At 44.8% G+C, this 288358-nt stretch overlaps 1 protein-coding gene, 1 non-coding gene and 1 pseudogene across 9 annotated transcripts; 2 read left to right on the top strand and 1 right to left on the bottom strand.

The window, feature by feature from the left end:
* Positions 1-58021: 58021 nt before the first annotated feature.
* AMOTL1 (angiomotin like 1) lies at positions 58022-227397 on the bottom strand. 8 transcript variants are annotated; one of them, XM_066370842.1, is made up of 15 exons: positions 227266-227397; positions 197915-198130; positions 183589-183639; positions 135778-135927; positions 128614-129526; positions 114241-114532; positions 106383-106527; positions 104583-104672; positions 83181-83326; positions 79516-79665; positions 73918-74108; positions 65303-65428; positions 64474-64700; positions 61374-61649; positions 58022-60054 (listed from the first exon to the last, which is right to left on the bottom strand). In XM_066370842.1, the coding sequence occupies exons 2-15, from the start codon at positions 198078-198080 to the stop codon at positions 59948-59950; spliced, it is 3030 nt and encodes a 1009-aa protein (XP_066226939.1). In that variant the 5' UTR covers positions 198081-198130; positions 227266-227397; the 3' UTR covers positions 58022-59947. The 8 variants fall into 8 exon arrangements, with proteins under 8 accessions (XP_066226939.1, XP_066226948.1, XP_066226957.1 ...); XM_066370851.1 differs by having other exon boundaries at positions 197963-198130; XM_066370860.1 differs by having other exon boundaries at positions 197996-198130.
* Positions 135306-135381, top strand: TRNAN-GUU (transfer RNA asparagine (anticodon GUU)). The gene has a single exon. It is a non-coding gene; the product is annotated as a tRNA-Asn (tRNA).
* LOC136388076 (TSC22 domain family protein 1 pseudogene) lies at positions 212135-212619 on the top strand (annotated as a pseudogene).
* Positions 227398-288358: the final 60961 nt, after the last annotated feature.

Genomic DNA, 288358 nt, shown 5'->3' with positions numbered 1-288358 from the left:
TTGTTTAGGATGTCCCCCACATGTCGCTACAGTGGGTCTCCCTGATGAGAAGCTGGTCTTGGCCACTGGAAAAGCAGTGCATCTCCTGGAGGAGCGGGACTGGTTTTGCCTCACAGACTTGCTGAGTCCTACACAGGCCAGACGCAGGGGCCTGGTCACGAGGGGGTTCCGAGGCAGAGCTGTGCAGAACCCTCACACCCCGCCTTCCTCCACGCTTCCTGCTAGGCACTCTCAGCACTGTTTTTCTTGTGCCTGAATTCCTTCCACCTTTATTTTTTCTCTTTTGTCAATATATATACTTGTAAGTATCACACAACATTTCTAGAATCATAGAATGCCTTAAATGGTTTTCTGGCAGCTCCTTGTATGTAAGTTAATCTCTTTAAGTATAGTAGTCAAAACAAGAGGAGATTTCCGTGGACTAAATGTTCAATTGGCCCCTAAAGTCATGTTAAAGCCCTAATGTACATGTGATGGCATAGGAAGCAGGGCCTGTGGGAGGTGACTGGGTTGGGAGGGGCAGCTCTCCTGATGGCATTAATGTGTTTATAAGAAAAGCCGAGAGAGAGGTGGTCTCTCGGTCATGCAAAGAGGTAGCCAGTAAGTGGCCACTGCAAACCAGGAAGAGAGTTGTCACCAGACACCGAGTCTGCCAGCACCTTGATCTTAGACTTCCTAGCTTCCGGACCTGTGAGAAATAACTGTTTGTCGTTTAAGCCTCCTGTTTATAGTATTTTGTTATAGCAGCTCAAGCAGACTAAAATAGAGCATAATCGTTTCCCACTTCTTTCATGTCTCCCGTTGTGTCAGTTTGGGTGCTAAGACAGAATTAGACAGTGAGGAGACTTCTTGGTGGTGGAGGGGGAACACTGGTGGCATGAGGGAGCAAGGGTGAGTGGGCGGAGCCTTCAGTCCCTCAGTAGGTCTGACACCTGTGAAAGGAGGGGGAGGACAGAGCCCTGGCTGGGAGGGACAGCCAGCTGCATGAGCTCTGGGAGTCTCAGCCAGGCCAGTGGGGGGCCCAGGGCTAAGGTTTCCTACTGGAGGAGCCTGCCTTGCTCAAGGACGGCCAGCTGCTATGCCTTGTCATTGGCCATTGGCTGGGGGATACCATGGCCTCAGCATGAATGCTTGGGGAGATCTAAATAAGTAGCAGCTCGGGGATGTTTCCCAACTCCCTTTTCAGGCTCTCTTGAAGGGAGCTCCGAGTGGCACACCTCAGTGCCTGTGACCGCTTCACCCCAGTGCCTCGCTGACTACAGGCCAGGTACTCAATACACTGCTATCCAGAAATCTCCTTAAGCAGTGCCCATGTGTTGAACCTTCCAGTTTCTCTTCATCATCAAAACTTAGCTGTGTTGCATGCTGTTCTCTTAAGATTCTGGGTCTCATTTTCTTAGGATCTTAATGCCCCCTCAGGAAATGACTGTCATAAGAGAGTGGTTAAGGGGTGCAGGTCTGAGACCAGTTGTCCCAGGTCCAACTCCTGGATCCATCAACGACAGGATGTGGGAAGTGGGACAAAGTACTGAACTTTGGGCCTTGGTTTTCTCACTTACAAAATTATGACAATTATAAAAGTTATCTTGTGGGGTTGTAAAAATTGCTACACGTGAAGCACTTAGAACAAAACTTTGGAAATAACAAGTTCTCAAACAATATTAATTAACGATTACTAGGGTCTGAATGTGCCCCCCCCCCAAATTCTTATGTTGAAATCTAACCACCTCAAGGTGATAGTATTAGGAGATGGGGCCTTTGTGTGGTAGTTAGGTCACGAGGGCAGAACCCTCATGAATAGTATTAGTGCCCTTATAAAAGAAACCTTAAATCGATTTTTTTTGGCTTAATCCCTTCCCCTTTTTCACCCAGCCTCCAACCTTCCTCCTCTCTGACAGCTCAGCCTGTTTTCTGCAGCTATGAGTCTGTTTCTATTTTGTCTGTTAGTTTATTTTGTTCATTAGGTTCCACATTTAAGCGAAGTCATATGGTATTTGTCTTTCTCTGTCTGGCTTATTTCACTTGGGGTGGTGAACACACAATATGATATAGAGATGATGTATTATAGAATTCACACCTGAAACCTATATAATTTTATTAGCCACTGTCACCCCCAAAATTTAATAAACATTTTTAAAGACTAAAAAAAGAAAAGTCTTTTCTGTAAAAAGGAAAGAGAGAGAGAAGACACCCCAAGAGCCTCCTTCCTCCCACGTGTAAGGACGCAGGGAGAAGTCTATAGCCCGAAGGGGGCCGTCCCGTGACCACACTGGCACCCTGGTCTTGGCCTTGCAGCTTCTAGAACTATGAGACATAAATTTCTAACATGTATAAGCTACCCAGTCAATGGTATTTTGTTAGAGCACTATGAACAGACTTGGACAACAATTAATTAAAACAAGTTCTCAGTCAAAATTAATATTAATATGACATGTCTCCCATTAAAACATATGACTTTAGAATTTTGCATTTCAATTTATCCTGTTTGAAAACTTTTAGTAGGCATTTCAAACAGTGTAGCAGAAAGCTTCAAGGAACCTTTCATATAATTTCATGGAGGTTTGAATCTATTCTGTCTGGCTTTGGAATCAGACACAAAATTGTTAGCTTAAAACCTAGTCCATAAAAAACACTCAAGATGGGAGGGTGATGTCAGCTTCATGGCAAAGTGAGAAGACTGTTTTGTTTCTCCCCTTAAAGTTACAAGTCAGACAACTATAACTCAACAAAAGATCTCCTGCTCAACACACCAACATGCCTGAAAGTACCACAAACCAAAATGGTAGCTGTTTCCACCGTGAGCACTGTTAAACGTAGTCTCTGCCTTAATTTTTTGTCTTTTCATTTACTTAACATTTACTGAGCATCTGCACCTATCAGGCACTATGGTAAATGCCAGAGAATCAAATTAATCAGACACAGCTCTTGCCCTCCACAAGACCAAACGCTGAGAAGAGAGACGGCATAGGCACAAAAGTAACTGTATAAAGGTTAGAGAATCATGGTAATTTTACAAGAGGGCTGAATAAAGTGCCAAGAGAGTAGAGAAGAAGGAGAAATGGATTCTAAATGGGCTTCAGGGAAGAAATGCTGGAAAAATACATCTTTCACTTGGTTCGTAAATGCCAACCAAGATCTAGACCCACAGGACCTGGGACTGCAGAAGGAGCCCTTGGGAAAGGAAGACACGTTTGGCATCACTTTTATCATCTGCCCTCACCAGACCTGGGGAACTACATGTGTTTGCAGGGCAGTGTTGCTCTATAGGAACCAGCTGCCTCTCACATCATATTATAAATAAAAATGGCAGCACTGCACAGCAGATCAGAAATTGTAACAGCGACAGCTTCAAGCCCACCATCCGTTCCTTCTAAGCATTTTATAAACAATGCTTACCTCCAAACGCTCTTCTGGACCTCGTGGGGAAATACACCAGGGCCTTTTCCTCTCTTTAGTTGCAGGTCCCTATCAGAGCAATTGCATGAGGAGCCAGCACCTATTAAGGACCATGACTCGATCCTTGCCTTGGGTAGGAATCGCCTCTTGTCTCCTGAATTCCCTTCAAGTTTTGTTACTCTTTTGATTTGTTCATAGTCTGCCTTCATGTCCCCCCTAGGCTTCTCCTAAAATAAATGCAACCTATAGGCTCACATCTTTGTGTTTCTGTTCCCCAAACCTCCACTGGGAGGTGGCCATGGTTGAGATCTCCAGTAAGATGGCCTAGTCCTTGGCCATATGTCAATTGCCCCCAATTGGGGTCCATTTTGTGGAATAGCAGGAAACTCCATTTTCTTTCCCCTGTTCGCATTTAATGTTGGGAAGCATGGGACGGGCCAGGTGATCTCTGGTTCCCTGATCTGGCTGTAGCAGTCCTGATTCTAAAGTAGGAAAAATGCAGGGAAGTGCCACATGATGCAAGAGAGGGCTCTGGATTCCTGGCATCGGAGACCGGGAGCCTCAGGGAGGAAGTGGTTGAGGGAAGGGAAAAGTAGGAAGAATAAGAGTTCAGTTTTGGAAAGTTTCAGATCCATTTGAAATCATCCATGTAAAGACATAGAGTAGGCAGTTAATTATCTACATATGGAATTAAAACACCAAGGTCAACAATCTAACGGACATGAATAGAGAGAAATTTGGGAATCTTTAGGATATAAGTGTTATTTAAATCCTTGGGACTAGATAATACTCAAGGAAGTGGATGCTTATAAAGAAAAGAAAAACAGCCTTGGCCAGTGGGTCAGTGGATAGAGCATCGGCCCGGTGTATGGATGTCCTGAGTTCGATTCCCAGTCAGGGCACACAGGATAAGCAACCATCTGCTTCTCTCCCTTCCCTCTTCTCTTCCTCTTCCCCTTCTGCAGCTAGTGGCTCAGTTGGTTCGAGCATGGTCCTGGGCACTGAGGATAGTTTGGTTGGTCCTAGTGCGACAGCCTTAGGTGCTAAAACTAGCTCGGTACTCAAGCATCAGCCCCAGACAGGGTTGACAGGGAGATCCCGGTTGCAGTCGGAGCACATGCGAGAGTCTTTCTCTCTATCTCCCCTTATCTCACCTAAAACAAAAACAAAAACAAAAAAGAAAGAAAAAACAAAGAGAAAGAGGGAGAGAGAAAGAGCCCAAGGAAGGACCTTTCAAAGGTTAGAAGTCGAGGATAAGATGAGGACTCAGCAAAGGAGATACAAACCGGTCAATGAGGCTGGACAAATCCAGGACAATATGAAGTCATGGAAGCAGGATGAGAAATGATGAAACTGGCTAGCTGGCTGGTAGGTCAAGTGATGGGGGACTGAGAACTGACTGCTGGATTTAGCAACTTCAGGCAATCTGCTCTGACTTCTGGGTTCATGTTCCAGGCAAATGCTTTCCCTGAGTGCTGTGTTCCCTTCCTGGACCCCACCCTCAGCTTTTCTGTGTAACAAATGTCCTTGACATCCTATGCCACTGCCCTGATCTTCTGTCTTCAGGCATTACAGGTATTCTTAACCTCCTGGGGTCAGGGGCTTCTGAGAAACCTATGTGAATATGTGTTCTTTCTCCACATATACATACAATTACATATTATAATTTCTAGGGTTCACAGACGTCATAATCACGGATCCCAGAATAAGGAAGCCTTACTCCAAGCTCACCTAATGAGGTTCCTTCAGCTCCGGGAACACAGAGGTCTCATAATCCTTGCTTGTCCTTTTGAGATCCTAAACCCTCCTTAGATCTTTGTTTAAATCAAAAACAATTAGAACTAAGATCAAATAATGTTTTTACTACAAGCTCTCAGGGCAGCAAATTTAGGACAAACATAAGCAGACATGGTAACCAATTCAAACACATGTTAAATGAAATGATTTCACCTATATTCATGCCTTTGTCACTCAGCCTTAGCTCCATTCTCTTCTGCTAGTTACCATAGCTGGTTAGACTAGAGGCAGCCAAATCCTGTGAATCAAGGATCATAAACCCAACATCTGTGGGGACCAAAAACGTACAGTAATAAGTTGAGATGCATGGAGAACACCCAAATGCCATGGTTTGTAGTGAATAAGGTAGAGAGAACATACTTGGTTTTAAAGGAGCAGCTCATACTCTGCTCTTGCAAATGTTGACATGCGAAAATTCCAGCTCATATTGCTAGAACTTCCAAGTTTTTAGATATGCTGCAGTCTTGATTCTCACATAGGAAAAATAAAACATGTAAGCAGCAGCTGACCTATATGGTCTATAGCAGGGATCAGGAACCTGTGGCTCGCGAGCCAGATGTGGCTCTTTTTTTTTTTTTTTTTTAATTTTTTTATTTATTTATTCATTTTAGAGAGGAGAGAGAGAGAGAGAGAGAGAGAGGAGAGACAGAAAGAGAGAAGGGAGGGAGGAGCTGGAAGCATCAACTCCCATATGTGCCTTGACCAGGCAAGCCCAGGTTTTGAACCGGCGACCTCAGCATTTCCAGGTCGACGCTTTATCCACTGCGCCACCACAGGTCAGGCGAGATGTGGCTCTTTTGATGGCTGCATCTGGCTCGCAGACAAATCTTTAATAAAAAAATAATAACATTAAAAATATAAAACATTCTCATGTATTACAATCCATTCATTTCCTACCACTCATGTTCATGGTTGTGGGTGGCTGGAGCCAATCACAGCTGTCCTCCGGGACAACACCAAATTTTTATTGAATAATGCCTAACGTACACGGGTCGTTGTATGGCTCTCACGAAATCACATTTTAAAATATGTGGCGTTCATGGCTCTCTCAGCCAGAAAGATTCCGACCCCTGGTCTATAGGGAACCAGCTTATGACCCCACAGCTAGGATGAGTCAGAGGGAGAACTAAAATGTGTTTATAGATCATTTTGGTGTGTAGTCTACTTCTTTTGTTCATTGTGACAGGTTATTTTCCTAAAATTACCCAAGTATTTCCAGTCCCACATATTTTCTAGAACCTTATTCTTTGTATTAAGCAAACCTTGAACCTGGCCTTCATAGCTGGCTTGACAAACAGACATGATGCTATGAGACTTCCAAGACCAAATCATACAAAGTGACAGGCTTTCTGCCTGGTTCTCTCTCTCTCAGGATGCTCCCCCGGGAACACAGCCTGCAGGCTGCGAGGAGGCCCAAACTGGCCCAGCACAGTTCACGGGGAGATACTCCTGTGCCGAGCAAATGAGGGCTGTCAGCCATCATCAACCACCCAACAAAGAGCAAACCTTCAAGTGATTATTTTTAATTTATTGATTTTAGAGAGAGAGAAAGGGAGAGAGAGAGAGAGAGAGAGAGGAATATGAATCTTCCTGTATGTGCCCTGACCAGGGATCGAACCGACAACCTCTGTGCATCAGGATGGCACTCTGACCAACCGAGCATCCGGCCAGGGTAAACCTTCAAATGATTTTAAGCCCTGAACCTTTAAGTCATCCAGCTGAGGTCATCAGGGAGCAAAGAGAAGCTGTCCCTGCTGTGTCTAGTCCAAATTCCTGACCCACAGACTCTGTGAGCTTAATAAACATACATTCATGCCACTAGGTTAGAGTGACTTGTTAGGCAGCTTTCATAACTGAATTTCCATTTACAGATATGGAAGTTTTTCAGCAATTTCATCTATGGAATATACCTTCTAAAAGCATCTCTCTCTGTACTATTTTTAAATTATGTTTTTCTTTGGCTGATGTCCCCGCTGATGTTCCTATGACTGAATTCCAAGCTTTTCCAAGACTGCAGCATCCACTTTGATAGATGACCTGGTGGTTTTCCATGTGAGCACAGCTGGCCTTTGGCCAACTTCAGCTCCTCTCCACTTTCCCAAGAACCTCACAGGTCACGTCCTGAAGCAGACTCCCAGCTTCTCAGTCTAGGCAACCAAGCTACGTTTGCATTCTTTAACCTTTTCTTTTCTTTTTTCTTTTTCTTTTTGAACTGTTGATTGTGTTGTGTGCCCATCACCCAAATAATTTTCCATCATCATGTATTTGTCTCTATTTACTTCCCTCTCCTCTCCCCTTCCTCCTTGGTAACCTCTTCACTTTTATCCATTTTTACTCTGTAAAAAGTAGCAGTTTTTATTAAGCAGGCTTATGTCTCAAGCTCTACACATGGCTTTTTTGTTGGAGAGGCGTCCTCCACCTTGTCCATCCAGGTTGTGGCTCAAGCAGTAGTACTTCCAGTCAATGAAAGGACATGCATGACAATATGACAATATTTTAAATCCCCTCTAGCTCTATAAAATGTGTATATATATATATTATATATAATATATATTATATATATATTAGCTCTATATAATTTTATGGCAAGAATATGGGACCTAACATAATTTGAGTTCCTACAATGTGAAAGGTGCTGAGCAGCACTTTCTGTATATCACACGTAATCTTTATTCTTACCTCTTACCCCAAGCTAACCCTCTCTCTATTAACCCCTCTTCTAATCCACCAGCTCACTTTCTTGGGCCCACCTCCAGCTGAGCAAAGTTATCATTCATGGCACGGTGTCACTCTTTCTTGAGTTCTCAAATTTACCTGAATTTTTTTTTTTTTTTTACAGGGACAGAGAGAGTCAGAGAGAGGGATAGATAGGGACAGACAGACAGGAACAGAGAGAGATGAGAAGCATCAATTATCAGTTTTTCGTTGCGACACCTTAGTTGTTCTGAGTTCTTGATACTTCAGGAAAGATGTGTGCTACTTTTAGATTGTAGCAGTGGTGGGATTCAGCTGGTCCACACTGGTTCGGCAGAACTGATAACTAATTTTTTTTTTTTTTTCCTGAAGCTGGAAACAGAGAGAGACAGTCAGACAGACTCCCGCATACGCCCGACCGGGATCCACCTGGCACGCCCACCATGGGGCGATGCTCTTCCCACCAGGGGGCGATGTTCTGCCCATCCTGGGCGTCGCCATGTTGCAACCAGAGCCACTCTAGCGCCTGAGGCAGAGGCCACAGAGCCATCCCCAGCGCCCGGGCCATCTTTGCTCCAATGGAGCCTTGGCTGCGGGAGGGGAAGAGAGAGACAGAGAGGAAAGCGCGGCGGAGGGGTAGAGAAGCAAATGGGCGCTTCTCCTGTGTGCCCTGGCTGGGAATCGAACCCGGGTCCTCCGCACGCTAGGCTGACGCTCTACCGCTGAGCCAACCGGCCAGGGCGATAACTAATTTTTTTGTTAAGTTTGGCGAACCGCTTGTTAAAATGGCACTTGTAATCAGGGTTCTCTCTAAGGTGGGCACCTGGGCAGCCGCCCAATGTGGAAATCACAAATTCACATTCCTTACTCTTTTTTTAATGTTCATCTGAGCAGCAGCATATTCTAAGCACCCATAGTAATGTTCATTCTATCCACAGGTGAAAAAAATTTGACAGAACCATGCTTGTGATATTTACTGATTCATGTCATAAAACTCATTATACCTTTGATGAATACTACATTTTAATTCCCTCACATTTGTTACTTAAGTAAACAAACATATAACGTAAAGAGAAAAAGTGCCAAACTATCAGGGGGTGACAAGCTGTCATCTGAAATATCTTAAATAACAGTTTTATTGTTTTTTGTCAGATATTATTTAATATTTTTTATTAATGTTTTAAAACTCTTTCTTATAACAATCTAGTTTTGTGTGCCTCTCTTATTCTTATTTAAGTATTAAATGCATGAAATAATAAACTACCTTTCGGTATATCACTATTTTATACTTAAAACAGTCATTAGGGCAGAGAACAGGCTATTAAATTATTTGAATCCCACCACTGGATTACAGTCATATAAACAAGTGGTTCTCAGAGTATGACCTGTGAACTTAACAGAAAGCCAATTCTGTGTCCCCACCCCGGGCCATTCTTGTGTATCAACAAGCCTCCAGGCCATTTAGCCAGGCACTCACGTTTGAAAGCCTCTGACGTGAACCGCCTGTAAGTAGGTATTAAATAGTTCCACAGAGATGGCGAACGGAAAGTTTTCAACCTTAACCGCTGCAGCGAGGCTATGAGCTTTAGTAATCCTAAAATAGAGCACTTATAAATTATAAGGAATCGGCAGCAGAGTGAAGAGGAAAGGCATGGAAGAACAAGACCAGAGATGAGAGTAAACTTTCCAAGCAACCATCGCTCAGAAGTGGTTATTCTGGCGAGCGTCAGGGACGCTTGTAAAATCCATCCAACTCCACAGCAGAACTGTGGTTTTCAGAAGCTTTATGTGGAGCCATACACAACCAGAAAGACAGAGCAGGGCAGGCGGAGGCTAGGGCTCCAGGGGCCTCCAGCTCACTCCCTGTGGTGGCCCCTGAGCTACCTGGAAAAACCATTGACTTATTTTCTTGCAGCTGCGATTCTGTAAAGTCATCAATAGAGCCATTGGTCATGTCTTAGCCACCAGCCAGAGCAAAGCCACTAAGTTGTCAGCAACAGGTGGGACATGCGAACAAATAGCAAGGTGGCCCAGGGGACTCAGGGTCCCTGCCTGCAGGTGGCGCCATCACACAGGACACACAGCAACTTGGTCAGTCTAGAAAGCCACCGCCAGGATCAAGTACCAGGATAATCTTCCCTGACGTCCACTGCCGGATAAGTGGGTTGAGAGGAGGGACATGACCACGAGTGAATCAAGCCCCCGGAGGAGGGGGGAGGTGGCCGGCAGGCGCTGACAAGAAGAGACTGGAATGACTGTGAGCACTTGGTTGGCTTGGATGGTTTCTCTTGTACAGCCTCCCATTAGGGAGGGCATTTGGGGAATCATTTTATAGTTTGTGGTTATATATATATAGATGTAACACACACATTGTATAGAAAATGGTTCTTGTTCCTCACAGAGTTCAGTCACTCTCAACAGGTTACTTTGCTGCATTTAGAAGACGTACCACAATGACTGACCACGATGTTATTTACCCCTCTGACTTCCTCTTTCTGAAATGCCTTTTCCTCCCTGAGGATTCTTATCAGGGGTTGCCTTCTCCTGGAAGTCTTTTCTTTGACTGGTGGCTACTTCTTTCTCCCTTGTTCCTGCTGCATGAATTTCTGCACTGTGCTAAATTGCTGATGGACGTATTGCACTCTCTAAATCATGAACCCCTGAGTACAGGCTCCATGCATTTAGCTAACACCAGCCCAGCGCTACTGCAGACAGATGTCAGATGTTCAAGTAATCCTGGTGGATGATGGAATCGATCATTGCAGGAGGGGAGGGGCACTCACCTGGGCAATCCCAGGGGACAGTGGCGGTCAGTTGGTCATCACACCTGCTGTGGGGGGCACCCTTCACATTCACAGTGGGCTCCTGGTTTTCTTCCCTGCTCTGAGAGAGCAGTTGGAAGACGAAAGACACAGATCCCAGAGCCCATGAAGGTGCAGCATGCAGTAGGCAATAGACCTTACTGCTCATACCGCAAGCAGAAACGAAATTGAAGTCAGTCTCACTGGTCCCCAGACTCAGAGTATCAATCTTTTTTTTTAATTTTTAAAAAAATTTTTTTTCTGAAGTTGGAAACGGGGAGGCAGTCAGACAGACTCCCGCATGTGCCCGACCGGGATCCACCTGGCACGCCCACCAGGGGTGATGCTCTGCCCATCCGGGGCGTCACTCTGTCGCGACCAGAGCCACTCTAGTGCCTGGGGCAGAGGCCAAGGAGCCATCCCCAGCACCCGGGCCATCTTTTGCTCCAATGGAGCCTCGGCTGTGGGAGGGGAAGAGAGAGACAGAGAGGAAGGAGAGGGGGAGAGGTGGAGCAGATGGGTGCTTCTCCTATGTGCCCTGGCTGGGAATTGAACTCGGGACTCCTGCACACCAGGCCGACGCTCTACCACTGAGCCAACCGGCCAGGGCCCAGAGTATCAATCTTGTTGGCTGCAAGTTTGCCCCGACCTTGGAGTTTTCTGCCCAGTTGCTGTTTCTTGTGGATCATTTAAGCCACTGTTCACTGCTGGACTCTTAGGAGGAAGGGAGTTGAGCTGAAAATCAGCTTCCTTCGATTAATCTGCCCGGATTGTTTCACCTTTTCCCTTCCTATCCTGGGAGGTTTTCCTTTTACAGACAGGAGGCCTGTCTGACCTAAGATAGAACTCGTTCTCTTACATCTATATATATACATATGTAAAGGGCTTTGTTATGCATTTACAAATGAATGACTACAATGAGGTTTTTTTCCCTAAAGCTGGCATTTTTGTTTTTATTTATTGAAATAATAATAACAATAATTATTATTATTATTTAAGTGAGAGGAGGAAAGATAGACAGACTCCCACATGCACTCTGACTGGAGCCACCCAGCAATCCCCTTTGGGACCGATGCTTAAATCAGCAGAGCCACTGGCTGTGAGAGGGAAAGAGGGAGAGAAGGGAGAGAGGGTGGGGAAGAGAAGCAGATGGTGGCTTCTCATATGTGCCCTGACCAGGGAGGGGTTGAATCCAGGGTGTCTGCCTGCCAGGCCAACACTCTATCCACTGAGCCAACCAGCCAGGGCCCCAAAGCTGGCATTTTTAACACTCAGTAAAATGTTCTCTATAAAGTCCAAGTAATTGTAAAGTTTGGAAGATAGAAGACAAGTCTGCCACCCACATCTCACTCCCTAGCAGAGAAGGATAAGGGCAGTTAAGGAGTATTATGGACTGTGTCCCCAAAAATTCATGTTGAATTTCTCTCTGTCTCTCTCTCGTCCCAAGTGCATATGCTGCATTCAGTTTCTGTTGTTTAAGCCATTGGACGGCCTGACCTGTAGTGGCGCAGTGGATGGACTGTCGACCTGGAACGCTGAGGTCACCGGTGCGAAGCCCTGGGCTCGCCTGGTTGGGGCACATGTGGGAGTTGATGCTTCCCGCTCCTCTTCCCTTCTCTCTCTCTTGCTCTCTCTCCCTCTCCCTCTTCTCTAAAAATGAATAAATAAAATAAAAAATAAGCCACTGGACGATCGTGATGTCAAGCAACCTGAGCTGACTGAGACAAGGATAATGATGGGAGTGAAACAGAGGGCTGGAAAAAGGGCCCAGCTTAGCACTGCCTTCCTCCTGGTTTGTGGAGAACCAGGCCTGGGTTTTCTTAGCAGCTGCAGGGACTGGTCACTATGGCAACGGCACTGTGGGCTCAGGCTGAGGCCTGGGTGCCAACTCCCCCGTCCCTGCCACAGGACCAATCGCCTGCTAACTAGGATTGTCATGCAACAGGCACACTGTGGCATTCAGGCCCACAGCCAATCTCAGGTGTCCACCTACCCCCCCCCCCCCCCATCACCCTACTACAGACTCTTCTCAACAAGCCGGAGCCTCACTCTCTTGGGCTTTTTGAGCCACAGAGAAATAGTGTGTGTGTTTGAAAGAAGGAGGAGATCGAAGAGATTGCACAACAATCAGTTGAACTTTCTATTCCTGCCTTTCCTCCCACAGTCAAGCTGACCAGTGGGTCGTGGGGAGGCTGATAGCCTTGAATGCGGGTAAGGCATGCTGCTGGATGCCAATATCTGTTCCATGGAAAAGACAGTGTCCCTCTCTGTCACCCAGGGGCATGGCCTGCTCCTCAGCCCTACCACCCAGCCAGATCCCCACACCGAGGCAGGGATGAGGCCAGGCCAGAAAGGTTCTTACCATATTTCTTTATAGAGAAAAAGATTATGTGAACCCAGTGAAAAAGGTTCTCATTCACAGCAGATGTTGGGTTTAAGTAAAAAAGTATCAGAAAGGTTTTGTTGTCCCAGGTGCTCCTTGCAAAGCAAGCAGAAGCTCTTCATTTCTCCCCGCCTCCCATGGCTGGCCTGCCCCGTCCTGAGCTCTCCAGGGAGTCGAGGGTCATGGGGTCAGGGGAGCAGATGGTGACCCAGACTCAAGGCACAGGGAAGGAATTTCTTGTGTTCTTGTCCAAAGGGCTTCCTCTTCCCCACCGAGACCCAAGCCAGAGAAATTAGGTCAAATGGCAGTAAGATAAATGATTTCCAGTAGAGAAGAAAGAAATCCAGACAAAAATGAGGGCTTTCTGGAGCTCGGGTCACCTGGTTCGGAGGAGCTTTTATGTCCTTTGTAAGAAGCCACATGGAATATTCGAAGGAGCACTGGACTGGAGTCAGGAAAACTGCATTACAGCTCCAATGTTAGCGCTTCCTGGCTATGCAGCCTCAGAGTCGACAAGTCACTCAATCCCCAAGGACTCAATCTCCTCGTCTATTAAATGGAGAAAGCACGTCCTGGTGTGCCTGGTTCACACAGAGGTCAGGAGGATGGTCAGATGAGAGAAGATGTGTGCCGAGGCTCTTGGTGGACATGCGATAGAAACAAAGCAGACTTCTGAGCACTTTAAACCACTTGAAGGAAATGTGTTGTGAAGGACAGGCAGTGGTCAATCTGGTGTCAAGAAGCCGGGGCTGCTCTCTGAGCGGCGGCAGGTGGACCGCCCAGACGCCATCTGCCCTTGCTGTTGCGATCATGCGATCACTGTTCCTGGAGTCCCAGTGCTGGCTTGCAACCTGTAGAGGACCTGAATCTGGCTCTTCCCAGAACTAACTCATTGAGCCAGGTCACGTCGACAGCTCTCCATTCTGTGGACAGAATTGGTCAAGTTGGATTTGGGGCTGAATGGAATTGAGGAGCCTGGAAGACTCATCTGACACACACCCACGGGTGTGGAAAACCTGGGAACCATGTGGTAAAAGCCACAGACTGAAAGGTAGTTATCCTGAGTGCACAATGTGGAAGGTACCATAGGAATAATAACTGTTTGTTACTGTTTTTTTGAGCTCTCATTTTGTGCCAGGCACTGTGCAAAGTTCTTTGCAAATATTACCTCTTTTAATTTTATCAACACCCTATGAAGTAGCTATTGTCACTTTACCTATGAGAAAACCAGAGCTCAGAGACATTAGGTAACTTGTCCAGAGTTACACAGGTAAGAGAACTGGAGTTCAAATGAAGGTATATGTGATACATAAGACAGAGTTCTTAACCGCTGTGCCAGCGACTCCCATCTGCAGGGCCATCAGATTCACCCGCGAGGCTTTTTGGAACACGAATTTCTAGGCCCCATACCCAGAGTATCTGATTTAGGAGGTCTGGGGAGGGCCTGAGAATTTGTGTTTCTAATAAGTTCTCCGGGGCTGCAACTGGTCTGGAGAACTGTGGCCACCGCCTCTCCTACCGGGAGCCCTCTGCAGCGGGCAGTGCTGGCCAGCCAGAGGGACCCCACCTTGTGTGCACACTGGTGGCTGACGGCCCTGCCTGTCCTCAACCTCCTTCCCAGAAGTGAATTTCCCCCTATAGGAGCCTCACCTCAGCTAGGCATGGTGAACATAGGAGCTCTCATCTTTCTAGAAGACTGTTAGCTAGCTTTCTTTCAGTTCCTTATTTACCTGACTCATGATCTGTTTTTTGTTTGTTTGTTTGTTTTTGTTTTGTATTTTTCTGAAGCTGGAAATGGGGAGGCAGTCAGACAGACTCCCGCATGTGCCCAACCGGGATCCACCCGGCATGCCCACCAGGGGGCGATGCTCTGCCCATCGGGGCGTCACTCTGTTGCGACCAGAGCCACTCTAGTGCCTGGGGCAGAGGCCAAGGAGCCATCCCCAGCGCCCGGGCCATCTTTTGCTCCAATGGAGCCTCAGCTGCGGGAGGGGAAGAGAGAGACAGAGAGGAAGGAGAGGGGGAGGGGTGGAGAAGCAGATGGGCGCCTCTCCTGTGTGCCCTGGCCGGGAATCGAACCTGGGACTTCCGCATGCCAGGCCGATGCTCTACCACTGAGCCAACCGGCCAGGGCCCATGATCTGTTTAAAATAGTTATTAACCTTAGAAGTGTCAGAATCTGGAGGGATCTCTTACAGAATCTCAGAACTGGAAAAGACCTGAATCCTCCCTGGGTTGTCAACAAAGCCTGCACAGTAGGATGCTGATTACTATTGAGGCCAGGTGCTCGTGGCCCTGGTGGAAGCCAGTGCTCTGAGCCTGGCTGAATGACTTGCAGAGGCTCGCCCTCCCTCTCTGTGTAGATGGCTGGCTGGTCCTGGCTGTTCACACCAAGCTCAGCCCTCTCCTGCAGAAAACTTGAATTCATTTCCTAGTCTCTTGTAGCTGGTTAAATGCTATCTTTCCCACAAGAAAGATACGTCCATGTTCTAACACCTGCATGAAGACCATAGATAGAACACTACAGTCAAAATCAACTCTGTGTAAAAACTGTGAGGACTCCAAAGAAAGGTTTTCTTGCTTTGTGATTTTTCTGAAATACAAGCTGACACTAATAACATAATTTCGCCATGAAAAGAACAAGAAACACCTTCAGGCTTTATATGGTCTTCAGACACACACACACACACTCACACACACAGGCTCACCGAGGACTCTGCATCTGTCCCGGGGGTCCTCCTCATCACGCCTATTCCGCTGTCACCAGGGACGCTCAGTGTCTGTGGGCGGGCCACTGTCCCTGGCTCACCTCTCTAGCAGTCACATCACAGTTCACCTCCACCCCACTTTAGCCCTTTCCCCATGGCCACCCACAGACCTCGTCATTACCTGGAACTCATCTGCAGAAGAAACGTGGAGGCTTCTAGTTGTTAAATAGCACACAGCACTCTCTCATCCCAATCACCGTCCTTCTTGAATTTTCACTCTTTTGCCTGTTCCACACCTGTCCTTGGACCTCATCAATATCTCCCTGTCCACTACTCCCTCATTCTGCCCACCTCCCACTGCCAACCCATCTTCACCTCTTCCACTCCACAGGGGTAATCCTGTGGGCTGCCACTAACCTTCTAGGTACATTTCCAATTCCTTCATCCCACTGATATTATTTTTTGTACTCACTTGGAAAAACTTCAACTCTGCATGATTTCAGCCCATCTAAATTCTCTCTTTTTATTCTTAGACTTCGAAAGAATGGCAAGAGACCATACACCCATGTGCAGATTGAGGTAATTGCTAATGAATACAGGTCTCCAAATTCAGAAAATGTCTCAGTGCCGCCTGGGAAGCCTTTAGCAGGTCCCGAGTCAGCAGCTGGGTGCCAGGCCACAGCTATCACACAGAACATTGGTGCGAATGGCAAAGTCACCTCTTCCTCTGGGCCAGGCAGAACTCAGGGCTGGGTGCGGGGCTGGGAGTGCTTTGGAGGAACATCTCTGTAAAATTCAAAACCACACACCTGCATCTGCTCTGCCTTTCTGGTTCCCTCCAGTTCTGGAACTTCCCTCTGCCCATGGTTCCCCCTGGACAGCCTTGCCTTCACTTGATAGAGAAAGTAAAAACCATCAAGGGAATCTCCATAAATTTCTGGTCTCTATCCTTAACAAACTCGTCTGTATATGCACAACTTCCCTTCTCCTATTTCCTCGATCCTCTAAAGAAGTCTCTCTCCTACTTCTGAAAACAAATCCTTCCCATTGTGTGTTTCCATTCTCTCCCCTCTCTTCCTCTCTTAATAATCCTATTTTTTCTCTTTCCACATATATCTTCTAATCAGAATTTAAATATGTACAATCCCTCTCATTAAAACAAACAAACAAACAAACAAGCAAACAAACAAGCAAACACTCTGACCAATCTGATAGTCAACTTAAGTACTGCTCTCCTTTGCTTCACAATGAAATTAGTGTTATAATTCTTTTCAAACAAGAATAAGCCAGTACAACGTGCACCCATGTACTGTATTTACCCAGATTCAAAATATTGCCATGTTTCCAGCCAGGTTTCCTGAGCAGGTGGTGGGTACCGGCCCCCCACCCCAGCTATACCACTGTGGTCCAGTTTTCCCCTCACCACCGCAGTGAAATCGCTCCCAGGTATTTCTGTGGGCCTCATGGCCAACTCAAGTAGGCACTTTTCAGACTGTAGTTTCTTATTGACCACTTTGCCCTTTGATTTTCTCTCCTTCCTGGTTAATTTGTTCCATTTTATCCTGGTTTTTATTGCTACTGTTCAGCAATAAAACCTCTTGGCTCTGCTTGGTTTATCTTAAAAGTTCCTTCGGATTCTAGCTTTAGCTTCCTCTTCTCTTCACTTAAGCCTCTCCTGACATATACCCTACCCCTCTGAATTGTACTTGCCTGGCTAATTATTGGTATTCTATAATAAGCTATAAATCCCTTACGGCAGTGGTCCCCAACCTTTTTTGGGCTACAGACTGGTTTAATGTCAGAAAATATTTTCACGGACCGGCCTTTAGGGTGGGACAGATAAATGTATCTCGTGACTGAGACAAGCGTCAAGAGTGAGTCTTAGATGGATGTAACAGAGGGAATCTAGTCATTTTTAAAAATAAAACATTGTACAGACTTATATATAAATAAAACGGAAATAATGTAAGTTATTTATTTATTATTTCTCTGCGGACCGGTACCAAATGGCCCACGGACCGGTACCGGTCCGCGGCCCAGGGGTTGGGGATCACTGTCTTACAGTATGTTTATTGGTGTATTACCAGAACTCAGATTAGTTTCTAGTGAAAAATAGGGCCCAATAAAATGTACATAAATGAATGTACTCCATCCCTTTAATACCAATGTCAAGAGAACCTCCTGCAAAACCACTTTGCCAGCTCATTTACTAAAGCCTCTAGCTTGGCCACGGGGAGGCGCAAACAGAAAGAGCTCTTTATTGTCCCTGCTAATTGGGGCATGAACAGGGGTAAGTTCAGTGAATTCTGAAGTCTCACTGAAGCCTAGTTTCAAAGTCTCCTAAAATAGCAAGAGCCATTCATATCAATAGAATGGATCTGTGTCTTAGACACTTGGCCTGTTCTTGTTCACCAAGTCACAGACCAAGGAGCCACAATACGATCTACAGCAGGGGAGGGAAAAAAGCATTGAGGACAGAGATTTTCCACAAATCCTGAGTAACCAAATGGTATTTTCATTACATCATATGAATTTTGAGGCTAGGAGAACTCCCTTCCAGCCTAGCAGACCTGGTCTCAGGTGTAGATAGCTGCTCTACTGGCCTGTTGAATTATTACTTTTCCTGCTGACCTACACCATGAGATCCAGACTAGTCTGTCTCCAGCGGACAGTATGGATCCCCAATTGGTCCTGGAGATGTAAAACTGGAAGCCAAATGGGAAATTACTAAGCCACAGTACATAATAAAAATAACTGCCATTTACTGAGTACCTCCTATGTGCCAGGCACTGAACCCGGCTCTCTGCATACATTCAGTCCTCCAACTGGCCAACAAAGCAGCTGTTACTACTGAAAATGGGATCGACAACAACATTGTAGTGTTTTTCAATATTTTGCAATTATAAGCAATACTGCAATGAATATCCTTGGACATACTTCTCAGAATACATGGTTGACTATTTCTCCACACCAGGGTTTCTATAAATTGTATATTGGGCTCCCCTTGGGAGTTTTTTTTAAAAAAAAAATATATAGATGCAAAAATCCCAAACAAAATATTAGCAAATCAAATCCAACAAAGTACAGTATAAGAATGTTATAAACCACTATGCAAAGCTAATTCAACATTCCAAAATCAAGTAATTCATTACATCAACAAGCTAAAGAAGAAAATCATATGATCATATTAATAAATGCAGAAAACATTTGACAAAACTGACACCACTCATCTAAAGTCTTAGAAAACTAAACAGAGGGGAGCCTCTTCAGTTTGAAAGAGAGTGTCTACCAAAAATGTATAGCTAACATCATACTCAATGGCATAATCCATGAAGAAACTAGATGCTCTCCCTATGATCAGGAACAAGGCAAGGATGTCCCCTCTCAACACTCCTTTCAACATTGTATAAGAAGTCCTAGCTAATATTTATATAATAAAGCAGGAAAAAAAATAAAATCTATATAGACTAGTAAGGTAGAAATAAAACTGTTTTAGTTCACAGACGACATAATTGTCTGTGCAAAAATTTCAAAGAAAATTAACAACAGAAACAAACTCCTGAAACTAGTAAGTGATTATAGCAAGCTTGCAGAATACAGCCAACTGCTTCCCTCTATACCAGCAATAAACGACTGAAATTTAAAATAAAAAACACACCACCATTTACATTAGCACCAAAAAAATTGAAATAGTTACGGACCTAACAAAATTTTCATAAAGTCTATATAAGGAGAACTATAAAACACTGATGATATAAATCAAAGAACTAAATAAAAAGAAAGATACTTTATGTTTATAGATAGGAAGACTAAATAATGTCAAAACAATGTCGGTGCTTCCCAATTGTATCTATGGACTCAATGCAACCTCAATCAAAATTTTAGCAAGTTATTTGTGGATCTAAAACTGATTTTAAAGTTTACATGAGCCTGACCAGGTGGTGGCACAGTGGATAGAGCGTCAGACTGGGATGCCGAGGTCCCAGGTTCAAGACCCCGAGGTCGTCAGCTTGAGCGCAGGCTTATCTGGTTTGAGCAAAGCTCACCAGCTTGAGCCCAAGGTTTCTAGCTTGAGCAAGGGGATACCCCTTCTGCTGTAGCTCCCCCCCCCCAGTCAAAGCACATATGAGAAATCAATCAAAGAACAACTAAGGAACTGCAACAAAGAATTGATGTTTCTCATCTCTCTCCGTTCCTGTCTGTCTGTCCCTATCTGTCCCTCTCTCTGACTCTGTCTATCTCTGCCACAAAAAAAAAAAAGTTTACATGAAAAGGGAAAAGGCTGAGAATAGTCAGCACAGTACTGAAGAACAAAGTTGAAGGACTGACACTACCCTATTTTAAGACTTATTCTAAAGCTACAGTAATCAAGTCAGTGTGTTATTGGTAAAAGAATAGATGAATACATCAATGGAACAAAATAGAGAGACTAGTGGCCCTGGCCAGCTGGCTCAGTGGAAAAAGGATTGACCTTGCATGCAGAAGTCTTGGGTTTGATCCCCAGTCAGGGTACACAGAAGAAGTGACCATCTGCTTTATTTTCCCTCCCTCTCCCCCTTCTCTCCTTCTTCCCCACCCACAGTCAGTGGCTCAGTTGGTCTGAGCATCAGACTCAGGCACTGAGGATAGCTCTGTTGATTTGAGCATCAGCCCCAGATGGGGTTGCTGGGTGGATTCCTGTCAGAGTCCATGCAGGAGTCTGTCTTTCTATTTTCCTTCCTTTCACTTAAAAGAAAAATAGAGAGATCAGACATACAGCAACATAAATATAGTCAACTAACTTATCAGTACCTCAGAAAAATAAATAAATAAATAAATAAATAAAGTCAACTAAGCTTTGAAATGGGAGCCAAGGCAATTCAGTAGAGAAAAGATAGTCCTTTGAACAAATGGTGCTGAAACAACTATATACTCACATGCAAAAAAAAAAAAAAAGAGAGAAAATTTAGACATAGATGTTACCTCTTTCACAAGAATTAATTCAAAATGGATCATAAAGCTAAATGTAAAATGCAAAACTATTAAACTTCTGGAAGATAACATAGGCGAAAACCTAGGTGATCTTGGGTATGGCGTGGTTTTTAGATACTACACCAAAAGCACAATCTATGAAGAAAAAATTGATCTGTTGGACTTCATTGAAATTCAAAACTTCTGTTCTGCTAAATGCACTGTTAAGAGAATAAAAATATACGCACAGACTGGGAAAAAAATCCCTGCAGAATATATATCTGATAAAGGACTATTATCCAAAATACACAGAGGACTCTTAAATCTCAACAATAAGAAAACAATCTAATTTTAAAATGGCCAAAGAATCTAAACACACCTCACCAAAGAAGACACACATGGCAAAGAAACATATGGAAAAAAATGCTCAATATCATATGCCACTAGGGAATTTCAAGTTAAAACAAGAGAGTACTACAATCCTATTAGAATGGCTAAAATCCAAACACTGACAACAGCAGATGCTGGTAAGGATATGACACAACACAAACTCCCATTCATCGCTGGTGGGAGTGCAAAATGGTACAGCCACTTTAGAAGACAATTTGGCAGTTTCCTGCAAAGCTAAATATAAGCTTACCATATGGTCCAGCAGTCATCATGCCTCTAAATATTTACCCAAATGAGTTGAAAATATATATCCACACAAAACCTGCACATGAATATTCTTTTTTCATTGATTTTTGAGAGAGAGAAAGGGAGAGAGGGACAGAAAGAGGATGTAAGGGAGAGACAGAGAGAAGCATCAACTTGTTGTTTCACTTCGTTGTACACCCATTGATTATTTCTCATGTGTGCACTAACTGGGGCTCGAACTGGCAACCTCAGGGTCAAGCCAGTGCCCTCAGGATCCAGTAAACAGCCCCAGGATCGAACTGGCGGCCTTGGCTCTTCAGGCTGATGCTTTAGCTTCTGTGCCATAGGCCAGGGCCTGCACATGAATATTTATAGAAGCTTTAAGCTTGGAAGAAACCAAGATGTCCTTCAACAGGTGAATGGGTAAGCAAAATGTGATACATCCATACATTCTATGATTCCAAATTTATGACATTGTCACCATCATCGTCATCATGGTGTTTGCGGTCCCATACTGAGCTCACAATGTGCCTTCACACCAGTGATTTAATCTGATCCTCACAAGGAGCCCACCAAGTAGGCAGGGAAGAGAGTTTGACTCCAGTTCGCAGATGGAAAAACTGTGATTGGGAGACTGCACTGCCTGAGGTCACACAGCTGATAAAAAAATGTGTCTTTTCATTCCAGAACTTACATTATATGTCACTGCCTTTAGTCCAAGCTCTTAGGCCTTGGCTGGACTTTGGACCATGGTGGTAAGGGGTACCAGGTATGTGATCATAGAAGTTGAAGCGTCATCTTGGAAAGGAGTGCAGGAAAGAGGGTCTAACAAGTGGATTCAGTACCTCCCGCTCTGTCTGGCTGTGGGTCAGCACTGTGGCCCCTGGGTCCCTCCTTCCGCCTTTCCCTGTTGCAGGCACTGACACTCACAGCGCAGTCACAGAGCAGCAGGATGCCTATCGTTTGTTCATTGAGAACATGTCAGCTGATTCCTTCTCTGTTTGCCTGGAGGAGACCGGTTAAGATGTGCCTACTTGTGCCCTGTCAGTCATGGGGGCTGGATTTGCTAGCCAAAGAGATACCCACTCTCAGAAGAAAGAGGATTTTCTTTCGGTAGGAGAATGCCCATGAGATATCTATAAGTGAATGCAAAGGAGATTTGCTAAGGAAATGTACAGAGGGGTGGAAAATGAGAAAAAGTGAGAGACTTGCTCTTGCTAGTCTCTGGTTACTATGACAACAATGGCATCTTAAAATAAGCATACCTGATCATTTTAAGTAAGAGGGTTTCTTTCTTTATTTATTTTTTGGTCTTTTTGGTTTGCTTGTTTTTATACATATTAAGACATGCTAGATTCCAGCCTTTTCTTTAATTTTGAAATATAGAAATGCAAATGTGCCTGACCTGTAGTGGCACAGTGGATAAATTGTTGATTTGGAATGCTGAGGTCGCCAGTTAGAAACCCTGGGCTTGCTTGGTCAAGGCACATATGGTAGTTGATGCTTCCTGCTTCCCCTTCTTCTGTCTCTCCTCTCTAAAATGAATAAATAAAATCTTAAAAAAAGAAAAAGAAATGGAAGTGTGAGTCTGTTTCCCAGCTCAGCACCCTGGCATAGTCTTGGGGACAAATGTGAATCTGAACCTGACTGGTGGTGGCACAGTGGGTAGAGTGTCGACCTGGGATGCTGAGGAGACAGGTTCTAAACCCCAAGGTCGCCGGTTTGAGCACAGGCTCATCCAGCTTGATCGTGGGGTCGCTGGCTTGAGTGTGGGATCATGGACATGATTCCATGGTCATTGGCTTGAGCTCAACATTACTGGCTTGAGCAAGGGGTCACTGGCTTGACTGGAGTCCCCTGGTCAAGAAACATATCAGAAGCAATCAATAAACAACTAAAGTGCCACAACTATGAGTTGATACTTCTCATCTCTCTCCCTTCTTGTCTCTCTCTATATATCTCTCTCACAAAATAATAATAATAATAATAACAACAATAGAAACATGACAACACAAGCAGGGCCTGTGCACCGAGGAATTCAAGCAACCTCTGTAAGCTGGAAAGGGCAAGAAAATGGATTCCTCCCTCCAGGCTCTAGGAGGAATGCAGCCCTGTCAACATCTTGATTTGAGGCTTCTGACCTCCAGAACTGTGGGAGAACAAACAGGTGATGCTTTAAGCCCCTAGGTTTGTGGTAATCTGGTACAGCGGCACTGGGAAACTCAGAGAGGACTGATTTTCAGTAATGGCCCCAGCCATCACCATGGAAGCAAAGGGACCAGAAAGCAAGGGCCCGCCAGTGAGAGGTCAGAGTCTCCAAGCCTCTGTGCACCTGGCATTTAACAGCAGGGCAGGCTCCTTGGAATGAGGGATGCCCGGGGGAGAGAAAGGGCCTGACTTTAGGTTTTTGACAGCTTCGGCCACAGTCAGCAGTCTCACATAGCTTCCCCAGCCCATGCAAACAGCTGGAAAAAGAAACCAGAACAGTGAGGAAGGTAACTATGGTTCAGACTCACCAACAAATCCTATTGACGAGCTGTGATCTAAATTCAGGGGGTCCATAAAGCGGCGGAAGAGACAGTTATATTCAGTACTTTACTGTAAGTTGCAACCATTAATCTTGCACATGCACATATGTGTATACACCACGTATCTCTGGAGTCCGTCTTTCCCCCACAGCACGCTCCTCCTCATTCAGTCCATCTTCACCTGTTATCTTGATTATGGTGCCAACCTCCAATGGATCCTCCTGCTGCCCTCACGTCCCATCCTCTGTGTCCTTTCCAAAATGCTAATCTTACTCCATCATCTCCTAGATAGCAGCCTTTCTGTGGCTTCCCATTGCCCCAAAGGATATAAGCCAAATTCTTCACTTCTCTAGACCAGAAGCCCCTCAAGGTCAGGGGCGTTCTTTGGTTCAGGTAGGACTCCCTGGCATAAGAACAGGGCATGGCAGCTGGTGGGCCCCTACTGCATATTAATAAGAGGTCTGACAAGAACCCTCTTGACTCAACTTTCATGACTTCCACTTTCAGACCACTCCAGTTATCCTAAACCTCTCGTTTCCTTGAGTACTATTTCTTCTCCAGGTCTTTATACCCCCGTTTCCTTGGTCTCCAGCCCCCACTTTCAGGTGTTGCAACCTCCCACTCATCCTTGAGGATTTCATTAAACACCCCCTATTCTCAGAGGCCTGCCTGATCTCCAGGTTCAGTTCTCATACTGTAGCTTCCTACATTGTCCGGAGCTTTCTCTACCATGATGCTGATCAGCTTTATGCGCAATGACTGGGTTCCTCAACAGCACTGCTGAGATTTGGGGTCGCATAATTCTTGCTGTGGGGCTTTACCTATGCATTTTAGGATGTTAGAAAAACATTTCTGTAGCTAGCCCCTATCAAGCCACAATAATCAAACATATCTGCAGACAATACCAATGTCCCGGACAGGAGGGGGGAAACTGTCCCACGTGGAGAGCCACTGCTCTGTAAAAGCAGGCTCTATGACTGTCTTGTTTACTTTGGCCTCTCTAATGTCCAGCAAAGTAAATTTGGGCCATTGCAGGTGCTACTAACCAACTGAGTTATTAAAACTCATGGGTGCCCAGCCTTTGTAGCCACTAAACCGGTTCTACATGTCTTCTAGGCCAACTCAGGTAAATACGGCCCCATCTTCTCCAGGGTCCATTCTGTCCTTGGAAGGCTTGAAAACGACTTCTCCTGGGTGCTGAGGAAACCTCTGAATCCAGATGGGGGTTACAGACATCCCACAGATCTTAAATATCTATCTCTTCCCAACATCACACCCTAGCTGACATCTGGCTGGTAAGGTGAACTCTGAGCCTTGCACATTAGGGATTCAACACATTGAAAAGCTGATTGGAATAATGGAAAAGGGCAGTGGTCTAGGACTCAGTTCTACCATAAAAATCTCTGTGACTCTGGGCAATTTACTCTACCTCTCTGGGCCTCAGTTACTTTTGCTGTAAAAGAAGGAACTTGGATGAGGAATGGCTTTTTCTAAACAGCTAGAATGCTGTGTTTCAGAAAATAACACCATGGAAACTACAGGAAACAACAGACACTAAAGAAAAAAATATTAGAGAAAGAACCAGCCTGTCAAGTCCAGGATTCTCTCAATCATGCTCTGTTGTCTCTGTCTCAGGCATGCTCTGGTCTTCTGCTCTGACCTCATATGACAGTGTTTCCGTCATGTTGCCTCTGCCGCAGGACTGTGACCCCTGCAGGCAGGCACACTGTGTGCACCTGAGTTACTCGGAGCCCATCATGAGCAGCAGACCCAGCAGGCACCCATTCAGTGCCCAGTCACAGGCAGGGCTCTGCACACTTAGAGTCACTCATCTAGTCCTCATACCAGTTCACAAGGTAGGGGCTAATCTTATGTCCATTTTATAAGTCTGGAACCTGAGGCACAAAGAGTTTAAGAAACTTGACTAAATTTGTACAGTTAGTAAAGTAGACAAGCCAGGACTCCAGCCCAGGCAGATGGCTCCAGTGTCCACCTGTGCTGCCTTGAGTAAGTGTTCCATATACGATGATGGCTTGAGTGATGGAATAAATCAGTCTGTAGCCCCCACACTCTGCCCAGAGCCAGAGAAAACACCCTGTGTAGCACACCACAGGATAACACCCAGGAAAAGGCCTGGACACTCCAAGATGTAGATTTTTTCACACTGAGAATTAAGTTACCCATAATTCAGAGGTTCCCACACCCACACACACCTGGTGCCTCTATTACACCCAGGGCTCAGGGAGCACAAAACCAGCTGTGCCCTGACTGAATCCCTAACCTATCTCTCCCAAAGCCTCGTTTCTGCTCAGATTCAGGAGAAACTACCCAGTGGTCATCTCAGGGAGTTAAAGGAAACAACTCAAAGGAAGCAATGCCCGCTGGCCGCCCGTCTGCCTGCTCAGGGACCTTTTGTCCAGATGGCCCGCGAGGAAATGACAGGCATCTGCTCCTCATCACGTGCACAGGGAGTGGCCTTAGAGGCGGTGACCGGACTCACCTCCCAGCACCATTGTCCGCCAGCTGTGGGCTTTACTTTCTGAGCTTCAGCGTATGTGGCTGTCACAGTAGCGGTGTGACAGCCACCTCATAAAGTCTTGAGAGGACTTAGTATGTGTGAAGTGAGGAAATGAGCCTTGTTGAGGACAATTCTGAAAAGGACGCTATTTGCCTTGTCCACCCCTATCTTGGCCCTTGACTGAAGATTCCAGCTATTGGTTGGTGTCTCCAGCTGTTAGTCTGTCCTGTCAGGAACTTTTCCTGAATAACACCTGGAAGGGCCCTTTAATTCAGAACATTGGAACTGCAGAAGGATGAATGGAGCAGAAAAGCACTCATTGCAGAGTCAGCGCGGCCTGATTTATTAAATCTGGGTTGGAAACCGCACGGTGGCTCAGCATCTGGACCTGGGAGTCAGAGACATTTGGGCCAGGTATGGGCTCTCCCATCACACTGCCTTGGGAAAGTGACCTACCTGCCTGGGTCACACTTTCCTGTTCTCTAAAATGGGGACAATAATAGTGTCGCTGTGAGTATGAAATGTGATAGTGTTTGTATAATTCTAAAAAGTATTTATTTAAATGTATTGGGGCAACACTGGATAATAACATCATATAATTTTCAGGTGTACAAGATTATAATTCGACATCAATGTACTCTATTGCGTGCTCACCGCCCAAAGTCTAGGACCGTGTATTTGATACCCTTTTCCCACTTCGCCCTCCCCCTACCCCTTTTCATCTCTAATAACCAAAATTTTATTGTCTGTGTCTATGAGTTTGTTTTTATTTGCTTTGTTAGTTCATTTGTTACTTTTTGTTTTATACTCCACATGAGTGAAATCATACGATTTTTGTCCTTTTCATCTGACTTGTTTCACTTGGCATGATAATCTCAAGATCTATCCATGTCGAAAATGGCAATATTTCATCTTTGTTTGTTTGCATAGTTCTTAAGGTCAACATGCCCACCATTGCTGGGATGTACAACCATCTGCACACCGTGCACAAGCAGAGGGTCGAACACCAAGCCATAGGAACAAGACTTCTCTACGACTGGTGAGGCAAGTGGCTAGAGTTGTGCACATCCAGGTCTGCACTCGGCCCTGTTTCTGGGTCACCATTGCCAGTCCTGATCCCATTTGGGTACATTTCAAGCCACAGCAGAGAGGACTTCTGTGAGTCATGGTAATTCTGCTGATGTACAGTTTTAGACTCGGGATACTCGATGATTTGCAGTCATAGTTATGCTGATGCTTTCAACTTTACTAACATTTTTTTTTCTTTTTTCAAGAAAGAGAGGCAAAGACAGACAGACAGGAAAGGAGAGAAATGAGAAACATCAACTCATAGTTGCATCACTTTAATTGTTCATTGATTGCTTTTCATACGTGCCTTGACCAGGGGGCTCTAGCTGAGCTCATTACCCCTTGCTCAAGCCGGCGACCTTGGGGTTTCAAACCTAAGTCCTCAGTGTCCTAGGTCGACACTCTATCCACTGCGCCAATACCGGCCTGGCTCAATGTTACAAACTTGGATTGTTCAAAACTCAGTTCCTATTTGCAACTGCTCAGAGTTATGCAATAAAAGGGAATGCTAGAGATGTCCTTAATCGTCCTAGTGCCTTGCCCAGTGCCTAGTCAAAATAGGTGCTCCATAAATATTTATTAAATGAACGAACAACGCTTCTGAAAATTGCCTCCTACAAAATGCTGACCAGGAGTGTCTGCTGCAGCGACGGTGGGCGAGGTGTCCTGGGCTTCTCTGCACTGCCCCATTTCTCAGCAGCCTTTTTTCTTTTTTGGGTATCAAGTGTTCTTAAATGCAGCAGCTGGAGCTAAAAAACTGGTTCCCTTTCAACAAAATGTAGCTTTGTCCCTACTTTTCATGTTAACTGTTTCATCTTCACTGCATGGAGATTTCAAATCTAGTGTGCTATTGGGAAGACCCTATAAAAACATAATCGCTACCATTTCCTGTGAATTAACAAGTTACTACAAGTTTAAAGCAAAAGTAGCCCGTTACTCTCTACTCCTCATTTTCCATAGCTAGAACTACTTTTTAAATAGGTTCAATATAGCAAAATTGTATTTGATAGAAGCAAAGAAAGCAGAAACATAAGATCAATAATTCTTCTGAGCCAGAAGTGGGTCCCCTAAGCTCAGGTTATTTGCTTGCTGTGGCTAAAGGATGTCAGTATTTAGAATATATAAAGCACACTTGACCCACCTCCCTAACTCTAATCATCCATCATACAAAGGCACAGGATCCTGCTACAGCACAGATTCAATCTTGGCTACCGAAACACCACACCCTTCTCGTTTTCATCTATGATTTTGATTTTTCCCTTCTCTGTCTTTATTAGAGGCTCAACTTCCTCATTTGCTTCTTCCCAGGGAGTTCCTCAAGGCTTCAGCCTAAGCCCACTTTAATACTTACTCCAGGCCTTTGCTGGGTAGCTCAGTTAGAGCATTGTCCCGATATACCAGGGTTGCAGGTTCAAACCCTGGTCAGGGCACATACAAGAATCAACCAATGAATGCATAAATAAGTGGAACAACAAATCAATGTTTCTCTCTCTCTCTCCCTTTCATCCTATCTAAAATTGATACATAAAAAGTTAAAAATATACTTGCTCCATGTGTTCTCCCCCAGCTATCTCAAGCACACCTAGAGTGTTGTTTCCCACCCACAAACAAATGACCAACATATTTCTATCTCCAGCCCAGATATCTCCTCTAATTTCTAAATGTATGTATTCAATTGCTGCTTTGATGTCTTCACTTAACTATTTCAGTGGCATCTCAAACTCAACCTGTTCAAAGTGAACATGGGATCCTTTGTTTTATTTTCTTTCAGCGTCACTCATCTCAGCCAATGCCCTACCAGTCGTCCAGCCACACAAGCCAGACCCACCATCGTCTCCAGCACAGGCCTCTCTTCCCCCAGCCCCATGCCCACCTATCACCAGGTTTCCTCCCATCTCCATCACTGCTGCCTAGAGCAAGTGTCCGCGACCCGTCACCTGGCCCGCTGCAGCAGACTTTCCTCAGATTTCCATGGTCTCTTGGGTTCTCCTTCCAAATCTTTTTTTTTCCTTTCTTTCTTGAATTGCTGATCTGACTGTCTCCCATTTCTAACAACTTAATAAGAATTAATGGCTTTTTCCAGGGTTCCCTGCTCTTCTGAGGATAAAGATCACCTGAAAAATATTTTTAAACATTTCCTGAGGGCCCAATACAGGCCTATTAATGAGATTTCCCAGGAGAGATCCTCAGCAATCTGTGTATTACATAAGCAGCCCAGTGATTCTTACTGTCAGGCAAGTTTGAGAGACAGGGCTCTAAAAACTCCGACATGCTCTGCTGTGTGTCCAGGGGCCTGTGTCATGCCTGCCTCTTTAGAGAAACCAGCACCCAGCACTACAACTAAACCAGACTTCCCCAGGTTTCCACAACGCTCTAGAGAGCCTGTCCTTTCTTTCCTCTACTCTCTTCTACTCAAGCTTAGGCAGAGACGACTGTGCCACCAGCCAGAACAGCGTCTTCCCCCACTGCTGCCCTGCAGGTCCCATCTCCCTCTTTCTTATTGGCCCAGAGAGTTCAGTTCAGGTGCCCCTCTTCTTGCCTTCCTGTTCAGTTGAACTCACAGGGGGCCCGAGTGACTGTTAAGAGAGCTCACTAGTTTTGCCTTTCCTCCTGGCCCTGGCTATAGAGGAAACCCAGACCTTTCCTTGGTTGGGATGGGCCCCAGGAAATGGCTCAGCAATGAAGGTGACGAGGCGGGACTAGTTCTGGGGGCAGAGGCTTTATGCAAGAAGAAGGCAACTTCTCCTGGCTGTGAGGATTGGTGAGATCCTGGCATCTTTGGAACTTTCCTTCTACTATCTAACATGGTGTACTGTAAAGCGTATGATGAAGCTCTGGATTTCACTCCACTGGGTTTGTGTTCCAGCTCTGCCACTTACTAGCAGTGTGATATTACTTAACACTTCTATACCCCTGTCTCCTTATCTGTGAAATGCATTTACCATGTAGAGCTGTTGTGAGGATTAACTGGGTTACACTTAGAACATGTGAAAGAATGACTGGCTCAGCGTCAGTGCTGTTTGTTTTGTTATTACTACTACTGTGCCCCATGCATTTCCCCGTGACTAGCAGTAACCATCAAGGGCATCGACAAAGAGGGGAAACTGGGGTACACTGAGACTCAACAGAATTGACCATGTCTTGCTGGGGGTGCACAGTGTGAAGAGCGGAGCAGGTAGTCAGAGGAATGAAGACAAAAAGCGAGTTCCTGAAATAGTCAGAAAGAAAGAGGAGGGGGCAGGCTAAGCCAAAGTCTAGAAAGTCTCCAAGATAATAGGGTTCAGAGCATGCGCCTTAACATCTGTCAGGATTTAAATGCCTGAGTGGATACTGACTGTGTCTCAGTTTTATTTTATGTAAAATGGAAATAATATTAGTATATATCTCATTGGTAGGTATTATGGAAAACAAACAAACAGAAAACTCAGACTGGAAAAATGCAGAGAGTCAGTCCCCATCAGCTGAGTCTGGCTGAGACTCAAAGGTGGGCTTGGAGTAGGAAAGCTCTGGAGAGGGATAAAGGGGGAGGTGTGAGGCGTACCCCGATTACAGGCGGCTGGCCTGGGCAAGCTGGAGGCGGGCTACCAGAAGCAGGCGACCCTGTGTGATTAACTAAGAAAGCATATTTGGCTTTCTCTGGTTGGTCCTAAGTTGAGGTGAGGGCAAACTTAAGGATGCTGTCAGTTATTGATTAAGTTCTAACTGCCGTGTGCTGATTGCTACGGAGGTTGTGGTTTGGCTTCCTGGGCTGCTTGCGACAGGCTGTGGGTCAGAGTTCTGTTTTTGCATATGGTCTAGCCACTGTCGATTTGTATATTCAGTCTCTCATTATTAATATCAGCTTATAACAGAAGCTAAGATATATTTATAGTTATCAATGACAAATTCTATTGATAGTAAATATAACCAAAGTGCTCACCAGAATGCATATTAGTGCTTAATAAATTTTGGGAAAAGAGGGGGAAAAGCAAGTGAAATAAGTCTTTGAGGATATACAACTGAGAACCACATAAATCAAACATTAGTGAAATCGTGCTTTGTGCTTTGTATTAGAGAGTGGGATGGATTGCACAAGATGATTTTCTAGCTCCATGATTCAAGGATGCCAAAAGGAGTGTGGTGTTTTTCATTATATGAGCATTTTATTTGATTGTCAACATTTCTCATTGGGCAAAAGCCCATTCACATCTATACTCACCCGCCTGACAGCAGCCTACCCTAGTAGATGCTCAGGGAACATCACCTCTGTGCTCTGATCATTGACCAGCCTGGGCTCTGCTCCACTCTGTCTTTTCACTTGCTGCGGAAGGCAGCAGGCCTGATCCTCCAGTTACAGCCCGAGTGACACTGGACAAGTCATCTCTCGCGGCATTTCCTTCTCTTTGGAATAATGATTCTTGCTCAGTCTACTTCCCTGGCTCTGTAGTGAACATAAAGTAAATTAATATGTGTGTATGCACTTTGCAAAGTGCCAGCAAAGGGCTGGATTAATAATGCACGTTACTTTACTTTGCTGTGCTCTCTTAGACTAAAATCTGAGCATGCTGTGTCTCTGTCCAGGAAACGAGACCTTGAGCCAGGGAGGGCCAATTCTGGGAATAACATGAAAGGAATAAATCCGGTCAAGGTCATGAGTAAAATTGGCTGAGGCACCAGTTAACTCTCCCCTACCCCACCCTAGTAATGGACCTTTAACCATAGACCAACATGGTAGAATCCAGGAACTTTAGAGATGATAAGGACCTTACTTTCAAGTCCTCCAGGCCAGTCCCCAACCCATCACTTCTCCAGGCTTGGAGCCTTGGAGATTTTCTCCAAGTCCGCACAAGTGGCCCCAGACTTACCCAGAGCCCTTTCTCTTTATGGGGTGCTCTAGTTATCAGAAAGCCTACACCTTAAGGTATAGCCAAATCTGTTTCTCTGTTAGTCCATGCTTGGGCCTCTGGCTTCCCTCTGGAGTGGCCCAGGATGAGTAAACATACCTCACCACATGGCAGTCCTCCAAGTATTTCAGCATAGCCATTATCTCAGGTGGCCACATCAATGGGAGAGGAATGTTTACAGGTTAACACTTTCAGCTGCTACGGATGGAAGGACATCTAGTAAGGCTGTACCAGGGCCCACACATGGCCATGCTCCCCACAGGAGGGAATCCATCTTAAGCCCTCATGTGGCCTGGAACAATTACACTTCCTGACCGAAAGCTAGGAGTATAGTCATCACATGACCAGGAGAACAGTCGTCAGCTAAAGGAGAGACATTATCTTGCAATAAGCAGAAATCAGGAGCTTTATGCAAAGGGTATCAGAGAGAAACAAATCTCCTTAACAACACAATACAATAAAATAAATTCTTCCCTGGCCAGATAGCTTGGCTGGTTAGAGTGTCGATCCAAAGCACAGAGGTTGCAGGTTCAACCCCTAGTCAGAGCACATACACAATGTTCCTGTCCCTCTCTCTTGTTCCCTTCCTCTCTCTAAAATCAATCAATAAAAAAAATTCTGATCAATTACAGATGCAAAAATTTCAACATTTAGTAAAAAGAGTAGTTACAAGGAAATGGCTGTCCAGAACAAGCTAGCTGAGGAAGTGGGGGAGGGTTTGGAAAGAACAGAGCAGATCTCAGAGGAAAGGGTCCATGGACTTGTCCATAAACTCAGTGGGACCTGGAGCTGAACATCAATCCGAGAATGTTTATGGTGCCCGGAGTTGTTTTGGTGCTCAGTTTATTGAACAGTTTATATGTCAGGAGCACGTTGCAGCTTTAACTTGCCTCTGCCTTCACCCATGCCCTGTGCACTCTCTTCCCCTCTGGGCAGGTCCAGCCTGGTCCTATTGAAAACCTCATCTCATCAGATTCAAAACTTTTCTCGTCCATCTAGTGCTTTTGAGAAAATTCAGAATAACGTGTTAAACATACACTTTGGGGACACAATCAGAAAAATCTGGACTCCAAGGAAATGATATCAAACAAATGACCCATTTTCTTCTAAAAATAAGTTGTAGGAGTGGGGGTGGTTGGTGGGGAAAAGGGAGGAGGAATGGAAGGGGGGCCTGTAGATCAAAAGAGGCTGAAAACACATCAGCCGATCACAGTGAGCGGAGCTTGCTTGGATTCTGACTCAAGCGAACTGTAAAAAGTAAACATTTATTTCATTTCTGAGAAGTGAAAGTCTGAACACTGCCCATTTGATATCAAGAAACTGTGAAGTTTCTTTGGGTGATATTAACATTGTAGTTGAAGTTTCAAAAAATACATTCTAAAGGAATACATTCTAAAATATTTATGGATTAAATGACATAATGTCTGTGATTTGCTTCAAAATGATATGAGAAAAGGGCAATTGAGGATATAGATGGGAGGTAAGCTGATAAACATGGAATAGTTGGATTTCTTCTGAGAGTGCAAAGGCGGAAACTGTTCGGTCTTCTTAAGCCACAGAGGTCCCTGCTGCCCCCCTCAAAGGTGGCACTGGCCAGCCCACACTCCACATGGGGGGACACCATCCTCAGGACCTCTCTGGAGATCCATGCTCTGCGACCAGGGCCCCCGTCTCTATCCCTCTGAGCCCCACCTAGCCTCACCTGCCAACCTACTATCCTACCTGGATGCCACAGCAGGCATGCTGTCACTTGTCTGTAAGTGTATCTTCTAGGCTCTTAGGATGAAGTCCAGACCCACTAATGTGGCACTCTCTACTTTTTCACTCTCCCTCCGCATCCCCACCCCTCGCCTGAGCCCCACCTACGGTTCCTCCAAGCTCTCACTCAGGCTATTTCCTCCACCAGTTCCCACTCCGCACCAACTCCAGCTTCTCCCCTGGCAGTGGGGCAAACATGACACTGAGTGACTCAGACGCCCCTCCAAGGAAGGTCTTGCTGTCCCTTTGGGAGAAATGCATCAGCCAGCAGCATGAGCTGTCAGCCCCACATCCAGCGTCTGAGCGAGGCGGGGGCAGGGCAAGCCCAGCAGTGTCACCTGTGACAGGCCATCATCTCTCCAGAGCCTACGCCTGGTTGGCTGAGGCTTTGTTGGGACTGCATTGCAGTTTGATTTCTTCTGCAGTCCAAGCCTGCTCCCCCACCTTCCTTCCACAGGTGTCTCCTACTAAACATCTCACAGCCCAAACTTCATCTCAGCATCTTCTTCTGAGAAGCCAGCCTACAATCCCATCCTACCCCACACCTCCTGTGTCCCTGCTCTGGGTAAACGCCCCAACCTGTTCATTGGACAGCACCACTCACCTCCATTCTTTCATGTCACCCCCCCCCCCCCCAGTCACAATTGTCTATGTAAGAGTGTGGAGCCCCCGTGGGACAGCAGCTCCCTCGGGCAGGCTCTCCTTGCAGTGTCCCGGACCTGCCACCATTCCCGGACCTGCCATCATTCCCGGCACACCACTGGCATTCAGTCAACAGAAATCAAATCCTACTGCTTAAAGCATTTATAAGTGAATATATTATATATCCATGGGTCCCTCCTCTTTCTTGAGATTTTCCAAGGTTTGGCCTAAAAAGCCATTGTCAATGAAATAATATCGGTTTCAGGAGAGAAAGCACCACTCTTTAAAAAGGGTGGATTTTTAAGAAGACTTGACTTAGAGTGGTGAATCCACAATACAAATATAGATGATATATTATAGAACTGAAACCTATATAATTTTGTTAACCAATGTCACCCCAATAAACTCAATAAATTTTTTTAAAAAAATAAAATAGGTGGATTATTAAGAGGACCACACTAGAATGAGGTATGCAATGGGCACAGCTATTATTTGGATCTATTAGTAAATAGATCCAAATAACTGTCACCTAAAAGACGTTTGGAGACATCATCCTACAGATACATTCAAAGGAATTTTTTAAAATACTCATAAAAGCTGAATGTTGAATGGAAACTGGTGTTCCCTGGGGTATGCAGGGCCTGAGGACTAGTATATATATAGTAAGCCTTCCAGCACTTAAATAGCCAAGCGCTTCCTTAAATAGTCAAGTGCTTCTCTGGCGCCATTTTAGGCCAATTTTCCACAAAAAATCTGCAGCCAGAAAGAAGCTGCCTGGATTCTCTTTCTTAGTAGCTGTGGGATAATCAGCACAGAGAGGAAAAACCTCTTTCTCCATCTCTCTACACTCCTTTCTTTCTTTCCTGTGCCACCCCCCTTCTCCAAGCAGATTTGCTGAATCTCTACAGAGAAAAATTAGTGATGTAACTAGGTTTCCAAGCTCATGGTGCTCAGCACAGGACAGCTAATAAGTCGAGTGACAAGAAGTTGGAGCAAGGAAAGCGACTTTATTTGTAAAGCCAGCAAGCCAAGATGAGGGCAGACTGGGGTCTTAAAAATCCACCTTAAGAAAATACAGAATTCAAGTTTCCTTTATGTCATGGGAAAGGGAAACAGGAGGGGCAAAAGGTGATTGATGACCACAGACATCTGGGCACCTGCAGGAGTTCAGGGAAAGTTGCCAAACTTCTCTGTTTCTAGTTTGTTGAGATGTGAGTCTGGTCTTGAGGTTTCTGCAAATCGTTATACACACACACACACACACACACACACATATACAATCATTATTTTTTTTAATTTTTAAAAATATTTTTAATCTTATTTTTATTAATTTTAATGCAGTGACATTGATAAATCAGGGTACATATGTTCCGAGAAAACATCTCCAGATTATTTTGACCTTTGATTATGCTGCATACCCCTCACCCAAAGTCCAATTATCTTCTGTCACCTTCTATCTGGTTTTCTTTGTGCCCTTACCCTCCCCCTACCCCCTTCCTCTCCTTCCTCGTCCCCTCCCCACCCCTCCACCTCACCCCTGTTACCATCACATTCTTGTCCATGTCTCTGAGTCTCATTTTTATGTCCCATCTATGCATGGGTTCATATAGTTCTTAGTTTTTTCTGATTTACTTATTTCACTCAGTATAATGTTATCAAGGTCCATCCATGTTATTGTAAATGATCCAATGTCATCATTTCTTATGGCTGAGTAGTATTCCATAGTATGTATGTACCAAAGCTTTTTAATCCTCTCGTCCTCTGACGGACACTTGGGCTGTTTCCAAATCATCGCTATTGTGAACAATGCTGCTATAAACACGGGGGTGCATTTCTCCTTCTGGAACCCTTCTATGGTGTTCTTGGGGTATATTCCTAAAAGTGGGATGGCTGGGTCAAAAGGCAGTTCAATTTTTAATTTTTTGAGGAATCTCCATACTGTTTTCCACAGTGGCTGCACCAGTCTGCCTTCCCACCAGCAGTGCAGGAGGGTTCCCTTTTCTCCACATTCTCGCTAGCACTTATTCTGTGTTGTTTTGTTGATGAGCTCCATTCTGACCCGTGTGAGGTGATATCTCATTGTGGTTTTAATTTGCATTTCTCTAATGGTTGAGCATTTTTTCATATGACTATTGGCCATCTGTATATCATCTTTGGAGAAATGTCTATTCATTTCTTTTGCCCATTTTTTGATTGGATTGTTTGTCTTTCTGGTGTTGAGATTTACAAGTTCTTTATATATTTTGGTTATTGACCCCTTATCTGACATACTGTCAAATATGTTCTCCCATTGTGTAGTTTGTCTTTTTATTCTGTTCTTATTGTCTTTGGCTGTGCAAAAGCTTTTTAGTTTGATATAGTCCCATTTGTTTATCCTGTCTTTTATTTCGCTTGCCTGTGGACATAAATCAGCAAATATATCGCAGCGAGAGATGTCGGAGAGCTTACTGCCTATGTTTTCTTCTAAGATGCTTATGGTTTCACGCCTTACATTTAAGTCTTTTATCCATTTTGAGTTTATTTTTGTGAATGGTGTAAGTTGATGGTCTAGTTTCTTTTTTTTGCAGGTTGCTGTCCAATTTTCCCAACACCATTTGTTGAAGAGGCTGTCTTTACTCCATTGTATGCCCTTACCTCCTTTGTCAAATATCAGTTGTCCATAGAGCTGTGGGTTTATTTCTGGGTTCTCTGTTCTGTTCCATTGATCTATGTGCCTGTTCTTATGCCAGTACCATGCTCTTTTGAGTACAATGGCCTTGTAGTATAGCTTGATATCAGGAAGTGTGATAACTCCCCCTTTATTCTTCTTTTTTAAGATTGCTGAGGCTATTCGTGTTCTCTTTTGGTTCCATATAAATTTTTGGAATATATGATCTATATCTTTAAAGTATGTCATTGGTATTTTAATTGGTATTGCATTGAATTTATAAATTGCTTTGGGTAATATAGACATTTTAATGATGTTTATTCTTCCTAACCATGAGTACGGTATATGCTTCCACTTGGTTGTATCTTCCTTGATTTCTTTTATCAATGTTTTATAATTTTCCGAGTACAAGTCTTTAGTCTCCTTGGTTAAATGTACTCCTAGGTACTTTATTTTTTTGTTGTTGTAATAGTGAAGGGGATTGTTTCCTTAATTTCTCTTTCTGACTGTTCATTGTTGGTATATAAAAATGCCTCTGATTTCTGAGTATTAATTTTATATCTTGCCACTTTGCTGAATTCATTTATCAGGTCCAGTAGTTTTTTGACTGAGACTTTAGGGTTTTCTATATACAATATCATATCATCTGCAAATAATGATAGCTTTACTTTTTCTTTTCCAACTTGAATGCCTTTTATTTTTTCTTCTTGTCTGATTGCTATGGCTAGGACTTCCAGGACTATGTTGAATAAGAGTGGTGAAAGGGGGGTACCCCTGCCTTGTTCCTGAGCTTAAGGGGATTGCTTTTAATTTTTGCCCATTGAGTATGATGTTGGCTGTGGGTCTGTCATAGATGGTTTTTATCATGTTGAGGTATGTTCCCTGTATTCCCACTTTGTTGAGAGTTTTGATCATGAATGGGTGCTGGATTTTATCAAATGCTTTTTTTCTTTATCTATTGAAATTATCATGTGGTTTTTCTCCTTCCTTTTGTTTATGTGATGAATAACATTGATTGATTTGTGAATATTGTACCAGCCTTGCCTCCCCAGAATAAATCCCACTTGATCATGGTGTATGATTTTTTCCATATATCGTTGGATCCAGTTTGCTAATATTTTGTTGAGGATTTTAGCATCTATATTCATCAGGGATATTGGCCTATAATTTTCTTTCTTTGTGTTGTCTTTGCCTGGTTTTGGAATCAGAATTATGCTCACCTCATAAAAGGAGCTTGGAAGTCTTCCTTCCTCTTGAATTTTTTGAAATAGCTTGAGAAGGATAGGAGTTCTTTCTTCTTTGAATATGTGGTAGAATTCACTTGTGAAGCCATCTGGCCCAGGACTTTTCTTTGTTGAGAGTTTTTTGATAACTGCTTTGATCTCATTTGGTGTAATTGGTCTGTTTAGGTTTTCTGATTCTTCCAGATTGATTTTTGGAAGATCATACAATCATTATTTTTATACATACTTCCTTTATCTACTAAGGAAAGGCATTTTTTTGGTAAGGGGCTGTTTCTATAAAGCTCAACTTGTAAGCAGAATTCCTCTAATGATTAGTATGTCCACAGGCAAGACTAAGCAGATGCTGTTGACCTGAAGGCCATGGGAACAAAGCGTGCTTGAAGAAGATGGAGTCAGTGTACTTCACTCTGATTACCTTACAGAGATGATGACTTACTGAGGTTGCTCTCTTGGGCAAGAGGTAGAGGCTGGGGGCAGCCGCTCCACTGGGCCTGTGCTCTGCTGTGTCAGCAAAGACTAGGTTGTAAAGGTCAGGAAGCCTGCCTCCTATGACTTTCTGAAATATGCTAAATGAATCAAAAGTTCTGGGACCAATTCCAATGTGCGTGTGTTGGGAGCGGGGGAGTGGGGGACAGGTTTACATACCACCAAGCAATTCTAGGAACACCAGCAGGATGTCCTATATTTAACACAATTCTGACACTGTCTACCCAGAGATAGCATTCGATTACATTCCGGTTGCAGGTCCAGTCCTATAAAACTGTCTCTCCTGGCCTGTCCCACCCTGTTTCAGACACCAGGCAGAAACCCAGGTAGTTACTGGTACTTCTGATCAACTGGCTAGAAACTGGAGATTCCCAGGAACCCCTCCTTGGGTTTGATTAATTTATGAATAGTTCACAGAACTCAGGACACTTACTTACTCACTAGATTGTTGATTAGTACATAGGATATTAAAGAATACACATCAACAACCAGATGAATAGAGACATAGGATAAGGTTTCAAACAAAGGGCTTTCTGCCCTCATGGGGTTTGGGGCCTGGTACTGGAAACGTTCTGGTTCCCCAGCGTGGAGGCACTGTGAACCTCTTTCTCAGGTTTTTATGGAGGCTTCACTACACAGGATGATAACTCATGGACTGTTGGTGATCAATTCAATCTCCAGCCCTTCTCCCCAACTTGAGGGGGGGATGGCTTGAGAAGTAGGAGTGAAAAGTTCAATCCTCTACTTATGGTTGGTTTCCCTGGCAACCAGCCCTCATCCTTAGGACCTATTCAAGTCACAGCATTAACTTAACCCCACTTGTGATGAAAAGGGGTTTGTTATGAATAACAAAATGGCCGTTTCATCTTTATGGCTCTGACTTAAGGAATTGAGGACAAGAGACCAAATATAACAAAAGATACCCCTGTGACTCTTATCACTTAGAAAATACCAAGGAGTTTAGACGCTGTGAGCCAGGAACAGTGGTTGAAAACCAAATATATATGAGGAATGAAAAATATATTTGGTCACCTGCAATAGCAATATCACACTCGTCTTCTGGGAACAAGAGCAGTTAGATGAGAGCAGCAGAGAGCTGGCACCATATGACAGGAAAGAGTGCAACTGTGGCATTAAACCTTGTGCAAATTCTAGCTCAGCCAAGCTCCGGGCAGTGTGTCCTTAGGCTCCAGCGCTCTGGCCTTGCCTCATTTCCTTATCTGTAAATGGAAGATGGTTTTGTACCTAACACATTGGGCTGAGGTTTAAATCATGTAGGTAATTAACGCCTGTAAAGTACACCTGGGTGATTGTGATCTAGGCATCCTCCTCCTGCTAAAGTGTTTTTTTCTCCAAGGAGCAGAGGAGAGTTGGGAAAGGAAAAGCTTGTTCTTTAAATCAATTTTCTAGATATCGGGGCTGTCCGATAGAGCTTTCTGTGGTGAGCAATGTTCTATCCCAGTACTGTCTGATCTGGTCACCACTAGCTACATGTGACTACTGAGCACTTGAAATGTAGCTAGTGTGGCTGAGGCACTAAATTTTTTTTTCTTTTTTCTTTTTTTCTTCTTTTTGTCAGAAAGCTGCTGAAAAATGAATTCTAGTGTTCCTCAGCAAGTCAAACACAAGGTCTTTAATGATATTTATTTATTTACTTATTTATTTTTAATTTATTGTCCTGACATTGTTTCAAGTGTCCCATTCAATATAATATCATCTACACACTGCATCATATCCCCCACGCAAAGTCAGTTTTCAGCCCCCCTCGCCCCCCCTCTAGCTATTGCTACCCTGTTGTCTGTATATATAAGTATGTGTTATGTATATATCACTTCAGCTAATCCCTTCTCCTTCTTTGATCCCATCCCATTGCCTCCCTTCCCTTTTTTTATTTTATTTCAATTTAATTGATCTAAATGTAAAGAGTCATGTGGCTAGTGGCATCTGTATTGGGTAGCCTATCAGAACCATCATTACATTTATGAATACAGTTTCTTTTTTCTTTTCTTTTTTTCTTTTTAGGTGAGAGGAGGGGAAATAGCAAGGGAGATTCCCACATGAGCCCCCAACTGGGATCTACCTGGCAACCTCATCTAGGGCTGATGCTCAAATACCAAGCTATTTTTAGCACCTGAGGCTATTGCTCTCTAATGTAGCCTAGGACCATGTTCCAATCAATCAAATCACTGCCTGTAGGAGGGAAAAAGGGAGAGAAGGGGGAGAGCAGTAGATGGTCACTTCTCCTGTGTGCCCTGACTAGGAATCAAACCTGGGACATCCATGTGCCAGGCAGGCTGACACTCTATCCACTGCGCCACCAGCCAGGGCCAAATCCAGTTTTCAAAGAACTTTTATATCTCTTGTTCCTTACTGTCTCTTTGATCCTGTAAGAGATGGGCACCATGCACCATTAATCTCATTTTATAGATAAGAAAACTGTGGCTCAGAGAGGTGCCCTAGCTAATGACCAACCTGGACCTAGAGTCCTGGGCTCCTGAACAATCTGAGGAGGGTGACATTCTTGCTCTCCAGACATCAGAGGATGACTTTCAGACCCAAATAATGTCTCACTTCATTGCCATGACTGTATAAAGGGTTAGACAGACACCAGGAGCTAGCATTGGAGTAGCAGGATTTCCAAGTTGGGATCCAAGAGAGAAAAGGGTAACCATTCCCATGGCAGGCCACTAGAGAGAGCTGTTGACAGAGCAGCAAGCTCTGACATCAGGTCATTTTCTTCAGTTAGATGCGCTTTGAAGGTGGAACAAATGGTCAACTTCTTGGTGATACTTGCATGTTATACATAGGCACTGGCTCCAAAGCATCTTTCCCTGCTGTCAGAATGCACTGATTAGATCAATGGTTTGGGCTTTTGTTTTGTTTATTGACTTAGTTATTCAGAGGCAAATTTCCAAAGGCTCATCAAGCCTTGCCAGTCATTTTCTGAAATGGGCCTTGAATGGGAGGAGGAAAGAAGAGGTGAGTAATGGGAAGGGGAGACAGGTGGGGTGGGGTGGGATTTACGGAAGGACTTCCTCACTGAAAATGGAGAAGCAGAGGAAATGGAAGCAAAGACTCAATTTCTAGCCTAACTCTTCTTCTACTGGGGTAGGGAAAACACATAAGGACTTTAAGTTCTCCCATTACCCTACCTGTGGCTGAGCAAGGAGGCAGGAAGGGTTGCATGTCCTCCTGGGAGGACAAGGCCCTGGTCTCTGAGTATTAATAGCTCCATCATATCCTAAGAGAAAATCTCTCCCCTTGGGTCTTAAGGGACATCTCTTTCCAACCTGTGAACAAGTTGGTGGTAGTGTGTGTGTGTGGAGGGAGGGGGGGGCAATACTGCTTCCATTCTATTTGAAACTGAGCCCCAGTGAGCCCAGTGACCTGCCCAGGATCATTCAGCTAGTTCGCTCCCCAGTGGCAGAACCAGAGCAGAACCGGGGCTGTGTGACTCAGCCTGAACAGGATGCTTGCACAGTTTACACACTACCCATCTGCAGGAGGTAACAAGCATCTGACATCTCCCTAGATGTGTACATTTCTAATTACAGTTTTTCAGCAAATGGCAAATGGTGGTGAAATGTCTTGAGGGAGGGTTGCCTTTATTCTGATTTGCAAAAGGTACCATTTAAGCCCCCAGAAGCGCTGGCATGGCTACAGCTCCTTCTCTACCCACAAGGACTGGTGCCCTGATGGGCTGTTCAGAGAAGCCTGGAAGATCAGCTTTGAGGGCTGCTTCTGCTCAGTGGGCCTTCTTTTGCACCTTCACTTGGGTTAATCTCAATATCTACCGAGAACCTGCTAAATCCCAGCCAGGACTTGGGGTAGGGATAGAGGCTGGAGGTCAGAAGGAGATGCCCTTCACTGAAGAAGAATTTAGGGGGAAAAATAAGACAGAAAGAAGAGAAATAATCATTCTTTGTTGACCAAGAAAGGAGCAGAAGCAACAGACTAAAAACATGGACTCTGGAGCCAGACGGGAGGCCAAATCTGGGCTCTGCCACTTACTAACTGGCCAACAGGCAGTAAGTTCCTTAGCTTCTCTGAGCCTCAGTTTCTTCATTTGGAAATGGTGTTTCCAAAGGTTGTTGTGAGGGCTTGGCATGGGACCAGACAGTCAGAGACCCAGAAACTTTAGCTACTGCCATTGCTAATGGGTGTCAGGTCAGCAATCAGAGGGTGGGCCCAGAGGCCTAGGCTGGGAATGTAGAAGTCGAGCAACGCCTGGATGGGCCTTCTGAGTCAGGCTGGCAGGAAGGTGAGGTGGATGGGGCGGCCGTGCTGCTGGCCTCGGAGAGGCAGTTGGGGCAAAAGCTGCAAGGCTTTATTGACTGTGGAGTGCCGCAACCAGCTTAGCAATGGGTGTGCACGAAAGGAAGGTGCTAACTGGACTTAAGAAAAAACACACGACATAACATAAAGAAAAGAGGGGTACAGGAGTCTCCCAGCCTCTAGGACTGAGAGCCCAGATCTCTGCAGCCTCATCGTATTTATTGGTGTCTTTGCTCATCAAAGCAAATTAGCAGAGCCTGGGTCAAATTAGTCTAGAATGGATTTAGGTGCAGAACTAATACCTTTCAGGTATGCAGGAAAATGGCTATAGGATCACCTGTTTCCTATAAACCAGGGGTTCCCAAACTACAGCCCGTGGGCCACATGCGGCCCCTGAGGCCATTTATCCGGCCCCCTCCACACTTCCGGAAGGGGCACCTCTTTCATTGGTCGTCAGTGAGAGGAGAACAGTTCCCATTGAAATACTGGTCAGTTTGTTGATTTAAATTTACTTGTTCTTTATTTTAAATATTGTATTTGTTCACATTCTGTTTTTTTACTTTAAAATAAGATATGTGCAGTGTGCATAGGGATTTGTTCATAGTTTTTTTTTATAGTCCGGCCCTCCAACGGTCTGAGGGACAGTGAACTGGCCTCCTGTGTAAAAAGTTTGGGGACCCCTGCTATAAACAATCTTATCAGTGCTGGCTGGGGCAGCGTTCCGCTCCCGCAGGACTCGGCGTTGCAAAGTCCGCACCGAGGACCTGTTTCAGGGCAGCAGTCTGGGCCATTCTCCTACAGTGGAGCGCGCAGTCTGTCCTGCCGCCGAGGAGTGGGGGCGGAGGCTGAGTGACTCGGACTGCAAGGAATTTCAAAATTATCCTACATCACCGATCTTCAGCATTATTAAAGAACAGCCGAAACTGGGAACATAAAGCCACAACTATCAGGGGTCTCCTGTTTTTATTTATTAACCATTCTGTGTGTGTGTACTTTGCTGTTAGCTGCCTGGAATCCTGGTGGGAAAGTGGAAGATAACCCGCAGGCATGAACTATGTAATGAAATGTCAGAAAGGCAAAAAAGGCCCTCTCCCCTCTCAGGAGGGCGATACTGGTGACGCTCTAAGGAGGTGGGAAAAGGGAGAGGAGAGACACTTTGCCTCAAATAACCAAATAGCCAAATCGTGAGGACAAGAGCAGCTGGGGACGGCAAGAACCACGGGCAGGAGCTCAGCCGGATGCTCCCCACCGCTCCTCTCTGCTCACTCTGCCTCGGCCCTGCTTCCGTGGCTCTGGCCACCTGCACACCAGACCCCACTCTGCCACCAGAGCAGGAGTGCAGCCTGGTACAAGCTGCAAAGTTCTACCTGGAGGAGATGCATAGTGCCAGGGGGACTTTGTGACTGAATGGTTCAACGCAGACACCTGTGTGGTCTGGGTGAAGTGGAAAATCCCCGAAGGAGAAGCTCGGGGGTGCGGTAGCGACAGGAGGTGTGGGAGGTGTGGCCTGCACATTGGATGGCAGTGCCCATCTAACCGTGTGGCTAGAGTCCCAGAAGAAGTGTGAGGTGAGGGGAGATGCTGGACCCTCCAGGTGATGGGACAGTGTGCAAAACAAAGAGCAGGGCTGGCCTGGAGTCTGGGGCCTTGGCGCCCTCCTCATTCTTCCAAAAGTAGCTGTGGAAGCTTTCGTGCAGCCCGCGAAGCCCGCCTGGGGGGCTCTGGCTCTCCTTTCCTTCTGGTTGTGGACTGAGTCCTTGCGGTCACTTGCCTGCTGGTCTGAGGAGAAGCCTCTCTGTGTGTCTTTATTAGCAGCAGGATGACACCCCACCCAGGACAGCAGGCTCTGGACGGGGCTAGGAAAAGATGAGCCTTATTCAAAGCCTAAGGCAGGTCCTTTTAATGTGTGCCTCCTTCTGTACAACCGTAGGAGCTCCCTTCCTTTCTCTGTACAGTAGAGGTGGGTGTGGCTTACGGCGATGTTGACAATCGCAGGTGGCTCCTTCTTCCTCATTTGTGGCTAAGCCTCCTGCGCCCTGACACCCCCACCTCCACCCAGGACAAGTGCTTGCGCCCTGACCCAGTGTAGCAAGGGCACTCTGGGTTGGGGCAGCTCTCCGCCCTTCCCAGCATCCATGAAGTTGCAATGTCTGCGAATCCCTGAGCCTGCACCCCACCTCACTCCCCATTCCATTGGTTGATCTATGCCTTGCCTGTGGCTGGGCAGTTGAACCTCACCTCCACCCTAACATGGAACATATAGACAAGTTGCTTCCTGGCCCTCCACAGAAAACAACACAAAGCCCCGGACAGTGAGAAATCACAGCCTGCAAGTCAATCCTAAGGAGCAATGGTGCCAGCCTCCGGCTCTTAATCTTAATGATAGCTGACGTCCATTGAGTGCTTCCTCTGTGTCTGCACTGAGCACTGCCCAGGCAGGTCTTGAGCTCACACCAGGAACCTCTGTAAGGAAGTGGCGGTATCCTCATGTGATGGGTAAGGACACCGAGGCACTGAAAGGCTGAGTAACGGGCCCACACTCACACACCTAGTAAGTAGTGGAGCCGCTTTCCAACCCCATCAGCCTGAGTCCGGAGACAGATCCTCTCAGCCACTCCATGGCGGTGGTGTCGCTGAGAGGGGAGGCCATCGATTCATCTGTTTAGGAATCACGCTGCTGGGTGGGGAGAAGGCTTCAGGGCAGGGAGATGGGGGACCCAGGAGGTGAGGTCTTCTCTATGCAATATTGATTAATGCTATTAAGCTTAACAATGACAACAATAACACTGTTATTAAGTTAAATAATGCACATAAAGCACTTAGCACAGAGCCTGGCACTTGGTGAGTCAGGAACAGATAGCGCCGACTCCTTGGTATTTGCAATGGTGACTACAGAAATGTGTGTCAGATAGCATCCATGACATAGATGCCACATGGATTCAACTGGTCAGCAAGATGTTGATTTAGCCTCTGATTCAGCTCATAATTCCCCACCCTTTTTAGTAATGACAATATTCCAGGGCAGAACAATGACCTTTGAATTCGTCTGTCTCCGTGTTTCCCTTCCCAGGACTGAAGCGGGAGGAGAGAGAGGGGAGAAGGGCAGGGCTTGCACATGGAACCCAGCTCCGTCTCTGCTTCTCTGCTTGCTGTGCCATTTTGGGCAGGCCCCTTCACATCTCCAGGCCCCACTTTCCTGTTATACAAAAGATGGGCAGGATAATATCTACCTTGTATGAAGTTGAGGGTGAATGAAATGAAAAAATGCATGTGAAACTTTGAAAACTGAGCTTCGTGTATGCCCAGTGTGCAGTGGTCACAGCACTGCAATATTTCCAGCCCCTTGTGCTTTTCTAGAAGCTTCCTGCTTCCACTTGAGGAGATCAAGTCTACTCTGCCCTGCCCCCACCCACGTGAACCAACCCGAAGGTCCTTGTGAATGACTGGGTGAACAGAGGAGTAGTCTAGATGTGTCAGAAGTGGTGCTTCTCCAAGGCTAGGTCATATAAAAGGAAATACATCTCCTGCGTGGCGCCCTCCCTCCCGCCCCCTGATCTCCACGTGCCTTCGACACCCTGAACCACGTTAGAAGTCCGCCACCCTGAAGCCGCCCCACTAGAGAGACCACACAGTTGAAGATGTCCCAGGACTGCCCGCTGTGGTAGCCTTTGAGTGCCCCCCCAGCTGAGCCCTGCCCACATTGCAGAATTTTGAGCAAATAAATGGTTGTTTTTTGCTGCTAAGCTTTGGGGTCCCGAGCACAACCTGCTTCTCTGCCTTATGTTCCACTGCCCTCCAACCTCCGTGCTCTCTCTCCTTCTCACTCCCTGTTCAACTGACAAGTTCAACTGACTTGTCACCTGCTTTTCCCGTCTCCTTTAGACCAATAGAACCATCCATACAGCCCATAATTTTGATGTTTATTATATACAGTATTGTCAGCCATTCTGGTCTTTCTGTCCTGACTGTGAGCATGGAGGGGGAAGGCAGGTACAGCATCTTAATTTTCTTTCCACCTTCCATTTAACACAACATAAATACACTGAACTAGTTAGTGAGCATGTGCTACATGTCAGTGTATTCCCAGTGCAAACTGTTTATATCATGAGTTATGTGTGGTGCTGTGTACACTCTTTGCACCCTGGAAATTCCACAAGACCGGCTGCTGCACATGGTCTCCACCAGATTGTGGTGAGCAGCATTTCTCCAGCCCTGTGTCTCCAAGGCATCAGCTCTGTTACCCCTCGTAAGAGTCCCCTGGTCTGTTTGCATCTGCCATCTTGCTGCCATGGCCACTCTCATCTCAGCCCTGCTGTGGGGTCCCAGGGTTTGGAGGTTATCAAAGGGAGAGTCCAAAGACATTTTCTGCTATGATCTCACAACACTGGGGATAACCCTCCTGGCCCTGCCCCTGGGAGAAATGCCAACTCCTCAATCCACAGTGGTGCCTTTGAGGACTCTCTATAGACACACAGTTAGACGTGAGGCTCTTCTTGGTGACCGCCCGGTTGATCCTCACCACACCCACCACTTCTCAGTGTATTGACCCCAGGCAAGGAAGGGTGCAGGGCTCTGAAAAGACCCAATGCCCACAGAGCATCAGGACAGATGGCCCACTGTAGTGGAATAATCCATTGCATGACCTTGGATAGTAACACAGTCAATAAGAAAAGAATGTTTTGCCAAGAGAATTAATTGTTTTGTGATTCGAAGGCGAGTCACTGAAATAAGTCTATGTGACCAAGGTGGTTGCTAGACTCCCGTCTCAGTAAAACATTCTCATAAGATTTTACTGCTCCCTTCAAGGCTATTCCTTGAGATAAAAGAAAGGAATGTTGTGGGAACTATAGAAGCAATAGCAGTTAATGCCTTTTGATATTGTATTGTTATTAAGCTATCACACAGATGTATTACATGTATTCTTAAAGGTTATGCTTGACATTATGTCAATTTCTAAGTAAACAAGCTTTTTGAAATCTTGTGAATAAAAATAAGACACAGCACGAACTCGGTGCCATTTGCCTAAGCAAGCAGTGGTTCTTTGCTGGTTCACGAATATTTTGTCTGCTAATCTCTCTCTCTGCGCCCCGACTCACAACAACAACCCACTCTGCCCAAATTGTACTAAGAGGGTGCAGGAGGGCCCAGCTCTCCTCTGGCTTAGCTGGCATTTCACTATGACAGTGGGGAGCTCTGGCCAGGTAGCTCAGTTGGTTAGAACATCATCCTCATATGCCAAGGTTGTGGGTTCGGTCCCTGGTCAGGTCACTTACAAGAGTCAACCAATGAATGCACAAATAAGTGGAACAACGAATCAACGGTTTTCTCTCTCTCTCTCTTTCTCGCTCTCTCCCCCTCCTTGTCCCGCTCTGAAAAATCAATAATAAAATATAAATAAATAAATAAATAAATAAATAAATAAATAAAATTATCACGACAGTGGGAAAGTACCCCAGTATTCTGTTCTGGTTTCTCCCACCTGAGAAAGAAAACTCATGATAGCCGTCCCTAGACCATGGTAACAGCACAGAAAACATACTTAGGCTCTTTAGAAAGTAGGCATTATGCACAGGGTGAGAAATATTATTAAGCAGATCTCACATTTATCACCCACTCAATGAATGCCCACAATTACTCTGCAGAAAACAGATGTGGGTGGTGATATCTTTTGTTTGTCACTAGAAGCCTCACACAGTGGGTTTTCACCTTCCCCTGAGGACACTGATGTTCCTGACTGACAGGCATGAATGGCTGTCCGTGGCTGCCTCTATCTGCCGTGCCTTGCCTCTTGCTGAGGACGGATGTACATCAGTAGCACATGCCTGACAGGCTGTGACATGTGTCCACGCTTGAGTTTGTGAATTCAGCGTTGAATGATGTAGCAGAGGAGAAAAATGGGGAATGGGGATTTTATTTACTAAGATATAAACTATTATGTACCATATAAACTATTGACATCTAAAAATTTTAACTCAAAAATTTGAATTATTGACACAATAAAGAAATAAAGATATTTATGGTTACTGCCTCCAACTACCTTTCTACCAAATAAAATCATATTGAGAACGTAAACAGACCCATGAGAGAAGAGGGCAGGAAAGTGCGTGGGTCCTGGGTAGAGCCCCTCTCAGTGGTCTTCTGGAAGGGCCAGGACGGGACAGCAGATGGCCCTGATTGGCAGGAGAGGAGCTCTCAGAGAGAGCAGAGGGGGGAAAGGTCAGTCTGAGCTTCTAAATGTGTCCCAGCTGTGAGACCGCCCCATGCACACTGCATGGATCCTCCGTCTGTTCTCACCAGGGCAGTTGTCCACACCACCACCTCGGGACTGGGGGTTGCAGGACACGCTGGGCACCATCAGCCACATTCTCCGCAAATGCTGAGGATGGTAAGGTCTTAATAGATCTTTCCAGAGACCCTGGCATATGTGCCCCAACAAGGATGAGCAAGGACAAAGTTCTTTCTTGCACGTATTTTGAGACCTCATTTAGACTTAAACATGGAGGCCGCATGATACACTGTCGTGCGAAATCCGGTGTTCAGTCAGCTGAGCTACGCTGCCACTTCCTTGGGTAAGTGTGGAACTTGGATCATTGCTTTCTTTCCCTGCATCTCTCTGTACTTGCTGTCCTGAGGACCAAATGCAGTGACTGATGTAAAGTGCCTGGCACACAGTAGGGGTTCAGTTCACCTCAGTCCCTCCTCCCCTCTCTTCAGGGCAGGAATGGCCCGAGCAACCAGTACCTTCTGGCTTGCCTGCAGCATCTGAAATGCGCTGGGCACATAATTAATTTTTAGCAATAACCTGGTAAGTGGTTCACAAACTGGGCTTCTGTTTACAAGCAATTCTGAAAGCTAACTATTTGTAAAAACCTGTTAGACTGCAAAATGAAAGTGATAGGGACAAGGGAAGGATAAATGCCACCAACAGCCTGGACAAAGCCAGACTAGCACTGAGTCGGATCACAGCAGGAAAACGTGTTTTCCTCTAGGCCAAAGGCTAGGACGTTGGATGGGAAACCAGCCCTTGGTTAGAGAGCTGGCAGGTTTTCTGGATTGAAACAGGGCAAGCCAGGCCAGGCTGGGCCTGAGCCATCAGCTGGGCCAGGGTACTGTCAAGTTCCTGGGGTCCCAACGCCATCATGACATTAACTACCAATTTGTGCTTGGACAGGCTGTTATGATGCACTTGAAGGAGGTTGGGGACAGACAGCGCCTGGCCAACCCTGACATAGATGGCAAAATGTGGCCTCTTTCTTAACAGAAAAACTGAACACCTCCCAGGTTCCCCTGCTCGTAGCTCTAACTCCTGGGAAAGTGCTGTGAGAGGCTGGGTGGCAGCAAAGACACACACCCTCGATTTCCATCAATTCCCCTCTTCCATACAAAGCAGTACTTACAGGGGCTACGGAGCGAGATATGCTGGTGGAGGCATCTCTCTAGGATCTGTTGTTGAATGAAAAAAAGCAAGTCGTATGAAATAGCATGATCTTATTTTTAAAATTAATATTCACTCATCTATATCTATATACCTATTTGGTTATATACAATTGTTAAAAATGGTTACTAACAAGGATTTGGAGGAGGGAGTGTCTTCTATTTTATATACTTTTATATCTTTTTTTTTAATAACAAGTGTGAATTATTTGCAATTTTTATATTTTGTTTTTTTTTAAATTCCTTTTTCACTTGCATATTTTAAAATAATATTTTAGTTTCCCTGAAAACGTTACTGCACATGCAACAAGAAGCTTGGGATAATTCACATTTAGCTCAGGTTTTAACGAGCATCTATTCTGGGTAAGACCATGTTCCTTCCCAGAGAGGTGAGCTGACAGCCACATGTGTAGTTTACTGTGACAGGAAGCAGCCTGTGGCTAGGACTGGCATGGAGGCCATGACACTCGGAGCTGGCATTGGTGGAGGGCCTACTGTGCGCAGGCACATTACAACTCTTCTCTCGTCAGATCCTGAGGATTGGCGCATCCAGTCATCAAATGCTCCAGCACCTATGGTGCCCACCAGGTCCAATTAAGGCTTTCATCTAACTAAAAAACAAAGACATCTCTGAATGAGATTTTGAGGTCTTAGGACATGTCCGTCTGAGAAAAACAAGAGCGGGACCCCAGCCGGAAAGCAGGCCCTGTGGTGGTGTCTGGCTGAGTCCCTCCTCTCCACGCTGCCTGCCAGGTGTGCCCTGTGTTAATAAACAGTCAAGTGGCTCTAAGTCAGATCTACATCTTACAAATAAACCAGAGGCTTTGACGTCCAGTGCAGGCCATCTGCTGGAAATACCCCATTTCCAAAAAGAGCCTCAAGAATGTTATATAAAAAATTTTATTTTCAATTAGCCATTTGCCTATCAATTCTCTTTAGAATTATTAAAGACAAAAGCAAGCAAATAAGCCACTAAAAATAAAAACTAAGGGACCTGGTCGGCTGGCTCAGTGCTCAGTGGTAGAGTGTCAGCCTGGTGTTTGGATATCCCGGGTTCGATTCCTAGTCAGGGCACACAGGAAAAGTGACCATCTGCTTGTCTACCCCTCCCCCTCTGGTTTCTCTCTCTCTCTTCTCCTCCTGCAGCCATGGCTTGATTGGTTTGAGTGCATTGGCCCTGGGTGCTGAGGATGGCTCAGTGGATCTGCCACCTCAGGTGCTAAAAATAGCTGAGTTGCTCTCCCCAGATGGGCAGAGCATTGGCCCCAGACAGGGGTTGCCAAGTGGATCCTGGTTGGGGCGCATGCAGGAATCTGTCTATCTCCCCTCCTCTCACTTGGAAAAGAAGGAAAAAAAGAACTGAGGAAAGTCAAGAGTAGGGGTCCCCAAACTACGGCCCGCGGGCCGCATGTGGCCCCCTGAGGCCATTTAGCCGGCCTCCACCGCACTTCCGGAAGGGGCACCTCTTTCATTGGTGGTCAGTGAGAGGAGCATAGTTCCCATTGAAATACTGGTCAGTTTGTTGATTTAAATTTACTTGTTCTTTATTTAAAATATTGTATTTGTTCCCGTTCTGTTTCTTTTACTTTAAAATAAGATATGTGCAGTGTGCATAGGGATTTGTTCATAGTTTTTTTTATAGTCCGGCCCTCCAACAGTCTGAGGGACAGTGAACTGGCCCCCTGTGTAAAAAGTTTGGGGACCCCAGGTCAAGAGTGTGCATGGAGAGAACGGGGACTTAGAAATGAGCGGGTCTGGAAAGGTGAGCTGGCCTGGTTCAGACAGGAGAGCCAAGTGTGTGCCGCACTTCTCCTAAGCCTGTTTCCTCATCTGGAACTCAGGGGTGAGGATGTATGATGCAGACCTTGGGGGTTGTTAAAGGGAAGCGATATTCCAAAACCAATTCAATAAATGTTAGCCCCTCCCTCCCTCCAACAGTCAGAGGGGTGAAACTAATCTGGATGCCAAGTTATGTATGGCCAGTTTCTAGCAACAGGACTAGGATTCACATCAAGACTTTGGGAAGAACCACCTTTTGACAGAAATCCATACCAGATGTGAGGGCCTCGTCCCAGGCTCCATATGGGAAGTGTTGGAGGTGACACACTGGTCCAGAGAACACAGGCCACCTGGGGACAGGGCCAGTGAAGGAAGCACAAGGGACACACATGGTCGTGCTTGATAAAAGGGCAACAGAAACAAAAGAACAGCAACATTCTTTAATGACAGAACTATTTTATTTCATCATCATAGAACTTTGTAAGAAAGGAACTTCAGAACTGCAGTCACTTCTCATTTTAGAAGTTACTCCTGAGAAGGAAGGGCCCAGGTGGTTCACAAGGCATTGCTACTCCCTGTAATTCACGGAGGTCCCAGCAGAAGACCTCAGGACAGGGGCCAGCACTCCATCAGGGCACAGCCACAAGTGGCTAGCACTTGGAAGAACTGCACAGAACTGCTGGGGACGTGATTTCTCGCCTGCGGTGTACAAGGAGCCAAGAGAAAGGCCAGCTCTCAGGGCGCCTCATGCAAGCCGCAAGTGCTGGCTCAGGGCAGGGAGATGGCAGAAGTGGACACCAGCTTGGAAGGGGCCTCAGCAGACCACTAAGGACAATGAGGTCTTCCAGCTGTTTTCCTGGAGCAGTCCTGGGAGGTGGAGGCTGGAGAGCAGCCAAGTTTGTCCTTTGCGCTACATGAGTCACATATGCGTGCATGCAGAGACCTGGGGGGTCCCGGCAGAGAACGCCTTTGGGTAGAAGGCAGGACATGAGAACCCAAGCAGATAGGAGCCTGAGCTCTGCTGTCTCCCAGCACCTACTACCCGCCTTTCACTGCAAGTGCATAGGCTCTGCGTCCTGGGCTTACGTACCTCGCCATCTTTTGCACATTACACTCTCTGCTGAAAGAGGCATAATCAGAGAATAAACGGAGGGTACCTCCTCCTACCCAGCAGTGGCTCCTTGGGAGGTCAGCCTCCTCAGGAGCCTTCACTTCAGGGCTATTACAATGTTTTCTTTTCTGCCGCTTCACTCACTCAGGTTCCCACCTGAATTTGCAACCCCTTGCTGCCAAAGACCCCCACCCCCACCCCATTTCCTGGGACCTTAAGACACAAGGCAGTTACATCCTCCATGTCCATCTTGGGGCACAGACATGCCGGACTCCAGCCCAGACTCTGGGCCCAGGCTGCTAGGGTTAATTCCTGAGTGACAGTGGTCACCGGCAGACTCTGAACCCAGGAATCCCAAACGGGGAAACTCAGAAGAGATCAAAGTGATGGTGTCCCCAGGCCCAGCCTCCCTGAGTTTCCCCTTCCCTTGTGTGCAGGGCTGGAGCGGGTGGGCAGCCAGCGCCAGCAGTCTGGATGACTCATTTCCTTCTCAGCAGCAAGAGCGTGTGTCGGTGTAAGCGAGGCCCGCAAGGGGGGTCCTGGGGCCTCGGGCAGCAAACAGTGAGCAATGAAAGGAAATGACATTCAACAAACATTCATGGAGCACCCAGTACGCAAATTCTTTGGAAAAGAAAAGAGCAAGCATGAGGGAGAGAAGACCGGTTTCATCCATTTATTATATACAATATTAAGGCACAAGTTTAAGCAGCAAAGAACAGGAATATCTTTGGCTAACCAACAGTATCGGTACTTTCTGGGGGACACACACTGTGTTCTTGGACTCCCCCCGCTCTGTACACAGACCCACCCAGCTGTGCAGCTCGGCACCCCCTCCCACACACAGACCAGCAGACTCAGGTGCCAAAATGTTACACCCGAGTCTGCTGCAGAGCGCGCAGCACACGGCCACCAGGCACAGCGCCACCCACACGGCAGGCGGGAAGCACGGTGTCAGGCCGCGCTGGCCGAGGTCGCTGCAAGCACCTGCCCTTCTACACAGAATTTCACAGATTCTGTAAGTGCCTCGCTGAGGAGGAGGGTCCACTGTCACTCCACAAAAGGGGGGGGGGGAATCTTAACTCAAAGAAAACCACTGTGCATACATCTGCTTACATTCTGTTTTTGTAATAAATACTTACAGGTGTCTGTCTATATGTGAACAGAATCCTAGGCAAAAATCACATGTAAACACACCACTGGGCATCAAAACTTCTGGAGCTGACACAAGAAAATGCCATATATGTACTTCAATATACTGAGGACAATATTTTAATTGTGTAAGGAAGCAAAGTTTCATGGCAAACACCTCACTCAGAGAATAACGTGACAATAACATGCACTAGGTATAATGCGGCTTTCCAAGCGTCCCTACTGGAGGTTTAAACTAATAAATATGCACTTACGTCTGTGTGTATGCAGACGTGAACACTTACAAGGCATGGCAAGAGGGCAGATTTTAAAAAATGAATCCACTAGAAGTTTACAAGTACAACTGATAACTGTCCTCCCTAGAAGTGGTTACTTTAAGAGGCTCTTGGAATCCAAAGACTCACTCCAAGGAACATCTTAGGGGTCTTTCTTTTCTTTTAAAGGTAAAATGGTGTGACTTACCTTAATCACACATCTTTATTTATCCAACTGAGCAAATGATTTGGGATTATTTCCAAACTTAAGTCCATCTTCAAAGGATGAAGATTTTTCATGTATAAGCATAGTCAAACGGACATGCTGGGCCCCAAAGGCCCCTCTACTAGAGGTGTTCACAGAACCGTTCCTGCGCGGGCAGCCGGCAGTGGTCAGCGCGGAGTCTCCCAAGGGGCACTTTTAAGGAAGGTGAGGTGAGACGGAACACTGGGGTCTCCTGGATATTTAGAGATGAAACTCGACACGCACCTTACAGTCATATCTCACATGTGTGCACTCGCATATGCATGTCTGCATACCATCAAACTACTAAACGAGGAAAAGGTATGCTACTTTAAAGAAAGAGAAACAAACCCTGCTCATTGGTTCCAGAAAAAATCCACTTACTGAAATGCTGACTTTACATGCTCCTAGCTGAGTAGCGTCTGGTAACTTCTTAATTACTCTGCCCATCCCCCATGGAGCCACACATCAGAGGCAAACCCATTAAACGCTCTGATGAATTAACCAGAAAAAAGGAAAGGAAGACCAGCATTTATAAAGCACAGACCATGGTTGCCTCAGGTTTGGGGATGTGAAGAAGCCAGCTGTGGGCTGGATGCTCTGGCTATTCAAAGTCTTTACCGCTTAAGAACATTCGGGGGCTCCCACTCGCCATGACTGAGGTACTCCTCTGCTCAGCAGGGCAGGGTCACTGGGAGCGCAGAGAAGCACGCCCCACGGGCGCCAGTGCAGACAGGGAGCAGGACTTCAGATTGGAAATTCACCCCTCTGCCCAGCATAGCTCCCTGCAGTACAGGTGTGAGCTCTCCGCCCGGAAACCTTTAAGCACCAATCTATTCTTCACTCTTCCTGGAAACCCAGCCTCACCTGACACCTGTGTTCACATCAGTCTCCAGGACTCAGGGGGTGGCTGCCAGGGAGGACCAAGGACGCAGTCCATCAGAGCTCGGCACAAGGCACCTCAGCCGCTGCAGCCTGAGGGCACAGGTGGCTGAGGGCAAGCCCCGGAGTGAAAGGTGGGACTGATGGGCTTCTCTGCAGGGGGTGTCCTCACAGCCTCTTCCCTGAGCAACAGAACCACGGAATGGTTCAAGTTCAAAACTCGTTTGGAGTAACTGTCTTGATAGCCAACTCAAGCCCTGTGCAGTCAAGTTCACACATGATCTCCAAAGAGTAAGCTCGGCAGGACTGAAGAGAGGAGGCCCCATCACTTTCTGGCCTCCAAGCAGAGCCCTGGGAGGGACGTGGCAGCCCTGTCTTGCATGCCTGCTTGGAACAGGCTGAAATCAACACTCTCATCAGCTACCAACCTCTGGAAAGCAGAAGAAAAACTGAGAGAGGAAAATGCACGTGCACTGAATTTAGCTGCTAGCATCCGGCAACACCTCGTCCATGTAACGCCCCGTGTAGCACACAGAACAACACATTCAAAGAGGAAGCAGAATTACTCTGGCCCGTCTTCACAAAAGCCAAAGCCTTCGATCTTCATGCTGCTAAGACCTACAAGTTCCATCATCAGACATCACCAGGAACTCCTAAAGAAGTCTAGGCCTTTGAACAACGCAAAAGTTTTTTAGATGGATTTTGTAGCCATGCTTATAATAAAACACATCGATTTCCCTCTATGCCTGGTGTTTATGGGCAATTCTAGGAGCTCTGGGTCTAGTCCTATTTCTTAGCTCCCGAGTGAGTGAGGCAGCCGTGTGCGCATGAGCACACCACAGACAGGGTGGGAGAGGGGGCCAAGATGTGGCACCGACAGATAGCTATGATGCTGTCAGAGGCAGTCCGGCCTGTGACGAAGGCACACTCCTCTCCAGACCCATGGTTCAGACTTGGCTTGTCCTGGATGCGAGGTTTTGGGGAGGGGCTTAACCTCCTGAAGTCCGTTTCCTCCTGTGAAATATGGAGAGTAAGCTTGCCCTTGCTCCCAGGTGACTTGAGGACTCATCAAGAGGTACTTACCATAGTAAGTAGTGCTCGCATACGGTCAGCACTAAAAACCAGAGCTATTATTTTTTTCTGAAAATCAAATGAGATAACATTGTAAACTGTCCAGAATGCAGAGCCGGTGCTCAGGATCGGCAATATCTTTCTCCTACACGCAAGCAAGGCTTCGAGAGAGTTATAAAAATCAAGTACAGGAGCCCTGGCTTGGCAGGAAATCTCCCATAAAAGAAGAGTGCTTAAAGCTCTAGATCCCTTTTCTTAGGAAAGAGTCTTAGCAGGTTAGAAGAAAGAGAAGACTGACAGAGACCACCGCATAACTGAAACATGCTGGGTCATGCCCGTGCCTGTATTCTGACAGTGAACGCGCCCGGCAACTCGGGGACGGAGGACAGCGTGCCAGCCTTGTGCTGAAGACAAGGTCTCGGGGACACTGGGCTGTCTCGCCCTCACCCACTTCTAGGAGATACAGCCCGAGTTTGGGGTGGCCCAGACGTTCGCAGGGGTGGGGGCTGGCAGAGGCGACTTGCCCTATCTCTAGATACTGTTTTTCCTTCCTGATGGGTGGGGGAGTTTCAAAATATCCTTAAGAGAGTCAGTTGCCATCTACTGAACCTACTGAGTGATGAGAACAGAGGTTGTAAGGGGACCCTCTGCCCCAGGCACAGCAATCCTTTTCTTACGAACGGGTCCTCCTTCTCCCCACATACCAGGGAGCCGCTGGTTTCCCAGGCTGCACAATACTCGGTGATGCTTAACCTGGGCCCAAGGAAGCGACAAGCAGGAAGCCCCGTGCCCACGGAAGAGCAGGTCAGGAGACAGTTCCGGCTCACTGTGTCACACTGGGCGGTGAGGTCCCCTCTGGGCCAAGCACTGGTTTCCTCCCTCTCCCTCCAGCCTACGTTTCTGTCCTGCTTCAACCTCCTCAGTTTGGGAGGCTATCCCTCCACCGGGATAAACTGTGAAGACCAACCTCAACAGAAGCTACCCAAGCACCAAGTCCTGGGCAGTGTGGCCTCCAGGCTTCATTTAGGTAGTCTTGGGCCAGGGCTTTCCTTTCTCTCTGTAAATAAGCATGAGGAGAACGGCCGGGAACGGCACGCCTCTGGCTGACCTGGAGGGGGCCTGCAAGACCACCTGCCGCCCGGTCAGTGGCTCTCTCTTCCGGCCCAGCACCTCCTGGACTTGTCAGGAAGCCTCTCGCTGGAGGAGCTAGCGTGAACCGTCACACACAGGGTAAGGGCCCGTCACCTCCCTCACTCCTGGCTCTTTAACATGGTGTTTCCATCTTACTTTGGATAACTTGCCTCAAACTGAAACCTTGAAAAAGGCAGACCAAACTGTATAGTACTGGCAGCAAGTCCGGGACAGACAAAAACTTAACACACATGTGCTGACAGTCACAGAAGTCTGCGTTCTCATCCATAACGACCAGAGAAGTGAGGGGTAGGCGTGTGAGCCACAGATACTAGGAAGTGTGCACGGTGCCTGGTGAGGTTCTGGGTGCCACTCAGGCAATGTCATTCGTTCCCTAGAGTGCCGTCCGGAAAGTCTCACCCCAGCAGAGCAACGGGGAGGAAATGCCAAACTCTATGCAAAAGAGCTGATGCAAGAGAAAGGGCCGTGACCTCAATGCAAGGTCCGTGCCTCGTCCAAGCTCACCTAGTTCACGGTCGGAAGGGGATTAACAGCTGCAACCCAACTGCCCAAAGGTGGAGGGAGCAGCCGGAAGCCAGCCTACGGCTCTGTCCCCCTGGTCACTACTGAACACAGCAGGAATGCTGACAGTTCAGATACTGCTCTAGTAAATCCCAGACCTATTCTGCCATGTCTTATTTAAAAATGAAAAAAGAAAAAAAAAACAAACAAAAAAACCCAAGGGGGACAGGAAAATGAAAGAGAATAAAGCAAAGACAGATGAAGTCAGGGAAGTTAGGGTGAGCACCAAGATCATGATGCTCCTCCTCTGTTCAGAAAACACTGCAGAATCCGCAAGAGCCACGTAGCCCATAATCTCCTGAAAAACCCAAGCCACGCAGGTAATTAGATGAGGGCCACATTTTAAATTCCGTCACCCCCTGACATTTCATCTCATTGCCACGCCCACCCACGTTCCCAGGACACCCCATGGATGGCACAGGTGACATTACATTATGCCCAGACGGGCTCTCAGATATTTCTAGAAGGTTCTTCTTAAACAAAAAGATGCTAAGAGGCAAGGAGAGTGGGGGAATTCCAAGGAAGATTCATTTTCAGGTTTTTCTGTTTATAACCAGAAAATGGGTATACACAGACCCTCCCCATGACATACATTTTCTGTACAATGAAAAATCCCATTTCCTATATCTTCTTTGTTTCCAAACCTACATGCATCATCTCTCTTCCACCGTATGCACTAAAACTCCATAGCGTTCTCGTCATCTTCATTCATGTAGGTCTCCTAATTTTTTTTAAAACTTTTATTAAAAAAAATATTCTTACTAATCTGAAATCTTTATCAGTTCAAAGCAATCCTGACTTTCCATCGACAACCTTCCTGATCGTCCTTCTTGACCATCCTGCTCCCTCTTTGCCACGTTCCTCGCTTGTTCTGAAATTCACCAGGGACGCGGCTGTTAGATGAGCACTTCCATCATCTCCCCGTCGGGAAACTCGGGCTTGTGGAGCAAGCTGCTGACCCGGCCTTTGTGGTCAGGTGACTTCCCGTGGCCCGGAGAGTTGTCTGCCAAACAGAAGGGAAACATCAGCAGCCCGTCCCTCAGGAAGGGTGCAGGTCTCACCAGGTCTCTAAAAGGGCACCGTTTCAAATACCACAACTCACCACCGGTGTATGTAGGAAAAGCCACATAACTGGCCATGGTGGAGCCAGGTGCTTTTCACACATTCCCTGCCTTCCTTAAAAAAAGTACATTCCAGAAACTAATCTAAAAAAATAAATAAAAATTAAAAAAGAAAATGCTGTATATATTGTCTGTTTTGTCAGATGAAAATAAAGAACTCCTTTGAAATAGTTAATTTATGACCCCAATAATCCCATCTACTCAAAATAATTCCTGAAAAGAGCTATCCCCGTGACTAAGATTGTCCCCAAGACAAAGCCAAGTCCATTCTTTTCCTGGACACTTCTGGACTCATCACAAATTCACTCCTCCCAAGCTGTCTTCTCTGAAATGTTTTAAAGTGGCTCCTTAGCACCGGTTGGAGGAGGGCTGTGCCAGAAGTTCCCTCCTCTTTAGTCAGGAGGCGCTCCCGACCCCGAATCCTGAACAACTAAGGCTACATCTATGTACGCCATACCCCCGACGCACTGGTGCGGGCTCCCCAGCGCCCCTCAGAGCACGTCCATTGCAACCCTTCTAGGAAAGGGCTGGTTACAAAGTATACATTAAGAGGCACACTCACTGCCTTGTGGTGGTGCTGTGGATAGAATGTCAGACTGGGACGTAAAGGACCCAGGTTCAAAACCCCGAGGAAGCTGGCTTGAGTGCGGGCTCATCCGGCTTGAGCACAGGGTTACTGGCTTAAGCATGGGATCACAGACATAACCTTATGGTCGCTGGTTTGAGTCCAAAAATCACTGGCTTAAAGTCCAAGGTCATTGGCTTGAACCCAAGATCACTGGCTTGAGCAAGGGGTCACTTGCTCTGCTGTAGCCCCTCAGTCTAGGCACATATGAGAAAGCAATCAGTGAACAACTAAGGAGCTGCAATGAAGAATTGATGCTTCTCATCTCTCTTCCTTCCTGTCTATTCCTGTCTGTCCCTCTCTCTCTCTGTCACACACACACACAAAAAAGAGGGCACACTTAAGTTGTATACTCCTTTAAACAGTAATAAATTAGGAGTTCTACATGCCTTTTATTCCTATAAGAGCACACACAACCACGTGCATTAGGGTATCCATAATCATAAAAAAATTACCCCACAAAGTGAGAGCTGATGGGTGGCCCTGTTCCCTCCCCAGCCCAACAGAAGGCCCCCTCTCTCAGGCCAGAGAACACTCCAGTTTCCTAGGTGGTAACAGGAGACTGGAACTTCTTACCCAGCTTCTCTGCTGCGCCCTTGGCCACTGGGTGTTTCAGGACCGGGCTGTTGGAAGGGGTCATGCTCAGTCTGCCGCGGTTGGGCAAGGATGCCATGTTGGGCCAGAAGAGTTCAGTGCTCTTATCCGTCTGGGTGCTGCTGTCCTTGCTACCCGTCTTGGCGTGGGCGCTGCCGGCCAGCGTGGTGGCCGCAGTAGGGGGCAGCGCTGCAGCCGGTGGGGTGGCCAGCAGGGGGCCGGCAGCCTGCTCATGGTTCTCCTTCCCCAGCAGCAGTCCTGAGGGCCGAAAGACAGCTTTTCAAGGCCATTCTTTAATATGAAAGGAGGAAAAGGACTCTCCTGGGAGACCATTTCCTGTTTGACTGTGGACTGTCCTATTCATTCATTCACTCACCAAATGCATTTAGAAGCATTTATTATGTGTCAGACAATCTGATAAGCACTGAGGGAATCAAAAAAAGGAAAAGACTAGTTCCCTCCCTAAAAATTTAGGTGTTTTTTTTTTTGTTTGTTTTTGAGAGGAGCTGTAAACTGGTTATAATCTAATATGAAAAATAGAATAAAATTATTCTAAAGTGGTAGGAGGTGCCTCACAGCCTCTGTTGAGGGGTGGGACATTCCTGCAAGGCTTTCTTGAGTAGATGCTTGCTTTCTCTAATAAGGCCCAGGAGGGCTGACCTTGAGCAGTGGTTGTATGCTTAAGAAAAACTGAAGGTTTCCCTGGTCCTAGACACGGCCCACCAGCCTGCTGTGCATCTGAACGGCCCACAGTTCCACTCCACTCTTGGTACTGCATGGTCTCCCACAGAGCCAGGGTCAAATACAAACCAGTTTCTAGGGCAGGACAACACTGAACTGTGCACATTATTCCCCAAAAGAGACCCTTGCAGCCAAGAGCCATGGCCCCAAGAAGCAGGAAACCCGCGGGGCTCCTGGGAAGAACCACTCGGCCTCTTCTTCCTCCCAGCCCCCACTGCAGGCCAGCTGTGGGCAGGGGGAGGCAGGCTGCTGGCTAGGGAGAGGGAGGCGTGGTGGGCAGTGCTTCCCCTTCTCCTCAGCAGAGCTGGACTTCCTGCCGAGCTGGACAGGAGAGCAACTTCTTTACTTTTAGATAATGAAATACGGCACACATTCAGAAAAGTGCCAGCACTCCGGAACACTAGCCTATAGAAAATATGGTCAGCACAATCATCTATTTGTTCACGTATCTTAACGAGCCAGCAATTCATAAAGTCTCCTCACCAGGGCAATTTCAAGGTGCCCATTCATAACTCAACACAGAGCAATTCAGTTTGTCCACAGCTGTGCTTCTCAAATGTAATGTGCCTATGGGCTACTTGGATACACTGTTGAATGAAGGTTTGATGCAGTGGGCGGGGCCTGAGACCCAGCTCCTCTAACCAGCGCCCAGGTGATGCTGAGGATGCTGTTCCACGGATCACATACCACAGTCCGAGTAGACTGCATTTTCGGCTAGGTGCTTCACACACATCACAACAGACCTATAAGACAGGTCCTGTTGTTATCCTCCATTTACACACAAGGAAAAGAAGCTCAGTGTGATGCATGCCTCACAGCTAAGAAGTGGCAGAAATGGGACTTAAGACTGTGCCTGTGTTCTTCCCAGCTAACCAGCTGTCAAACTCTGCAGTCTAACAAGGCTGTTCTTGTGGAACTAGCTCACCAGCCACTCACCTCACTTGGGAGCCCTGAGCCATCAGGAAGGTATACACTGTCACCTCTACCTCCTTCCAAAGTCCATTAGACTAGGGACTGTGGAAACATGATGGGGACTGTGCAGTGGCCCGTGAATGTGTGTCTCTGCTTGGCCTCTCAGAGAGCCCCTCTCTGCTTCTGTGACATGTGGACACCAATTACAATTATACCAGTGGCAGAATACCAGTGCAGAAAACACAGCAATTCTTCCTGCAGACTGGATCCAGCTCCCAGGCCTGTGTAGACACACCGAATGCTAGGGGGCACAGGCACGGACACCAAGGCCATGCCGGCCTGACTGGATGAGACGAATGGCCCAAGCACATTTGAGACTCCTTTACTGGGCTCCCCAACTGGCGCGAGCAGCCAAGGTTCCTTGGGAGGGTCTCTGATGATCCCAGCTGCTGTCCATACACGTCCTCTTTGAAGTACGTTTCCTTGGAGGGCAGGGCTGCTGAAGCTACCCGTGGAGGGACTTCAAACAGAGATTCTGGCTGGGTGTCTTTGATCCCCGATTCTATCAGGTTCATACTGGAAGCTCTTATCCCCTTTGGCACAAAGCAGCCAGGGTCCTCTGCGGTTCAGTGCTGACAAAAACTGGCTCTTGGCTCCCAAGATAAACAAAACACACTCTGACCCAGGGAAATGCATCAAAGGAGGGCCAGACCCTTGGAGCTGCCGAGTCAGGGGGAGAGTGGAGGACGTGTGTCTGGGAACGCTGCCGGCATGCCGGTGGCGCTGCCTGCTTCCTATCCTGGCTCAGCGAGCCCATCGACAGGCCGGCCCTCTCCCTAGGAGACCCATTCGTAGCTAACATGGCATCCGCATCATGCAACAACAATACAACCAGCACCACGACCACCCACCTCTTATGCTCGAGCACACTTCTGCCAAAGTGCTTCCTCCTGTCATCTTACTTGGCCCCACCACAGCCCCGGGGTAACAGGGAAGACATGCCCCGCTTTTCTAGGCACAGAAGCAGAGGTAGGGCAGTCTTACAACGGGTCAGGGCAGAGCCAAGTTCAGAGACCTGACATCTATGGGCTTTTTCTATCAGAACATTTATGTTGTTACGGTCGGTCACCTCAAAATCTAACAACAATGACAAAAATTACATGGTCAACCCGTGGCTAATGGTCAATCTGGTGGTATAGCCTTTGCTTTGAGTATAGCTCACTTAATTTCCACAACCAAAGTATGATTGATTATTCTCACCATCTCACAGATGAGTAAACTGAGACTTGGAAACATTCAGTGGCATTTCTGTGTCCCAGAGCCAGACACCACGCAAGTGTCAGGACTCTTTCCACTAGACGAGGTTGCCTCTCAGTACTGGTGTAGCTCCTGCTTTCAGACCCTGGCCTGAAGGAGGTGTGGGGCTCACCTAAGCTCCCCTTCCAGGTCCTCTCTTCCTTCTTCTCTTCGGCTAACTGGCTGCTGGTAAGAGATGTCTGGCGGGAGTGTGTCCCAGTGGCCGCGGCAATTGATGGGACAGAGCGGGCGGGCCGCAAACTCGAGGAATCCGTCTTCCCGGCATCTTTACGAGATCTCTGCTGAAGGACCTTGATCATGGCATCCTTCTCTATAATTTTGGCATGCAGGTTTTTAATGCTGTATAACAAAAGAAAACAGTTATAATCAAAAGCCATTTGGCTAGGAAAACTCAAAACGTTGCTGTTAGGCTGCCCAGGGACTTAAATTATAATTCAAGATGGGGAATGAAGCACTGTCAAGTCTTCAAACATTTATAACCTGCAAATTTTATAAGATGGATCTTCTGTAGTAGATCAAAAGGGTGCACCTGGTCTGGCCCCTCAGAAGACTCTGAGACTTCCTGGGCACCTGAGGACATAAGGTTAGAAGGACGGTGGCCTCCTAGCAGGCGCCTCCTGGACCACAGCGTGCTCAGGGGCCTGCGCAGAGGGTCCAGGATGGCTGGCCGTGGGGTGGGAGAGCAGCGGGAAGCATGGGAACCCTGAAGCCTCACGCCGGGTCCACTTTCCAAGAGAATTTCTCCCCCTGATGCCCAAAAATGAGAATCAGAAAATACTCAAGGTTCTTTTCACTACTTGGAGAGTAAACTCACTGGGACTACAGGCTGTTCAGAACAGGAAGGGGTGGCAGTGTGAACGCAAATGTTGGTCACTGGGGTCTTGAGGTGAGTGGCCAGAATGGGGCCCGGGGTCACGGCCACACACACGGCTGTCCCTTACGTGTACTCCATGTCCTGACATCTCCTGGTGGCCTGCACCACTTCCTCCTCCTCCTGCCAGATGTGGGCCTCCAGTGAGCCCTCGCCGTAGCTGCCATTCCTCGAGTGGTTGATGATCGTGGTGTCCCTGGCAACACAGGACACACAGAGGAGGATGCAAATGCTCACAGGGATGCGTCTGAGGGAACTGCACTAAAAATACCTCCACAAACTCCTTCAACCCCTTTCCCCGCTCCTAACGCCTGGCCAAGTCTCCCCTTCAACTCGACAGAATTAAGATAGCATCAAAAGACAAAACCCCAAATAAAATACAGAAGTAAAAATTCACTGTCCCTTCTACTAATAACATTGTATACTAAGTTATGCTCAGTGCTGTGAAACAGACACTGCACACCTACTGACATTTGAATACCATAATTATATTTGTCTGTGTTTTTCTTTCTTCTACCCTTCCTTATCCTTTCTGACTTTCTCAATCAGAGTTGAAGTTTTAGTTCTACTTCTCACCCACAGAGCATCCAGTTCGGTACTTTATAGTAAAATGGAGATTCAGTAGATACTTAAAACTGTTACTGGTCTTCGGACAGAGAGGTTCAAGCTGAAACCTTCCTTCAAGCTTGCATTCTGGCTCACTTATTGTTTTAGGGGCCCTGCCTGTGACAGTCAGTCACACTGGGTAGCACAGCAGAGAGATGAAGACACACACCCCGCCCAGGGAAAGTCCAGTCCAGGGGCTGGAGTAAGGGGACCCGATACAAGTAGATGAAAATGCAGTGGAGCTGGAAGTAGGTGTCTGAAAATTCCTGCCAATGGTTTTGGCATTTTAATCACCCTAGCTAACAACAGCTTGTAAAAATGGGATAACTGCGCCATCTAAGTGACGTAAGTCTATCTCAGACTGAAGGCGCAATAATGTCTCTGATCAGTGAATACTAAATTCATAAAAAATGATCTAGCCAAATATTTCACATCTCTTTAATTTCATATTCCAGTGCTATGGTCATATTTAAAATATTACAGGTCTTTTCTAGAACATTGAGAAACAGCAAAGAAGCACCTCTTCATCTTTTTCAACAACAGCTACAAATGAACGAGCATTTCTTTCACACTGCGGAGGCACGTTACACTAGCATCTCATTCAGTTCTCATGGCCACGTTACACTAGCATCTCATTCAGTTCTCACAGCCACGTTACACTGGCATCTCATTCAGTTCTCACAGCCACGTTACACTGGATCTCACTCAGTTCTCACGGCCACGTTACACTGGATCTCACTCAGTTCTCACGGCCACGTTACACTGGATCTCATTCAGTTCTCACGGCCACGTTACACTAGCATCTCATTCAGTTCTCACGGCCACGTTACACTAGCATCTCATTCAGTTCTCACGGCCACGTTACACTAGCATCTCATTCAGTTCTCACGGCCACGTTACACTGGATCTCACTCAGTTCTCATGGCCACGTTACATTAGCATCTCCTTCAGTTCTCACGGCCACGTTACACTAGCATCTCACTCAGTTCTCACGGCCACGTTACAATGGATCTCATTCAGTTCTCACGGCCACGTTACAATGGATCTCATTCAGTTCTCACAGCCACGTTACACTGGCATCTCATTCAGTTCTCACAGCCACGTTACACCGGCATCTCATTCAGTTCTCACGGCCACGTTACACCGGCATCTCATTCCGTTCTCACGGCCACGTTACACCGGCATCTCACTCAGTTCTCACGGCCACGTTACACCGGCATCTCACTCAGTTCTCACGGCCACGTTACACCGGAATCTCACTCAGTTCTCACGGCCACGTTACACTGGCATCTCACTCAGTTCTCATGGCCACGTTACACTGGATCTCATTCAGTTCTCACGGCCACGTTACACTGGCATCTCACTCAGTTCTCACGGCCACATTACACTAGTATCTCATTCAGTTCTAACGGCCACGTTACACTGGATCTCACTCAGTTCTCACGGCCACGTTACACTGGCATCTCATTCAGTTCTCACAGCCATGTTACACTGGCATCTCATTCACGTTACACTGGCATCTCATTCAGTTCTCATGGCCACGTTACACAGGATCTCATCCACGTTACACTAGCATCTCACTCAGTTCTCACGGCCACATTACACTGGATCTCATCCACGTTACACTGGCATCTCATTCAGTTCTCACGGCCACGTTACACTGGCATCTCACTCAGTTCTCACGGCCACATTACACTGGCATCTCATTCAGTTCTCACGGCCACATTGCACTGGCATCTCATTCAGTTCTCACGGCCACGTTACACTGGCATCTCACTGAGTTCTCACGGCCACGTTACACTGGCATCACATTCAGTTCTCACGGCCACGTTACACTGGATCTCATCCACGTTACACTGGCATCTCACTGAGTTCTCACGGCCACGTTACACTGGCATCACATTCAGTTCTCACGGCCACGTTACACTGGATCTCATCCACGTTACACTGGCATCTCACTCAGTTCTCACGGCCACGTTACACTGGCATCTCATTCAGTTCTCACGGCCACGTTACACTGGCAGCTCATTCACGTTACACTGGCATCTCATTCAGTTCTCACGGCCACGTTACACTGGCATCTCATTCAGTTCTCACGGCCACGTTACACTGGCATCTCATTCAGTTCTCACGGCCACGTTACACTAGCATCTCACTCAGTTCTCACGGCCACGTTACACTGGCATCTCATTCAGTTCTCACGGCCACGTTACACTGGCATCTCATTCAGTTCTCACGGCCACGTTACACAGGATCTCATCCACGTTACACTGGCATCTCATTCACGTTACACTGGCATCTCATTCAGTTCTCACGGCCACGTTACACTGGCAGTTCATTCAGTTCTCACGGCCACGTTACACAGGATCTCATCCACGTTACACTAGCATCTCACTCAGTTCTCACGGCCACATTACACTGGATTTCATCCACGTTACACTGGCATCTCATTCAGTTCTCACAGCCACGTTACACTAGCATCTCATTCAGTTCTCACGGCCACGTTACATTGGCATCTCATTCAGTTCTCACGGCCACGTTACACAGGATCTCATCCACGTTACACTGGCATCTCATTCAGTTCTCACGGCCACGTTACACTGGCATCTCATTCAGTTCTCACGGCCACGTTACACTGGCATCTCATTCAGTTCTCATGGCCACGTTACACAGGATCTCATCCACGTTACACTGGCATCTCATTCAGTTCTCACGGCCACGTTACACTGGCATCTCATTCAGTTCTCATGGCCACGTTACACTGGCATCTCATTCAGTTCTCACGGCCACGTTACACAGGATCTCATCCACGTTACACTGGCATCTCATTCAGTTCTCACAGCCACGTTACACTGGCATCTCATTCAGTTCTCACGGCCACGTTACACTGGCATCTCATTCAGTTCTCATGGCCACGTTACACTGGCATCTCACTCAGTTCTCACGGCCACGTTACACTGGCATCTCATTCAGTTCTCACGGCCACGTTACACTGGCATCTCATTCAGTTCTCACGGCCACGTTACACAGGATCTCATCCACGTTACACTGGCATCTCATTCAGTTCTCACGGCCACGTTACACAGGATCTCATCCACGTTACACTGGCATCTCATTCAGTTCTCACGGCCACATTACACTGGATCTCATCCACGTTACACTGGCATCTCATTCAGTTCTCACGGCCACGTTACACTGGCATCTCACTCAGTTCTCATGGCCACGTTACACTAGCATCTCACTCAGTTCTCACGGCCACGTTACACTGGCATCTCATTCAGTTCTCACGGCCACGTTACACTGGATCTCATCCACGTTACACTGGCATCTCACTCAGTTCTCATGGCCACGTTACACTGGCATCTCATTCAGTTCTCACAGCCACGTTACACTGGCATCTCATTCAGTTCTCACGGCTACGTTACACTGGCATCTCACTCAGTTCTCACGGCCACGTTACACTAGCATCTCATTCAGTTCTCATGGCCACGTTACACTAGCATCTCATTCAGTTCTCACAGCCACCTGTGCAGGTGTTACAATCCTCATTTTGCAGGTGACTTTGCAAGAATATCCAGTTAGTGCAGGTGAAAATTAATTTAAATCTAGATATTTATCAACTCCTCAATGTTCATGTTCTTAACTACCACTGTACACTCCAGAACAGGGGTCCCCAAACTACGGCCCGCGGGCCACATGCGGCCCCCTGAGGCCATTTATCCGGCCCCCACCACACTTCCAGAAGGGACACCTCTTTCTTTGGTGGTCAGTGAGAGGAGCATCCTGTGCTCCTGGAGTACTGTATGTGGTGGCGTCGCTCATATACAGTACTACTTCCGGTGACGCGGGACGCACACATCACAGCTCCAGAAGCACGTCATATCACTTGTTACGGCTAGCAGTGACAAATATGGAACCGGACATTGACCATCTCATTAGCCAAAAGCAGGCCCATAGTTCCCATTGAAATACTGGTCAGTTTGTTGATTTAAATTTACTTGTTCTTTATTTTAAATATTGTATTTGTTCCCGTTTTGATTTTTTTTACTTTAAAATAAGATATGTGCAGTGTGCATCGGGATTTGTTCATAGTTTTTTTTATAGTCTGGCCCTCCAACGGTCTGAGGGACAGTGAACTGGCCCCCTGTGTAAAAAGTTTGGGGACCCCTGCTCCAGAAGTTTTGTGTTTTCATGAGGCTTCGGCAAAGATGCATATAAGTCAAATAAACCAATAAAACGGGCACACATGAGTGTGTGGCTTCAGTGCAAAATGTGGCTGAAAATAAGTAAAAAAGCCCAATAATGGAGAAAAAAAGCAAAATGCTTTACACGTACTGGCAACATACTCTAGGATGCACAAAAAACATCAGGAATTAGTGGCTGGAGAAATGTTTTCAACCATTTACTTTTGGGGAATTCATGCAGATCTGGCAACAAACTTAAAATTCATGTTTGCACTGCCAACTAAGGACAGCAGGCACAATGAAACAAAAGCATCTTAGAAGGAAAATACATAAGACCCTCAAAAAATATTACATTGTTTTAAAATCTGTAAAAACTTTCAAAGCCATAAAAAACAGGCCCAATCTCTCAAAATTCTGATCAATGGTACCCAAATGCACCAAGATGGTAAAATCAGCTGGTATACAAAAGTCATTTTCTTTGTTTAAAAAGCATCGCTTATAAATGTGAAGTAGTTGTCAGTGGTTGAAAAGGCACACAACAAATGACTGGGAATACTAATTTTTACCAACGCATATGCAGCCATTTAGCATTTAGACAGGAGCTCAGAATTTTGACCTTTCTCAAAAATCTTTCTTCTAGCAGAAAAGTAAAACCTCTGTAATTTCATGTGGAAAATTTCATTTCATTTTCCACATGAAATTACAGAGGTTTTCTTTGAAAAGATTAAGGTTGGAGCTAAAAACCGGATTTTCCTCGAGACTGTGGGAGGGAGTGGTCAGTTAGGGGGAGGGCAGTTTCCACTGAACTATGAGATGCTCAATAAACGCAAGCAGAAGCAAAGAAGGGGAGGGAGGGCGGAGTGGCGGAAAGGGCCCATTCCATCCACCCTGCTCTCCGCCGGCAAGAGACACTTGCCCTTGCAGGAAAGAGGAGAACAAGGCTGGGCTAGCGTAGCGGGGGTGGCTGGGGGCTGTCTGGGTCTCCTCCAGCCACCACTGCCCCCTGCTGTGCCCCCTGCAGAAGTCTCACAGTTTCATTCTGCTCATTCTAGTTCTGATTCTACATTCCAGTCCCATTCATCCTCTCGGGCCCAGATCCCAAACATGTATCTAATCTGATAAATTAGTAGTTGCTGAGACAACAATAGCAACCAGAGGCCCCTGTGTTGTGCTTCCAAAGTAACACATTTACTTTGCTCTTGGGGCTTTTGTGTCTTCCCAGCCAGTGGAACAAGGTCTGGTTCTCTGCATGTAACCAGCCCAAAATTATCATTTCCATTTCAGAAATTAGGTAACTTCTGAATAAAGTGAGTGACATCCAGAAAGACCTTCACAGGATCACACGTCCATGACCAGCGACAGCTATAGAAGCCGTGGACGTGGGGGCCCTGCCTCCCGCACAGCGTTCTTCCAATAAACATCACAGGGCATCACAGGCAGCCCAGCCTCAGGCCAAAGCTGGCAGAGAAGGCCAAACCCGTTGTAAAGTTCTGATGGTTTGTTCTCTTCCTCGGGATAGAGGTGATTTACTTATTACCTTCCAAATCAAAAAGCTGAAAATAAAAACATCCCAACTATGTAAATATCAATAATTATTTCCATGAGTTTCAATGTTCTCACCTATACCAGGGGTCCCCAAACTTTTTACACAGGGGCCAGTTCACTGTCCCTCAGACCGTTGGAGGGCCAGACTATAAAAAAAAACTATGAACAAATCCCCATGCACACTGCACATATCTTATTTTAAAGTAAAAAAACAAAACAGGAACAAATACAATATTTAAAATAAAGAACAAGTAAATTTAAATCAACAAACTGACCAGTATTTCAATGGGAACTGTGCTCCTCTCACTGACCACCAATGAAAGAGATGCCCCTTCCGGAAGTATGGAGGGGGCCAGATAAATGGCCTCAGGGGGCCGCATGTGGACCGCGGGCCATAGTTTGGGGACCCCTGACCTGTACGGTACAAAGACTGAACTGGAGGCTGCAACGTCCTCCACGTCTCGCACCACAGCTGCAGCTCCGATACGCTAATGCTATTCCCACTCCCGAAGGCTCCCTCGGGTGGGGTGCTGTGGGTGGTTCCCCTCAGAGCATAGCTGCGCACCAACAACTCCCGAGTAGTAAGAATGAGTTCCAAATGGCCATTTTCCACGAGCCCGCAGGTCTCGCCAAGTGCACTGGTGCCGTGGCATCCACACCCACGGGGGTGGCACCACTGCCTCCCCAGGAACTGAGCACATTGCTGGCAGTTCTTCTCTGGGAGTGAACATGAGAGCCCATGAAGGGCTCGCAGAGCATCCTCCGCCACCCCAGTGGGCCTTCCCTTTCTCATTAAGGAAGAAATAACACACATTCCAAGGAAACGTGGGACTGACTAGCCCCATTTTCTGGATGTCTTTGAAATATACTGACTCTAAATGTTAGTGAACTCTAAACAACTCCAAATTAAATGCCCCCTATAATGTACGGGCCAAAAGCAAACTGGCAGGAGGTGGGGGGGGGGGACCGGACCGGAGGACGCACGCCGCCCAGCAGGGCTGACCGCAGGCCAGCGCCAGCAATCACAGGGAACTGCCTGCTCACTCCAACAACAGTAGTTTCGTAGAATAATTTTGTGAACTATCGGACATTTTGAGCTGATTTTGAAAGGAAAAATAAGGTTATGCACCTACAAAAAGGAAATAAAGCAACAGAAGTAATAAATGACAGCAGCAGGAGACAATTTCAAGCCAAGTAAAATCATGCTTGAAGTCAGACAGCTCTCACTTGGACGTGTGGTCCCACCACTCACTAGCAGTGTGATCTGAAATAAAACTGCTGTGCCTCTTTAAGCCTCATTTCTTCACCTGCAAAATGAGGACAATAAGCCCTGGCCGGTTGGCTCAGCGGTAGAGCGTCGGCCTAGCGTGCGGAGGACCCGGGTTCGATTCCCGGCCAGGGCACACAGGAGAAGCGCCCATTTGCTTCTCCACCCCTCCGCCGCGCTTTCCTCTCTGTCTCTCTCTTCCCCTCCCGCAGCCAAGGCTCCATTGGAGCAAAGATGGCCCGGGCGCTGGGGATGGCTCCTCGGCCTCTGCCCCAGGCGCTAGAGTGGCTCTGGTCGCAATATGGCGACGCCCAGGATGGGCAGAGCATCGCCCCCTGGTGGGCAGAGCGCCGCCCCATGGTGGGCGTGCCGGGTGGATCCCGGTCGGGCGCATGCGGGAGTCTGTCTGACTGTCTCTCCCTGTTTCCAGCTTCAGAAAAATGGAAAAAAAAAAAAAAAAAAAAAAAAAAAAAAAAAAAAAAAAATGAGGACAATAATACTTCCTCCTCTCAGGGCTATTATGAGGATTAACTATTCTTCTTATCTGGCCCATGACACATACCCACTATTAAAAAAAGAATGTGAGCCTGACCAAGTGGTGGCACAGTGAATAGAGCATCGGATTGGGATGCAGAGGACCCAGGTTCGAAATGCTAAGGTTACTGGCTTGAGCACAGGCTCATCCAGCTTGAACATGGGCTCATCAACTTGAGTGCGGGGTTGTGGCTAGAGTGTGAGATCATAGACATGACCCCATGGTCGCTGGCTTTAACGCAAGGTTGCTGGCTTGAGCAAGGAGTCACTGGCTCAGCTGTAGCCCCCCCCCCCCCCCCCCCCCGGCACATATGAGAAAGCAATCAAAGAACAACTAAGGTGTCGCACCGAAGAAGTGATGCTTCTCATCTCTCTCCCTTCCTGTCTGTCTGTCCCTATCTGTCCCTCTCTCTGTCAAAAAAAAAAAAAAAGGAACGTGACATAGACTTTCTCAGCATCACCCTTGAAGACCACACAGTATTCCACTGTGTGGGTGGGTACATCTACAAATTGAATGAAACCTCTATGTTGGGCCGAGGCTGGTCTTACCTCTCGGCGGCGGCAGTGGCTGCAGCATTCATGGCAAAGTGCCGGATGGTGCTCTCCTCCAGGTACTTCTGCTCCCACTTGGTCATGTCAGCCTCCAGGGCAAGGATCCGCTCCTCCTTCTCCCTCACAAGTTCCATGAGGGCCGGGGCGCTGCATTCTGGCATGCTGGCTGGCGGGACGTTTCCATGTTTCTGGAGAAGCAGGAGAAATAATATCTCGATACTGAAAAGGAGCTATAAAGTAGATCACATCAACTGTATCTGCAGTTACCCAGATGGAGCACACGTGTGCCCAGGGCCTGAGCACATTCACACACATTACCATCACTTTCTTGCTCCGTCTCCAGTATGGAGGACCAAATTCAGCATATCCTAACACCAAGCTACCTCACCTACCACATACAGATAGACAAAATTATCCCACTTTCACAGATGAGAAAACCAAGCCTCTGAGAAGTTAAATGAGCTGTCCCATACCTCTAAGCCAATCAGCAATAGGGTCAGTATGCAAACCCGAGTCTATCTGTCTGTACAGCTCTGTATGACAAGAAGTGGCTTGTCCAATGTCCTGCGGTTAATTTACACCAAAACCAAAAACAAGAACTAAGTCTTGTCCTCCCGGTCTCAGGCACCTTCTCCAGAGTTCCAGGCAGTGATTCCAGGCCTTGGTATTCCCCGAGGTTGGGAGATAAATCGTGAAGGTCAAGGAATCGGGAGTGAGATGCCCTAACATGCATGTTCTCCTGGCTGCAATGTTCTCATCCGGGAAACAGAGATATTAACACCTGCCCCACTTAGAAACCTGACAATCAAATAAGATAATGTATATGACATTTAATAAAGTTTAAAGGGCGAAACAAAGTAAAGTGCTACTGGAAATCCTCTGAGGCAAGGCCAGCTCTTCTTTTCATCTCTGTTAAGATAGGAAATAAGGCGGTTGTGTTACCTGGACTGCTCACAAGCTGAGAATAGTCACATTTCAGATTTTTTTTTCCATTCAACTCGGGTACACTGAGGTTTTGAGGAGGTTCTGACTTCGAGGAGAATGATTTCACCCCAGTTATTCCATGTCTCCTCATGTTTTTCAGTGAACACAGCTTTTAGATGTAGAGCTGGTTGCAAGGGGAGAGGCACCTGAAGGCTTTACTCTGAACCACATAAACCACCTAGGGCCACAGCTGGGCGTTTGATGGAGTCTAATCTGACCAGAGATAAAAAGGTAAATGGGCCCATGGGCTTTTGTAAACCATCTGTCTGCATTCAAAATTTTAAAGCTACAAATACAAATTATTCTAGGATCTTGCCAGTGACCAACATTCAAGCAAGAATAGAGTGAAGGCACACACTTATCCTCATCAACTTATACAGGAAGTTACTGACTCCGCTCTGGCCAGGCACCGGGCCTCAGGCAGGAGGACATCAGTCAGAGGAGAAGCTCCCTGTTCTTAGAAGCACTCCAAAGAAAAGTCTCACAGCCTCACTAAGCTGCCATCTACCTGGCCAGTTTCTATCTGAATCCTAATGTTGCCATCTCAGCTGGCTTTTTTGTGCAGAATCCTTTTGACTTCAAATAAAATCATGACAGTTCTTCATAGAGCACCTAATTCGGGTCCTTAAGAGTTATTAAATAAATGCATGAATTCCAACACTCTCACAGACAGAGATAACACGGTCTAACTATAAGCATTCCAGCCAGAAAGACAGATTGAGGGTCAGGCAGGCTAGCTTCTGCTGCTTGCTCAGTAGGTCAACAAATATTTACGAGCACATACCATGCACTGGGGATACCACGGTGAACACATTTCTGTCACCTTTTTTTCAGTGGGACCGGAAATGTTGGAGTAAGGGAGGAATCTGGGAGAGGGTGCCAGGGATGCCCTAAGCCTTCAAGTGATTCTGAAGGGAATGATAATTATTAATAAGAACAGCAATGATAGTTATTCTTTCTCAATCAGTTTCTAAGTGCCAGGCACTGTGTAAGCACTCTGCAGTAACAAGTATAAGATAAAGATAATGTATTTGCCCCATTTTAGACACAAGGAAGTAAGTTGAGGCTCAGAAAGCTTACTTACCCAAGGGCACTTTTCTAGTCAAAGAAAGAAGCAGGTTAGACCTTGGTCAGTCTATCCCTGGAGTCATGCTGTGAATTAATTCATGATTCCATGCCACTGCTCACTTCCAGTCTAGCCACCTTCTGGAAAGGTCCAGGGTGCCGTGCAGGAGTAACTGCAGCTCAAGTGAAGCTTTGTGTTGGTAAGGATCTGGGTGAAGTTCAACTGTGTCCTGGTGTCAGTCTAAGGGCAGAGCCCTTGTGTGAGGTATTGAGTTAATAAGTGCTGTGATCTATTCTCTCAACGGTCCCTTCAGAATAATTCCCTATAGAAAGTGGCTTTGTTGATGGAGCAGATATAACTAGGAGCTTTGTTAGAGTGTGACCTCAGTATGCTTTCTAAAGGGGTCAGATAAATGCCTTGGTAACACAGGGGTAAGGAACAGGTGTGGTATGGGCTGGCCATGTCCAGGGCAGGGATACACATGTGCTGCTGCAGAGTGAATGAGAAGAAGGGATCAGAGAGGCCCCTGGACACCTTTCCCAGAAAGGCCGAGTTTCTCGGGAGACCTCATGCTCTAGAGTGGACTAAAGTGGACTCCAGTCATCCCTGCTGAGGGCCAGCAGGGCAGCGCTCACCACACCAGTCCATGGGCTCCAAACACATGTAACTAGTTAGAAACTCAAGGGTTTTGTGAGAATTATTTGTCTCCCATCCAAGTACTAACCAGGCCCGACCCTGCTTAGCTTCCGAGATCAGACGAGATCGGGCGCGTTCAGGGTGGTATGGCCGTAGACGAGAATTATTTGTAATAAAAATCTTTATCTAGTTGATTATAGAATAACGTATGGCCCTGGCCTGTTTGCTCAGCGGTAGAGTGTCAGCCTGGTTTGTGGAAGTCCTGGGTTCAATTCCCGGTCAGGGCACATAGAAGTGACCATCTGCTTCTCCACCCCTCCCCCTCCTCTCTCTCTCTCTTTTTTTCTCTCTCTCTTTTCTCCTCCCGCAGCCATGGCTCAAATGGCTGGAGCAAGTTGGCCCTGGGCGCTGAGGATGGCTCCAAGGCCTCGCCTCAGACGCTGAAGTAGCTCAGTTGCTGAGGAATAGAGCAAGCCCCAGATGGGCAAAGCATTGCCCCATAAAGGGCTTGCCGGGTGGATCCCTGTCAGGGCGCTAGCAGGAGTCTGTCTCTCTGCCTCCCACATAAAAAAAAAATAAGAAAAGAAGAAGAAGAATGTATGCTTACTGATAAAATGATAGACTAAAGAAGTATTAAAGGAAAAAATAAAAATAATATACATCTTTTTAATGAGTGGGCAAAAACAAAGAAATTCCTTAGTGTCATTCATATCATAGGAGACAGATTAACACACTCATTTCAAAAAATGTAATACTATTTTTTAAATAGATGCTGAGTTAAGCAAAGTTCTGTTTAACTCTAAAGATCCTCTGTCCCCCTCTCTTTGGTCTCATGTCAGCCATAAACAGTGGGGTCTGCCATCAGCCCCCAACACTGAATTTAAAATGCAAGCTGAGAATTTCCCTGGAGAGCCCCACCCTGAAACCCCTGTCCCCACAGTCTGCCTAACGCTGCCAGCAGCCTTTCTGCACAGCAGGGGCGCAGCCTCTGCCGGTCTGAGGAAACAGTGAGCATGAGTGTGCATGGCTCAGAGTGTGCATACTGGGAATGGTTCTCGGTGGCAATAGAGATATTTTTAAAATAATTTAACTTCACACTTCTCTTGGTAAACAGCAAGGACAATGGAGTTGAGTCTGGTTTCACAGCACTCAAAATAGAAAGTCCAAGGACAAGTAATCCGATGGTAGGGTGTGGTGACACAGTAATTGGAAACAAACATTCTTTTTTCAGCCTAAGTATTAAGATGTGCCCATTTTATCAGCCAAAGGTTTGTAAGTAGCCACCAGTGCTGGCATGGTCCAAGGCATCAGAAAAGCCTGCCCTGTAGGCATGGAGGTTGAGATCTCAGAAACTTCACAACAGAGAACAGCGGAAGGGTGGCCACAGTGCCAGGGAGTGGGGCACAGGGCAGAAGGAGTGGGCGTCCCAAGACAGACTCACCCTTCCTTAGGTGCCAACCACCATGCCAGGATGGTGGGAGGCTGGGTGGGTTTCTTAATGCCCTGGGCAGTCTCTCTGACACCTCCTTCTCCAGCTAAGCACATACACCCAGAGGGAACGGCGGGCGGCTGTCATGAGGAAGGCTGGGCTGGCCTGAGTGTATGCTTGCAAGTGTTTCCACCACAACCACTACGCCCTATCTAATAGAGAGTCCCATGGAGCTGTCTTGCACACTCCCCTGGTTCCCCACTCAAGACACACCCTTCATCAGCTGCACAGATGGCTTCACTGACCACACTGGCTAACGACGCACCAGCCTGGGCACCAGCCAGGAGTCTGACTGGCCTGTATGGACCCCATTCCAGCCACAGAGCTGTCCTGCAGGATGTGTCCCCTTGCCAAGGTGCATGGACTCCTTCTTCTCCTTTCCCTCCGAATATGCACTGATGGTCATGTCCTACTAATCTTCCCTCTTTTAATACTTCTCCATGGATTTCTACTGTCACTGCAGCCCAGATGACCCCAACCGAGGGCTCTTTCACCAATCTATTGTACTGTATGCCTCTCCAGCTTAAAAACTCCCAGTTTTTGGCTTTTCTTTTCTTTTTAAGACAGAGAGAGAGAGAGAGAAGACAGAGATGAGAAGCATCAGCTAATTGTTGCTTCACTTTAGTTCTTCATTGATTGCTCCTCATACCTGCTTTAACCGGGGGACTCAAGCTGAGCCAGTGACCCCTTGTGCTCAAGCCAGTGACCTTGGGCTCAAACCAGTGACTCTGTGATCTTGGACTTCAAGCCAGGGACCTTTGGGCTAAGCTAGCAACCCTGGGATTCATGTAAATGATCCCGCACTCAAACTGGCAACCCTGTGCTCAAGGTGGTGACCCTGGGGTTTTGAAATGGGGACCTCAGTGTTCTGGGTCAACACTCTATCCACTGTACCACTGCTGACCAGGCACTGGCTCTACTGATTACAGGAAAAAGTCCAGTCTCTCAACTTGATTAAAGGCCTTCCACAAAGTGGCCTTCCCCTCCTCACCAGCGCCACTGGGCGCTCTCCCCCGGCTAGCTGCACCCGGCTGTCCCGAACCTGCCGCACCGTGTCATGCCTCTCTCCTTTACACTTCCTCTTCCTCGACCTCTGATGTTCTTCCCAGGAACCCCCCACAAACTCATCTCTCCAAGGCCTCCTCAAGTGCCCTCCTCTGCGAAGCTGTCTATAGCCACATTACCCGACACCCAGCGCCCAGGGGCCCCACTGTCTGCAAGGACGTTAGTCACTCCCGTGAGTAGACTGCCTGGCTCCCGCACTGGCTCCTGTGCTGGTTCACTGGGAAGGGGCTCTCCTTCACCTCTGCATCCGCAAGGCAGAGGCCAGAGCCGGCCTGCCGCAGGCGCTCTGCTCTGGAACGTCTGCTGAAGGAGCGTGTGCATGTGGCTGCCCGCGGGCCCTGCACCCAGCCCTCACCTGCTGGGTTCTCAGGGCGTCCAGCTCTCTCTCCAGCCAGGTCCGAAGTCTCCGCTCCATCTGCTCCCGCTTCTCACACGCAGACTGCAGCTGGGTCAGGGCCTGCTGCAGCTTCTCAACTTTCTCTACATAGGCTTGCTTCTCTCGTAACTGAGCGGAGGAGGAAAGAAAGGAGCATGGAACTTAGACTGGATTCTTACTTAACATTGGGGAGGAGATGGGGGTCAGATCGCCTGGAGACCCGACTTAAACTACCCGTGCACAAACCCCCCTCCTATCACTCATGTGTGCTGGAACAGAAGAGGTTTAGACAAGGCCACCGGTTGTACCTAACACAGCTGGGGTGCTGGAACTGGAGACCGTACCGGGGCCCCTGCCCCGGTTATATTTGTACAGCTCAGAGCTCAAGCCTTGGTGACTTCTTAGTAGTTACAGCAATTGCTGACATTGGAAATGGGGTTAGGAATTTTTAATGTTAGGAGGAATTGCTTATTTTATCATGTTACTGAAAAATCCAGAATAAAAAAATTATATACAACATTATCACGACTCTGTCTATCCATCTAGGAAGGAAAAAAAGACTGGAAAGAAATGCTTAAAACCATTAACCAGGTTTATCTGTGTGGCAGAATAGTAAGTGCTCATCTTTTTTATTCTCTTCTGTATTTTTCAAACTTTACACAATAATTATAAATTCCTCTTATGATAGAGAATAGTATGTGCGTATATATGTATATATGCATGTGTGCCCATGTGTGTGTGTGTGAATAAAAATAAAAAGTTCTCATTCTAGATGTCTGTGGAGTAACTTCCTAAAGACTGACAAGCCTTGACAGATGGGGAGTGATGGCCCCAAAGCGGCAGGAGGGCGTAAGGAACCCTTGACACAACCACCGAGGAGGTGGACGTTTAGGACAATGATTTATGAATGTGTCACATCAGCATGGACTGAGAAACCTGATGTCGAGTTCTCACCCTCAGACTCTGTTTTCATCCAGTCATGAGTCGGGCCGCGACCATGAATCCCGGGCACGTTTCTAACTTCCCAGGAACTGGCTGGTGCCAGCTATCAGGCTGAGGCGCTTACTTATCTGGTCCCAAGTGCAAAGACACCAGATGCTATTTCCTGTCATTCCCTACCTGGGTGAGCAAATGCCTTGCAGGAGACTCGGATCCCGGGATCAACCGGTGACTGCACTGGCGAGTGGGAGCACACCGGAAGCTGAAAAGCCTGCTGTGAAGGTCACTGACTCAGCAGGCTGCACGGCCAGGAGCCATGCCTGCAGCCATGCCAAAGCCATGAACTAAAGTGCAGATGCTTCTGATATTTCAAGGGGGTGGAAAACCAGCAATTTTATAGTGGTTTTTATACCTACTCTTGGGATCAATTTTCATCTGGCTCTTTCAATCATTGTGCTTTTGATTGCTTGATTCAACTTAATAGGCACTTGAGGACCTACTACCTGCAGGTTGCCATTCTAAAAGCCTCATCTGATCAAGTATTTTGGGAGTGCCATTCATGTACGATGTACCATGTCCTAGACTCTATACAGTTTTCTAAGTGTGTGGGCATGAAGATATAAAAGCCACGAGGTTCGTCTGTTTTGGTCTCCGTTGGGCAGAGTGTAGTGTGTCGTCAATGCCTGGAACAAAGCCTGGCATCCAGCAGGTACTCACTAAATACTTGTTAAATGAATGAATTTATATTATCCCTAATCAACTGCAAGATTCTGGAAGGCATGACTCTCTCATTTACCTTTGTATCAGCCTTAAGTCTAGCAAGGAGTTTATTATGATGAAGATGGTTAATATACATAGTAACAATAATTTTATCAGCCAACAGTTTTAAAGCAGCACCGTGCCAAGCTTTGTTCTTTATATATAGTATCTCATTTAATCCTCCTAATAATAGTAAAAGGCAAACTCCTTTACTATATCCATTTAAGAGATGAGGAAGCTGAGGACTAAAGAGGTTACGTGACTGCTCAAGGTCACACAGCTGATACATCTGTCCTGGGGTCACAGTCTAAGTCACAGTAGTCTGGCTCTAGAGTCCAAGCTCTTAACCATCATGGGAAGTATGGTAAGCACACAATATAAGCCATCTGCGCTGAATAAGGCCCTTCAAAAGGAACTTTAATAATAACAAGGGGTGCTACTGGAAGCCAGACACATGGGACATTCTCGAGGGGCTACCCACAATCAAAGATCTTACATAAATATGACAAGAAAAGATCCATAATGGTGATTATAGAGAACCTGTCTTCAAGGAGCTCACAACTTTTACATTCACGGAAACATTAAAACAAAAAGATTTAAAAACTTGAACCTTCCTTCACTCCACACACAGAGGAGGAGCCTCCATGAGTGATTAGCTATGACAATAATAACGGGTCCTGGCATCAAAGCAGCCCCCTCTCCTTCAGGGGCTCCGGCCACTTTCTGTGGCAAATGTTTTCCTATTTAATGAGTTCTTCGGTGGTGACAAGGATAATACTTGAGATTCCACATGCTAGCATTAAAACTGTAGTTTCTATGTAGGATTTGGGGTTTTAAGGACTTCTAATGGACAAGATCCTTGCAGATTTAACAACCTTCCCCTTTAGCTGCTTTAACCTTGAACTCGAAGTCTGCCGAAACACTGAGTAGCCCGGGATCAGGAGATGTTTTCTGAAGGCATAGCTTTTTATTTTCAACAGCAGCAGCAACAGTTGGATAAGCAATACTGTGTTCTGCACGTCAGACACCAAGCACAGTACTTTGTGTAGACTACCTGGGCCACACGGCACCTAGATTTGGGGCGTCTACTTTCCATAACGGCTCCTGCCCACCTGGCTAGACCTCACTTCCTTTTTTTTTAATTTTTATTAATTTTAATTTATAGTGTTTACATGGATTCAAGTGTCCCACTGAACATACACCCCCACCCCCCACCCCTGTGTCTCCATTATACCCCCTTTTGCCCCCCTCCCCCTAACTCCCTCCCCCTTCCCTCTGGGATTCGTTGTCCTGTTATCTGTATCTCTGTGTTATGTCCTCACTTCCTTTTATGACACTGTCTACAGCCTGAATCCCCAGCTTGGACCTCAGAAGTGGTCATTCCACATCCACAGTCAGGCTTAAAGGGAAAGTCTACCTCACGACACAATTGAAAGGGTTAATTTCTCCATAATGCTTGAGTGAGATCAGATTTTCCTGGATTTGGGGGTGGGGGAGACCGAGTCAACTTCCGAAAATTGGAGAGAGGTTTGCTGAATGCCACCCCTACCCCACCCCCATCAGAGGACTTTTGCCTTTTTCAATGTAACCGAAAGTCCAAGGACAGAGCAACTGAACTACGTTGTTTTTTTTTAAAATCTGTTAGTCTCTTTTCTGCAGACACCAGTGGTTTCCAGTCCTTCCACTTATTTCCAGCCCTGGACACCTGCCAACCAATGGGCTACAGGCTGGATTTTAGGCTAAAAGTGAGCTCTGCCTTTTCATACTTGCCCAGCTCTGGGTTGGAGCAACTCTGTTTTTATTAATTTGTATTTGGAAGGTCTCCTACATCCCTCCCCCTGACTCAAGCTCTGGTTAAAGATGCTTGGTTAGACACAGGAAATGGAGGCCCCCATGGCTCTGCCTGCCCCTCCCCCAACCTCCTCCAACCTGCCGGCCCATCTCACCTCCTCTTCCAGCTTGATGACCCTGGCCTGGGCGTTGCTCAGAGCCTGGTCCAGGATTTCAATGTGTCTCCGGTGGTCCTCGCTGGCAGTCCTCACTGCCGCTAACTCCATTTCTAACTTCTCCTTTTCCTTCAAGAATTCTTTGTCTAGAAGGGAGACAAGAACAAATCTATCAGAGGGTGTTCACCCTCTAGGCTCATTGCCAGTTGACATCTGGCAAAGATTAAATATAAGAAGCATAAAAAGAGTAGAGGGTCGAATTACTGTTTTTGCCCCTTTGGGAGGGGTGGTATGTGAGGTAAGGATTTCTCAAAAAGCACTGTCAACTCCGGATACATTCAGTCCCAGAGATGAGCGGTACACAGAGAACTCGCGACCCCGTATTCCCAATAACTTCTGTCAACTCCGGATACATTCAGTCCCAGAGATGAGCGGTACACAGAGAACTCGCGACCCCATATTCCCAATAACTCCTGTCAACTCCGGATACATTCAGTCCCAGAGATGAGCGGTACACAGAGAACTCGCGACCCCATATTCCCAATAACTCCTGTCAACTCCGGATACATTCAGTCCCAGAGATGAGCGGTACACAGAGAACTCGCGGCCCCATATTCCCAATAACTCCTGTCTGTACAACACTTACTTTTATGTTTCAAATTAGCTTTTCACCTATGATCTCATTTCATGCTCACAACCTTCTGTTCTACTTTCCAAATCAGTGATGGAAGGGCACACAGTACTAACAACAGTACTAGTATTCGTATTCACAGTAAAATAAACGAAGGTCCAGAGGTTTAAGCTCTTGGTCAGAGGCCCGACAGCAGGAGGTGGGGCTCCAACCCAGGCCTCCCATCTTCTCCGGCTGGATTCTCTGCCCACAGGACCTGGCTTCATGTTTTCTCTCACTCCTCTTCCAGATAGAGAAGGGACCTCGCTCTGGATTTAGGCAAACGGCTTTCCTCTTGTCCCGTGACAAAGTAACCGACGGCGGTCGTGTCTCTGCACAGGGAGAGCGAAGGCTGCCTTGCCCCCCGCCGCACCCCCGAACCCCTTCTGGGGGCGCCTCTCCACCCTTTCCCTCAGGCGGGCAGGGCCATGGGGTCAGAATTATTTATTGAAAACATTTTTCCCATTACAAAAGCAATACATTTTATTTTTAAGTAAATTAGAATGGTTACACATATTGTGTATAATATGAAAAAAAACTTGACTGGACATAATGAGTAAGATTAAGTGACTGGTTGAATAAACTACTGCAAGCCCTGTGACAGGACAGGATGCCACCATTAAAATAAGTGAATATTAATATTTCACCATTAAATGAAGTGAAAGTCTTCATTATTGAAAAAAGGTGGTTACAAATCCCTATGCACACTATTCTATATTTTTTAGGAAACAGAGCATATAATTTAGGATAGCAGCAGCAACAAATGGCTAGCAGTTGATTTCTGTGTGCCCACACTATTTGAATGCCTCACACCGGTTATCTCCCTCCTCCTACCAACAACACTGAAACACAGGGAACCAGAGTCTGGAAGTGACACCAGCAGTGACAGTAGTTTCACTCGTTCACGATCTCAGGGGACAATCATCCACTAATTTAACAACAAATATCAACAGTCAGGACCAGCCCTATAGGTACTGAAGTAATAGAAGAAAAAAAACTGTGCTTAAAGGAGCATAAAATGTGGTTTTAAAAGCAGGACATAACAATAAACAGGATACTTTACGGCTGCAAATAGTCAGTTAACAAACACACAATTTTAGAGCCGGAACAGATCACAGGAAACATCACCATTTATGTAGTTCCGCCCCCTTTGCTCTATGGGTAAGGAAAGGAGAGCCCAGGGTCCTCCCACCAGCTGGGGCAGAGCCTGGGCCAGAACCCAGGTCCTCTCACGTCCCATGGCAACATCCTTCCCACCTGAGGTTATGTCACGGGGATCAGAGTACAAGACAGCTTTGGAACAGACAGAATACAAGGCTAAGCTGTGGCTGCGCTGCCTAGAAATAGTAGCATCCCCTAGAACCAAAACGAGGTCACAAAGATCCTGACCCAGAACAGAGCAGTGCTCTCGGGCTCTTTATGCTCCACTGCAATGGCCAACTGCCCTCCTGCCTTCTCCCCTTCAGTGGCATTTGCAACACTGCCTCTGAAACTTCCTTTCCAGCCCATGGGGAACAGGCACTGGCTCTGGCCCCTCCCATCCACAGCCCTGAACAGACCAGTGCATTTCACTCTTTCTGTGTAGTCACTGACATCTGAGCACCAGCTCCCAGGGCTTGGACAACGTCTCAATGGGCATGCTGCCCACTGGCCTTGTCCAGGCCCTGGAGGGCACCCAGAAGTTACTCAGCAGGCATGCCCAGGAATGAGCCACTGGATCTCAGAGCTTCTACCTGCTTATAAACCGAAGCATAAAAGTTCTCTCTGTTGAGGGCAGCTGAGGACACCTTGAAGGATACCAGAAGCAGTATGACAGACTGAGCTCAAGACTAGAAGCCACAACCAGAGTTTCTTGCAGTTTGCAACAAGATTCCAACACTTGCTATTTCCTTTATTATATTGTGGCTAAAGAGTGGAACTTCAGCATCAAGAACTGGATTCAGGCCCTGGCCAGTTGGCTCAGTGGTAGAGCGTCAGCCCAGTGTGTGGAAGTCCCAGGCTCAACTCCCAGTCAGGACACACAGGAGAAGCGCCCATCTGCTTCTCCACCCCTCCCCTACTCCTACCTCTCTGTCTCTCTCTTCCCCTCCCACAGCCAAGGCTCCATTGGAGCAAAGTTGGCCCGGGCACTGAGGATGGCTCCATGGCCTCTGCCTCAAGTGCTAGAATGGCTCTGATTGCAACAGAGCGACACCCCAGATGGGCAGAGCATCGCCCCCTGGTGGGCATGCCGGGTGGATCCAGTTTGGGCGCATGCAGGAGTCTGTCTGACTGCCTCCCTGTTTCTAACTTTGGGGAAAAAAAACCCCAAAAAACTGGATTCACATCCTAGGTTCACCACTGGGCAGCTCTAAGGTGTGGCATTCACTTAACCTCTAAGCCTCAGCTCCTTCATCTAACAAATGCAAATGATGTCATCTGCATCACAGTGTTTTGACAACTCTGCTGATGGAGATAATGCTTAAAAAGTATAAAAGAATCTAAATATCTATGACTTTACCTGTTTTGGTCATTATTGATTGCCTGAGTCTAAAACACTGTATCAATAAATATTGTTGAATGAATCAATGACTTTCTACCATGTATGAAGTTCATTGCCAACTGTACAATAAATGGCAACACCTGTTAGATGTTAGGTGTTTGGTCTCCGGCCTTTGTTATAGAGCTGTCCACTCCACCTGTGAGGCCACATGCATCAGATGGCTGGTACAGACCACGGGCATCCCCAGTCCTCTTCTCTGCCCAGGCTACTAGAACCTCACTGCACACTACAGTGCAAAGATGTGGGTAATGGACGAAGACTCCATTAGATCTGGAATGCTTTGTAGTCCCCTGGAATGCATAGCTCAAAACACTGTCTGGAGTTTGATGACTTTAGGCTTCAGATTGAAGCAGTATCACTTAGCATCACTCACCCTGGCTCAGAACTCCTTGTGCACTGATAAGAAGTAGTGCTCTCAATAATAAAGTTTTTAAAAACAAACATTCGTGACAATAGTGAAAATAATAATTAAGTCTGCTTGTTTGTTGAATGATTGTGTTCCAAAATAGTGACATATTACTCCCTTTATATTTCCTTTAAGCTTACTGTATGAGGTAGGCACCGTTATTATTTCTATCTCCAGGTGAGGAAAACGACACTAAGGAAGGATAAGAAACGTGCCCACAGAAGTGATGCTCAGCAGGGGTAGAGCTAGAACTGGCCTTTTCATCCCACCCATGCTCACAAGCTGGCTCTAACTGCCTCCCCTCAGCAAGCATGCGGAGATAAAGAATTGCAGAACAGAAGCAGAAAATACAGAAGAGCTCCATTCTAGCCTAGCTCATTATTGCACAGGTTTAAGTACGTCATAGGTCATAGTGTATTTCTCAAAATACAATACTTATACCCACATGTATATTCATTTGCATCTACTTACGTGGAAATATCACAGAGTACTGGTTAAAAGCATGGATCTGGAATCAAGCTGCCTGGGTTCAGACCCAGCTCTACTACTTACGGTTTTGTGACTATGGAAATAAAAATAGTTTTTTTGTGCTGCAGTGTCCTTGCTTTCAAAGTGAGGATCACAACAGCAGCTACTTCAAAAGGCACATAGTAAGTATCCAGTAAATGTCAACTATGATAATGCTGTGGTTACTACTGTTGTCATTCCAAAAAGTGTGATAATTTCTGGGACTACAAGGTGAATAGGCGATAGCATTCTGCACTCAACAGGCTAGGCAGAGAGGCATGGACATAGGCAAAGGGATGTGACAAGTTGCTCTAACAGCTGCTTGCATGGGGTGCTCTGAGAACACACAGAGGACATCTAATTCAGGCAAGGGAGTGAGGAGGGAGGGGCTGTCATGGCAAGGAGCCCACAAGGCAGGGTACCTATGCCCCTTTAACTCCCTGTAGACTTGAGACAGAGGTATGTCAGAGCCATTTTAAAACATCATCTCTTGGGAGATGTCAAGGGAGAGTCCCATGAGTGAAACCACCTCATAGGAAGGTCCCTTTCAGTTTATTATTAGCTAAGCCTCTTCGGAGGGATCTCAAGAAAGATTAGTCTCACACTGAATTTTTGGTTGGGCTCCAATGTATATACTGAAAATTCCTAGAATAGGCAAGTTGACACAAGGGAACTCTTGCCCAGAATGGTCTGTTTACTCAGTGGATATGAATTACCCTGGACTGAGTGGAGAAGGGAGTTGTTTAGGCCGATGGCCCGGGTCCCATTTACACAGACATGCCTGCTCATACACTGTTTACTCTGGAACCCACAATGATGGCACAGGCTCTGTAGGCAGGCCGACCGACCTGGTTTAATTCTGGCACCTTCACCACTGGCTCACCTTGGACACGTGGCTTCACCTCTGTGCCTCCATCTCCTCAGATGGAACTAACCAGATCGATTTTCAGGACTACTGTGCAGATTAAAATGACTCTGTAAAATACCTACCATCAGGCTTGGCACATAACAGGTACTTAAATAACAAGAGCTAACATATATCACTGGGGGCTTACGGTGTCCCTGGCACTGTGCTTTACAACAGAACTTCATTTAATCCTTGAAACAACTCCCTTTGACAACTGAGAAAATTGAAGTGCAATGAGCTATATGATATCTGTACAAAGTCGAATGGTAGTTGTGCCTCAACCCACAGTTAGTCTCTCTGCTTGAGGAAAGAGCAGAAGTGGAAACTAGAATGAGGCCCAGTAATTTAAAGATGCTCCCTTTGTATCTGACCCTTTGCCAGTTCTGGGGAAGGTCCAATGTAGACAGTCTGTTGAAACTGTTTCTGCAATTACAATGTAAGCACTAAGCTGAACTGCTGGCTGAACCACAGGATGGTGGGCCCTAGTAACCTCTGTCAAGAAATACCAAGGGCTGGGCATGGGGGGGCACTCATAGTGGGGGTGCTAGTTTTTAATTCCATGCTCCAACGTCCAGCTGGGGCTCATGAAGACAGCAAAGCTTTAACCTGGCCCTTCTCAAGTAAGAATCGATTCCCAAACCATTATAGAATAGGTTCTTGATGAATTTTTCCCTAAGCCCAATATAGCTGGAGGGACAGAGCTGCCAGCTTGAACAAGGGGTGACTAATTCATCAGAATTCTCAGAAGGTAATATAGACAGGTCTTCCTCCTCCGCTTCTCTTCTTTCAGCTAGAACCAAGACTTGACCCTTTTCCCGGCTGGCTCTTTGCATGTTTTATCTATCCTGGATTGTGTGTGTGTGTGTGTGTGTGTGTGTGTGTGTGTGTGCGCGCGCGCGCGCGCGCGCCTGTCTATGTAGATATAAACACAGACTGAGCTCATTCTGTTCAAGCTCTGAGTTCCATATGCTCGCACAGCAATGCACATCTAGCCCGTTTTGGCATCTGGTTCTGCATCACTTCTCTGGCACTTCTCAAGGAAGGTGCACGTCGCGTTGGACATAGGAAGAGGGAGCGGTGGTGACAGGATTAAGGGAAGAGGAGGCAGGCACAATCCCAAACCCCTAAAATGCCACTGACCAGGAGTCTCATCATTTTGACGGATAAGACCGATGTCAGGAATATAATCTCTGGGCCTCCAGGAGTGAAGAGAGCTTAAAGGATGTGACCAGAGATGAGGCCACAGACAAAGGAGAGGCTGGGTAGGGAGGCTGAGGGGGACGTGGCTGACAGTACCGGGCCACCTGTGTGCTACAGCAGGGGCCTCGCATCAGCACTGGGGGTTCCCTGGGAGTGGGCCTGCGACAGGCAAGTGCTTCCTGATCTGGAGAGCTATATGGAGTATACAACTCTCATGACGTCTGGTCAGACAACTCTGTGCTGAGAGCTATCTACGGCAGTCCTCCATCCACAGGGCTCAGTTCTGGCAAGTAGCCATGTCTGCCCTTCTCTCAGCTCCTGCCCACCACTCCTGTTTGACAGGCTCAAACCTGAAGGGTCATGTGACCCAAGGAGCGCCAATCAGAGCCTCTCATCTGGGGATATGCAAGCAGGAGCCTGGGAGAGTAGTGAGGCAGATGGGCCACCTAGCTCCGGGGCTAGCAGCCATATTCCAAACATGCTTTATTCCAGAACATGCTTTGGAGAAACAGAGAAGGTCATAGTGTAGAAAATGAAGAATCAAGCAGATGGATGGGAAAAGGTGGATGATCATGAGTCTGTGGCATAAAGGAGAAAGGGAAACAGAGACTCGCAGACAGACCCCTAAATACAAGCCACACCTTGATTCTCAGACGTGCCTGGCCCCTCACCCTTGTGAGGCCTGCCCGCCTGTCCTGCCTGGGGACTCCATCACACACCTGTGTACTCAAAAAGAGTCCTTGTACTTGGGCTTAGGCTAGCTCAAGCGGATGTTTCCTTTTGTAATGAAAAGATCACTAAGATACTCATTTCTTTAAACCTGTACTCCTTTCTCCACCAGCAGGACTTGACTTGGTAGTTTGGTAGAGTCCTAAGACAATGCCAACCAACACTAATGGCATTACTTTTGGTAACTAGAAATTTCTACACAATACTGAATGGATTCTCTCATGAAAAGATGTCTGAATACTTACTTGCCATATTATCTCTCTCTATAATTTCTCCTCCTGTTCCATCTTCCTTAAGGAACCTTTGGCCCTGAGTTTCCTGAAATCATATCTTACAATACAAAACAGATGGTGGTACCAAGGGGTCCATTGCATTATTGCACAGGTATGCTCCAATCCATGGGTACTCAGAGAGCCAGCTCCATTTGGACAATCTTGTTGACACCAAAAGTAATTTCTTTTTATCTGAGGTGTGTGAGTGGGAAGTCAATAGGAAGGTATTTCATTTATTGCATTATTTGTAAAACTATCAAGGTTCCATCTGCCTTAAAGATATTCCACACTCAAGAGCTCATTCTTACACTGCTCTCACTCCTTAATCCAGTTAGAGAGCCAAACTGATGAACTAAGAAAGAGACTCCCCCCCCCAAATATAATCTAAACAGAGCACTGCTTACAATATATAAGAGTGATCTGTTCACAGGAAGCTTATTTGATGCAAAACAACATCAAAGTTCATCCAACTTTGAAAGCCATATTCATTAATTCAGCAGTGAAAAAAATAATACAAAGCTAACCCTGTAAGTCTCTGGTTTAGCTTTCTGTTGTCTTTTTTTTTTTTTTTTTTAATTTGCTGATTAAGTCTCAAGGTAAAGAACCTTGTTATTTCCAGAAAGGGTCTTTAGATCTATGCAGTCCCTGTACAGCCACTGCAGGTTGCCAAGGTTGCGCAGGGAAACTGGAGACATAGGTTGGGAGTGGGTGGCTGAATAGGTCTATTAACAAACTCAGGAACTTTAGCGAGGGCATCTCTGAAATGGCTGAGAGAGTGAACTGTTTTTAAACAAATTCTGTAATAAGGAAAATTAAGAATAGGAGTTCAAACCAAATTGTTCTGCAGAGCACTGGGAGAGAGAGAAGGAAGGGGAAGAGGTCTGGGGGCCAAGTAGGAAGGGAGGGAGCTGAAAAACGCACCCCTGTCTCAACCAAAAATGTTCTTCATCTTTTGTGCATTTCACATTTGGGGCTTCTCAGTAAGCTTTCTCTTAAACAAGCGTGGTGTCAAAGCCACTGGTTCAGACAGTATAAAAAGAAACAAAGATGTGTGGAAATGGACATGGTTAAAAGATAGGGAAGAAATCTTTTGGAGAGATGAGTCACTATGAGAAAGTGAGACAGAGCCTGGAAAGTGAAGGATGGATACAAACTTTGTTGCCCAAATTTAAAAGGAAAATAGAAAATTTCCCTTTCACATAGTACTCTGGCAGCAAAACTCTGAAACACTAATTCGTTTTCAAGGCCTGACCTAAAGGCTTACACACTTAGGTAGTTTTTCTGATTCCTTCTAGAATACACATCTCACCTGCATGGGAGAACCTGCACACATAGCTTGGGGTGGGAGGGTGGGTGGGGAGTAGTTCTCTAATGAATCCTGGCCATTCTGCCTGTATTCCAGGTGCTGAGGCAGATGTCTGTTGTAAGGTATTTTTCCCCGATAAAGAAGGAAGGGGCCGGAGCCACGAAGTGTGGAATAATAAAAGGCTTTATTGAGTACAGAGCGCTTCCCACTTCCCGCCCTACGAGGTTCCCTGGCCTCGGGGCCAGGGAAGTCACAAATGGTGACCCATGTGGGAGATATTTAAAGGGTCCCTAGGGTGGTCGAGCTAATATGATGTGGTGATATCTCACTGGCTGACAGACAGTTGCTCTTTTCCAAAGGGCTCCTGGGAAGTTTCTTTTGGCGCTCTTGGTTGTGGGTGGTCCCAGCCAAAGTTTGTGGGCCTGACCTTTCCCCATTATCCGCTGACCTTACATCTGTGTCTTGTCCTTCCTTACCAGCTTACTTCCTAATGTGTCTAAACCCTTCTCTCTCTGTCAGATTTTAAGACTCCAAGATAGCAGAAGTGTTTCATACATGAAGAGATAAAAGAAGTTTAGGCAACAGCTTATTGAATAAGAGAATGTTATTGATACATGGTCAACTTCTAACTCAGCCTTTAAAATAAAAATTTAAACAATAGTTTTCAGATACTTACCATTGAAAAGTAAACCCAACCACCAAATCTTCTATTGATCTAATAGAGGAAGATAACACATTCTGGTCTGCACATACTTACTATGTTTTGTTACTTTATATAACCTATTGCTCTTTAGTATGTAAGCCCCAAAGTGAGTTTGTAGCACCAAAAGTAATGTATCTCAGGTATGATCTGGTAAAATATTTATTTGAATAACAGTGCAAGTTCTCTTGAGTGTAATTTTCTCTAGTCATATTTTGGGTTGGCAAGAAAGTAATTTCGATTTTGTCTTTCTTCTTTTTTTTCTTTTTCATTTTTCTGAAGATGGAAACAGGGAGAGACAGTCAGACAGACTCCCACATGCGCCCGACTGGGATCCACCCGGCACACCCACCAGGGGCGATGCTCTGCCCACCAGGGGGCGATGCTCTGCCCATCCTGGGCGTCGCCATGTTGCGACCAGAGCCACTCTAGCGCCTGAGGCAGAGGCCACAGAGCCATCCCCAGCGCCCGGGCCATCTTTGCTCCAATGGAGCCTTGGCTGCGGGAGGGGAAGAGAGAGACAGAGAGGAAAGCGCGGCGGAGGGGTGGAGAAGCAAATGGGCGCTTCTCCTGTGTGCCCTGGCCGGGAATTGAACCCGGGTCCTCCGCACGCTAGGCCGACGCTCTATCGCTGAGCCAACCGGCCAGGGCGTAATTTCGATTTTGTAGTGTGAAATAAAACTCATTTTTTATACAAAGAATAAACTTTAATCAATTATATATTTTCCATTTTGTTCAATGACCTTTTGCCATCTTTCTTGCAGCTTTAGGATTCTGTGCTTATAGACATTTTGGTCCTTATCAGCAAAAAACTGAACCAAGTGCGAATTAAGGTCATCATCATTTGTGAAAGTTTTACCATTCAGAGTTTTGCAAACTTCAAAATAAATGGTAATCAGATGGTGCCAGGTCAGGGCTGTATGGTAGATGCGACATCACTTCCCAACCAAGTTCCAATAATTTCCCACAAGTTACTAAAGATGTGTGAGGCTTTACATTATCATGGTGGAACACAATTTCTTTGTGATTTGCCAATTCTGGCCATTTTTGTTTGATTGCTTCATCCAGTTTCATTAGTTGTTGACAGTAAACACCTGATTTGATCATCTGGCTTCTTGGAGCAGCTCAAAATACACAACACCTTTGTAATCCCACCAAATTGACAGCATGACCTTTTTTTGATGCAGTTCAGCTTTAGATGTGGTTTGTGCTGGTTCATCACGCTTGGACCATAATTGTTTTCGAATCATGTTACTGTAGATGACCCATTTTTCATCACCAGTGATGATTCTTTAAAAAAAAAAAAAGGTCAGTTTCATTGTGCTTGAGATGCATATCGCAAATATTGATTTGCTGTGTTAAGTGAATCTCTTTCAATTCACGCGGAATCCAAATATCGAGCTTCTCAGCGAGTCCAAGACATTTTAAGTGATTTTCAATTGTTGTGTGCGATACATTTAACCTCTCTGCAATCTCTCAAACAGTTATATGATGATTCTCTTCAATTATGGCTTTGATTTGGTCATCATCAACTTCAGTAGGTCGACCAGAACGTTGGTCATCTTTGAGTGAAAAATCTCCAGAACGAAATTTTTAAAACCAATTCTGACACATGCGTTCTGTTATGCAATCAGCACCATGAACTTCACATTATCTTTCTGTAAGCCTCAGCAGCTTCCTTTCCTTTATGGAAATAAAAAAGTAAAATATGCCGAAAATGTTCGTTTCTGCACTCCATGTTAAAATTGACCCTAAACTAACAGCTACAAACAAAATTATACACAACCTGCTTCTAAAGTAACCTAAATGTGACTGATAACAAATGTCAAATGGAAAAAACCATGAACACTGACAGAAGTCTTTCAAAACAATTACAATGCTGTGTGACAACCGAAAATACTTTCTTGCTAAACCAATATTTCTAGAAACTGTACTTACACATTTGAAGTGTAATTCAGGATTTTTTTAACCTTCATAAATTTTTTTTACATATGTAGCTTGCAAACTTGCTTGACTGAATATACACCCATTCATCCAGTACAGCTTCCACACGTACTATTCAACCTTCCATTTTCTTTTCTAAAAATGAAAATGCACTGCTATTTTCGTATCATTGCTGACAGCTTAATAACGAATTAAACAATGAGATAATAATGCCACATAAATATAGGATACACAAGGCATTTAGTTTTGATTATACACATATTCGTGAATCAATCAGAAACCAAACCTGAAGATTTAAACTATTTTTTTAACCACCACAGAACAGAAGTCTTTTTTTTGTCTTCTCTTTTCCAAATATATAAAGATGAACAACAGACACTTCTATTTCCAGATATAAAATTTAAGACCCTACCAGACAATTTGGTTCCCCTTGCAGAAAACAAATGTAACGCCTGGACATAATACAAACAGCAATGATCTGAAGGTAGTGAAAAGTGACCTGGGGCAGACAGATGGTGGCGGGGAGTGCCAGCTCGCGTGGAGGGAAGAACTCCACGGACTCTGCAGGTGCGGCTCTATCTTGACTGCAGTGGTTGTCACGTTTCATCACATTGTACACTTAGAATGTGCACATTTACACTGCTCACAAAAATTAGGGGATGAGGGAACATGCAAATGCTCCAGTACTTTCAGCTTTTTGTGTAGTGCATTTTCACCAATGAAATAAAAGTTGGTTTTGCATCTCATTTGCATCATCGAACAACTTTCTTTGATTTGTTGTTTGCTTTTCTGATGTTCTTGTTTATTAAAAAAAAAATCAAATGCTTCTTTTTTTATCGCTTCATATTCATTTTGAAATATCCCCTAATTTTTGTGAGCAGTATATTTTACTGTATGTAAATATAGGTATATATATTATTTTAGGTGTTTATACCTAAGTAAATACCTAGATATTTACAGGTATATATTGTTAATTATATATTATATTCCTGTATTTGTTTTAATTAAGGCATTATTATAATATGTATATATAAAACTATGCTTTTTAAGTGGGCCCTTTGAATGGCTTAATACAAAAACCTGGCCCAAAGACAGAAGTTCATGCTGAGGAAAAGTTCTATGTGGGTAAAAGTTGTTCATTTTGGGTTGATCAGAGAGAAAGCAATGTGTTGTCTGCAATTATATGTTCTCCCTTCCTTTAACTTCTGCAATCCCTCCCATTATCATTTTTGTAACTTGCTTTGAACAGATCTTTTTTTTTCTTTTTCTAGCAAACCAGTCTTTGTAAGCAAAAAAGAAAATTAGTAGCAGATGCAAGCTTATTTTTAATGGTCTCAGACCAAATTTTCTGAACTTAAAACAAACATTCTGTCCCCTCAAAGTTCTGGGATTCCATTAAGATACAGATGTCTGCTCTCACTACAATTCATGAACCAAAAATAGTTTAAAAAACTAACTGTAAGAAACTACACCATAGAGTTACTCATTGCATTCTGCTTTTTTTTTAAAAAAATTATTATCCAGAGAACAAAAGGTTTAATTTCATAGACATTTTGAGGAAACATTTCTTTTTAGACTCTAAACTCTATTCTGGTCTTAATAATATTTTGTTTTTATATCTGAAGAGACACACTAGATTGTCAAGGAAGGCCTTTTATTATAACTGGCTCTGGTTCAAAAACACAGATGTGGAAATTGGAAGGACAAATTATGAATTCCAGTAGTTAGAATTCAACTGAGAAGACCTGGAAACATTATTATTAAGTCATAGTACTGGGCTAAATAGTTTGCATCCAAAGAAGACTTCTAGTACAAATATTTATTATGAAATTTATCATCACCCCCAGAGCCAACAGAGATAACCTCTGGAAAAAGGATGAAAAAGATTAAAAAATGGAGGTCTCAATTGTCATCGTGGTTTACCTATTAAATACTGAAGAGGTATTGGGGAAAACCACTTGATCATTCTCAGTTGCCGTTTCTATATCAATGAAATGTTGAGGTCATGCTCCATGAGCCCTAAATCCACTAGGAGTCCAGCGCTGCCACCTTTCACATGACCACATCTCTTCACTTTCCAGAACACAAGAAGTGGCTCCCCACAGCAGCTCAGTATGACTTTGGTCCAGAGTCAGAATGACTTGAGTTAAAACCTGTCTGCTCCACTCACCATGGACAAGCTACTTAATCTTCCTGTGCCTCAGCATCATCATCTATTAAGTACCTGTTAATAGAGACAATGTACCCATAGAGACCAGCACAGTACTCGGTTCACAGTAAGTGCTCAATTAGTGTTGGTAGCAGTTACTGATGTAAAATTGACCACATCCGGTTTGGCCTGAACCAGGAGCTGAAGGGGAGCAAACATGCAACTCCACATGAAGATAAACTTGTAATCATCAGACCAACAGCCTCCGGAGAAATTGTCATTCACTGTGGCAATCAAATGGCCTCTTAACGAGCTCCAGTTGGGAGGACAGCATGCACTGCTAGAGACCAGACTTGTGACCTTTAAGGCCCTCTCCAGCCCTGTTATTTAAGGTCTAGAGACCTCATGTTACAGCAGGATGCTTACTGTAAGATTTATGGCACTGCTGAGAGACACCCCTAAGGCCTCACTATCGAGGCAGTTACCTAGCACAACTAACCCTGGACTAGTCCCGCCCAGCCCTATCTCCCATCATCGCCAATTTTGGATCCCGACTGGGTGACTACGGTTTGTGCCTACATGTGTATGTGTCTTTTTCTCTAAAATGAAAATAATCATGCTCCTGCATTAGGGTTTAAGTAAAAGATGACCACGAAGCCCTCCCGGGAAAGAAAGTAACAATTACATACTAATTTAGAAATTAGGGCAACTTACAAAATAAGATCTAGAGAATACCTCTAAAGTTCTTTATTTTCCATCCTTGTTACCCTGAGGTTTCTTCTTATTTTTACCCTTCCATGACTGGGACAGAGGTCAGCAATCATGGCCTGTGGGCCAAACCCAGCCACTGCCTGATTCTGTAAACAAAGTGTCACTGGAACTGAGTCACTCCCCTTTGTTTACAGATCATCTACGGTGGCTCTCCACTACAGGACAGTCAAGTAGTTACGGCCTAAAATTAATTACCAACCGGCGCTTTACAGAAAATTTTGCTGACCCGTATAGAACACAGCTAGTTCACAGGAAATGGCCAATAACAATTTGATTACATGATAATGACCATCATGTTATTCAATATCCAACAGATATTTAGTAAATGCCTCTGAGTGCCACGTTCTGGAAACACAACGACATAGGACTACAAAGATGAGGCTGCCAGGGCCTCTGCCCTCACGCGCAAACCATTTTGTCAGGGAAGACAACACCTGAACATCCAAACAGTTACTTATTTCCAGTTGTGATGTGCTTAAAAAGAAAAAGGTAGAGGGTGTTGGGGGATTACACAAAAGAAAGATCTGACCTGCCTCAAAACTTCCTTGGGGCCTGACCTGTGGTGGCGCAGTGGATAAAGCATCAACCTGGAAATGCTGAGGTCGCCGGTTCAAAACCCTGGGCTTGCCTGGTCGAGGCACATATGGGAGTTGATGCTTCCAGCTCCTCCCCACCTTCTCTCTCTGTCTCTCTCTCCTCTCTCTCTCCCTCTCTGTCTCTCTCTCTCTCTCTCCCTTTCTCTCTCCTCTCTAAAATAAATAAATAAATAAATAAATAAAAAACAAAAAACTTCCTTGGGGAATTGCCATTTCATTTCATCTGAGACCTGAACGTGGATTTCCTGGCCCTGGGCTGTCAGGGAAAGTGAGGACTCCCTGAGACAGCATGAAATGAAAATGAATTTCGGTATGCTTTTTTTTTAGTCTGTGTTTACTCCACCCACCCAACTAGCTATGTCATGCAAGGAACGGGGTGTGCAATAAAGTTTAAGACATTTGAATTTTCCATCCCCAGACAGGAATGCCAAGCAAATAAATAAAAAATCATAGCTAACAGACATCGACACGTGATCAGGACACAGTTCTTTAATCAGCTCTGTTCTTTAAGCAGAGAAAAATCAGCCTAATTGAGTAATGTTTATTTTCACACTTGGGGAGAAGAGTTGATTGAATATAAACAGATGCCCTGGATTTTGGGGTGCACTTCTGGTTATCAGGTAGGTTTTAAGTTTTGGGGGTGCTGCCTGTCAAGACAGAACAAGTGCCTTAAGCATTCACATGCTCTGCTTCCCAAACTCAGGAAGGCTCCGTAAGCCATGCTGGCATTCTTTGGGACCACGGACCACGCCCACTCTGAAAACTGGCAGGTCCTTGCAGAGAAGGTGCATGCTAACACAGACGGAGGAAGGACGTAAGGAGGCAGGAAGAAGCATCGCAGAATAAATGTATTTTATAAAGTCGTCTTCACACTTCCCATCACTGGTTCTTCCTCAGAGCTGTGTTGGCTGAATTTGGAGGTTTATTCCTCTGTTTCCTTAGAGGAAATGGAGGTGCGGGGATCTATGCCTGAAAATAATCAGGCATCTATTATCAGGTCATGAGCATGGTAGTGAGAGCCTAGGAACCGGAAGGTGCAGCGGTTGATCCAAAAGTATTTGCCTGAGGCTGTGCCTACAAAACCTTTTATTTTTTAGAATTGTTCGATCCTACTAAATGTAGGGGTCATTTTTAAGGACAATTAGTTAATTTAGGGGAAGAAAATTTTCTTGATTTAAATGATGCCACTCTGGCAGGCTTCACAGGTAACTTCTCCTTTGCCCAGGCAGGTCTGCGGTATCTGGCACAGTCAATGGATTGGTCAGTGCGAGCATCTGGCCGGCTGTGATGGGAACATTACCCACCACAGTCGCCAACACATCTCTGTCAGAGTACAAGAGAAGGTGTCCAGGGAGTCAGAAATCAACTATATCATACTACTACTCATTAAAAACATCACTGTTCATAATAGTGAAAGAGTCCCTTTACCCAGATATCTTCTTACTTAAAATAAATGAATGAATGAATAAATAATAAATAAGAAGAAAGGAGGGAAGAAGGAAGGCAAAAAAAGAATTCAAGCATTATTAAAAGCTTCTATTCTGATAGCAATTTTTCAAAATAATTTTGCCTAATGCCTTGAAATAACGAAGAACGTATCTCCCAACATGACTAAGGAACACTGAGCTAAAAAGAACATTTTTGTGCTAATGCCATATAAGGAGAATTTCAAGCCTATTGTTACAGGGATTTTCCACTTTTACTCATCTCCTTAACATTAACTTAGTGCTAGGTATATAAAGGTTCAAGGTGTTTTGGTGAGGGATGAAGATGGAGACGTAAAGAATGCTTACAGCTCAACACATGATAGGTGCTGGCGATGATGTGGAGAAAGGGGAACCCTCCTGCACTACTGGTGGGAATGCAGGCTGGTGCAGCCACTGTGGAAAACAGTATGGAGATTCCTCATAAAATTAGAAATGGAACTGCCCTTTGACCCAGCCATCCCACTTATAGGAATATATCTCAAGGACACCATATCACTGACTGAGAAAAAAAATGCACCCCCATGTTTATGGCAGCATTGTTCACAATAGCGAAGATCTGGAAATAGCCCAAGTGTCCGACAGTGGACGAGTGGATTAAAAAGCTGTGGTACAGGCCCTGGCCGGTTGGCTCAGTGGTAGAGCATCGGCCTGGTGTGAAGGAGTCCCTGGTTCGATTCCCGGCCAGGGCACACAGGAGAAGTGCCCATCTGCTTCTCCACCCCTCCCCCTCTTCTTCCTCTCTGTCTCTCTCTTCCCCTCCTGCAGCCAGCCAAGGCTCTATTGGAGCAAAGTTGGCCTGGGCACTGAGGATGGCTCTGTGGCCTCTGCCTCAGGCGCTAGAATGGCTCTGATTGCCGCAGAGCGATGTCCCAAGATAGGCAGAGCATCGCCCCCTGGTGGGCCTGCTGGGTGGGTCTCAGTTGGGCGCATGCAGGAGTCTGTCTGACTGCCTCCCAGTTTCTGGCTTCAGAAAAGTATAAAGAAAAAAAAAAAGAAGAAAAAAAAAGCTGTGGTACATATATACAATGGAATACTATGGGGCCATGAAAAAGGAAATATTACATTTTGCAACAATATGGATGGACCTGGAAACTATTATGTTAAGTGAAATAAACCAGGCAGAGAAAGAAAATACCATATGACCTCACTCATTTGAGGAATCCAAGGAACAATGTGAACTGAGGAATGGAATTAAACTTGAAGAGAAGGGGGGAGGGAGCTTTTGGGAGAGAGGTAAGCTTTTTTGAGGGGAATATGGGGGAGGGGGGATGCTTTTAGGGAGATACTAGAATCTATGTAAACACAATAAATAAATAAATAAATAAATAAATAAATAAATAAATAAATAAATAATAAAATGCTTACAGCTCTCCTAGCTCTGAAGATCATGCTCATCAGCGACACACAGACAGAAGGAGACAACATAAGCAGTAAGCACCATGGTAGGAGCTCTGCGCTGAGTCAGAAGGAGTCACAGGCACTGGCAAGCCCAGGGAAGGGGTGCCCACAATTGACAACATCTACCCATTCCTTCTCGACAGAGCCTGACGGAAACCCACAACGTGATGTAATGAAACCCAATGATGATTCAGAATAAGCTCCTGAGACTTCATGTGGTGAACAGCATTAATGTTCATGGCATAGTAATTTCTGCTGTGTGTTTCGCATGAGCCCTTATAGAAGTACAACAGCCAGAGGGATTTAAACTAAATGTGCTGAACCCATGTGGCCTAAACAACCCCAAAGGGGTGGAGATGAGTTCTGGGCAGCCTAGAACACAACTCGGTATTGTCCTAGAATACCAGCGGCATGCCAGAGCTAATCGGCTCCCATTCAACCCAAGAACATAGTTAGATTATCTCTACTCATCTAGTTTCCCCACATCTAATATTTTATTTTTGGCTTACTGGCCTAATGATGATGGAAATTCCACAGTTATCAGTTTTCAGGAAGAAACAATTAAAAAGTTTCACTTACTGAGAAGACAGCACTAAGAATAATGACAGACATTCCCAGAGCTCTGCCTTTAGTGCACAGTGGCCTAACTGGTATGTGCATGTGTGTGAGTCTGTGCGCTCACATGCATGTGTATGTGTGTGACAAATGAACAAATAGATAAACCAGGAATCTCAGTAAGCTAAAGAAGGTGAAGGATAAAGAAGCCTTAGTTCCATACAGCCAGACCACATAGAATGTCCTGTTTTTCAGGAACAATTTGATTGCAAAAATATTTGAAAAAATAAACAAGTAAAACCAGAAAACAAACACACAAAACTCTGAATTCCTCCAATAAGAATAACAAGCCACCATGATGTGGTAGAGAAAATAATTCGTCGCAGTCATCAAAGTCCTAAGCACTTCATTCCGTGTGATTTTTAACATAGACAAGTCTCATGACAGGAGCACAACAATCCCCGTGTAACGTTCGTCTTAGCTCATACAGCTGAGTACTAACTAACTGCCCAGGCAGTCCACCCCGGCCTTTGTCAGACTCCAACGAGGGGGCAGAGTTCAGCCTTTACAGGAAAACAATTCTGGAATGCGGGGAAATTTAGAAATCAAGCTGGAAAGGACCTTCCCTTGCCATTCAATAAGAGAGCATTACCGAAGTCCTACGGACAGCTCAGACCGTAAAGCACCTTGGGTGTTCTTGGCCCTGCGCTCCTGGCGTCATCATGAACACCCAGCAAAAAACCAAACATGTTGTTCTCTACTTTCATCTTCCATCTAACTTTTCCACTGGCCAAAGTGGTTCTCAGGGACGTCCCAACTAAGCCTCAGCTCCTTGGTCTGCGTTATCCGGAGAAATCACTACTCACTGCTTGGCAGCCTTGCCTTTCTTGACAAATGCTAAACTCTCCAAAGACCCACTTGACGTGTATAATTATGACTACTAGGCATTTGGAAAGTGTTCTAATAATAGAGTTTCAGAAGAATGTATAGAGAACGAACACATTAATAACTGTGGAGAGACATGGTAATTCATGCCTGCCACTCCATACCCACGGGCTAAAATGAAAGCCTGACAGAGCACTGCCTGCTGCGAGCCTCCTGGGCATGTCTGCACCTATTGTATTTGTACCTGCGCGCTTAGCCATGGGCGCAAGTGGGAGATGACTCAACGCGTTCAAACTGTAACTCGTTATCTCATCCCAGCCTGTTCCTTCTGCTTTTTATTAGTAATGATTGACCATCTGCCTAGTTTTCTTGTCACACTCCTTTCTCTCCTTTACTGCCATTATTCAATTGGTCACCGAGTCCTAGGAATTGTCACTTGCTTGTTTTCCCCTCCTCTCCATTACTACTTCTGTCCTTGCCTCCAGGTAAGCTCCTAATGAATTTCTCTTCTACTAGCTTCTAAAATACAAGCCTTGCAAACAATGAAATCGTAAACACATTTGAAGAAAACATAGGTCAATATTTTCATAATCCTGGAGTAGGAAAAAGCATTTCTGAGCATGACATACTATCTAGAAGGCATAAATATAGTTACTAGAAAAATCTTCTGTAAAATAAAGGACACTCTGATCAATGGTAAAAAACAACTAGGGGAAATATTTGCAGCATACATGGCAGGGGACATGCTAATTTCCTTAATATATAAAGAGTTCCTAGAACGCACTAAGAAAAAAACCTATTTACAATCTGAAATAACCTCTTGAGTCCATCTCTTGGCCACACCAGGAGAGGAAAAGAAAATGCAAATAATTGTAAACCATGATGATGGCACAAAGTGTCCTGGAAGGTCCAGGTACTAAAAAATTGGTTAGATATCATGGTTAGCAAACCTGCTTTACATGCCCTGCCCAGATCTAATTACATCACATATCAACGCTGAGGTACCTATAAGCAGCTGAAAACGCCCTGGGTGCTCCTGTCTCTGCCTCTGGAACACCATGGGGCATGCCTGCACAGAGCGAACCAGTCCCTGCAAAGCGGGAGGCCTCTGCCTGCATCAGTAATGTGATGGCTCTGAGCCAGAGGTTAAAGTCTACAGGAGCATTTCTGAGCTCACACGACACTAAGCCCTGTCATTCCATCAGCACAGCCTGGCCTAGGAGGCTAGAACGTGTGCCCATCAGGTGAAACAAACAAATTGCCCCATTTTGACCTGAACCAAGTGAGGAAACGATATCCCCTGACAAGAAGGCAGAGCATCAGCAGAGCAGCAGTGCTGACGTAACTGCCATAAGGACACGGACTCTCCCTGTGCGCCCGATCGTCCAAAACGTAGGTACAAAATGCAGATAGCACAGATGACTCGTTTTCTGAAGAAAAGCTCAGATGAGATGGGAAATCTACTGCACCCTTACAAAGAGATGAATTCTGTTTGGAAAGCAAATAAATCAAGATGCTGATGTAGCTTTTTATGTGAATCTGGGGCACAGGCCTTTCACCTCCTGCAAGAAGACCTCAAAGGGTCTGAGACAAAAGCCTCAGATAGTATTAGTGTCCATTTGCCAAACTTAGAATTTAAAAAGTGAAGCTGACATTAATAACTGGAGTGCAATCACGAGTAAATTGGGGGGAAACAAAGGAGCTTAACCCAACTAAACAGTACTGGAAATTTGAAAGTTCCACCAATTATTTCCCAGCCTTGTAAATGGAGGCTGTGTCAAGCATCAGAATACCACCATGATACAACAGAAGGTCAGTGTCTGAATAAGTGGCTTTTGTTGTTTTCAACTGTCTTTAGTTTGCAAGCACTTAACTCACAATGCTCTTGAGATTTACAATATAGAAAGAAATTGAATTTTCTAAACAGCTTTAAATAAAGAAAGCTGTATTTTATTTTTACATTTCTGACTTGTATGATGAATTTGCAGAAATTCTAACGCTGGCTGATGGTTTCTCAAAACCCATTTGATTCTATTGGTGAAATTGAGGCAATATTCTTCCAATACATCTGGAGGCACTGGAAGCCATTGTTCATTTTAATCTTGGCAGAAATGGGCACAGTGGTCTCTGGAAATGAGTACCACATATGGAGACCATTTAAGTGGCCCAGGTAAGGTCAGAATAAACAATACTGAAATAATACCTAAGAACTCTGGCTTTGTCTCTGGCAGACCTAGGAGGCCCAATGGCTTATATACTAAATTAAAAAACAAAAAGCACACAGCACAAATCCTACATAAAATGAACACAATTCTTTCCTCAGGCCCCTGGTTTTTTTTAAAATACCAACTTTGGGATGGATAAAGGTGGAGACTCACTCTGGGAAGCATAAAGGCCCTCCACGGCTCTGTCCTCGTGCCCGCCATACTCCCTGCTCGACAGCTGCCTGTTGGCAGTCTCCAGGCGATCTGCGCACAAAGAGAAAATAATTATGAAGAAATGCATATGGATCTACGTCATCATCAAGCGAGAAATGCCATGGGAGCCAAGAGCTGCGTATGAAGGACGCTCAGGCAGGAGCCCAAAACTGAACAAAACCTTTGGGGAGGAACAATACATTCCCAGATGTCAAAGGAAGTCTTCAGCTGCCACACTGTGCCGTTATGCAAGGGAATACCAAGGTATGCACCAGCAGGAGGCAGTTAAGAATGGATTCTCAGAAAAACTATTTTGTTCCCTAAGAGCAAAGCTTGGATTTGAAGTCCTTGCAAAGGGGTTGACTCTCCTTAGCTCAAACCTAGGCCTAGCCTAACCTTGACCATGAGCCCTCTGTTTTAGCCTGTGACTGCTACCTATATCTTGGAGCAAATAAGTAAGTAAGTAAGTAAATAAATAAATAAATAAAACAATTAGATCAATACTAAAAAATGTCAAAATGACATAATGGATTAAAATTCTACACAGTTAGTTCTATATTCACTCAAACCTTGGGGTAAATTTTCATTTTTTCAATTATATAATTTGGCTTTGGGTGATGGGCACACAACACAATCAATAGTTCAAATGCAATGAAGATGTTTACCCGAAACCTACGTACTCTTATTGATCAATGTCACCCCAATTAAATTTAATTTCTAAATAAAAAATAATGATAATTCAGTTTAATAAGTCTTCATTGAATGTATATGATTCACAAGATAGAAAGGTTTGTATTAATAGAAAAGGTTGGAACCTAGCTACTAGAGCAGGGGTCGGGAACCTTTTTGGCTGAGAGAGCCATGAACGCCACATATTTTAAAATGTAATTCTGTGAGAGCCATACAATGACCCATGTACATTACGCATTATCCGATAAAAATTTGGTGTTGTCTGGAGGACAGCTGTGATTGGCTCTAGCTACTGGCAACCATGAACATGAGTGGTAAGAAATGAATAGATTGTAATACATGAGAATGTTTTATATTTTTAACATTATTATTTTTTTTTATTAAAGATTTGTCTGCGAGCCAGATGCAGCTATCAAAAGAGCCACATCTGGCTCGCGAGCCATAGGTTCCCGACCCCTGTACTAGAGACTACCAATACACTGAGTATCATGATATACGAGGCAACTGAAAAATGGCTTGGCTGACTGAAAGTTAAGTTAGATTTTATGGGTTAAATAATTCTTTATGCTGGAGGTTCTCAAGACCCTGCAGCTGGTGGTTCCTAGCTCTCAGGGAGTGTGTGTGTGTATATATATATATCCACACTGTGGGCATTTATTTTATTTTCCCCCAAGAAGGACACATGTCTAGCTCTGTCTTCTATACTACACCAAGCAAGTGTTCAGTGTTGGCTTTCAAAGAATGCTACCAAATGGCTCAGCTAGACTTGAGAAGGGCTGTGTACCCAACATGGGTCTTTCCAAAGTTCCCATTCGCATCGTCACAAGTCATCGTTAAATACTTTTCAAGCAAGAAACTGCACACATATTCCCTTACTTCTCACACAAGTGGTCACATCTCAGGCTCAGTGCTGCAACCTACAAGGCAGGAAAGAACAATTCCACTCTTTGAGCACTCTTTCCCCGGGTGGTTGGAGTTTATAAGATTATCTAACACAATCTGGACCTGAAGTCAGGCTGTTGGCTACACAGCGGGATGGGGCAGAGAGAACATGAATGAAACTCCACGTGCCTCGGAGGTCTCTGTTGAAATCATGAAGTCTTCGAATCTCGCCCTCCAGTTTGTTTCTCATTGCCTTGTCCAATGACTCTCGCTTGGTGGTAGACTTGACCAGACTCTCATAGGCTTCTGAAATTCTCTGAAGTTCTTTTTCAAACTAAAAGAAAGAAGTGGGTAAAGTGGAATTCTGACATTCACATCATTGCCTTAGTTACAATAACCCTCTGACACTGCAAGTGTGAGGGCTTGTATTTTCAACAAGGCCTTTTCTGCATCCCAAGTTTCGTGTCTACGAAACTGTGTAATCCCCCGTCTGGCCTCTTAGGGCTACGTCAGGATCCTGTAAAGGGCAGATGCACTAGTCTGGCTGGACCATCTGATATCATCTTGGAAAAATCCCTCTGTACCAATATCAGGAAAGATTGAATTTAAGCCGCATATATTTTATATGGCAATTTATAACTATTATTATTATTCCCGGTTAACATAAGAGAAGATATTAAAATATAAAACAACTAAAGGACCACAACCAAAACCCAAATTTCCAGACAAGTACAGGGTCTTCAGAGACCTTATTAGCCACCCTCAAAGGAACATAAAACCCACTCAGCATTTTTACCTCTTTTTCTATGAAACTATTTATAGAAAAGACTAATAGACTTGAATCTAAATATAAACAAACGTACCACAGGAAACCTTTGTATGAAGGAATAGAAAAATACGAGATTAATACCATTTTTTTGTTGTTCTTTTTTTGTATTTCACTAAATAGCTGTAACTGGGAAAGTGTTTAACTTACAGCATCTATAGATCTGTAATAAGTAGCTGTAACTGTGATAACGAAAACAGGAGTCTAACATAATAGTGTGTTTTTGAAGTAGATATCAATAAACTCCATTTTAGTGTTGTGTAACACAAATGCAGGAGAAAGGATAGTCTTGCAAACATGGAACCCTGATGAGCTGTTAGAAATTGAATCAGAGGCAAAGTGGGCAAGGTTGAGAGCACTAGAGCCCCCCACTGGGCACCAAAAGACCTGCACCATGTTTTTGGTTTCTGCAGGTGAACTATGTCACTGTGAGCCAGGCACCCCAATTGCCCAGATAAGAAAGTCCCTGCTGAGACTCCTGTAACTAAAAGGTATCCAATAGGTATCTACTATATACTTATTATGAGTCTGGGTGCCAAGGATACAGTAATAAGTAAGACAATTTCTAATTTCTGGTCTTCAGGAACTCAATGTCTAGAGCTGGCCTGCATGCAGACACATACACTTCAGTAATGCAATGTGGTAAGGGGTGTGGTGGTATACGGCCATGACAGCCTAGTGATAAAGTAATTTTGCAGGGTTGAAAGGAGTTTCTTTAGTTCAAATTTCAGAAAAAACGACACTGAATATGAGTCTCAAAGGATGAATAGGAATTTGCCAAGCAGAAAAGGCCAAAGGGCTCTGGCATCCTAGACAAAACACCAGGCAGGAGCCAAGACAGAGCCACGGAAGACAGTGCATGTCTCTGACATGACAGGGTGTCCAGGGGACGAGGGCAAGGTGCCAGCGGCCAGAGCCGGGGCCTAGAGCGAGGACTTCCGAGCAGGGGAGACCTAGAGGGAGGACACACCACCACATAAGCAGAAGGGCAGCAGGATCTCACTTGAGGAACAGAGGAACTAAAGGATGGGGTGGAGGGTGGGGATGGGGAGACAAGGCAGGAGAAAAGAAGTCCAAGTAAGAACCTAATATAAAAAGTTCAGACAGATGACAAAGAGTAAATAAGGATAACTAAAAAGACAAATTCCAAAGACACTAAAGAGTAGAATCAGTAGGTGTTAGTGAGTGGTCTGAAAAGAGAGAGAGAAAGACAACAGACATTCATCACTTAGAGAAGATGGACTTGACTCAAGATCAGTGATGAGAAGTGAAACAGGTTTACCAAAGAAAGAAAACAGGTTCAGTTTTGGAGATACCTGATCTGGGGAGCCAGCAGAGTATCTTGATGAGGACTTTCAGGGAGCAGATGGAGATACAGGTTGGAAAGTCAAAAGAGCAATTGTATCATTATGTATACATGACAGATGAAGTCATACAGTGGAGACACTTAGCGAGATCAATAGGAGATTAGAGTGCCACGGATGGGGAACATCAACACTGTGGGCCTAGGTGGGGCAGAAGAATCAGTGAGAGACACTAAGCCCGTGATGCCATGAGCCAGGAAGGCAAAAACTTAAAGAAGGAGCCTAACCAGGTGGTGGCGCAGTGGATAGAGTGTCGACCTGGGGTGCTGAGGGCCCATGTTTGAAACTATGAGGTCACTGGCTTGAGTGCTGGCTCGTCTGGCTTAAGTGTGGGCTCATTCGGCTTGAACGCAGGATTGCTGGCTTGAGCATGGGATCAACATGATCCCATGGTTACTGGCTTGAGCCCAGGAGGTCGCTGGCTTGAACCCAAGTTTGCTGGCTTGAGCCCAAGGTTGCTGGCTTGAGCAAGGGATCACTGGCTCAGCTGGAGTCTCCAGTCAAGGCACATATGAGAAGAAATCAATGAACAACTAAAGTGATGCAACTACAAGTTGATGTTTCTCATCTCTCGCCAACTCTCTCTCTTCTGCACACTCAGAACAACAAAAAAAACTTAAAGAAGGAGTGAGAATGTGGTCAGTGCCCCTAGAGGCTACAAAAGAGCCAAGACACATCTGAGAAAAGGCCAGTGAAGAGGCTGCGGGGCTTCCGGGCTTCTTCATGGCAGCAACCAGTGCAGAGCTGAGCACACCGAGCTCCTGTCAGCACCACGCTATTTTCTTCAACGCCTCCTAATACCAGTTGCTTCTTCCACGGTCCCCTCACTTAAAAAAAGGCCTTTCTGTTTCTTCAAAAGAGACTATGAACTGTCAGGAAGGTGGCAGCAGATAGAACAGCATGTCCTGAATCCTGTTCATAGTTCTACCACAAATTATGTTCTTTCCTTTTAATTCTGTTCTCAAAAGAGATGGCTCCAAAATATGCCATTGCTATGCTGATTTCATCTATAAAAGGTGGACTTTTTATTTTTGGACAGATGGGCATGTCGCAGGGACAGTACCTTTCAAGACTGAAAGGCATCATCCGGTTGCTACAGAAGCAGAGAGGACCTGAGCGCCCACCCTGTGCTCTAAGGGTGCTCATGCTTCAAGCTCGGGACTACCAGGAAGCCCTCCTCAACTACACCACCCGTCACAACTGTCCTGATCTGATTTCACTGCATGTTCATCTGTGGTATTCGCCTGACTGGGACTCGGATGTGCAGGTGCATTTTGTGTCTGATTTGACTGTCAATTCCTTAAGGGCAGAAATAGTCCTTACAGCCCTGCCAGTGACAAAAATACTAATTAATTAATTTTTAAATTTGTAACTCCCAAAAACAGTCGTGGGCACTGAGAAACTACATATACTTGATGTTGGATTCTTTCCCTCTGCCATTTTAAAAGGAAGCTGCAGGATCCCTCTGACAGCACAGTTTACAATCTCGACTACTAAGCAATCAAGAATTGGGATATGGTTATGTGCTTGTAGCTACCAAGAAGGAAAGGGCAAGTGTCTTAGTTCAGGAGAAGGCATTTCCTGTAGGAAATGACAGCTGTCACAATGGAGATAGATTAGTCTCCTTTATTGGGGTTTGAGAGGACAGAATGTAGGAAGTTAAAAAGATGCAGATTTGGATTCAACATAACAATTTCCTAACTATATTTTCCAGAAGTGTACTATGCCCAGTAGTGAGCCTCTCATCTCTGGAAGCATTCAAGTAAAAAATGAATGACCTTCTTCGGGGACATAAAGCAAGGATTCCTAAAGGGTAGAAAACTGAACTGGCATCGTTTTAAGAATTTTAAGTCCAAAGCTGTATGATTTCTAACTGTACATTCCTTCAGAATAAGAACCACACCACCTTCTTCTTCAAATCCCTCACATCTAGGACACCTTAAGTTCTTCCTGACATTTGTTAATGACAAAGAGAAGGTTGGACAGACTGGCTTTGACATAACAACCAACTGGGTCTGTTAAGAGTCTGAGTGGGATCTTATGAAGAGAACACTGGGTTTGCCTTCACTAGTCTCATCCTCCCTTCAAACCCAAATGTCAGGAAGCTGTCAGGCCAGGTCATAAGGAGCCCATGAACTCACAGTGAAGCAATCACTGTCCAGAAACGGAGCTATGAGCAGAGCAGAAATCCTGGCAGCCAGGAAGCAAGCAGGAAGAGACAGGCCCTGAGAAAACCTCAGCCGTTCCAAGCTCTTGACACTGGCATTTCCCCTGACCACCTACCTATGCACAGTTCAGGGAGCCACAGGCCCAGGAACAGCCCTGCTGTCCAAGTCACAGACTGCCTGATCAGAGCCCCCACTGCTATGCTGACAAGAGGGGTCTTCACGAGAGCAAGCCTGGGGTAACCACAAATGCCTTCAAATGACTTCAAACCCTTTCCCTTCAAATGTCCCTCCACATCATGGTGACTTCTGAGGCCAACACACTTAAAAACCCACAGTCCTATCCAGATGGAAGTTCCATCCATTAAGTTTCAGGGAAACTGGGAGCAATGAGAAGCAAATGAGTGATCCAAAGGAAATACTGAAAAACAGCTTCTCTTTCTGAGGGTCCTAGATGCTCACTCCATCATTAACCGTGGTAATCACCACCTCATGCCTCTGGAGCAGGGTCCTCCTCTCTAGGCTGTGCTTTGGCAGTCCCCAAGGGTAGCCCTTCCTTCCTACTGTGTTCCTGGCATAGCATGCAGAGGCTAAGCCCTGCAAATAAAAATTCTTCTATTCCTGGTTCTGCCCTTACAGTGAATCTCCCCGAGTGCTCCCGGAGTGCTCAGAGAGGATCCCGGGCTGGGGTTATTGCTGGCAACGGGCAGCCACGTCCTATGATGCAGGACTGTGGCTCCACCCAAAGCGGGGGTCCTTGTCACTGAGAAACACAACTGTCACCTCCTCCAATAGTCGTCGCCCCAGACTGAAGGCTGCAGCAGCTGCTGGGGGACAACTGCACAGTGAGGCCCACGCCAAGGAGGTTGGGACTAGGACGACCCAGGACGCAGACGTGAGATGCCAACTCAGAGGGTCCACACAGCTCTTCCATCTCTTGGTGCTAGTTGTTGTGAGCAGAGATAAAATGAGTGATGAGTGCGGCAAGTATTTGTCAAAATCTGAGTTTTTCACAACTGACAACTCTAGTCTGACATGTGACAGATGGGTGAAATGTAACAGCTAGAGAACCATTTATGACATTCAAGGGACTGAAGGAGGCTTGGGTTCCAGAAGGTGAACCCATTTTGATTTTCTCCTTTTTTAGAAGTCATCAAAATTCTTTTGGCCACAAAGTGTAAGAGTCAGCCCCTGTGCAGGGAAACTGAGTCACTGGGAGATGAATTTTGTTTTTCAAAATAGAAATATGCATCAAAATCAAGAAAGAGATATATATTACAGGTCAATAAAGTATATATTAATAAAGAAGTCAAGGACAAATAACAAAATCTCCCAGTTTCTGCACCCTCCATAAAACTGTCCAAAAATATCCATGTGAAATGACTCAGAACCGAATTCTACCCTCAGGTGGGTCTGCATAACTCCTGGACATGCCAGCCACAGACTCCATTAGGGAGAAGAAAGAACCACTTATTTCCCAGAAGTGCTGAGTTGGGCCTTCCCCATTTTGGACCATACCTGGGAGGTGTCAGAGGCAAGCTCGGGCCTGGGCAGTGACTCACAACCAAAGCCGGAGACAGCAGGCCCGCTTCCTGCCTTCTAAGGGTGTGACTCGGGAGGGAGAGAGGCAGCAACCTTTAGGCAGCCCGTTCATCTCTGGCTCTCAGTTTCCCCCTCCAGTAAAGGCAGCCAGAGCTCTCTGAGCCAGGCCTGGTCTCGACTCCAGGGAGCTCCAGACCATTTCTCTGGAAACTCCGCATAGATATGCCGGGGCAGGTTCTGTCTGTGAACATTTGTATCCTCAAACCCACTGCCCACAGCTGTTTACCGCAGCCCTCAAAACACCAGGGGAGCTGACGGCTCTGAAACCCGGACCAGCAAAAAGAGCAGGCTTAACCTGGGAGATCAGTACGAAACAGCAAACACTAACTGGCCAGTCAGGAGCATCAACTCTCATAAAGAACCAAGTGGAAAAAAAAAAAAAAAAAAAAAAAGAACCAAGTGACAATGCCCCTGTGGCCAGGCAGGGCCTGTATTCCTACCCCTCTTCTTGACAAAAGCCCTGACTGTCCAGGACAGAGCCAGGCACTCGGGCTCTTGGAGATGCCTCCCGCCACCACACGGGCCTCCTTGCTGTGGCTCGGCTGCCTTATGACACCTATTGCCTGTGCCCACCTCACCTCCCCTGATTTACCAGAGCATTCCAGGTGCTGACACGTGGGTCGCCGTGACATCACCGCCCGCAGCAGTTCACCCTTGCTGGATCTGTTCCTAGGGACTCTGGCTCTCAGCACAAAGCCCTCAGGATGCAGTGTATGCACTGTACTGTTCCCAGGATGACGACACGGGCTGCGTTACACAGCATCTCCCACCCGACAAGTCGCAAGCGTGAAGGGGGCGAGTGCACAGCAACTCACTCTCCCGAGGGGTGGAGACAGCGCTGCCTTTGCAGAGAGAGCAGCTGATGAAACCAGCATAGCTATCACAAGGGTCCTGAGACACCCCGACTTGCAAGAGAACCTGTCTCTCTCGACTCACTTCCCTGTGCTACTGTCGGCGTTCCCTCTTCCAGGCTGTCCACCTGGGGAGACGCCACTCAGCCTCTGAGTCCAGGTCCAGGTCCAGGCCCAGGCCCAGCTCCACCGGACCCACTGTAGCCCCTGACGTTGTACTGCAGGTACTAGAGGTCCAGGTCCAGGCCCAGGCCCAGCTCCACCGGACCCACTGTAGCCCCTGACGTTGTACTGCAGGTACTAGAGGTCCAGGCCCAGGCCCAGCTCCACCGGATCCACTGTAGCCCCTGACGTTGTACTGCAGGTACTAGAGGTCCAGGTCCAGGCCCAGGCCCAGCTCCACCGGACCCACTGTAGCCCCTGACGTTGTACTGCAGGTACTAGAGGTCCAGGCCCAGGCCCAGCTCCACCGGATCCACTGTAGCCCCTGACGTTGTACTGCAGGTACTAGAGGTCCAGGTCCAGGCCCAGGCCCAGCTCCACCGGACCCACTGTAGCCCCTGACGTTGTACTGCAGGTACTAGAGGTCCAGGTCCAGGCCCAGGCCCAGCTCCACCGGACCCACTGTAGCCCCTGACGTTGTACTGCAGGTACTAGAGGTCCAGGCCCAGGCCCAGCTCCACCGGATCCACTGTAGCCCCTGACGTTGTACTGCAGGTACTAGAGGTCCAGGTCCAGGCCCAGGCCCAGCTCCACCGGACCCACTGTAGCCCCTGACGTTGTACTGTAGGTACTAGAGGTCCAGGTCCAGGCCCAGGCCCAGCTCCGCCGGACCCACTGTAGCCCCTGACGTTGTACTGCAGGTACTAGAGGTCTAGGTCCAGGCCCAGGCCCAGCTCCACCAGACCCACTGTAGCCCCTGACGTTGTACTGCAGGTACTAGAGGTCCAGGTCCAGGCCCAGGCCCAGCTCCACCGGACCCACTGTAGCCCCTGACGTTGTACTGTAGGTACTAGCTTAGGCAATTCTCCCCTTGAGGACTATAAGCTCCTCCAGGGCAACACTGTGCCTTTTTATTTGTGTCTCCTTAGAGCCTTGCACAGTGCCTGGCGTAAAAAGGGATCCTATTAACCACTGGCCAGTGAGTCAGTGAAACCCCCCCTCTCCCCACAAGCAGGTAGAGAATTCTGTCCTTTTTAGAGAACCTCCTGCCACCCCTTCTCTCAGGAGGCCACGTACCTTGTGGAGCTTGTCAGCATTGTCATAGTAACCCTGAAGTTCCTGGTGAAGCACCCGATTCTCCTCTGTCAGGATCTCCACCATCTGCTGGGCTCGCTCCACGATCGCAAACGCATCTGGACCAAGCTGCTGGCTGGGGGAGGCAGCGGGCGGGGGCGGAGGGGCCGCCAGGGCCACGGGCAGTGGGTGCGGCAGGGAGGTGGAGTGCAGAGGCCCGCTGACGGAGGAGTTCTGGGAGGACATCGGGCTGTGCTGCTGCACCGTTGACGGGAAAGGAAGTTGGCATGGGCGGCTGCAAGGGAACAGAAGACCAGGAATCAGACCCCAGAGAGATGGTGTGGGGGAAGAAGGCCCAATATCATATGCACTACCAATGGCTTCCACTATCAGCAGTCATCAGTGAAGCTTCCAAAGCAGGCTGAGTGCAGCAGGCTCAGTCCTTCATTCCACAGATGTCCACCATCGACCTCTGTACCAGCACTGTTCTGGGCACTGCGGGTATGGTCAACAAGATGGATAAGGCCCCTGCTCTCGTGAGGCTTACCTTCTCAGGGAGACAGACAGGCAAGCCATCAAACAATAAAGAACAAAGCCACATACTGAAAAGTAATGAGCACATTCCTAAAATAACGCAGAGCAATATAACAGTCAATTACGGAGAGGCAAGTTCACACAGACATCTGAGAAGGAGTTCTGGTGCTTGAGTTCAAGTCCGACTCTCAGACTAGTGGTTGGGGCAGGGAGTAGAGAAGTGGGGCAAGCAGTATTCCAGGGACAGCAATCGGGTGGTGCTCCGGGCCCAAGGCAGGACAGGTGGAAGAAAGCAATCTGCCACAGCAGAGCCAGCAGAAGCAGCAGGAGTGAGGATCAGAAGGATGGAGGGGGGTCTTTGCAGGCCAGGCCAGGCCAGCCTTCCCCTGAGGGCGTACACAGAGGCCAGGGGAGGGGCTGCCTTGACTCTGACTTCCGTATAGATAGTACACACAGGGGCAAGAATGGCCAAAATGTGACCACTGAGGAGGCCAGGTGTGGTCTAGGTGGAAGTGATGAAGGCTCACAGGACAGCAGCAGAGAAAAACAATGAATGGATTTGGGATATGTTTTATATATATCACTGAAGGGGGGAAAGAAAGTAAGGACAAATTTTAAAAAATCACTCCTAGATTTCAGGCTTTACATATATGAACAGGGGTACCATTTAATGAAATGGGAAAGTCCTGGGGAAGGAGCTAATTTTTATGTGTTGACTTGCTGGGTGAGGAGGTCTGGAAATTAAAAGTCTAGCCATGTTAAAAAGAATATGTGGAGTGTCCCTTGATTGTTCAAATTCTGGGTACTATCTCATACACTTAACTCATGAATTTCCATCTCCTGTCTCCATTCCCTAAGCATCTCTTCCTCATTCCTCTCACCTTATTTTATAAGAGCCATCGTATTTTCTTTAAGTCCATGCCAAGGCCTCCTGACAACCTCAACAGCTATAAATAGCAAAGACAGTCTCCATATCTAGTTCTCCAACCACATCCATCTCACTTCTGCAGAGACTTGGGAAACCTAGTTTTCTTGTTGACCCCTCAACCTTTAGGTCTCAATCTGGGAACCGGGTTGACAAGAATTACCAGCAACCCAGAAATCATCAACATTCTGTCTCAGAGGCCCGAGTCCTCCGGAGATTCAGCTACATCTAATCCATAACAGTTAACCCGTGTCACTCCCGTTCCTTGCGGCCATCCATAGTCAAAGGTCTCAGGGCTACCTACCACCTTTTCCCTAGGAGGTCGCCTGGCCTTATATTTTCAATTATAGTTGCTGGAATATTTTTGGACCTTGTCAGCCTCCAAATCTTTCATTTTATAAGCATTTCCTGTAGGCATAATTCCTCTGAATGCTGACTCCTGTCAGTTAAATGTCAAACTCTAGAAGACAACTTGACAAGGGTCCCCTTAGCACTCTACACGGACATGCAGACATTCTATAAAGACGAGCACAAAATACACCCAGCCAATCCTAACCGAGTAAATAACCACAGGCCCTGCGCTGGGAGCTAACTGACATCAGAGGCTCCACCTGAGCCCTGGCCCGATTTCCCAGCTACATTTCCTTCTGCCTGCAGCCCAGGAGCCCTTCCATTTCCTGTGACAACAGCTGGGATCTAAGCTCCCTGACACAAGGTGAACCAGGGAGCTCAACGTGATTCCTCACCGAGCTTCACCTTCCAGCCATCCTCAGATTTCAGAAAGGAATGCTGTCGGTGGGGAGATGGAAACCATCCCCACCCCCCCACCCCACCCCCCACCACACCTGTTACATAATGACTGGCCATCTCTTCAGAAATAAAGCATTTCTGCATTTTGAGGAGTGTGGGCCCCTCCGCACTGAAGTGTGTGTGAATGTGTGTCAGCCTGCGTGCATGAGGAGGTCTGTCTGCATGAGGTCCGACTTCATCCCAAGAGCAAGATGCCGCGAGTGCTGTTCACAATGCCCGGCTTTCACCCCAGATGACAGTACTCCCATTCGGCGTGAACCCAAAAAACCACAGCTCTGTTGCTGAGCAAGTGCATTCCTGAAGGCTGGCTAAATCCTACTGTGCATTTTTCATGGAAAGAGATTACCTTGGCCAAAGGCAAAATAACCACAACTGACTCCGCCTCTATTTGAAGGCAAACACCCATTCCCATCCCGTTTCATCCCATGCCAGGGGCAAAGGTGGCGTCACCTTGGACCTGAGGGGCCCAGGTGAGCCTGAAGTCCTGTTGTTTGACTCATCAGGGCTTCCCTCTGACCCACAGGCTTCAGGCTGGGGCTTCCATCATTCAACATTTATTCAACTCTGGGATTTGGAACTCACTGATGGTCAATGATGGGCTTATTGTCTCAGTTATCTTTCTCTTTTAGATAACATAAAGCAAGTGCCAGCCTAAGGTGACTAGTCACCTGAGTGGCAATGCAGGAAAAGGGTGTTTGTCAAGCTTAAGGGACAGGAAAGAACAGGCTTTTCCAAAATAAGAAGTCTTCTATTAAACAGAGAACACTGGCCTCAAACAACTTGGTTACACATTCAATAGACACCACGGACCCCTGTTCCTCGACCAACTACTCTGTCTGCCGGGGTTGGTGGGCTCAGAGATCTGAACAGGCAGGTTTGGGCTTAGAGTACAGGAGGGAGTAAGAGTGTTGGGGAAGAATAGGTCATACCAGTGCTATGAAACAACCTGTCCCCAGCTTCCAAAGGGAATGACTGACTGGCCACCATTGGGATAAGTATTTCATAGTAATACAGACACAGAGGAAAGGAAAAAAGAAGAGATGGAACCATCAATTATTGAGAAGCTACCTGCAAATATTAGAATTCCATGCTATGCTATAATTTTCTATTTGTGAGCTTATTTCCCATTAGATCATGCAGTCAGAGAGCTACCTTATTTGATATCATGTGTCTCAGTTTCCTGGGACTATATGCCCTTTAAGCTCATTGTTAAAGGACTTAAGGAGTTAATATGTATAAAGCCAGGCACAAAGTAAGCACTGGACAAATGTTAGCTATTAATCACTATTACTATAAATATCATTTGTATCCCAGAACCTCAGTACAGAGCCTGGCATTGAGTGTGGCATTCATAAGAAGGCCAATAAAATTTTTCTGTTATGGGATAACATTTATTGGGTACTTATTACATTCCAGCCACTGTGATATGCAGTGCTACATGCACATGCATCATCTCATATTGACTTAAATAACCACTTTACAAAATAAGTATCGTTGTTGGTCTCTATTTAGATGAGAAAAACAAGGCACGGGACAGTAACTTGCAAAATATGTACAGAGACATTAGGAACATGAAGGAGATCCAAGCCCAGGCTTTTCCATCCCAGGTCTATGCGGCTCACCATTCCCCATGTGTTGGTGAAAGCAGGGAGGGCAGGCAGCCCCCTTTGGTCCTCTGCTCCTGGTTCCTGAGGCCCAGTCTGAGCACCACCAGGTCCAGGATTCATACCCAAACACAAAAGCATCAGAACTTTCTGTAGGCTCCAGCAGCCTTGGGGACAGATGAAGGCTAGAAACCTGCCTGACTTGTCCCCTTACTTAGATTCAACATTATTTTTCATAGGTGAAGGTCTTCTCTACAGAGAACATTCAACTAACATCATCGAGGGTCTATGTTATCTGCCAGGACCACATTTTATCCCCTTGCTTAATCCACATAAAAACTGAGGCAGGGGCCACCAACACATCCTGCTCCTTTTCTCAAGGAGCACCGTGAGCCTCAGAACACTGCAGAAAGTGACCTTTTTCCATCTGCCATCGAACTATTCAATTATTTAAATACATCTGAGCAGGGCTAAGGAAGCCTCTTCTCCCCAAGTCCGCAGTGATGTACAGTATTAAAAACAAGAATCACAGCATTTAAACAGCCACATTTAAGAGACAAAACAGGATCATACCGGGAAGCCCCGCAGGCTGTCCTCCACGGTCAATGACTTGGACGATGCTGTGCATCGCCCAACCCCAGAATGTGCACCCATTTCCTTCCTCCAAACTTACAACCTTGCCTGAATCACACTCCTGACAAACTGCCACCGCTGGCCTTATGTCATGGTTTTGGTTCTCTTGAATTTTTATTTAAATGTAATATTATTTACATTTTCAAACATGGTCTTTTCTCCCTAAGTAATAGAATGATTGTTTTTTTAGGATAGAAAATTATGACTTATATGATACTATTAAGTTGATACCCATTAAATTGTTGTCAGTTGATTTGGCTCCAATCCCAAGAGCAAGTTAGGAGGCCATTTACGCTTGATGCACTTTCAAAGAATGGCTAACCTTGAACGTTGTATTATTAAGGAAGAGATCTCTGGTATGGAGATTTGTTCTGGACAATCTAGGTAGACTCTCAAATTATGACGTTGCCAATATAATAAGATGGCTCCATGCCATGGCCCTTCTTCTCATGTACTTGGAGTCAGAGAATGCAGCTCAAAACTTGAGTGATGAAGTCATTTAGATTAGGGAAACAAGTCACTGGTGACATCTCATCAACAGTCCATTTGCTCCTCTCTGCATACAACAAGGCTTCATACTCAGCTTAAACGTATGTGTTTTCATTACACCTGTACGTAAGTGTTGCACAGATAACACTTTATATCCACTATGTCATTTAATTCCCACAAGCTTGGGCAGTCACGGCTCCCAGGCCATATTTTATTGTCCTATTTTTAAAGAATGCAAACTCAGGCTCAGAAGCTTCACAAACCAAAGAAAGCTACCCCAGTTTTTATAAAGAAAAAAAAAAAAAGTCTTTGAACTGGGGGGTCTAGAACCCACCACATTTCACCACACCAGTGTTCTCCCCATGTTGGTATACAGGACAGCACTGTTTCTTGATAGGAGGGGTTTCTTTTTTCTGATTCTGCTTCTTTCCAGCCAAGTACCCATGCTAGTATCTACCTCACAGAGTTGTTGTAAGCACTAAATGAGACAATATGTACAAAGCATCGCACAGTGTCTATCTTTAGGATTTATAACTGTTAGCCTCTGTGGTTTTACCACACATTGCTAGTAGGTATTAGGAGAAAGGCAATGATCAGTACCTTCGTTCATCCTTTCCTCTTCAGACACTGTGTGGTGAGAATCACAATCCCAACTTAGAATCTTCCATTTCCACAGTTTTCTTGCAATGCAGGGCAGAACGAGAGCGTAGCTTCAAGGTCATGTCCCTACACTCTCTCTGACACAGGCGCTCTCTCCCTTCTAGACCTATGCTATCCAAAACAGTAGCCATAAGCCACAAGCCACAAGTGGCTACCAAACACCTGAAATGTGGCTAGTCAGAGTAGAGATGTACAGGACATGTAAAATATACATCAATATGTAAATAGCACATAAAAGGTAAAATATCTCATTAATAGGCTTTTTATGTTGATTATCAATGAGGTGATAATATTTTGGATATAACGGGTTAACTAAAACATGGTTGTTTTTTAAAATATTTTTAAATGGGTTAACCAAATACTGTTTTAAAATTAATTTCATCTGTTTCTTCTAACTTTTAAAAAAATGTGGCTGCTAGAAAATTTTTAATTAGACATGTGGCTAACATTATATTTCTATACTGTTCACAAACATTAGAGGATATTTCAAAAACAAATATGAAGCGATAAAATCACCTCTAATTTTTGTAAGCAGATAGCCCTGCTCTTGACCGTACCGCCAGTATACCAACAGGTCTCAATTTAGAGCAACAATCCCAGAATTCAGAGGGCAGCGGAGCAACCCATGCAAACAGACCCGCAGTCCCCACTGCTGCCCCAGGTCCCCAAGCATCAGAGGCGCTCAAGATAATAAACTAGATGTTTATCTACCATTAGGCCAGTATGCTAATATTCAATATTTAATAAATATGGCTTGTGTGACTGACAAATATTTTTCAAAACATGACAGAAAAAGAAATACCAATAAATTGATGGAAGATGTGATCAAGTAATTCAAAAGAAAACATGCAAACAGCTAAATAGATTTTTCAAAGTAAACTTATTAATAGAAAAATAAAAGCCAAACAACTTTGTTCAGTTTATCAACATTAACAATTCATTTCAACAGTCTTTTACTGAACCCCTAGGCAAAGATTTCTTTTTAAGTTCTAAGATATGATATATACCAGGATTTCATCTGTGTAAAAAGCAACGCACAGAAAAGTGATGAGAAGGAACTTTGACAAAAGTTCAGAATGACTATCTCGAGGTGATGGGATTACAGACTTCTTTTTGATTTTTCATATTTGGCTGTGCTTTATATCATTTCTACAGTGCACATGTATGGCTATTTGAAAAAAATATTTATCTAAGTAATACCTGTACATTAGAGAAAAACTAAAAAATAAAGATGCACAAAAAAACCCAGCATTGTTATTTTAATAACCAGAGAAAAGTAAACAAAGTGAAATAAAATAATTTAAAAATGAGATGAAATAAGTAAAGGCTTCTTGGCTCTAAAGAGGTTCAAATTTGAAGACTTCGCACTCAGTAAAAATACCCTATATTTACATAGAGCTTTCCAACTTAACAGTATTTTCTTATGTGTTTCTGACCCTTAAAGTAACACAATGAACAGAGTATTTAACAGTGTTTGTCTTTGGATAATGGAACTGTAGGCAATTTCCCTTTCCCTTCTCTTGTTTTTTTTGGGAGGGAGGAGAGGAAGGAGTAGAAATTATCTGTACTTCTAAATTTTCTACAATGAACAAGTTTTATTTATGTAAGGAAGAATATTGATTAGTTCTAGAAAAATTCAGCTGTAACAAGTTGCAGAGAAGGAAAGTGAGACTAAGAGAATTTATGTAATCTGTCACAAAGTGGAAAAGCCAGAACTGAAACCCCTTTGAATCTTATTTTCCCAAACCCAGAGCTTCCCAAGTGTCTCCCTTTGGTTGAGCAGACCCCGTACGACTGACAAATGTTCATATTAAGACTCGACTCTTGGGTAAACTAAGGTCATAATCATTGCTGTGCAGGATAGATATAGATAATCCTCTTTTTTGGTGAAGTCACTCATTTAATTCATCACAGCTGGAATTGTGTTAGGTTTCCTGAGAAAGTAACCTGAACTTGACCCTAGCCTTTTGAGGTTCCCATACTGCAGAGCTGTTTCTCAGGATAAACAGGGCATTTCACTTGGCTCACCCAGCTATAATTCAGCTTAAAAACTGGAGAAGCTCTCCAGTTCTAATGCTGGTATTCAAAACACATGTTTGGCTGGTGGAATTTAAATGAGGCTCTGCGACCTCATTTTTGTTAAGAGCAATGCATAGTTTTTAATCCAATAGCCGTGAGTCTGGGTTACCCTATGGTCCCACACAACAATTGATTTTCACAGCTATGTAGACTACAAATCATAATTCACGACTTTGGAAACATACACTGACTCCAAAAATTCTCCTCCCTCCTCCAGCCATTTCCAACACAAGAGAGACCACCAAACATTCTCTCTTGTACTACAACACATGGCACACCTGACGCCCCAGGAGTACGACCTGCTTTTTAGCCCACATCTTTATACTTGTTCACACTTTAATTTACATTCTGCCTGCACTGTTGGATTGACATACCCGTGTCAATCTTGGGTAAAGGCGTTCTCTCTAATTTGCCGCTTGTCCTCCTGGGCTCCACCCCTTTTACTCCCCCCTTCCTCCCTGCATTGTCATTTGGCATGTTCCCAAGAGGACGTCAGTAACTTTGGCTCCATCTTAAATAAAACCAAACCAGGAGCTTTTCTGGGGGAATATGCACAGTGCATTTTTAAAAGAAAAATATGAATGATTTGGGGGGGTTGGTCACACCACAGTTTTCTTCTATTAACGCAGGAAACTGCACCCCTGCCCTCATGGGAAGAATGGTGGCAGTGATGCCTAGTGGTGATAGCTCAGCTTAGAAAAAAAAGGCATTTCATGCTTTTAGAAAGAATCTATCTGCATGCTAAATATCAAATTCATATATTCATAGATCAATATACTATTAATAGTAAACAGTTACCACTCATCGCTCTGCTTCCAGGCAGCTAGCAAATCAAACCCCCTACGCTGAACGGGCAAGGCTCAGCCCAGATAAAGGGCAACAGGGCAATAGAGAAGCTCAAGGAATGGAAAAATGGTCTTTTTACCAAGAGGAGTAACTTTTCCCAAACTCATACTGCCGGAAACATAAAAATTGATCATTAAAATAGTGCTTATCTTCCATAACTGAAACATTCTGCTAAAAACAGGCTAAGACAAAAACACAGGCCAAGGCAATAAACAATATTCTACTAAATCGTCACTTCCAAATGAAGGCAATCCCAAGACAGACTGCAGCTCACAGCCTGGAGCTGTCTGCAAGGTTAAGTTTGCTCCTACGGTCTTCCAGGATATCTGAGGACTTTCCTCCTCCACTCTGGAATACTTAATCAGTATTCTAGTCCTCCCGAAAAAAAGAAGCCAGGTGAGCAGAGCACACGCTGAACATCAGGTTTGACATATACACCTGGTCAGAAATTCACCAGGTAAGTGACACCAAATAAAAATGTAAATCTTTGCCTCCATTACAACACGCAGTAGACATAAACACATTCGGTGTGAATTCACGGGAGTTGTGGTGTGTGACAAACACGTCCAGGGTCCAGGTGTGTGTCCTGGCTTCTGCACTTCCCAACTGGTGTCTGTCACTGTTACTTTAACCTCTCTCTCTAAGCCTAAGTTTTATCATCAGCAAAAATAGGCATATCAACAGTATGCACCCCTTAGGACTGTTGTGAAGATGAAGGACGAGCCAGGTAAGTGCCTGGCACACAGCAGGCACAGGAAGGTTTAGTCCTGCTGCCACCGCCACCTCTGCTCCATTGTCACCTGTGAAGGGTGGAAGCGGCATTCTAGAAACTGGAAAATCAGAGCAAGTGTTGGAGAAAACATGTTTTCGTTTACTCTGAATCCATTAAATAGATAAATCATAGGAACACAAAACATGAAGAACCAATTTTCTTAAGATCAAAGAAATCTAACTACTAAAATATAGCATCATAACATTTAACCTAGCTGATAACTGCAAATTAAAATAAAAGTTAACACTAATTAGCAAACTTTTTTCTAATTATAATGACCTAAGATTGGTCAAAGTACAATGAAACAGGCACTATAATATTTTTACAAAGTTATCCAACCTCAGAAGTCATGAAATACTCACTACAATCCACCCAATAATTTCATTTCTAAATAATGATTCCTAAAGAACTAAACCAAAATATGGAAAATCTGATATGCATGATGACATTCACATTACTTGAAATGCAACAATAAAAGGATGGCCATGGAAACAAACATTGTGATAAAAAACATTGTAATAAAACAGCATGGCCTGTGGGGGCGCAGTGCAACACTGAGGTCGCCAGTTCAAAACCCTGGACTTGCCTGGTCAAGGCACATACGAGAACCAAAAAGCAAGCAATGGACAACTAAAGTGAAGCAACTATGAGTGGATACTTCTTGCTCCCCTCACTCTCCTTTTTCTTTAAAACCAACAGATAAAATCTTTAAAAACAACTACATTTAAGGAAAAAATATTGTAATAAAATACTATCTAAAAAAAGCTAAGATACTAAACTGAATATAATCTATGATTATAACATGAAAAAATTAAGTTGTATAGAAAAAATATTAAGTGGTTGTATTAAGAAAGTAGAATATTTTAAGTAATTTTTTTTAGCAACTTTAATTTCCACTTTGGAAATATGGATACCTTTTTTTTTTTTTAATTTTATTTATTTATTTTTTACAGAGACAGAGAGTGAGTCAGAGAGAGGGATAGACAGAGGCAGACAGACAGGAACGGAGAGAGATGAGAAGCATCAATCAGTTTTTTCATCGCGCGTTGCAACACCTTAGTTGTTCATTGACTGCTTTCCCACATGCGCCTTGATCGTGGGCCTTCAGCAGAGCGAGCAACCCCTTGCTGGAGCCAGCGACCTTGGGTCCAAGCTGGTGAGCCTCGCTCAAACCAGATGAGCCCGCACTCAAGCTGGCGACCTCGGGGTCTCGAACCTGGGTCCTTCCGCATCCCAGTCCGAAGCTCTATCCACTGCGCCACCACTAGGTCAGGCGATACCTTTTTTTTTTTTAAATAAACATGCATTTGACAATGTACTCCAAACTGCTCTGACAAACATCAGATCGTCTACCAATACCCACTCACACATTCACTTCCATTAACAGTACAGACGGCTAAGCCAAGTCATTGCTTCTGGAAGTGCTTTGTTTTCACAAGTGAGTCAGGATTAACATCCAAGCGCTGGCCTTTTTTTTCTTTTTTTTAAGGCACAGTTCTCCATGGAACAACCTGTCCCGTTCTCACCCTGCCCTCATTTTTACCCATTTCCACTTTCAGGTTTAAGGGAAAAGAAGACTGAACAGGAACAAATCAGAGCCTTTATCCACAGCCGGTTCACCTTTCCTGGAAGTCCCCACAGCTACCTCAGTCAGGCAAAGTCACCTCAGTCCCTCCACCCCCACCAGCCTCCCCAGCTCATCACAACAATGGCGGAGGTAGTGCACTAAGCCTTCGCTAGCAGCCTCTCCATGGGGTTTTCCCCACGGAGCTGAAAGTGTTCTACAAGAATCCACTGCATGCCTCCACCTTCAAATCAGAGCACGTGAGAGAATATATAATAATTTGCAACATACTGAGCCCGTTTCTGCAGCACCAGACCAGGCAAGGAGATGGACTCAGTGGCCTCACTCAGAGGCCTCTCCTTGTCATCCAGGAGTCATGATGTATGGACCCAAACGCCTGCAGCTTTCTAACCCATCATCATTAATGATAAATGGATAACCCTTTGAGCACAAGGGAATGTGTCAGTGAAATTGGTAAGAGTCCTGTTCATCTTTTGGGTCACAGATAACGTGAACATTGCTCACTGCTGAGTTTCAGATCCCGCCCTTGGAGTCCAGGCCACAGTGAATGCAGCTGAAGCAGGGCTGGTGTGGATGCGACTTTGTTTACCCTGTCAGTGAGGGCTGTGCCGCTGGAGCCACGCTGGCTGGCCATGGCCAGGCTCACAAAGGGGCCTTGTAGGGCTGGGGCCCAGCCTCAATGGCCTGTCTGTTACGTCTCCCGGGACATTTTGATGTCATGTCAATCCAGCTGCCAAGACTAGCAATTGGCTCAAATCCCTCAGACATGTCTCCTTTTTGACATCACAAATTTGAGACAAACGACACTTTCCACAAATAAAGGGTAGGTCCCCCTGTTCCCCTCACTGCACCTCCCACCTTGCATCGTACCTACTGCCAACTGACAAAAAACAGAACGATCCACGTTGTGCATTGCCGTTTTACAAACAGTAAAGCCAAGGGGGAGGAAGTAGAGCTCATTTGGGGATATTTTCACCTTCTGTCAAGCTCAGAGTTGAGTTGAACATTCAGAAAAAAATGTGAAATATCACAAACCAAACTCTGATACCACTATGGGATGGACACCATGGATTATTTTAACATCATGGTAAACTGCTGTGGAACAAATACCAGAGATTTGAAGACCATTTTTGTTTTCCTCTTCAAACTTGATAGTTTTTTTTTTTAGTTTAAATTTCTCTTTCGGCTTGAGGAACTGTAAAAGGGTCAGAACAGGAGCCCCCAGAGCACCCCCCTGGATTTCCCCTGTGGGGCCAGACTATGCCCGCTTTAGGAAGGAGCTGTGCTGCCTGTCAGAAGTCTAAATGCTGCTGGACCGCTCCAGAGCTAGCAACCCCAACCCAGTGGGGGACACACGCCAGCCCTGGAAGGGAGGGTCAGCAGGCCAGCTCTCCCTCCGCCAAGGCCCCGTCACTCCCTTTCCAGAGGACACACTGCCAAGGTGTGCCCTGCACACAACCGCTGGGGTCCCTTGCAGAAGCCTGTGCACATTCAATTTAGAAACAGATAAATAAAGCCCTTTGTGAGGATGAGGACATAACCAATGACTATGTCGTGGCCACTTGTCTTCCCTTCTCAGGCTCCATGCTCTCCGCCAGCAAATTTAGCAACATCTAAATGCTGGCAAATTCCCAATTTTTACCTTCAGACTCAATTTCTCTCCTGAGAGCTGGATTTTCAACTTTTTTATTTTCAACTGTTCTTTTCCTCACTTCCATATCTAGTCAATCACTATATCCCGTTAATTCCATTTCCCTCCCTCTCTCAGCATTGATGTCCCCCCACATCATGGCCTCACACCTACACCACCCTCCCCAACGGTATTATCCGGACTATTGAGGCTGTCCCTGCAGGTCCTCTCGGCTGCTGTTCTTCCTTTCCTCCAGTTCGTCTTTACTGCCATTGACGTCAGCCTTTATATTAAACATCAACATAGTCTCCACTTAAAAACAATGGTTGGCCCTGGCCGGTTGGCTCAGCGGTAGAGCGTCGGCCTAGCGTGTGGAGGACCCGGGTTCGATTCCCGGCCAGGGCACATAGGAGAAGCGCCCATTTGCTTCTCCACCCCTCCGCCGCGCTTTCCTCTCTGTCTCTCTCTTCCCCTCCCGCAGCCAAGGCTCCATTGGAGCAAAGATGGCCCGGGCGCTGGGCATGGCTCTGTGGCCTCTGCCTCAGGCGCTAGAGTGGCTCTGGTCGCAATATGGCGACGCCCAGGATGGGCAGAGCATTGCCCCCTGGTGGGCAGAGCGTCGCCCCATGGTGGGCGTGCCGGGTGGATCCCGGTCGGGCGCATGCGGGAGTCTGTCTGACTGTCTCTCCCTGTTTCCAGCTTCAGAAAAATGAAAAAAAAAAATAAATAAATAAAAATAAAAACAATGGTTTATGGATAAATTCTTAACTCCTTAGGACAACACTTGAAGACCTTCACCCACTCGTCTCAATATCCCTGTCCAAAGGTGTATGCCACTTCCTACCACACCCTGTCCCACCAGTGTTCTGCATTATTGCAGCTCATTCCAGACAAAACCTCTCGAACTGTTTGTCTGAAGGAATGATACTCCCCCTGCATAGTGCCTTATGCTACCTCACCTCTACCCCACAACTCCTATTTATCCTTGAAGCCCCAACTCAAACACCCCCCCACACACTTGTGAGTCACACTATCCTCTCAGGCCCCCTGGCGCTCTCTGCATACTTCTATCCTAAAATGGCATGCTGCACGCAATGTATGCAGATGCTGGTTTCCCGAGACAGTGCTGTATGGTCCTTCAGAGTAAGGGCCGTATCTTTATCTCTGAATTTGGCACATGACTGCACAAGATATACACATTCAGTAAATGACGTTGAATCTATCAATCAGTCAGAAGAGGAATCAGGATAATGAAGGGAAAAGATGGTGATGATCAGGACACTTGAGTCGAGCGCCAACTGCCTCAGAGTTGTGCACTGCGAAGATGCAGTCATCTCTCCGGGCTTCAGCTTGTCATCTGTTGAATTATTAGGGGGTGGGACTATCTGATTTCTACAGGCCCTTTAACTCCTCTGGTCTGGCATTCAGACTACATTTTCCCTTAAAATCTACAGTGAAGAAAGACTCTATAAAACCCCATAGTAATAATAAGTTCCAGGAGTTTGGACACTGTCCACAAAGCCAGCCAGGAAAATTCCCGCTTTGCCTGGCCACCAGGAAGAGCTCCTAAGGACGGCCAACAACTGATGCGCCTCCCTTAAACTCAAATCCCCAACTGCCCTCTGTTCTGTTCCACTCTACATATTTTGGCCCAAAAGTGGCTTATTAAATATTACGCACAAGAAAAAGACAAAAACAAACAAACAAATAAAACCGGATGACAAAAACCTAATATGCTAACACTAAATGTTAAAAATGTTGATTGCTGGGTTGTGAAAAGCCAAGTGAAACATTGGGCTGGATAATCACCTCGTCACCCCATACTCTGGAGGCGGCTGGTACCTCAGGACAGCCACTTCGGTCCTCGCAGGCTGAGGAGCAGGGTAGGGCTTGACCATCTCATGGAGCATCCCAGGGTGCTGGTCACTGTAGAAAATTCCGTGCTCCTGGGTCTTGCTGACCGGGGACATCATTTGCTTGGTTTTGAAGGGATACTCGGGTGGTGGACCCCGGGGGTCCATCACTTTACCTACAGGCTGGGCTGGAGAGGGCCCCCCTCCTGCCTTGAACCCCTTGCCGTTCCCTGAGCCAGGGAAGTGTTGCTTAGCACCATTCCGCTCCAGTGACAGCATGATCCTCTCGCTGAGAGAGCGGACGTGGCCCTGCTTCAGTTCTTTCAGCACCTCGTCCTTATGCGCCTGTCCGCTGTTGGCACGGTTCACCGTGGGCCTCCCCTCAGTCCGGGACTTCTGACTGGTGCCCCCGGCCATGTAGTAACCATGACCGACAGCCCCCTGAGGCTGCTGTTGCTGCTGCTGCTGCCCCCTAAAGAACTGGGACTGCGCTTTGGCCTCCTCGTAAGTGGGCAGTTCCTCATTGTTCTGCTGAGGCTGCGTGGACCGGACCTGTTTCTCCATCACCGTATTGTCCACCTGGTGTTCTTGACCCTGCGGCTCCTGGCGTGCCGACTGGTAGACCATTTGTGGGTCTTCTTGAGCGAGGTTTTCCGTGGAAGAAAAGCTGTTTGTAGGGTGGGCGGGTCCTGTGCTCCCTGTGGCCTGGTGCTGGATGGCCAGCAGGTTCATGGTCTCCGTCGGGGTGCCATACCGCAGCTGCTCCTGGATCAGACGCTGCAACACTGTTCCAGCGGCCGCATCCTCGGAACCTCTCATTTCCACCTCTGAGATCCTCAGGAAAGTCGGGGCGTGGAAGTTACTGTCAACTACAAGATAAACAGAGGAGAAAAGGCATCAGGCTGTTCCACAGGAATATAGATCTATAAGCACTGGTAAATAATGAGCATTCTAACCACAATAGCATGTAACAAGATTTCAGATCCACCACCCCCTCCACAGGCCCTGCGGTGTCTCAGGGCAGTGTTTCTCCAATTCAGAGGGTCTTCAATCCTTTCCCTCCCTCACCTGCTTCCTTCCAGGCCTTGCTCCATCCCTCAACCCTCCCTTTCCTTCAATCTCCCCACTGCCCCCTCTCTTCTTCCTATAAACACACCACATTTCTCATCTTAAAAAAAATACAAGCAAAAATCAAAACCAAGCAAAAAGAGAGCTCCTTTTCATGGCCCTACACATAGCTCTGTCACCCTGCCTCTGCCTTCCCTTCTCTTTTGCCGTCTCCACTCACTGCCTCCACTTGCCAAAGGCTCCCTGCACTGTCCTCCCTCCCGCTCTGATGAGTAACCACGCCCAGGGAGAGTTTTCCAGCTCTCATATTACACAACTAACCCTTCCGAAGTATCTGGCACACTGATCACCAACTTCCTGAAATGCTCTCCTGACTCAGCATCCAGGTCCCAGCTCCCACCTCCCTGGCCCCTCCTTCTTGGACTGTCTTTTCTCTACCTGCCCTTGACACTCTGGGGTTCCCCACAGCTCTTCCCTGAGTGCTTCTCCACCCCCACTCAACAGACTCTGCCGGGTCCTCACACCCACAGCTCATCTTCAACGACTAACCCATGACCCACATGTCTACACCACCAGCCGATGGCCCATGAGTCCTTCAAACTCAACATGTCTTCCTCACCCCAAAAGGCTTGCCCACCCAACAAACCCCCACATCCTCGCCTTGTCTAATTTTTGCCAAGCCAGAAACCTGGGAGTTTTCCAAAATCTCTTCCTGTCCCTTACCCCAGACATCTAGCCAGTGACTGCCTGACAATTCTACCTGTAAAATCTCTCTCCCCCATCTCCCACAATTTATTCCCAAGCCAATTTCCAAGTTGGTTATTAATAACCACAATACAAACCCAGGAATCATTTTTAAAGTAATTATCCAATTGTACTAAACTCTCTCTATCTGTTCATTTGTTCCAAATGCAGTCTTATGAGGCAGATATTAAGTCCCCCAGTCTTGCAGATAAGGAGAGAGGTTTAGAAAAGGTAAAACAGAGAGGTCACAGAGGTAGGAGGAGGCAGAGCCAGGATCTGACTCACTCCACAACAAAATCTGTGTTCACTCCCAGTGGCAGACTAAGGTCGGTTGAGGCCCCAGGTGCAGAAGAAAATATTGGGCCCCTTACATTAGAAATAGGTGTAAAGTTGGGGGTTTGTGGGGCCCTTCAGAAGTCGGGGCCCAGGGCACACGCCCGGTGGGCCCGCTGTTAAATCCGCCTCTTTTCACTCGACACCATTATATGCCCTTGGTGTCTCAGACCCAGACCATTCGCTCCAATAGCCTACTCGTCTATTTCTCTGATACTAATCTCATTCTTATTTCCAGCCCCCTACCCAGACACCAACCTATCTTCCACACTGCTCTGCAAGATTGTTCAAATAGGAAGAAAACCTAATCACATCAATCCTCTGCAAAAAAATCCTCAATAATTAATTCCAGGGTGAAACTGACATTCTATCACACAGTGTAGCAGGTACTGCCTTATCTACCCAGCAACAGTTCACGCCGCCGCCACCCCACCCTCACTGGCAACTGTGTGGAGTTTAAGCTCCAACAATACCCAAGAGCATCCAGTTCCCAGACTTGCTGGCTCTCTGGCCTCGAGGCCATTGCTCACATTCATCCCTCTGCCTGCAAAGATGCTTCTCACCACGTCCCCTGAGAAGTTCCTAGACATGCTTCGTGTGATAGCTCCAAAGCTACCTTCTGTGGAAACCCTTTCCTGCCGCAGCCCAACAGGCTTGAGCCCTCCTCTCCAATGCCTCCCCTTCATCTGCATATATCTCAGTAGAGGGCAATTATCACAGTGGAGGGCAATTATTTATTTACATAAAAGTCTTTAGACTCCTTAAAGGTAAGGATCATGCCCTCTTATCTGGGTCTCCCTAGCATACAATCCAGTGAGGGGGATCAAACCTTTAACCAGCAAAAGAATACCTACATGAGCTCCATGAAATATAAAACTTACCCCATTTCACAACAGTACTGGTTAGTAGTATACGGAGGATGTCATATAGCATTACAGTAGTAAAAATTCTATCACTTACTACTGGCATTACCCTGAGCAAATCACTTCCTCTCTTCTAGCTTAAGAGCCTCACCTGTAAACTGAGGAAGATGGCCGATCATCTCCAAGCGGCCCTCCGTTCCACAATTCCCATGCAATGATGGCTCACACACGTGCAGAACACATCATTTCCCCTAAACTTTCTTCCCCAAGGTTGTCTTTTTTTTAAACCCATAAATGACATCCTGATAATGTATGAATCATCCTGACAGAAATTTCAGATTTACTTCTGACCCTTTGTCTCCTTTGCTCCCTACATTTAATCAACTGCCAAGCTAGGTTTTCTCAGTCCACAGTGAAATGAGAAAAAATTAAGGTGGTATAATATGCTTGCAACATATATAACCCTTTGAGTAGTGAGTTTTTTTCATGCTTGCTGACCCCCGGGAGTGAGTTTTTTTTTTTCCAAAAAATGAAATTAGTTCCAGTTACTCTGGATGGACCAGAGGCACGAGGAAGTACATGAATGTTCATACTACTCAAAGGGATAAATACACATATACTCACAGGTGATACATGAGTATGCACATAGACATGTGCCATTAGGGTTACAGTCTTAAAGGCAAGGGCTGTTAAGGATTACATACTACCTACTCTTTTCTTTTCTTTTTTTAGAGATAGACATGAAGGAGGAGAGAGAAAGAGAGAGAGAAAAAAGGGGAGAGTAAGAAGCATCAACTTGTAGTTGCTTCACTTTAGTTGTTCATTGATTGCTTCTCGTATATGCCTTGACAGGAAGAAGAAGGGGCGGGCGGGGGGAGCTAGTGACCCCTTGCTCAACCCAGCAACCTCGGGATCAAGTCAGTGATCCCATGCTCAAGTCAGCGACCTTGGGATCAAGTCAGTAATCCCTTGCTCAAGCCAGCAACCTTGGGATCAAGTCAGTGATCCCATGCTCAAGTCAGCGACCTTGGGATCAAGTCAGTGATCCCATGCTCAAGTCAGCAACCTTGGGATCAAGTCAGTAATCCCTTGCTCAAGTCAGCGACCTTGGGATCAAGTCAGTGATCCCATGCTCAAGTCAGCGACCTTGGGGTCAAGTCAGTAATCCCTTGCTCAAGCCAGCAACCTTGGGATCAAGTCAGTGATCCCATGCTCAAGTCAGCGACCTTGGGATCAAGTCAGTGATCCCATGCTCAAGTCAGCAACCTTGGGATCAAGTCAGTAATCCCTTGCTCAAGTCAGCAACCTTGGGATCAAGTCAGTGATCCCATGCTTAAGCCAGTGAGCCTGTGCTCAAGCCAGCAACCTTGGGATCAAGTCAGTGACCCCATGCTCAAGTCAGCAACCTTGGGATCAAGTCAGTGATCCCATGCTCAAGCCAGTGAGCCTGTGCTCAAGCCAGCAACCTTGGGATCAAGTCAGTGATCCCATGCTCAAGTCAGCAACCTTGGGATCAAGTCAGTAATCCCTTGCTCAAGTCAGCGACCTTGGGATCAAGTCAGTGATCCCATGCTCAAGTCAGCAACCTTGGGATCAAGTCAGTGATCCCATGCTCAAGCCAGTGAGCCTGTGCTCAAGCCAGCAACCTTGGGATCAAGTCAGTGACCCCATGCTCAAGTCAGCAGCCTTGGGATCAAGTCAGTGATCCCATGCTCAAGTCAGCGACCTTGGGATCAAGTCAGTGATCCCATGCTCAAGCCAGCGACCTTGGGATCAAGTCAGTGATCCCATGCTCAAGCCAGTGAGCCTGTGCTCAAGCCAGCAACCTTGAGGTTTCAAACCTGGGACCTCAGCGTCCCAGGTCGACGCTCTATCCACTGTGCCACCACCAGTCAGGCAACTACTTACTCTTTTTGATATTAAAATATGAGAAAAGGTGATAGTAGGTGACAGTGTTAGTGTCCCTGCAGTAGCAGAGACTGCAACCTTGGCCCCATACCCTTAGCCACTTCCCAGTCTGGCTTTCCTTACCAGCTGTTCAGATGGCCTCCTAACATCTCTTGCTTCTAGCTGCTTCTTTTCAATCCACACTGTATTTATTATCTGTCTTCTTCTACTAGAATCCAAGCCCCAGAGGGTAGAGAGTTTTATCTGTTATACTGACATGTTGCACCCCCAGTGCCTAGAACACTACTCTGATCAAAGGAAGGCCTTTAGGAAATAATTGTCAAGTAAACTAAAGAACTTTAAAGAATGGTTCTTGAAACTCAATTCTAATCTTATCACTCTCCCTTGCTCCCCCCAATCACACCTCTGTGACCTCAGGCACATTGCTTGGCTTCTCTGAGCCTCTCTCCTCTGTAAAGAAGGCAGACTTCATATCTGTCTCACAGGACCATATGTGGAGTAAGTTCAAACACACTCCTTACCTTCACAGCATGTGCACTGTAACTGAAATGTAAGTCCAAAGTTCAACAGTAAAAAAAATTCTGAATAGTAAAAACAGATCATTGAAAGTCCACACAAAAAGAAACGACAAACAACCACAGTAAACGATGAACAACCCAAGGAAAGAGTAATCAATGTGGGCTGAACTGCCGGTCATTCAGTCAACAAAGGCAGCCTGCGCCTGAGGATACCCAGGCGTCCTATAGAGCTGGGGGCAAGAGAGTGGAAAGGGCAGCCCTGACCCTCAGGACAAATGATCTGGAAGGCTTAACAGAAAATTCAAATAAAAATCAACATTTTAGCCTGACCAGGCGGTGGCGCAGTGGAAAGAATCAACTGGGATGCAGAGGACCCAGGTTCGAGACCCTGAGATCACCAGCTTGAGCACGGGCTCATCTGGTTTGAGCAAAAGTCCACCAGCTTGGACCCAAGGTCGCTGGCTCCAACAAGTGGCTACTCAGTCTGCTGAAGGCCCGTGGTCAAGGCACATATGAGAAAGCAATCAATGAACTAAGGTGTTGCAATGCGCAATGAAAAACTAATGATTGATGCTTCTCATCTCTCTCCGTTCCTGTCTGCCTGTCCCTGTCTATCCCTCTCTCTGACTCTCTCTCTGTCTCTGTAAAAGAAAACAAAACAAAAAAATCAACATTTTAAAATAAAATAAAAAGTTCATTAAAATAAAAATATATTTCCAGAGAAAATGACTTTATTTGGATGACTAATAAAAGAAATGTGGTCTCATCAAGCATGAAAACTATTAAATTCTCTCTTCATTCAGTACGTTTGGACCCTGGACATCCTTCCCCAAGATGGTTTTTTTAAAATTCCCAATCTCAAAAGCCCTCAAAAACAGGCAGGGAGTTTTACAAAGGAGGTGGATCCTTCCCTACCAGAGTTTTGAATTTTCTTCTGAACTTCTGAATTATTTGCAAAAAGATTAAAATGAAGTAGAGAAGGGGGGGGGAGATTCTGGTTAAGAGTAAAAATATATATATTTAGGAAATTGAGGAAAATTAGGAAATAAATGGTGTAATTCTGAAGTTCCTACACATATCTAGGAACTCTCTCTGTAGATAGTCACAAATGATAGTAAAATAGTCTATTAACACCATAGCACAAATATTAAAAATAAGGCACCTGCCAGTAAAGAGACTATCAATATGCTGACTTTTAAAAAATGAGTGTAGAGGCCCTGGCCGGTTGGCTCAGTGGTAGAGCATCGGCCTGTTGTGCAGGAGTCCCAGGTTCGATTTCTGGCCAGGGCACACAGGAGAAGCGCTCATCTGCTTCTCCACCCCTCCCCCTCTCTTTCCTCTCTGTCTCTCTCTTCCCCTCCCACAGCAGCCCAGGCTCCACTGGAGCAAAGATGGCCCGGGCGCTGGGGATGGCTCTGTAGCCTCTGCATCAGGCGCCAGAATGGCTCTGATTGCAACAGAGTGACGCCCCAGATGGGCAGAGCGTCGCCCCCTGGTGGGCGTGCCGGGTGGATCCCGGTCGGGCACATGCGGGAGTCTGTCTGACTGCCTCCCCGTTTCCAACTGCAGAAAAATACCTCCCCCCCAAAAAAATGAGTGTAGAGAAAAAATTATGCAAAAGAACTAGAAATGAGACACATAAGATCATTGTGTGTTTCCAATACAAGTGCCAGTAAAAGAACTTACCAACTTTTTCCCTGATGGTACTGTTGGCCTCCACAGTCAAAGCAGGTGCTTCATGCCTCCCAGAATAGAGAGGAAAGTCTGGGAAGAAGTAGTTGGGGTCTTCTAGAATTTGGACGGGACTACTGGGAGTGTAACAAGCAGGAGGGGGACCTGCGGGGGAGAAAAGGGCAAAATATCTATTAGCACCAATAAAGTTCTCCTCTCCCTCCTTCCTGGGTGACTCACAAGAACCCATGAGGCATTCTTTCACATTTCAACTTGCAGTGGGAGCTGTCTTTTTGATTCATAAAATTCCAAAGTTACTATTCAAAATCATCACCAGTCCAGTCACCCACCAAAATGACCCATGAAGTCAAAATAACAATCTTCAAGACACACTGAGCCAAGGCACGGACACTTTCACACAACCCAGTATTCAAGGGCAGCGGCACTAGCAACAAAAATCAAGTCCCCTGTGACTCTGGACAAGTCACAAAGTTCGGAACAGGCAAGGAGGGGAAACAGGGAAGCGAAGAGGCCAGAAGAGGATCACTAAGATAGGAAGAGTAGCCGACTATCGGAATATATAAAAGATACAGGGAGTGGGGGTCATTTCAGTAGAACATGCGTCAGCAGGAGCGTGTCCCTGCCTGAGACAGAGTCCTCAGCCTTACTCTACAGTTTCTAGAGCCCTGTATGGCAGCGTGGAGCTGGGGCCATGAGCTCTGGCCCTCTGCCAACCACGGGCCTCTCCACTCCAGTTTATCTGCTTTGTGCACAAACCAGAGTGTGCTTCCTGCTCCAATTAAACGTGACACTGTATTCAATCCCTGTCACTAAACATGAGATACCGCTACCATAACACTGATACCACGCCTACAATACCGTGGGAACTCTCAGGGGGATGGGCGCCGCGGGCTGCTCTCTCCACACTGATTTCTCTGAGTTGGCACCCAGTTTAAGATTCTCATTGGCAAAGTAGCTCAGTTAACTCTGGAGGAAAGAGTCATGCTATTTTTTTTTTAAATTAAAGTCCTTGCCTAAAAGATAATTCCATTACAAGAAAAATAATGTTTTTCAGCAGTCATTTCAAATTGGTAATTTGAAACTTCCTTTCTAGGCTTGTTATCTACCCATTTCCCACAAGGCCACTGCTAGTAGTAAATACTACTATTCTGAGGCCGTAGGATGGGCAGTTACTCCAGTTACTCATTGTCTTTTGGAGTTTCTTTAGCTCACAAAACACGTGTGTGTGTGCTCATGTGCATCATAGGCGTGTTTGGACTGGAGAGAAAAAAAGATTTTTTTTTTTACAGAGACAGAGTCAGAGAGAGGGATAGATAGGGACAGACAGGAACAAAGAGAGATGAAAAGCATCAATCATCAGTTTTTCGTTCTGACACCTTAGTTGTTCATTGATTGCTTTCTCATATGTGCCTTGACTGTGGGACTGCAGCAGACTGAGTAACCCCTTGCTCAAGCCAGCAACCTTGGGTCCAAGCTGGTGAGCTTTGCTCAAACCCGATGAGCCTGCGCTCAAGCTGGGTCAGGGTCTCAAACCTGGGTCCTCTGCATCCCAGTCCAATGCTCTATCCGCTGTGCTACTGCCTGGTCAGGCGAGAGAAAAAAGATTTTGACAATTAAAATATTGATCTTATAAAGTTAAAAATAAATAATGTAGCTGTGACTTTCACCTTAAATATGAGTATAAACCAAGTATGAATGACTCAGCGTGTGGAGATCAGCCTGAAACTACAGTTCCCACACACAAGGCAGGTGTCTGTCAGCGTTCTCTTTTTGGCCAACCTGCAAGGACTCTACTGGAAACAAACTCAGTCCCTTTCTGGGCCTCATCCTCTACATCTATAAATCTCAAAGTCCAGGGATGAAATTAGGACTCATCATGGCCGAGATCCAAAGGCAAATCCTGACCTGGCTTCTACCTCAGGCAGGTGGTAAATGTTGGTGGAATACTGGAGAAAGCAAGGCACCACCTTGGCTGTACATGAGGATTACCTGGGATTTTAAAAATCCTAGTACTCAGGCCTCACCCACACCTATTCAGTGAGACCTCCGGGGACAGGGCACCTGTAGTTTATAAAGCTCCTCAGTGACTACAACGTGTAGACAAAGCAAGAAGCTCGACACTAGCGGCGAACAGTGCACATGGCCAAAACAAGAGGCGCAGAAACATACTTCGGCCCCGAGTCCACGCCCCACCAACTTGAGTCACAGCGGTGTGAGGACCCACACACTTAAGAACAGTAAGTGTGATTTTCATTTTACATTAGCTTTGGGTCAGGAATGGCATGTGCCACCATATTACAACTTTGGGTGACACTAGTCACACGATGGAGAACTCTGATAATAGAGAGAAAATTGCTAATAAAATTGAGGCCTAACTAAGGATATATGTGCATGTGCTGACGCATATAAATGAGTGTATGAGAGTGAGTGTGTGTGTGTGTGTGTGTGCACGCGCATGTGCGTGTAGAAAGATATACACTTTCAATATGGAACCCAGTTAGAACTTTGCTCTAAGAAAATGATTTTCAACCTTTTTCATCTTGTGGCACACATAAACCAATTACTAAAATTCTGCAACACACCAAAATATATATTTTTTGCCAATCTGACAAATTAGATATAATTTTGATTCATTCACACCAAATGGTTATTGTGTTGGCTGTTGTCATTTTTTTATCTGACAATCTAAAGGAAAAGATGTCAGAGCCCCTGACTAAATAGTCAGATATTGGTTGTTTAAAAATTTTCAACCAGCAGCACACCAGTTGAAAATCGCTGCACTAAGTCATTTCTAGTTACCACAGTGTACCCTGGGGTTCACAGTACCCAGGGGCAAGAGTCTGGGGAAACCATAGGGGTCTCAGGACATCTCTCCCACCCAGTAGCCCCTGCAAACCTGGCTCAGGCCCAGGGGCTAAGTAATGGTCCATTTTCTTGTTTGTTTGTTTTTTGTGACAGAGACAGAGAGAGAGAAATAGAGAGGGACAGATAGAGACAGACAGAAAGGGAGAGAGATGAGAAGCATCAATTATTTGTTATGGCTCCTTAGTCTCCTTAGTTGTTCATTGATTGCTTTTTCCTATGTGCGTTGACTGGGGGCTCCAGCAGAGTGAGTGACCCCTTACTCAAGCCAGTGACTCTGAGCTCAAGCCAGCGACCTTGGGCTTCAAGCCAGTGACCTTTAGGCTCAAGCCAGCGACCATGAAGTCACGTCTATGATCCCATGCTCAAGCCAGCAACCCCGCGCTCAAGCTGGTGAGCCCACGCTCAAGCCGGATGAGACTGTGCTCAAGCCGGCAACCTTGGGGTTTCGAACGTGGGTCCTCTGTGTTCCAGTCTGACACTGTATACACTGCACCACTACCTAGTCAGGCAAGTAAGATTCAGTTTTTAAAGTAGCCTGCGCCCTATGCACTCAACAGTGTGTGATACATGTGTTGTCACTGGGCCTCCATAAAGACTTCACCTAAAGTCCTCTGAACTTAGTAACTTGCAGTCACCTGTTTCTTTCAAAGCAGCACTTTGTCTTATGATTACCTCTCACACAGCTCTTGTCTGCACAGGGAGAATGGCAAAGCAATGGAGAACAAGCTATGGTCAGCGTCAAGGAGCCAGCCATCGGTGGTCTCCCTGTGGGGGGGCAGTGCAGCCCGAGGCTCCTGCCCTGCAGGAAAGCTCTTCGATCTGTCTGTACTGCACTTGACAAAGGGTGAAATTTGGAAATTCCAGTTGAAGGGTTCAACATTCCTGCCCTATATTGACTACGACCCATTTCACCAAGAATGGTTCCTTTCTCTTTACAAAATCGCATGTCATTTGTCAACAAGAAGAATCCTTTGCTTCTCTATGAGTGTGACTGCTTTTGGCGTGCTTCTAGAGCACTAAAAACTTCCTTCCCATTATCGTTTTATGCTGTTACTTTCTTTGTAAGTGTCCAGAGGCCTTTAGGTAATGTGACCCTGAACAAGACTTTATTCCCCTTACTCAATAGTAGCAATAACAAAGAGCCTCATTGTTGAAGGAAAAATGAATTAAGGCAAAATGAAGTGAATTTTCGGGGGGACTTAGGGGCATGACTGGAGCCCTGGTGACCTGCTCACCTTCTTCACCTTAACCCTAACTAGTTACTTCCTGAAGATCAGAATCTGAATCTGGGAACAAGCCGATGGAACAGGCTCAGGAGTTTCCTTCAGGTGTAAACACCGTAGGGCATTCAGACTGTTACCCCACTATCAGCCAACACTCACACAGCGGAGACATCACCTATTCTTACACTCCACTTCCAGCATGCCACTTGCTTGCACATAACCACTTCGGCTAGTTTCAAGTTCCAATTTTGTTTGATTTTTCAGGCTGTCCACAATCAGGCCCCTCCTTCAGATGTCATCAGTCAGGCTGGGCTGCCAGCATCCTGTGAACTTGTCACCCTCATGCTCCAAATCCCAGCCAGGAGTGCCATTCTCCAGTTCCAGAGTCCCCTCCACAACTACTATGAAGTTCTCTCCGGTCACCTCTTCCATCTACCTCCACACCTTCCTCCCCTCAATGGCCACAGCGATCATGATCCGGAGCACACAACTTAGCACTTGGACACTCACTGCCTCGCGTTTCGCAGTCGTTGTTTAACCCAAGCTGGTGCTCCTGCCCAGGGAGAGCTTGAAGGCAAGCACCACCCGTACACTCCCTTACTCTTTGCTGATGGACGGAGAACATGGTGCTGCCCTCTGGGATGGTCTCACTACCAGGTCAAGTTTAAAGACAAGGTCAGAGATGGCTCGAAACCCACATTCCGAGAGCTCTGATAATTCCCTGAGATGAGGGCGTGCTCGCTCTCCCCTCTGCGGCTAACAGAGGTGCAAAGAGGGCTGCAGGTCAGAGGCCCATCCCTCCAAGCCTCCACAACCTGCACAACAACCCAGGTGTTAGTTCACCAGCATCCGTCCCCTGCCACCTTCATGTATGTAATTCCAAACCTCCTGATGCATTTAAAAACAATATCACTTTCTAGATTAGAATAAACTCCTACAGATTTCAACCACAGCCACAATCAATTCTGCAGCTTCTACCTTCCCCTTCAAAGACCTAAAGAATCTGCTGAGTGTGCCAGCGGCCTCGAAGTTAAATATAAGCAACCGAGCCTTCTGATTCTGGCTGGTTTTCCCAGGGACTGGGATACTCTGCTCAGGGAGGCAGCTGCCCTACAAGCACAGTTTAGAAGGGGCCTGAGAACCCATGACTGGTACCTGAAAAATAAGGGCCAGTCTGTTCCCAGGCCCTCATGCGGAACCAAGCGAGCTCTTGTGTGTCAGCCAATTCCCACTCCAGGAAGCAGAGGCCCGAGTGAAGCACAGAGAGGTCAGGTCGTGGCACCCCCCTCCATGAACACCTGCGCGCAAAACACATTTTTTAAAAGGAAACAGGAAGCTCTACCAGTAACTGAGAGCACACACAGAAATAGGCTGTCTCACTCTCTTGCCCCAGGAACCAATGTTGGAAACCCAAGATGGGAGATCAGGAAGTTTCCCAGGTTCCCATCTCCCACGTGGTACAGTCTTCCTGGGCACCAAACTTGAATTCTAATCCCTGGACCAATTCATCTAGTGCAGAAAACAAGTAAAATAAATACGCCAATACCTATTTAATTTAGGCTCTGTCAAAGTGGAATGCTGACTTGCCTAAGGTGTTGTGAATAACTTTATCTAAAGTTGTGTGAAGTTCAACTCTGTAATGCTTATTCAGACATCTCTCTGAGACGCTATCAGTGCAAACCAAAATGTAGAATGTATGCTTAATCTTTAAAGTAACAAGTGAGTTCAATAGGGCAGTGGTCCCCAACCTTTTTTGGGCCACGGACCGGTTTAATGTCAGAAAATATTTTCACGGACCGGCCTTTAGTGTGGGACAGATAAATGCACAAAATAAAATTATGCGACTGGCGTAAAAACTATGGTATTTTTAAATATAATTGTCGAACTTATGAGACAAGCATCAAGAGTGAGTCTTAGACGGATGTAACAAAATCTGGTCATTTTTAAAAAATAAAACATCGTTCAGACTTAAATATAAATAAAACAGAAATAACATAAGTTATTTATTCTTTCTCTGCAGACCGGTACCAAATGGCCCACGGACAGGTACCAGGGACCACTGCAATAGGGCACTGTGCTAGGAGCTGCAAATACAAAGAAATGAGTAGGGCTGCCCTTGGCCTTCGGCTGTTATGACTTGGTGCTGCAGACCAACATGCACCCAAATTTCAAAGCAGAGTAAGTGCTCTACTAAAGGGACACAATGCTTTAGAGGCCCCGGAGTAATTCCTTAATACCTGCTGACTGAGGGAGGTGATATGATGCTGAAGTTACAAGGAAAAGGAGACATGAGCTGAACTGGAAAAGAATAAAAAGTGTGAGGAGGATGTATGTTATTCGCTGTGGGGGTGCCAGTGAGAAAAGCCTAGCCCAGCTTGGTAAGGAAGACACATAGGAACTGAGTCATGAGAGTGTCTGGTCTCTTAAGGAAAGGAAAAGCTCAATGTAGCTTGGGTATGAGGAAGGAGGATGAGTTCTATCCACAGACCCAGAATTCAGTATTTAAGAGAGTCTTTTAGAAGCATAAGTAGTACATTATTTTCGTAACACTGCAGAACCAGAAAACAATTTAGAAATTAGGTGGTTCAACTTCTAGCTACCTACCATATTCCTGATAGTCAATCACCTCTAAATATTTTTGGTGTTAGGGAACCCTGTACTCACTGTGTAAGCCTTGGAGGTAGGTTCTACCTCCTATTACAGAAGCCAAAGCATCCCCACCCCATTCTAGCAGTCAGGACAACCTAAGCTCACTCAACAGGACGTTTCACCTCAAGACCTTGAATCTTGAGGAAATGACACAAAGACAAAGGGCACTGATAAACTATCTGTGGTAACACTATGACCAAGAGTCCAGGAACACCCGTGGTGTTCATGGTGGCCCCATTCTCACAACACAAGTAGCAGAACCCTGGCCAGGTTCCCAGTGTGTCTTCTCATAGGTTCCTGTCCATTTTCTGACTATTCCCATTAACTTGTGAGCTGCCCAACACGTTGCTTAATTAATAAAATATATATTTTACGATGGCTTTAGGTGACCCCTGTGTTTTGGTCGTTCGACCCCCGCTGGGTTCACGATCCACAGGTTGAGAACTGCTGATCTAGAGGGTCTCCCTCCTCTTCTGAGTCAAGGAAACTTACTTGGCACACACTAAAGCACATATGCTGACTCTCTGAACACCCTCTGAAGCTCTACTCTAGTGCCACTTCCTCCAGGAAGTCACCCACCCTTCCTCTCCCAATATATACACCACTCCCCAACATCTGTGCTCCCATCTCATGCCATGCATATTTATGTCACAAAACATTACCTTACCTATATTGAGGTTTTTTCTTCACCCCATTTAGTTGATTAAAAGCAAGAACCCTGTTTAACGCATTTATGTATCATATTTCCAGTTTCTAGCGGAAATAAGATCATACTAAGTGTTCAACACATTATTTACTGATTCAATGAATCATCTGCAGACCTTCACAGTACCTAGTAGTTTCTAGCACAAAATGGGCACTCAATAAATATTTATGAATATAATTAAGATGCATTTTGAATAAGCAGTTATAAACATAGTCTTAATTCTACAGAGCTTAAACTGAAGGTGTTTGTCCCTTTCAAACACGTCTCAGGAGACCAAGGCTGGTAAAAGCTATGGGGGGGGGGGCAATCTAGTGCTGAAACAGGTTGATTACAAGTGTACTGTGATCCAGTTCCTACAGGGGTTTTGCACACCATGTCAGAAGTAACGTCACAAGGATTCTGTTGTTTGAACACAAACTCGCATTGACAGAAAGGTGCCCCTTTCCCCCACTCAGCCTGGGCGATTCTACCCAGGGCTGTGCCCTCAGTGCAGCCCTGGGCTCCTGCTCCTCACAGGTCCAGGAGCCACAGAGCCCGCTGTGCTCCCTCACCGTAACAAAGGGAATCGTGGCAGTCCTGCAGATCACAGTCACGGGAGTACACTCTCAGAGTCTCACTAATAAAAGGACTTATTGACAGAGTGGCAATATATTTTTTTAAAATTGGGATTAATTTTTATTCATTTGGGTATCTTGGTCCAACCTGTGCATAATATCAAAATTCCTACTTCATGTTGATATACTTAGTACTTACATGGTCTAAAACTAGAAGTACCTAGACTCCAGAGATTCTATTCCTCAGATAAGTTTTTTTAAAAACACTTTATTGAGGTATGCCTGAGAGGTAAAAAGCTGTACACAGTGAATGTGTACGACTCGATGAGTCTGGGGATAAAAGTATTAACCCACGAAACCATGGCCACCGAAGACCACTTTTCACCTCCTAAAGCTTCCTCCCACTTGTTTACTATGCGCATGTGTTGTGGTAAGAACACTTAACATAAGATCTACCTTAGCAAATTTGAAGTAGACAGTAGCATTGTTACTATAGGCACTATGCTGTGCAGGAGATCTCTAGGCCTCCTTCACTCAGATAAGTTTAATAAAGAAGCTCTGTGTTAATTCAATGACTGAAATCTAAATAACCTTCAAACACATTTGTTTATACCTATCTCAGGCCTGAAAAGGTACTGTTTTGGGTGGCCCTGGACACAGTATGTTCTCACTGAGGAAGAAAACTATCATCGTGTATAAGCTCCATTGTTTCAACAGGTTTCCATCCCTGTGTGCAGACAGTAAGAATGTAACAGTTTTTGAACAAAGGAAAAGAAACAGGATGAAAAGCCTTAAAATAAACATAAAATGACAACAGGAAAGCATAGCTGTGGTCCTCCAAGCTCCAGGCCTCACCCTCGCTAGGGAACAGAGAGGAGCAGACAGACCCCTCTGGCCAGCCACTAGTTCCCCCAGCTTTCCAGGTCCCGTGAGCACCCGTTGTCACAGCTAAGTGGCATGCACATCAGACAGCGACGTCGGCCAGGGACGGGGACTCTCAGGAGACAAGTGATTTCTCCTCCTCACACTCACCCACCTCATCAGTCAATATCAACTCCTAAATGAACTACATAATTTAAAGCAACCAATCTTCTCCAAGAAAATAGGAATAAGAATATAATCAATAATAGCAGGAGCTACTGTTTACTGATGGCCTACTAAGTGCAAGGATGATATAAAATGATCGTAAATTATCACCCCCCATTCTCATTTTGTAGGTATGGACACTAAGCCCACAGTGGGTAAGCAGTGCTCAGAGTCCCAGAACTAGCCGGCAGCCCAGCCCCTCCAGCAAGGCCCTTGTTACTGTGCCTTCAAGAGCCCTCCAGGATTCTTCTGAATCCTTGTTCCCTGCTTTGTTTCTTATGTTACTATTAAGGAGGGTTTTAACGAAATGCTCTAGCTTGTGGATCATGGGGAAATGTACTGGCCAAGTTTCCTTCTCTGCATATATAAAGCAGAGAAGGAGCCAGAACTATTTTATTTATGTCATTTCTTATAAAAACTTAGACTAATATACTGCTCACAAAAATTAGGGGATATTTTATAATGAATATGAAGCGATAAAATATCCCCTAATTTTTGTGAGAAGTATAACAGCACATTCCCTGCCTGTCACCAGAACAGAATACCAAGTCCCCTGGGGAAGCAATCCTTCCTCAACCCTCCCCTTTGTCTGCACATTATTTTCTTGGTGGGAGTCTCCACTTTAACAATGAACCCAAACCTGTGGTGTATCTGTCATACATAGAACATGTTAAAAATGTCACTTTCAGCCCTGGCCGGTTGGCTCAGTGGTAGAGCGTCGGCCTGGTGTGCAGGAGTCCTGAGTTCGATTCCCAGCCAGGGCTCACAAGAGAAGTGCCCATCTGCTTCTCCACCCCTCCCCCTCTTCTTCCTCTCTCTCTCTCTCTCTCTTTTCCCCTCCTGCAGCCAAGGCTCCATTGGAGCAAAGTTGGCCCAGGCGCTGAGGATGGCTCTATGGTTTCTGCCTCAGGCGCTAGAATGGTTCTGGTTGCAACAGAGCAACGCCCCAGATGGGCGGAGCCTCACCTCCTGGTGGGCATGCTGGGTGGATCCCAGTCGGGCACATGCAGGAGTCTGTCTGACTGACTCTCCGTATCCAACTTCAGAAAAATACAAAAAAAAAAAAAATGTCACTTTCAAGTTCCCACATCAGACCTGTAACATTGGGATCTCCACATATGTGGACCAGATGTGAATGTTTCAACAAGCGTTGGCCAGAAATGAATTTTTCACCCTACTTTTCAGGTTGGGAACCCTGTACTTCTCTGCCATATAAGCTCCTACCCTGTACATGCACTCCAGAAAAGTTGGGGTAAATTGGAATTTTGTAAATAAATTATATTTTACGCCAAAATGTGTTAGATTTGATGAATCTAAATAATGGCGAATGAGTAAAGGAGACGTTTTCTAAAACAAACCAAGAATCTTTTGTGTAAATGTGTTACTTTTTTAATGAATTCATATTTGAAGTCAACAGTTTTAGTGTCCTATATTTCATAACTGCTAACCTAAATGATGGTAAAGAAATAGGCTATTTTAAGTTACAAGTAAAATAGTTATAAAGACACAAGAGCATAGTAATTATATCAAAAACTACATCTCATTCAATGTGAGAAAAAGCCTGTGAAGATGCCTACCATATAAGATAAATGATTGCTTAGATCTGAAACTCAAAAATCACATGGCCAGCTACCCGAGCCATGTAAGTCAAGCAGCTAATTCTAGGGAAGAAAGGCATAGGAAGTAACATTATTGAGCAGAACATGGTATAAACACTATCTCAGGAAATCCTTGTATCCCTGAGAATTGGATTTCATTATTTCCTTTTTAACTAAACAAAAGTAGGAATGACATGACATGGGTCACATAAGTCAGAGCTATGAGCATTCCACAGAACTTCAATGATATTTTTTAAACACCTAGGTTCCTTGTAGCTCCTTTGAGTTACAAAGGGTTATGCATAGGTCTGTGAATTTGATCAGAAGCAAAATGCAGAAGTACTGATTCATTCATTCATTCATTCCACTATGATACTGAGCATCTGCTGTGGGCCACATAAGTGCCTAATGCAGAGACCCAAACCTGATAGGCTAGTGAGGGAGACAGACTTATAAAGCAGACAATTGCAGAGCAGTACAGGAATGCAGTGGCACAGGCAGGCTCAAGGTCACATGGAGTGGCAAGCTGGGACACCCATGTCAGCATCCATCTCAGAGCACACACCTGGATCTAGAACTGTGCGTAGCAGCTACACTTACTTACCTCCTTCCCCTCTTTGGCTTGTTTTAAATCACAGATACTCCTTTAAAGGAATCTGTCAGGAGTTACAGAGCTTCTCTCTAGGTCTAGAAGAACGTGTGGCACTCATTGCAAACCCCAGGACAAGAACTCCCCATTTACAATCAGCCATAATGCTGAGAGGGAGAACAGAGTGAAATGCTGCAAATAACATTTTCTGGAGGAAAATCAACTGGGAAACTTGGAAAGGGGCAAATAAAAACCAACAGACATTGTTGAGAATTTTCTACATGAAGGGCACTATTCCGAGTAATTCACCTTAACTCTTTTAATCCTTATAATTATTCTATGAGGATTACCCTCACTTTTCTGATAAGGAAATGAAGGCACCCACTTGCCTAAAGTTATGCAATTCGTAAAGGGCAAGACCAGGACGTAAGCCAGCTAGTAGGGCTCCAGTCTATGGCCTTTACATCTGGGCCAATGGGGCTCAAACTTTTTAGGTATAGCACCCTTTATATTCTTAAAAATTACTCAGGACGCAATGAGTTTTTGTTCCTGTGGGTCATATCTATCAAAATTTACTATATTAGAAATTAAAATTGAGAAAGATTAAATATGTTAATTCACTTAAAATAACAATAATGCTATTATAAGTTATATAAAATATTTTTATGAAAAATAACATTTATAAAACAAAAACTAGTGAGAAGGGTACTGCTTTATAATTTTACAAATATCTTTATGTCTGGTTCCATAGAAGACAGGTAGGTTCTCCTGTTTGCTTCTGTTGTCAGACTGTTTGATACGATTTTTAGTTAAAGTAGACGAAGACAATCTGGCCTCATTCAAATATGTGGCTGGCAAAAGAAAAAGCACTGAATAGCGTTTCAGATCATTGTGACCATTCTTTGAAACTACACCAACATTCAACAACAAGTAGCAATTACTTAAAGGTAGTTGCAATGTGAAATATAAAACTACATCAGTGACCTTTTCATGGATCTGCTTCTATATTTTATTACAGTGATTTTCAACTAGTGCACTGCAAAAAATTTTAAAACATGCAATACCTGACGATTTAGTCAGGGGCACTGACCTCTTTCCCATTGGATTGTCAAATTTTAAAAAATGACAACAATCAACACAGCAACAGCCATCAAAATTATATCTTTTTTCTGTCAGACAAAAATACATATTTTTTGGTATGCTGTAATAATTAGTTGATGTGTGCCATGAGAAGAAGAAGGTTAAAAATCACTGTTCTATCACATTAACATCTACTGGTCCATCTTTCACTTTGAAGGGGGCTTTATTTACCCATGCAGGACTCTATGATGTCATACATTGGACATTTGGGGAAAAATGGTTCTCTGAATTATGCAAATATTCTGTACATAGAAACATTTCAAGTATGTAATATCAACAAAATCACATTTGTGCCTGACCAGGCAGTGGTGCAGTGGATAGAGTGTCAGACTGGGATGCGGAGGACCCAGGTTCAAAACCCCGAGGTCACCGGCTTGAGCGCAGGTTCATCCGACTTGAGTGCAGGGTCGCTGGCTTGAGCATGGAATCATGGCATGACCCCATGGTCACTGGCTCGAGCCCAAGGTCACTGGCTTGAGCAAGGGGTCACTTGCTCTGCTGTAGCCCCCCTCCCCCCATCAAGGCACATATGAGAAAGCAACCAATGAATAACTAAGGTGACACAACAAAGAATTGATGCTTCTCATCTCTCTCCCTTCCTGTCTGTCTGTCCCTATCTGACCCTCTCTCTGTCTCTGTCAAAATAAATAAATAGATAGATAGATAGATAGATAGATAAATAAATCACATCTGTTAGCATGCTACAGGCCGCAATCATTGAGGTCTTTTACATCATATTGGGAAGTTGTCAAGCTAACAGTGGCAAATGTGGGTTTTCCAAAATTCTAATTTTCACTTGAAAGCTTCAGTTTTATCACTGGCAACAAACACTGTCCACTGATTTTTCTTGAAGTTACAGGCTCCCTTTATTCATTTTTGTGAAAATATCTACCAAATACCCAATTCAGAACAACCCCAGTTCATTCTTTCAAGTGAAATGGTGTTCCACAAAAGAAGGTAAGCTTGCAACTCAGTCACACACTCTTCTCTGGCTTACTGCATGGGTTCCCATTCCCATACACAAGATGTGAAAAAGAACTTAATAAAATTAATTATTCATACTGCTTCAACAAGAGCATTTAAGTGAAACGGGCTTTTTACATCGTGTGCTGGTGAAGAATGGTCTGACTCCTGGTTCCAGTGGGGCCCATGGGCTTGATTTTTGTGAAGGCACCAGCAGTTCTACCTAGCATCGCTTGGCACTGACACTGCAAATGTCAACAGAGTGAAAAACCCACATGTGTCTCAGTATTATTATGAAGATAGTTTTTAGGTCTCGGAAACCTTTGGGGCTCTACAGACCACATTTTGAGAAACACTGCTTATGTTATATAGCCTCTTCCATGGGAGAGCACCAAAAGATATGAAACCAAAGGAGAACTTTAGAATGAAGATGGGCCCTGGCCTATTGGCTCAGCGATAGACTAACAGCCTGGTGTGTGGATGTCCTAGGTTTGATTCCCAGTCAGGGCACACAGGAGAAATGACCATCTGCTTCTCAACCCCCTCTCCCTTCTCTCTTTCTATCTCTCTCTTGCCCTTCCACAGCCAACTGGCTCTATTGGAGCAAGTTGGCCCAGGTGCTGAGGATGGCTCCATGGCCTGCCTAAGGGGCTAAAAATAGCTCGGTTGCCAAGCAACAGAGCAACAGCCCCAGATGGGCAGAGCATCCCCCATAGAAGTTTAGCCAGGTGGATCCTGGTCACAGCATATGCATGAGTCTATCTCTGCCTCTCCGCTTCTCACTTAAAAAGAAAAGATGAAGATGGTTGCAAACCAGTTATAACTGAGGTACTTCCCTGCCCAGGCAGAAGAAGATGCCCACAGCCCCCCCCCCCCCCCGCAGGAGTTGGTGAAACTTGGAGGGGGCACACAGAAGCCTTTTGTTGTAAAGCACGGCTTAAACACTTTTGTCAGATGAATGAACCCTGGTTGATTAAAGAAAATGCATCTGAAGAGAGATAGCAGTCCCTCCAGAAAACACCTGCTCATGCACATGAAATGCAACTTCTTGCCCTTGAGGAATTTTTATAAAAAGAAATACAAACCTACAATGATATTTCACTAGCAAAAAGCCTCCCTGATATTCCTTTCAGGAGGCGGGGAGAAAAGAAGCTGTAATAACTTGCCCAGCAGGAAGTCAGGCAGTCCCTGGACAAAGGGAAGGATGTTAAAGACATTATGACTTTGGAGAAAAGAGAATGATGCTGTCAAGCCAAAAGACTGGAGTATTAGAAAGATTTAAAGAATACAAATTTTAAGAAAATAGAGGAGAAAATATCTGCTAAATGGAAAGAAAAAAAAAGGATGTCCCATACTTTTTGTTTTGTTTTGGCAAATCTGCTTCTTAAACAATGTAGGAATTCAGAGTCTACCATTTATGAGTTGTTGTTTTTTTGTTTGTTTGTTTTTTGTATTTTTCTGAAGCTGGAAATGGGGAGGCAGTCAGACAGACTCCCGCATGCGACCAACCGGAATCCACCCAGCACGCCCACCAGGGGGCAATGCTCTGCCCATCCGGGGCGTCGCTCTGTTGTGACCAGAGCCACTCTAGCGCCTGGGGCAGAGGCCAAGGAGCCATCCCCAGTGCCCGGGCCATCTTTTGCTCCAATGGAGCTGCGGCTGCGGGAGGGGAAGACAGAGACAGAGAGGAAGGAAAGGGGGAGGGGTGGAGAAGCAGATGGGCGCCTCTCCTGTGTGCCCTGGCCGTGAATCGAACCCGGGACTTCCGCACGCCAGGCCGACGCTCTACCACTGAGCAAACTGGCCAGGGCCCATTTATGAGCTTTGTGAACTTGAGCAAATGAGTTAACTTCTAGGTGCCTGTTACCTTCTCAGTAAATTGGGTAGTAACAGGACCTACTATGTAGGGCTGTTAAAAAGGGCCTATAAATAGTGTTCCAGCACATAAGTGGTCAGTAAAGTCTAGCTTCTTTTTATGAGAATGGGGAAATTAATGGAACAAGAATCACTGCTATAGAATTCCCTTTCAAGACAGGATCTAGTCAGTGAGCTTAAAAAAAACCCAGCAAGGTGCTCAAGCAGGTCAGAGATGGAGGCTTTTAGAGTTTTTAGGCTAGACTGTTCAGCTGACTGACAAACTAGACTAAAATAACATTTTCAACTTTCCAAGAATTTGAAATGAGGAACGTATTAAATACACAATTTCTCTGAAAGTAAGCTTAATGTTCTTGTCCCACTCTCAAAAAGAAAAAAACAATTTTATGATGTTAACTCAAGGATCCTTAAAACTCCTAACCTGTCTGGACACCCTGGCATTCAGGGTTAGGGTCAGGCCAGCCTGGAGGAGGGTCAGGACTCGAACCTGAATATCTTCAGCTGCCAGGAGGCTCCATCTTCAAACAGGAGGACAACAGGGTAGTTATGGCAGTGGGAGGAGAGGCCCTCTGTACTAAGCAGTACAAATTAGACAAAAACCTCTCCTCTCCTTGGCACCTTTTGTTCCTTAACTCTCATTCCACGTGTGGTATAACAGGGTGAAGGTCAAGGTGTGAACTCTACATCTGTTCTCTGCAGCTACTATGGTGAATCCACCCTTCTCTGACAACGAAGGGGAAACTGACCCTTTACTACCAAAAACAGGAGAAAGCCTAGTCCTTCAGAATCATAATATATGTGGCAATTTAAAGACTATTTTCATGCCCCAAACAGTGAATCTTAAAATGGCTAGGTTAGTAAGATGAAAAATAAAAGAATACAAACAGCTGACCTCATTGTGTGATATAGAGCATTAGGAATTGACTGGAAGACCCGTTAGAACATTTCTGTGGAATCCAGTACAACAGATAACTGAATTAATTCTCTGAAAATAAAAGTCTTAATCAATGTAACCAGAACACAATGTAACACTTCCGGAGATTCTGAATCTCAGGTGTGAGAAACACCAACATGAGCACTAGTTTCTCTGCTGTAGCGATGAGCTTTAAGTCTGGTTTTCTTTTCTGACGGAGAGCTCTAGTGGATAAACAAAATGATGAGCCTGATGCTGCGAGGAAGCCACACATGGAAGGCACCTGCATACTTCTAGAAGCCAGGATACCTGTAATTTAAAACCATTTCCTCTTAATCAGGTCACAGTGAAGACAGAATGCTTGAATGGCAATTATAAACCGTTTCTCGGCCTTCTCAGAGTGGAATAAACCAGTTCATCTGCCTTCTATTTTATAACATCTTGCTTCATTACATCCCTTTTAAAATATAGATACCACAGGAGCAAAGAGCATATACCCCCACATTTAGTCCAGTGCCAGGGCTATGACACACCTTCCGATGTCAGATGGAGGAATAAGGGTCAGATAGAGAAACTATCCTTTCCTGCATTCTCGCCAAATTCTCCACCTCAGTACTGATCTGCAGTCAGTCACTCCTCTCACAGACACTGACCGGGCGGTGAATGCTTCCAGATCCAAATTTCTGCCTGATTTATATATACTCTGTCTAAAAATAAGAAATGCCACGCTCCCTAATGTTCAAACATGTACCCTCTCCGTAACAGAAAGTAAAAATATTTCAAGTAAATTAAATTAGAATATTTGTGATGGCTGCATAAATAAACTATTAAATTTTAATACTACAAAATCTGTTCACTCTATGAACAAGCTTAATTACACACAAACCCATGTTATGTTCCTAAACTAAAGAAGTGATCTTAGTTATTTAATAAATGCTATTTAAGTATAAATTATATTTACTTCAATTTTTCCCTCTCCAAATTCCTGGAATTTACTTTGGAAAAAGTTGAAGATAAGAAAGTTCAGAATTTTGGAAAATGTTTTTCTCTAAATCCAGGACAAAGATAATCCATGTGCCAGAGTAGGACCTTTCAGTCCTTAGAGCAGGGGTCCCCAAACTACGGCCCACGGGCCACATGCGGTCCCCTGAGGCCATTTATCCGGCCGCCGCACTTCTGGAAGGGGCACCTCTTTCATTGGTGGTCAGTGAGAGGAGCATAGTTCCCATTGAAATACTGGTCAGTTTGTTGATTTAAATTTACTTGTTCTTTATTTTAAATATTGTATTTGTTCCTGTTTTGTTTTTTTACTTTAAAATAAGATATGTGCAGTGTGCATAGGGATTTGTTCATAGTTTTTTTTTATAGTCTGGCCCTCCAACGGTCTGAGGGACAGTGAACTGGCCCCCTGTGTAAAAAGTTTGGGGACCCCTGCCTTAGAGTCTTCATTTTTTAAAGGAGTACTTAAAAGCAGTGGTCTCCAACCTTTTTTGGGCCACGGACCGGTTTAATGTCAGAAAATATATATTTTCACAGACCGGCCTTTAGGGTGGGATGGATAAATGTATCACGTGACCGAGACAAGCGTCGAGGTGAGTCTTAGACGGATATAACAGAAGGAATCTGGTCATTTTTAAAAAATAAAACATCATTCAGACTTAAATATAAATAAAACAGAAATAATGTAAGTTATGTATTCTTTCTCTGCGGACCGGTACCAAATGGCCCACGGACCGCTACCGGTCTGAGGCCCGGAGGTTGGGGACCACTGCTTTAAAGGATCCCATCTAAAAGTCAGCTAGGGTTAATCATTCACTTCCATTGCCACCACCATTCATTTTGCTCTAACAGGCCAGTGGATACCGTGCAAGAAACTGACAGAATTCTATCTTTTAATAAACTTCCTGCTTATTATCTGACACTTCCATTATCTTCAAGGTTTGTGTAAATGGTTTTGTGATGCTGTTTATATTCCTTTCCCAGGTGTCTTCATGTAAGCTTACTGTGATTTCAGAAGACATTTCCTTTTACTCTTCTAGATAAAGGGGCATTCAAACATCTCTCTTTTTTAGAAACTAGACTGGTGCCACCTGTGTCTGCAGTGAACATGCTGCTGTCCCCTAGGTATGGCATACACCAGTATCCATAATTCTGAAAAAGCATGCTTCCTGCTCTCTTTGTTTATTTTTCCTCATACTTCTCTTCCATTCCTCAGAAAAGATCACAGAGAGGTAACCTTGTCTGCCCTTATATCTTTCAACCTTTCCTACCACAACCAGGAAAGGAAGAGCAATGGACATAGCTGCAGTGATGTTTAGGGACTAGTCCCTCAGGACACAGGACCTTAGCAGAAAATTCTATATTCTCTTCTTTCCCCAAGACCCCCAGATAGAGAGGGCTTGTTCATAAGAAACTTGGTTCGCCTGACCTGTGGTGGCGCAGTGGATAAAGCGTTGACCTGGAAATGCTGAGGTCGCCGGTTCGAAACCCTGGGCTTGCCTGGTCAAGGCACATATGGGAGTTGATGCTTCTAGCTCCTCCCCCCTTCTCTCTCTCTGTCTCTCTCTGTCTCTGTCTCTGTCTCTGTCTCTCTCTCTCTCTCTGTCTCTACCTCTTCTCTCTAAAATGAATAAATAAAAAAATAAACTTTGAAAAAAATTATAAAAAAAAAAAAAGAAACTTGGTTCTCAGAGCCCTTCACAATATAGCTCCCGTTAGGAAGGGCCTGACTCCAGCCTGCTTTCGGGAGCCACACCACCCACAGTAGCCCTTACAGCTGAGAAGCAGCAGCTGCATGGGAGATGCCTGCCTTCCTTCCTGGCACAGGGCCACGGGGCACGTGCAAAGCCCCACCTCACACAGAGGAAGCAAAGGGAGCCTGGAGGACAAGATAGCTATCAACCTTGTTCTGCCTGTTCTGAAAAGGGTGGAGGGAAGGAGGGGGGAAAGGCAGGACAGAGTAGGTTGGAAAGGTGTAAGGGCCCAGAAGTGGGAAGGCCTGTTAGCGACTATCATAATAGTCCAGTAGACAGACTGGGCTGTAGAGACACGCCGAGGGAGGGAAAGTATGCAAGAAGAACTTGGGAAGTGACAACACTAGTACCTGCAACAACCTAGCGACCGACTGGATGTGGGGCGAAGAAGGAAAGAGCAGTTTACAGAACACTCTCGGAGGAGGCAGCTGTTGGATGATGCAGTGTGGAATGGTGCTGGGCAAGCCCAAGCTGGCAAGATGATCAGGATCAGCTTAGCCCCTTGCCTCTCCTTGACAGAGGCCGGCTCAATAGTAGCACAGGCCCCAGGTGGAGGAGTCCAGGCTGGCCTCGGAGCCTCTGCAGGAGAAGCACGTCTTACTGCTAAATCCACAGTGGCATTTCTGTTTGCTCCTCTCAAAGACCAGATCCCTGGGAGAATCCCATGACCTAAACCAAAGCCTCTAACATCACTAGCCACAGTGGCCACCTCACGATCACAGCCTGCTAACCAGGTAAACTCCACCCCCAGCATCACTCCAATGCCTCGCTGACTCCCCTTCCAAATGAAATGAGCCTCTAAAAGAGAAGCAGCAAAATGAGATTCAAGCTGACAGAGCAGTCACCCTTTGGTATTCCTCCCAACCAGGTCCACGCCAGACTTCCGAGCGAGAGAGAGGAGATCTGTTTCGCTCAAAAATGTATCTCTGTCCCATCCCATGAAACCCAGTGTTGTTGCCACCAGACAAACAGGGCTGGTATCTCTCTAGAACATCTCTGGCCAATGGAACTCGCTGCGATGACGGAAATGGCTATTAAGTGCTTGAATTTGGGCTGGTATATCCAAGGCCCTAATCTGTTACCTCTGGGGAACAAACGACTTGGTCAACAAGGGAGAGGAAAGGAAGCTGCCAGCTGTGAATTTTAGGATGTGCTGGTGACATTAGTCCTGGCTTACTGCACCTCGGGTAATAAACTCTGATCCAGTTCCAACAGCAGACACATCTCCTGCCACCTCCTGTGGTCGGGGCAGAGAGGAAACTGTTCTTTATTCAGAAAAATCTTGGTTTACAGGTGAAGAAAAGGTATATTTTATAAGCAATACTAGATTGTGGCTAAAGTATCCTAGCTTCTAACCTCATCCAATAAATAATATTTGGTACATGTCACAGTATTCCCAAGTGTAAAATGGTAAGTTTTTATGAGTAAGAAATGGGATTCCAGTTTCTCAGAGAAAGGAGATATATGAGGAGCTACATAACATTATAAAATCATTCATCTCTCTGCTATTTTAATAACATTATTATTATTGTTGTTGTTGTTATAGCAGGCATTTATTAAATGTTTCAATGTACCCAGCACTGTGCTAAGTACTATATATTGCATTATTTCATTTCACCCCCAGGCCACTTCATGAGGTAAGAATCATTACTGTCTCCATTTTATCCATGAGGCTTCAGCAAGTCAAATTCCCTGAGGTTACACAGCAAGCAAGAGGCAGAACGAGGAAGCAAACCAGGTCTATTTGTTCCTCCACAATCCAAAATACTATCTTTTTTTACATTTTAACACATATCACAACCTTACATCTATTCAACCATATTCATATCTTTGTTACTAAGTTTTAAATACAGCATTTTCATTGTTTTAGCTATTATGTTACCTGCTATTTAAAAAAAGTCATCAGTGCCTGACCTGTGGTGGTGCAGTGGATAAAGCGTCAACCTGGAAATGCTGAGGTTGCCAGTTCGAAACCCTGGGCTTGCCTGGTCAAGGCACATATGGGAGTTGATGCTTCCTGCTCCTCCCCCCCCCCCTTCTCTCTCTGTCTCTCTCCTTCTCTCTCTCTTTTCTAAAATCAATAAAATAAAAATAAATAAATAAATAAATAAATAAATAAAGTCATCACACACTCAGTTTACCCCAAGTTCCTCAGCATGTGCTCAAGTACCAGCGTAATCCACACGGAGGGATCCCTGGCAATAAAGACATCGGAAAACTGGATCAAAGGAGCCAACTGACTCCCACTGTGCTCGGGCAGCACACCCAGGGAAGCCCGCCCTGACCACCTGGACCGGAGCAGGCCGCGCTCTGCTCAGTGCTCATCACATGGTCCCTGTTACTGTACCGAACACACGGGAACGTCACACGCGCCCTGCTAATCAGCGAGCTCTCGGGAATAGGAATCATGACTGATGCATCTATGAGCTTCCAGAGCAATAAATACATAATAAACACCCACAAGATAGCAAGACATACAAATTCTTAAGAGGATAAAAGTGAATTATAATTTGACTATAAAACATAAAACTATGAAACTTTTAGGAGAAAACGGGACAAAATCTTTGGGATATAGGCCTAGGCAAAATGCTCTTGGATGTGACACCAAAAGCACAATCCACAGAAGGAAAACAAAATCAGTCAGGTGGATTTTATCAAAATCCAAAACTTTTTTCCTAAAAAATATCCTGTTAAGAGGACAAAATGACAAACTGCATACTAAAAAAAAAAAAAAAAAAAAAAAGCAGAAGCTGCCCATCTGACAAAGGATTAGTATCTAAAATATATAAATGATTCTCAAAGCTCAATAGTAAGAAAAATAATCAACTTAGAACATGGGCTAAAGCCATAGCAGGCATTCCACCAGCGGACGTACAGATGGCAAATGAGCACATGAATACATGCTCAACATCATTAGCCATTAGGGAATGCAAATGAAAATCACGATAAGACTAGAACACTTGGCCCTGGCTGGTTAGCCCAGCGGTATAGCATCGCCTGGCATGTGCATGTCCCAGGTTTGATTTCCCGCCAGGGCACACAGGAGAAGCGCCCATCTGTTTCTTCACCCTTTCCCCTCTCCTTTCTATCTCTTTCTTCCCCTCCTGCAGCCAAGGCTCCTTTGGAGCAAAGTTGGCCCAGGCGCTGAGGATGGCTCCATGACCTCCACCTCAGGAGCTAGAATGGCTCCGGCTTCAGCAGAGCAACGCCCCAGATGGACCAAGCATCGTCCCCTGGTGGGCATGCTGGGTGGATTCCGGTCAGGCATATGCAGGAGTCTATCTGCCTGCCCACCCTAACCCCCTACCCCACCCCACACGCTTCTCACTTAGGAAAAAAAAACAAAACTAGAACACTTATTGGAGCAGCCAGAATAACAAACAAGTGCAGGTGAGGAGGCAGAGGAGTTGAACCTCTCATACATTGCTTATGGAAATGAAAAATAATACAAGTAGCTCTGGTATAGAGTTCAGCAATTTCCTAAAAAATTAAACATACACATACCATACAAAATCAAGCAATCACACTCATGGGCATTTATCTAATATTAAGAGCCAAAAACTGGAAACAACATGACTGTTCTTGAATAGGTGAATGGTTAAATTGTAGTACATCCATATCATGAACTACTCAGCAATAAGAAGGAATGAACTATTGGAAATGCAAGATCTTGGTTGGATCTCAAGGGTATTATTCTGAGAGAAGAAAACAATCTCAAAAGGTCACATACCACATGATTTTATTTATATAACATTCTCAAAATTATAGAGATGGAGAACAGATTAGCAGTTACCAGGGTTTAGAGATGGGGGTGGGGGGAGGGAGATGAACGTTACTATAAAGGGATGAGACCAGAGAGATCCTTGAGGTGAGGGAATAGTTCTCTATCTTGACTGGGGTGGTTGGCTACAGGAATCTACACATGTAAAAAACTGCATAGAGGTAAACACACAAACACAAGTGAGCACATGTTTTATTGTCGGCATATCTGGACGATGTTCTAACCAACTGAGCAACCCACCCAGGGTTGTGTGCATGTTAATCTGAGGACATCTGAATATGCTCTAGGGATTGTACTAATGTCAGTCTCCTGGTTCCATTATTATACTATGTTTATATAAAATGTTACCAATAGGGGAAACTGGGTGAAGAGCTTGTAGGACCTCTCTACTGTTTTTGTAACTTTCTATAAAGCTGTAATCATTTCAAAATAAAAAACTTTTTTTAAAAATGACACACCAAAAGAGGTGTATATAGCTGCACTAACGGCTATGAAGTCTCAAACACAGATTTAAACATACACAATAAGACTGTATGACTTCATTTCTTTTTTTAAGTTAAATCTAGAGTCTTAATAGGAATATATTTCCTAACACCTTAGAGCTATTATACCACACGCCCCCCCATTATAAAAAGAAAAACAATGCTTGATGTGTAAGCCCCTCTGGGATCCGGCAGTCCTGTCCTCAGAGTTTGGAATGAATATACCCTAAGGTTTCACAAGAAAGGAGGTGAAGGGCCTCCGGAGTTAGACTGCTCAGCATGGTGCCAACACGGAAACAAGCCTGGGCATAGCTTCCTGCCAACAAGAGTAGTGGTACTGGCCTCCCCTCCCCCAAAGGCCCAGGATTTACATTCTGTCTTTCCTCCAAGACAAAACAAGTCAAACCAACAAAACAATTGTTTTCATTGCTAAGCAAACAAACAAAAACTTCATTCCAACAAACTATTTCCAACAAACCTGATAATCAAATATGTCCTCTTACATGACCTCCAAACTACTTGCTTTTCAAGTATTCTATTGCTTAGTGATTCTGGGGCATAAGAACCTATTAAAATTAATTTTAAAAAATTGAAGGAGAAAAATTATTCAAAGTGCTAGTGAGTTAGTTTCCAGACCTGAGCTTCCACAGGCACTTACAATACAAACAGCCACACTGGGGGGAGAGGGGTGGTATTTTGGAGAATTTTGCATATCAGAATGTTAACAGGTCTTACAAAGTTACTTCCATTTAATTTATGGGCCTGGAAAACCTTTCAGATTTTTACAATTTTCACTAGCAATTCCTTTATTTCATAGTTATTATTTTTCTTTAAAAAGCCTTACATGGGCCCTGGCTGGTTGGCTCAGTGGTAGAGCGTCGGCCTGGCGTGCAGAAGTCCCGGGTTCGATTCCCGGCCAGGGCACACAGGAGAAGCGCCCATCTGCTTCTCCACCCCTCCCCCTCTCCTTCCTCTCTGTCTCTCTCTTCCCCTCCTGCAGCCGAGGCTCCATTGGAGCAAAGATGGCCCGGGCACTGGGGATGGCTCCTTGGCCTCTGCCCCAGGCGCTAGAGTGGCTCTGGTCGCAACAGAGCGACGCCCCACAGGGGCAGAGCGTCGCCCCCTGGTGGGCAGAGCGTCGCCCCCTGGTGGGCGTGCCGGGTGGATCCCGGTCGGGCGCATGCGGGAGTCTGTCTGTCTCTCCCCGTTTCTAGCTTCAGTAAAATACAAAAAAAAAAAAAAAAAGCCTTACATGCCTGGCCAGTGGTGGCTCAGTGGACAGAGCGCCAACCTGGGACGCTGAGGTCCCAAGTTTAAAACCCCGAGGTTGCTGGCTTGAGCATTGGCTCACCAGCTTGAGAATGGGGTCATCAACATGACCCCACAGTAGCGGCTTGAGCCCAAAGGTTTCTGGCCTGAGCAACAGGTCACTGGCTCAGCTGGAGGGCCATCCTCCCCACCTATGTTTCAAGGCACAATCAGTAATGTAAACAACTAAAGTGAGGCAAATTATGAGTTGACTCTTCTCATCTCTCTCCCTTCCTGTCTGTCTTATATTCTCTCTAAAAAAATAAAAACAGTGAAAATAAATAAGTAAAATAAGAAGCCTGACATTATATACAGTTGTCTATGGTTTTGCTTTCCGAGGTTTTATAAGTCCCGTTAGCCTCAGTCTGAATATAGTCAATGAAAAACTCCACAAATAAACAATTAATAATTTTAACATTTCATGCTGTTCTGAGCAATGTGATAAAACCTCAGGACATCCCACTCCATCCAGCCCAGGACGTGAATCACCCCTTTATCCAGTATATATATACTATGTGCCCATTAGTCACTTAGCTAGCTCGGTTATCAGATGGACTGTCCTGGTATTATAGTGCTTATGTTCAGATAACTCTTATTTTACTTAATAGTGGCCCCAAAGCCATTCACATAACTTTTACTATCGTATATTGTTATAACTGTCCTATTTTATTATTAGTGTTAATCTCTTACTGTGCCTAATTTATTAAACTTTATCACAGATATGCATATATTGTATAAGAAAAAAACATAGTATCCATAAGATAGGGTTCAGTACCATCTGCAGTTTCAGGGATCCACTGAGGGATAAGGGGGGAATACTGCAGTACTTGATCATTTTCAAAGCACTTTCACAGATTACTACAAAAAAACAAGGCACAGGACCCAGGGGCTGTGCTTTTTAACAGAATTCTACCCAGCCATCTAATTTCAATTAGTCTAGCCATCTTTCCCCAGGCTCTGGGTCCACACTTCTCCACAACAGTAGACATCAAAAAAAGCAGAACTCTACCCACAAAAACCTCCAGACTAACTGGCCAAGGGCAGACACTCTCAAGTCTAATCAGTGTGCCTACCCATAAAAATTGCTTACATTTCTGTATTCGTGCACTTTTCTTAACGACAGCACTTTAAAATCCCATTTAAACTGAAAGTCCTCCATTAGCTTCCATGAAAAGATGTATTTTTAAATGCTTTGATCTCCCCATGCCCTTCCACACATTAGTATTCTTCCATTTGCACAGAACCTAAAAAACCAAGACTTCTGTGTATTTTTAAAAGAAGAGGGAAGGGGAGTGGACTTTAAGTGCAGCAACTTCTCTCCCTCCTATCCACTTGCAGAGGTTACAAGGGTTTCCTTATTTATCTTGAAAATACATGTCTCCAAAAACTAAGCACTCCCTCATCACACTTCACCAGGGAGAGTAGAAGCATCTTGAAAGCCTTCTACTGTGTGTCCTATTCTTTTTATTCTGGTCAAATCAGTGGCTTCCAATCCTTTAAAACAATTCAAAGCATATTTAAGTATTGTTCCCATGTATGATAATTCTCATAAAGAGCCATCATACTAAAGGCACTATAATGCTGAGAACAATGTGATGGGAAATGTTTCACATTGGTCTAGATTCTTCAAGAACTTACAATCTAGATAGACCCCCTAATTGTTAACCTGGGTCTGACCACCACAGGGAGCTTCCAGGATCCAGAAGTGGTTGGAGCCAGGAATGGTGGGCAGTCAGGAGTAGGGGGGGGGGGGGGGGGGCAGGGGAAATCTTAGTCAGTTTGGCAGGGAACCACAAGGCAGTTTTGGAAGAAGAGAGACATGACTGCTTAACATTTCAAGCCCTGCCTTTTCACGTCTTGAAAAGGAGGGAAATTTTTTGGAATAGTAGCTATTAATATCCCTCCATTCTGGTTTTACTTGCTATGGCAAGTAATATTATTGTTCGTAGTCAAAGCATCTCCTGGTATCATAAATGGCTGGCTACTCCCTCCCTACCCTCCACCACCCAGACCTGAGAAGCAATACAAAACTCGACTTCATAAATGCTTAGAAGATGCTCATGGGCAACAGTTTCCACACTGTACAATGGTGACAAGGGAACTTAGGGACCAAGGGCCCAAAATGTTGGTCTAAACCACAAAACCTCTCCTCCATTGGCCGAAGGCTCAGAGTCCCGTCTACTGAAGCCCCAGACGAGGTGATCTACATGGAAGCCCAGCATTTTCCAAAGCATTTGCCACTTGGACACAGTAAACCAACACCAATGCCAAAAAAGCAAAAACATTCGAACAATAATGAAAAGGGAAAGTCTTCCCTGACACCAATCAAGATACTAGAGAGCAGGGCGTGGTGAGGCAGGGGAGCTGAGGAATCGGGATTCTCGGGCTGGGGAGTAGAGTGGGCATCATCGCAGCCAGCACAGTCCAGGCGGCGGAGGCCCTTGAGGTGGGTGCGCACCGAGGCTCGCGAGTTCCACAGTCTTGTCCCCCAGCCGTGCTGGCTACCTGGCGTTTGGACTGTACCCAAGTACAGGGCCTCGGCTCCCTCGGCTGTCAAGGCCGTGCCAATGTCCTTCCTGCCACAAATGTCACATTCCAAGAAAAACAGTTGATCTTGCAAAGTTTTTTGCCCCCCTCTAAAACCAGATTCTTTCAACGGCAGCACTAACAGCAAAGGAGAGCTAGATGTAACTCCCGGGTTTCTGTCAGAGAAACTTGTCTGGAGAGAACAAAGGAGTAGAAGCCTCGGGGTCGAGAACGCGACCCTTTCGTCGCCCCCATCCGCCAGGGCCTAGATTGTCCTGTGGGCAGGAAGGGTCCAGCCCCAAGCTCCATAGCCCATCGGGCGGGCGGGTGCGCGCGCCTTTGTCTCGCTCGTGGAGGAAAGCGGCCACCCAGCTCCTCCTTTCCGCCTCCTCCCTCCGCCGCCGTTGGGAGATCCGCGCGCGGGCGCGTCTCGGAGAGTGCAGCCAAACGGCAGGGCACCTCCGGAAAGGCTAGACCCACGGTGGGGGTGCGCCAGCACCCCAGGGTCGTAGGCCCGGCGGGCGGACACAACTTTCCAGCCTTCGTTTGGGGCGCAGGACAACGGGACTCTCTGACGCGGCCCACTGGCACTGGGAGGTCTAAAAGGTGGTGTGGAAACGGAGTTCTGCTATTTCCAAAAAAAGGGGGGAAAGAAAATCTGGGTAGAAGACTAAGATCACGGTGGCGACCACTCCCGATCCCTGGCGCCAAATCGGCTGCCAGAGTCTCGGAGAACCTATCTCAGCCCCAAACCCCCAAAAGCAGGGTCCCCCAGCCCCTAGCAGCAGGGGGCGAGGGAACACTGGACAGCTGGGTCCCTCTCGTGAGAGATCTGGAAGACACGGAGGCGCATCCCAGCGGGGACTGGTTACCTTTCACCGCAGACTCACAAGTTCCCCGACGCAACTTTGCCTTCCACATGAGGCGATCATAGCTAGTTCAGTGCCGTGGTTGGAAAAGGCGGCCGCCAGGCAGCGCGCTGGACATGGCGTGGGGCAGCGCGAAGAAGTGGAGCCGGACAATCAGCCCCATTCACACAGGAAGAAGGGAAATGCCAGGGCTTCACCTTCAGCCCCAAACCCGACAACCGCTGCTGGGTCCTACGTCCTGCGCGCTCCCACCTCCGCCCACGCTCCCAGCACGCCGGTCTGGTCGGGAGGGTCGTCTGGGCTCGTCACTGTAACCCTACACTCCATCCCCGCCCCGACGCCTGGCCGCTGGGCCCTAGAGCCCGTCTGCTGCTGCCCGCCACCCGTCTCGGTCCATAAGACTGACTGCCTGCTGAAAATGCCGGAGTCCAAGCTGACGTGTCTCCCAGAGAGTTAGGGAGGTAGGTGATAGCCTCCTTTTGTCCCCTGCCGTGGTTTAATTAATGTCGGACTAACCAGTTCCCCTATCCTTCAATTTGTTCTTCCTTCCCAACATGCCAACTCCGGCAGAACTCAGTTTCCTGATCAGTCCTCTAAATCCAGGTTAGGATCTGTTTAGGATTTTTTTTCTTAAGAGGAATATCCAGATGAAAAGTGGCCACACACTTCTCTCTTTGCATTTTCCAGGCCCAGTGCATCTACGGCACGCTGAGATTGGGCGACATGCTGCTATGATATATATACTCCGTTAACAAGCAGAGGGGCCAAAACAGATCTTACACACTTAGTTATGAAATGTATTGGGAGAACTGAACATCTTGTGGTCACAACCCCCAAGCCCGAGGGGGGGCAAAGACAGTGACTCTGGGAAACTGTAGCTGATTCTCCCCACCTCTTAAATCAGGCGGTACTAAGTAACACCATTCACCCACTGCATTATACTCATAAATACTCTGCAGACCTTTGGAGCCTTGATCTGGAGATCAGGAACCAGCCCTCATCATAACATTTCTCCTAATCCCTCACGGGCCTGCTCTGCTGCTCAGAGGGTGAGGCCGGTAAGAGTGCAGCTGCTGCAGAAGATGTTAACAGGACTTAGTGCATGCCACGCCTCTGGTGTTCCTCTCCACTCCTTTCACTAGACCAGGATTCCTTCAGGCATTCCTGCCCAGATCCTGACAATTACCTAGACAATCTGCCAGCAGTTTTTCCCCTCCAGTAATCCTGGCAGATTGTGAATCCTGATTAGACTATTCTTCTGATTCCTGGGGTGGCTAGCTCAGGAAGCCCACATGCAGTAATTTAACAATTATTTACCAAATTCTATTACCAAATTCTATCCTAGTACTTGAATAGCACACAAGAGAAGCAGCTAAGCCCTTTAAAGATTTATTATCTATTTAAGAAGACAAGATATGCAAACAAAACAAGAAGACAACAACACAAGGGCTAGAAAAGGTGAGGGAAGGTCTGGCTGCAGGAGAAAGGAGGGCACTGAAGGGTGTTGGAGCTCAGATGCTGCAAGCGTTTTAGTATAGACTATATCCTAGAAAGCAACAGAATTTATCAGTTACAAGCATCCAAGGGAACAAAACAGGCATGTACTGAGTCACAGTGCAACCACTCACCATCTGTGTGACCTTGGGCAAGTCACCTAACTTCTCTAAACTTCAGTTTGCCCGATGATGAAAACAGCATCATAGGGTGGTTTTAAGGACTGAATAAAGTAACAAATGTAGAATAATTAGTACAATGCATATAAGTGCTTAACATATACTTGCTATTGTTATTTCAAACAACCCTCCAATAGTCCTATAAGGCGGAGAGAACCCAGGAAATCAGGAAATCACTGTGGGAAGCAATGACCTGTGAGGTTGGGGCAAAGTAGATGGAGAGGAAGAGATATCACATAAATACCAAATCTTTGAAGATACCAAACACAATGAAGAAAAATGCTAAATCTCTGAAGCAAGATTTTACTCTTTTCATGGACAAGATGGCTAACTATCCTGGAAGAAAGAACAGAGCAATCAAGTTACCCCAGATTTTGAACCTGGGTCCAAGGATGAATGGACCATTCATAGAAGAATGGATCACTGGGCCAATGATGAGAGAAGCCAAGCTGAGAGAGGAAACATGTCTGAAAAAGATGTTAAGAGACTTACTGTCCTCTGGATGAGAGGGAATAAGGAAGAAGAGCCTGGGCGAGAAGCCGAGACCAGAGGTACCGAGAGGAGAAAAGATGAAGCTGTGAAGATTGGTTTACCTGGAGAATGCCCACAACAAAAAATTAGGGAAAGAAGGAGAAGGAGGAGGAAGAGGAAGAGGCTGGAGAGATAGAGAGCTGGGCAGGTTTAAAGGCATGGAGGATGAAGGAAGTTTTAGAATTTGGTCCCTCTCTCAAAAGCTAGTTTCCTAGACTTCTGATGAAGCAACAGGCACAGCTTGCGGGCTCAAGAATCTTCTGGTTCTATCAGGTTACCCTAGCCTAGACTCTTCAAATTGACACCAAGCACAAGAGCCAAATGCATGGCAGCACAGGCGGAAGGACCTGCTGGAGGCCAGTTTTCCCCTCCAAATACCTTAATTTCTTCAACTATTAATAATCATTACACCAGAAATGGAAAATGAACAATCTTCTACATTAAATACATCTGAATCTATCGCTCAGGAACTAAGGAGTGAGAAAAAGTCTTTGGATCTGACTAGCAAGAGCTCATCAATAACACTTTATAGTATACAGTATATGGTCGGCAATTCTGACATATGCTAGGGGCCAAACAGAAGGTATGTTTACAGTAACAACTGAATGCAGTTTCGCTAGCAGCCAGGTGAACCAGTCAGCGTCTGTGTTTTCCTTGGATCTGTACACTCAGCCTAATGGTCAGCCTCCTTTCTACAGTGACGCACATCACCAAATACTGCCTTTGAAGTCCTTATCAGCTACTACTTTGACTGGCATGTTCCCTGAGAAGGGGCCTGAGCTTGCTAGGAGAGAGACAGCAAATGGCAAAAGGAGAGTAGACAGGTCTGACCACAAAAAACACAGCTCAGGGCAGGGCACGGTGTCGCTTAAGACAGGACATACTATATTAGTATTTTTTTATTAATGCTAGTTCAATGAACAAATCAATGACTGAAGGCAGCCAGGCTGTCTTTTTTATTTTTTATTTTTTTTTATTTAATCAACATTAGAGAGAAAAAGAAGGAAGAGAGAGAGAGAGAAACATCGATTTTTGTTCCATCCATTTATGCATTCATTGGCTGACTCCATATGTGCCCTAGAATAAACTTGCAACCATGGTGTATCGGGACGATGTTCTAATGATTAGAGTTGATTAAGTCTAATCAACTGAGCAGCCCAGCCAGGGCCAGCCGGACTGTCTTAATCAAAACGCTGTTTTGATTCTAGAACACGTAAGTATATTTTTAAAGCTCAAGTTCTGTAGTGATTCATAAAGTATGATTTATAAACCAAAACATGTAGAATTTTACATTTCTGATGTGCCCACCTCCAAATCTGAGAGGTTCAGAATTTTTAAGGTGGAGTCCCAGAATTCACTCTAAGTGGCTCCTAACACACTGAAGTTTGGGCGCCACGGACTAAGGTCTCCAGCTGGTTCACTGGGCTTACAGCGCTGCTGCAATTCTCCCTCAGAAGCATTTACCACATCAGCGCTTCATCTGATAAAGGTAAAGGTTGATGCAGTGGTGGAATTCAAATAATTTAACTATCAGTTCTCTGCCCTAATGACATTTTAAGTATAAAAAAATGGTATACTGAAAGGTAGTTTATTATTTCATATATTTAATACTTAAATAAGAATAATAAAGGAGGTACACAAAACTAGATTATAAATGTCTTAAAATAGTAATGAAAAAATATTAAATAATACCTGCCAAAAAACAATAAAACTGTTATTTAATATATTTCAATATTGCTTCTTGACTGGTGGCCTCATTTGCAATTTTTTTCACCTATTGACAAAATGAACATTACTACAGGTACTTAGAATACACTGTTGAGCCGATGAACATTAAAAAAAGAGTAAGGAATATAAATTTGTGATTTCCACATTGGGCGGCTGCCCAGGCGCCCACCTTAGAGAGCAGCCACCCACCTTAGAGAGAACCCTAATTACAAGTGCCATTTTAACAACTGGTTCAACGAACTCAGCGAAAAATTAGGTATCAGTTCTGCCCAACTAGCTGAATCCCACCACTGGGTTGATGGCTGACATATTAGGGGTTAAAACAAAGCATTATGGAAGCACAAAGAAGTGACTGATTTTTTAGGGTTGGGGGGCAGTTCAAGAAACCGAGGTGCTGAGAAGGAGATCACAGCAAAGATGTGGGCAGGAGAAAGGAGAGCACATGCTGCCATGCTTCTCAACACTTTTCTCAGACTCTCTTCTTTCATTAACACAAATGGTCACACCAACCCCAGATTTAATAAAATAAAGAAAAACAAAAAAAAAAACCCGTATTATCACCGGGCTAGAAGATCTTCTCCAAGCTTTTCTTTCAGTCCTCTGTTTTACAGACAGTATTTCTTCCTGCTTGTTCCAAATATAAAATCACATTCTCAAATAAGCTTTTCCCAGGGAGGCCATGCGCCTGCCCTCATTTTGTTAGCTGTTGACAGGAACAAATGTTGGGGAACAGGGGGAGTGCCTAAAGTACAGGGTGCCGGAAGGCTACTGCTGTGATGAGAGGGAAGAGCAAGGGATGAGCCTTTGCCAGCCTGACTGCCTAAGGACGAAAGAGTGACAAATGGAGAGGAAGGAGACACGGAAGGCCAGTGGGAGATACACAGGTGAGACACTTCTGCAATTCTGGGAATACCCGGTGCCTGAGAGATGAGGAAACTGCTCCCCAGGATCCCAAAGCTCCCAGCTTGAGCCTGAAAAGGTCACTGACAAGAAAGGCCCAAGGTCGCTGGCTTGAGCAAGGGGACACTGGCTCCCCTGGGAAAGCAACTATGAGTTGGTGCTTCTCTCCTCCCTTGAAACGATCAATGCACAACTAAAAGAAAAGCAACTAAGACTTGGTGCTTCTTACCTTCTCTCTCTCCTTTCGTTCTCAAAATAATAATTAAATAAATTAATTAAAAATATTGTATTAGAAAAGGTCATCTGGAAACCCTGCTCCATTGAAACTTACCCAAGGACTTGTTGATTACGAAAAAAACTTCACAATGAGTATTAAGTACTGACTAAGGGCCAGGCTCTGTGCTACTACCCTACAGAGGCGTTTAGCTCGATTAGTAAGTTCTGGATTGGGCCTGTTTGTCTGGATGTTTTCAGCTTCACACCCACAGTGACACACCAGTCTCTTCTTGCCTCATGGCTTTCTCCTGTGAGTGTATTACTTAATATGTGCTAAACACATCACTTGATCCATATAAATCACAAGAAACAGAGGGTAGATATGAACACGCACCCACACCACATAGCTAAAGAGAAAGAGTAGAGACACTGGCCCCAGACAAACCTCAGCTCAGATCTTGACTTCAGTAGGCACTGAGTAGCCGTGAATATAAAGAGCCTGAGATACGGCAGGTATTTAATAAATGATAGTCATTCTAATTATTATTTGCCACTATTACTACAAAAACCTTGGGAGTATTGTTTATTTCAAAGTTTCTCAGCCTTGGTTGGCACTACGTACTGACATTTGGGGCTAACGATATTTTGTTGTGAAGGAATGCCCTGTGCCCTATAGGATGTTTAACATTTCTGGCCTCTACCCACTAGATGCCAGTAGCAACACCCCCAACCCAACCCAAGCTGTGGCAACTAACTACTAACACTTCCACAGATATTGCCAAATGTCTCCTATGGCACAATTGTTCCTGGTTGAGAACCACTGAGCTAGCTGAGTAATAGATGCTTCCTTGTTTACAGGCTCCCAAGCTTCTAACCATACTGATCATTCCACTGAGTTGCGGGGTGAATCTAATTGCAGGCTGCTAGGAGGCAGCCTCCGTTTCATTTACCCTGAAGCATATCGTGCTAATACCTTCTTCCTTTTCCTCTTTTCCTGAACAAAAACCTAACCATGTTTTACTCTCATATTTCCAACGATGATATAAACACTTAAAAAAACAAACAAAAAAAACTGGGATCTTACTGAGTTTCTAAAATAACAGCAACATAAAATCACTATTAAAAACAAGGATTGCTGCAATAACTGGACATAACATAGATCAGAAGTTCATACTTAAGCTCCCTCGTAGTTGCCATTCTGAAAAGGATACTTGGGTGTTTAATTCTGAAAATAAGCCCTTTCTGTCCACAGCTAGAAGGAACAGTGAGAAGAATGGCCCCTCCACAACTTATACAACAGATCTAGTTCTTCTCTTTCTAGAATATTCACTCAATACCAGCATGCCTTGTATTTTAAATGCCAAAGACAGAGAATGGGGAAGCTCTCACCATTTCTAGTGGCTTCAGCTCCTAAGCATATTTCATTTCAGAAGAAAAATTTGTTTTATAGCAAAAACTCAGAGTGCATTGAGGTATTAAAATTCACATCTTAAGTAATAAGCTGTTCATCCAGAAATCAGGAAGTATTTATTGTGTGTTAGTTATAGAGCCAGGATCATACAATGCAGAAGAGTCTTCAGAAAAGTCCAAGGTAGAGAGTGAAATATTTGAAATAACTAGAAAAACTTAAGTCCTAAACAGAAGAACTAACAGAAAGCACAATACAGTTTGAAAGAAGGCAGAGCTATGCGAGAACTGCAATGGTTCATTCATTTATTCAAAAAATATCATCAATTACATTGAACAACAAGACACTCCACCAGTGAGGGCTCTGTCTTACTAAAATGCATATAAAGAAAGCCATAATTACAAATTTGTCCCAGGATGATGAAGAAAGAGAGAAGGGTGCAATAACACACTAACAAAGGAGAGTGATGGCCACTTAGAGGGAGTGGAAACAGAAGGCTTCTCCGAGGCGGTGAAGAAGAAAGGGAACATTTCAGTAAACCAAACAATATGTGAAAGTATCTTGAAGCAGGAAAGAGCCCAATGAGTGTGAGAAACTTCAAAGAGGCAAAGGGAGAGAGGACCTGCAAGAATCTGGTACCAAGGATCCAGGGGTGGGCCCAGGAAGAATTCCTCAGCAATGGTACCAGTCTCCATCCTCCAGTGTGGGAATGGTCCCTTTCTACGCAACCTTTATGTCATAAGGTATATACAAATGCGCTTCAAACTAAGTGGAAGAGAGGAAGAGAAAATGACCAGTCTGGGGTAAAATATAATAAAAAAATTAAGTGGAAACAACCTGAAGGTATACTCCACAGTTTATACCTTTGCTCACAATATTTACACAAAAGATGCAATCACCCTAGAGCAGTGGTCCCCAACTTCTTTTCGGCCACAGACCGGTTTAGTGTCAGAAAATATTTTCACGGACCGGCCTTTAGGGTGGGACAGATAAATGTATCACGTGACCAAGACAAGAGTCAAGAGTGAGTCTTAGACGGATGTAACAGAAGGAATCTGGTCATTTTTAAAAAATAAAACATCATTCAGACTTAAACATAAATAAAACGGAAATAATGTAAGTTATTTATTCTTTCTCTGCGAACCGGTATTGGTCCGCGGCCCGGGGGTTGGGGACCACTGGTCTAGAAGCTTCAAGTGAACCCTATTTAAGAAAAGGAAGACCGAGGACCCTCAGTGCTAAGAGGGCAGTAGTTCTTCAACTTTAGCTGCATCAGTCACCAGAAGAGCTTGTTAAAACTGACTGCTGGGTCCCAGCTGAGAGTTTGATTCAGTAGGTCAGGGTGGGGCCCAAGAATGCATTTCTAACAAGTTTCCAGGTGATGCTGATGAGGTTGGTTCATGCATCAGACTTTGAGAACCACTGGTATAGCACATTTAGGAAACCTACTTTTCTATGAACTCAGAATCCCAACCTTAATAAGGGAATTGACAAGAGATATTGTAGACGAAGAATGATCAAAACCCAGTTTTCAGTTTTGAACTAGCCTGCACAGAGTAGTGTCTCCTCTGTGCCGGGTGATTTTACACATTATCTCATTTCATCGGTACAGAACGCTCTGAAAGGTAGGTATATCAGCCATGCCTTACACATGAGGAAGAGAGTCCAGGTGAACTTTTGTGGATTTCCCGAGCTCAGTTGGCTCATGAGTGACAGAGCTAGGATTCAAGCCCATTTTAACCACTGCATTACTTTCCCTCACAAGCAATTAGTCCCTCCTCCCCCAGCACAGGAGAGACTCCCCCTGCCTCTAGACTGGACTGCACCCCTGGAAAGCACTCCGAGGCCTGAGCCTGGTGTAGTTAGTGATGGATGGAGACAGACTCCTGGGGACTGCTAGGTCCCTTAACTTTCACTAAGCTTTTCCCCACTATGGAAAGAAGTAAGATCTATTTAGCACAGGGGTCCCCAAACTTTTTACACAGGGGGCCAGTTCACTGTCCCTCAGACCGTTGGAGGGCCAGACTATAAAAAAAAACTATGAACAAATCCCTATGCACACTGCACATATCTTATTTTAAAGTAAAAAAACAAAACAGGAACAAATACAATATTTAAAATAAAGAACAAGTAAATTTAAATCAACAAACTGACCAGTATTTCAATGGGAACTATGCTCCTCTCACTGACCACCAATGAAAGAGGTGCCCCTTCTGGAAGTGCAGTATGGGCCAGATAAATAGCCTCAGGGGGCTGCATGCGGGCCCGCAGGCCGTAGTTTGAGGACCCCTGATTTAGCATATGCTAGGCACGTTCCATACATCCTCTCTTTCTAAACCACCAGAGGTGGTTTTCAATCTGTGGGGCACAGTTAAGTTTTTTTTTAAAAAACTAGCTGAGAAGTCTGATGGGCCTGGGATCAACTCTCCTTTTACGTCTTAAAACTTATGTCACTAGCTAACTCACCTGCCTTTACTAAAGCTCATTTTCCCTTCTCTTAATAAGTAATAGTCAACATCAGTAACCAGCTTAACGGGCTGTGAGAAATTCATGAGTCAATTGCACGTAAGCTCTCAGCACAGTGCTTAGCTATTAGCTATTATCACTAACTTGTTATCCATTTTGTTATCCATTCAAAATATGGTCATATTAGAGGACTTTTAATTATTGCTGTGCCAGATTGAGCTAGACACAGTTTTTTTTTTTAATTTACATGTCTTAAATTTTGGAATATTTAACTAGTAGATTCATCTTGGTTTCATTCCCCCTCCCCTGCCCCAATTAAGAAAAATATCTCCAGATATCATTACAGGCAAAACAGGGGAGAAATAGGCTAGAAATAGATTATATATTTTAGGCAGATTTAAAATAATTAAATAACCATAGATAATGGGTATTGACTCATGTCGAGATATTAACATGGGTAGAGGGTTAATATCAAGTGGTCTGATGACCCCACTTCACCAAGTATTGGTCAAATTATATTGTGAGGTCACGTGCTTAGTTCTCAGTGCCAGGTTAAAGGGAAACTTTCCTCAACTATAAAGCAATCAGCCAATGTTGAGCAGGATGAGAATGGGTGGAGAAACCAGAGCATATTAAAAAGATAACTAGCATGGAGAAGAGAAGATTAAGATACAGTTTGATAGCCATCTTCAGAAAGAAAGGAGGAATGCACTTACTCTATACTTGTTGTATAACATGCTAGAGCATTGTTTTTTAAACAGTAGTTGGCAACCCACTGATAGAAATTATTAGGACAGGTTAACCAGCATTTTAAATAAATAAAATAAAGCATAATAGAAAATATTAGATGCAGCCCTCTAATGAGGGTATAATTGCTGTTACATGAAACTCCAGTTTTAGTTGCCTTTCTATTTAAATTTGTATGTGTGAGTCTAAATGTAAAATGTATCCTTCTGTTGGGTCACAATAAAAACATTTAAGCTCTAGAAGGCAAAATATAGAGAACTAGGTGCAAGAACAGGCAGTCATATTTCAGCTCCCTACAAAGATAGTGTTACAAGAATGATCAGTGCATAACACCACACCAGGTCTTCTCAGGAGGCAGGACCCCTCCCCCCACACATATAACACCCCCACTAGTGATGATCTAGCACAGGCTGAGAGCCCATGCATGAAGGAAAGAGGGCACTGGGTGTTCAGTGGAATGAGGACACTAGATGACTCTACAAAACAGAGTAGACCAGACCTGAGCTTCTGTTGTAAGAGAGGATAGAGAAAATCAAAACCTTCAATATCCAGACTCAAGTCATATAGCCAATCCAAGAGAAAGGACTGATCTATGTTATGTATTATATAAGATGAAGCACACATCCAGTCCCTGAAGTTGTTTAGGATTTCTGCTCTAATAAGGGTTAATTTCCAACATCCATTTTCTAACTGAGGTGATAAAATAAAACACCCATCAGCAATTATACCTCATTCACATGAGCACCTAAACAGAGTCCAATGGGGGCTGAATACCTGCTGATAAGAATGGAACCTGCTTTACCACACCTCGTAACAAAGCAAGCTAAATTCCAGTGCGAGAGCAGAGCATGCCCGATGCTGCTCCCACACCTAGGCTGCCAGATAAAAGACCCAGTTGGATTTGAATTGCAGATAAGCAATGAAATTTTTCAGTACAGTATATCACAAATGTTGCAAAGGATGATATATACTAAAAACAATCATTTGCTTTTTACCTGAAATTAAGATTTAACTGGTTTCTTGTATTTTTGTTTGCTAATTCAATGAGGTTCCAGTCCCACTTCATGGAGTTTCCATGCTCACCCAAACTTGCATGCAGGAAAAAACACAGTTTCATTCTCCGCATCCATTTTTCAGCCCTCAGTTCCATGAACCCTGGAGGAGGAGCTGGCTGCGGCCAGCTGTTCTGAGGCAGACATGATGCTGTTCATGCCCTGGACCTTTGTTCTTGCAGGCCACACTGTGAAAAACTGCTCTCCTCCAGGAAGCCTGCCTGGCCTCTCCTGGACCTCCATGACAGAGTCTGGTTCCTCTTCTCTGGAACCCCACCCTCTTTGCATACTTCCCTTATAGCACTCACCATAATAACTGCAACCACTCCACTGGGGGTGGAGGCAGCAGGTGTCCATCAGGGATGTAGTTCAGGCAAATGTTGAATTTGGAATCTGTCTTTTGAGTTTGGAGTGTGTGTGGTGGTGGGGGGTGGGGGGGGTAGCTTTTAGAACCAAAAGGAAAAAAATGCTTTTTAACAAAAGAGTAGTCTAAATTCTCTGGCTGGCCAACCACAAAGGGCCACAATAATAGACTTTGGTTTTTGGTCAACAGTCAGTAAATAGCAAACCTTTGGGGACAGAAAGAAAGGAACCCCAGTAGCTTACAATTTCTGTCAGCAGACCTTCATCATTCAGCCCCTTTCAACCCCAAACTTTCTGTAGGGTTCATTTCAGATAAGGCTTTGCACCCACAGGTCCCTCCTCTCTATATAAAATATTGACTGTTATACAGTGACCTAAAGGTAGCTACAGTGTCTGTCCACACTTCGCAGTAATCTTTTAAAAACCCTCTCAGAATAAGTTGAAAATAAATCTTGTCAACTCTGCATGTGCAGGTACAAAGGTCACAGGGACAGTAGAATTAAGCAGCGTAAATGTACATATCTATTTGACATTGTAAAGCCAGAAGCCGGGACCACCATGATAACAGCCTGGCTCTTGCCAGGTTTGCATTGGATTCGGACAGTCGGTAAAGAAACAATGGAGCCAAAAACTGATGGGCCAACATCTTTAATCCTAGCTTGCACCCAGCGGATAAGTAAAAACACACACTGGGCTCCAAAACCCACTCACATACAGTGCTCACAAAGCTACTGACTTAATCCGAGTTCTCCTAGAATCAAAGGTTTCTAGCTCACCAGACTTATTCACTCTGTTCCCCATCTCCTTCCTTCTCCCTGCACAAACTCTGCCCAAACTGGCTTCTCTCTCAGCACTCTGCCATCTTGGCTGTTTCTTCTGGCCTCCTCCACGTGGCCTTTCTCTGCTCTCTGCTCTGCTCTCTCCTCTAATGCTAATCTCAGGAACCAAGAGCGCAGGCTCCTGTTCTGCCCCTATTTTATAGTGTAGAAATCCAAACCTTTAATCCACTATACAAAATAGGGAAGTTTCTAATACAAAGTCACTTATCTGAGGCATAATTGGATTGTACTACCCCACAGCAAAAAAGGGTGGGAAAGGCTTAATCCCAAAACCAAGCCCCAGGCTACAAGGATCCTGCCCGCCCACAGCCCGCCCCCAACACACATTAATATCACCTGGGCGATGGCCTCCACGTGGGCAGTGCCATCTTTAACAAAGTGAGCATAATATATTTTATCTGCCCAACAGACATGAAAATAATCACACACATGTGCCATGATTAGGAGTATCCTATCTAGCAATTCTGTAAAGGACAGCATTTCAGAAGGTGGCAGACGGGCTAGAGACAGTAAAACCACCCCTGAACATCTGTTTACCATTTTGCCAGAAAGCATTCTTTTTTATCCCTCTTTATGACCTGACCTGTTCCATTTTCTGGCAGAGAGCCCCAGGAAAGCAGGCACTGCCTTTTTTGTCCATATTGCAACTTAACATGGGAAAAGGAAGGAGGGAGCTGGAGTGGGAAGGGAGGGAGACTGACAGGGAAACAGACAGAAATGGGGGAGGGGAAGAGAGACAAGAGAGATAAGGAGAGAGAAGAGGGAAGTGTAACAGAGAGAGGGAGAAAGAGAGAGAGAGAGAGAGAGAGAGAGAGAGAGAGAGAAATATTACCAACTCATCTTAATGTGTCCATCCTGAGCAAAACTAATTTGAGAGAAATAAAAACAAATAGGACATATTCCAGAATGATCGTACAGCAAGAATGTGACCTAGAAACCAAAATGACAGTACTCTTGAGCAGATCAAGCTGATTATTTAACACTCTTTAGACTCCAATAGTCCTTTATCAAGTGATGAAATACCATCATTTCTAGGTAGTTGTGATTGTGTTTAAGATTCAGGAATAACTGGACATAGTCTTATATAATGCTAATAAAAACATCTCTTGGGCAAGGAAAATGCCCCTTCCATTTTCATGTGTATGTTTGTGTGTGTGTTTTATTTCACTATTCCTTATTTCCCTTGCTTTTTCTTCTTCTTCTTCTTCTTTTTTTTTTTTTTTTTTCGTTAAGATAGATATGCATTTATCCTTCAGAATTTCTTGTCGTTTTCCCTTTCCTACTTCATCTTCTGGGCAATGTGTAGTATACTGTAGCAAACAAACACCTTGTGAGAGGTGATGAAATTTACATCTGGGCCTGAGTCCACATGCCCTCAATTGTGTGTTCAGATTTCTCTGCAGGCTTCCACTGGCCTGCCCTAAATGCTGCTGCTGCTGCAAAGGTTTAGTTTCCTCTAGAAATAGCATCTGCGCCATCAGAAACTATAAGAGATTTCCTGTCCCCAGGTACTCTACAGTGCAACACAGAGCAGGAAATGCAGGAAGTGAATGAAGAAAGCCAAGAGAAGTTTTTCTGGTTGTTGCTTCAAATCCCGTTGCAGAGAAAATTCCTTTAGAGCATATTGATCACTATGTGATGTTCTAATACAATATATATATCTTTGAGTACCTACCACTCATTTATTCAACAAGTATGTACTGAACAGCCATACACTGCCCTGGCAGGCTACTTTCACAGGTTATTTTAGACAACTCACAACCAAATCTCCCTGGAGGAGGCAACTTGTCTATTCTCCCCAGGAAACTGACTGGATCTGGGGCCAGAGATTATATTTTGAATGTAAACTTTGCCTTTAACTAGCTATGTGGCATTGGACAGATGATTTAACCTCTCTGAGCTTCTGCTTCCTCTTCCATCAAGTGAAAATAATTTATTCAGCCTCAATGAGTTTTTCTGAGGATGAAGTGAGCAGTATGCCCAACAAGATCAATAACGGGAGAGACTGAGTTGCCCAGATGTAAGGAGCTTTAACAATGGTGAGCAATTCTGTGAATGTTTTGCTGCAGCCAGGAGGTCAGACCACACCCCTGCTGCGGGGTGAGGTTTCCTGGAAAGGGAATTGAATTTTCCACTGTCAATCATCCTGAGAAAAAGTTAAACTGGGGTGAAACTCCCTTCCTCTCTCGGAAGCTATGTTCTGGGCCTGCGGGAGGAGGAAGGCAGGGGAAATAGGCTTTCGAGGGTGGTGAGATCTGAGGTGGATCCAGGGGTGGGGTGCGTGGTGCTGGGAGTTTGGGAGGCTGGCTCAGAGCTGGCCATGTAGCCAGCCTGATCCCAGACTCTCAGGGGGGCTAGGCTTGTGTAGTAATCAGAAGAACCTGTGTGCATTCTGACACTGAAAGACTAGAGAGGAGAGTAGTATCCTCCTCCCTGAGGCCAACAGAGGGTAAAACGGCAAACCACTCAGACTCCCAGCAAGCGGAAGCCAAGCATTCAGGTTCTGGTGCGAGCAGAGGCAGCAGCAGTGATGGCTGGAGACATGGGGCTACTGGTTTCTGAGGCCGAGAGGATGTGGAGCCATGATCACGGTGTCTGCTAGCCTTAGTATGGTGTATCCGAATTCCAGCTCCCCTGGCAAAAAGGCCTGAGCAGCTGGAACTGATTCTGTGGATGCAAATGAGCATGCCTGAGAATTCTTGGATATAGAATTGTGGGGTAGCCTTAAAGAAAGGCTTGATTTCTTAGTAATATGGGCAGACACGTGCTCAGAAATTATTTTATTTGGGGGTACTAACGTGGGTGATGGAATTTAAACTCCAAGCTGGGAAGCTGAGTAGACTGCTTACACATGTAAAGTGTCTGGCACGGATTTAAGTGAATATTAAACCTAGGACCTTCCTCCTTATTCATCCCCATATAATGGGAGAGAAGAAACTTTGGATGCAGGAAAGACTGACTTGGAACAGATTTTTCATATCTTGAATCTTGACTCACCCTCCCAACACGCAGCGTGGAAGAGGAGAGGAATGGCAACACTTTCTAACTTATATGTCAAAAATGAAACCTTTCAGAAGGTTTTGACCATGCCTGAAGGTGTCAGAGCACTTGTCTAGGGACATGAAAACAGAGTAAATGTTTAATTACAGTTATTTCATTTGAACATTACTCCTAAAATGCAGTTACTCCTCACAACCATGCTCTGAAGCTGGCACTATTATCGCCCCCATCCAATCAGCCAGGACCCTACAAAAGGAGTGACTGAAGAGACTGATGCAGGGTCTGCTGACACACGTGTGATGGGCAGGGTTAGGGTTAAGGGAAAATATGTGATGAAGAAGCACCTGGGGCTAGCACCGTGGGGAGCTGCCACCACCCCAAAGTTGGAGGAGCAGGCCCTAGAGTCTGTCAGAGCTGATGCGGTAAGAGATAGTGACTCTAGAGGGGGCTATGGCCTAGAATACTACAGCCATCTTATCCCACAGCACAAAGGAAAGGGAATAAGTACCAAGAAACTTTCCTTCCACTCTCCCACATCCTGCCATTGCCTCTCATTGGCCAAAGCCACCTGGAAGCCAGATGGCCTACTCCAAGACTAAGTTTTCCAAGGCACATAGCAGAGTGGCGAAGGGTGGTAAGTGGGTCTAGAAGAATATCAGAAACTAGTCGCCACATGATTTTACAGATTAGGAAATAGGGATTAAGTGACTTACCTACGGTTGTAAAGTAACAGGTGGAGCAAAAATCAAACCCACACGCACTTGACCACTAAAATGGTTTTTATCACTTTAATTTTTTTAACACTTCCATTTTTAAGAATAGTAGAAGATGGCCCTGGCCAGTTGGCTCAGTGGTAGAGTATCGCCCGGTGTGTGGATATCCCAGTTTGGTTCCTGGTCAGGGCACACAGGAGAAGTGACCATCTGCTTCTCCACCCCTCCTCTTCCCCCTTCTCTTTCTTTCTCTCTCTTCTCCCACAGCCATGGCTCAGCTGATTTAAGCACATCAGCCCCAGGCACTGAGGATGGCTCAGTGGAGCCTCCACATCAGGTGCTAAAAATAACTTGGTTGCAAGCATGGCCCCAGATGGGCAGAGCGTCAGCTCCGGATGGGAGCTGCCAGGTGGATTCCAGTCAGGGCACATGCAGGAATCTGTCTCACTACCTATCTCCCCTCCTCTCACTTGAAAAAAAAAAGAGAAAATAAAAGAATAGTAGAAGATAAGCCAAAAAAATGAACAAAGGAGAGAGTTAAGTCACAGGTCAAAGGATTTTGTCTCCAAGGCACCATCACAACAACCTGACAGGCCAATCTTAGAGACACATGACAATGAAAAGACACGGCATCCAGTGACTCCCTCACTCACTTGCACAACAAGCATTTACTGAAGATTTATGCATGCCAGGCCCTGTGTTGGCTGCTAGGTTTACCAAGAAGAAGGAGAGGGCACAATCAAGGGCAGTAGCTCACAACTCTGGCTTCATATTGTAATCACCAGACAGGTGAGTTAAAAAAAAAAACAAACAAAAAAAAAAACCCACACATGCTGCCCTGGCCACTTAGCTCACTTGGTTAGAACATCACCCCGAAGCACAGAGGTTGACAGTTCAATCCCCGGTCAGGGCACATATAGGAACAGATCAATGTTCCTATCTCTCTCTTTTCATTCCTTCCTTTCTGTCTAAAACCAATAAATAAAATTAAACAGAAGAAATCAATGATTACACACACACACGCGCACACACACGCACACACTGATAAAGCACTGATACTTGGGTCTACACTCCAAGGATTCTGATATCATTGGTCAGGGGTAGGACCTGATCTCAAGGACTTTTAATGGATACCCTGATTCTAATGTGCAGGCTTGCAAATCACTAGCAGGGCATGACACATGGGGTTAATGTCAAAGGAGGAGCAGGAGCCGGCCATGGTAGGTAGGGAGAAGGAGGAGGAAAGGCACGCACACAAAGGAAACAGATCTGAAGTTAGAGGATCTTCTCAAGTTCAATATAACCAGAAGGTTATAGCAAGTGGGGGTAATGCAGATGGTCAAGGTCCTCCTATGCCAAACCAGTTCTCTAGGTAGTGGGGAATCGATCGAGGTTATTAGACAGGTCAGACATGGTCACATCTGGGTTCACCCCAACTCTCCACGCACTCCTCTCTCTTATGAGATGGTCATCACCTCTACCTATGGATGGGACTACAGAAAGGCTTTGAAGAAGTGTGAGCTTTGCCTCCTTGGCAAATGGAATTGCCACAGGAGGGAGAGCATATTTCTGGACTTCCCATCATCTGCAGCCTTCAATATACCATCCATCCGGAAATACACCTTTTTTGGTTACCTTAATTTCATTATACAATCTTGCTACAATACTGAGAATCAATTCCCCAAGGAGCCAATTGTAGTTGATGTGGAGACTGACAGAAAAATTTGGAGGTGAAACAGATTACTGATCATGCCACCAGAAAGTACTAGGACTGTCACCAAAAAGCTCAGATGGAAAATCATTCCACGTGCTGCTCCAGGGACAAATCACTAAATAATTCAATTGACCCGATCATCATGCCTGAGTACCTATTTTTGAAGACTAGGAAAGTAGCAGAGAAATTTGTAGAAATAAAGATGGTTTTGGTTACTAAGTGGGACAATTGATAAAAACTATTCCAACCTGCATGCATGGGAAATAAATATCTTTCAAATAAATAATAACAGCAACAAATACTTCCTGAATACTTGCATATACAATAAATGGTGCCTTATGTGTATCATTACAACATCCATGCAAGGTCTCCAAGTGGGTTGACGACATAACTGAGGCTGAGAGTACTTTGGTCACCTGCCCAAAGTCACAAGTAAGTGTAGTGATAGCATTCAAACTAAGTATTAGTGACTTACCTCTACTTCTACCCTTATATTCTAGCAGGGGGTGAATCTTGCCCTTCTGTGCTCCAGAAAGGATAACTGCTTGACAATCCCATCAACTGCTATAAGAGGCATTTTTCCTGCTATGTCTACGAAAAGCACAAAAACCTATCACAATTCTTTCCGAGGGAGAAATGCCAGCTCCCTCTCTGTCATAGCATGGAGACAATGCAGTGTCATCCAGTGAGCTTATCTGTCAGAGAGAATAACCCTTTGGAGACACCAGAAACCCAAACAGCATGGCACTTGAATGTAAATAATAAACACCCAATAGCTATGAGCATCCCGTCTTTAGGCCCCTAGCAGCATTTCAGGATAGAACTGGACAACACCTTAGCGGTCTCCTGGCACAACCCCAGCTTTTTGATGATGACAATACAGGCTAGTTAACATATCTACTAAGGAAGATGGAGCAGATGAGGGCTAGAATCCTGCTATCCAACTCTCAGGCTTGTGTTTTATATCCCGTCGCCCTGGAAGCACAGAGTCTCCCGGTTTCTATAACACTATTTCCTCATGAGAAACTGGACTTTTCCCGTAGGGAAGCTATCTCTACAGAATAAGAAGAAGGTGCTTCCTTATTCTCTAATGCTAACTTGAAGGGTTCCCCCTATTTAACAATGACTCAGATGGGCAATCCTGTCAGTCCCAGAAAAACATATGGGACTGGAAGAAGGTCAAACACCTGGGCCCTTCTGGTACATAAATCATTTGGTGAATGTAAATGATTTCATAGTTAGACAGGTACTTTCACAGAGCAAAGAATGCCCATCTGCCACTGCTTATGCTTATCCATAGTATAAAAGGACCAAATAGCTTCTGTCACACTGTGGAGTGTCAATGCTGGTGTCATTGATACATAATTATATACAAGTGGAGCCGATCACTAAGAATTTGCTTTCTTAATCACTTCATGCAAAGCTATAGTTTAGATATCATTTTCACTTCATGAAAGGAATCACCATAGTGTGTCTTTAAAAGCTAGTTTTGCTCATGCATGTATGATCCCATTTACAGAAATGTGATTGCCTCACAACTTGCCAGAAACACATCTTCTGAGTATAGCAAGGTACTCTTCTCTGCCTCAGAAGGCCATCCTTGATCCAGACCTATTTCGGGCACCTGGGTCCTAGAAATCAATAAAAGTCTTTGCTGAGATGGAATTTTACTTCAGGTGGTATGGAACTCGATGAGGGCTTACATCCCAGGATGAGAGGCTGGCCAGAAACAAAGTACTCAAGGCTGAGAAGAGTACTGTGGATGAACATTTTTAAACAGCTGTCATTCGGGGTAGGAAGGCAAGATTTTTAAGCTGGTGTTAAGAGAACAAAAAGGACAGACTTGACAGCCCACGTTGTTAGCAGCTCAACTAAATGAGAATGAGAAAAAGGAAGAAGAAAGAAAAGAACACAACCACTCAGCCACCAAATGAGACTGGGTGGCAGAAATATTTGGATCCTGACAATGTACATTTCCTTACTTTAAATTAGGAAGTCTGTCTTTGACAAGTGTGGTGGTTCATCCACCACAAATCTCCACTTATAAAGGCAGGCATAGGAGGATAAAATGCCCTATTTCCAGACACCTACAGGCTAAATGAGGACTAGAAACCAGGAAGGGATGCAGCTCCCACGTCCTGGAATTTAAATACTGCATCGCCGTTTTTGGTCTTCGACTTCATTAAATTCAGGTGAAGGACTACCCACACGATGTCCGTCTCGTGCAAGGTAAGTGACTAGGCAGAGCCGGCCCCGCCACGTCCTTCCAGCCAGGATGAGTCTGGATGCTTACAGAAGCCCCAGGTAGGGTAGTTTGCTGTGCTGCGCTCCGCAGAGCAGCACCCCTGACATGGACCCCCGCCCTCTGCCCCGCCTTTCCCCAGAACACATACAACACTATCCCCACCACGCAGGCCACACGCTCCGAGAAAAAGTCAATTCTCGCCTCAAAGGGACCATGCAACCCGGGAAGTGTCCCCTGGCCCTCTCCCTCAGTCCCTCCCACTGATTTCGTCTCGGAGTTTCCCGCCCCCAATCGTGGTTTTCGAGAAGGAAATCAATGGGGCAGACTTACCTAACTCCTCCGGGCTGTAGGGCGCAGGAGAGACTTCCACAAACTCACTGTCTGGAGGAAGAAGAGAAACAAAACAAAAATAGAATCGCAACCATTCAAGGCAAATCGTCAAGCATCAGTTACTCCGCAGGTCCCTAAGAAAAGCGCGGTTTCTCTCTCTCAGCGATCAGAATCCGTGAAACCCGGGTCACAAGGGATTCGGGACGCCTGATCCGCGGGGGATAAGAAATTGCCAAAGAAACTGCGGGGGCAGTTCGGCAGGGACCGAGCGTCTCCAGGGGCAAGCAGGTGCGCGCCAACTTTCCGCAGGTGCGGCCCCGCGGCTCTCCCGAGCGCGCCTGCCGCGACCTCATCCTCTGCCCTTAGCCTGCGGGGCTCATCGCTGCGTCTGCCGGGCCTCGCGCCGACGCCCCAGAGTCAGAAAGCCCCAAAGTTTCCCCGCGGGTCCCGGAGGCCCGTGGGAGCGCGGCAGCGGCGGTGGTGGTGAGCTCCCGGCGCCCACCAGTCCTGCAGCCCCGCGCGCATCCCCGTTGCCCGTTGCTAAGCAACCGAGGCCGTCACGCTCGGCAGCGGCGCGCGCGCTTCCTCCCAACTCCTGGTTGGAAGGTGTCCTCTCCCACCCCCACCCCACTCCCTTTGACCATTTCTTAAAAATTAGAGCATAACAAGTTCAAAACTGATCCCTGCTCTTTTCTATCGTGCCTGCCCTACTCTGATGCTTGGGAAATCGTGTGTTCTGTGTTTCTCATGGGGAGATACAGGATTTTTAAGAGCTTGAATATGTCTTGCTGCAAGGGAGAAGGAGCTTCAAATGCTCCTTACTCCTTCCTTATTCCTGTACTTGAATTCTAACTTGAGTCCAAAGAATATTTCTTCCCCTTAAGACACCATCTGGTTCAAGCAGGGAAAATAATGTCCCCATTTCACAGGCAGGGAAACTGAGCTTCCGAAGTTGAGTAACTTGTGGATGACTGACTGCAAGGCACTGTGCTGGGATGTCCGTCTGTCTGAGGGAAGAGGAGCAATGTTCCTTGTACTATACAAAGAGCTGAGCAGTTTCAAATACATAATGTGGAGGTTATGGTTGGAGAGTCGGAGATGTAGATCCTAAGTAATGCATATCCACCTGACCAGGCGGTGGCACAGTGGATAAAGCGTTGAACTGGGATGCCAAGGACCCAGGTTCGAGACCCCGAGGTCGCCAGCTTGAGCACCGGCTCATCTGGTTTGAGCAAAAGCTCACCAGCTTGGACTCAAGGTTGCTGGCTCAGCAAGGGATTACTCGGTCTGCTGAAGGCCCGCAGTCAAGGCACATATGAGAAAGCAATCAATGAACAACTAAGGTGTCGCAATGTGCAACAAAATACTAATGATTGATGCTTCTCATCTCTCTGTCCCTGTCTATCCCTCTCTCTGACTCTCTCTCTGTCTCTGTAAAACAATAAATAAATAAATAAATAAAGTAATGCATATCCCATTGCGGAATTTCCCTCTCTGGATCAGTGGCCTGAATAAACTGGTGAGGTTGCATTATGTATTTCCCCAGGACTAACTGACTACCCTGCTTGGGAAGAGCTGAGCTTTTGGGATGTGCTCCAGAGAGCCCGCTGAGATGCAGGAAGAGTTAAGAGGAAGGTGGAAGCAAACAGGCAAAATGGTTTCACATCTCTGTCCTTGTCATTGGAGACTGACAGAGTCACTAGTCTGGGCAACCTGTTGGGGGCCTTCTATAATCTCAAAGTGATCAGATCACCAGCTGCTGCAGCCTAAGGGCCCCTGGAACTGTGCCAGAGTGCTCCAATTCTGCAAACACTCAGCCATCTCTGGCTTTTCCGCTGTCAGCTTTTGTTTTACAAATTACCTTGGAGAGCAGAAAGAAGCCACCCTAGCCAGCATCGTCCATGGGGAAGCAGCCACCAAGCCTATCTCTCTATTTTCTTTTTTTCACTCCTGACAATCTAAGATCCAAAATTCAAGAAGTGAATGTGCTTGGGTAAATATTTGCACACATCACTCTTCCCCCTCCCATTTGTTCCCAGTAATTCATGGTTCATCAACAGCAAACTAAGAATCAAAATAGAAACAGAAACAGGGTCACAGGGAACAGATGGACAGCTGTCAGAGGGAAAAGGGAAGAGGGAACTGGATCATAGACGGTGAGGAAATAGCCCAAAACATGTATACATATCACATGTATACAGCCAGCAGGGTAGCGATAGCCAAAGGGAAAAGGGGGGAGGGGCAGGGAGAAAAGTAGGGGGAAACGGGGGGGGGGGTTTCCTAGGGTATGGGGGGCACGATGCAGTGTGTAAAGGTGTTGTAGTGAGTGAGACACTTGAAACCATGTCAACACAATAAATTTTAAAAATTAAAAAAGAAATTTCCAATATCATGAGCCTCTTATCTGTTTCTTTCAAGTTCTTACTATATACAGTGTATCCGTAAAGTCATGATGCACTTTTGACCAGTCACAGAAAAGCAACAAAAGACGACAGAAATGTGAAATCTGCACCAAATAAAAGGAAAACCCTCCCAGTTTCTGTAGGATGGTGTGGCAGCATGTGCGCATGTGCATTTGATGACGTAACACCGTGTATACAGCGGAGCAGCCCACGGCCATGCCAGTCGAGATGTGAACGGTACAAAGGAAAGTTCAGTGTGTTCTGTGGCTCACTAAATTCAAATCCGTGACCAAAGTGCAACGTGAATATCCGTACGTTTATAACGAAGTGCCACCACATAGGAATAACATTACTCGGTGGGATAAGCAGTTGAAGGAAACGAGCAGTTTGGTGGAGAAACCCCGTTGTGGTAGACCATCAGTCAGTGACAAGTCTATAGAGGCTATATGGGATAGGTACCTAAGGAGCCCTAAAAAATCTGTGCATGAGCCCACATCAAACTGCACTGAATAGGTATGAAACTGGAAGGGTTTTCCTTTTATTTGGTGCAGATTTCACATTTCTATCATCTTTTGTTGCTTTCCTGTGACCAGTCAAAAGTGCACCATGACTTTACAGACACACTGTATAATCAAAACCTACCTCTCCTTAAAAATAACAAACCACATTACCCACATCACCCTACTTACTGCAGCCATCCACAAACCCTTGGGTTATTCTAAGAGGTGGATTTAACAGTGGGCGCACCAGGTGCACACCCTGGGCCCCGACTTATGAAGGGCTCCGCAAAACCCCAGCTTTACATTCTTTTCTAATGACACCAAGTTTGGTTTCATATGTACAATTTTAACATTAGTAGTACATAATATTTTTTATTTATTTAAAAATATAGTTAACATGTATTTTTATTTTCCCTGTCTCTCTCTTTTTTTAAAGGCGCCCAATATTTTCTTCTGTGCCCAGGGCCTCAACCGACCTTAATCCCACCTCTGGTTATTCTATCTCATTCCTTGAAGGTATTGGCATATGGCTCACTGTCAACTTCTCCAATACAATTGCCATACAAATTCTTATTTCCAAGTCTACCTAATGGACTCACACTCTGGTCTCTCAACTCTTCTACATCCTCTCCCTTCTTTGACTTCCAACTGTCTCAGCTCTCTGCTCTCATAGTGACACTATCCTAAAATCTCAATGTCAAGCATTCCACTCTCCAACCACCATTTCCTATCTTTCCAGCTTATTCTCTTTAATATCTTTTTTTTTCTGAGAGTGAGAGAGAGAGAAACAGGAAGGAAGAGAGAAGGTGAGAAGCATCAACTCGTAGTGCTCTCATTTTAGTTGTGCATTGAGCTTCTTATATGTGCTATGACTGGGGCCATGCCAGTGTCCCCTAGCTCAAGCCAGTGACCTTTGGGCTCAAGCTGGCAACTGTAAGATCGTGTGGACGATCCCCTACTCGAGCCAGCAACCCCATGTTGATGAGCTGCACTCATTGCCGAGGACCTCAGGGTTGTCACTGTGCCACCATCAGTCAGGCTCTTTGTTATCTTAATTCAATGTCTCCTTTACTCTAACAGCCCCTATAATTTACTTTTCCCATGACCTTTTCTCTGTTCCTTACTCTCGTTGTGACCTTCTTTCCTTCTATATCCACCTTAGTTTCCAGGTTCATTATTATCATGGCTCTTTTATATACATACTCATATCCATGTCCTTCTCCCACTGTATTATTTCCTTGAATGAACCATAATCCTGATAAAGTCTAATTCTTCGCCTTCTCTCTGCCAGCACTCAGATAAACATAATTGGAGAAGCATATCAGCATGCTTCCTGGTCTTATTTTCAACTCATGCCCACTAACCTTGAATGGCCCTAGTGTAGCTCAGTAATCACTCTACATTTGCCTGGTTTGCTTACTCTCCTGCTCTCCTGTTACTATGGATGAGCCATCTGGACTCCACATAAGGCCAGCTTCTCCACTGTGGATCAAATCCTGTGCCCTCTCATGTGATTTTTCTTCCTTCCGACCAAAATTAATGTTTTCCTCTGTTCTAGATAATTTCCCTCAATATACAGACATGTTGCTAGTTTCTATCTTTTAAAAAAGTCCTTTCTTGCCTGACCAGTGGTTGGTACAGTGAAAGAGGGTCATCCCAGGATGCTAGGGTCCCAGGTTCAAAACCCTGAGGTCGCTGGCTGTGGAATCATCAACATGATTCCATGGTTGCTGGCTTGAGCAAGTGGTCACTGGCTCAGCCAAAGCCCCACGGCCCCTGTCAAAGCATGTATGAGAAGCAATCAATGAACAATTAAAGTGATGCAACTCCAAGTTGATGCTTCTCATCTCTCTCCCTTCCTGATTCTCTCTCTCTCTCACACACTTAAAAATAAATTTTTTTCTGGCCCTGGCCGGTTGGCTCAGCAGTAGAGCGTCGGCCTGGCATGCGGGGGACCTGGGTTCGATTCCTGGCCAGGGCACACAGGAGAAGCGCCCATTTGCTTCTCAACCCCCCCCCTCCTTCCTCTCTGTCTCTCTCTTCCCCTCCCGCAGCCGAGGCTCCATTGGAGCAAGGATGGCCCAGGCGCTGGGGATGGCTCCTTGGCCTCTGCCCCAGGCGCTAGAGTGGCTCTGGTCATGGCAGAGCGACCCCCCCCCCCCCCGGAGGGGCAGAGCTTTGCCCCCTGGTGGGCAGAGCATCGCCCCTGGCGGGAGTGCCGGGTGGATCCCGGTCGGGCACATGCGGGAGTCTGTCTGACTGTCTCTCCCCGTTTCCAGCTTCAGAAAAATACAAGGAAAAAAAATTTTAAAAAAAATAAATAAATAAATATTTTTTTTTCTTGACCTCAGCCCTCTCTCCAGCTACTATTCTCAATTCTTAGATGTCCTTTAGAACAAAATTCATCAAAAAATTGTCTACCTTTGCTGTATCTACTTCTTTTTGCTCTTAGACACCCAGGTTTCTAGCTCTCCACTCTTCCAAAGTAGCTCTTGTCAAGGTCAAGACTGGCCTTACCATTGCCAATTCCAATGGGCAGTTCTGGGTGCTAATAGCAGCTTTTGACTCACTGGTCCCACGAGTGGATGGGCTCAGGTAGACTTTCTGCAGGACCAGTTTATTTTATTTTCCCATCATAATGTGAGGCAACTAGCCTTTGCATTCCAAGAGAGACAGACTGCAGAGGGCTTTGGGGTCAGCCAGGTCTTGGCTCTAGTACCAGCTCCTTTGTTAGCTAGTAATTTAATTTCTGGCAGCCTCAGTTTTCTGTAAAAAATGGAGATAATAACTCATAAGGTTGTGGTCAGAGTGCAATAAACTAATCCACATACCGCTCCCAGAAGAGAGACTGTCACATTGTGAAATATTAGTTATTATTGGATGGCATACTCATTTCACAACTGAGAGAGTGGACTCTTTCCTTTCCTTTAACAACTGTGAGTTACTGAAAGGAGTCACTAACCACAGAGTAAGCTTCAAATAAAATTATATATTGTTTATATATATACATATATATGTGTGTGTGCGCATATATATATATATATACACGTGTGTGTGTGTGTGTGTGTGTGTGTGTGTGTGTGTGTGTGTGTATAACTGCAGAGTAAGCTTCAAATTAAGGGCCATGCTATATTGTCCCTGACTTTTAGCCTGTGTTCAAAGAGTTGGCTTGAAAGTTGGTTCCATGAAGCTGGCACCAAAAATTCCCTATAGGTAGAACACGACGAATGTTCCACCCAGGGATTAGGTTCTGGAGGCTGCCCAGTTGTTCTAACTCACAAGGGACTCCCCTTTGTTCCTTCTATAAATGGATGACTTGTAAGCTCAGAACTTTCCTTACAGCACTTTAGTTATTGGAATTTTCTAATCAACCAAACGTTAATAAGAAAATATTTTTCTTGTTTCGATATTTGCTCTTGAAAATTATCCTAAATTATATGATTCCAATTTTCTATTTTAGGGAGCAGAGCAAACAATACTATTTCTTGTTAATAAAAAACACAGGTATGAGGAATTTACCATGATTTCAAGACTATAAATACAAAGGTGATTAGAACAGGGTCCTGCCCTCAGCTCGCTCACCTTCTAATAAGAGAGTCTATGGCAGAGGACCTTACTGAACCTCAGGGAATATCCAAAGTACCTAGCCACACTTGACTTCAGTAGGTCTCTTATAAAGAAATGGTTGTGCTGGAGGGTCACTGAATTATAAAGGACAGTGCATAAGTTTTTAGGTTGGAACCTCAGCTCTGTCAATTATTAGGGGGCAACCTTAGGGATGTTATTAAGCCTCTCAGAGCCTCAGTTTCCTGACAATAATACTTATCTCATTGAATTATTGGGAGAAACAACACAAGTAAAGTGTGAAACAGACCAAGCACAGTACCTGGCACACAGGGGATACCTAATAAATGTTTTTTATCTCCCTCATAGCAAGCTGGAGTTATTCTTTTAACTGTCCTAGGAGGATAGAGTGGGCCTCCTGCTGCCGTGGCTCCTGCAGACAGAGAGAGGGAGTCCGTCCTCCTATTTCTCAGGCAGTATTTATGAGAGTGGTGCATGCGAAGAGAAAGCATTAGGAGGACATATTTCTGGAACTCAAGGTTTTCACAGAATCTGATAACACAGGGTGCTGATGTCTAATGTTCATTCTTACTATGCCCTGCTATATCATAAGCTGAATGGATTTTGGGGAGTTAGCCTGGGAACCCAAACCCGAGCTTTAATATTCATATATATATATCAAATATATATTATATATATGTTATATATCAATATATATAATATATATAATTATATATTGTTATACTACATAACAATATACAATTCTAAATTAATTTTCATTATATAACAAATAATATATATTCAAGGTAAAAAAAAACATTGTATACAGATGGTTATAAACTGAAAAATGAAAGTCCTCTTTCTCATCCTGTCCCAGTTTCGATCTCCAAACTGAAACACCATTCATATTATTTATAGATTCCAAATCAAAGACAATACATTTCTAAATGAAACATGGGCCCAACTTCAATTATAAGCAGGGGTGTGACTATTTTCTGTTTAGTATGGAATGAGAGTATACAAAAATCCATAGGAAAAAAATTCTTATCAACTCTTAGAAGACAGTACAATGTGAAACAAAATTTAGGCATTTAAAGTGTTATGCTTCAGTTCGCTGGAAAACTCAATCAGAACCCTTATTCCTTGGCAAATGAAGTTTGGTCAGTTAGTGATATTGGATATCACTCTAGGATGAAAGGAATTTTTAGCTTCATTTCTAGAGCCAAGGGCACATGCCAGATCTTTGTTGGGGTGGAAGAGACATTCTTTGCACGAAGCCCGTCACTGATATCCTGCTTAGTGTGCAGGTACTACACTGTGGGCCAAGCCCTGCCCCACAGGAGTCTGGGAGGGCCATCGTCCCCCGGCTGGCCTCTGCTGCAGAGGTGGAAGGCTATGCTTGGAGGAAGGACCACAGAGAAGACCCCTGTTTCTGGCCCTGGCCAGCCTTTGTGAACTGCTTTGACTCTTGGGTCTTCAAGGGCAACACAGATCCATGGTCAGTAGAAAAGAGAAGAAGATGAGTCTCATACAGATACAGCTTCTTCTTCCAACAGATGGGTTAAGGGATAAATACTATATGGGGAAAAGGGTTTTTCAGCCAAAGTATGTTATTAATACCTTTTACAAATGCCATAACAACAAGTTAGAATGGTAGCTAGAGGCCACTAGGATCTGTACATAACCTTCCCAACTCCATCCCCTGGAAGGTCACCAATTTCTAGCATGAAAAACAGAAAGAAGTGGGCTGAGCCCTCCCGCTGCCTTCCTCTCTTCTCTGGCATTGCCCTTTGCTCCTGTTCTCTGCAGGTGGCCTCCTGTCTCCTGGAGGTCCTCACTAGTGAACAGCAGAGCAAGTGCGGAAACAACACTCACCACGCCTCCCCTCTCTTCCCTGGGGAGCATGAGCAAGGCTGATGTAGGAGGGGAGAGGGGCCGTGGCTGCCCGAGCACAGCATGACTCCCTTCTGTCACCCTGGCTCTTCTCTGCGTTCTCTTAGGACAAGCCAACAGAGGACACCAAGGACAAATGTAGATCTACCCACAAGGTTCGGTCAAAAGGAAATTTGTACTTAATTGGTCACGGCATTAGCTCCAGGGCTAAACTGGCCAAAGTTCTCCTTCTCTTAGGGCTTAATATTCTTCTCTTTTAGCACAACCCCACATTTTATAGTACTTGCTGAAAGGTGGGGGAACATAGTGGCTTGACTACCCTTAAAGAAAAACCAAGCCTCAGATAACTGCTTTAAGTGCTTTATAACTTCCAGAAGAAAGAAACAGGCTCTATAGGAAGAACAGTTAACTATATCTCACCTGAAAAAGAAAAATCATTATCTTTAGCAGAAACAATGCAGGTCAAGAGAGGACATGATATCAAGTCTGACAGGAAGACAAGGATTTGTTTTGGTAAAAATGTTAAATATGTTCTCTGAAAAGTTCTAATCCAGATGCATCTTACCCTGTGTTAAGATGGAGTGAAAAAACATTTGAGGCAATTGAAATCTATGATTCAACCTTTAAAAAAACAGAAACCCATGGGATGGATCTGAGTTTCTGCTGAGAGGCAGAGAGCACCCTGAACTCACATTTTCCACCCCATCGTTCAGGACAGAGGCCTGAGAGAGAATCACTTATTTTGGGGACTGCAAATAGAGTCTTCTTGGTTCTTCTTTCGTAGTAAAAAGGGTTTTTCCAAGAAGTGAATGTCTTTGCAGTCAGCATAATGTAGTGTAGGTGCTGGAGGAAGAAGCAGCGGCCTGGGTTCCAGCCCGAGTTCTGCCACGGGTCTTTGACAAGGCTACAAACCTGCCGGGACTGTAATCTGCTCTGTAAAATGAACAGACCTTGAGTGCCTTTTCCCTTTCCACCAAAGGCTGAGGACTGCACTTCCCCGACTGAGCGGAAACACTGAAGATGTCTGGCCAGAGCAGAACGGAGCAAACCAGGGCGGTGCAAAGCAACCGGGGAGGAGCAGAGTGGCGCTGCCTGGCCCGAAGGAGCCTGGGCCCAGGGCTGCCTCACAGCTGGGCTGCCTCACAGCTGGGCTGTTTCACAGCCTTCTGTATCACAACTGAGTGTTTAGCACTGAATCAAGTTTCCTTCTTCACTGCAAACAAGCAAACAAACAAAACCAGATCTTTATAAAACTTGTTTAAAAACAAAAGCCAATCAGAGATCATGGATAACAGATTCCATTCTATCCATTCTTTTACCATACCTTATGTAAAAGAAATAGACAAAAAGGAAAGGTGACCTGACCAGGTGGTAGTGCAATGAATAGAGCATTGGCCTGGGATGCTGATGACCCAGGTTCAAAACCCCGAGGTCGCCAGCTTGAGCACAGGCTTATCCAGCTTGAGTATGGACTCAACAGCTTGAGCTTGGAGTCACTGGCTTGAGCATGGGATCATTGACATGACCCCATGGTCACTGGCTTGAGCCCAGAGGTCTCTGGCTTGAAGCCCAAGGTTGCTGGCTTGAGCAAGTGGTCTATGGCTCAGCTATAACCCCCCAGTCAAGGCACATATGAGAAAGCAATCAATAAACAACTAAGGTGCTGCAACTATGAGTTGATGCTTCTCATCTCTTTCCCTTCCTGTCTGTCTGTCCCTGTCAGTCCCCTGCCCTTGCTATAAACAATCAAACAAATAATAAATAAATAAATAAATGGATCAAGGTGGAAATGCCCAATAGTGTACTTTGACACTGACAGAGAATTAAAATGCACAGAGCATAGCTCCTGGGTATGAAGACTTGACTTTGAACATGTGCTCTGCTAACCTTTGATGGACCAGCTTGGCTTAGTCATCCGGCCACATTCCAAGACTCGGTTTCCACTTTGCAACATGGTGATAACTATTTGACACGACGTCAAAGAGGATTTGAATAAAGTGAAATAACATCCGTGGCAGTGCTTGGCACACAGGCTGCTCTCAGAGAAGTTCCTTCCTTCCTCCCAGATGTGTTAAAACTCTCTGTAACCTTCAGACACACCAGAGGGAAACCTGCTTCTTCCTGGCTTTAGAATCATAAAGGGAACAGACCACTGACTTTCTAGGTGTCCCTGACCCCTTCTGCCAGGTTATGTTTTCCAGACTTCCTGCCTCTCCCTGAATGAGGAGCTACAGCAGGTGGTGTCCCCTGAGAAGAGTGGATGACAGCAGGATTCCCATACAGCTGAGTGAGCACATCTGTAACAAGAGGCGTGTTTTATAGATTCCCTGAGCAGGGTTTGAGGGGGCGCCCCATCTGCACCAGCCCTCACACTGATGATGTGGCAGCTGGCAAACCGAGGCCACAGCCGCATCAGTTTGCCCTGCGACAATCAGAAACAGAGCTCAGGCCCAACACGGGCCCCCTCTGTCTTCTGTGTCAGGCACTGCATTTATTTCATTTGGAAAATGTCTTCCAGGCCTTTAAAGTGAATTTGCAAAACCACTGGCCCAAGGCCTTGAGGGCATTTTTTAGGAATGCAGGGCACAAGAGTAGCAGGGGGACTTTCCTCCAGAAACTTATTCTCACCCCAGACCTTCCGGCTTCTCCCTAGGTTGTTTCCTGTAGGCTGTCCCGCCTGCACGCCAGCCTGCGATGCTCTGAGGATGACACAGAAGCAGATGTTGGTGGATTTGGTCCAGCTTGAGTCTATGACTCACCAGGATAACTGAGCCTCCCTGGCACACAACACTGTTCTTGGAGGGTTCCATGAAGCTAGGAAAAAACCCCAAGGCCTGGACACTTCCAGAACTTTCCCTGGGACTTCACTAGAAATGTCAAAGCCATTAGCCCACATTGGGCCTCAGAGCTGGAGCAGCTGGTACTGCTCAGTGGTGGGAGAGGAGGGAGCAAGGGGTGGGGTAGTAAGAAAGATGCTCTGAAGCAGGTGACTCCAGCCTGGGCAAGTGCATCAGCTGAGGTGGCCTGGGGGGAGGGCAGGGAGTCTTGGGTAATAATGGCCACAGCACGTGTATTTTCCAACCCTGCTCGGAGCTACTTCTTTTTCCTATGGTGACAATAAAATAACCAGCAATAAAAAGCTGTAATTGGACCACCAGAGCCTGAAACTGAGAAGGCAGAGTAGGGAATATTGGAAAGTGAACTGAGGGGCAACAGCCTACAGTGACTTGGCGTTAGATCTAGGTTTAAATCCCCACTTTGCCATTTAGCAACTGAATGACCTTGCACAAGTTTATCAGCCTCCTCAGGCTCAGTTTCTTCATTCATAAAATGAGAATAAGGTTATTGTGAGAGTGGGTCGAGAGAGTCTACAGCTATACACAAAGGCTTAGCATAATATCTGGTAAGTGATTGCTTTTTTTTTTTAATTTTGTCTAACTCTGATTTAGGTCTGGCACAGTGGGATTTCCACTTTGCTTCTGAGTGTGAGTTTCCTTATCTTACCTCAACTTTTCACCTCCAATTCTTGCACTCTACCTAGTCCTTTTAGGATCTGAGCCCTTTCCCAGAACCCCAGCCCCTGCCTCTGAGAATCACCCTAATACCAACTGCCCACAAGGATTTTCACATTTTAGCCACACCAATTCTTTGTTATAGTGCTTCACCCACACATGGCAATACTACCTACTCTGCATTGGATGCCTCCATCATCACAGACTGATTGTCTCAACCAAGGCCAGATATCCTGGCATCTGTTGCCCACCAGAGCTAAGCCCCTCCATCAGCCCAAGAAGCTCATTACTTACCCGAGAGCACTGCCTCCCCGTTAGGCAGATCTAGGCACAGATCTTGTTACCCTTCTTACTAGTCAGCCATCCCCCAAAGATTGTAGATATATGACATGGCGAACTCGTGGAAGGATATGGCAGTGATTGGAACAGGTTACATGAGCAGTTTCTAGCCACCCCTCTGTCACAATGATCCCCAAGACTTCTAAGAGAGCTAAGGGGTTAGTTCTAAAATGCTATGATGGATTATTCTATTCCCAGGTGACAAAGGCACTGGCAGACAAACCACACCTCCCTCCTTTGTCTCCTCTGCCTCCAGCTCCAGTGAATAAGCCTGAGGCCACTGAATGAAATGCTATAGATGTGCTGGAAGGAAGGAAGGAAGAAAGGAAGGAAGGAAGGAAGGAAGGAAGGAAGGAAGGAAGGAAGGAAGGAAGGAAGGAAGGAAGGGAAGGAGGGAGGGAGGGAGGGAGGGAGGGAGGGAGGGAGGGAGGGTGCCAGAAGGAGTTTCGCAACCACTGGAGTGGCCACCTTCCGTGAAGGCTCTCAGTGAAAGCAGAGCTATTCAGAGGAAGCGGTCTTGCCCCTAATTCATTCATTCATTCATTCATACATTCATACATTCATACATTCATCAAGCCACCAGTCAACAAATAGACATCAAGTATTTGACAGGCTACTTGTGAGAGGGATGCAAAGAAGAATGAAACCAGATATCTGTCCCAAGGAGCTCACAGGCTGTCTAGAATATAAACAATCACAACACAGTGTGGTGAGCACTGTGACACAGGAATCTTCAAGTTTTGTGGCCACCCTGGAGACCTCTTATTCAGACTAAGGTGGGGGTAGGTAGGTGGCAGCAGCAGCAGCAGTAAGAGATCCCAGAATAAATGACTTAAGCTGAAGCTTCAAAGACGAGCAGGAGCTGACCAGGTAGAAGGCAAATAGCAATGGCTGCCTTTGCAAAGGCTCACAGGTGTGAGGGAGCTTGAAATACTTAAGGATCCAAGAAGAGGGAGTAGGTCAATACAGTGATGAGAAGAGTTTGTTCTTAGTGATGAGTGACAGGAAATGAGCCTAGAGAGGCAGGCAGAGGTCAGATCAGGAAGGGCTATGTGCTGAGCTGAGGAGGTTCAACTTTATTCCGTGGACTACATGGAGATACTGGCTTAAGAACCTCTTTTTAAAAGTGGCTAGGGTGGCAGTGTGATAGGGCACAGGAGTGAACAGCTGTTGGTTTCAGCTGGACTGCCTCCAAGCTTCCTCTCACAGAGTATCGGCCTTCACTTTGAGGGATCTCCCATCGTGGGCCGCAGTTTAGGTTGAAAGATGTACACAGTTGCAGTGCAGAAGCTCAGCAAATGCTCATTGCTGAGTTAGTTGCCCTGTTTCAGAGATGGGGCACAGCAGAGGGAGTAGTCCGGTGATCTCTGTGTCTACCTCACCCTCTCTTGTATTCCCAGTGCTTGGCACATAGTAGATACTCAATATTTATTGAGTGAATAAATAAACAAACAAATGGGAGGCATATCCTTACTAAAAACATCATGTGAATGTGTTCATCTCAGTGGGCTTTGATCTCCCCATCATAGAATGGCTCCTACCACCAAAGTAGATCTCCATTAATTAAGGGGGGGGGGGTGGACTCTTAGACCTGACAGAGGACCTCAGTCCATGTCAGGGTTATGGTTCTTACATCTATGCTCCAACAGTAACAACACCCCCCCCCCCCATTTAATGGTGAGTCACATTAATCAGATGCTAGGACAAAGAAAAGAAAGGTGAGATGACCTATGCTGTTCCTACTGGTTGCACTATCCTCAACCTTAACCTCGCAGGACTGCGGAGAAGAGAGGAGGGAGGGGAGACGAGAGCAGGGGAGGGAGGGAGAGACAAGCAGGAACACAATACCTGACACAGATTAGGAGCTCAGAGACACACGACTAACTTCTCACCTGGTTAGGGCTCAGTAAATGACAACTAACATTACTCAGGTCCCCACAAAGGAGGCATTCTTACTCTCATGTTAGAGCTGAGGACATGATAGATTTTGCCCAAGTCCACATGGCTTGTAAGTAGACTATTTAGGATCTGAACCCAGGTCTGCCTGACTCCAAATCCAGGCCCTCTCCTCTCTACTGGCTGCTTTTGAAATGACAAACAGTACTTGGGCACATACTGAACACAGCTGGGTCGACACAGTGAGTCAGGGGTTGAAGAGTAGTACCACGTGTATGAGGGACATCAAAAGCAGCCATACCCCCTCTGGCGTTGGAAAAATGATGAATTCCAGCATGAGACAACCAGCTTCCTTCCTCCAGAGGCCATTTCTCACTGAGGTCCATGCTTCCCGCAAGTCTCCTGTACGTGCAGCTCTTACATCAAATGAAATATCCTAAAATAAAAAATGAGCACAAAAAATGGAAATGAATTACTATTGATGTCCCCTGGAGAAGGTGGGGGTCTTTCTTGAAGGAAAGTAGCCAGTTTCTAGTTTATTATATTTCTTTTTTTTTTTTTTTTTTTAATTTTTTTAAAAAAATTTATTCATTTTAGAAAGGAGAGAGAGAGGGAGAAAGAGAGAGAGAAGGGGGGGAGGAGCAGGAAGCATCAACTCCCATATGTGCCTTGACCAGGCAAGCCCAGGGTTTTGAACCGGCGACCTCAGCATTTCCAGGTCGACGCATTATCCACTGCGCCACCACAGGTCAGGCTATTATATTTCTTGAACATGCAAAGATTGTTGCCAAGATGTGGACATAGCCCGAGTGTAAGATCTTCCAATGAGGCTGCTCAAGCCCGGGAACCATAGTTTCTCTCTCCGTCAGTTAACAAATGTTTATTGTTAACTGAGCAACTACCACATACCAGGCTTTGAGCAAGGAACTTCCTGTTTATTTCTGTGTATTTTGTAAACTCCTAGAATTTAATGATTGAATACAGTGGGGTCTCAATTTCATAAAAATAAATAGATAGATATTATACATGCCCAGAAAACAGACTGGAAACAAAAAATTGAACCAAAAAGTTCAAAGTAGTTACCAATGCACTGGAAATAAAAGTGCTTTTATTTTCTTTGTCATTTTCTGCATTTTCAACAACAAACGTGCATTTTTTATAGTCTGAAAAAATATATAATAAATATTATTTTAAAGGAAAATTCCAGGACCAAGAAGGACCATGGAGACTAATTTTGAATTTCCTCTTGAAAATTATGATTTAAAAAAAATCACATGTCACAAGGGCCCTTCACCGTCCTAAGAAAGACACCTCCCTGGCTGCCCCCAAGAAGTCCAGCCTAGAGGAAGTCTACCTACAAACTATATCTGGGATGATCATAATTTATGGCCAAACTTCTACCCATGTTAGAAAGAGATCTTCATAAGTTCTATGTGTAGCAGGTTCTCAAATGGATGTGGCTGAATAATTGAACTTGACTGATTGACCTAATCAGCAAATGCAGCAAGTGGAACATCCTCGTGGCAGAAATCCTGTCAGCGTAACTAAGATGCACAGCCATTATCATTTGCTGTAATCAGAGCACCTGGCTTGACTGGTCTCCAGAATGCCTTTCGAAGTTGTCCTGCAGGCTCCTGCCTCGCCCATCTGACTGCACACACTGTGGACTGACTTGTTGCTTTTTTGGCTATCCACTTAAAGAAGTGTAGTACTCTTGGGAGTTGCAACAAACAACCAAAAGTCTCTAGTACAATACCAGGAGATACCGAAGATTGTACTGAACTTTTTTATTTTTTATTGATTTTTAGAGAGAGAAGAAAGGAGAAGGAGATGGACAAACAGACAGAAACATCAATCTGTTCCTATATGTGTGCCCTGACCAGGGATCAAACTCGCAACCTTTGCCTATTGGGACGATGCTTTAACCAAGAGAGCTATCTGGCCAGGGATCTGTACTGAACTTCACTGGGTGCTGGCTCACTAGGAATCTGTGTTCAATCCAAACATCTAAAGTTTTAGAACAGAATCCTGGACCAGAACAGATATGGCCCAAGACCATGGTGAAAACATAGCACTTTTCAACTAATCCAGATTTTAACCCTGACTCTGACACTGACTGGGTGACTTTGGGCAAGCCACTGGCACTCTGGACTCAATTTCCTCAACTTTAAATGAAGAAATTAGGACTAGATGTTGTCAAAGACCTGTTTAGTCTTTCAAGACCTGCAGCTTTATAATATGTTTATACACACAAAGGTGACGTCTTCACTCACAGCAGTCCACAGCAGTGGGCCTAGCAGTGTGCGTTCCTTATCTATTAGCAAACTGAGACTTCAGCCCAGCAGTGAGAGGTGGCTGACTGAGGCCAGAGCTAGTCTGCCACTGGAAGAGAACATGTTCTCTGTGCAGAAGTGAAAATATGTCTAGAGTAGAAATCCAGTCTCAGGCCATGATCACACTGATCTCATCATTTAATTAAATGAGCTATTTAACATCTTGTATCTTCATCAGTTATGAAATAACATTAACAATAATACTACATCCTTAAAAAGCAACATTTATTTACAACAGATTGCTCACTCAAAACCATTTCATTAATCCTTGCAGTATCCCTGAGAAGTGAGATCCTGAGAGTTTTGTTTGACAAAAATAGAGCTTAACTGATGAATTAAAGAGTGATTTTCAAAGTAGATTTCCCACCCTTCTGGGCCCAGTGGTCTAGACACCCACTAACCCCAGAAAACAGATTTGCAAGATGGTATCTTCTAAATATGTGAGGTTAGGCTCTCACACCCAAGCATTTTATTTTATTAATCTGAACTACATAGGTTCATGCTGAGTATTTTATTAACTTCAACCTGAAAACCCTGCTGATTTCTCTGACACCTGAATTTCACACTTCAGCTTGGGAAAGCCAAACACAAAATGTGAAATGAAATTGCATCACACGCAAGTATTCTGAGGAAGACTTTGATCAAACACACCTGTTACTGAAACTCTAACACCATCATTCAGTCACAGGAAGACCCAGAGTTGCTCATGAGACTCTGGAACCTAGACAATATTTTCCAGGCCTCTGGCCATATAAAACAATTCATCTAGGGTTTTCTATAATGTCTTTAACCTTTATCCAAGTCAAAACTCTATCAATGACTAAGTGCATGGAAAAAAAAATACTAAAGAGAGAATGCAACCATGGAAACAGGAAGTGAGGAAATACTTTTCTCTAAAGCAGCACATGGCACCTGACCATTGGTAGCGCAGTGGGTAGAGCATTGACCTGGGATGCTGAGGTCTCAGGTTCCAAACTCTAAGGTCACCGGTTTGAGAGAGGGGTCACCAGCTTGAGCATGGGATCATCAACATGATCCAATGGTTGCTGGCTTAAAGCCCAAGGTCACTAGCCTGATTCCAAGGTTGCTGGCTTGAGGAAAGAGACACTGGCTTGGCTTGAGCTCCCTGGTCTAGGCACGCAGGAGAAGCAGCAATCAGTGAACAACTAAAGTGATGCTACTATGAATTGATGTTTCTCATCACTTTGTCTCTCTCTTTTTCTTTCTCAAAACCATACCAAAACAAAAAAGCAAGCAGCACATGGCAGCTCAAACAATAGCACCTAGGATAAAGTGGGGATAGCCTGAGGAAAAAAGCCTGTTGACAACTCAGAGTTGTAATTTTGACTTTGAGAAGCACTTTTTTGAAGAGATGTGTGTACAGCATTAGCCACAGAGCTAAAATATGAAAACAACTTAAATGTCTTGTTAACAGATGAGTGGCTGAGAGGTAATATTTACACACACACACACACACACACACACACACACACACACACACACACACACACACACTCCGGAACAGTGTTCAGCCATGAGAAAGAAGGAAATCCTGCTATTTGGGACAACATAAATGGACCTGGAGGACATTTTGTTAAGTGAAATAAGGTAGACAAAGAAAGACAAATACGACATGGCATCACTTATATGTAGATTTGAAAAATAAAACTCATAGAAACGGAGAGTAGAGAAGTGGCTGCAAGAGGCAGGGAGATGGAGGAAACAGAGAGGATGGAAAAGGTGTATGAACTGTTGGCTATAAGATGAGTAAGGTCTGAGGAGCTAATGCAGAACATGGTGACTACAGTTGATGATACTGTATTGTATAACTGAAATTTGTTAAAAGAGTAGAACTTAAAAGTTTTTACAAAGAAAAAAGATAAATAAGTGAGATGGTGAATGTGTTAACTAGTGGGAGGAATCATCTCACAATGTGTACATATATCAAATCATCACGATGTACACTTTAAATATCTTAAAATATTATTTGTCAAATATGCCTCAATAAAGCTGAAAAACAAAAGAGACAAGTAGCAGGAAGGGGGGGAACAGAGAGAGAAAGAGAAGAACTAAGCCACCTGCATAGTTGGACACTGAGATCTATGGGATACTGGAATATCACAAGTACATAATTGATATTTAATAAACACTGGTTGATTGAATGAATGAATAAATGATAATAACCAGTGGATAAGGATCTCAGGCAGATATTAGATAACATTAAGTTCCCCCAAGGGACCTGTTTACCCTGAGATAGCGTTGTGAACCCAATTGGAACATTGAAGTTCAGGAGGTTTAGCTCTATGGCTCTCCGACGCCCAGAGCTCTCCTTAAATTAACACATCTTCCTCAATTTTCAGAGATGCCTCTATAGTGAGCCAGAACCTTGTCATCCTTGATTGAGTGATTACATCTCACATTCAGCCAATCGCCAAGCTTTTCCCATTCTGTCAAATGTCTTTAGAGTGAATCTGCTTCTCTCTGTTCTCACCGCCTAAGCCTTAGTTCAGCCGCCATCATCTCTCACTGAGATCCTGCAAAGACTTTAGAGGGGCTTCGGTCTCCCTTTCTTCCAACCCACTCTCCACACTTCGTGATAGTAATATTTTTAAAGCACAGATCTGATTACCTACATCATTTCTTGACTAAAATACTCCAACATTGGGGAACAAAATTTTTGTTGCATCCACAAAAACACTTGTTCTTACCTAATTCGGGTGTGCTGATCTCAAATCTGACACTAGTTTTTCTCTGTAAGCTACAGGTTTTTTTGCAATTCAAGATTTTTGGTTTTCATCTTATTGTAAAATTTTCAACATTTAGTTTAACATAATGAAGTAAAATGTCTTCTTGGGCATCATCTTTGTGAGAATATAATAATTTATATAATGCAGTAAATACACTAATACACTAAAAGATATGATTGTATCAGAATTTGTCTACAATTTTGAAATAGAACATATTCAAACACTTATTTTAATCATAAAATTTGTGCAAAACTTATTTAAATTCTATTCAGGCAAAAATTTGCATTTGTAGCTCTTGCATTTGTGTACTTGTTGAGGATAATCTCGTTTGATGCCCTAGCAGTAGTCTGCTCATCACTAACAGCTCCAAGATTTTCGGGAAACTTATCAAGGTGACTGTTCAGGAAGTGAATCTTAAGGCTCATGTTATATCCAATGTCACGGAAAGCCAACAGCATCCTTTGAACCAGAGTTCATAGTTTACTGCTTTTTTGTTGCCAAGGAAGTTCTTTGTAACTGCCACAAAAGACTTCCATGCTGCTTTCTCCTCCTTATTCATCTTCCTGGCAAATTCTTTGTCATGTATGAAGGTTCGAATTTGAGGTCCATCGAATACACCTGCCTTTATCTTCTCAAAAGACAAGGCCGGAAAAGCAGAAATAATATGTTGAAAGCATTCAGTTTCTCTATTCAAAGCCTGAACAAACTGCTTCATTAAGCCAAGTTTGAATGTGAAGTGGGGGAAAATGATCCTGTCTCGATTAACTACAGGTTCATTCACAATATTTTGCATTCCTACTTCCAGAGCTTCATGTTTCAGCCACTCCTTCAGTGTCTAGTGTTTCTCCTGAGCTCGGCTGTCCCACAAACACAGAAAGCAAGGATACTTTGTGAAACCTCTCTGCTGTCCTAGCAGGAAATTTACCATTTTAAGATCCACACAAATGATCCAGTTATGCTCTTCATACTTCAGAAAGTTGAGGACAATTTTTATGTCATTCTTACTAAGTCATTCAATTCAGGTTGGCTAAACTGCTGAGGGGTTAATGACTGCTTGGCATCAGAAGAAGACCCTTCAGATTCTACAACCATTTCCTCATGTATCTTATCAAAATACACTTGATCACCAAGTTCACTTTCTTCATCCTTAGAAGAAATAAAACCATTGAAAACTGGAACCGGGAGTGTCTCAGAGTGTGGGATAGGTCGTATTGCTGAAGAAATATTAGGATATGTGATCATATGCTGTTTTTTCTTGCCAATGCCCTTTGTATGGATCAGACAGAAATAACTGTCACTGCCGTGGTCCTTAGGTTCATGCCAAACCATGGGAATACCAAAAGGCATTCCTTTGCGTTTTCCATTTGTCCAGTCACGAAGTATTTCCTCACAATTATGACACACACTATGAGGAGCCCAATTCTTGTCTTGATCGCCAAGGGGAACTTGAAAATAAGCAATATATTCACATGTCACAAATGATGAAATATTGCGCCTTTGACCTTGAAGTGTGTAACAGCCACATATATAACAGAAGGTATCAGAACTATTCTTACATTTACGCCTACTTGAAGAAACCATGATTCAATCTTAAAACAAAATAAGAGGGAGTTTTTATCAGATAATAATTTTTTACATTTAAAAACAATTACAATTATGTAAAAGTGATGTTTGTAAAACATTAATTGCCTTGTGGTTATGCTCAATCCAAGAGTCATTGCCCTTTAACTCCAATTTAAAAACCAGTGCATGCCATTAACTGTAACAAAAAGAAATTAAAATTGCATAAAAACGAGAGCATGCACCAAAAAATGGATTTCAGATTTGGAATCAGCGATGCAGAAGTATACAGAAACAGTTCTAAAACCTCATGCAACAGAAAATGAAAAAAAATTTGTTCCCCAGTGATCATTCCCAGGAGACAGTCTGGACCACTTCACATGACATCTAAGGCCCAACAATAGCAAAGTATTTGCAACCCCTCAATAAGCTTTCCTGTTCGGTCTTTTGTATATTCAGCCATTCCTGGGGCTCTGCCAAGATTGTTCTTCCTGTCTCATAGTTCTAAATACAACTTATCATCCATATCTCATTTTAAATTTGGTCCTGTGTCCCCCTCAGACTTTCCTGTGCTTACCCCATTACTGCATGTTTCACTTTGTGCTGTGATTGTTAATTTGTCTCTAGAGTGTCATCCATTATTTATGTACTTGAGAGCAGCAATCTTACTTATCTGTATCCCTAGCATCTATACAGTGATTGGCACAAGATAAGCACTCAATACATATTTGTTGAGCAAACAAATATATAAGTGAGTGATGGTGTTTGGCACAAGCATATTTCGGTTTACCACGCCCCTTTAAAAAGTATTCTCATTGCATCCTCACCTTCCTTCATTGCTTCCTTGGAAATCTCTCCACCTAAAAACCACACCCCATCTGCCTCTGCTTTCTGACCTCATTCTGACCTCCTCAGCCTGTTTAACTTGCTGAGATTCTCTCACTTAGGCTCCCACTTCAGTTTGCATACCAGCTCCCCTGCCCAGCACAACGCCAGAACTCCTTCATACACCCGCCTCCCTCCCCAAGCTTGGGATGAAAGTACACAAGAGACTCCTGCCCACCTAATGCAGCCGAGTCACCCACTGACCTCTAACCAACACTGCCAGTGGCATTTCTGACATGGGGGTTTGATTTAAGAATACAAAGTGCAGAAAAACCCTGGCCATATTTTGATGATGCCTTGGCTGCCATGAAATATAGCTCCATCTGTAGAGAAGGAATTAATTAACTGGAAGTGCCACATTTGGGGAATCAAAAACTATATGCCGGCCCTGGCCGGTTGGCTCAGTGGTAGAGCGTCGGCCTGGCGTGCAGAAGTCCTGGGTTCGATTCCCGGCCAGGGCACACAGGAGAGGCGCCCATCTGCTTCTCCACCCCTCCCCCTCTCCTTCCTCTCTGTCTCTCTCTTCCTCTCCCGCAGCCAAAGCTCCATTGGAGCAAAGATGGCCCAGGCACTGGGGATGGCTCCTTGGCCTCTGCCCCAGGCGCTAGAGTGGTTCTGGTCGCGACAGAGCCTCACCCCGGAGGGGCAGAGCATCGCCCCCTGGTGGGTGTGCCGGGTGGATCCTGGTTGGGCGCATGCGGGAGTCTGTCTGACTGCCTCCCCGTTTCCAGCTTCAGAAAGATACAAACCCCCCCCCAAAAAAAAAACTATATGCCACCACTCAGGTATTCAAGCAACCACAGGTTCTAAAGAATATGAACTCCCCCACAGCAAGCAAGTCCATTTGCTGATAACTCATGCTATAAATTAAGACCTACATAAACACAACTAGAAAGATATAGATATACAAAATGAATTCATTTATTCATTTGATAATTATTTAATTAGTGTCTCCTACAAACCAATCACTGTGCTAAATGCTTGGGATATAAAAGGATAAATATTGCCCTTCCTTCAGAGGGTTTTTAACTTTGTGGGGGAGACACATATCTGGACACACACAACGATGTAATAAGTGCAACCATGAGGCATGTACATGAAAACCAACGATATGCAAATAATAGAATCTGGAAGTTGGAAGGGACCTTAGAGCCTTTGGCCCAACCTTTGAATTATGCATGACTCCTCCATATGCCCACCCAGCCTATACTTAAATACTACCAGTGAGAAGGAGCTCACTTTCTCCCCAGGCAGCCTATTATATTTGTAAACATTCCTGTAAAGAAGTTTATTTTAAATTCTCAACAAAATATTGATATTCATCAACAATCCTCAGTGCTGCTGAGCTGTTCTAGGACCTCTTGCCCCTTGTTCTGTTCGTCAAGGGCTGCTGGCAGGTGGGGTACTCCTTCAGGAATATCGGGCTCTGACCCAGTTCTGATGTTCTCCCAACCTTCCAGGTCTGAGCCTTTATCGGCAGTGAGTCAGAAATCAGAGGAATATTCCATCTTGGTTATAAGTAGAGGGTGTAAATATATCTTATCACACCCCAAAACAAGTCAAACACCTAAAGTAAAGAACAAGAGGGAAGAGGTCACATGATAGGAACTTCCTGCTAAGATTCAAATGGGAATTTCTAGCTGAGCTCTACATTTTCTAGGCTCTAGGTATCTTAGTCTATTTAGAATGCTATCACAAAGTATCATAGACCAGGTGGCTATAAACATAGAAACTTATTTCTCACAATTCTTAAGGCTGGAAAGTCCAGGATTAGGGTGCCAGCATGGCCAGGTTCTGGCCAGAACTCTTTTTTTGTTGCAGGCTACTGGCTTCTCCTTGCATCCTAGCATCAAAGAAGGAGAAGCAGAGAGCTCTCTGGGGTCCCTTTCATAAAGGCACTAATCCCATTCATGAGGACTCCATCCTCAGGACCTAATTACCTGCCGAAGGCCCTACCTCCTACTACCATCGCATTGGAAGCTAGGAGTTCAGCTTATGAATTTTGAGGAGACACACATTCAGTCCACTGTACTAGGTCCAGTCTGCTCTCAGCTAACAGAAAACTTCAACGATCAGTGACCTAGTGGAACTCAGTGGGACAGAGGGCAGTCTCTTCTTGTGCTGTCCCAAGGGTTTGATTCTGATGAGTTTCAATTTCTAAATTTGGAAAGTTCTTTTCCTTCCAGCTCCAAATATTCCAAACATGTCACAATATGCATCTGGGCTCTTTATAGTCAAGTGACAAAATTCAGCAGCACATACAATATGAAGCTCTTAGGCTTGGTTGGAAACGAGGAGTGTTATAAGTATCCGTGGTGAAAGAAAATACCTCTTTAAGTAAATAACAGGACATGAAATGCTAGAGGCCTTGAGTCTTGTCAGAAATGGCTGATGTTTAGAAAACTGACATGATTATTCTGGGTTTTTTTATTTGTTTTGAAGAATTTGTAGCAGCTTTGTAAATTGGACAGTTTTAATAGATACTTTAAATTAGCTTATCCAACTGGGCAGAGTATTTGTGAAGCTACTGTGGGATTTATTGATGTTAATATTTTAAGTATTCCAGTGAATAATTTATGCTACAACTCTCTAAGAAGCTGTGGCAACAAGCATATTTTTAGGAAACCTAATGAAGTTATAAAATTATACTTTTCTTTGCAGAATTCTCAGTGACACAGGCTTTTCGTGTCCAAGTTAGTCCACTGAGACCAAGTTCAGACGTCTCCTTCAGCATGAGCCTTTCCCAGGCAGAGTTACTTCCTTCCCCCTTTGTGCTTCTCAGAACTTTTTGTATTCTATGAAGACCCCTCTTTTCCACTGGATAGTAATATTCTCTTCACAAAGTAACTGTCGTGCCCATTATAAGATGGGCTTCTCAGGGAAAATTTGTATCTTATCCACCCTTTTCTTCCCACAGAATGCCTGGCCAGACCTGGAGTCAGACAATGCTTGTTGAATGAATGAGACTGGCATACCTACAACTGAGAAACTCAAATGAGTTTGTACCTGCACACTCTTCACATAACTCAGGGTTAAATTAGCAATCATAACAAAAGATTTGACGCCATATTGTGCCATCCAGGCAGCACAATGCCCCAAAAATACAAAGATGAGCAAAAAAAGGAGGGTGGAGAGTGTGTGTGTGTGTGTGTGTGTGTGTGTGTGTGTGTGTGTGGACATACACACATATATGAGAAACTAGGTTCTCACCTGGCTTGGGATCATTTCTTAACTTAGTGACCCAGGAAAAATCATTTCATGTCCCTGAAGCTCAGTTTTTCTACTGTGTAAAATAGGGTTCATAAAGTCCTGTATTCCATGGTGAATAGAGGTCTGTGAGTATCAAACATCAACTGGAGAATTGTCACAACAGTGCACAATGCATAGCACTGCTATCATTCGGCAACTTTGCTTATAGATATCACCTGTTATGCCACATTGAACTGCAACTTGGAGTTGCCTGACTTGGGAGGTGACATAGCACATGGAAGGCAATATAAAGAGCAAAGACTCTGGGGACAGATCTGTAATAGGGATCATAGTACATGCTTCTGTGGGGTTGTTTTAAGGATTAAATTCAAAGATCTATAATGTACTTAGTATAGACCCTGGCCAGTAATAAAAGTCAATAAATGCTAATAGCAGTTCTCTTTACTATCATTATTAACTTTTTTTTTTTTTTTTTTTTACAGAGACAGAGAGAGAGTCAGAGAGAGGGATAGACAGGGACAGACAGGCAGGAATGGAGAGATGTGAAGCATCAATCATTAGTTTTTGTTGTTGTTGCGCATTGCGACACCTTAGTTGTTCATTGATTGCTTTCTCATATGTGCCTTGACCACAGGCCTTCAGCAGACCTAGTAATCCCTTGCTCAAGCCAGCAACCTTGGGTCCAAGCTGGTGAGCTTTGTTTTGCTCAAACCAGATGAGCCCGCGCTCAAGCTGGTGACCTCGGGATCTCGAACCTGGGTCCTCCGCATCCCAGTCCGACGCTCTATCCACTGCGCCACCACCTGGTCAGGCTCATTATTAACTCTTAAAGTAAATACACATCTAGAAGTGACAGTCCTATCTGTAAACTTCATTGATAAGGTATTAGGAACAGCCATTTATTCCCAAAGGAAGGCTGCTAGTTAGAACACACTTCCCGGAAAGGGACCTGTGGAAAGTGGGTACAAATACAAACATGAAAAGTGTGCTGTATGCCAGTCCCAGAAAGGAAGGGGAAAAACTAGGCAGGAAAGAGCAAAGGAGGTGAAGATGCAGAGAAGAGTCCTGTAAGAACTTGCCTAGGCAGAGCCATAAACAAAGCTGCCTGGGTGTGGGGTGTGGGGTGTGGGGAAACTGCAGGAGAGGCACAAGTGGTTCTATCTGAGAGAAGGAATTGGGCTGCAGCTTATGAGGCAGAGACAAAGAGCCAGGTTAAGGTAAACTGCCACAGCTCTGACCATGGGCCAAGGATAGGATATTGCTGTGGGCCCCACTGCAACAGGCTGTTGTTCACACACAGTTCTTTACACACACAACTGTGCCAGGGGAAATATCAGAGCCACCATCCAACCCAGCTGTCAATTAGAAAGATAATAGGAGCTCCTTAAATAACTTAAACTTTTCTAATAGCCACATTAAAAAAAGTAATATAGGCAGGAGTAACTTCAATAATATACTTTATTTAATCTACTATATCCAAAATAGTATTTTGACGTATAACCAATATAAAAATTAGTAATGAGAAGGTTAGATTTCTTTTTTCACACCGATGTTTTAAAATTTGGTGTGTGTTTCCACTCATGTCATTTTCTAGTAGCCATATCTCGAGCGCTTAGTAGCCATTTGACATAGATCTAATCCTAAGGGAGAATGTATTCCACTTTCCTGACCTCTTAGGCTGTTAACACCTTTCAACTTCATAGAGCCAGAAAAGACTTATGGAGATGTTCAGAGTGCAAGGGCCATCTATACATTCCTGACAGGTTTTTCCTTAGCATGTTTGCTTTAAATTAAGGCATTTTCACACCTTACTGCAAACCATTCTTCAATCTAACGTTCACGGAGGGCTGACTTAGTAGTTGGCCAGACAGGTTAATGATGGTGGATGGACTAGCCACTCTCCCAATCTAAGGGAAACCGCCTTACTTACACCTTCTTCCAGCAATCTCAAGGCAGCTTTATGCACCCACTTCTCCCAACAACCTCGCTGACCAAGAGTGGGCACAGGACTCTATGAACCATATAATCCATTTATGTAGTTATCCAAAGTGTGGAAAATCTCACCCAACCAGGGACAGACCACGTGGACCAACCAAGCCGATCAGATCCTCTGTCAGCATTACAGAGACAGAATCAGCCAGCCGATGGGGAGAAGCATCCGAAGAAGACACACAAGAAGCAGAAAGTGCACTAATAACACCGGTCCCCGGTCAGTCCCTCAGGCTTTTAACAATTTCTCTTTAATCAGTTTGCCAGATCAGCCTTCCAAACGCCAAGTTATCTTCACAAAGCAGTTATCCAGGTGACAGACATTTGAAAGCCTCCTATGGGAAGGTCTCTAAATAACCCTGGTTCCTTGAGCTCTGTCAGAACCTTCCAGAACTAACCACATTCTGGGCTCCTGAGGCACAGCGGTTTTGCTGTTTCTGGTTTTCCATGAGATTCCTGTATCTTACAGTCATGATTAGTTTGTTTAGGAGAATGCCTCTTGTTCTGAGCGAGCCTGAGAGAGACTGTCCTTTCAAAGAAAAGGCCCTACCTCAGAGATGGAAGCTTCCACTGCTCCCCCTGGACTGTGTTTGCATTCGGTCCCAGGCCAACACTTAAAGCCTGATGGAGAAGTGATGGATTAATCTGGGTTTGTTCCTAAGTAACTAATATTCTGAAAAGGCCTCATATCACAGTGGCCTTCTCGGGACTCTTATAAGCCTCACATCATCGATAGCAGCGGTTCTCAACTATGACTGCACATTAGCGCCACCTGGGGTGACTTTAAAACATGCTGATGCCCTGGCCCTCGTCTGGACATCTGAAAGCAGAACCTCTGGGGGCAGAGCCCTGGCCATCTGCATTTCTTAAAGTCTCTGCAGGTAATTCTAATGTGCAACCACAATCGAAATTGAGACACACTGATATACAAAATATGCCCTTGTTACAGGCTTGGGTTTCTGGCAGAAAAATTATATACTATTTTTTAACTACAAAAGAATTACGTATTTGTTTTTCAAAGAATATATACAAAATGGGGAATGATTCAAACTAAAAAGTCAGTTTCACTCACCAGTATACATATGTATATATGCACATATATGTACATACATATTAGCATAAGCACAGATACTTTTGAAAGGGTACACAAGAAGCTATAATAGCTATCTCCAGAGAACAAAGCTGTTGGAGAGTCTATTGATAAGTGTTTATTAATCAAAATGTTTTATTAATGTAAATGTTTCAAAACATTGATTAATATCAAGAGATGGTGATTTTTTTGTAGATTTTTTTTTAATCAGGGAGAGAGAGGGAGAGAGACAGAGACAGACAGAAAGGGAGAGAGAACAGAGGCATCAACTAGCAGTTGCTCACTTTAGTTAATTTCATTTCTAAGTATCTTTTTTACAGAATACAAATGAAAAACAAGTGAACACAAGGATATATAAAGAAGCATTTCTTGTAACAAAAAAGGGAAACACTTAGCTAGATCCTAGTGGATCCCGGCCGCCGACCTCTGAAGCTTCCCAGGACAGCACTATGATTGGCATCTTCCCGGGCTCATCAAGTCCCAGAAGCCGGGTCTCTTTAAATTAGGGCTGCTGTTTCCTATTTCTCCCTGGGCTGCAGGAAGCTAGAAGATTTTTATCTAGCTCAAACAAGGCTGCTGGTATTCCCTCTTTTTTTCTGCAAGGGTGTTTTTTTGGCTGTAATTGCATGAAATCCCAATGGTGTAGACCAGTGGTGATAAATTAGGAGTTTACCAACTAAGACATTTTTCCATTTCTTTCTTGTCATCCTTGCTGAGGACTGAAAACTCCTCTGTGAGACTTGACAATAGCCCTTCTGGTGCAAGTGTGATAGCTGTTGACAACAAAATCGAGCAAGCTATGGGTCTGGTGAAAAGCCATTAAGTGAAGGTCCTCAAAGAGCAAATCAAAGAACTAATATAGAAAATTTTCCAGATGGAGCAGAAAAACAATCTGCTGAAGACACTGGCCAGTCCGGAGCAGCTTGCCCATTTTCAGGCTCAGCTTCAGACCGGCTCCCCCCCACCCTCCGCCACTGCACAGCCACAGGGGACCACACAGCTCCCGGCCAAGCCAGCGTCCCAGGGCTCAGGACCAACTGCACAGCCTCTTATGGCCCCACAGAACTGGCTGCTGCCGTCTGAACTCAACAGACCCGAGATGATGTTCTAGAGGGAATCCACCTCCACAGTCACCCATTTCACTGCTTGCTGCAAAAGAAATGTGAGACTGACATATGCCATTATCTCTTTTTTCCAGTATTAAACACCCACATGCCTTTGGCTTGAAGAAATTTCTTAGCTGGGTGAAGTAAAAGTTGAATAAGAGAATTAGCTTGGGTATGCTGGGATCTCATGCAGCTTGGCAGAGATTTGAGAAATGGTTTAATTCATGCTGAATTAAAATGAAGGGATGCTGTGTGCCTTTCCATCCCTTCCCTGCTCCCACCCTCACTTCCAAGAGCTCTCTGCCTGCATATAGTGTACGGCATGGGATCACGGAGCAGTGGAGCACCACTAGACTGTCTTCTCCTCTTCTCTCCAGGAGAAACTTGAAAGGGAGGTAAAAGAAAAGACTGGTGCATAGTCTTGCCTAAGATGAGGGGAAACAGTTCATTGCACAAACTGATGACTGTCACCAGAATCTATAAAAAACAATAGTACTGTGTGCCTCTTTCTGAAACAGTGGATGACACAAAACTATTAGAAAGACTAAAAGGTGACAGGTAGCTGGGACCTAGGCTATCTTACCATGAAGGATGTTTTGCTTATTATATATTTGTGTATGTAGTGTAACTATTTTGTACAATAAAGGACTGTAACTAGTATTTAGGTTGCACAGATTGAAATTTAGATGTTTCATTGGCTGTCTAAGAGGTGTGGGTTGTCTTTATATAGAGATATACATGAAAAATGCTATGTGAAGAAAGGAAGTAGAAGGAAAGAAATAATAAAGATCAAAGTGGAAATAAATGACATAGAAGCTAAAAAAATAAATACAAAAGATCAATGAATCCAAGAGCTGGTTCTTTGAAAAGGTAAACAAAATTGATGAACCTTTAACCAGACTCATCAAGAAAAAAAGAGAGAGGACTCAAAAAAAAAAAAAATTAGAAATGAAAATGGAGAAGTAACAACTGACACTGCAGACATACAAAGGATTGTAAGAAAATACTATAAGGATCTTTAAGCCAAAAAATTGGACAATGTAGGTGAAATGGATAAATTTCTAGAAACATATAGTCTTCCAAAACTGAATCTGGAAGGATCGGAAAACCTAAACAGACCAGTTACAACAAATGAAGTTGAAACAATTATCAAAACACTCCCAACAAACAAAAGACCTGGACCAGATGGCTTCACAGGCAAATTTTACCAAATATTTAAAGAAGAACTAACACTTATCCTTCTCAAGCTATTTTTAAAAATCCAAGAGGAGGGAAGACTTCCAAGCTCCTTTTATGAGACAAGCATTATCCTCATTCCAAAACCAGGTGAAGACACTACAAAGAAAGAAAACTATAGACCAATATCATTGATGAACATAGATACTAAAATTCTCAACACAAAATTAGCAAACTGGATCCAGCAATACATTAAAAAAGTCATACATCATAATCAAGTGGGATTTATTCTAGGGAGTCAAGGCTGGTACAATATTTGCAAATCAATCAATATGATTCATCAGATAAACAAAGGGAAGGAGAAAAACCACATGATTATATCAATAGATGCAGAAAAAAACATTTGATAAAATCCAGCACCCATTTATGATCAAAATTCTCAGCAAAGTGGAAATACAGGGAACCTACCTTAACATAATAAAGGTCATCTTTGACAAACTAACAGCCAACATCATACTCATTGGGCAAAAATTAAAAGCAATCCCCTTAAGATCAGGAACAAGGCAGGGGTGCCCCCTTTCACCACTCTTTCTTATTCAACATAGTTCTGGAAGTCCTAGCCACAAAAATCAGACAAGAAGAAGAAATAAAAGGCATCCAAATTGGAAAAGAAGTAAAACTAACATTATTTGCTGATGACATGATAATGTACATAGAAAACCCTAAAGTCTCAGTCAAAAAACTACTGGACCTGGTAAATGAATTCAGCAAGGTAGCAGGATATAAAATTAATATTCAGAAATCAGTGGCATTTTTATACACCAACAATAAGCTGTCTAAAAGAGAAATTAAGGAAACAATCCCCTTCACTATTGCAACAAAAAAATAAAGTACCTAGGAGTAAATTTAACCAAGAAGGTAAAAGACTTATACTCAGAAAACTAAAAGACATTGAAAAAGGAAATCAAGGAAGATACAAACAAGTGGAAGCATATACTGTGTTCATGGATAAGAAGAATAAACATCATTAAAATATCTATTTTACCCAAAGTAATTTATAAATTCAATGCAATTCCTATTAAAATACCAATGGCATACTTCAAAGATATAGAAGAAATATTTCAAAAATTTATATGGAACCAAAAAAGAACACAAATAGGCTTCAGCAATCTTGAAAATGAAGAATAAAGTGGGAGCATCACACTTCCTGATATCAAGTTATACTACAAGGCCATTGTACTCAAAACAGCTTAGTACTGGCATAAGAACAGGCATACAGATCAATGGAACAGAACAGAGAACCCAGAAATAAACTCATGCTTTTATGATCAATTGATATTTGACAAAGAAGGTAAGAGCATACAATGGAGTAAAGACAGTCTCTTTAATAAATGGTGTTGGGAAAATTGAACAGGTACATGCAAAAAAATGAAACTGGACCATCAACTTACACCATTCACAAAAATAAACTCAAAATGGATAAAAGACTTAAATGTAAGTCACAAAACCATAAACATCTTGGAGGAAAACATAGGCAGTAAACGCTCCGACATCTCTCATAGCAAATTTTTGCTGATTTATCTCCACGGGCAAGTGAAATAAAGGACAAAATAAACAAATGGCACTATATCAAACTAAGAAGCTTTTGCACAGCAAAAGACACCATGAACAAAATAAAAAGTCAACCCACACAATGGGAGAATATATTTGACAATACATCTGATAAGGGGTTAATAACCAAAATTCATAAAGAACTTGTAAAACTCAACACTAGGATGGTAGACAATCCAATTTTTAAAAATGAGCAAAAGAACTGAATAAACACTTCTCCAAAGAGACCATATAGATGGCCAATAGGCATATGAAAAAATGTTCAATGTCATTAATCATCAGAGAAATGCAAATTAAAACCACAATGAGATACCACCTCACACCTGTCAAAAGGTCCCTCATTAACAAAACAACACATAATAAGTGCTGGCAAGGGTGTGGAGAAAAGGGAACCCTCCTGCACTGCTGGTGGAATGCAGACTTGTGCAGCCACTGTGGAAAACAGTATGGAGATTCCTCAAAAAATTAAAAATGGAACTGCCATTTGACCCAGCTATCCCACTTTTAGGAACATACCCTATGAATACCAAATCACTGATAAAAAGAAGATATGCACTCCCATGTTTATTGCAGCATTGTTTACAATAGCCAAGATCTGGAAATAGCCCAAGTGTCCATCAGTGGATGAGTGGATTAAAAAGCAATGATATATATACACAATGGAACACTATGCAGCCATGAAAAAGAAGGAAATCTTACCTTTTGTGATGGCATGGATGGACCTGGAGATTATTATGCTAAGTGAAATAAACCAGGTAAAGAAAGACAAATATCATATGATCTCACTTACATGTGGACTCTAAGGAACAAAGTGAACTGAGGAACAGAATTGAGGGAGAGGTAGGGTCACAGGAAGCAGGGGGACAGCTCTCAGAGGGAAGGGGGATGAGAGGATGGGATCAGAGAAGGTGAAGGGATTAGTGAAATTATATATACATAACACATAGATACAGATAACAGGACAGCAAATCCCAGAGGGGAAGGGGGAAGGAGTTAGGGTGAGGGGGGAAAAGAGGGGTAATGGGGGACAAGGGGTGCGGGTGACAAAGTTATATTGAGTAGGACACCTGAATCCATGTAAACACAATAAATTAAAATTAATAAATATTTTTTTAAAAAGGGAAACACTTGAATGCTCCCCAATAAATAGTTAAATAAAATAGTTACATTGTAAATACTATCCAGCCGTTAATACAAATAAGGTGACTGACATGAAAAGTTGTGATAATAATGTGAATCACAAAAAAAAAAAAAAAGAAGAAGAAACCAGGTGTAATACAATGTATAAATGGGATCCAATTTGTGTAAAAGAAAGAAGTTCACACACAGGCACTTCCAATCACATAGAGAAAGGGCTATAAGAAATAGCAACTTTTAATATACCTAGAGAAAGAAGAGAGATTTCAAGCTTGGGAGTATGATGAGGCTTTGAAGGAAACATTCATTTAACATCATATACCTTATATGTTTTTATACCTTTTTTACAATGAATATTTCTCATTTTTGTAACTTTTTAAATAATAAAAAGAAGAAAATTTTCTCGCTTTTAATTTGTGCTTCTATATTTGGGAGTTTATTTTCTTTTGTTGTGTTTATTGGCCATTTCTATTTCTTTTCCACTGAACAGCCTGTTCACATGGTTGGCCCATTTTCACTCAATTTTTTTTCTTGTTAAATGAGCTATTTAAAATTTAAGAAAAATCTATTTTGTCATATTACATAGATAATGCAAATGACTTTTTCCATACAGCATTTGTAGTTTGATTTCATTTATACTGTTATTATCAATGTTTCATGTAATTGTATATATCAATCTTTTTCTGTATAATTTCTGGGTTTGGTACTATGCTTAAGAAGTTCCTATTTCAAAATTATTAAATAATTTACCCATTTAAAATTACTTATATTGTTCACTATTAAACAATAAAATGCTTTTATCAATCTGGAATTGATTTAGGGAGCAATCTAACTTTACTGTCTATTCCAAATAGCAGTCACATCACTAGATTTAAATGCTACATTGCCATGTTTGTTGGGTCTATTTCTGAAGTCTATGCTTTTCCATCAATCTCTCTAGTGTGCAAACAGTATTTTAATTATTGTATGTTGGAACATGCGTAAATATCTAGTATGGCTAAACTTCCTTTCCTACATTTCTTCTGCCCACAAAAAGAAAACAATTTTCTGGCTAGTCTCACTTTTTAATTTTAAAATATTAAAGACACGTTTCCTCCCTGCTTACCTCCTACTACAAATTTAAAGAAATACCCTGAAAATAACTTAAAAGACAATCATAAAAGGATCCTAAAAAATGGAAAGTAGAAGGCTGATTTTCTAGGGACCTAAAGACTTGAGATACTATGGTGATTTTACTAGGTTTTCTTCTTGTCTACCATATATCCCACACTGGGTACCAGGGGGAACTACAACCCCAGATAGGCATAGAATTTTTAAAAATAAAGAAAGAAAGAAAAGAAGCAAGTAAAACCTTCTCTCTCTGGCCAAAGGACAGGGGAAGGGTGTGCCCAACAGAGACCTAGTAGAAAGATACATCTTCTGACTCTCAGGCAGGGCAGTGACAAGACCAAGAGACTGACCTCCTACAGCATCAACTGAGCAGAGCAGACTAACTCATTCCCCACCCCACACCTGCTGGCAAGACTTATCTTCCTTGGTGTCAACATCAGCAGGATCCTCACCCTGTGCCAAGAACAGTAGTGGTCCCCATCTTCATCAGCATCAGTAAGGTCCTTGTCCCATACCTGAGAAAGCAGATAGGTTTATCTGTCCTCAGGGACAGCATCAGCACAGCCTGGGTGGGATCCATCACCTGCCCCACACCCACCAAGCATCCCAGAAAGCACTTCCAGTAATGAAGCAGGAGCCCAGATAGAACCAGAAGAACAAGGTAACCCATGTGACTCTTATAAGAGCTCTGACAAAACAAAATTGTTATTGGATCTAGAGCATATAAAAGGAAGTGAGGACCTCCACTCTCAATCTAAATAGGTGACTAGCTACAAAAACCAAGTATTTAAGTAGGATCAAAAGTCTCCTAATGTAATATTCAAAATGTCCCAAGTATAATCGGAAATTGCTCATCACACCAAGAACTAGGAAAAAACACAACTTGAATGAGAAAAGAAAACCAATACCAGCAAAGCAGTAAATCAGATGCTGGAATTATCTGAGAAGGATTTTAAAGTAGCCATTATAAATGTACTTCAGCAAACAATCACGAATACTCTTGAAACAGATGAAAAATATAAAACCTTAACAAAAAAAAGAAAAGAAAAGTTATGAAAAAGGATCAAATGCAAAATGTGAAGTTTAAATAGACAATAGTAGAGAGAGGAAAAAAAAGCCTTACCAGATAGAAGGGGAAAAAAAAGATAACAGTAGAATTAAATGAAACGGAAAACAGGAACACAATAGAGAGAATCAGTGAAACAAATAGCTGGTTGTTATAGAAAAAGAAAATCAGTAAAATCAATAAACCTCTAGCTAGACTGATAAACATAAAAAGAAAGAAGACAGATATCTAGCATCAGGTGTGAATCTGGAGGTATTGCTACAGAGCTTATAGCCATTAAAAAGGATAGTAAGGAAATCTTCTGGATAACTTTATAGTCTTAAATTCAACAACTTAAAAAAATAGCCTAATGCCTTGAAACTATAAACAATGAAAACTCAGCCAAGATGAAATAGATAATCTAAACAGTCTACAATCATAAAAGAGTTTGAATTTATCATTTAAAAGTTTCTGGGGGAAAAAAAAATTTCTCTGTTCAAATGATTTCACTGGAGAATTTTACCAACCATTTAAAGAATTAATGCCGCATTTTACCCAATCTTTTCCAAAGAATATATGAGAAAGAATTGTTTTGTACCTCATTTTATGAGGCCAGTATTACCCTGATATCAAAATCAAAGACAGCACAAAAGGGGAAACTACAAACTACAAATCAATAACTCTCAGAAACTGAGATACAAAAATTCCCAACAAAATATCAGTAAATTGAATCCAGCAGCTCTTTATTAAAAAAATAAATAAATAACATACCATGACCAAGTGGAATTTATTCTAGATATATAAAAAGCTTGTTCAATATTTTAAAAACATTTAACTGTAATCCACCCTATCAACAGGCTAAAAATATAAAATATGATCATCAACTGATGCAGAAAAAACATTGAACAAAATCCAACAGTCATTCATGACAAAAGTTTTCAACGCACTAAGTATAGAAACTTCCTCAACTTGATCAAGAACATTTACAAAAAACCTGCAGTGACACCTTACTTCATGGTAAAAGAAAGACTGAATGCTTTTCCTGTGAGACTGAGAAAAGGCAAGGATGTCTGTTCTTGCCACCCTTACTCAACAGAGTACCTAAAGTTCTAGCCAGCACAGCACAATAAGGCAAGAAAAGGAAACAAAAGTCATACAGACTGGAAAGAGGAAATTAAAATTATCTCTATTTTTAGATGACATGATGGTCTATGTGGAAAATCCCAATGAATCCAAAAGAAAAAACTAGCACTGATAAATGAGTTCAGCACAATTGCTCTGTGTAAACCTTATTGAAAGGATGGAGTAAAGATTTACAGAGTGGGAGAAAATATTTGTAAACTGCACATCTGAGAAAGGGTGTGTATCTAGCATATATTAAGAAATTACAAAACTCAACAGTAAAATAACCGAAACAATCCAATTAGAAAATGGTCAAAAGATGTTAGCAGACATTTCACTGAAGAAGGTATATAGATGAGAAATAGATGCATGAAAAGATGGTTAACACCATAACCCATTTGGGAAATTCAAATTAAAATTACAAGATACCATAGCCCGACTAGTGGTGGTACAGTGGTTAGGCCATCGACCTGAGACACTGAGATTCCAGGTTGGAAACCCTAAGATCTCTGGCTTGAGCACAGGCTCACCAGCTTGAGCATGGGGTTGCCAGCTTGAGTGTAGAATCATCAACATGATCCCGTGGTCCCTGGCTTGAACCCAAAGGTCTTTGGCTTGAACAAGGGGTCACTGGCTCAGATAGAGTCCACCAGTCAAGGCACTATGAGAAGCAATATAATGAACAACTAAAGTGATGCAACTATGAGTTGATGCTTCTCATCTCTCTCCCTTCCTGTCTCTCTGTCTCTCTAAAACAAACAAACAAAAACTTAAAAATATTATGAGGTACCACTACTCAGGTATCAGAATAGCTAAAATAAAAAATAGAGATAACACCAAATTCTGACAAGGATGCAGAGAACCTCCATAAAGGTAATAGCCATTCTGGAAAACACTTTGTCATTTTATTTTAAAACTAGAAATGGACTTCATTCATAAGACCAAAATATTGTACTCTTGGGCATTTATCCCAGAGAAATGACAATTTATGTTCATGAAGAAAATTGCACACAAATATATGCTCATGCAGCTTTATTTGTAATAGCCCCAAACAGGAAACTACCCAATTGTTCTCCAATAGGTAAATAGGTGAATAATTAAACAAACTATGATGCAGTCATACCTGTGGAATACTACTCAGCAGTAAAAAAAAAAAAAGAACCAAGTATTGATACATACTTGGATGGATCTAAAAATAATTATTCTGAGTAGAAAAAGTCAATCTCATGCATGTAAATACTGCATGATTCTATTTATAAAACACTCCTGAAATAAAATAATATAGATGGACCACAAATTAATAGTTTCAAAGGGTTAGGGATGGGGTGGATACAAAGGGGTAGTAAAGAGAGACTTTTGGTGTTTGTATAGTTTTGTACTTTGTTTATGGGAATAGTTCCAAGAAGTTAACATGATAAAAATTGCATACAACTATACACACACACACACACACACACACACACACACAAATGCGTACATGCATAACTGATCAAATCCAAATGAGGTCTACAAATTATACCAATGCCAATGACCTAGTTTTGATATTATAGTATAGTTAGTTATGCAGAGTGTTAACTCTGGGGGACCTGGGGGAGGTAGGCACGCACTCATGAATCTGTCAATATTTTGTAATAAAAGTTTTTAAAAAAATACATGAATCAACTATTCTTTAATAGTCAGGAAGTTTGCATTACTCTTTGTTTAAAAAATCTGCATGGTCAGACCAACCATAAATTTAATTAAACAAGTCTACCTAATGTCAGTTTATTGATTTAAGTTGCAATAACCCTTATTCTCAAAGTGTAAATAAAGCAGGAAAACTTAACACATTTTGTTCTCAAGAATTCTGTTATTCTTCATCTTGACTGTCTTACCAAAGTGATGGCACGTGTAAACAGGCAAACCTGACATTTCTGGATCACCCTGGGTTCAGGACTCCCGCAAAAGTCACCCAACTTCAATTTCTTCTTAAATAAATAGAATTTTAAAAAATAATAATAGTTAATATATATTGAGCACTAAACTACTCAAATACTAGCTACAAAGTAGAAGATAAGAAGAGGACTTACAAGAAATTGGAGAATATTGTCTTAGTTCTTATTGTTTAAAATATAGGGGAAATAATAATGCATAGTTGTGCTTTTTAAGCATTTGGAATATGTTTGGGGGACAAAAAGAGAAAAGATGGCAGTAGAATAAATGATCAGAATCTAGATATTTGGTTTAAGTATTTATTGAGCACTTATCCTAGGACCCTACAGTATGACTGATTGAAGCTCTGGGCTGGCCAGGGAGCCTGTGGCTTTGGGATTTGTGACAACAGTGCCATTGGTGTGACACCAACACTATCACTCCTACTACTGGTAACTGCTATTTATTCAGCACAATATGCTAAGTACTCTACAAATATCATCTCATTTAATCTCCAAGAGCACTTTGTGAGATAGCATTATTATTCAGATTTTAAAGTTGAAGAAATTAAGAAGAGAGATGTCTAGACACTTTCTGAGGTCAACCAACTAGAAAATGTCAGAAGGCAGATTGGAACCCAGGTCACTGATTTCTAAGTTCATGCTCTCAACCCTTATCTATGAGTCTTCTGAAGCTTGGTTTTAAATCCTCTTCTTTTCTGCTCTTTTACAAAAAGGATCTCAGTTGCTTTCCACCATATCTCCAGGGTCTGGACATTTACTTGACTTCATGTATTTTTTTTTGTTGTTCTACCTGCTTCCCTAATAAATTCCATGGGAGGATAGAGCAGGATTAACAGAGCAGGTGAGGGAGAGCTTCCTGCAGAGCTTTGTGTGAATAGAGGTAGGTGGACAGGTGATGCAGGCAGGTGATGAGAGGAGAGAGAGTGCATGTGTAAGAGATCTGTTCTTTCACTGATTTAGTTATAAGGGCAAAACCAGTTAGTAAAGTAATCAAGTCTCTGTCTCAGGCTTTTTTTTTTTATTAATGGGGTGACATTAATAAATCAGGGTACATAGGTTCAGAGAAAACATCTCCAGGTTATTTTGACATTTGATTATGTTGTATACCCATCACCCAAAGTCATATAATCTTCCATCACTTTCTATGTGGTTTTCTTTGTGCCCCTCATCTCCCCCCACCCCCTCCTTTCCCCTCCCCAACCCTGGTAACCACCACACTCCTGTCCATGTCCCTGAGTCTCATTTTTATGTCCCACCTATGTATGGAATCATATAGTTCTTAGTTTTCTCTGATTTACTTATTTCACTCAGTATAATGTTATCAAGGTCCATCCATGTTGTTGTAAATGATCCGATGTCATCATTTCTTATGGCTGAGTAGTATTCCATAGTATATATGTACCACATATTCTTTATTCAATCATCTCTTGAAGGGCTTTTTGGTTGTTTCCATGTCTTGGCCACTGTGAACAATGCTGCAATGAACATGGGGCTGCATGTGTCTTTACGTACCAGTGTTTTTGAGTAATGGGGGTATATTCCCAGTAGAGGGATTGCTGGGTCATATGGTAGTTCTATTTTTAATTTTTTGAGGAAACTCCATACTTTCTTCCATAGTGGTTGTACTACTTTACATTCCCACCAACAGTGTCTCGGGCTTTTAAACTAAAACATTTTCTTCTTTAGTCATCTAAGGCCCAAGAATATACAAAGCCATAAGATTCTGGACAGCTTCCCCTACTTCTCCACACCTTCTGGGGCCCTTGCTTCTGGGTAAACCATACTACCACTTCTTGTAGTTATCTATTGTTGTAATAATAAACTACCTCTAAACTTAGAATACACGTTGTTCCCTCCCAAGGCCTGTGGGTGGGCAGGGCTGAGCTACGCAGCTCTCATTCATGGGCTGTCACACTATTGAAGCCAGTGGCTGGTTCTGGAGTCATCCAAAGGCCTTTTCCCTGCAGCCTGGATTTGGATTGCTGGGAAATCTTTGGCAGGCTGAGCTTCTCTGAATGGAGCCTCCTCACCTAGCTAGCGTGGTAGTCTCAGTGTAATTTGCAGTCATGCACTGGGCTGGCTTGTACCGATGTATAAAAGCTGATTCTGTGTATTTCCTTCCAACCTTGCATTCAGTGTGTGCTTGAGTAGATTGAAATCAGCCATGGAGGAGGGGTTAATTTTATCATGGAAAAAGGCAAATGCTGCAAATCAGGGCCCCCCTTCAGACAGCCAGGTTGCCAGCACACGAGTTTACATGGTGGTTGGTTTCCCCAAGAGTGAGTGGGCCAAGAAACCCAAGAGGAAGCAACAAAGCTTCTTAAAACCTAGTCATGGGTGTCCTCAAATATCACTTTCTTCTCATTCCATTGGTCAAACAAGTTCCTAAAGCTAACCCTAATTCTTCCTAAAGCTAACCCTAATTCAAGAGGAGGAGAATTATTGTCCATGTTGCATGGGAAAGTAGCAAAGAAATTGTACAATATAGGACCCAGTACAGAGTAGGTGCTCAATAAATGATAAATAAATGAGTGAGTAACATCACTGAAACACTGAACCATGTGTCCTTAAATCACTCTAAAAGTGATTGGCTAGCCAATTGCTCAGTAGTAGAGCATCAGCCCAGCATGTGAAAGTCCTGGGTTTGATTCCCAGCCAGGGCACACAGGAGAAGCGCCCATCTGCTTCTCCACCCCTCCCCCTCTCCTTCTTCTCTGTCTCTTCCCCTCCCACAGCCAAGGCTCCTTGGAGCAAAGTTGGCCTAGGCACTGAGGATGGCTCTGTTGCCTCTGCCTTGGCTGATCCATCCGGCAACCCCTGTCTGGGGCTCATGATCAAATTAACTGAGCTATCCTCAGTGCCCAGGGCTGACGCCTGAACCAATTGAACCACTGGCTTCAGGAGGAGAAGAGGTAGAAAAGGGTGAGAGGGAGGGGGAGAGTAGCAGATGGTCACTTCTCATGTGTGTCCTGACTGCAGATCAAACCTAGGACTTCTGCATGCCAGGCTGATGCTCTATCCACTGAGCCAACCAGCCAGGTGGTCAGTGAATATTAAGTCCTCAAAAATCCTAAATCTAAAAATTGCTTGAGGCCTGACCTGTGGTGGCGCAGTGGATAAAGCGTCGACCTGGAATGCTGAGGTCGCCGGTTCAAAACCCTGGGCTTGCCTGGTCAAGGCACATATGGGAGTTGATGCTCACTGCTCCTCCCTCCCCCTTCTCTCTCTTTCTCTCTTTCTCTCTCACTCTCTCTCCTCTCTAAAATTTAATAAAAAAATAATTAAAAAAATAAAAATTGCTTGATATAAATCTATTTACACTCTACAAGTATTCATAAATCTGTTTTTTTAAAGCCCTTCTTGCTTATGTACTCAACTGGTACTATACACATGACAACTACAGAATGCTTAGTTTTATAGATGTGGCTTTACTATTTAAGTTTGCTTTGCCACTCTAAGTAAATTCCTTAAGAGTTCCTGTATATGTCTTTGCCATTCCTCCTTCCTACCATGCCAAAAACAGATGATTGTATATGCACATACGCATGAATGCTTACAAGTTATATGATAGTTAGAGATTATAAGTCTTAAAAGGGAAGGAAAGAAAAAAAGAAACTAAAAATTCTTGATTGCTGTACTTCAGAGCCTTCCCTAAATGTTCTCATTTAACTTTTACATTCACATAATGAAGGCATTATCATTCCCACTTCACAGTTCGGGCAAATGTGTCTCGAGAATGTGCACCAGTCTGGTCAAGGCCACACTAGACGTGGAGGAGCTGAGGTTCAAATGTAGACCTGCAGGGTTCCAAGACCTGAGCTTTATGCATTCTTCAGGGCACCTTCTCATTTCAGTACACACACCCCCATCATCCCCCATTTTCTCTGTCTCCCTCCTTGAAGTATCTACAAGAGTCACAAAAATGCTGGTGTTTCTAAACCCCAGATAGGGGAATGAGTGTTTCAAGTTCTGCTCTTGAAAAAAAAAAGTTTTTTAAAAACTTGGGAAAATCAGAAGCTTAAAATATGTTAGGAAGGGAGGTAGCAGGGAGGTCAGCTACAATGTTATTGTAATAACAAAGGCAAAAAACATTGACGGGATTGACCAAGGTGGTGGTGGAATGGAGAGATGTGAAAAATGTTGAGGGTTATTAAGAAGACGAATCAACTATCCAGTGAATGATCGGATTGTGCAGGTGCTGAGCAATCATGACAGAATCATCGGACTGCGCTGAGAAGGTAAGACTGAACAGAGGAAGCCTGGGTGGGAGGCTTCCATAATCCTAGAAGAAGATGATAAGGGCTCATTCAACTAGAAAAATAGCCATGGATGGGAGAATGGATGGATTTGAGAGATAATATAAAGGTGGAATCTGCTGGATGTGCTGTCAAACTATGTAGATATGGGAATGTGAGGACAAAGAGGGGCCATGGGTGACAGTGCAGAAGTCTGTTATGGACAATGAGATGTTTTTCACTGAGCTAGGGACACAGAGTGGGAGCAGTTTTCAGGCAAGGGTGAATTCTGGATGGAGCCAATTGCATATTGGTGCTGGCAGCCAGTATGCAATTGCATTTATAACAAAACAAGCATCTCTGATCTAATGATTCTTGCTCCCTTTGGAGATTATGGATGAACGTACTGAATACCACATGTAGTAGAGTTCTATGTCAGGTAATAAAGGGCTTTTGCAATTCTGAATGGTTTCACTTCACAATTGTTCAACTCTCTCCAAAAAGCCATTTATCACCCTGTAGGTGACTCTGTCATAACAAAGATGTCTTTATAGAACCCTCCAAAACTAATAAAAGGTGTATGATTCAATCCATGACAGTGGCTCATATAACCCATTGAAAGTGTTGCAGGGAGATTTTAGTGGTTCCTAGGACCACGGGTCTGCCTGCACGCGCACACACATACACACACCCCAAAACTCATACTCATTTTCTTACAACTTACAACAGGCATAAAGGCGTGTTTGCACACTTCTGCCCCATGCAGCCATTCAGCCATTGTTTACACAAATTGCCTGCATGTCAGGACAGGAAGTTGGGGCCCCTTTGTCTCCTGCTGCACTCTTAGGAAGACGGGAGCTGCTGTGTTTCTGCACATCACCTTTTGTCATGAGACCCTGTGAGTGCTACCCGAAACACAAAGCCAGTCGTGAGGAAGGCAGAGGGCATAAGACAGTCCTAACCCAAAGGAAACCACCTATCAGTGCTTCACCAATGTGCTTGTTATACAACTCTTAGAACAGACACTGAAACCCAGAACAGATCAGATTCTCCTACCTGCTGTGAGAACCGGTCACTTTTGCGTCCAGCAGGGTGGGGTTCGGCTCACCCAGCCTAGGGCCTGCCAGCCCACCAGGTCAATACCACTTGCCTGGGAACCAACCATCCACCTCACTTAATCGAGTGTCCCTTGACCTGCCTCCAACTTTACCCAGAGATGCCCTAAAAACTCCCCTTCAAATCAAGCTTCCCATGAAAACCCACGAAATAGAGCTTCCTTACCTGAGAGAAGGTCCCGGGGACAGGCAGTAGGAAAACACCAAGTTCTAACAGAAGTGACAGCAACTCACGGGGCAAATCTGTTGGTTAAAAGAAGAAAGGTGACTTCATCCCGAGTGCCGTGGAGTTTAAAAGAGCAACGAGTGCTCCCTGGCTGAGCCAACTCTGCCTCATCAGTGATGACTCCATCCAATTATGCAGCCGCTGCCCAGACACGCTCAGCTACCACAAGGTAAATCTCTGGAATCTGACTAGCCCTGTTTTCAAAGAGCTTCAGAGAGTCCAGAAGCACCAATCACCTTAACCAGCCACACACTCTTTTCCTGAGTTGTATCAACATCTCCCAAGAATCCAACTGTCTGGAAAACAGCTTTTAGGGAAGGAAAACAGGTATTTCAATTACTGAGAGGTAGAAATTTTGCAGAAGGAAGGTGGAAAGGAGAAGCAAAGATATTTCAGTCAGGAGGAGGGACATTAAGAAGCGGGAAATGGTTGCCTGGCTAAGAAGTTTTCAGAGCTGGTGGATTAATGAGCATATAAAGGTAACAAGTAGGTGATAGTCTGGACTTTGCAGAGGGGAAGGTGTTCAGCTAAGGAAAGGGGATGAGTCACTTTATGGAAAATGTGATAACCTTTCTAATTAAGGAAACCAATTTTTATTTTCTTTTTATTGACTGTGGTACCACTCAACCAACTTTGGGTCATTTGTAAAATTAATAAATCAGCTCAAAACATGCTCACATTTCACCAAGAAGATTTGGGAAAAGAGATGTTTAGGCAAGAAATTTTCTCTTTTGTATGTTAATGGTGAGGCTGCAACAATTGGATTTGTAACATGAGATTCAAGGGTACGTCAAGCTGTACAGCAGGCCAGGCACCTCCCCTTGGTGCCACGTGCTTGGGCTAGACTCTGGGCAGGACTTCTGACTGTAGTGCCAGGGCAAGGAATGGTTACTGGCGAGACCTCTGTTGGAAGGGGGGCAGAGGGGCAAGCTAGCCGCCCAAAGCCTTTTCCCTCATGCTTCTACTTCAGGACACTTTAGGGGACTTTCGGTCACTATGCATGTATTCAATTTCTTAATAAGTTATTTTGAGGTTTGGGGGACTTCTAGTATCAGAGAGAGTAAAATTTAAAAAAAATCTCTTTCTGTTTAGATAGAGGTATTCAGGTCCAACATAAGAACGGGGATTCTGAACTCAGAGATATAAGAAATGCCAACATGGCTTAGAAAGGGACCTGCAAGTCTTCTGGTTGGGGTGTAATTGATGAGAGAAGTGGAAGAGGAGCAGAGTTTCATCAATGGCAAGATCAATAAAAAGGCAGGAGCCATTTTTATTCATTTCATCATAGTATCCTCAAAGCATAGCACAGAGAGTAGCTTACAGTAGGCACTCAGTAGGTATAAAGTAAACAGTGTTAGACAACCCCCTTCTAGTTCCAGATTTCTAGAACAGATCCATTGAGTCACCATCTGGCAAAAAAGGCAATTGCAGAAAGCATGAGCCAGTGATCTTAAGGAATACAAGAGGAATTTGGCTTTTTGCTTTGCCCCAGTCACCAGGTTCATTGCCAAAGTAAGACTAGAACAAAGAAAGCCAATTTCTGGACCCTGAAGCCTCCTTTGCCTACCTTGTTCCCCTATATTTCAACTAGACTCTGTTCCCAGGACCAGGACTCCACCTCATGGTCAATCTGCCAATTATCTCCAATTATCTTTTGTTCTCAACATTCACTCATAAAATTGTCAAACTTAGAGATACGTTGAAAGAATTTTACAGTGAACACCAATATACTCATCATGTAGTTTCTTCAATTGACATCTTACTATATTTGCTTTATTACATATTATTTCTCTGTCCATTCCTCTATCCATCCAGCAACTCATTTTGTTATCGTGTTCCAAAGTAAGTTGCAGATATTAATGATTCCCCCAACACTTCAATGTTAATAACCAGAGTTCAATATTTATTTACAAGAATTTTTTCCAATGTTCTTGTATCATTTCCTCCTACTAACAACATACAAGTGTTATAGTTGTTTTATATCCACTTGATGATATTTTTGAAAAGACTCCTTTCTTAGTTGGGTTGTTTTGACATCTTGTCAAAAATAAAATAAATGAGTGTGTGTCTATTTCTAGGTTTTATTGATCTGTTTGTTGATCTTTTTATCAGTACCACACTGTCTTGATTACTGTAACTTTATGGTAAATTTTAAAGTTAAGTAGTATAAGTCTACAACTTTGACTTCTTTTTAAAAGACTTCCTAAATATTCTCAATTCTTTGTATTTCTATAGATATTTTAGAATCAGCTTGTCAATTTTAATTAAAAAGCATAGTAGAGATCCTGGTCATTTGGCTTAGTGGTAGAGCGTCAGCCCAATGTGTGGAAGTCCTGGGTTCACTTCCCAGCCAGGGCACACAGGAGAGGTGCCCATCTGCTTCTCCCCCTTTTCCCCTCTCCTTTCTGTCTTTCTCTCCCCCTCCCACAGCCAAGGCTCCATTGGAGCAAAGTTTGCCTGGGTGCTGAGGATGGCTCCATGGCCAATGCCTCAGGCACTAGAATGGCTCCAGTTGCAACAGAGCAATGCCCCAGATGGGCTGAGTATCGCCCCTGGTGGGCATGCTCTGTGAATCCCAGTTGGGCACATGCGGGAGTCTATCTCTCTGCCTCCTTGCTCTTCACTTCAGAAAAATAAAAAAAATAAAAACCACCAAAAAACACACAAAAAAGTATAGTAGAATTATGATTAGAATTATACTAAATTCATAGATTAACTTGGTAATTACCATCTTAACAAAGCTGAGAGAAATTAAAGATCTAAATAAATGTAGAAATATATCAAGTTAATCGATTGAAAGACTCAGTATTGTTAAGGGTCAACTGTATACAATCCAGAGGACCTAAAAGATGTCCCAACCAGGACCATAATGTGTTTCAGATGTCCTTTTCTGTCTGCTACATGACAGCCCTTGGCCTCCAGGAGAGTTCAGAGAAGGTAGGGTTTGAACAATTAAATAGGAAACAATTAGAAATCAAGAGTCATCGAACACATAGCCAGGTGCTAATGTGCACAGGGCTGCGAGCCCAGCATGCCATACTCTCTGTACTACTTGCTCCTTGGCGGAGCCCTGCCAATTATATTGTTTCTTCCCGCTATAAAGGTTTTCTGTAGCAGGTTAGAGAAAGGGACACAGTAACAACTTAGAATGATAGATGATACTGATTCTGTCCTTCTCTTTTTTGAAAATTTCTGCTTTATTGCAGGTTCTTGGCCTCTCTTCTCTCTTTGTGGTTTTAATGCTGTTTTTAAATTCTATACCTGACTTCAGCATTTGAGATCACTTTCAACCAGAAAATTGTTCAAGAATTGTGTCATTGCTGGCCAGGTGGCCTGCCTGGCTGGTGTGGCACCCAGGTGAGTTGGGCATGACATCTGTCATCACCTTTTTCTCCAGTTTGTCCCCAGGAAACTGATCAGCAACAAAGCACTGAGCCTAGTTTTTCACCCAGGTGGCACAACAAAAAAACTCCTAGGAAATTGTAAAATACTGTTCTTAGGCCCTACTCCAGAACAGTTAACTTGGAACCTCTGGATGGCTGGCAGTGTTCAAGCATTGGTATTTTTGTCAAAGTGCCCCAGGAAATTAGCATATGACCCAGGGAGAGAAATACCAGCGAGGCAACGTGGTGGCTCATCCTCATGGATTTGAAATCTCCCTTCCTGCTACTCGCGGAGGCAGCGTAGAGGAAAGCGCTGTGATAAATAGGCTATCATATAAACAATAAACAGGCCATGGTTTGAATCCCACTTTTCCATTCACAGGTTGTGTGGCATTGACTAAGTTATTGAACATCTATGACATTACATTTAGTTAACAGTAAAAGAGGCAAAATATTAGAGCCTATCTGAGACTCAGTGAGATACCATATATAAAGCCACTGGCCCACAATGTGTACCTAAAACACCCTCTCCCTTCCCTCCCTGCACCCCCACTCCTACCTACCTTAGTTTGCAGTAAGAGCAATGAGGAGCCCTAGCTGGGTTTTGTGCCCGTTCTCCTTGATCTGCCTGTGACCGTGACATCAGTCTGGATTTGCAGCCCCAGTCTCTGGGTCTGGCATTCTGATCTCAGCTTCTGAATTTGATCTGGCTCTTCTTTCCTGCCTTGCAGGTTCTGGGCCCAGTTTCTATCACCTGTTTCCGTTGCTCAGCTCTAAGCCCCACTGGGCCAGTTTCTAAAAGTAACTAGCCCCCTTTTGCCGCAGCTCCAAGCTGAGTTTTAGCACCAGGAAGAGGTGGGGCTAATTTTAGACTTGTCCTGGACTAACATCTGAGAAAAGGCAAGGCCAGGCAAGTCCAATCTGCCCCCTTCGTATCTGGTTAGAGTTTATAGAGAAAGGTTTGGAAGATTTTGCCACAGGGTTTGTGTGTCTGTATCATGCCAGGCACCACATACAGAAACATAATACAGAAACATAATATACAGAAACATAATACATGAAACCATATGCCTCAAAATCTATTTGAATTTGAGCCTCAGGTGTTGTGCTGAGTGGGAGTAATAACAATGTAAATCAAAGGTTTTGATATGCTGATACTTGTACTAAGCTGGCTTGGATTGGTAACTAGCATCTATCCTGGGGCTAAGACCAGGCAGGTGTGTGCAGGGCCCTGGGCCCAAGACCCTGAAGGGAAGAGGCTAATAAAGAGAAAAGATGGAAAAGAGAAATGATGGAAGAAGTTATTGATTTATTTGTGTTTTAGAGAAACTGAGAGGAAATAAGATGGTGACAGAAAGCCCTAATTGAGAGAAGCAGGGATGGCACAGCAGCTCCTTGAACAGCCTGGTCCAGAGCAGAGATTGAATGACTGTTCTTTGCATGAGTGTGGAATGAAAGGCTTCAATGGTGGAGGAAGAGAGATGTTTTGGGATGCCCTGTGAGTATCTTGTGCTTTGGCAAGAAGAACACCCACCTCAGGAGGGCTGAGAGAACTAGAGTCTCATGAGGAGAGTGTGTGGTTGGCAGCCCAGGGAGAGACACAGTGGAGGACAAACACCAGAACCCCTGTGCTGAGTCATTCTCCAATACCACAGTCGCCATCTTCTTGAGTGGAGCAGCCCCCTCCCTGCGGCATCAGCCTGGGGAAAGGTAACTGCTCCACCCTCAGGAATCTCTCTTGTCCCACCCTATGGAGTTTGGGCCCTGTTGAGAAGTAAGCAGCCTTGGCTAGAAAGCTGGGGGCTGAAAAGACCCAGGGGGTGACAGTGATTTAGTTGTCTGGTATTGAGGCCAGAGCTCCCCTCTTCCTCACTTTCCTGAAAATATGGTTGGTGCTACTGCCCTATGGGAGATTCCATAGAAACTGTCTGGACCAAATATTTAAGTTTCAGAGGCCATACCCACTGAACTCCTAGTGGCCACACCCTACTGAGGTCTGTGAAAAAACTCAGGACAGACTAGCACCTAGAGCCCTGAGGTGAGAGCCACACCCATCACCTTTCTTGATGTCTGATTAGCTCCAAACAGCCAGCAGACAGAGGCAGCAGGATGTGATCTCAGGGAACCTTGGGTCTTTTACTGACTTGTCTCCAGGTCTGGTGCTGGTAAAAGCCAGCCTATGTGTGTATCTTGATCCTTCCATGTGCAACTAAGACCAACACAAACAGCCTCAAACTCTGGATTGGTTGTAGTTCCAAAAAGGTTTCTGAGGACCAGTCATGGTTCCCTCCTAAGAGGCCTAGAACCAACACATTTGTTAGCTAGCTATAGACAACAGCAGAGAAAGACTCAACAAGCTACTACTAGCAGCATATCCAAAGGAAGAGCTTGGCAGGTGCCAAACCCAGCTGAGGAGAGTTCTGCTTTCTATGGTTAACACCTATACAGCAGCTCACATTCATTGGATGAGGTAGAGCTTTAGAGTCAGCTGGCCCAAGTCCCAAATACCTTGCCCTGCTGGGCTAAGTTCCACAGGGGAAAGACAGAGAGGCTCATAGCTCAGAAATTCAAAGTGTGAGTTCCTTGGAGCCTATTGTTGGGATTAGATGAGGGGCTCAGCCACCAACTGGGTGAAGGGTCACAATCAGCCCCAGTAGAAGACTTTCTCAATCTCCCTACCTGAGACCAGGAACTCCTCAGCTAAAAGAACTTCTGCAGAGGAGACAGTTGGCTCCACCCAACCTTGACCTGCTGCTCACTTCTCTAAAGAGAAATAGAATTGAAGAATCCAGCAGTGGCTGTGGGATTAGGCTCTGGAATAGGAGTCACTGTCCCCATACCAAACTCCTAACCAAGAGACCCTCCCCAAGTAGGGGGTCCCACTACTGGTGTCCTGCTGACCTCAGTTGCCCTAACCCAACAAGCTTGCAACCTGTGGAGGGTTTGGTGGGGTGAGACCAGGCTGAGCCCACACTACAGTCTTTCTACAGAAGACTGTGGGAAGACCAGGCAGCTGCAAGAGGAGGTGAAACAGCTGAAAAGTGGTGGCAAATCTTATGGAACTTGGGCCCTTTTACAGAGTTGCTGTCAGCTTTAAGCTGGAGGAAGTCAATCTTTATACACAAGTTGGCCCTTCCCACACACACCCAAGCACAGAAAATGCCAACACAAACAGTGAACAGAGTGGTAGCGAAAGACAGGTAGCCCACTGTACAGTGGGTTACAAAAACTTCTAACGGCCTGACCAGGTGGTGGCACAGTGGATAAAGCATCAGACTGGGATGTGGAAGGACCCAGGTTTGAGACCTCAAGGTCACCAGCTTGAGCGCGGGTTCATCTGGTTTGAGCTAAAGCTCACCAGCTTGGACCCAAGGTCGCTGGCTTGAGCAAGGGGTTACTCGGTCTGCTAAAAGCCCGCGGTCAAGGCACATATGAGAATGCAATCAATGAACAACTAAGGTGTCGCCATGAAAAACTGATGATTGATGCTTCTCATCTCTCTCTGTCCTGCCTGTCTGTCCCTATCTACCCCTCTCTCTTACTCTCTCTCTGTCTCTGTTAAAAAAAAAAAAAAAAATCCAAAAAACTTCTAACATCAACTTGTATTCAAACCCCAACCAAGAGGACCCAGAACCAACATAACCAGTAGTGGATTGCAGACCACACCAATGCTAGACTCAACCAGTCACACAAGTGGAACACCCAAAGGAGGAGTCCAGCAGGCACCAGATCCTGATGAGAATAACTATGGCCCATAGGACAGACACTGCACAGCATCTAATACACATGATCAAGGTTGACCCTTGATAAATAGTGCTGGGAAAATTGGACAGGTACATGCAAATAAATGAAACTAGACCATCAACTTATACCATTCACAAAAATAAACTCAAAATGGATAAAAGACTTAAATGTAAGATGTGAAACTATAAAAATCCTAGAAGAAAATATAGGCAGTAGATTCCCAGACATTTTTCAAAATAATATTTTTGCCAATATATCTTCTAAGGCAAGGGAAATAAAGGACAAAATAAACAAATGGGACTATATCAAACTAAAAAGCTTTTGCACAGCAAAAGACACTATTAACAAAATAAAAAGAAAACCCACTCTATGAGAGAACATATTCTTCGATACATCTGATAAGAGGTTAATGAACAAAATTTATAAAGAATTTCTAAAACTCAACACCAGGAAGGTAAACAATCCAATTAAAAAATAGGCAAAGGACCTGAATAGACACTTATTCAAAGAGAACATACAGATGGGCAATAGGCAGATGAAAAAATGCTCAACATTACTAAGCATCAGAGAAATGCAAATTAAAACCACAATGAGATATCACCTCACACCTTCCAGAATGGCGTGCATTAACAAATCAACAAACAGCAAGTGCTGACGAGGGTGTGGAGAAAAGGTAACCCTCTTGCACTACTGGTGGGAATGCAGACTCATGCAGCCACTGTGGAAAACAGTATGGAGTTTCCTCAAAAATTAAAAATGAGCCCTGGCTGGTTGGCTCAGTGGTAGAGCCCAGTGTGTGGAAGTCCTGGGTTCGATTTCTGGTCAGGGCACACAGAAGAAGTGCCCATTTGCTTCTCCACCCTTCCCCTTCTCCTTTCTCTGTCTCTCTCTTCCCCTCCCGCAGCCAAGGCTCCATTGGAATAAAGTTGGCTCAGGCACTGAGAATAGCTCCATGGCCTCCACCTCAGGCACTAGAATGCCTTCAGTTGCAGTGGAGCAACGGCCCAGATGGGCAGAGCATCACCCCCTAGTGGGTTTGCCGGGTGGATCCGAGTTGGGTGCATGCAGGAGTCTGTCTCTCTGCCTCCCTGCTTCTTGCTTCAGAAAAATACCAAAAAATAAAAATTAAAAATGGAATTGCCTTATGATCCAGCTATCCCACTTCCAGGATGTGAAGCCAGTATGCACGGCCACCATCACAGTCGCCTGGCCCATGCAGGTTTGCATTGGATTCAGACAGATGGTAATGAAACAACAGAGCCACAAACTGGTGGGCCATTATCTTTAATCCTAGCTTGCACCCGGCGGGCAAGTAAAAACACACACTGGGCTCCCAAACCCACTCATTCAGTGCTCACAAAGCTACTGACTTTATCCGAGTTTCCTAGAATCAAAGGTCTCTAGCTCACCAGACTTATTCACCTCTGTTCCCCATCTCCTTCCTTCTCCCTGCACAAACTCTGCACAAACTGTCTTCTCTCTCAGCACTCTGCCATCTTGGCTGCTTCTCCTGGCCTCCTCCACGTGGCCCTTTTTTTTTGCTCTCCATCCTGCTCTCTGCTCTAATGCTAATCTCAGGAGCCGAGAGAGAGCAAGCTCCCGGTCTGCCCCCATTTTATAGTGTAGAAATCAAAACCTTTAATCCAATATGCAAATAAAGAAGTCTCTGATACAAAGTCACTTATCTGAGGCATAAAGGGATTCCTCATGAGAGTGCACCACCCCACATCATGCAATCAGTCAAGGGTGTGGGGAAAAGCTTAGTCTTAAAACTAAGCCTTAGGCTATAACAACGACCCTGCCTGCTTACAGCCTGTCCCCCACACCCAATACAAACTATAAGTGAGCAAATATATATATCATATTTAAAAACTTATTAGACCAACACAGGAATATATCCTAAGAATCCTAAAACACTAATTCAGAAGAAGATATACACCCCCATGTTTACAGTGTTGTCTGCAATAGCCAAAATTTGGAAACAGCCCAAGTGTCCATCAGTGGCTGAGTGGATAAAATAGCCACAGTACATTTACACAATGGAATACTACACAGACATGAAAAAGAAGGATATCTTATATTTTGTTACAGTGTGGATAGACCTGGAGATTATTATGCTAAGTGAAATAAGTCAGGCAGAGAAAGACAAACACCATATGCTCTCACTTATATGTGGAATCTAATGAACACTATAAACTGAGGAACAAAATAGAAACAGAGGCAGGGTCACAAGAAACAGATGGACAACTGTCAGAGGGAAGGGGGTGGGAGGGACAGGATCAAAGAAGGTGAAGTGATTAGCCAAAATCATACACATATAACACATATATACAGACAACAGGATTGGAATAGCCAGAGGGAGGGTGGGAGGAAGGGAAGGGGAAACAAAGGGAGGGAAATGAGAGTGGAAAGAGGCTTTGAATGGGGCCTGGGGGGACAGTATGCGGGGTGTAGACGGTGTTATACTGAGTGAAACAGTTCATATCAACACAATAAATTAATAATTTTTTTAAAAAACACCCATCTTAGAGCAAATTGGGCATCAAATGGACCCACAACATCAAAAGAAATCTGTGGCCTCTGGGTGGAGAGAAATTAGCACTTATGTGGTCAGTTTTTCGAAGCAGGATTGAGAACCTGTATAGGGTTAAGAGATAAACAAGACAAAGAGGAATAGTGAAAAGATTAGAGACTATTGAGTGAGTCAAACTAGTTTCCCTATTCTACCACTTAATGCTGTGTGATCTTATGCAAAGTACTCAGCTACTCTGAGCCACAGTTTGTCCATATACTTATTCAACATTCACTAACATATATTTATTAAACATTCACCAACAATTTCTTGAGCATCTATTTTATGTGCCAAACACTTGGATATTGTAATATTCAGACAATAGGGTGGTCTGAAACGAAAACTTCCTAAAAATCTTTCTAACTAAAGACAAGTCATGGTGGGGAGTCATATCCTAGTCTGATATCTTCCTTGACAAAAGTTCATCTTTACCTTAACTGAGCCAGTCTAGTGTCCTTTTTGCATCTCTGATAACAGATAACATACCTTTGCATGCCAGAGTAATCCCTTTTTGCCAAACACATCAGGGCACAATCTCCCACCAGATCATGAGACCACTTAACCCCTCATTGTTATCTTGCTCCCCACATACCATTTCTATGTGTTGTCAATGCTACTTGTAACTGCCCTTTACCCACCAACATAAAAGTAGTGTGTCTGTCCAGTGTACTTTTTATCCAACCTCAGACATTTCCCTGCTTGGCTTTCTCCCGCCTCCCTAACCTGTCATTAGTGGATTTCACGTAACCCCCTTATGTCTTCCCCTTTGATTCTGATGTATAAAATAAGCTGGAAAAGGGTGGTTTTCTGGATAATTTTCTCAATCCATTGAGATTTTGCTTCCCAGCAATTGTCATTCGTTTGGCTCAAATGAACTTATAAAAATTCTCTACAGGTTCGGACATTTCTTACATGGACATCCATATGCATCTCGCTATCTGGTAGGGGAGGCAGACAGGAGAAAAAGATAACGGCTGATGATGGGTGAAGTCGACAGACTGACCGATGGAGGGTATTCGGGTAGAAAAGGCTATTGTGAGGAGGTATCATGGGAACCGAGCTCTCAATGGTGAGGAGACAGCTCTGGAGGAGAACATTCTAGGCAGAGGTCATACATAGCAGGTGCAAAGACCGCCCCACAGCGAAGCACTTGATAGGTTTGAAGAACAGCAAGGTGGCCAGTGTGGATGGAGGACAGGGAGACTGAGGTGAGATGAGAGAGGCAGGAATGCACAGGGCCTCGAGGAGTGCGAGTGTTGTAGGAGGAGATAACTCCCGCCTCCTGGAGCAGGAGGCCAGGCTGGGCCGAGCTGCTCCTGAGGAGGACACAGTTCTGGAGCAGACTCCGGAGGCACAGGAGGGGAGGAAGAGCCTGTGAAAGGGGTGCCTCTGGGACCCAGGGCCCTTGGCATGCTGGCCAGATGTCAGCCTGGGGTCAAATAGTTTAGATCCCCTAAATGAGAAAAAAACATGAAAATCATTTAATTGAATTTATTGGAGTGACATTGGTTAATAAAATTATATGGGTTATGTGTACAACTCTCTAATACATCATCTGTATATTGTATTGTATGTTCATCACCCCAAGTCAAGTCTCCTCCCATCACTTTTTTTTTTTTTTTTTTTTTTTTTTGTATTTTTCTGAAGTTGGAAACGGGGAGGCAGTCAGACAGACTCCCGCATGCGCTCCACTGGGATCCATCCGGCACGCCCACCAGAGGGCAATGCTCTGCCCATCTGGGGCGTTGCTCTGTTGCAAGCAGGGCCATTCTAGCGCCCGAGGCAGAGGTCACAGAACCATCCCCAGCGCCCGGGCAAACTTTGCTCCAATGGAGCCTTGGCTGCGGGAGGACAGAGACAGAGAGGAAGGAGAGGTGGAGGAGTGGAGAAACAGATGGGTGCTTCTCCTGTGTGCCTGGCCAGGAATTGAACCCAGGACTCCTGCACGCCAGGCCGATGCTCTACCACTGAGCCAACTGGCCAGGGCCCCATCACCATTTATGCCCCTTTTCCCTCTCCCACCTCCCCCACCTCCTTCCCTCTTGTAAGCCCCATACTGTTGTCTGTGTCTGAGGTTTTCCCTCATTTGATCTCTCCCCCTTTTTCACCCAGCTCCCCAACTCCCACCCCCTCTGACAGCTGTCAACCTCTTCTCCATACTATGAGTCTGCTTCTATTTTGTTTGTTAGTTTATTTTGTTCATTAGATTCCACATATAAGTAAAATAACATGGTACTTGTCTACCTCTGACTGACTTGTTTCACTCAACATAATGTTCTCCAGTTCATCCATGCTGTTGCTAAAGGTAAGATTTACTCTTTTTTTCTTTTCTTTCTTTCTTTCTTTCTTTCTTTTTTTTTTTTTTAACCACTGAATAGTATTTCATTGAAGAGAAAAAATATTTTAAACCTTGTCTACAATCGAACCTTTTTGATTGATGTCATTCTAAATCTACTTTTGAAAAGAAATAAGCATTCCTAATAAAATGCTTAACTTAATTTTCTGATCAACTTTAATGAGATTAAGCTTATGTTCTGGGAATTTAATTACCCAACCCTCTACTATAATCTTTCTTTTCTTTTTTCTATTTTTTTCTTTCCTTTCCTTTCCTTTTCTTTCCTTTCCTCTCCTTTCCTTTTCTTTTTGTAGCTTATCTTAATAGTGAGCTAACCATTCTCTTTTCCTATAAAAAGGCCCTACTAGGAGCAAATCTTTGAATTTGCCTAGTGGAGACCTTTTACTTGCAGCAAGATTGTAATAAAACTGAATTTTTTTATTTTTTATTTTTGTATTTTTCTGAAGCTGGAAACCGGGAGAGACAGTCAGACAGACTCCCGCATGCGCCCGACCGGGATCCACCCGGCACGCCCACCAGGGGCGACGCTCTGCCCACCAGGGGGCGATGCTCTGCCCCATCCAGGGCGTCGCTCTGCCGCAACCAGAGCCACTCTAGCGCCTGGGGCAGAGGCCAAGGAGCCATCGCCAGCGCCCGGGCCTTCTTTGCTCCAATGGAGCCTTGGCTGTGGGAGGGGAAGAGAGAGACAGAGAGGAAGGAGAGGGGGAGGGGTGGAGAAGCAGATAGGCGCCTCTCCTGTGTGCCCTGGCTGGGAATCGAACCCAGGTCCCCCGCACGCCAGGCCGACGCTCTACCGCTGAGCCAACCGGCCAGGGCTTAAAACTGAATTTTTTTTGAGAAGTTGTAACACCCAAGAGTAGGTGGCCAGTGGACATGAGAAACCGCTTTAAGTTTTCTGTGAGTCCATGGTCCCCTTGCCCCCTGAGCTCCTGCTTGTGCGCATGCTATCTCTGGCTGCACGTGGCCCTCTGTGGGAGTTCTAAAAATCCGGGCTCTACGGGCAACTTGGTGAGGAGAAAGAGGGAGGCCATTATGGCTGAATTGTGTCTCCACTCCCATTGCCCCCAGAAGAGATGCTGGAGTCCTAACCCCTAGTACCTCATAATAGATCTCATTTGGAGATTGAACCTTTCCAGAGGCAATCAAGTTAAAAATGAGGTCATCAGGGTGAGCTCTAATCTAATTTGACTGGTGTCTTGATAAAAAAGGGAAATTTAGAGGCAGACCCATACATAGCAAAGATGCCATGTGAAAATGAAGGCAGAGATTAGGACGATGCTTCTGCGAGCTAAGGAACTCCAAAGACTTTCAGCAAATTACCAGACACTGGAGAGAAGCATGAAACAGAATCTTCCTCCCAGCCCTCAGAAGGAACCAATCCTGCTGCTAACTCAACCTCAGACTGCCAGCCTCTGTAACAGTTTCTGTTAAGTAAGCCACCCAGTTTATGGCACGTTGTTAGGGCAGCCTTAGCTAACTAATACAAAAGCCTTAAAGGGAATATTATTGTTGGGCAGATAAAATGTATTATGCTCACTTTGTTAAAGATGGTGCTGCCCACGTGGAGGCTGTTGCCCAGGTGATATTAATGTGTGTCTCTGGGCTGTGGGCAGGCAGGATCCTTGTAGCCTGGAGCTTGGTTTTAGGATTAAGCCTTTCCCACCCGCTTTGATGTGGGGTGGTATAATCCCATCATGCCCAGATAAGTGACTTTGTATTAGAAACTTCCCTATTTTGTATATTGGATTAAAGGTTTTGGTTTCTACACTATAAAATGGGGCAGAACAGGAGCTTGCTCTCTTGGTTCCTGGGATTATTAGCATTAGAGGAGAGAGCAGAGCAGAAAGCAGAGGGAGGCCACGTGGAGGAGGCCAGAAGAAACAGCCAAGATGGCGGAGTGCTGAGTGAGATGCCAGTTTGTGCAGTTTATGTAGGGAGAAGGAAGGAGATGGGGAACTGAGGAGAATAAGGCTGGTGACCTAGAAACCTTTGATTCTAGGAAACTCGGATAAGTCAGTGGCTTTGTGAGCACTGAATGTGAGTGGGTTTTGGAGCCCAGTGTGTGTTTTTGCTTGCCCGCTGAGTGCAAGCTAGAATTAAAGACTATGGCCCATCAGCTTTTGGCTCCATTGTTTCTTTACCGACTGTCTGAATCCAATGCGAACCTGCATAGGCCGGGCGGCTGTGATAGTGGCCGTGCCTTCTGGCTTTACATTTGGCGTAGTCTGTGGCAGGATTCGATACAGATTGGCAAGGAGCCTTTGAGCGGTGGAGTAGAGGACTGGCTGCTGTTATGGTTCCCCATGGCTGTCCTTTTGGGGATTGTAGTCTGGCTGACTTTTACAGCCATGCGTGAGGAAACTGAGAGCTCTGTGGAAGAGGCTGCCTGGGACCTGCAAACTGAGCAGTGGAAGGAGCTGGAGAAAACGTGGGAGAAGGAGATGCTGACCCTGGAGCTGAAGGAAGTGCTGGAGGAGGAGGCCGACCAGGTTTGCGAGATTCGCCTGGAAATGGAGCAAACGCTGGAGGAGGATTCAGAGGTTCGTGAGTTGCAGATTGCCCTGGATGTTGTGGAGAGCCAGCAGCGGCAGGAGGCCGGGGCTGAGGCTGAGGCCGGAGATGAGGCTGGAGCTGCAAGGTCTGCAGAGCAGAAGGCTGCGGCAGCCCGGGGCTCAAGCCCAGCAGTGGGAGCTGATGTTTCCAGTTCCTTTTTGGAAGATGAGGAGAATCAAGCTGGAGTTGCAATCCGCAGTCTCCATAAGATGGGAACCCAGCTGGAAGGAGTACTTACTGCGGCCCTGGTAGGTCTGCGATTTTGGGACACTTGGTTGGACGCTATCATGCTCTCCGGAGCAGAGATGGGAATGCTGACTGCCATCGCCATGTGCTCCTCTTTGGGACAGTGTAAGACCTGCCAGGATGGCAGGTGTTGGGCAGATAAAATGTATCATGCTCACTTTGTTAAAATGGTGCTGCCCACATGAGGCCGTCGCCCAGGTGATATTAATGTGTGTTGAGAATCCTTGTAGCCTGGGGCTTGGTTTTGGGATTAAGCCTTTCCCACCCTTTTTGATGTGGGGTGGTACAATCCAATCATGCCTCAGAGAAGTGACTTTGTATTAGGGACTTCCCTACTTTGTATATTGGATTAAAGGTTGTGAAGCTACAATATAAAGTGGGGGCAGAACAGGAGTTTGCTCTTGGTTCCTGGGATGATTAGCATGAGAGAGCAGAGGGAGCAGAGCAGAGAGCAGCGGAAAGAGGCCATGTGGCCAGGAGAAGCAGCCAAGATGGCGGAGTGCTGAGTGAAAGGCCAGTTTGTGCAGTTTGACGCTGGAGAAGGAAGGAGATGGGGAACAGAGGTGAATAAGTCTGGTGAGCTAGAAACCTTTGATTCTAGGAAACTCGGATAAGTCAGTGGCTTTGTGAGCACTGAATGTGAGTGGGTTTTGGAGCCTAGTGTGTATTTTTGCTTGCCCGCCAGGTGCAAGCTAGGATTAAAGACTATGGCCCACCAGTTTGTGGCTCCGTTGTTTCTTTACCGACTATCCGAATCCAATGCGAACCTGCATGGGCCAGGTGGCTGCTGTGATAGTTGCCCTGGCCCTGGCTTCTGGCTTTACAGCAGGGATGAGGGGGATGGTTGATGCCCCATGTGCGTGGACTGATTTCCTGGATTACGACTGGAGTGGGCACTGACTCCTTTGTTGAATGGACTTATAGATTTTGGACAATGTGAAATACCCTGATGGGGGTGGGGATGGCTTTGCTGGAAGCACTCCCTTGCCCCGGGAAGCTTTTCCCGTGGCTAGAAAGAAGGCCGAGGACATTTTGCGCTTTGGGCAGTGCTCAGAGACTGGTGAAGTATACCTTTGTGATTGTTGAAACTGTATGATTTGTCATGTTGTAATTTTTGTAATGTGCCTAATTTCCTTGTACGGGGATGCTGGTGATATAAATTGTGGGTAGTAAAGTGAGCATAGGGGTGGATTGTTGGGCAGATAAAATGTATTATGCTCACTTCGTTAAAGATGGTGCTGCCCACGTGAGGCCGTTGCCCAGGTGATATTAATGTGTGTTGGGGATCGTTGTAGCCTGGGGCTTGGTTTTGGGATTGGGTTTCCCACCCTTTTTGATGTGGGGCAGTACAATCCAATCATGCCTCGGAGAGGTGACTTTGTATTGGGGACTTCCCTGTTTTGTATATTGGATTAAAGGTTTAGATTTCTACAGTATAAAATAGGGGCAGAACAGGAGCTTGCTCTCTTGGTTCCTGGGATGATTAGCATGAGAGAGCAGAGGGAGCAGAGCAGAGAGCAGCGGAAAGAGGCCATGTGGCCAGGAGAAACAGCCAAGATGGCGGAGTGCTGAGTGAGAGGCCAGTTTGTGCAGTTTGACGCTGGAGAAGGAAGGAGATGGGGAACTGAGGAGAATAAGGCTGTTGACCTAGAAACCTTTGATTCTAGGAAACTCGGATAAGTCAGTGGCTTTGTGAGCACTGAATGTGAGTGGGTTTTGGAGCCCAGTGAGTGTTTTTACTTGCCCGCCAAGTGCAAGCTAGAATTAAAGACTATGGCCCATCAGCTTTTTGCTCCGTTGTTTCTTTACCGACTGTCCGAATCCAATGCAAACCTGCATAGGCCGGGCGGCTGTGATAGTGGCCGTGCCTTCTGGCTTTACAGCCTCCTTCAGCATGGAATCTTCTACCCAGCTGGTCTTGGCCTCTCTCAGCCTTGCTGGCTCTTTCCTGCTGTCTCCTCTATCCCTGTCATCAGGCAGGACTAACCCAGACCAAAGTAGGTCTGCCTCAGGCCTGCCTGTAGTGTGCGGATTCTTGACTCTGTGCAGCTCTCCTAGGCTGTCTGCTATCACTTCTTTTTTTCTAGGCCCCTCCTTGTTTCACTGTCTCTAGCTATAGCAAACGTCTCCTCAAAATCATCTGGACTCATGTTGTGAAATCTTTCCTGCACAGAGTCAGATAAAACAGGGCCTTGAGACAGGGTCAGGGGTTTAACTTGTAATGAGCTGTCGCTACCCATTGCTCCCCTGGTTGCAAGTCTCATGGGGACCCTGAGAATCCTGAGAATTTAGGAGATGCATGCCTGGGGGGGGGGCAGGGATGTGTGGACATGCTTCTGGGAGGGTGAGCATGCCCTGGGTCCTTCATTTTGAGGATTTTAAAGGCTGAGAGTTTAGGGGAGGTCTTAAGGGAGAACCGCAATAGAATATTCATCAGCTTTATGCTGATGCACCAAAATGAGATTTATTCCGTTAACTACATCCATCCTGAGTGTGGCTGGCACGAATGGCACTACTTGGATTCTTGCTCTTTCTCTCCCTGAGCAGGGTGATTTAAGCTATTCACCTCTGGCTGGGGAGGAAAAGTATAAACCATTTACTCCTAGATGTCCTTGGTTAGGGAAGATAGGGTTTTGCGTTTTACTAGGTAGCTGTAAATGCTTAGCCATCTCACCATCTGCCCCAGTTTCCCTGTTCTACTTGTCCTGGCTTACTTTCCCCATCTCCCTCATTATTCCCCCACCTCCCTCTCAGAGAAAAACGGATTTCTCATCTTGGATCATGCAAAAGGGTCTCACTCCCATCTGAAACAGCTTATCACTCGTATTTTTTTAAGTAAACTTTTATACCATTATACTATATGTCCACACATCTTAAAGGAAAACTTGACGAAGCCCAGGCATTCTGCCGAGGCTTCCTTCCCTGTCCTCCTTCTCAGGGTGGGTCCTGCACACCCAGCCCCGCCGCTTCCTGGCCCTCGGAGTCCTCCTTCCATCCAGAGAGGCCGTTTGTTTTAATCACCTAGCAGGCGTCCCCAAACTACTGCCCGCGGGCCACATGTGGCCCCCTGAGGCCATTTATCCGCCCCCCCCCCCCCCGCTGCACTCCTGGAAGGGGCACCTCTTTCATTGGTGGTCAGTGAGAGGAGCACTGTATGTGGCAGCCCTCCAACGGTCCGAGGGACAGTGAACTGGCCCCCTGTGTAAAAAGTGTGGGGACCTCTGAAGGGAAAGATGTTGAAGATATCAAAAAGACAAACGTGAGGAAGTAAAAGATCACGGTATCTTTCAGACTCCATGTTACTTGATGTAGGAACAGAAAGTGTCTCTGGATTTTTGTCCTCTTTTATTCCTGATGGTGGCTCCCGCCTCACAAACTTCCAGAAGGGCATGATGACCCTTCTCCCATGAAGGTCATTTTCCTCAGCACTGGACCAGTGAGGTAATTAGAGCAGAAAAACAGGTGCCCCGTGGGTTGAATTCAATTTGACATAGGGGAGACCTTGAGAGTTAGCAAGCAAGGTGAAAATTGCATAGAATTTAAAATAGCGTGGAAAATGTCTTATAAAAGTATGATTTTGGAGACTGAAGTATTAGTTTTCAAAGTCCAACACGGCAGTTGCAATCTGCACAGAAGTATACCACCATTTATTCAGCTGAGGTAGCTGGCTTTTAGACAGACAAACGTCGCAAGGTCTCTTATTCTAGAATTATGCTATGGCAAGTAGCTTGCAGTGGGGATTGCAAGTAGCTTGTCTGAGGGACTGTGACAGTCACATCACCCATCCCTTGTTTCTTCAGGAGCACCCACTATTAAGTAGGATGGTTAATTAAACATAATTGTCCACAGGATTTACATGGTTATTGTCTCTCTCTCTCTAACCCCAAGTGTATATAGTTGAATTTGATTCATAATTGTGGGGAAAACAGCTGTGTGAGGCTTGCTCATGGATGTACCAGCTGTAAGCACTGTGCTTGAAGTGCGTGAGCACCTGGCAGAGGCACGTGTGCATGATCTATATAAGGCTACGGGTGCTTTCCCCGGGAGAAGATTCTCTCAGATCGCTCTCCTAACACCATGAGGTGCCATTTTTTTTTGTTCCCTTACCCTTATTGAAATAGCAGATTGTCCTTTGTTTATTAGCTCTTTCCCTTTTGTTGTTTATTTGCTCACCTGTCCTTGTGAGCCTCCGATAAACCGGTATGGCCCGACACTTTCCGGGTCTGCAGTTCCTCTACTGTCTGCCTGAATTCAATGGGAATCTTCCTGGCCTTGGCCACCGGCCTTACAGAACTTAAACAGACTTCACCAATCACACCATGCTGAGCAGAGGGAACCTGGGAAGTTCCTCGGGCTTAATTTGCCATTTCCAGAGCTATGTCCTGGAAATAAGGGTAAATTCAAAATAGATGTAGCATTACAAAGACTGAAATGCAGCCTCGAATCAGTCCAATCTGATCGGACTGACTTGGAGAACTATTTTGGGCTGTAAACTCAGAGTAGGTCACCATTGTCCACTGACATCTGGTCACAAAAATAAGTAGAGGCTCTAAAGCAGCTTAAGAAGTCATCCCTGTGCAGAAATTCTAGAATTGACATGCTCTTCCTCAAGGTCAGTGGTATCGTGACACATGGTTAGCAGCACCTCTTCCTGTGTAGGCACCACTCTGAGTGCAGTATACAAAAAGGCACTAAGATGTATCCTTGTCCTCAAGGGGCTCACCATCGACAGGGAAGACCAACAAACAAAGAAGTTGATGGTCACTGAGTGGCAAATGCTATGAAAGAATGAAAAGGAAAGGCCTGATGGATAGTTCAGTTGGTTGGAGCATTGTCCCAAAACACGGACGTTGTGGGTTCAATGCCCAGTCCAGGCACATGCAGGGAACAGCTCGGTGTTCCTGTCCCTCTGTTTCACTCTCCCCTTTCTAAAAAAGAAAAAAAAAGACTAGTTAAAAATTTTTTTTTCAGTAAAAGACTTTTCTAGGAGCTTGGAGGAGGGACATCTAATCTATCCTCCATGGATGAATGTGTGGTGGAGGATAGGTAAAGCCAGAGAGGCATTCCAGAGGAAGTGAAATCTCAGCTGAGTCCAAAGTACTAGAGGGATTTTCCCAGGTGAAGAAGGTGAGAAATAGTAAAAGCAGCAGTTAAGAGAATAAATACTAATATTTCTCATCAAAAGGAAAAAAATCTTTTTTTGTTTCTATGAGATGATGGATGTTAATTTAAGTTATTGTGATAATCATTTCACAATATATGTAAGTCATACCATCATATTGTACACCTTAAACTTATGCAGTGCTGTATGTCAATTATATCTCAATGAAAAACAATAATATAAAAACAGAGGGAATTGTATGTGCAAAGAGAGAGACAAGAGTGTGGCCTGTCCAGCAAACAGCAAATAATTCTGTTTGATAAGCACGCAAAGTACCATGTGGGGGAGAATCAGAAAGGAAAGCTGGAGAGAGAGGCAGGAACCAGACCGTGAAGAGCCTCTTACCTAGGAGGTACGGGGATCCTCAAGCCATGTTCAGCAATTTCAACAGTCTACTTTGAATGGCACATTGACCAAGGGCAGTGCTGCCTAGAACCACATCATTTTGTTTCTTCTGGGAACACTGGTCATCTCATATGATGAGCTCTGTCTGATTGTGTGCATGTCTTTGATGAATAAACTGATTGATGAAAAAGCTAACATTGTAATACAGGGGGCATATCATAATGGCTTGGATTGATAAAAAGACCTGTAAAGGGAACGTATTCGAAATATGTTTGGCATCAGACCTGGCGGATTGTCCTTGATGAATGAGGGTGAGGGAAGAGTCAAGCATGATGCCTAGGTTTCTAGCTTGGACAACTGAAGTAATTATCTTATGACACAAGCAATTATAATCCAATGCCTTATCTACCTTCTAGAATGAAAGTATCTTAGGTGAAGACATTTTCAGAACCACAAAAATGTATTGACTACTGGCTACTTGTCAGGCACCTCCATATCCCATTTATTCCTCACAACAATCCAAAGAGTTTAATACTATTCTTTTAGGCTATTTGACAAATAAGAAAACTGTTTTTGGAGTCTCCCAATTTGTAAATGGGTGGCTTGGACTTTGAGTCCAAGTGTATGTTACCCTAGAACTTTAACTCTTCTTTTAAGCTTTTCCAGGAAATCATGCTTAGATTTGAACATAAAGCTGCCTTGAATTGATTCTCAAATCCAACCGAATTCCATGCAGCTCATAGATCTGGCCCCACACACTGGGGGATAGTTGGTATTTCTAGGTCTTCTTACACTGGGAACCTAAGATGCTGTAGAGATAGGGCCTGTTCCAGTGGTCAAGGTGGGCCCAGCCCTGGGAATAGCTCTCCAGGGATGCAGGGGCTGGTTCTTAGCCTCTCCCCTTTGTGGGTCCCATTCTGGGAGGCTCAGAAACATGAGCTCCTCTGAGCCATTTGATGGTTCTGCTGAGCAGCCGACCTTGTGAACTTGCGGTGAGAACCAGTTAGTGTCAGCAGGGAGTGCAGGGGCTGCTCCCCAGAATGTGAACTACACTCAGCAGCATGGGGCGGGCAGGGAACTAATGACCTCAGAGCTTCTGTACATTTCTCTCCCTCCAACAAGAACATGTGGAAACGCTATACTGCATGCTTCCCTGAGAATACAGCAGCCCCCTTCTCTTTCTATCCCTAACATGCGACTCAGGTACATTTTAGTCAGCACATCCTCACGACCCTTATTTCTTGCAAATCATCTCCAAACTCCACCTGGTCTAGTCAGTGAACCTAATACTGATAATCATCAACACAATCACAGCTTGGGACTCTTAAAACTTTCCCACTTCAACGCTCTCATTTCATCTTCACGAGACGCCTGTCGTGAGATAGCCAGGGTGACAGCTATGGAAACTGAGGTTACAGCTGCAAGATGAAGCTGGTGAGTGGCTGCCCCAGGGCTAGTGCCACCATCACCAGGTCCCTTTAGAGCCAAGCAGAAATGAGGGTAGGGCGTATGAGCTCACAAAGGCGAAGGGACTCGTAGCCAAGGGGAGCAGCTGGCTGGGGGGGGGGGGGGACTCTCAAGGGCTGCAGAGAGCGGAGTGTGTAGGTGGGACCTGAGTGCTGAGAGGTGGGTGAGCCCCTGGAGGAGAACTCCTGAGGCATTCCCTGGGTACCTGGGGATCACTGCAGTGATCCGGGCCTGCCTGAATCTGTCTGCACAAGGCTACCACAGCCTCTTCTGCAGATTCGAGGGCCAAGAATCTTCACCCACAGCTTGTGGGACAGGTCTAGACCCCTCCCGGTTAGTAATAGAGAAACGCCAGGTATCCTCTAATGCAATGCTGACAAGCTGCCTTTGAAATTGACCCCACAGAGAAGCCTGGAAGTGGGTACTTACCCATCTTTCTCACCCCCAGGAACTTTTTACATCGAGTCTAATGCACAACAGGCAAACTGAAGCATGTTTTCCTTATAGGTGATGATTGCTTCACTCCCCTCCACCTATACGTTTATTTGGATAAAGCTTATATGTCCATTTGAAAGATGCACGTTTCTGTCTTCAGGAACGGTGGCATGCCAGCTCCCTTCCCTGGGCCTCAGAGCTCTTTGTGAGGTCTGTGTCTCTATCAGACAGCCCTCATCACCTTGGATTAAGTCCCAAGCCCTGAGCCTGTCTCTGTGTGTTCTCAGCATTCCAATACACAGAAGGAGGAAAAGGAAGCAAGGAATAGAACGAGGGCCCCTGGTCAATGACATTACCTCCTCTACAAGGGGCAGCAATAATTTTAGGTTAAAGAAACTTAGCACTGAATCTTGGTTCTGCCACCGAGTTCTGTGATCATGAACAAGTATTTCCAAATTTTTTTTTTTTTATATATATAATTTTATTTTTTTAATGGGGTGACATCAATAAATCAGATATTCAAAGATAATATATTCAAAGATATATTCAAAGATAACAAGTCCAGGTTATCTTGTTCAATTATGTTGCATACCCACCACCCAAAGTCAGATTGTCCTCTGTCACCTTCTATCTTGTTTTCTTTGTGCCCCTCCCCACCCCCTCTCCCTCTCCCATTCCCCCCTCCCCCCCGTAACCACCACACTCTTATCAATGTCTCTTAGTTTCACTATTATGTCCCACCTACATATGGAATAATACAGTTCCTGGTTTTTTTCTGATTTACTTATTTCGCTTCGTATCATGTTATCAAGATCCCACCATTTTGCTGTAAATGTTCCGATGTCATCATTTCTTATGGCTGAGTAGTATTCCATAGTGTATATGTGCCACATCTTCTTTATCCAGTCATCTATTGATGGGCTTTTTGGTTGTTTCCATGTCCTGGCCACTGTGAACAATGCTGCAATAAACATGGGGCTGCATGTGTCTTTACGTATCAATGTTTCTGAGTTTTTGGGATATATACCCAGTAGAGGGATTGCTGGGTCATAAGGTAGTTCTATTTTCAGTTTTTTGAGGAACCACCATACTTTCTTCCATAATGGTTGTACTACTTTACATTCCCACCAACAGTGTATGAGGGTTCCTTTTTCTCCACAGCCTCTCCAACATTTGCTGTTACCTGACTTGCTAATAACAGCTAATCGAACAGGTGTGAGGTGGTATCTCATTGCCGTTTTGATTTGCATTTCTCTAATAGCTAAAGAAGATGAGCATCTTTTCATATATCTGTTGGCCATTTGTATTTCTTCCTGGGAGAAGTGTCTATTCATATCCTCTTCCCATTTTTTTATTGGATTGTTTGTTTGTTTGTTGTTGAGTTTTATGAGTTCTTTGTATATTTTGGATATTAGGCCCTTATCTGAGCTGTCGTTTGAAAAAATCATTTCCCATTTAGTTGGCTTTCTGTTTATTTTGTTATCAGTTTCTCTTGCTGAGCAAAAACTTCTTAGTCTGATGTAGTCCCATTCATTAATTTTTGCCTTCACTTCTCTTGCCATTGGAGTCAAATTCATAAAATGCTCTTTAAAACCCAGGTCCCTGAGTTGAGTACCTATGTCTTCTTCTATGTACTTAATTGTTTCAGGTCTTATGTTTAGATCTTTGATCCATTTTGAGTTAATTTTTGTACAGGGGGAGAGACTGTAGTCCAGTTTCATTCTTTTGCATGTGGCTTTCCAATTTTCCCAGCACCATTTATTGAAGAGGCTTTCTTTTCTCCATTGTGTGTTGTTGGCCCCTTTATCAAAAATTATTTGACTATATATATATGTGGTTTTATTTCTGGACTTTCTATTCTGTTCCATTGGTCTGAGTGTCTATTTTTCTGCCAATACCATGCTGTTTTGATTGTCGTGGCCCTATAATAGAGTTTGAAGTCAGGTATTGAAATGCCCCCAGCTTCATTCTTTTTCTTTAGGATTGCTTTGGCTATTCGGGGTTTTTTATAGTTCCATATAAATCTGATGATTTTTTGCTCTATTTCTTTAAAAAATGTCATTGGAAGTTTGATGGGAATTGCATTAAATTTGTATATTGCTTTGGGTAATATAGCCATCTTGATTATATTTATTCTTCCTAGCCAAGAACAAGGTATATTCTTCCATCTCATTATATCTTTTTCGATTTCCCTTAACAATGGTTTATAGTTTTCATTATATAAGTCCTTTACATTCTTTGTTATGTTTATTCCTAAGTATTTTATTTTTTTTGTTGCAATCGTGAAGGGGATTATTCTTTTGAGTTCCTTCTCAGTTGTTTCATTGTTGGCATATAGAAAGGCTATTGACTTCTGTATGTTAATTTTGTATCCTGCGACCTTACTGTATTGGCTTATTGTTTCTAGTAGTCTTTTTGTGGATTCTTTGGGGTTTTCGATGTATAGGATCATATCATCTGCAAAAAGTGATACCTTTACTTCTTCTTTTCCGATATGGATGCCTTTTATTTCTTTGTCTTGTCTGATTGCTCTGGCTAGAACCTCTAGTACCACATTAAATAAGAGTGGAGAGAGTGGACAACCCTGTCTTGTTCCTGATTTAATGGGGAAAGCCTTCAGTTTAGTGCCATTTAATATGATGTTAGCTGATGGTTTATCATATATGGCCTTTATCATGTTGAGATATTTTTTTTTTATACCCATTTTGTTGAGAGTCTTAAACATAAAATTGTGTTGTATTTTATCGAAAGCCTTTTCTGCGTCTATTGATAAGATCATGTGGTTTTTGTTCTTTGTTTTGTTGATATGGTGTATTACATTAACCGTTTTACGTATGTTGAACCATCCTTGAGATTCTGGGATGAATCCCACTTGATCATGATGTATTATTTTTTTAATATGTTGTTGTATTCGATTTGCTAGTATTTTGTTTAGTATTTTAGCATCTGTATTCATTAGAGATATTGGTCTGTAGTTTTCTTTTTTTGTGCCATCCTTGCCTGGTTTTGGTATGAGGGTTATATTGGCTTCGTAAAATGTGTTTGGAAGTATTGCTTCTTCTTCAATTTTTTGGAAGACTTTGAGTAGAATAGGAACCAAGTCTTCTTTGAATGTTTGATAAAATTCGCTGGTATAGCCGTCAGGGCCTGGACTTTTATTTTTGGGGAGGTTTTTAATGGTTTTTTCTATTTCTTCTCTACTGATAGGTCTGTTTAGGCTTTCTGCTTCTTCTTGACTCAGTCTAGGAAGGTTGTATTTTTCTAGGAATTTATCCATTTCTTCTAGGTTGTTGAATTTAGTAGCATAAAGTTTTTCATAGTATTCTACAATAATTCTTTGTATATCTACGGTGTCCATGGTGATTTCTCCTCTTTCATTTTGGATTTTGTTTATATGAGTTCTTTCTCTTTTTTCCTTGGTAAGTCTTGCCAAGGGTTTGTCAATTTTGTTGATCTTTTCAAAGAACCAGCTCCTTGTTCTATTAATTTTTTCTATAGTTTTTCTGTTCTCTAATTCATTTATTTCTGCTCTGATTTTTATTATCTCCTTTCTTCGGCTGGTTTTGGGTTGTCTTTGTTCTTCTTTTTCTAGTTCCTTAAGGTGGGAAGTTAAGTGGTTCACTTGGGCTCTCTCTTGTTTGTTCATATATGCCTGAAGTGATATGAACTTCCCTCTTATCACTGCTTTTGCTGCATCCCATAGATTCTGATATGTCGTATTGTCATTTTCATTAGTCTGTATATATCTTTTGATCTCTGCACTTATTTCTTCTTTGACCCATTCATTTTTTAAAAGTATGTTGTTTAGTTTCCACATTTTTGTGGGATTTTTTTCCTCTTTTTTGCAGTTGAATTCTAGTTTCAAGGCTTTATGATCAGTAAATATGCTTGGTACAACTTCAATTTTTCTGAATTTGCTGATGTTGTTTTTGTGGCCCAACATATGGTCAATTCTTGAGAATGATCCATGTACACTGGAGAAAAATGTATACTCAGTCACTTTGGGATGAAATGTCCTGTAGATGTCTATCATATCCAGGTGCTCTAGTGTTTTGTTTAAGGCCACTATGTCTTTGTTGATTCTCTGTTTGGATGACCGATCTAGAGCCGTCAGCGGTGTATTGAGGTCTCCAAGTATGATTGTATTTTTGTCAGTTTTTGTTTTAAGATCAATAAGTAGCTGTCTTATATATTTTGGTGCTCCTTGGTTTGGTGCATATATATTAAGAATTGTTATGTCTTCTTGATTCAGTGTCCCCTTAGCCATTATGAAATGGCCATTTTTGTCTCTGAGTACTTTTCCTGTCTTGTAGTCAGCATTATCCGATATGAGTATTGCTACACCTGCTTTTTTTTGGATGTTATTTGCTTGGAGTATTGTTTTCCAGCCTTTCACTTTGAATTTGTTTTTATCCTTGTTACTTAGATGAGTTTCCTGTAGGCAGCATACAGTTGGATTTTCTTTTTTAATCCATTCTGCTACTCTGTGCCTTTTTATTGGTGAGTTTAATCCGTTTACATTTAGTGTAATTATTGATACTTGTGAGTTCCCTATTGCCATTTTATATCTTGCTTTCTGTTAGTTTTGTGTCTTGTTTGATCCTTCTCTTTTGTTTTTCTATCTTTTGTTTTTATTTGGTTGTATTCCATACATCTTTCCACTGTTGCTATCTTTTTTATCTCATGTGCTTCTGTGGTGGTTTTTTCAATGGTGGTTACCTTTGAGTAATGAAAAGGGTCCCTACCCTGTTCATTGTAGCGAACTATTTTGTGAGTACTTTTGCACTCCATCGTCCTTTGCTACTGTTAATCTCCATCTTCTCCCCCTCTTTCTTTTTGTTGTTGTCACAGTTTAAATTTGGTTTTATTGTGTTCTTCTTGGAGCTTTTACTTGTGGCTCTGTTTTTTTTTGTTCTTTGTATCTGATTGGAGAACCCCCTTTAGTAATTCCTGGAGTGGGGGTTTTCTGATGATAAATTCCCTCATCTTTTCTGTATCTGTGAATGTTTTTATTTCTCCTTCATATTTGAAGGATAGCTTTGATGGGTATAGTATTCGTGGCTGAAAGTTCCTCTCTTTCAGGACTTTAAATATTGGGGTCCACTCTCTTCTAGCTTGTAGAGTTTCTGCTGAGAAATCTGATGATAATCTAATGGGCCTTCCTTTATATGTTGTATTCTTCTTTTCCCTGGCTGCCTTGAGAATTTTTTCTTTGCTGTTGGTTTGTGTCAATTTCATTATGATATGCCTTGGAGTAGGTTTGTTGGGGTTGAGAAAACTTGGAGTTCTGTTTGCTTCTTGAACTTGAGGCTTTAGTTCTTTCCACAGGCTTGGGAAGTTCTCATCTATTATTTGTTTGAGTATGTTCTCCATTCCATTTTCTCTCTCTTCTCCCTCTGATATACCTATTATTCTTATGTTATTCTTTTTGATGGAGTCAGATAATTCTTGTAGGGCTATCTCATTTTTTTTAATTTTTGAGTCTCTTTCTTCTTCTCTCTGTTGTGCCTCAAGTTGCTTGTCTTCTATTTCACTAATCCTCTCTTCTATCTGACCTGTTCTATTAGCTAAGCTTGTTACTTCGTTTTTCAGCTCGTGAATTGAGTTTTTCATCTCTGTTTGATTTGTTTTTATAGTTTCAATTTCCTTGGACATATATTCTTTGTGTTCATTGAGTTGTTTTCTGAGCTCCCTAAATTGCCTTTCTGTGTTTTCTTGTATATCTCGGAGGATTTTTAGGATTTCTATCTTGAATTCTCTGTCATTTAGCTCCAAGGTTTCCAATATATTAAATTTTTTCTCCATAGATTTTTCCTCATCTAGCTGTGTTACCTCTCTTTCTTTTGTATCCATGATATTCGATTTTCTCTTCCTTAATGGCATCTGAGGGTGGTTTTGTTGATAGTATTAATGAGATTTAATAAAGAATAAAAAGTTTAAAAAAATAATAAAAAAAAATCGAAAAGAGTTGTTTTTTTTAAAAAAAATTAATAATGAAATAAAGAAAAATAAAATAAAATAAAAATTAAAAAAAAAAAAAAAAGGAAATTATTCCCCCCCTCCTTTTTTCCTCTCCTCTCCTCTCCCCTCTTTCTTGATAAAATCTTGTGGTGGACTGTGAATTATAACAAACAGTGCCTGTGATGGAGGGCCTGAATTGGGGAAAAGTAATAAAGGGGCAAAAAAAAAAAAAAAAAAAAAAAAAAGAAAGAAAAAAGAAAAAAAAGAGCGTATGGACCCACAAAAAGCAAATAAGGAAAAAATTTGGGTCAAGAATAAAATGATTTGATTTTAGGTGTTGGTTGTCTAAGAGTTATGATGAGAGGATTAAGAGGAAAATGGAAAAATGGGGGGACAAATTAAAAAATTACTATTGTATTTAGTGGAACAAGAACTAGATAATATGGAGAGCCAGGGATGGGAGCAGTGCTAGTGAGTTAAAAAGGTGAAGTAAAAACCCCCCAAAATGCCACAAACATAAGTTTGAGTCCCAGATAAGATAATTTGTTTGTTATTGAGGTTTGAATGAGAGGAGATGTAAAGGAAAAAGGAAGAAACTAATATAGAGGGAGAAAAGAAAGAGAGAGAGAGAGAAAAAAAAAAAAAGAGGGAACCACTAAAAGAAGAAAAAAGAAAGGAGAGAGAGAGAGAGAGAGAGTTAAGGGTTTTGGAGTGCAACCCTCATAGAGAGAAAGGAAGAGAAGAGAAAAGATAATGGGAGATGTAACACTTATGGGTAGTGTAGTTCAAGGAGAGGAGAGAGTAAGACCGGTAGAGAGTTAATCGGCCAAATTGGAGGAGGAAAAAAAAAAGTATCAAGAATGAAGATAAGAGAAACTTTCCAAATTTTTGAGTGTTGGTTTCCTTAGTTGCACGTCCTCGGCCTGACTCAGAAAGATGTTATGAAGATCACATAAGATAAAAGTGCAAAGTGCCTTAGTGGAAGCCTCGGACAGCCTTGTTGCTACAACGAACTTGTTCTATCAGCAGTTCTGAGGTGGAGGGCTACGTTCCCAATCCCGGTTTCAGTACAGAGATTGGGAAAAGCCGAAAAGAAGCAGTGCGTAGGCGGTCAACTCAGTAAGACAGGCAGGCCCGAGGCGTCAGGTAGCTGAAAGGCTACTCTGAAACGCATCTCCTTTTCTCAGGGCCTTGAGCTTTTACACACGGGCTGTTACATTAATGATCTCACTGAGCCTTACAGTTCTGGAAGGAGAAACCTTTAGCTGATGAGCTACATAGGGGTTAGGGGGAAAGTCTGGGGCTAAATTCCATGTCTCTTGAGGCCCATGCCTGTACCCTTTCTCCGTATCAGCCACCTGCATGATGAGGGAAGTTTTGATTTGGGGATAGAGAAAGGGAGGCTGAGATTGTTTTGGAGAATGGGCTACTTCAGGGAGATCAGTCCTGCAGGGATGGGAGCTGCAGTGGTACACAGCATAGGATGAGGGTCCGGAGTGTCTGAGCAGGAAGTAGGACAGAAAGTGCAGAAGTTTATTTACTCATTAATTAGTTCATTCACCGATTCATTCTGAACGCCCTTCCAGACTAGAGGAAGCTGAAACGATCAGAACCAGACTGGCACGTCAGGGGCCAGAGCAGCTCACTGAGTGCGGCTGAGATGAATGGAGGGGTGAGGAGGGCTTTGAACCAACCCACAGGGGCTGTTCGAAGCATCAGAGTGAGTCTGAAATAATCAAAGCCCAGACAAATGGGCAGCTGGTTCAGAAACCCAAAAGGACCAGTCAGGGAAAGATCTAGTTCCAAAGTCTCAGGACAAAAACTGGAGACTGAGAGGGTTTTCAATGCTGGAGGTGGGCTTGAAGAAGGCAGCCTGGGAAACTCCCCAAGAGCGTGGGCTCTGTGGTGAGAGGGAGCGGGTAGGTGAGGAGTCAGAGGACAGGACACCAGGTTAAAGATTTAGATGCATTCCTAGCACAGTGGGAACCCGGGGAGGTTTCAGCGAGGGACAGGGCATAACTGGGTTTGCTGTCTAGAAAGACCACCCTGGCTGCAATGTGGGGGGTGAATGGCAGGGGTCATTAAAAGGCTGCTGAGGGCCAGAATGAATTCAGGGACAACAGTGGTAGAAATTAAAGATATTAAAGAGGCAGAGGCAGAACCTATAGAATCCATTGGATCTAGTGATAACTGAATGGAATGACTCATGAAGAGGAAGGAGATGTTGAGAATGATCTCTAGAGTTACCCACCAGAGACTTAATTCAGTCTCCCACTTTGCCATTATTTTCAAACTCTCAAATCCTAGGTCATCATACCCTTTTAGGCTCAGTGTCTACTTCTCAGAACAGGAAAGTTGATCTAGAGCAGTGGTTTTCTAATTATAGCCTCCTGGGCCATCCTGCCGGGCGTGGCTGGGCCCGAAGGAGCCCTGGGCCAGAGTCCGAAGATCTGGCTGTGTCCCAGCTCTGCCTCTGACATAAGGCAAGGCAATATTTCTAAACCTGGGTCTTCTTTTGTATAAATGGAGATGATTATTCATTCATTCAAGAAATAAGCATTGAGGACAAAAGATAAAAAGAATGAAATTGGTCTGTGCCTCATGAAGCTCAAAGCCTAGGAGGAGAAAGAAGCCTAAACAAATAATTAAAAAGACATTTGGGAAGTGCCACAATGATGTAAACAGTATACAGAGGGAGGCGGCTCTCAGGAAGGAGGGACCAACAAGTGCAGGGGCTGCATCTAGAGACAGGACATGGGGTGGCGAGGGAAAGTGTGCTACAGATTGAGAAAAATAGGCTCGGCTAATATTGACATGGGTAGACTATGCATGGCAGGATCTGGAGAGCAGGGACTGCCGTTAGTCCATAGTGGTATCCCCAGTGCTTTGCACCATGACTGGCAGGTAGTAGGTGACTAAGAATTGTGTGTTGAATGAACAGATCTCCATAGAATCCTTCAGTTTCAAAGGGTCATGGCCTCATTTATTTCCTAGCCTGCAGGCAGGACTGCTCCTCAGCCACCACCCCTGGAGGCTGTTCCGACTCTAACAGATTTCATGGCACCCACCCAAGAAACAGGCAGAGAGGTAGCAATACCTCACATTTTTAAAATTTCTTTTATTCAATACATATATATTGAGCATCCCTTCTGTGCCAGTGTCTGGACACAGAAATGAATATGACCTTAAAAATGTCACAGACCAGTTGCAGGACAGATACTGCATTCCTAATTGCCGTGCAGTGGAGACCCAAAGAGGAAGGGGTCGATTCTACCGCGGGGATCTGTGTGGGAGGTGCTTGAGCTGCATCTTGAAAAATGACTGGGTGCTCTACAGATGAGTAGGCTGGCGGGGCTAGGGGAGAGGGGCAGCGGGGGCAAGGGCATTTAAGATGAGAAACACCCACCCAGATAGTGTTTACAGCCATGCTACTCCAAGCGCGGATCCATAGTGAAATAAGGAACTCACCCCAAGATCGCTTGTTGTAAACAAACTGTCCTCTGGACTAAACTGTGTGTTTAGTGACCATTGATTTACATTCTGGCACAAAGCCCTTCTGTGGAATTAGTAACAAATGGTCTGTAGACAGGCAGCTGGTCTACAGACCACACCACAGCCTTACAGTTTACCCAATGCTTTCACACAAGTTCAAGAGGTTTTAGCCCCTTAGAAAAATTCTGCCCTGGCTCGGTGACTCAGCAGTAGAGCATTGCCCGATGTGTGGAAGTCGTGGGTTTGATTCCCAATTAGGGCACACAGGAGAAGCGCCCACTTGCTTCTCCTCCCACCCCCCTGCCTCCCACCTATAACTTTATAAAAAATAAATAAGAAAGAAAAATTCTATGTGGTTGGGAGGGCAAGGATTATAATGCTTAAAGGATGGAAATTGAAGCTCAGAAAGGTTAAAGGTTCACGTCACACAGCAAGTAAGCAGTGAGGCTGGACCTCGAAGGCAGAACCCTCCCCTGGCCTTCCACTCTTCTAGGCTGTGTAGGTAAGCACCCCCGGCTGGCGAGATGGCTTCATGGCCAGCCAGCCCCTAGGAACAGATGTCAGGAGAGTCCGGAGTAAGTGGCTCATGTGTGTGACCTCGTATGGCACTTCTCTTGTTCCTCTGGCTCCTATTACTGTCATCTCATAAATAGAGGCAGGATGACGCTTCCTTTCCATCCGCCCTCCCTGGAGCTCCCCCACCCCCCCCACCCCACCACCTGCCGTCCCGGACAGTGTCCTCCAGCTCAGCTCCCTGCTCGACATTTCAGTACCTGAAAGGGCTTGGCATGGACCTCGTGAGGAGATTATCTCATAGATACAACAGGCTTCTACTCAAAATCGGCTTAACTTCCCACAAATACCATTCTGGGCATGTTGCTGTCACCCTGGCCAGGTGGGCCATGGCACTGTGATAAGCAGTCCCCTCTTCCCTTGAAGCACAGCTCTCTGGGCATGGCCCTTTTTATTTCTCAAGTGAAGAAGCCAAGAACAAGTTGAGACAGCAACGGAGAAGGGCCAGGAGAGAAGGGAACCCTCAGGCCTCAGGATCCTCCAATCTGCAGGTATGATCTGGCCACTCCTCCAACCAGCAGGCTGGTGAGGCAAGTTCCAGGGCCCAGGTCTGGGTTTCCAAAGGGATCTGACTGTGGGAACATTCTCTGAAACTGGAGCGAGTTGCCTGCAGAGGGTCAAAGGCTCTAACACCCGGCCTCCTGGGACGGTCACGTGTCCTGTTCCAGAGCGGTTCCTGCTTGGAAAGGGGCTCAGGTAGGGCTACTCCCCTCTGCTGGGAAGCAGGACAGCCTGTGTCGCCAGCCTTCTAAAAGTTGAATCTGGGACACCTTGGAGGAAAAAGCAGGAAACAACTGGAGAGATTCTTGCTTTATGTGTCTTTTCTTCACCGTGGCCTGGAGTCCCGCATTCTGAAATAGTACCGTCATGGAGAAGGAAGAAGGGTGGCATTCAGGAGGCTGTCTTTATTCCAGTATTTGTTCTACATTGACCCAGAGCAAATCCCTTGCCTTTCTGGGCCTCTTTTCTGCTGTATAAAGTGGGGATGCTATGAACTGACATCGCTGCCCATGGAATGGGAGACAACCCGAAATAATGTCCAAGGCTTTGGGGGAGGGGGCGGGGGGGGGGGGCATCAGACTCCAGCTGCCCCTCCCCCTGGCCTTAGGGCCTGCTGTTATTTACCTCTTTATTCTGTTTACTTAGAGCCTTTGCCCAAATACATTTTGATTTTTTCTTTCCTTCTTGTCTTCAAAACAATCTTGAAAGAACCTCTCCCGTTGAGAAGTTTCTATCTTCTTCCCACTGTGAGCATGTTGACATCAGAGACCTCTCACCTTATTTGTATTCACAGGAGTCACAAAATAATGGATATTTTCCCCCAACAGAATCCCTACGACTCCAAAATATTTCTCTTATGTTTAAAAAGCACTGAAATTAGGCTTACCATGCACCAGGCATTATTCTGAACATTAAATGTGTATTAACTCCTTTAGTGGGTGTATATATTAAACTCTGTCTCAATCTCCTACCAGTCTGTTTCTCTTGTCAAATTTTCTCTTGGTTTTTTATCTTTTTGGCTCTTGATTCCTGGTATTTATGATGATTTGGGATTAAATGTAAGTAATTCTGAATAGAAAATGGTAGATATTTTAAGATTCTAGATGGTGTTACTTTTCTCCAGAGAGGACTCCTGATTCCAGGGGCAGTTAGGAGACTGAATCAGGTTGATTGGTTCCAAGGCTAAGCTGATCTGACATGTGGCTCAGTCTGTGATGACTGGTGCTCCAGTTCATCTTTGCTCCTAGGGTGTTGCCTTCCCATGTGTTTATCAGGGTCCCTCCACCCCATGGGCCCTTTTCCAATGTTTAACATCCCAAACTGAGTGACTAGCTCTGCTCAGCTTCTCAGCTCCTCAGCTCCTCATTCACCGTTTGCTCTTCAGCTTCTTGGCCTCTTAGTGTTACTTAGAAAAAGCAAATACCTTAAGGGGGAAACTGGCTTCAAATGTTGACTAATTTCTCTTGTTACTTTTCTTTGGGATTCTGACCATTCAAGTCTTCACTTCCTTGTTACTGACAATACCTTTTAAGAATTATATATATATATAATATACACACACATATATAATATACACATGTAATATATACACATACACACATTTATACTCTCAAATATATATTTATTGGCCCTGGCCGGTTGGCTCAGTGGTAGAGCGTCGGCCTGGCGTGCAGAAGTCCCGGGTTCGATTCCTGGCCAGGGCACACAGGAGAAGCGCCCATCTTTCCTCTCTTTCCTCTCTGTCTCTCTCTTCCCCTCCCGCAGCGAGGCTCCATTGGAGCAAAGATGGTCCGGGCGCTGGGGATGGCTCCTTGGCCTCTGCCCCAGGTGCTAGAGTGGCTCTGGTTGCAACAGAGCGATGCCCTGGAGGGGCAGAGCATCGCCCCCTGGTGGGTGTGCCAGATGGATCCAGGTCGGGCGCATGCGGGAGTCTGTCTGACTGTCTCTTTCCGTTTCCAGGTTCAGAAAAATACAAAAAAAAAAAATATATATATATATATATATTATGCATGAAGTGTGTATATATATATACATAATACATACACACACATGTTTCTTTTTTTATAGCTCTGCTTTTATAGTTGCTCTTAGCAAGAAAGTTATTGTAATACAAGCTAGTTCACCAGAGTTGGAAAATAAAATACTTATCCCTATTTTACTCATGAGGAAACTGAGGATAGGAATGTTAAATAACTTGCCGAAGTATCATGTTTGAGTGAAACACTCATTTATTTTAAAAAATACTTACTGAGGCCCTGGGTGGGTAGCTCAGTTGGCTAGAACATCATCCAGATACCCCAAGATTGCAGGTTCAATCCCCAGTCAGGGCACATTTGAGAATCCACCAGTGAATGCATAAATAAGTAGAACAACAAATAGATGTTTCTCTCTCTCTCCCTTCTTTACTCTCTCTCTCATGTCAATAAATAGAAAAAATTTTTAACTAAGTACCCACCATGTATTAGACACTTTCTTGGGCATCGCAGATATAGAATAATCCGTCTTTGTCTTCCAAAATAACAGTATCAAGTGAATGTCACTTATAAGTCAAGGTGGCCAGTGCCATTACTTAGGGAGGTACAGGTGCTCCCGGAGCTCAGTAAGGTTTTACCATGCCAACTGGTACTTCTTTCTCTGAAGAAATTTGAGCTCTAGTACACAGTGAACTTCCAGAGATCAGGTCAGTGGCTTAGTGACTACTCTACCCCCAGTACCCAACACAGTGCCCGGGACAGGGCAGGTGTTCCACAAGGATTGTTGAATTGAGTTAAAATAATTTTCAAACAGGGAAAGAGGAAACTAAGAGAAGATGAAGGCCACAAGAAAATGGAGATAAACTCAGCCTGGCAGTCAGGAGTCCCTGGTCCACCAGTTCCACCAGCAAGTCTGTGTGAACATGGTGAGTCACTGTCCCTGTCTGGGCCTCCATTTTCTCATCTGCAGATTGGAGAGGATGGACCAAGTGACACCTAAGATCTTTTCAGGAATATGTCGCTGTAGCTGAGTTTGGCCCCATTCATTGAGGATGAATGACTATAGCCCTCCCCGCTGTGTTCTCATGTGCTATCTTGAGGCTGCAGTACTGGACCAGATAGATGGTCTGTCAGACAAAACCAACATGGCTGTTTCTCTGTCTGTCTGTCTGTCCTATTTTCTCCCATGGAAAAAACATAGAATGAAAGGGGTTTCTTGAACTCACCTGGAAAATGCCAGAAGCCTTGTGCAGGACAGGCCTGTCGGAGACAGGAGTGGTGTGAGTAACATCTAGGCCTTCTTCCCCTGGATGCGCTCCGGCCAGCTTGCTCTGTCTCCCACGTCTCCAAGCACAGAATTTACTTTCTATTTAGGAAAACAGTGCTGTCTCCATGGCCAGCACAATGCTTGTCCCAGCTAGCATGGGAAGAAAGCCAGTGCCCTCACCTCACTGGCTGAGTGGAGCGCTTCATGCAGACACCCATCTCTCCATCACCTGGCATTTGGGTATCCTCACAGGGGCATCCGGAGAAACACATGGACACAGTTTCACACCATGCTGTCAGGGGGCAGGACTGTGCCCCCTGAGAGAGCAACTACCTACAAAAGGTTGTGGAAGTTGAGAAGTGTGGGCCCAAAAGCAACAAGGGGCCGTGTGACATCAGCCAGATCACCTCCTTTTATGGATAAAGGACTGGGCCCAGCGAGGGCTGGTGGTTCCCGGACGTCACATCATTGATTTTCAGAGTAAGAGTAGGATTTAATGTCACAATGAGGCAGCTCAGTGGGCCCCGTGGCTTGATTTCACTATTGAATCACACAACCAGCTTTCCAGGCTGTTCTCACCACGTGTCCTGCGTGCAGTGAGCCCACCAGCCACCCAGCATTCCCTGGGCCAAGTTTTCACTCAAAATACTGAAGTCAGCTGAGGGGAGCATTTGGGCTCAATTATGTATCTTCAAACACACAAGTCCAGAGGTGGGGGGAGGGAGAGGAGGCAGCCAGGGTGGTTTGCATGGACTGTTCAGTTACTGACCTAAATTTCATATTAAGGGAGGTAACACCGCCATGATGGAGAAAGTGCCGATGAGATGCCCAACTATGTTCTTTGAAAATGTTGTCTGCTTTAATTGGACGTGTCTTTTCAGAACTAGCTGGTGGCAGGCCTGTTGCAGGCTCCTTTCAGTCAGTGGCATTCACATTTCCCCATGCATTCTCCTACAGAGCAAAGTGCAATGGGGCAGGGGCCCAAAGATAGGATTCCAATTTGAAATATGATCATTGAGGCAAAGGGTTTTATTTAAAGTGTGGAATTGCCAGGTTCCTTCTGCTTTATGCCTTAGTGAGGAGAGCTTTCTAAGGAGAAAAACTGTTCTTTCCTTAGAACAAGAGCCTAGTGTGATCTTCTGGCCCGTTTTCTCTCTTTTTCCCAAATGTACTCACGTGCATAGATGTCTTTCTTTTCCAAGGTTTCCATCAGAGTTCACTGTCTCCCAGCCCAAGGGGCCTACAGAGAAGAGATGGATGGGTGTTTGTGGCTGAGGGCAGAAAGGAGGAGACACGAGAGAGGCTGGCCTTGTCACTGCAATAACATTGAGTCATGAGCCCCAGCAACAGCCACTGGCCTGGGGTTTATACCAGGGACCAGGCCTGCACCTTCTTTGTTTAACCTCAAGTTGTTAAACAAGGTTGTTTAACTCTTGTTTGACCGGAGTTGGGCCAGGGTTGTCTCTAGCATTCGCTCATGAACTCAATAAGTGATGGTTGGGCTAAGCTACTCATTGCTAAGCACTAGAAATCTCACCTTATAAGCCTTAAGGGCCCCACTTCTGGCCTTAGTCAGAGATCTAGGTTCCAAGCTCAATTCAGGACCACCCTGGAACACATACGAACACATGGGAAGATCTCAGGATCAGCTGGGTACCTGGAGCCTATGATATCCCAGACATGAGGCACTAGCAAAGCCCTGTGGACCACCCCAGCACAGTAGTGAAGCTCTAGGTTCAACCCACATCCTCAGGGCAGCTGCAGAGCCATTTGAGATTGAGAGACAGAGGTAGGAAAAGGTAAGAAGGGAGAGATAGGAGGTGGAGAAGGGCATGCAGTTAGATACAATTCTGACCGACTGGCAGAGAGACTATAAATGGCAGCTCTGTAAAAGGGTGTAATACAAACTTCTAGATTTCCCATTTCTGGCTCAAGAACACTCAAACCCGACTCATTCAACAGTCACTTTCTGAGTACCCCTGGTGTTTCAGAATGGCTTCCTGCCCTTAAGGGGCTCATTATATAGCCAGGGAGACTGTCATTGTGCCAACACATTTTTATCAAGTTCTTACATTGAACCAGCTTATTCTGGGTGATGGGGATACAACCAAACATAAGGCAGGCTTTCTGCCTCTATATTCTATTGTGGAAGGGGGAAGCTGATAATAAACATATAAATAAATACACACAATAAGAAACAAGAGAATTTCAAGTACTGATAAGTGCTAAGAAGAAAACATAAGGTAATATATTTGAGAGAGAGCAACTAGGGTAGGGGCTGAGTTAGATGAGCAAGTGGGGGAAGGCCGTCAGGAGATGGCAACAGGGCCGAGAGCTGAGTGATGAGAAGGAGCCGATAGGAGGGCACCAGTGGGATGAGGCTGGAGGAAGATCCAGGATAAAGGCCATACTGCAACCCGTTCAGCATATTCAAGGGGCAGCAAGGCCAGTGTGGGTGCAACGAAATGAAGGAGGTGTGCAGAGATGATATCATAGTGGGAAAGCCTGTGTATGATTCCATAGAGAAGCCAGGGATCTGTGTCTACTCCCTTTGAATCTGAGACTGGCAGCTTCTACTTCCTGTCTCTTAAAGTACTTACTCCTGGAAGCCATTCTATGAGGGAACCAAAGAGTCCCATGGAGAGGTCCATATAGAGACACACATAGGATCTATTATAGAACAAGAGTCCCAGCTAAGCTCTCAGACAATAGACAGTATCAGCCTGGCAGCCATGTGAGTCGCTCATTCAAGAAGTGGATCCTCGGCCCTGGCCGGTTGGCTCAGTGGTAGAGCGTCAGCCTGGCGTGCGGGAGTCCCGGGTTCGATTCCCGGCCAGGGCACACAGGAGAAGCGCCCGTCTGCTTCTCCACCCCTCCCCCTCTCCTTCCTCTGTCTCTCTCTTCCCCTCCCGCAGCTGAGGCTCCATTGGAGCAGGGTTTGCCTGGTCACTGAGGATGGCTCTGTGGCCTCTGCCTCAGGTGCTAGAATGGCTCTGATTGCGGCAGAGTGACGCCCCAAGATGGGCAGAGCATTGCCCCCTGGTGGGCATGCTGGATGGATCCTGGTCGGGCGCATGAGGGAGTCGTCTGACTGCCTCCTCGTTTCCAACTTCAATTAAAAAAAAAAGATTAAAAAAAAAAAGTGGATCCTCCACCCCAGTCAAGCTGCCCAGCTGGCCCCACGTGGAACAGAGAGAAGTGTTGTTTGTGTGAGTCATGCCCAGGTTGCAGATTTGTGAACAAAATAAATGATTGTTGTTGTTTCAAGACACTAAGCTTTAGAGTGTTTTGTTGTGTGAGAATAGATAACTCACACAGATGAAAAACCAACAGAACAGGGGACAGAAGAGTGTTTCTATTATGGACTGGATAGTAAATATTGTGGGCCTTGCCAATCTAAGAGCCTCTATGGCAACTACTCAACTCTGCTGCTGCAGTGCAAAAGCAGTCATTGAAAATGAACAGTAAATGAGCATGGCTGTGTTTCAATAAAACTTTATTTACAAAAACATGTGAAGGGCCAGATTGGCCACCCAATTGTATAAGGTCTACCGGAAAATTCTGTCCGTTTCTATCACAAGTTTCGACATGTAAGCACATGTTTATTTGGCTCATGTGTGCCTCTCTATTTTTATCACTTAATGTATACACACTGATGTAGCAAATTAACTAAAACAAAGTTGATTCACGTTAGTCTTATGTGTGAAGTGATAGTGTACCCATGGCTACTGATAAAGTTCATTTACGCCACTGTAATTTTAATGAATTTCAACAAGGAAGAAATGCTACAGAAGCATGTCTGTCACATCTACCATATTCCCCAGACTTAGCACCCTCCGACTATCACTTGTTTTTGTCCTTACAAAATTTTTTGAAGGGCAAAAAATTCAAAAATGAAGAAGATATCAAACAAGCACTGGTTCAATTTTTCGCATCAAAAGATAAAACATTTTTCAAAAATGGGATATACAAATTGCCCTCACGCTGGCAAGAAATCATTAATAATAATGGCAATTATATTACTTAATAAAGTTTATTGATGATAAGAAAAATTTGTATTTTGTTTTATTCCCAAAACAAACTTTCAGTAGACCTTATACTTTGCCAGACCCTGCAATAGAGGGTTTTTTTTTTTTTTAAATCTTTTTTTAAATTTTTTTTATTTTTTATTTATTCATTTTAGAGAGGAGAGAGAGAGAGAGAGAAAGGAGAGAGAGACAGGGGGAGGAGCTGGAAGCATCAACTCCCATATGTGCCTTGACCAGGCAAGCCCAGGGTTTCGAACTGGCGACCTCAGCATTTCCAGGTCGACGCTTTATCCACTGCACCACCACAGGTCAGGCCAATAGAGGGTTTTAAGTAGCAGAGTGATATACTCTCATTTAGACCTAAGAAGATTTTTCTGACTGCCAAGTAGAAGACAACTATAGGAAAGCAAAAGCAAAGATAATGACGGCTTGACCTAGGATTTTACCAGTAACACTGGAATGATCTGATTGGGATCTCTGTTGAGGGTGGCACTGACAGAATTACTGAGACAGCTAAGAAAATAACCAACTGATCATTTCTTTGAGAGAAGTATGGAATAGGAAGTTATGAAAGCTCAGAGCAAGGGCACTCAGTGTGAGGATCAGGGCGGACTTCTTAGAAAAGGCAACTGTTGAATAGGCACTAGTCAGGAGAATGGCTGGAAGAATTATCTGCCACCCAGCAAAGCAGAGTAGCAGTTCATAATGGCTAAGTCTGGGGGAGTCAGGAATCCCAGAAACAAGAGGCAATAGAAGTAAGGACTCTGGAGAGTGGGCAGGGGCCAGATCTTGAGGTCTAATAGAGGAAAAGGCATGAACTTTGAGTCAACCTAAGGGAGGTGCTACTCCCAGGACCTGGCACTTACAATTGTTAAACAGTGACAATCCCTTTTAGCAACAGTTTGCTTATGTGAGAATAACACTTACTCTATGGAATTGTTGAGAAGAAACATTTTACAAATAAAGTGAGGACACAGAGGTCAAGAGCTGGCTTGGACCTGGGTTTTCTGACACCAAATGGCATATGATAGGTGCTCAAAAAATGTTTGATTAATTGAGGAATTGCATCAACAACAGGCCTTGAGGTGGTGATTCTGGGGGAGTTTTACTTTATCTACATAATTGTGTTTCCAAATTTCCAACCATGAATATGAATTACTTTTATAATCAGAAAAAATTCAATAAACATTAGTAAATAAGTACAAGAAAAAGGGCAAGAGAAGTTAATAATAATCAGTGATGACTTTGACTGTAACAATTACATATAAATTAGGAAACTGCACATAATTTAGAGTCCTTCTTAGTTAAACATTAAAAGGAACAAGTTCTTACAATTTTTCTTCCACTTGGCTATGTCCTGCCCCAAAGGAGCTTCTTATCTATAAGAAAGCCCTATAAATCAATATTTGTGACTAGGGGAGTGATTATGAAAGTTAAGGGACAGAGGAGAGGCCTGTACCTGGCCTGGGAGGCCATGGTCAAAAAGGCCCCATATAGAGCAATCAACATTGAGCTAAACCTTTGTTTGTTTTTGTTTTTTGTTTTTTTTTCATTTTTCTGAAGCTGGAAACAGGGAGAGACAGTCAGACAGACTCCCGCATGCGCCCGACCAGGATCCACCCGGCACGCCCACCAGGGGCGACGCTCTGCCCACCAGGGGCGATGCTCTGCCCCTCCGGGGTGTCGCCATGTTGTGACCAGAGCCACTCTAGCGCCTGGGGCAGAGGCCACAGAGCCATCCCCAGCGCCCGGGCCATCTTTGCTCCAATGGAGCCTTGGCTGCGGGAGGGGAAAAGAGAGACAGAGAGGAAGGCACGGCGGAGGGGTGGAGAAGCAAATGGGCGCTTCTCCTATGTGCCCTGGCCGGGAATCGAACCCGGGTCCTCCGCACGCTAGGCCAACGCTCTACCGCTGAGCCAACGGGCCAGGGCTCATTGAGCTAAACCTTGATGAGTCACCATGCATTATCCAGGTGAAGAAGGAGGGGCAGGATGCTCTGGGGACAGGGAAGGCATATGCAGGACACTTGGCTTTTTGATCCTGGGCAAGTCACTCCCACCCACGAACTCAACATTCTCTTCCCAGACCAGCTCTCTGCTTCTCAGTCCCGGCTACATACTAGAGTTACTTGAGGCACTTAAAAACTGCCAAAGCCTGGCCCCCACCTTCTACCCATCAAAGCAAAATCACTAGTGGAGTAACGCAAATGGTGGCATTTTTTTAAAGGCCCCAGGTGATTGTGAAGTGCAGCCAGAGTTGTGGACTACCCAACCAGAAGGTCGCTAAATTGCTTTCCGAGTTTTTCTCTGGCACTGTGTCTCTCAGGTTGAGATAAGCCTGATACCGCTTTCCCTTCCATTTTTTTTCCCACTAATAAAAATTTACCATCATAAGACAAACCAATAACCAACAAGTTGCTTAAAAAAAAAGAAAACTATTCACAAATGGAATGGAAAGAGTAATAAGACAGCAAGAGGTTTGTGTCTATACCAGTAGTGAACAGTGTCGCCCCCCCACCCCCGCTTTCGGGCAGACAGAGAGGTGGGATCTTTACTCCACTCGTTTCAAGGTTAGGTTGGCCTTTTTCCAGTCCTGTGGACTTGCAGTAATTCATTTGTCAAACTAGGGAAATCAGTGAAGCTCCTTGTAATGCCGGTGGCCGAGGCCAGGCAGGTCCACGTTGGATTCAGGCAGACAGTAGAAAAACTGCGGAGCCAGAAAGGGTTGGGCCATTCCAGCCATTCCATTTAATGAAATCACAAGCACACAGGCAGGGAAATCGCCTCTCAGGTAAACACACAGCAAAGTGGCCCCTCACAGTGGCGGGCAGGTAATCCGTGCATCTGCAATCCCCAAGCGCCCGTAGCCTTATTTATACAGGCCACACACATGTGGCACAGCCACGTACTCATGTGCCAGTCAGGCAAAGTGCTTGCAGCTGGTAATCCCACGAGCAAGCCTAACATAGCTGCTCCACACTCCACCCCTTTAGGGTTGCTTGCTTCACAATCTATTGATACATGACATCAGAGACTACAGCAACAGCAAAAGTTACACAATAACTACAAAGGTGTCCTTCACAATGTCTCCCTGAGCCCTTTGCCCAAGGTGCAAACTAGAAGCCCACCTCAACTTCCCACCCCATGGTGCCGGCAAGGCCACTCATGGGGGGGGGGGGCTATACAGTCCAGGACCATGTCCACACAGAACAAAAAGTGTCCTTGGTGCAACTGGGTTGGAGCAGCTTCCCGGTGCAGGAAGGCCTCCACAGGTGCCATGCCCCCCCATCAGGATCTCTAACAGTACTATGAGCAATGTGTCCATCCATCATGGTCACAGTCCAAGAGTCAGTCCATGACAGACAGCCCAGCTGTCTGTGCAATTACCAAGGTAAAGGTCCATTACAGGCAACTAGGCATATAGCTCTTTATTAACAGACTCAGTGCTTTTCCACAGTGCTCTGTCCATTGCCACAAGTCCCATCAAAACCCCTCAGCAAGCTCATAGGGCCTGTCGGGGTCAAACACATTCAAGGCCTTTGTCACCTTAACAGTGTTCTTAGCTGCTGCTGCTGCTGTAAAAAAGAAGCACCTATTATCTTCTAATGCCAACACCTGCTGCACATTAGAAGGGACCAGTGAATAGCCAGTTCCATGTGTGGCCTCCAGTCCCTGCCCATCCCTGTTAGACGAGCTCCACGCCCTTCCCCCTATTCAAACTGGACTACGGGTCTTGGGGATCCTGTGACCTGAATGCCAGCCATTTTCCTGCAGATGCCAGGGCCACCTGCTTACCCTGCTTTTTTAGGCACTAGAACCTTTGTTCTGACTCAAGCTGCCACCAAAGCTCCAACAAGACTTTATTAGACTTGCCAGCTAATTTCTCTCTATCTGCCCCAGCCGTAATCAAATCTACCCACATCTGTGTTCAGGTGATGTTCAAATGCCTGTTTCTCTTGTCAGTTGGAGGTGGGGCAGCACAGGCAGCAGTGCTCACAGCTGTACGGTCCATCTCTGTTCTGGAGAGCATGATGCCATCCACTCCTATGTGTTGCAGCTGCACCAAGCAGGCTGCCAGGTACTTAGCAGGTTTCTGCCTGAATTTCACCCCCAACTCCATCAGTTCTGACCGGGTATAGGGCTGGACCACAGGAGTGCTCCACTACCTGGGGAGGAGGCTGTGGCTGCCCTTGAGGGACTCTTGGCCGCTGGGTCTTTACCTTCTTGGCAACCACTGGCCGGGCTCTGAGTCTGTGGAGAGACAGCAGTTGCAGCTCAAGCCTCCCCCTCAGAAGAGTCAGAACTCCTGCTCCCTCCAACTCAGAGCTGCTCTGCCGACAGGAATGCAGCTCCATCTTACATGCTTACGCACCTGCTTTGGCTCCTGCGGCTGCCGGCTCTCGGCCTAAAGCTGACTCTCAAGCTCCTGAACCCTCAGCTGTTTCTCCAACAGCCGTCACTGCCAATGTTCAGCTTCCAGGGCAAACTGCAACTTGCGAACCAATAACTCCTTGTCCAGAGACCGCTCCACAGTTCCAGGTGCTGTTGGTGCTCAGCCTGCACCTCACACTGCAGCTCTCTCGGACCCTGTTGGCCTCCCTCTCCAGTGCTCCCTCCAGTTCACACCGTTGTTGGCACTCAGTATGCAGCTCATCCTGGAGCTTTCGACCTCGCTCAGCTTCTCACACAGAGCTCTTGGTTTCTTCTCGCAGGATTATAAAAAACACCCAGCCCACGGTCCCCACAGAGAGAGCCACTGGGAACAGCCACTCCTCTGTCCACCCCTCAAGGGTGTCGGCAACTCCATACCAATCTGCTCCGAACCCTGCACACTGCGCCAGATGTAATGCTGGTGGCCAAGGCCAGGCAGGTTCACACTGGATTGGGGCAGATGGTAAAGAAACTGCAGAGCCGGAAAGGGTTGGACCGTCTGTTTAAAAAAATCTCAGAATGGCAGATGAGCACACAGGCGGGGGAAACTGCCTCTCAGGCAAACAGCAAAGTGACCCCTCACCGTGGTGGGCAGCAATCTACGCATCCACAATCCCCAACCTCTCTCCAGGGCAAGCACCTTATATAGGCCATACACATGTGGCACAGCCATGCATTCATGTACCAGTCAGGCAAAGTGCTTACAGCTGGTACCCGCCCCCTCCCCAGGCAAGCCTAACGCAGCTGCCCCACAGTCCCCATCATGTTAGAGTGAGCTAATTGGCTGTATTAGTGTCCTTGGGCTGCCATAGCAACATAGTACAAACTGGGTGGCTTAAAATAACAGAAATGTACTGCTACAGGTCTGATTAGAGGTCCCAAATCAAAGTGTCAGCAGGGCCATCTCTGTCTAAAGGCTTGAGGAGACAATTGGTTCCATACTTCGCCTACTCCCAACTTCTGTTGTTGCTGGCAAGCTGCTGCGTTCCTTGGCTTGTAATATAACCCCAGTCTTTGCGGTCACTTGGTCTTGCCTCTATGCTTGTGTCTCTCCTCCTCCTATAAGGACACCGGTTATATTGGTTGAGGGCCTCATCTTACAGACCTCATCTTAACTGGATTATACAATGTGTCCGTAAAGTCATGGTGCACTTTTGACCGGTCACAGGAAAGCAACAAAAGACGATAGAAATGTGAAATCTGCACCAAATAAAAGGAAAACCCTCCCAGTTTCTGTAGGATGATGTGGCAGCATGTGCGCATGCGCAGATGATGACTTAATACAGCGGAGCAGCCCACGGCCATGCCAGTTGAGATGTGGGTGGTACAGAGGAAAGTTCAGTGTGTTCTGTGGCTCACTAAATTCGAATCTGTGATCAAAGTGCAACATGAATATCGGTGCATTTATAATGAAGCGCCACCATATAGGAATAACATTACTCGGTGGGATAAGCAGTTGAAGGAAACCAGCAGTTTGGTGGAGAAACCCTGTTCTGGTAGGCCATCAGTCAGTGACGAGTCTGTAGAGGCTATACGGGTTAGCTACCTAAGGAGCACTAAAAAATCTGTGCATGAGCCCACATCAAACTGCACTGAATAGGTATGAAACTGGGAGGGTTTTCCTTTTATTTGGTGCAGATTTCACATTTCTATCGTCTTTTGTTGCTTTCCTGTGACCGGTCAAAAGTGCACCATGACTTTACGGACGCACTGTACTTGCAAAGACCCTATTTCCAAATAAAGTCATTCTTGCAGGTAGTAGGGATTAGTACATCAACATATCTTCTTGGGGGACACAATTCAACCCAGAAACCGGTCAGCTTGAACAATCAAGTAAAGCCCGTGGACAATTCAGAAATTCATCAGCCTAAGGACCTGAAAGACTACTTCTTTGAATAAATTGATCAAGCTAGATGATGGCCAACTAGACACAATTTCAGTTTTCACAACTGAAACGGTGATAAAAGAATAAAAATGCAACACCCACAAAAACCTGATCCAGGTTAGCATGTGAAGGTAGATAAATTATGGCAGGAGAATTTTGATTTGTGAAAATGTTTTACTACTTAGTCATAGACCTACATTTAGATATCACATTGTACTTTACAAATCACTTTTCTATACACTATCTTAGATCATCTCAATAGCCCTGTGACTTAGATACTACTAGTCCCTTTCACTGAGAGGGTGACAAGGCTCCCCTGGAAGTGGGGGACCAGGGCTTCTCAGAGCCTGTAGGTACCAAGAACTCCATCCACCCCAAACCCCATCTCAGGGTCTTATTAAGAGTGAGCTCTCCTCATTTTACATAACTGAATTTATGGAGTGTTGATTTGCAGCTTATTGGGAACTTATCACCTGTGCAAAACCAAACCTATCTCTGCTGAATCACCACAAAGAAGAGTCAGATTCTTTTGAGGGAAAAAAATAGAGCCTGGAAAATTGCATTCAGAGCATGGTGACTTTAGTCCAGTCTCCATCAAGGGTGTTGGTGACAGACAGGCAATATCTGTCCTCTTACCACTACCTAACCCAATCCCGTGGGTGCCCAGGCAGTTACCGACTCCTCATGCCGTTTAAAGCAGCAGACTGGTGATTTTCTATTGATATTTGACAGTAACATTGGCATTGCGCTGGTGTGTTTGCTCTGGTTAATTTAAAAAAAGATCTCATTTAAAAGAGGATTTCTTTAAGAGTAAAGCTTACACTGGGAAAATAGTATCACATACAAGTACCTGTGACAATTATTCTGTTCTTAGTTTATTTCCCAATGTGACCTTTGCCTTACTCTTTTCCAGGGCATTTAGCATGCATGTGACAGAAGTCCAGAATCACAGATACTCCTAAGGAGTGGCCTTCAGCAAGATCCATTACCACACCGGGAAAACACTTTTGCAGAACCCAACGTCTCCTCGTGTCTCCTGGGTGGGAGATGCATAGTGGGTAAAGCAGAGCAAAACCCTGCTTTCTAATGGGGAGGGAGAGAGATGATAAGGCTACTGTGTAAAGAAGTAACACGTGATATGTTAGTAGGCAATGGGCTGGGGGGAAAAGGTCTTATAAGCCAATGTAAGGACTTTGGCTTCTACTCTAAGAAATATAAAGGTTTTTGAACAAAGGAGTCAGAAATTTTTATAAACAGAGGGGCATGATTTAATTTATGTTTTAAAATGATCATTCTGGCTACTGTTTTGAGAATCGGCAGTGGGGATTGGGGTGGGTGGCAGGAGTAGAGGAATGGAGACAGAAGGATCCTGTATAATCTAAGAAAGAAGTGAGGATGACTTGGGCCGGGAGGTAGCAATGGGGACGGCGGGAAGTGGCCATGTTCCGGGTCTTACCAGAAGTTTCCCGTTAGAAAGAATGAAATCAGTGATGACTCCAAAGTTTTTGTCCTAAGTAACTAGAAGGATAGAGTTGTCATCAACTTAGGGTGGAAAACTGAAAATGGAGCAAGTTTGAAGAAGATAAACATTTGGAGACATTTTTGTTTGTCATTGGATATCCACATGGTGATGTCTGGCAGGCATTGGAAAATCGTCTGGAGTTGAGGGAAGCCGTCAGCATCGAGGGGAAATTTAAGGTCAGAAGACTGGATACAATCTTTAAAGAGGCTCTAGATACAGGAGAGAATAGACCATGGGGCCCCAGTGGGGAGGGAACTCGGTGAGCATGGTAGCCCAGAAGCCACACAAGGAAAGCACTCTCAGGAAGAAATGTGATTGATTCTGCCAAACACTATAGAAGTCTATGGATTGACGTGTGAAGGCCCTGGTAGAGTGGGTCTTTAGCATTAAGGGCTATGCCTAAGATCTGTGTCCAGAAAATTTGTCGTGAAACCATCAAGAATCCTCAAATTTGCAAATTCTTCTCTAACATACAATTCCCCATGATTTAATTTATTCAAAACAGTTTTAAAGCCAAGAATAATCACCTTCTTAAATTTCTTCAGAATCTTTATCCCTTTTCACCAGCTTCTGAAACCACTGGCGCTAGTTGTATGTTCTCTGTTCTATTCTGTTGGTTTTGAACCTGGGTATGATTCATGTCCAGCTGTGTAAATGTGGGAAAATAACTTCACTTAAGCCTCAATTTTCTTACCTATGAAATGGAAATTTTAATAAAAACTCTGAGTTTTATAAGAGTTAAACAAAATGTTTGTGTAGCACGGAATAGGTAATATAGCTGCTTGGGGTAAGCAAAGTTTTTCATCCCTCTAATGACCACAAGCAGGGAGAACAAGTCACTTTTGGAGGCACACAGTGGCTGGTTGACTAAATACTCTCATTAACTAGTAACCGCCTTCTGGATACCTGCCTCCCAGCATGTATAATACAAACTGGAACATCAACCACATTAGCAAATTCTGATATGTCATGGGTGCTCCAATTGCTTGATTGCAATCAAACCCATGATATTTAAGTCTGCAGTTCCTAGCAAGCATCCGCTACACTGGGTAGAATGGCTGCATGGAAGGAGCCAGAAGGGAGAAGAGTGTAGTCACTAATTCTCTTTGAGTGGGTCTTTCTGGAAGACTCTTGCATTTAATCTTGATAACTTAAAAATAGTAAGAAATTCCAGGCCAAGGAAACAGCATGTGCAAGTATACAGTCTTTAAAGAGCATGATTTTTATAGATAAATAGTTCAGTAAGAACAGAGCAAAGGGAAAAAGGGTCAGGGTTGGGGTGGGGCAGTAGGTAATGAGTAAGGAGTTGAGGCTGGAAAAGAAGGTGGGACTACATCAGTAAGGGCCCTCGGGGGTAAGCTTTCCTGATGGAAATGAATAGAGCTACTTAATAGCTTTATGTAGGAAGCAGCATGGCCAGATTTGAATTTTAGGCTATTACGAAGTATAAGATGGATGGCGGAGTATAAGATGGTGTAGAAAGGAGAGGACAATTTGACTCAAGGCTGCTGCCATCATTTCCAGTTTCCTCTGTGTGACATATGCCATTCCCCTTCAATCCCTATGGACGTTATGCAAACTTTCTTCTATTATGCAGGGGTGGGCAAAAGTAGGTTTACAATTGTGAGTATGCAAAACACAATTTATTCTTGTATTATTTTCTTTTTTTTTTTTTTTTCATTTTTCTGAAGCTGGAAACAGGGAGAGACAGTCAGACAGACTCCCGCATGCGCCCGATTGGGATCCACCCGGCACGCCCACCAGGGGCGGTGCTCTGCCCCCCAGGGGGCGATGCTCTGCCCATCCTGGGCGTCGCCATATTGCGACCAGAGCCACTCTAGCGCCTGAGGCAGAGGCCACAGAGCCATGCCCAGCGCCCGGGCCATCTTTGCTCCAATGGAGCCTTGGCTGCGGGAGGGGAAGAGAGAGACAGAGAGGAAAGCGCGGCGGAGGGGTGGAGAAGCAAATGGGCGCTTCTCCTATGTGCCCTGGCCGGGAATCGAACCCGGGTCCTCCGCACGCTAGGTCGACGCTCTACCGCTGAGCCAACCGGCCAGGGCCTGTATTATTTTCCATATGAACAACTATAAACTTATTTTTGCCAACAGCTATATATTTGAAAAAATACCTCATTTTTAAATGACATCATTCTATTCTCTTTCAACTATGTGGCTCCTATTCTTGCCAGATAGCCTTGAGACCACTGAAATTATCCCAAGCAACTTCCTTCACCTTATTCATTAGCATCCCCCAAATTTCTCCCCAAATCTTGAATAACGGTGGAAGTTTCTCCAAAGTCAATGATATCATCTGAAGTAATAAGGGACATGATGGATGCCTTCTCCCTACCTACCACCCTCGTCTTCTAGGTTATGATGTGCCTGTGACTAGGGACCCCTTGAGTGAGGATCAAGATCCTCAGAAGGGGCCCTGGCCGGTTGGCTCAGTGGTAGAGCGTCGGCCTGGCGTGCAAGGGGTCCCGGGTTTGATTCCCGGCCAGGGCACACAGGAGAAGCACCCATCTGCTTCTCCACCCCTCCCCCTCTCCTTCCTCTCTGTCTCTCTCTTCCCCTCCCGCAGCCAAGGCTCGGGCGCTGGGGATGGCTCCTCGGCCTCTGCCCAGGCGCTGGAGTGGCTCTGGTCGCGGCAGAGCGACGCCCCAGAGGGGCAGAGCATCGCCCCCTGGTGGGCAGAGCGTCGCCCCCTGGTGGGCATGCCGGGTGGATCCCAGTCGGGCGCATGCGGGAGTCTGACTGTCTCTCTCCGTTTCCAGCTTCGGAAAAATATGGAGCCCAGCGTGTGACTGCTCAGAGGCCCCTGCGCACTCTGATGCCTTCTCCTCATCCCAGAGCGAAGTGAAGCTGCTTCTCCAGCCAGCCCCCCTGCCTTTTCTTCAGCACGCCATCGCTGAAGACAAAGATGCACTGTCCTCAGCCAAATAAAGAGCTATCGATTCTCTGGACCTTCTACTGAAGGTCAGTTCTTTATTCTTGCTGTACCCTTGTCCCACTTAACCTTAGGCATGTCCTGACTCGTTCATGATTAGATAAATGCATGGCCATCTCCAGAGACACACTACCAGCTTATAGTCCCTTCTCGAGACCTTCTCTGAATTTGGCAACATTGCCACTTGCCCAACATGGTCAACCTTGCTGAGATTTGGGGCTCTTCAAGGTTCCCATCTCCCCCCAAAGTTCAATATCAGGTTTCCACTGAACATCTTATGGACATGCTCCCTAGACTCCACGCTTGCTCTATTCCCAGAATCTTCCACATTTACATGAAGTCATCGAACTGGCAGGGCCTTCTCGAGGGCCCTCTGTCTTTGTCTCTGGGCAGGAGAGTGATTGAACAAAGTATTTTGTCAAGAACAATAAAACACAATGCCTGGCAAGTCACAAAATATGTATTTACCTGGCAAGGAGAATGACTTGGAAACTAATATAGCAACAAAAACAATAGAGACAGGCATATAATCTCCTCTGAGAATCTGGGCCTGAACCACAGAGGGAACTGGAGCATAATTTGTGCATTTCCAGGTAAGTTGAATTTTATTTTTAATAAATGGAAGAAGATAGTCTTTTTCTTTGTCTTTTCAGAATGCCATATGTGAAAGGAAGCAACAGACTATAAACTGAAGGTCCACTTCTGGAAAATACTAGAATTAGGCAACTCGTCTTGATATTTTCCAGAGGTTCGTACTAATGTGTCCTAGAAAAATACAATTGAAAACACATACACCAAAGTTATATCATTAAAAGCCAGGAGCTTTGAAGATTTAAAAAAAGAATTTATTTTAGAGAGAGCAAGGGAGAGAGAGAAACAGAAACATAGTAGATCTGTCTGTTCCTATATGTGCCCTGACTGGGGATCAAACTGGCAACCTCTGTACTTCAGAACGATGCTCCAACCAACCGAGCTATCTAGCCAGGGCACAGCTTTGCAGATTTTCAAATCAGTAAGTGATGAGTAGTGGGATTTACTGAGCAAAGGTTTGGAGGTTAATGGGAATATGAGAGAGGGAGGAGCTGAGTTTAAGGTTTCTGGTTGGGAACTCAGGCATTCTTGCTTTTTAAAAATATATGTATACACACACACACACACACACACATATATATATATACCTTTTTTTTTTTAGAGAGACAGGAACATTGAGAGACAAACAGACAAATAGGGACAGACAGACAGGAAGGGAGAGAGATGAGAAGCATCAACTCATAGTTGCAGCAACTTAGTTGTTCATTGACTGCTTTCTCATAAGTGCCTTGACCGGGGGGCTACAGCTGAGGCAGTGACCCCTTGCTCAAGGCAGTGACTTTGGACTCAAACCAGCGACCTTGGGCTTTAAGCCAGTGACCTTAGGGCTCAAGTCAGAAACCTTGGGATTACATTGATGATCCTGCACTCAAGCAGCAACCTTGGGGTTTCGAACTGGAGACCTCAGCATCTGAAATGCTCTATCCACTGCACCACCACTGGTTGGGCTTACCACTTCTACTTTTAAGAATCTAGCTCAAGGAAAAATTCATAATATGAATAAATCAGTAAGCATAAAGAGGTTTATTGTAGCATTATTATTATTTATTATTATTATTTGAAAGAGGCAGGGAGAGAGATATAGGAACATTGAGCTGCTCCTGTATGTGCCCTGACTGGGGGATGGAACCAGCAACCTTCATGCTCCAGAACGATGCTCCAACCAATCAAGCTCTCCAGCCAGGGCTTAATTTTTATGGATTTTTTTTTAAGAGAGGCAGGGGGAAAGGGGGGAGAGAGAAGGGAGGGGGAAGGAAAGCATTCATTTCTTGTTCCACTCAGTTGTGCATTCTTTGGCTGTTTCCCATTTATGTCCTGACTAGGGATCAAACCCACAACCTTGTTGTACAGGAATGATGCTCTTAATCAACTGAGGTAGCCAGCAGGGACACTTTTTAAATATCTTAAACTCTCTTTTGATAAAGTATGTGGAAGTCATCCTCACTCAAGTGCATATAAGTAGCAACAACCTAAAATAGGTGTCTTTTTTTTGAACAAGGATCAAAACTTGAAGCTAAAAGTAGGTGCACTGAATAACAAACGGCAAGAGGAATTTGGGGCAGAGTCAGCACGGTGTCCTGTAAATCAGACAGCATGAAAGGCTGACCACAGCTTTCCTACCTGTGAGCTGAGACAAAGCCCGTTTACAGCTCCCCCCTGCTCAGAATCTCCTGACCGCCACTTCATGCCTCCATGTTCCCCATCCTTCTGTTGGGTCCCACTACCCTCCCTCCAAACTGGCCCCACACTTTCCACCCCCTCCTCCGACAGCACCGCTGCTCTGCATGACCTCTGAACCCAGAACACATCTCTGCAGCTGTACTCCGGATGCTGTTTCATAATTTATTTTGTTCTCATGTCTGTCCCCTCCACTAGCCCATGAGATCTTCAACAGAGCATTGTACCTTACAGGGCAAACACAGAGTCGATACTCAAAAAATAGTTGTGACTTTAAATTAAACTGAAAATTGGTGTGAGCTCTCAAATCTCTCACGGTGGGGTCCATTCAGGCCGAGTTCCTCTGGCAACTATTTCTAAAGCAGAATTTTTTTTTTTTTTTTCTGTTGAAAACTCATTGCATTACACATTTTAGATAGAGGGCAAATGGCTTTGGCTGTGCAGGTAAATGTCAAAGCAGTAATCTCACACATCCTGAAACTGCCATATTTTATTCTAACCCATTCCAAAGCAACTCTTAATGGCTCAGAAAAAAAATGTTCTTGCTTACTTTTCCTGAGCGAGCAGTTAGGGATTGCATTTGGACATGAGGAGAGTAGGTCTTACTGTTTAGACCCTGTCATCCATGTGCCAGCCCTGCCACCCGCCAGATGGCAATCTCTTTCATGAGACCACCACCCTCTCCATCCTCACTTGCAACCTGGCTGACCTGGACTAACTGGGCTAACTTTCTAAGTCTTTACTTCTTGTCTTACCCACTAGTCTATGTGTCTGTGTCTTGTACCTCGTGAGGTCCCTCACATCAGTGGTCCCCAACCCTCCAAGTCGCGGACCGGTACCGGTCCGTGGGCCATTTGCTACAGGTCCGCAGAGAAAGAACTACATTATTACATTATTATAAATAACTTACATTATTTCCGTTTTATTTATATTTAAGTCTGAACGATGTTTTATTTTTTAAAAATGACCAGATTCCCTCTGTTACATCCGTCTAAGACTCACTCTTGACGCTTGTCTCATAAGTTCGACAATTATATTTAAAAATACCAGTTTTTTTTTTTTTTTTAACTGAGGCAGAGATAGACAGGGACAGACAGACAGGAACGGAGAGAGATGAGAAGCATCAATCATTAGTTTCTCGTTGCGGGTTGCGACCTCCTAGTTGTTCATTGACTGCTCTCTCACATGTGCCTTGACCATGGGCCTTCAGCAGACCGAGCAACCCCTTGCTGGAGCCAGCAACCTTGGGTCCAAGCTGGTGAGCTCTCTGCTCAAGCCAGATGAGCCCGCGCTCAAGCTGGCGACCCCGGAGTCTCGAACCTGGGTCCTTCCGCATCCCAGTCCGACGATCTATCCACTGCGCCACCACCTGGTCAGGCTAAAAATACCACAGTTTTTACGCCGGTCACATAATTTTATTTTGTGCATTTATCCGTCCCACCCTAAATATTTTCCCATCCGTGAAAATATTTTCTGACATTAAACCGGTCCGTGGCCCAAAAAAGGTTGGGGACCACTGCCTCACATCACCTTGCAAAATGATTAGCATGTACTACTCAATAAGAATTCTTTTATTTCTTTTTTTTTGGAAAAGCAAGCTACTTCTTTTCTTAACCTTCAACTTCAAATTGAAATTATTTTTTCTATTATTGCTAATGACAGTGAAGAATTTTTCATTCAGCACCAAAGAGTAAAAACATGCCGACACAAACGAAAATAAACAAGAACAACATAGTTTCCTTTGAGAACAGGCATACTGGTGTTTTGTTGCTGACATTTTTCAGTGTTTACTCTGTGCCAGGTACTGTGTTGGGTTTTTTTTTTTTTTTTGTATTTTTCTGAAGCTGGTAACGGGGAGAGACAGTCAGACAGACTCCCGCATGCGCCCGACCGGGATCCACCCGGCACGTCCACCAGGGGCGACGCTCTGCCCACCAGGGAGCGATGCTCTGCCCCTCTGGGGGGTCGCTCTGTTGCGACCAGAGCCACTCTAGCGCCTGGGGCAGAGGCCAAGGAGCCATCCCCAGCGCCCGGGCCATCTTTGCTCCAATGGAGCCTTGGCTGCGGGAGGGGAAGAGAGAGACAGAGAGGAAGGGGGGGGGTGGAGAAGCAAATGAGCGCTTCTCCTATGTGCCCTGGCCGGGAATCGAACCCGGGTCCCCCGCACGCCAGACCGATGCTCTACCGCTGAGCCAACCGGCCAGGGCACTGTGTTGGTTTTGAATGTATTGTCTTATGTTTCATAATAACCTGGGAAGTAGAGGTATCTGTCAGTTTTATCATTTGTGAAACAGTAGGGGCGGCTCAGACACTCAACATCTGAGCATTGAGAAATGAAAGAAATGAAAGAAGCAGGAACAGAACCCTTCTCAGAGTTCAGAGCCCGCATGTTTTCTAACACATCACTCTTCAAAACATGATCAGACACCAGACATAAACAAATGACACTATTCCTTCCCCCAGTCTGTCACTCTCAATAGTGTCCTGACTTTTCTTGCTTATAAACTCTCTCTCCCAGAGTTTTGAGGAAAAAACATAAGAACTGACCAGGCGGTGGCACAGAGGATACAGTTTTGGCCTGGAACGCTGAGGACCCAACTTTGAAATCTCGAGGTCACTGCCTTGAGCACAGTCTCACCAGCTTGAGCACAGGGTTGCTGGCTTGAGTGTGGGATCATAGACATGACCCCATGGTCTTTGGCCTGAGCCCAAAGGTCACTGGCTTGAAGCCTAAGGTCACTCACTTGAGCAAGTGGTCACTCGCTCAGCTGGAGCCCCCCCCCCCCCCCCGTCAAGGCACGTATGAGAAAGCAATCAATGAACAACTATAGTGACACAACTATGAACTGATGCGTCTCATCTCTCTCCCTTCCTGTCTCTCTGTCCCTGTCTATCCCCCCCCTCTCTAAAACAAACAAACAAACAAAAAAGACAAAAGCAGTAGTCTTGGGCTCTAGAAACTGGTAAGGCTAAAGGGCTTAACTTCAACATAGTATTTAGAGTATTTTATATAACATGACATTTATCTACTCATGTTATCTAACAAGTGATTTATTTTTCCTGCCTGGGGAGAAGTTCAATGTCTTTTTCAAAGAATCAGATCAAACCGGTGAGCATCAGTGGAAATATTTTGCCTGCTCTCCTGATACTGTGGGAACCCCTAACAATGGGATATTTAAGGAGCTTTTAAAGTTGAGTTGAAAAAAAATGTTTTTAATAAAGTTGAGTTGATTCTAAGAGCTTTTGACTAAATTGAGGCCTGACTGAGCGTCCTCTGTGTCTCGGCTGCCGTGTGAGAGGGCCTGGCTCTTCCTTTGTTCTGTAAGATGGAAAGGAAGGAGCCTCAGCCTGGAGAGAATGAGAAGGTGGGAAAAGACAGCCTTTGATTCCTGTTTCTCCCTCATGGTTGCCATCCTCCTCCCTGCACTCCCAGTGCCGTCACACTCACCACAGCCTTGGCTTGGACTGTGCCAGCAGCTCCCATTGTCTCCCCATTTCCACGCCTCCCTTCCTCCACCTCTAGCTTATTTCCAATATGGCAGGCAGAGTGATATTTTTAAATCATGTTTTGTCGTACAGCCCAGTGATTAGACATTATGTAACTTCCTAAGTGACATTTAAAAAATACAAATCTGAATATGTGACTCCCCTGGTGAAACACCATCAAGGCTTCCCATTGCTCTTCGAATCACGGCAAAAATCTTGAACCAGAACTTTAAAATACCATGTAGTCTAGCCCCTGCCTGTCTCCCCAACCTCCTTCTGCCCCTCTCCTCCCTCTGTCTATCCTGCAGTCATATTAACATATGTTTCTCCTCCACAAAGATGCCAGGCTATTCCCTCTGTCTGGAATGCTGTCCCCACTACCAATCTTCTTCTGGTTAACAAATGTTGGCTTTCAGATCTTAGCTGAAATATCATTCCCTCAAGAGAAACATGTCTGACTCTCAAAGTAGGTTAGAGATCTTTCTAATACACTGTCAGGGTAACGTGCACATCTCCCTTCTAATCACCTTTTCATTAACTACTTATGTCTGTGGTTGTGCATTTGATGGTTATGACTGCCTGGTCATTGCCACACCCCAGCGTACAGCACAGTGTGGAGTACCTAGAGGCCCCTGGGCATGTATTCATGGAGGGAATGAATGAGTGGGGACTCACTGGGAGGAAGTACCTGGCTTCCAGGCCTGCTTCTGCCACTCGGCTGTGCGAACTTGAGCAGGTCATTTAACTTCTCTGGGCCTCAGTTTTCTTTTCTTTTCTTTTTTTTTTTTTTGTATTTTTCTGAAGCTGGAAACGGGGAGAGACAGTCAGACAGACTCCCACATACGCCCGACCGGGATCCACCCGGCACATCCACCAGGGGCGATGCTCTGCCCACCAGGGGGCGATGCTCTGCCCCTCTGGGGCGTCGCTCTGCTGCGACCAGAGCCACTCTAGCACCTGGGGCAGAGGCCAAGGAGCCATCCCCAGCGCCCGGGCCATCTTTGCTCCAATGGAGCCTTGGCTGCAGGAGGGGAAGAGAGAGACAGAGAGGAAGGAGAGGGGGGTGGAGAAGCAAATGGGCGCTTCTCCTATGTGCCCTGACCGGGAATCAAATCCGGGTCCCCCGCACGCCAGGCTGACGCTCTACCGCTGAGCCAACCGGCCAGGGCCTGGGCCTCAGTTTTCTCTTCTCATCTGTAAACTAGGGTTGATGACAACTGCATTGCTTCCAGGCCTATTGAGAAAACAAATGATAAGTGAAGCTTAAAGTGATTTGGGAACTGTAAAATGCGATATGGGTGTCATCTATCCTTACTCTTTTACGATTGGATTGGTTACTAAAGGATTCAACAACCCCAATACCCAAATCTGAAGCCTCTTAGCCTTCATGTTTTCCAGAAAAGTTCTGAAAGGCCAGGGGCCTGCTGAAGGCTATAACATATGGACTCTGGCCAGTGGGGTAATAAACTGAATAAAGAGGTACTGCTTTGAGCCATGGTCCTTCCTGCCAAAGCAGAACATCTATCTGGTTTCCCCAGAAAGCCCCGTGTCTACGACGAGATGAGGAAGGTACCAGCAGGAAGCCTTGTGTTGACATTTCATATCAAGGCCAGCATAATTTCACATGAATTTTAACCCTTGGGACCAGGCACTCCTAAATACCTGCCTCTCCCACCCTGCTTCTCACGGTTGCTAATGTCTGAGATATTCTTTATGACAAGCCACCAATTCCACCACAAGCACAACTGAGCAATGATTTTCACAAAAGTTCATTGAAGTAAAATGCTAAAGTAGAAATATAGCTACCATATTTTTCACTCCATAAGATGCACTTTTTTGCCCCCAAAAGTGGAGGGGAAAATGCCCGTGTGCCTTATGGAGCGAAAAATATGGTATTTTATTAAATATTTTAACACACCATTTGGTTCAGAACATTTTCTTTCTTATTTTCCTCCTTAGTACCCTAGGTGTATCTGATGGTCAGGTGCATCTTATGGAGCGAAAAATACGGTTAACTTACTTCTTAGGGTCCATCTAGACCAGGGGTCTCAAACTCGTGGCCCGCGGGCCGCATGTGGCCCGCCAAACAATTTTGTGCAGCCCGCAGACTAATCCACGAAGTTCAAAATATTTTGGATAAAATTAAGTAAGCCTAGGGGCCTACTTGTATTTTTCATTTCTCTAGCATCCTAACTAGATATTAGCTTAGTTAACAGCAGTTGTGATGCAAACTACAGTTTCTGGTCGTTTTGTGACACCGAGTAAACTACATGTACGATTGTGCTTGTTGTACTGATTTTTTTTTGTTTTCAACTGCAGTGAGAAAAGTGTTGCGTAACAGTTGCCTTTTGTAGACCTAGTGCGGCCCACCCGAGCGGCTGTGAACTTGCTCTGCGGCCCACATGCTGAGTTGAGTTTGAGACCCCTGATCTAGACCATCGGATTTGTGTCTTCACTGAACAGATCTGACAGACAGTGCTGGTTCTTTAAAGAAAGGTGGGAAGAGGGGGACTTGAATAAGAAACAACAACACAGCTATTCTTTTGCTTTCTGTGTTAGTTTTCTGTTTTGTTATGTAACAAATTTTCTCAAATCCAACATCTTGAAACAGAAAAGTTTCGGTGTATCAGAAGTTCAGGCGTGGTGTAACTGAGTCAGTCCTCTGCTCAGGGCCTCCTGAGATTGTAATCAACATGTCAGCTGGGCCAGGGGCTCACCTGAAGCATAGGGTCCTATGCAAAGTGCACGTGGTTATTGGCAGAATTCAGTTCCTTGTAGCTGCAGGGCTCATGCATCTTGTTTCTTTAAAGCCTACAAGAAAGAATGGGTTTCTGGCCTCTAGACCTTTCTCAGGAGCTCACCTGATCAGGTCTGTCCAGCCCAAGTGACCTCGCATTCGCATTCAGTTAACTTTAAGCCAACTGATTGGAGACTGCAAACTTCTTTCATTTTACTACATTCTATGGGTCAGAAGCAAGTTACAGTTCCCTCCCACAACTCAAGGGGAGAGGATTACACTAAAAAGCATGCGTGCCAGAAATAGGAACCAGGGAGGCCATCGTAGAAGTCTACCGACCACACTTTGCATTTGCTGAGCTCCTACCGTGTGTGTGTGTGTGTGTGTGTGTGTGTGTGTGTGTGTGTGTGTGTGTGTGTGTGTAAAGCAGAAATAAGCTTGTTCCAACTCACCTAGGTAAACTTAAGATTTTCTTAAAGGAAATACAGATGTCTGTGGACCAAGGGTAGCAGTACAGCTGGCCCGAGAAAGGACAGGGTCAGCATGTGGAACGCCACAGGGAAAGCTGCGTCTCTGGGTGCACTTGCTTTTATCCTTGTCTCTCTGGGGACCAACTTTGTCTGCTCTCCATTTATGCTTTCCAGTTCCAGCCACATACTGTCGTAGGTAGAATCAGGTACACTCTCAACCTCTCCCCCCCCCCACCCTTCCCCTAGTTCTAAATTCTCAGAGGAGGAATCTTGGACCAGGTGCTCATCTCCAGGGCAATCATCTCTGGCCAAAGTGGGAAGGACAGGTGCTACAGCGTAGCTTCCAGCCACGCTGATCATGCAGAGGGGAAAGACGGAGTCAGAGGAAGAGGCTGGATTCCCGAGAGCTATCCACTGCACAGTGCCTGGCATCATCGTCAGTGGACAGTGCCTGCACCTCATCTCTCTTTTATTTAAAGACTTTATTTATTCATTGAGAGAGAGAGAGAGAGAGAGAGAGAGAGGGAAGGGAGGGGCAGGAAGCATCAACTCCCATATGTGCCTTGACCAGGCAAGCCCAGGGTTTTGAACCTGCGACCTCAGCATTCCAGGTCAATGCTTTATCCACTGCGCCACCACAGGTCAGGCATCTATATCATCTTGACGTGACTCAGCAGCAAAACCTTTCAATAAGCAGTGCAGGGAGCAGACAGGATATGTTTAATGATGTCCCGTGGGTGCTGCCGTGTGCTGCATAAGGCAGGGTCCTGTTTCCAGCCAGAAATGACTGTTCCTGTCCAAATGAGTTTAAAACTGCGCTCCCATCACCACAGATCTTAGAAGAAGGGTCCTCCCACAGAAGGAATGCAGAGCTACAGACTACACAGGGACAGGCCCAGAGGGGCCAATTTAGAGGCACAGCCACCGCGACATCTAATAATGCCTCTCCCAGAAAGGGCTGAGAGAGAGAATGCTCTAAGTAAGCGGGGAAAGCAGAAAGGTCTGGGCACTGAAAGCCCTGAAGGAGGAAGCAAATGTTCCAGCACAGACTGTACTGCTTATGTTCTGATAAGAACAAAGGGAGAAAGAAAAGATAATTCACACAGGGCCAGTAGTTTAAATTCAGCCATGCTACTTAAGAGCGCTTACCAGTTCTTAGTGGGGAAGAAATGATGTCAGAATTCCTCGGGTGTCCTATAATTGCCTTATATAAGTGTATATAGTGATGTGTA

The sequence above is a fragment of the Saccopteryx leptura genome, chromosome 1, assembly GCF_036850995.1.
Source record: "Saccopteryx leptura isolate mSacLep1 chromosome 1, mSacLep1_pri_phased_curated, whole genome shotgun sequence".
NCBI classification, from domain to species: domain Eukaryota; kingdom Metazoa; phylum Chordata; class Mammalia; order Chiroptera; family Emballonuridae; genus Saccopteryx; species Saccopteryx leptura.
The sequence above is the reverse complement of the archived record's forward strand: the minus strand, read 5'-3'. Positions and strand labels throughout refer to the sequence as shown.

What these genes read in the sequence shown, in the direction of transcription:
- AMOTL1 (XM_066370842.1), bottom strand. Translation starts at nt 198,080, where the DNA reads ATGGACCTCAGTGAGAAATGGCCTCTGGAGGAAGGAAGCTGGTTGTCT. An exon ending in TCATCAAGCTGGAAGAGGAG is followed by an intron (nt 79,666 to 83,180) that starts GTGAGATGGGCC and finishes TCCTCCGCTCAG; the next exon opens with TTACGAGAGAAGCAAGCCTA. An exon ending in GACCTGGAAGGGGAGCTTAG is followed by an intron (nt 61,650 to 64,473) that starts GTGAGCCCCACA and finishes TTCGGCCCTCAG; the next exon opens with GACTGCTGCTGGGGAAGGAG.